The 213,839-nt window shown below is 43.2% G+C and overlaps 2 protein-coding genes, 1 long non-coding RNA gene, 1 other non-coding gene and 2 pseudogenes across 7 annotated transcripts; 2 read left to right on the top strand and 4 right to left on the bottom strand.

The window, feature by feature from the left end:
* Positions 1-38,788: 38,788 nt before the first annotated feature.
* LOC148777640 (uncharacterized) lies at positions 38,789-145,198 on the bottom strand. 3 transcript variants are annotated; one of them, XR_016037622.1, is made up of 3 exons: positions 144,945-145,198; positions 135,340-135,448; positions 38,789-39,613 (listed from the first exon to the last, which is right to left on the bottom strand). It is a non-coding gene; the product is annotated as an uncharacterized LOC148777640 (long non-coding RNA). The 3 variants fall into 3 exon arrangements; XR_016037624.1 differs by lacking the exon at positions 38,789-39,613 and adding an exon at positions 48,771-49,185; XR_016037623.1 differs by lacking the exon at positions 38,789-39,613 and adding an exon at positions 64,644-66,155.
* Positions 78,845-88,411, bottom strand: LOC148777641 (cofilin-1 pseudogene; annotated as a pseudogene).
* On the bottom strand, positions 128,141-132,178 carry LOC129536081 (serine palmitoyltransferase 3 pseudogene; annotated as a pseudogene).
* TRNAD-GUC (transfer RNA aspartic acid (anticodon GUC)) lies at positions 144,890-144,961 on the bottom strand. Its single transcript has one exon. It is a non-coding gene; the product is annotated as a tRNA-Asp (tRNA).
* A 177-nt stretch (positions 145,199-145,375) lies between the features above and the next one.
* LTA4H (leukotriene A4 hydrolase) lies at positions 145,376-177,575 on the top strand. Its single transcript, XM_055395413.2, has 19 exons — positions 145,376-145,607; positions 150,327-150,457; positions 152,255-152,375; positions 154,603-154,671; positions 157,646-157,750; positions 158,757-158,809; positions 162,489-162,561; positions 162,835-162,975; positions 163,819-163,842; positions 164,335-164,405; positions 164,850-164,961; positions 165,522-165,666; positions 166,786-166,889; positions 168,875-168,945; positions 171,592-171,646; positions 173,258-173,353; positions 175,782-175,864; positions 176,515-176,619; positions 177,284-177,575. Exons 1-19 carry the CDS (start codon positions 145,449-145,451, stop codon positions 177,399-177,401), a joined length of 1,836 nt encoding a protein of 611 aa, XP_055251388.2. The 5' UTR covers positions 145,376-145,448; the 3' UTR covers positions 177,402-177,575.
* A 5,608-nt stretch (positions 177,576-183,183) lies between these two features.
* HAL (histidine ammonia-lyase) lies at positions 183,184-208,594 on the top strand. 2 transcript variants are annotated; one of them, XM_055395753.2, is made up of 20 exons: positions 183,186-184,142; positions 184,938-184,998; positions 185,106-185,133; positions 185,752-185,826; positions 185,917-185,989; positions 186,082-186,148; positions 186,481-186,518; positions 187,336-187,461; positions 190,418-190,557; positions 194,257-194,304; positions 194,895-195,042; positions 195,791-195,886; positions 195,995-196,053; positions 196,941-197,021; positions 198,300-198,365; positions 198,676-198,841; positions 202,012-202,146; positions 204,193-204,301; positions 204,401-204,470; positions 206,938-208,594. In XM_055395753.2, exons 1-20 carry the CDS (start codon positions 183,896-183,898, stop codon positions 207,076-207,078), a joined length of 1,974 nt encoding a protein of 657 aa, XP_055251728.1. In that variant the 5' UTR covers positions 183,186-183,895; the 3' UTR covers positions 207,079-208,594. The 2 variants fall into 2 exon arrangements, with proteins under 2 accessions (XP_055251729.1, XP_055251728.1); XM_055395754.2 differs by lacking the exon at positions 187,336-187,461 and having other exon boundaries at positions 183,184-184,142.
* Positions 208,595-213,839: the final 5,245 nt, after the last annotated feature.

Here is a 213,839-nt window from a genome sequence, read left to right as displayed (position 1 = left end):
TGGACCAGGATTCAAAATTTTTCATGAACTGCATTTGAATGAATATTTAAAATAATTGTATAGACTTGTAGGCAGACCCATTGAGAGTCTGCCTTCTCCTTTTTGCATTGTTAGAGGTCCGTCAATGGGGACCTTTGAGAAGCACTGATTTAAACCATCGTTTTTGCCCTCAGACTGGCCATCCATGGGCCAGAGGTTGGCAAACTGCAGTCTACAAGACCCACTGCCTGTGTCTTTATGACTTTTAAGGTAAGAATTAACTTTTACTTGAAAAAAAAAGTTTAATTTTGGTAAAAGCCATAACATAAAATTTATCATCTTAATTGTTTTTAAGTATTTAGTGTAGTAGGGTGTAGAGTCTATTCACATTGTGGTACTACTGATCTGTAGAACCATTTCATCTTGCAAAACTGAAACTTTCTACCCATTAAACACAATGCTCCATTCTCTCTTACTCCAGCCCCTGGCAACCACCATTCTACTTTCAATTTCTATGAATGCAACTACTTTAGGTACTGCTTATAAGTGGGATTGGGTTTCCCTGGTGACTCAGATGGTAAAGAATCTGCCTGCAATGAGGGAGACCTGAGTTCGATCCCTGGGTCGGGAAGATCCCCTGGAGAAGGGAATGGCTACCCACTCCAGTATTCTTGCCTGGAGAATACCATGGACAGAGGAGCCTGGTGGGCCACAGTCCATGGGGTCACAAAGAGTTGGACACAACTGAGTCACTAACACTTTCACTTCTTTTCATAAGTGGGATTATATAGTATTTATCATTTTTGTGACTGGCTTATTTCACTTAGCATAGTGTCCTCAAGCTTCACCCATAGTATATCATGTGATAAGAGTTCCTTCCTCTTCAAAGCTGAGTAATATTCCGTTGTGTACACATACTAGATTTTTTCAAACCATTCATCTGCTTATGCACATTTGGGTTGCTTCTACCTCCTGGCTCTAGTGAATGATAAGAATTCTTATGTGTTTACATGATTGAAAACAAATCAAAGGAAGAATAGTATTTTATAACATGTAAAAATTATATGAAATTCAAATTTTAGTGTCCGTAAATAAATCTTTGTTGGAACGGAGCCACCCTTACTCACTCACAGGTTACCAAATGCTGCTTTTGTGCTACAGTGGCTTAGCTGAATAGTGGTGAAAGAGACTGGTACGGCCTATAAGGCTGAAAATATTTACTTTCTGACTCTTTACAGGAAAAAGTTTATCAACCCCTGGCATAGGCCATCAAGTTTTGCCCTGTTTTTGTTTTGGTTTGAGCTGAATTTTCTTTCTGATTCTGGAGAAGACCTCTCTCTCTCATATGGGGTTAAAATCTTAGTATCTTTAACAAACTTCACATCCAGAAACTTCCTCAAAGGAAGCCAAGTTTTTGTACTTCATTTAATTCCTCTTATTTGGTCTTCTGCTGAGGCAGGGAATAGCTGGTTTGGACTCTCTTAGCCCTGAGATAGCCTTTCAAACTTTTCTCTGGTCTCTGAACAAACCTGAGTTCCCCGTCCTGTTTACACACTGGAACCACACATACCAGGGCCTCACCCCTGAGATTCTGTGGTTGAATCCAAGAATCTCTATATCTTCAGAGCTCCACCCAGATGACCTCTCTGCTCATGAAAGCCTTGTAAATGTCTTACTCACCCTTTTGACTAAGCTCAAACTCCACCTCCTTCAAGAAGTCTTTCAAGATTCACCAGATGAAGTCCATGGCCCATTTCTCCTGCATCCCCATCATACAGGGTTTGAACTTTACCACTTAGCATTATCCCTAATGCCTACCAAAAAAGGATATATATATATATCTGTGTGTGTATATATATATATATATATATATAATAATCTGCTGTACTCTCCAGGGTGAATACAACTGAGAAACTATTCTGAGCAGCTACTGGTCAAAATCACTTCCTACATAATAGAAATCTGATTTGTCCAAAAAGGTACAAATGGTCTTGGTTCTTTTTTCTTTTAGTGATGCCTTGCCTAGGGTTCCTGTATAAACAACTACTTTGGATTTTAAATGCGTAGAACAAGAAAATAGGGCACTTTCTCTGTTTTAAATTTATTGGTGTATAGTAGCTTCACAACATTGTGTTAGTTTCCGCTACATAGCAAAGTGAACCAGCCATACACATACACATATCCCCTCCCTTCCGGATTTCCCTCTCCTCTAGGTCACCACAGCATCAGGTAGAATTCCCTGTGCTATACCACAGGCTCTCAGTGGACTGAGGGTTTAGCCAGTCACCTCATGTAAGACATCTCAATTGGAATCTGAGAAATAACTGGAGAAGACTGGGTTTAGGGGGAGCAGAGGTGCAGTATTGAGTCCCCCCAAGAGCAGGTAGATGTTCAACGCTGTCATTAGTGGAACATCCATGGTCCTAGGGCCTCGTGTCTCCCACAGGCTGCTGAGGCTACAGATGGAACCCACGATGGAGGAAAAGAGAAATGCCACCTACAGGCTGCTGTCAGAAACCAGGCACCAGGGTTTGGATGTAAAGGAAGCTGGGGCGATGGCACGTTTTTGAACTAGCTCTAAATTAACTCGGATTTCTGTAGGCTCCGGTGAGAGCTCTGAGGACAAAAGCAGATGCTGAGGTAAAACGTATGGAAGAAGTATCTCCCTCCCCACAAAGTATCAATGGATACTCTTAAGAGGGTGTGAGACTTGGTAATATTACAGTCACCCCCCCACCCCCAGCTTCGTCTCCACAGCAATACACGTTTCTTGAAAAATGTGATAGATACAGAGCAAAAACAACTAGAAAAGGTGTATAATGCCTCACACTTTAAAAAGCGCAATTAAATAGATGAACTCAGTCTCTAATAGTATGAATCCTGTTTTACATTGGATACAACTGAAGAGTGGAGATATTGATTTGTGGGTTAAGGGTCATACAGTAAGTGATGATGCTGCTGCTAAGTCGCTTCAGTCGTGTCCAACTCTGTGTGACCCCATATACGGCAGCCCACCAGACTCCCCCGTCCCTGGGATTTCCAGGCAAGAACACTGGAGTGGGTTGCCATTTCCTTCTCCAATGTGTGAAAGTGAAGAGTGAAAGTGAAGTCATTCAGTCGTGTCCGACTCTTCGCGACCCCGTGGACTGCAGCCTACCAGGCTCCTCCGCCCATGGGATTTTCCAGGCAAGAGTACTGGAGTGGGTTGCCATTGCCTTCTCCGACAGTAAGTGATGGGGTTGGGACTAAAGTCCAGGTTTTTGGACCAAACCCCAAATCCTTTCTGGTATTCTTTACTGAGTTCTAATAGAGGACTACACAAGGTAAAAAACCTAAGATCATGGCATCCACTCCAATCACTTCATGGCAAATAGATGGGGAAAAAGTGGAAACAGTGGCAGACTTTATTTTCTTGAGCTCCAAAATCACTGCAGACTGTGACTGCAGCCATGAAATTAAAAGACGATTGCTCCCTGGACGAAAATCTGACAAACCTAGATAGCTCATTTAAAATCAGAGACATCACTTTGTCAACAAAGGTCTGTATAGTCAGAGCTTTGGTTTTTCCAGTAGCCATAGATGGATGTGAGAGTTGAATCATAAGGAAGCCTGAGCGCTGAACTGATACTTTTGAACCATGGTGCTAGACAGGACTCTTGAGAATCCCATGGACAGCAAGGAGATCAAACCAGTCAATCCTAAAGGAAATCAACCCTGAATATTCATTGAAAGGACTGATGCTGAAGGTGAAGCTCCGATACTTTGGCCACCTGATGGAAACAGCTGACTTATTGAAAAAGACCCTGATGCTGTGAAAGATTGAAGGCAGTAAAAGAAGGGGATGACAGAGGATGAGATGGTTGGATGGCATCACCGAATCAATAGACATGAATTTGAGCAAACTCCCAGAGATAGTGAAGGACAGGGAAGCCTGGGGTGCTGCAGTCCGTGAGGCTGCAGCGTGGGACACAACTGAGCGACTGAACACCACTACAAGGTAAACAGGAGAAACCCAGAATGGAGAGGCTGGGGAACTGCTGGGAGTGAAGTTTCTACCACTAACGCGTCATATCGCCTTTCTTAGACTCAGCGTCTTCCCCCGTTCAAAACATCAGCTGAGGACACTGGACCAGACAGTGTCTGAGACCTCACCTCCCGCTGTAGTTGTTCACAGCAGTTCTGCCTAAGAAGCCCCTGGTCACAGAGTCTGCACAGCAGAAGGCTGGGGCATTTTAATCTGCCCCCTGGAGCAGCAGGTTGAAAACTTGAACTCCAACCCACAGGAGGAAATGCAGGTTACATCTAAGTCCTATACACACATATAAAGGATTGAAACAGGTTTCACAATAGATTTTTTTTAATGTTTATTATGTGTGATGTATTTTGATATATTCTATCCCTTTTTATTTGCTTAGAAAATGTCGTTTGCAGCCCATCAGTTTGACTTCAAGATCCCTGAATGGTTTGAGAGGCGCAGCTTAGAAAGCTGAAAAGTGAGGGTTAGTGGTGAGGCAGACCATGTGAAAATGGGATCACAGAAGCCAGATTAAGTCCACTGGGAGAAGTGGCTTAATATAAAAAGGAGAGTATTTTTCTGTTTGTGTATGAGTCAGTGTCCTTCCAAACATCCCCCGACACTTTTACATTGTCTGCCATTCCACCAAGCACGTTCCCAGCTCTGTCTTAAATCTCTCTTCCCCGAATGCAGTATTTAAGAGATACTTCTGGATGTCCTAGCTTTGTTTATCACTTTTTTGATTTATCAACCCATCAGTCAACATGTCTCTTAAGGAACATTCACTGTGTATGTAGCCAGCTGCTATACAGCTGGCCTTCAGTATCTGGGGGTACTGCAATTGCTGTTTCAACCAAACATAGATTGAAAATATTTTGGTGAAAATTCTAGAAAGTTCAAAAAAGCAAAGCTTGAATTTGCTGTTTACCCAGCAACTAGGTACATAGTATTTACATTTTATTTACAACTACTTACATGGCATTTATATTGTATTAGATACTAGAAGTAATCTAGAGATGATTTAAAGTATATGGTAGATACAATGGAATATTACTCAGCTATAAAAAAGAATGAAATTATGCCATTTGCAGTGACATGGGCAGATACAGAGATTATCATACTAAGTGAAGTCAGAAAAGACAATACCATGTGATATTACTTATATGTAGAATCTAAAACAGTAGTACAAATGAGCTTATTTACAAAACAGCAACAGACTCACAAACTTAGAAAACAAACTTACAGTTACCAAAGGGGAAACAGGCAGAGGGATAAATTAGAAATGTAGTATTAACACATACAACTATATATACAAAGCAGATAAATGACAAAATCCCATAGTATAGCACAGGGCACTAGATTCGACATCTTAAATAGTCTAGAATGGGAAGGAATCTAAAAAAGAATATATATATATAAAATCATTTTACTACACACCTGAAACTAATACAACTGTTACAGTGTTAGTAGATCAACTACACTGTGATTAATAAGTAAACCAATCAATCAAAAAGCAAATTTCAAAAGCCAATTTAAAAACACATATGGGAGGATGGGCATAGGTTATATGTAAATACGATACAAATCCCAATGGACAATTGTGCTTACCATGGTGAGACAAGTGATACTTTAGCGGGGTAGTGGTGGGGGTGCACAGAGCAAGACCCAGATGTCACCATGGGAAGGCTGGTTTGGCTGATGGTCCATGGATAGCACCACCTTGGTGACAGTCTGAGCCTGAGCTGACAGATACAGAGAGTAGGAATATACCTCTGAGCATGGCCTCACCAGTCAAGGCCTCATGTTTAGCTCTAACATTGTTGCCCAAGGATCTCATTTATGTAAGTGCAGACAGCCTGATAAAGTTGAAAGTAGAAGGCATTCATCACAAATCCTTATATGTACATCCCATCCTCCAACCACTGCTTAAAATGCACTAAGAACTAATATTTTTGTAGGTCCTTAATTATATTTTCACCAGTACAATAATATTGTATTGTGTTGTATATGTTAACAATTAAAATGTAAAAATGAGACAATATATCATAAGTTTTATACCCTTCTTTTGCATTTGTTCAGTTTTTAATATACCTAGAACTTCAACAAATGGCAATGGTCTATGCCATTCCCAACTTGAGAGGCACCACCCCCACGGAAAACTATATTCTCAGTGATACAGTTTTATTGAAACACTGACAAGAGAATTTGCTTGTAATGAAGAGCATTCCTTTTTCAAATGCTAAAATGCTTGCCTCTACTGTTCAGAGGACCTCTTACGGAACCAACCAAGCCAAATCAACATTTTTAAAAAATATGAGTATAATAGCTTTACAATGTTGGTTTCTGCTGTACAATAACATGAATGAGCTATATATATATATATTATATACACACACACACATATATCTCCTCCTTCCCCCACCCATCCTACCCCTATTTATCATCACAGAGTGCCGGCCTGGGCTCCCTGTGTTACACAGCAGTTTTTCACTAGCTATCTGTTTTACACATGGTAGTGTATATATGTCAATGCTACTCTCCCAATTCATCTCACCCTCACCTTCCCCCACTGTGTCTACAAGGCTGTTTTCTATGTCTGCATCTCTATTCATGCCCTGCAAATAGGTTCATTAGTACCATTTTTGTAGATTCCATATATAGGCGTTAATATATTTGTTTTTCTGACTTATTTTATTCTGCATGACTCTAAGTTTATCCATATCACTACAAATGACCCAATTTTGTTCCCACATCATTTGAGGATTTGTTCCTTTGTTGTTGTTCAATTGCTAAGTCAACCCCATGGACTGCAGCATGGCAGGCTTTCTTGTCCTTCACTATCTCCCAGAGTTTGCTCAAACCCATATCCATTGAGTCCGTGATGCCATCCAATCATCTCATCCTCTGTCGCCTCCTTCTCCTCTTGCCCTCAGTCTTTCCCAGCATCAGGGTCTTTTCCGGTGAATCAGTTCTTCATACCAAGTGGCCAAAGTATTGGAGCTACAACTTCAGCATCAGTCCTTCCAATGAATATTGTGTTGATTTCCTTTAGGATTGACAGGTTTGATCTCCTTGCTGTCCAAGTGACTCTCAAGAGTCTTCTCCAGCATCACAATTCAAAATTATCAATTCTTTGGCGCTCAGCTGTCATTATGGTCTAACTCTCACATCTGATTGACTACTGGAAAAACCATAGCTTTGATTATATGTACCTTTGTCGGCAAAGTGATGTCTGTGCTTTTTAATATGCTGTCTAGGTTTGTCATAGTTTTTCTTCCAAGGAGCAAGCATCTTTTAATTTCATGGCTGCAGTCACAGTCAGTGTTGATTTTGGAGCCCAAGAAAATAGTCTGTCACTATTTCCGCTTTTCCCCCATCTATCTGCCATGAAGAGATGGAACTGGATGCCATAATCTTAGTTTTTTGAATGTCGAGTTTTAAGCCAGCTTTTTCATTCTTCTCTTTCACTTTCATCAAGAGACTCTTTAGTTCCTCTTCACTTTCTGCCATTACAGTGGTGTCATCTGCATATCTGAGGTTGTTGATATTTCTCTTGGCAATCTTGATTCCAGCTTGCAAGTCATCCAGCCTGGCATTTCATATGATGTACTCTGCATAGAAATTAAATAACTAGGGTGACGATATACAGCCTTGACGTACTCTTTTCCCAATTTTGAACCAGTCCTTTGTTCCATGTCCGCTTCTAACTGTTGCTTCTTGACCTGCATACAGGCTTCTCAGAAGTCAGGTAAGGTGGTTTGTATTCCCATCTCTTGAAGAATTTTTCACAGTTTGTTGTGATCCACACAGTCAAAGACTTTAGCATAGTCAATGAAGCAGAAGAACATTTTTTTTTAATTCCCTTGCTTTTTCTATGATTCAGCAGATGTTGGCAATTTGATCTCTGGTTCCTCTGCCTTCTCTAAATCCAGCTTCTACATCTGGAAGTTCTCAGTTCACGTCCTACTGAAGCCTACCTTGAAGAATTTTGAGCATTAGCTTGCTAGCACATGAAACGAGTGCAATTGTGCAGTAGTTTGAACATTCTTTGGCATTGCCTTTCTTTGGGATTGGAATGAAAACTGACCTTTTCCAATCCTGTGGCCACTGCTGAGTTTTCCAAATTTGCTGGTATATTGAGTGCAGCACTTTCACAGCATCATCTTTTAGAATTTGAAATATCTCAGCTGGAATTCCATCACCTCCACTAGCTTTGTTTGTAGTAATGCTTCCTAAGCCCTACTTGACTTCACACTCCAGGATGTCTGGCTCTTGGTGACCACACCATCATGATTATCCGGGTCATTAAGACCTTTTTTGTACAGTTCTTCTGTGTATTCTTGCCACCTCTTCTTAATCTCGCCTGCTTCTATTAGGTCCTTTCTGTTTCTATCCTTTTTGTGCCCATTTTTGCATGAAATGTTCCCTTGGTGTCTCTAGTTTTCTTGAAGAGATCTCTAGTCTTTCCCATTCTATTTTTGCTCTATTTCTTTGCATTGATCACTGAGGAAGGCTTTCTTATCTCTCCTTGCTATTTAGAACTCTGCATTCAGTTGGGTATATCTTTCCCTCTCTCCTTTGCCTTTTGCTTCTCTTTTTTTTTCTCAGCTGTTTGTAAGGCCTCCTCAGATAACCACTTTGCCTTTTTGCATTTCTTTTTCTTGGGGGATGGTTTTGGTCACCCCTTCCTGTACAATGTTATGAACTTCTGTCCATAGTTCTTCAGGCACTCTTTCTACCAGATCTAATCCCTTGAGTCTATTTGTCACCTCCACTGTATACTCATAAGGGATTTGATTTAGGTCATACCTGAAAGGTCTAGTGGTTTTCCCTACTTTCTTCAACTTAAGCCTGAATTTTGCAATAAGGATCTCATTTTCTTAGCCACTGTCAGCTCCAGGTCTTGTTTTTGCTGAGTGTATGGAGCTTCTCCATCTTCGGCTGCAAATAATATAATCAATATGATTTCGGTATTGACCAACTGATGTCCATGTGTAGAGTCATCTCTTGTGTTATTGGAAGAGGGTGTTTGCTATGACCAGTGCATTCTCTTGGCAAAACTCTGTTAGCCTTTGCCCTTCTTCATTTTGTACTCCAAGGCCAAAGTTGCCTGTTACTCCAGGTATCTCTTGACTTCCTACTTTTGCATTCCAATCCCCTGTGATGAAAAGGCATCTTTTTGGAGTATTAATTCTAGAAGGTCTTGTAGGTCTTCATAGAACCATTCAGTTTCAGCTTCTTCAGTATTAGTGGTTGGGGCATAGACTTGGATTACTGTGATATTGAATGGTTTGCCTTGGAAATGAACCGGAAATGTTGTTTTTGAGATTGCACCCAAATATTGCACTGACAAAACGTGGTCCACTGGAGAAGGGAATGGTAAACCACTTCGGTATTCTTCCCTCAAGGACCCCATGAACAGTATTTGTTGCTTGGTGGTCAACAGTGAAAAAACATGAGGTGAATTTCTCATCAAGGAAGGTCATCTCTGGAAACCACAAAGCTCCCATTCTTCACATGCATTGTCCCTATACTACATTCTGCTGGACGATCAAGCCAAGATGGCCTTTCTCTTTGTGCTCCATTCCCAGTTACACCCTGCTCTGTCTGAACACTCTTAAGACATTAAACTCCAGCAAAGTAGCTATTCCAGGGGACCTGAAGATGTCTGTGTGGATTTAACCTTTTTTGTTTAATTTTCTGAGAGAAAACTTACTTCCAAGCCCCAGGGTGAGCCTCTCTGTAGACTCCACACACTCCCAATGTGCATGGTACAAAATAGACACTGCCTGACCTTGAGGATTTACCAAACTAAAATTTAGGTTGAACCAAGAAATCTGTCCTACACAGATAAATTGGAGCTAGCATTGTTTGGTGGAAAGAACCATGATTCAGCAGCTTAGACTCTCATTCCAGCCCTGTAATATGATTTTGTGAAAGACACATCCTCCTGGAAATGGTAGGCCTGAGGTGGGAGGTGGTTCAGAAAACCTCTCATTACTGAAACCCATTCACTCATTCATCCATCATATGTGAATTAGTACCTTCTGTGTGTCAGGGATTGAGTCACAACTATTATAACTGGCAAGATAAGTAATATATGAATTGCCTCCAAGGAACTTTCAACCTGTAACTTACAGCTCTAAAATCTTGCACTTCAAAATACAATGATAATCAGAAAATTTAATTAGCCCAAGGTGGTCAACCATCTTAGTAAAGCCACATGCTACATAGGAAGGTCTCCCACAGTGCAGTCAGATGATCTTTGGTCCAAGTTCAGTTCCATGACCTTGAATATGTTCCCTTATCTTTTCTAGTCTCCATTTCTTGGTCCACAAGATGGGCATAATAAGATCTGATTTGAAGTGTGGGAGGATTAGAGATAAAATATACAAAGTACCCCACACATGAATAAACTATCCTCCCAACTTCACTCTTAATCTTTAACATACATTCTTCATCCAAGCAGACAGATCCATCTCTTAAAAATGTAAATCATGTCATATCACTTAGTACCCTCCCATATACTTAGATTCCTGACTCTGTATTGTGGCCTGTGGGCCCAACATGATCTTGCCTCTGCCTCCTTCTTTCTGTCTCCTTCCTATCCCCTCATTCTTCCCTTTAAGAGACCACATGCCTCCTCTCTGTTTTCTCAAATAAGGAAACTGTTCCCACTTTGGGGCCTTTGCTCTCTGCATTTTCTAAAGAGTTATTGATTTCTCACCAATCAACTATCAGCTCAAATGCCACATTGTCAAAGAGGCCTTTCCTGGCCATACATCTCCCAGTTTGGTTCCCTCTATCAGATTTTCTTGTTTACTTTTATACCAACCCCCTAATTCTTTTTATCTTCTTGTATATTGTCTGCTCTACCTCCCTCAAGAATGTAAATTCCCCAGAGGTAGATTCCTTATGTCTCTAATTCACTACATCCCCAAAACTGAGGCTGTGCCTGGCATATAACAGGTACTTGAAAAATATGTTTTGAGTTTATGTTATTATAATTACCATCGTCACTTGGTGGCTGGGATTTATCTTCCACAGGTAAGGTATGAATCTTGAGCCAAAAAAGGGAACCAACTTCATGCCTAAAATACAAAACTGAGAAGAATGTGTGGGAAACTCAGGAATGAGAAGGAAGGAGAATCTGAACTCTGAGAGGCCTTTTAATGCAATAGAAAGATTTCTGGATTTGGAGCAAGAGGTCTGAATTCTAGGCCTAATTTTGCCACAAGCTACCTCTATTTTTTCTTGAAGAGATCTCTTGTTTTTCCTATTCTGTTGTTTTCCTCTATTTCTTTGCATTGATCACTGAGGAAGGCTTTCTTATCTCTCCTTGCTATTCTTTGGAACTCTGCATTCAGATGCTTATATCTTTCCTTTTCTCCTTTGCTTTTCGCTTCTCTTCTTTTCACAGCTATTTGTAAGGCCTCCTCAGACAGCCATTTTGCTTTTTTGCATTTCTTTTCCATGGGGATGATCTTGGTCCCTGTCTCCTGTACAATGTCACGAACCTCCGTCCAGAGTTCATCAGGCACTCTATCTATCAGATCTAGTCCCTTAAATCTATTTCTCACTTTCACTGTATAATCATAAGGGATTTGATTTAGGTCATATCTGAATGGTCTGTTGGTTTTCCCTACTTTCTTCAATTTCAGTCTGAATTTGGCAATAAGGAGTTCATGATCTGAGCCACAGTCAGCTCCTGGTCTTGTTTTTGCTGACTTTATAGAGCTTCTCCATCTTTGGCTGCAAAGAATATAATCAATCTGATTTCGGTGTTGACCATCTGGTGATGTCCATGTGTAGAGTCTTCTCTTGTGTTGTTGGAAGAGGGTGTTTGCTATGACCAGTGTGTTCTCTTGACAAAACTCTATTAGCCTTTGCCCTGCTTCATTCCATGCTCCAAGGCCAGATTTGCCTGTTACTCCAGGTGTTTCTTGACTTCCTACTTTTGCATTCCAGTCCCCTATAATGAAAAGGACATCTTTTTGGGGTGTTAGTTCTAAAAGGTCTTGTAGGTCTTCATAGAACCGTTCAACTTCGGCTTCTTCAGTGTTACTGGTTGGGGCATAGGCTTGGATTACTGTAATATTGAATGGTTTGCCTTGGAAACGAACAGAAATCATTCTGTCGTTTTTAAGATTGCATCCAAGTACTGCATTTCGGACTCTTGTTGACCATGATGGCTACTCCATTTCTTCTAAGGGATTCCTGCCCACAGTAGTAGATATAATGGTCATCCAAGTTAAATTCACCCATTCCAGTCCATTTTAATTCACTGATTCCTAGAATGTCTATGTTCACTCTTGCCATCTCCTGTTTGACCACTTCCAATTTGCCTTGATTCATGGACCTAACATTCCAGGTTCCTATGCGATATTGCTCTTTACAGCACTGGACCTTGCTTCTATCACCGGTCACATCCACAACTGGGTATTGGTTTTGCTTTTGCTCCATCCCTTTATTCCTTCTAGAGTTCTTTCACCACTGATCTCCAGTAGCATACTGGGCACCTACCGACCTGGGGAATTCCTCATTCAGTATCCTATCATTTTGCCCTTTGATACTGTTCATGGGGCTCTCAAGGCAAGTATACTGAAGTGGTTTGCCATTCCCTTCTCCAGTGGACCACATTCGGCTGTGGTCCATGTGATCAGATCGACTAGTTTCCTGTGATTATGATTTCAGTGTGTCTGCCCTCTGATGCTCCTTCATAATACCTACCGTCTTATTTGGGTTTCTCTTACCTTGGGCGTGGGATATCTCTTCACAGCTGCTCCAAAAAAGCGCAGCCGCTGCACCTTACCTTGGATGAGGGGTACCTCCTCAAGGCCGCCCCTCCTGACCTTGAACGTGGAGTAGCTTCTCTCGGCCCTCCTGTGCCCGCGCAGCCACCGCCTATTGGACGTGGGGTAGCTCCTCTCGGCCGCCGGCCCTGGCCTCAGGCATGGGGTAGCTCCTCACGGCTGCGCCTCTTTGCGTGGTCGGTTGTGCCAGGGCGGCGTCTCTCGGAGATTCCAAGGGAACATTTCATGCAAAGATGGGCTCGATAAAGGACAGAAATGGTATGGACCTAACAGAAGCAGAAGATATTAAGAAGAGGTGGCAAGAATAAACAGAAGAACTGTACAAAAAAGATCTTCACGACCAAGATAGTCATGATAACATGATCACTGTCCTAGAGCCAGACATCTTGGAATGTGTAGTCAAGTGGGCCTTAGAAAGCATCACTACGAACAAAGCTAGTGGAGGTGATGGAATTCCAATTGAGCTATTTCAAATCCTGAAAGATGATGCTGTGAAAGTGCTGCACTCAATATGCCAGCAAATTTGGAAAACTCAGCAGTGGCCATAGGACTGGAAAAGGTCAGTCTTCATTCCAATCCCAAAGAAAGGCAATGCCAAAGAATGCTCAAACTACCGCACAATTGCACTCATCTCACACGCAAGTAAAGTCATGCTCAAAATTCTCCAAGCCAGGCTTCAGCAATATGTGAACCGTGAACTCCCAGATGTTCAAGCAGGTTTTAGAAAAGGCAGAGGCACCAGAGATCAAATTGCCAACATCCTCTGGATCATGGAGAAAGCAAGAGAGTTCCAGAAAAACATCTATTTCTGCTTCATTGACTATGCCAAAGCCTTTGATTGTGTGGATCACAATAAACTGTGGAACATTCTGAAAGAGATGGGAATACCAGACCACCTGACCTGCCTCTTGAGAAACCTGTACGCAGGTCAGGAAGCAACAGTCCGAACTGGACATGGAACAACAGACTGGTTCCAAATAGGAAAAGGAGTACGTCAAGGCTGTATATTGTCACCTTGCTTATTTAACTTATATGCAGAGTACATCATGAGAAACGCTGGGCTGGAAGAAGCACAGCTGGAATCAAGATTGTTGGGAGAAATATCAATAACCTCAGATATGCAGATGACACTACCCTTATGGCAGAAAGTTAAGAGGAACTAAAAAGCCACTTGATGAAAGTGAAAGAGGAGAGTGAAAAGGTTGGCTTGAAGCTCAACATTCAGAAAACGAAGATCATGGCATCTGGTCCCATCACTTCATGGGAAATAGATGGAAAAACAGTGGAAACAGTGTCAGACTTTATTTTTTTGGGCTCCAAAATCACTGCAGATGCTGATTGCAGCCATGAAATTAAAAGACGCTTACTCCTTGGAAGGAAAGTTATGACCAACCTTGATAGTATATTAAAAAGCAGAGACATTACTTTGCCAAGCAAGGTCCATCTAGTCAAGGCTATGATTTTTCCCCTGGTCATGTATGGATGTGAGACTTGGACTGTGAAAAAAGCTGATTGCCGAAGAATTGATGCTTTTGAACTGTGGTGTTGGAGAAGACTCTTGAGAGTCCCTTGGACTGCAAGGAGATCCAACCAGTCCATTCTAAAGGAGATCAATCCTGGGTGTTCACTGGAAGGACTGATGCTAAAGCTGAAACTGCAATACTTTGGCCACCTCATGTGACGAGTTGACTCACTGGAAAAGAGTCTGATGCTGGGAAAGGTTGGGGGCGGGAGAAGGGGACGACAGAGAATGAGATGGCTGGATGGCATCACCGACTCTGTGGACATGAGTTTGAGTGAACTCCGGGAGTTGGTGATGGACAGGGAGGCCTGGCGTGCTGTGATTAATGGGATCGCGGAGAGTCGGACACAACTGAGTGACTGAACTGAACTGAACTGACCTCTATTTTTTAAGTCTCAGACCTTCATTACTTCATAAGTATAAGAAAGAAAAGTTTGAACTGACTGGGCCTTAAAAGTTGCCCAGCTCTGAAATTCCATGCCTTTAGGACATAGCCACTTCAGGAAGCCCAGAGTATGTGCATGAATGCTAAATGAAAGCATCTCTGAAGGGAGTGTTGGGTGAGCCCGCTCCATCAGAACCACGCAGATCCTGTGACCCATCCACTCCACGGCCAGATCGTCCCTCACCACACTGCTTCCCAGACTGGGCCTGGCACAGGGCAGCTGTTTACAAGGTATTGGCTGAATGAAGGAATGTTCTCTGGAACCACACAGAGGGGAAGTGACAACTCAGTGACTCAGAAGAAAGGACCACTGAGTCACCAAGCCACTTCCTGTCTTGCTCAGTGTCTTCCATGGTGGGAAGATGGCAAAGTGCTTAAGCTCTAGTGGTTCCATATGCAATGATGTTGCAAAGCGAAGACCTTCATGGTCAGGGATTGGGGGAGGAGGGGAGGAAATGAAACAGTCCCTTAACCTTTGAGTTTTTTGCAGCCAATCCTAACGTGAAACTGAAAGATCATACAGCATGATTTCTTTTTCATAGCAATAAAATTGGTCCCTAGAATGTCAGCTCTAAAAGGGGCTGTATCAGCTATCTGGTTCTGTGTAACAAACCACCAGTTAGTTGGTTAAAGCAACAACCATTATATTTGCTCACAGTTCTGTGGTCAGCAATTTCGGTGGGGCTCAGCGCGGTGGTTCCTCTGCTAGTCTTGTCTGGGATAGCTCATGTGACTTTTCTTCTGGCAGTGGAATGGTCCAAGGTGGCCACTTTAACACTGTCTAGTAGTTGGTGCTGGATGCTGGCCAACCCTCTCCACGTGAGCTTTACTCAAGGAGGCTGGCCTAGGTTTGCTCACACGGCCACAGTATCATTCCAAGAGAGTGACAGTGGAAGCTGCAAGACCTCTTAATGCTTAGACTCAAACAGAATGTCACTTGTAGTACCTTCTATTAAAGCAAGTCACAGGGCGAGCCCAGATTCAAGGGGAGAGGAAATAGACTCTACCTCTTGATAGGAGAAAAAGTGAAGTTATGCTGCAAAGGAGGCGAACACATAGAGATGGGAGAAATTGTGGCCATCTTTGCAAAACATCTACCGTAGAGATTTCGAGGTTCATGTAGGCCTCTCATTATACAAATGAGAAGACTCTCACACACACAGGCTAAGTGACTTGGTCAAGTTCTGAGAGTTAGTGGCACATCCAGAATGGGAACCCAGGTCTCCTTTGTATCAGGTCACACTTCAAAGACCTCTTCCACCTACAGCCTCTCTCTTCTTGATCCAAACCTAGTGATAGAGCCAGTCTTTGGAGCCATCCCACTTCTCAGGCTTCATCCTCTGGATTAATTGACTGGTACAATCACAGATTTAGGAACCAAAACCTGGCTACATGCATGTGTGAGTGCATGCTCAGTCATTTCAGTCATATCTGACTCTTTGAGACTCTATAGACTGTAACCTGCCAGGCTCCTCTGTCCATGGGATTCTCCAGGAAAGAAAAGTGGAGTGGGTTGCTTTACCCTTCTCCAGGGGATCTTCCCAACTCAGGGATCAAACCTGCATCTCCTGTGTTGCCTGCATTGCAGACAGATTTTTTTACCACTGAGCCACTGGGTAAGCCTTTGTTCTACAAGTCTCCTTAGTAGGAAAGGAGACTTCATTCTATCTTCTGGCCTCTTGGGAGCTTGCCAGGCTCCCAGGCCATAGCCAGATTTGACAGCAAAATCTAATTTCACTGGGTTCTGTTACAGTCATTTGATAAGACAGTGCTCTGTCGTGGTAGTTTTTAAGGCAATATGTCTCTCGTATGTCTTGGAAGGGTGGTAAACCAATCTGATAGACGCAATACAGCTATCAAGAATTAATTCGCCAGAATTGTTTCTGATAGTGAAGACTAGAAGAAATAATAACCATCTATTGTTTCTGAGCTCTAACTACATCCAGGCACTGGCCTCAGCATTTACACATATTAACTCATTTAATTCTCATAACTACCACATGACATAGATATTAGTGCTAACCCCATCCTAAAACTGGTCTCTCAAATGTCACCCTCATGTCCAGTTGCCAAATCGAAAGTCTTATTTGCAACTTTTAGCCTTTTAAACTCTGAGTAACTTGAAAATACTCATTCATTCATTCAGTTAGGTGAGAAGACCCAGTCCAGGTGTAAGCAATGTTGCAATAAGCAAGACAAACATTTCTTGCCCTCACAAACCTTCATTTCTAGTGGGAATGGACAGGCATTCACTAAGTAGCAGCCTGCAATATGGGTGTTATGAAGAAGGACCTGGGGAAGGACTCTGAAAAGTGAGTCTCTTCCCTCCTGGTTTCTGGGATTTGCATCACTCCAGATTCTAGTTCCTATTCCTCTGATTGTTCCTTTGCTGATTGCCAGGGTGTGGAGTTTGCCTCCTCCCCTTCTGGCTTCACATGCTTTCCCTGGGAGCTTTCCTAAAAGCTTGTGGCTCCAACAGCTACTGAGGATTCCCAGACTAGCTCTCCAGTCACATCAGTGTTCCAGGTTCCTACAAGATCAGCACATTCAGAATCGTGCCTCTGCCATTCATAACTCCTAACTGGTAATTTTAGTTCTGACTTCATCCACCCCAGCCTTTTCAGCCAGCTAAAATCCCATTCACCTTTAGGGCACAGCTCACAGCCACCCCACTCCAGACAGTCCACCCCACCCTCTCCAGGTGGATCCAGTCACTTCTTCCTATTTCCCCCTGGCTACTCCTATATGACTGAGTGACTGAACAACAACTCCATACCTATCACCTTACACAATAGAATAATTAGCTTTGTCTGTGTCTGTCTCCTCTGCTAGACTGCATGTTCCCTGAAGGCAGAGTTCGGGACCTGTTCATCTACATGCTCCATGTTTTGCAGAGCAGTTGTTCAGTCACTAAGTCATGTCTGACTCCTTGCGACTCCATGGACTGCAGCACACCAGTCTTCCCTGTCCTTCACCATCTCATGGAGTTTGCTCAAATTCATGTCCATTGAGTTTGTGATACCATTCAACCATCTCATCTTCTGTCACCCCCTTCTCCTCCTGCCCTCAATCTTTCCCAGCATCAAGTAAAAGCCCACATACTGTTTCTTGAACTGCTGAACTCAATTGGATCTAGGAAACTTTCAGTTTCCCAGTTGAAGGCAGTGCTTTTTAATGGGACCACAACACTTCCTTTAGTAATTCTGTTAGGGTTAGTTGAGTGTGCCTGTCTCAATCGTGGGATTGCCAGCAATCTCTTTGCACGTTTATTTGCCTTTTGTCCACCACTACCCTCCAGGACCAACCGTATAATGAGAATGTTTGTGGTCCAGAATCATTCCGTTGCCTTGGTCCACCCTTGCTCAAAGTTCATTTGTTAATTCACCTATCTGTTCCTGTGTTTGTGCACTTCTTTAACAAGCACTCATTGAGGGTCTTATTTGAGCCAAGCATTACTCAAGGCAAACCCTACCCTCAAGAAATTTAAATTTTAGTGGAGGGCATGAACAATAAACAAGCAAATAAGTAAACAAGGAAATATCAGATTGATAAATGCTATGAAAGGACTAAATAGGGAGATAAGATAAAATGTGAACAGAAAGGAGGGGTGGCATTTTGGGTAGAAGGCACAAAGAGGCCCAGAAGAGATGTGGGGTGGGAGGGGAGTAGGGAGGGCAAAAGTCCTAATACAGGCAGAGAAAACAGCATATTGTGAAGCTGAAAGGAGTTCAAGGTGCCTTTTGTGGAATGAACATGTGGAGCATGATGCAGGTAAACAGGGGCCAGAGCATCCAGAGTCCTGTGGGCTCAGAAGGACTGTTGATTTTATTGAAAGAAAAAAAAAAGAAGAACTATTAAGGGATTTTGTACAGAGGAGAGACACAATCTGATTTGTTTTATAAAAATTGTTCTCTAAAAAAAAAAAAAAGAAAAATGTAGGCAGCACAGAGTAAGAGCAGAAAGATCAATTACAAGATGGCCACAATGGTCCAAGCAAGTTTACTGGTAGTGAGAGCAAGTGTGGGCCCCACTGAGGGAGAGAAGATGACCCCGACACACTCCAGGCTAGAGTCTGTCTGCTCTTACTACTTCTGGGAACCATCCACCCAGCCAGAAGGCTTCTCGGTGATGCTGCTGCACGCTTAGGGCCCAGAAGAAATCCCTACAAGGTGGGTGAGAGGTACCCAGAGTTGGCCAGAAGCTCGTGTCCTTTAGTCTGTGTCTCCTTGGCCCCCTTTTTTCTGGCTCAATCCCACAAGGAGGGCCCCTGTGCCAGCCCTTCAAAGGTCTGGAGGCACAGGAATGCCTGAGAGCTGAGACGGCTGTGGGCTTTGGCAGGTGTGGGTGGCAGTAGTTGGTGGTCTGGCCTCCTACCAGCCGCCCAAGCTGCAGATCCATTTTCCTAGGCTGCATTTCCCTAGACTTATTCTTAGACTATCTCTAAATGCATCCCTGCTGCCCTAACTGCTAAAACACAGTTCGTTAATGTTGTTTTTCCCCACAAAATCGAGGAGCATTTAAATCAATTAAGTTCAGTCAAAGTGCACCTGCCAACTGTTAAGAGCTGCTAAAAGGTGCCCAGTACCACTGGCCTCAACCTCACCCGTCACCACTTCAACCCATCCTCCCAGCTCCTCCGGGAACTACTCTTATTCCTCCTGGGGGCCTAGTACTCTCCCCTGCTTACCTAACTCCTCCTTTAAATCTCAGCTCTAATATCACTTCCTTCTTGAGGCTGTCCCTGAGGGCTGCCTGCCAGTCTCTGTTCCCTGATTAAATGCATTCAAAGCACTAGGGACTTTTCATAGGACTCACAGTAATTATAATTACATACTTACCCAGCAGGGTGGAAATATACACATGACAGTTCAGGTTTTCTTTTCTTTTCTTAAAGGTAGCTTAAATGATTAATTTTTATAACTGGTCTCCCATTTCTGCTGATGGTGGGGAAGGGAAAAAAACCTTCAACCTGCCAAAGGAAGGGAACAGCCCCTTCTGGTTTAAAATCATCTGTTTCTAACAATCGGTTAATTCAAGTTTGACATTTCCTATCAGGGGTTCTCCCTTTCCTCTCAAACGCTTTCCCTGCTGGTCCTCCTTCCCAAGATGGGATCTGGATACAGGGAAGGATGGATCTGGGGCCTCAGGGCCCAGGTGGGCTGCTCTGGGCTGAGGAGGACCCCTCTCCTCCTGGGCATCACCTCTGATGTTGGCCTTGCACACATTCTGCTTTGGGAGACGCCGGGGATCTCCTGCCCACCACACACCCAGCTCAGCTCTTGCTGGTCCTGGATATCTCCAGGACACCTTTTATACCTTGCACATCCCCAGTACCTCCATGTCTGCCATTTGGGAGCTCAGCTCCACCCTCCAGCCCTTGGATTCAAGTCCATGTCTTGGTTTGCTCTGAAAACTCCCAGTCTGACATCCTCAGCTGTCTTGGGAGTGTGTCTGGAGGAACTTCTATTTCCCTTACATGCCACAACAGGCCAAGGGGAAGAGGGGAACAGTTTCGGGCCCCACTCGGCAGAAACCCACCCACCACCATTTTGACTCTGCTGTGATGAGGAACCTGAAGAGAGAGTTTTCTCTAAGTTCTGAGCAGAAAGCAGAGCCCAGTCTTCTCTGATCTGAATCCCCTCTACCACCCGTTCTGTCCTTATCCCTGCCTGGATGTTTTTTCAGGAGTTGATGCTTTCAAATTGTGGTGTTGGAGAAGACTTTTGAGAGTCCTTAGACAGTGAGGAGATCAAACCAAGCAATCCTAAAAGAAATCAGCCCTGAGTATTTATTGGAAGGACTGATTGAATACTTTGGCTCGAATACTTTGGCCACCTGATGGGAAGAGTGGACTCATTGGAAAAGACCCTGATGCTGGGAAAGATTGAAGACGAGAAAGGGGTGACAGAGGATGAAATGGTTGGATGGCATCACAGACTCATTGAACATGAGTTTGAGCAAACTCCGGGATACAGTGAAGGACAGGGAAGCCTGGTGTGCTGCAGTCCATGGGGTCACAAAGAGTTGGAGCATCTGAAGGACAGCAAGGTACCCAAGTCTTTTTCCCCCTCCACCTTCCTCCTCCTAGTGTAAAAGAGCTTCTCCCCGGTCTTCCACTCTTATTGGATCCTAGGCCCCAGGATATGGCCTCTTTGGAGTCACAGAATGTGTCTATGAATCTCATGGTCCAGGTGTGCCTGTCTGTGTATAAAGGCAAGCTTTGGAAATTAACCATCACCTCCTGCCCCCTCACAGACACACATACCTGCATCCCAACTTAAACTTTTCCTTTCTCCCACAAAGCCTGCCTTTTAGGATTATTGTCTTGTGGATCTAAAAATTGAGTGTCTACAATGAGGTATCATCTCACACCAGTCAGAATGGCCATCATCAAAAAAATTCAAACAATAAATGCTGGAGAGGGTACAGAGAAAAGGGAACCCTCCTTCACTGTTGGTGGGAATGTAAATTGGTATTGCCACTATGAACAGCAGTATGGAGGTTCCCTAAGATGCTAAAAATAGAGCTACTATATGATCCAGCAGTCCCACTCCTGGGTATATATCTGGAGAAAATAAAAACATGGTTTGAAAGGATGCATGCACCCCAGTGTTCACTGAAGCATTGTTTATAATAGCCAAGACTTGAAAACAACCTAAATATCTATCGATGGATGAATGGATAAAGAAGATGTGGTACATATACACAATGGAATATTCAGTCAGTTCATCAGTTCAGTCACTAAGCCATGTCCGACTCTGCGACCCCATGAACTGCAGCACACCAGGCCTCCCTGTCCATCACCAACTCCTGGAGTCCACCCAAACCCATGTCCATTGAGTCAGTGATGCCATCCAACCATCTCATCCTCTGTCATCCCCTTTTCCTCCTGCCCTCAATCTTTCACAGCATCAGGGTCTTTTCCAATGAGTCAACTCTTCGCATGAGGTGGCCAAAGTATTGGAGTTTCAGCTTTAGCATCAGTCCTTCCAATGAACACCCAGGACTGGTCTCCTTTAGGATGGACTGGTTGGATCTCCTTGCAGTCCAAGGGACTCTCAAGAGTCTTCTCCAGCACCACAGTTCAAAAGCATCAATTCTTCAGCACTCAGCTTTCTATATAGTCCAACTCTCACATCCATACATGACTACTGGAAAAACCATAGCCTTGACTAGACAGAATATTACTCATTCATTAAAAAGAATGAAATAATGTCATTTGCACCAACACGGATGGACCTTGAGATTATCACACTAAGTGAAGCAAGTCAGAGAAAAACAAATGTCATTTGCTTATATGTGGAATCTAAAAAAAATTATACAAATAAACTTATTTATAAAACACACAGACTTAGAGAATGAATTTATGGTTATGGGGATTGGGGGGAAAGGTGATGTGGAGGGTCAGACTGGGAGTTTGGGACTGACATGTACACACTACTACATTTAAAATAGATAACCAACAAGGACCTACTGTATAGCACAGTTCAGTTCAGTTCAGTCGCTCAGTTGTGTCCGACTCTTTGCGACCCCATGAATCACAGCACGCCAGGCCTCCCTGTCCATCACCAACTCCCGGAGTTCACGCAAACTCATGTCCATCGAGTCGGTGATGCCATCCAACAATCTCATCCTCTGTAGTCCCCTTCTCCTCCTGCCCCCAATCCCTCCCAGCATGAGAGTCTTTTCCAATGAGTCAACTCTTCGTATGAGGTGGCCAAAGTATTGGAGTTTCAGTATAGCATAGGGAACTGCTTAATATTCTATAATAACCTAAATGGGAAAAGAATTTGAAAAAGAATAGATACATGTATATGTATAACTGAATCACTTAACTCTACACCTGAAACTAACAAAACATTGCTAATTGACTGTGCTCCAATCAAAAATAAAAACTTAAAAAAAAAATAAAAATCAAGTGTGACTCGCAAGCCTGGGCACTGACTTCTTTCTCCTAACTGGCAGCCACCCTTTCTGAATTTATCTATTCATGGGCAGGAGCTACATAGTTTTTAGCTTAATGTTTTGACAAATAACTTCCTATTATAGTAGTTTGTGTGATTCTTTGCTGCAGGTCTATCTCTTTACTCAGCCCTGTTTTCTTTGTGACTAATGCATGTCCATGTGACTAACATATTTTATTGTGTGATTTAACTGAATGGTTTAACTTTAGAATAGTCATAAAATGTCAAAGTTGTCAGGGGCCATACAGATCATTTAATCCAATACCTTTATATCTGGAGAAGAAAATTAAGGCCATTAAAGTCACACAATAATGTCAGGTATGGGTCTTGAATGTCTAATTTTTCTACACCAATCTATTAGTTTTCCAATTCACCCACTGGCTTTGCATGAGATTTCATTTGCCTCTGTCTCCTAAGCCAAATTTGTATAATTTCATAAAGAGCTGCTGCTAAGAGCTAGCTGTCCCAATTAATACGTTTATAAAGACAAACCCTCTTTCCCCTTCTAGTTTTCTTCATCTGGCAGATAGATACATAGATATCTCATTTTCAGAATGGAAATAGTTTACAGTTTTATGATTGGAAAAATCAGACATTCTCATTATAATGCAAAACTGTAAGGAAATCTTTATGCTGTGTTGCTAGCATTAACATAGTGCCAGTAAGTGCTGAAATCTTGTTGAATGAATATTAATGAAGAAAATGAAGACCATGTGTAATTGTGCTACCCAGAAATGATTATTTATTCAGTATATATACTTCAGTGTCTATGCTTTGTGTTTGTACATATATACACTCCATAAAAATAGATATTTATTTTTCTCTTATCAGATTCTTTAAACATATCAAAACATATTTTAAAAAGTAATGACCCATTCAATCACTGGGAGGCTATGCTCTGATTTCAAAGATGTTATTGTTGCTAATACACTTATGGAATTGCTTTCCAAGATTGTTGCTAATTATTTTATCTCCAGTATAAACAAATATTCATCCTTTAATGGATTTTACTTTGGAACAGAAAAATTATTTGGATAACAGTGAAAAAAGTGGGTGTTACTGTTCTGGATCAAAAACAAGTTGTGAATATAAAACAATGAGACTGACTTTTACTGTGTGGCTTACAAATTGCCTTGAAGATTAGCCCCCCTGGGGAATCCCAAAATGTTTTTGGCAGGGACATCACAGGAAAGGGGGCCAATCTTCCAAGGGGATCACTTAGCAGGTTTGCATCTGAATGTAAAAATTCCAGTAAATGAGTTTTAAAAGACAGTCATATTGGTTTACAGTAACATGTTTTATAATACTGGATTTTTATGGAAAACTATTTGTAGCTGCATGGAATTTAGCTTAATAATCAGGTTGTTTTTAAGCAGAAATTTGAGGTCTTACATGGTTTTGGCTTGAGGGGATCAAGGATTTTCTTCCCAGTAGTTGCTTTAAATTTTCCCATCATTGCTTTATTTCTCTCCTCACCTGTTATCCTTCTGGTACTTAGTAACCATTCTCAAGAGGAGTAAGCTCCACCCATACTTCTGCATATCATGATATATGTACGTCCCGTCTTTAGGAAGAGTCTAGTTGAGGGGCCAAGCAGGTCACATAAATGGATGAAGAGGACTGAAGAGGGCTGTCTGGAAGAAAACAACAGTGTCAGCCTGATGACAAATGGCAAATGATGATGAACCTCAGTGTTGAAAGGCCACAGAGAGTGATGAGGACTGGAGAAAGCCACATTCCCATGGAAAAGAGGCAGATTTTTGCCATGGGGGAGTATAAGCTTTGATTTTTAATTCTGACAAGCTAGAAATCTGGGTTTTTATCTTATCTCTCTTGATTTTTAAATGTCGGCTAATAATTCAAGCATACCAGAGAGGCAGAGGAGCATATCGGTCAAGAACTCTCGCTCTGGAGCCAGACAGCTTGGGTTCAAATTCCACCTCTGTCCTTTAGTAATTAACTGTGCCACTTCAGTCAAGTTACTCAGCCTCTCTGTGCCTTGGCTTTCTCATCTGTAAAATGGGGGTGGTCATAATAGTTTTAAGGTAAAGATTAAGTGAGTTAATAAAGCACATAGATACCTGCTATGTAGTTAGGGCTCCAGAAATGTTAGCTTTTGCCCAGGGCAGATTCATGTCAATGTATGGCAAAACCAATACAATAATGTAAAGTAATTAGCTTCAATTAAAAAAAAAAGAGAAGTCATTGTATGAGCTGAATAAATCATATCTGCAGGCTGAATGTGACCCATAGACTTTCAATTTGGGTGTTCTGCTCTAGAATCAGGAAAGAAATCTTTGGTAACTTAAGACAGTTCGTATAAAATTATACTCACCATTTCAGTATACACTAAGTCTTTGGAATAGGCTGTCAGTGTTAATCTGACCCTTAGTAACTCTCCAATTTGCTGGTGAACACAACTGAACAGTAGTCACTCAGCTGACCCAGAGGAGTTGGTGGGGGGCTGACCTTTCCATTTCACCTGGGCAGGCTCTATAGATAAGGCTAAGTTGTTAACATATTGAAACAATTTCATATTGGTCCATAAATAGGTGCTGTCCTAGCCAATTGCATCTATGACTTGGCTACCCTGGCAAACTCAGCCTCTCCCCCAGGGACACTGCTTTTACTCCCTCGCCTGGCATCCATTCTGATTGGTTAGTACCCACACCATATCAGTTGTGAAATATTTTGCTCACCATCTCTGCACTTGGGTGCAGCAAAACCAAATGAGTTGCAGATCTGATCATTAAAAATTTTGTTTTCCTAAAACTTGTTATTTAACCTTTCTGAGCCTTGGTTTCCTTGTCAGTGAAATAAGAATAATATTAGTAATTATTTCTTAAATTGTTGTGATAAATAAGAGAATCCATGTAAAATGCTTAGCAAAGGGCCTGAATCATAGCGTGTATGTGCACACACACACCCCTCCACACCCATAAATGCTACTCTGGGTATTAATTTAAGTACTCTAACAGAAGGCTGTGCCTTGAATCCCTTTTATCCTCGGGAAGAATTGATCTGGCTCAGATGGGCTTGCTAAATTCAAGGTGTTTGAATTTATAACTCGATATGTGCAAAAATCTTAATCCAATTACATATGACTAAAGAAAGCAACGGAGAAGGCAATGGCAAGCCACTCCAGTACTCTTGCCTAGAAAATCCCATGGATGGAGGAGCCTGGTAGGCTGCAGTCCATGGGGTCGCTAAGGGTCGGACACGACTGAGCGACTTCACTTTCACTTTTCACTTTCACACATTGGAGAAGGAAATGGCAACCCACTCCAGTGTTCTTGCCTGGAGAATCCCAGGGACGGGGGAGCCTGGTGGGCTTCCGTCTATGGGGTCACACAGAGTCAGACACGACTGAAGTGACTTAGCAGCAGCAATATTAATAAAATTCTACTTGGTTTATTATTATAGATTATAGAAGCATATAAAATTAGAAGTCATTTGGATGATAAAAAGGATGGGAAAAATCTATTATCTCACCAGACTGGAATATCAGCTTCTAAATAGCCTGTTTAAATATGATTAAGAAGAACTTTTCAAGAGATTCAAGTATAAGTTGACACCTTTCTGATATTTGACTGGACTGTTAACCCCCTGAGGGCAGGATCATGTCCATTTTGGCCACTGCTGTATCCTCATCAGTGAAGTATGCTAAATGAACGAATGAAGACTGGGGAGAAGGCAGAACAAGAGAGCTAGGGGAGGCCTGGCTAGTCTGAGTGTGGCAGGACTGATTTCCCTGCACCCCTGCTGGGCCAGGTGGGGAACAGAGCACTGTCAGTCTTCCTCCTCATTCATCATCCTTAGCAGCATCCTTGCTGCTTCCAGCCCCATATCATTGCCTGTCCCTGATTAGACGGGCCCTCCCTATTCCCACTGCTTCCCTTCTGTGGGATTTAAGACCCTCGTGGGGCCTATCTGGGGTTTTAGGCTCAGGTCAGTTGAGACTCAAAGAGCCTTGGACCTTGTCTCTCTCTGAGTTGCTACTAATTTAGAGCAGCAGGCCCCAGACTGTTGGTTTCTAGAGATGGGAGACTGTGCTCTGTCCATCATCCTATCAGGACTGCTGCTTAGCCTTTCATGCACTGGCACCGCTGTAGTGGTTACTAAAATACTGAAATGCACTAAGCAACTAAATGGTTAATACCTGACGCAGGGGTGGGGGACCTCCAGCAGAATGTCCAAAGTCAATGCCTCGCTCTGAAATGTATTGAAAACCACCCTGGATTGTCCTTGAAATGTAACCCAATGCATGGCCCCTTATTCTACATATGAACAAATACATGAATGAATGAATGGGAGGATGTCAGCAACAGTTGTTCCAGAAATCTGTGTGGCGTGATGGACTTCTCCATCAGCTGTTTGCTGAAAATGCAGGTACTCCTTCCAAGCGGCAGAGCAGTCTGAGTACATCTTAACCAGCATTTTCAACTGTTTTCAGAAGTCAAGGTCACCCTCATACTTGCACCTGGGCTTTTATATAACACGCTTCAATCACCTATCAGGGCAACTGTCAGAAAAACTTTCTGTTGCAAGTAACACATCTGGAACACGAGCCATATTTTGCTTTACATACTGAAGTGAAGAATCGGTCCCTGGCTGAACATAATGAAAGTCATTTGTTCTGGAAAAAGCAATTCAGAAAAACATATCACCTAAAACGTTAGAGTAGTCCACTCAGAACTCTCTCCTCTGACGGGCTATGAAAGATACTTGGGCTTAAGAGCTATTGGGGGCTGGGGGAGATTAGGGGTGCTTTAATTTCCCATAATGGCATCTTCTAGGAAGTCTGCCTGCTCACTGTAACAATTTGCCTCTTCAATGTGTGATTGGCTCTGTCTGAGAAGTAACGAATGCTCCTTTTAAGAGTCTGGCAGCCCCCATTAGAGCCAGTTTGGAAGTGGCTTCCACAATTCCTAGCCAAGCTGAAGGCACTTCTTCAATCAGTGGGAAAAAAAGAGAGATACTCCTTACACTTCAGAAGTTGACCTCATTACTTGTCACCCATCTCTGTAGTTTGAGGTGAAGGGCAGCCATTTTGATTTCACACACAGTGACTAGGAATATGGGAAGAGACTCCCAAAAGTTGCTCTCTCTTTTCTCCTTGGCCCTTTTCTTTCAGATTTAACAACAAAATCACTCCTTCTGTTCAAGCTGTGGTTTTCATAACTGAAGCCTAAAGCCAGAGAGAGAGCCAGCCATGTGGCCTCAGGTTGGGTTCAGAGATTCTTATGGCTCTTCCTCTGAGCCCTGGTAGTGGATAGGGAGGGAAAATTTCAGCCCTCCCTGCCATGGGGACACAACTCTTCTCACATCCTTTAGGAGTGTGTTTCTTCAGGCACGTCTCTGGCCAAAACCCGGAGCCGAACCCAAGCCCTTGCCTTGTCATGGGAAGCAGCAATTTGGCCACTTTCAACTTTTGTTCAAAGCCTCCTAAAAGGGAGCCGCCCTGTCCCACACGGGACTTCAGGGAAGCCATGCCCTCCCCAGAAATGACAAATGGAAAAGACAGAACAGACTCCAGCCAGGCCAGGATATGGTCTCTGGAAAGAGGTTGTTTTTGTCTCCAGTGGCATAGAAAACACATCCTCTTACTTATTAAGTAGGGAAACAGCACAATCATACACGCTGGAGGTTACCAAGGTGAACAGAATTCGAGATTAAAATCTGCCAGCCCAGTGGTGCATGGAAGCATGGAAGGCCCAGAGAGGAAACCTAGTTCACTATTGGTAAATTTTTTGGGATGCTGTTTATGTTTGAACTTTTCTCTGTTTTCCTGTAGAAACTTCCGTACCCTCTTCCTGTGTCCCTACAAAAGGCTGGGACAATGCAGTCCCAGCGCTCCTGTAGGACACGGGCGGGGCCCCACCTTCCTCCTTCCTGGAGGGATATCCTCTCCTATAGAAGAGGTAAGAATGTAAGGTTCATGTGAAAATGTGATTATATGCCTTATCTCAGTCATTTCGTGATTTGCTCTTTGGCGACAATAAGTCAGCCTGGCCACATTCACAATAGAGGTGGCCCCAGTTCCTAGTTTTGGCTCCTGCTGTTTTCTCAGCTGAAGAGGGCAAACGGCTGTTAAAAAACGCAGCTTGTTTTCCAGGATCTTATCGAGAGTTCATGTCTAAGGCCAGAAAGAGAAGGGAGGGCTCCATTTATTTTTTTTTTTTTCTCTCTCCTCATTGTTTTCAACTGAATTGGCAGGAAATGGGAGTCCTCTACCTGTCCCTCTGGGGAGCAAAATTGATTCGATTCCATTTTTCAGATGTATCCGCTACCACCAGAAATTGGGGACATTTCCGCTCACCCCCAAAAGAATGTGTCCTGCATTTACACGAATGACATCTTTCAAAACTTAAAAGGAATCACACTTCCATGGGGAGTTTTGGGCTTGATGGTTGCCACAAATTGCCTCCCAGCATCTCAGATTTGTTTTATTTTCTCATCTCTCCCTTGATAAAGTGACTTTTGCGGCTGTGGACCTTGACTGACGTGTGTGTGTGTGGTGTGTGTACCGTGAATGGCATAGACACTAAAAGAACTGAAATCCTTCATACAGGGTTTCACGTCAGTTAAAATAGTTCATGCATGACACAGGGGTTGATATAGAATTCAGCCAGAAGATTAGTCAGTTTCTTAAGAATCAAGGTATGTTTGTAACTGGCCCAGTATTTTCCATTTAACCCAGTTCAACCAATTCGATCAATCTGGATAAGATTCAAGATTCATCTAGATGCTTCATTTCCTATAAAATCAACCTCAGATAATTATATTTTGAGGGAACTGGTTGTTTTACTGCCTATAAACTTTAAACATAGGAATTATATAAACCACAGTATTGCATAAACAGAAGAATCTTTCCTTTCAATGTCAACTTTTCACCTTGGTGCTGAGACTCAGAACTTGGACAGTTACTAGATAGAATTATGAAACAATCAGGTTTAACTCCTCTCAAGAGAACAGAAAACAGAAAAGGCAATTCGATTCCACATCATCCCTATCCAGAGCCCTACTTCTGACCAAAGAGATTCTGGCCCCAGCCAGTCTTGTCCTGGAACTCCCAGCTCCTCCCACCCACTGCTCACCCTGACAGTTGTTTGTGGCTCCTCTTCTGCTATGTGGGGCTTCCCTGGTGAATCAGTTGGTAAAGAATCCACCTGCAGTGCAGGAGACCCAGGTTCAATCCCTGGGTGGGGAAGATCCCCTGGAGAAGGAAATGGCAACCTACTCCAGTATCCTCGCCTGGAAAAATCCCATGGACAGAGCAGCCTGGTGGGCTACAGTCCATGAAGTCTCAGAGAGTCAGACATGACTGAGCGACTCAACCACCTTCTGCTATGTGAGGGTATTTGCAGGTAGGGAGGAACTTTCCTGACTGTCTTCCTGTGGGTCCCAGCTGACCCACGGGGCAGTGCTCATCCTGGGGTTCTCAACTTTTGTTTCAGACACAGAAGTCCAATTGATCTGCCCAGAGTTATCCAGGGTAGTTTTTCTATCCAAGTGAGGCAAGCAACTTTAGATCAGCCTCCAAGGAATTAGATTTGTGGGAGAAAAATACTTAACATCCTTGTATTGTATTGACCAATAGTTTTCCTCAATCCCCACATGTCCACTCTCTCCTTGATGCTTCCCTCATGTCCCTATTCCCTTTGAAGCAGTTGAGCTCTTCTGTGTTGACTGCCTCAGAGAAAAGATGTTACAATGGGAAAAGAGCCAGGGAAAAGATTGTTCCTGACTTTGGAGTTTCAAAAGCTTATGTAGGCCATTAGGGAAATGGAAAAGACCCACAGAAAGGACAAAACATTGGCAGAAATACTGTGAATGAGAACAAAATTCCTCCCCAGCCTTACCCAGTGAGCTCTAAGAACTGGGGAGAACCTAGTGAGAAAGAAAAATTGGTGGGGTCTGGGACAAGAGCACCAGATCTGAAGGGACTCTGTAGGCATGAGAAGAAACAGACTCCACAGACCACCCATTGTCCACTCACATTACCCTATGTATCACCCATGCCTGGGGCTACACTAGCTACCTTGTCCTTTGGCTTCCAGTAAGAATGTCTTGCTGACTGTTTAGCAGGAATAACAATGGACTATGCCCCCAAACTTGGCTGTGTTGTTGCAGTTGGACTTAGGCCATGTGATCAACCTAACACAATATCTCAGGGTACTTTGAAGGAGGATGGAGCCCTTGGGTACCTGACAAGGTCTCTCTATGGAATGAAAAGTCCCTTGTGTTTACAACTGAAGGCTGAAGGAATACAGCTCAACATTTTCCCTGAGCAAAAACCATGGTTAAGCCTCTCAAGTCCTCTCAACTCCATGACTCTCTAGTTCTTCGAAAGGGAACCACATTGCTCTTTCATGTTGAAGAATTTTGGGCAGTTTCCCAAAGAGCTGGTCCAGTGGTCTATTTGGATGATTCTACTCTGTCTTCCATTCCACGTCTCTGAGCTAATCTTGACCTTGATCTGGGATAACTGCCTGGTTTTCCAGGTTCTCACAGCCCTCACCACAGAAGCCTGACCTCCCAGTTCCCAGGCCAGGGCGTGTGCAGTTTTCATCTCTTCCACTTCACTGGGGTGTCAGTCCCAGTACCAGAAACATTTTCTTCTCATGGACATATCAGTCAAACACCTAGAGGTTCCCTAACTTCTATGACCCTCAACCCCACCACACCTCATCTTCCCTAAGACCAAGTGAGTTACAGACAAAACCGAGTCCTCAGGCCATTCCATAAGTACCAGAAAGTAGTGGTCATACCTGGGATGAGTCAAGGTACTATACAAACAGAACCAGATTGGGCCAGTGGCCGGCCTGGATTCCCTCTTATCAATGTGGAATTCCTTCTTCACTCTCTTTCCTCCCACGTGGCTGGCATGATCAGATCATCCTAGACTAAGCATACACTCCGCTTCACTAGGGGAAGGGTAGTAGGGTGGCTCCAGACCCTAAGGAAAGGATTCTCCTATAATCTAGAGGTAAGGTCCAAAGGGCCACAGAATGAGCCTGTGGCCAAGTACCAATAGTTAAGGTTTTAAACTAGAGAAGAAAAGGTGCAAGCCAACCAGACAGTTCTTCAGTAATAAAGTTTTCTGATCATGCCTATATTGAAAAGATGAACACAAAAAAACAAAGTGGAAGGAACATCTCTGGCTTATGTTACATACTTAGCACATTGTTTATTTTCATCTTTGCACTTTCCCCTGCCCATCCCTGCTTCACAGAGGTGAAAGATTAATTAAAGTAGATAAAGTGTTCTACAGGCCTCAAATGAATGTTCTTATAAAACTGCAAGAATGCGAACCATTACTGACCCTAATTAGCCTGAAGTCAAGTGAGTATTAACTAGATTTAAAGGTAAAGGAATATTGGTATATGTTTCAAAGCTCCCACTACCCAAGGGGAAGACATGCCCCATGAAAGAAGATTTTTCATGGTGGACTTATAAAAGTATTCAGAGTGGGAAAAAAAAAAAGGAAAGAGGTAAACATCAAACATCAAGGGATTATGAGTGACCATGAAAGCAGACTAGTTAACAAAAACAAAGTAGGTCCTCCACCAAGGTGACAGCATAACTGATTTGTATATAAGCTTTTTCAGGTCAAGTCTATTAAAGAATCTGTCAGCTCTGTGAACTTTCATTGTGGTGCCATTTCTCTGCACTGAATGCTGGCTGAAATTAATGGGGCATGGGTTAGGGGTGGACAGCTTTTAATAAAACACAGAAATTTTTGTGGTAAATTATGGTAGCTAGGAGTTTGTGGTTGGGGGAGGGGAATGTTCTAGAACATTTCTTACAGCAATTGCCCTAGCAATCATACACTACCTGATTTCTCATCTTCAGTGAGTGCAGTCATTTAACCTTTTTGTGCCTCGGTTTCCTCATTTGTAGAAAGAGGAAAATGTTGACCTTATAAAGTTGGTGTGAGGGAAAATGAATTAATAGATGAAAAGCACTGGTATGGAAAATAATACTAAAGGAGTTACTATCGTTATTATGATTATCATTGCTGTAATTGTTCTCTGCCCTTGGACAGAGAATCTATTGGAGACTGAATAGGCCTTATAAAGGCCCCAAAGAAGGCCTAAGAATCCAGGGAAGAGAAAATGGAGAAGGAAAGATGCAAAGTGAAAGGACGGTAGCTCTGCTATGAAGATTTGCTTGGATAAGTTTTTACCTATTCCTATGGCTTTTTCATGTCATTCCGCCTCATTTGAAGCCATTATCAAAATACTACTTGGCCTATAGAAGCAAACTGTTTCCAAGCATAGTCAAGGCCTGTTTGTAGACCAGTATTTTGAAATAACATTGGACACAACAGCATTATTTGGTCCTTCTCTCTCAGTTGTCATGAGATTATCTGAAAAGGATATTTTAGACAATGGAAATGAGACAGGCTGGAACCTGGGGCCCTTGCCACAGTGCCGCAAAGCTCACATGTAGACACACTTCTCCTTGAGCTACAAAATACAAAGAAACTGTAGGAGACTAAAAATCACTGTGTGCATGCGCAATTGGGGCAAATTCTGGGCCAAAAGATACAAAAAAGACAAAAAAAAACTCAACAACCATTTCTGAAGAGCTGGGAGCAAAAACTGGGTGTCAGGAGCAAAATCAGGGTACTGCACATACCACCACCTAAAGGGAGGGCAAACTGCCTAAGCTACCCCTCAGCCTAATGCCTGGACACACCTCCACTTGCTCCCAACCTGGAGTAGGGTGCAGAAAGCCTGCTACTTATTTTCATTCCCTCCTGCAGCTGGTGCAGAAGCCCCAGTAAAGCCTTGCCTGAATTTCTTGTCTGGCCTCTAGTCAATTTCTATTGATTGGAGAAGGGCAAGGACTGCGGTTGGTATCAGAAAGGAGATGGGTAGTAATAACATTTGTCAATTATTTCCAACCCTCCTCCTGCTGGGCACATGATAGGATTATACTTCCAGTCACCTTTGGGGCATTGGATGGGGACAACGGGTTAGTTCCTGCCAAAGAGTTGTGAAAAGCAGTGAGGTGTGTCCCTTCCAGGCTGAAGTATTTAATAGCCAATGCAACACCCACCAATCCTCTCCTTCTCTCTGGCTTGAAAGCCTGCAACTTTGGAGGCTGTGACTGTTCATCAGACTCATTCCTTCATGACTGATCAATGATAAGCAGAACCACCTCATTCCCACTCCTCTTCTGACCAATCCCCAATGAACAGGTAGCATGAGAGAGAGACTTATTGTTGACAGCAGCTGTTTAGGGGATTTCAGCTGTTTGTTATTGTAACATAATCTAATCTCTTGTGACGGATACAGGTGTCTTCAGTGTAAAAAGCTACTTGTACACTGAAAGAGTGAATTTTTAATATATGCGTGAAAGTTCATCCTGACTACTGTCCCCGGGCATATCTTTGTAAAATACCTTTTGGATTATAAGATTCATCTTGCAGTCTGGTGTGAAATCTTAGCTCCCTGGCTTTGCTTCTCAGTCCCACATTTGACTTTCTGTCCCACAACGTCAGTAAAGAAACATTCTCAATTAAGACTGAACTCTTTGTCATGGAACCTCAACAAGATTTATTTAGTACTACCTCCCCAAGTGCAAACTGTTTCCCCAACAAGAGCAGCTCTACTGTTCTCTGCCGGTTTAAATCCTATCCTTTGAGTGTAACTGTTACTATCTTCCCAGAGAGCAACTGGAAAATGATTCTGAAACTTTAGCACGTGGTTATTGTGTTCTTTATCACCAAATATAGATCAGCAAATAAAATACAAGAGGGCCATGCAAGGTCCAATACAACAACATGAGAAGGACCAAGCATTGTAATGTACAACTGATGCTCTTGCACATCTGTAGAAACAGTCTTCAATGGCCATGGTGTTATATCCAGGATCTTCTATCACAAGTGTGTAAAATTGCACCTCTAAGATATTCACTGCATAGTGTTCATCATGGTGATAAACTGGGAAAGCCTCAGTGGCCACCAATATGGCACTTACTAAATTAATTGCCATGAATCCACAAACTGATACGCTGAGCAAGTGTTAAAAGGGATGGAGTAATACGTATTGACATAAATAGATAAGCATGATATATGGTTGTGTAAAGAACAACTTGAAGAACACTAAATGTGGTATGATTTCATATATGTTGCTGAATACATTTTATATTCATAGAAGTCCTGAAAGGATGCTTACTAAACCAATAGCAAAGGTGACATCTGTGGGGTAAGACTGCTGGAGTGGAGCAGGGAACTCCTGCGCTTTTTACTGTATTCCTGGACCTCTTACAAGAATCATTTATTACTTTCATGGCAACGGTAATAATAGCTATTGTTGTGTAAGGACTCATTATGTGCCAAGATGCCACTAAACTCATGAGATAATCCTCAAAATGTGATGCCAGGAAGCAAGGTGTTTTGTTATCCTTATTCAAAGGATGAGAAACCTGAGGAACAGAGAAGTGAAGCAACTCACCCAGAGCTAGTAAGTGTCAAAATCAGGATTTGAACCTAGAGAGTTTAGCTCCATATTGTGTGATCTTAATCACTAAATTATAGTACAAATAAATGGCAACCCACTCCAGTATTCTTGCCTGGAGAATCCCATGGACGGAGGAGCCTGGTGGGCTACAGTCCATGGGGTCGCAGAGTCGGACACGACTGAGCGACTTGACTTCAAATAATTTTTAAAAACCTGTTCTCCTTTTAGGATATAGTTCAACTCTCATTTCTGTGATGCGACCTCTGATCACCTCAGGCCATTCATTCATCCAATAACCCTTCACTAAATACTTACAATGGTCAAAGGGTCTGTTTGGGACATTGCAGAATATTTAAGTCAAATAAACCATAATTCCTGCTACTGAAGAGCTTACAGTCTAGCAGGGGAAGAGAAAGTGACTTCAGAAACTAGAATGGCAAGTGCTAAGAGACAGAAACAAGATTCTCCAAGAGCTCAGAGAAAAAGAGGAGGCACTTCCAGCCTGGAAGCAGAGACAAGCCTTGAAGGCAAGAAGGATATCGAGAAAAGGAAATTGTTCCCTTTGGCTGGAGTGAAGGGAGTAACAATCAAATCTGCAGAGATGGGGAGAGGAAGGTCTTGACATCATGCTCAGCGGTGTGACTTTGGTTTAAAGAGAAATAAGACCCCATGAGAAAATCTGTAGTAGTTCAGTGACAGAATCAGAGAGCAAGTGAATGACAATAGCAAATATTTATCAAGTGTCAGACAGATGCTAAATATTCACAGATAGTAACTCACTGTGAAGTGAAGTGAAAGTCGTTTAGTTATGTCCAGCTCTTTGCAACCCCATGGACTATACAGTCCATGAAAATCTCCAGGCCAGAATACTGGAGTGGGTAGCATTTCCCTTCTCCAGGGGATCTTCCCAACCCAGGGATAGAACCCAGGTCTCCTGCATTGCAGGCAGATATTTTACCAGCTGAGCCACAAGAGAAGCCCAAGAATACTGGTATAGCCTATCCCTTCTACAGCGGATCTTCCCAACTTGGAATTGAATCGGAGTCTCCTGCATTGCAGGCAGATTCTTTACCAACTGAGCTATCAGGGAAGCCCCAGTAATTCATTAAGTCCTCAGAATAACCCTAAGAGGAAATTACTGATAATTTCCCATTTTTATAGAGAGCTGAAATAACTGACTAGTTGAGCTGCACAACTGGGATTTGAACCCAAGTGGTCTGGGTCCAAAGTTTGCACCTTTAACCACTTTATTCTACTATGTTTTGTTGGAGAAATCTCTCTTGTGCCAATGCTTGGGGGTAGCTTGGGGAGGAGAGAGCCTTAAGGGGCAGGAAAGATGGTTAGGACACCATCACAATACTCCAGGCCACCACCCCAAACTCACACAAAGTGCATATTTGATCATTTATTCTATTGTCAGAATTTCTTACATGTATTAGTGTTCTCAAGTGAACAAGAAGTCACCAAAAGCATGTTTCTATAACCTATGTAACATTTAAACATGTGCACACATATATCACATAAAAGGGTTTGAATGAATAATTTCTAGAATTCTGTCATTCTCCGATTCTGCAGGAAGTAGATCGTGATGATAATTAGAGTAACACACTCCAATGCATGGCACTTTACTGTTTTACACTTTCCTCCAGAGCACCATTCTACTTAATTCTGACCTTTAGAATGGACTCTTGAGGCCAATAGAGCAAGCACTTCTTTTTACAGAGGAAAAAATTGATCACGTGAGGTTAGGTGAACTGCCTAAAGCTGAGGAGCTCCCAAGCAATATAATCTGAATTCAATTTTTGTGGTTCTCCATGACAGAGCTCTCCTAAAAACACAACCTAACCTTCATAGTCAACTTTGCTTCTGAGAAACTCAGTGTTTCAGAAACTGCATTCATCTTTTCTAAAGGGGTAGAGAGGTAGAACTGAACCTGCTTTTAAAGCAAACCAACCTCATCACAATTTATGGGTGCCCCAGAGCTGGAGTGATTAAGTGCTGGACTGGAGACCCCAGTGGGGTGCTGCCACCACCCACCACATTGCTAAGGTTGAACCTTCCATTTTAAGGTCACATTAATTTTGCTGCCCTGGCATTCATCCATAAATGCTTTGATGTGGATAGACTTGGGTATGAAGTCACTCTCTCTGACTCGCTTCTTCAAAGAAACAAATTATAAATGAATCCACCTCAGGTGTGTCAAAACACTGAAAATCATGGGCCATTCCCTGCTAACTTTTGTAAGACACCCTCCTGAACATGATTACATGGAGTACTGTTTGTGGAAGTGTCCAGCACAGCACTAAGCACTTACTAGTGTCTGGATAACCAGTCATTTCTGACACTGCTTGGGCCAGGCTCTGTTCTAGGTACAGGGAATAGGGCAGCAAGCAAAGCAGGTGAGGCTTCTGTCCTCCAGGAGCCCAGCTGGGAAAGGCAGAAGATGAATGAGGAAATAAACAAGAAGGTGTGGCAGGTCCCGGAAAGAGCTTTGAAGGAAATGAAACAGGTGACGTGGTGGAAAGTGACGGTGAAACAATTTCAGATACTGTAGTCATGGGAGATCTTGTGACAGGAAGTCTTTCTTTAAGGGTCAGTCATCCAACTGGCTGCAGGAATGTCCTTTGGGCAGAGCTTACATGGGCTGAGCCTGGAAGGGATGAAAGAAGGTGATGTGACTGGAGTGTGAACAAGGGGGAGAAGCTAAGACAGCATTCTAGAAAGGAGGTAGCAGCCAGACCATGGAAAGTCTTGGTAGGCCAGAGAGAGGAGTGTGGTTGTGTTCAAACGGGACTGGAAGTGAATGGGGTGGTTAAGTATGGCTTGAACTGACCTATGTTGGGAAAAGCTAACTCTAGCGTTGGGTGGAGCATAGAGTGAGGAGGGAAATGTGCTGGATTACCAGCAAGCCCTGGCCGCTGCAATAAAATGCCATAGATTCGGTGGCTTAAACAGCAGGCATTTGTTTCTCACAGTTCTGGACACTGGGAAGATCACGGTGACAGGAGACCTACTTCTTGGCTTATAAATGGCCATCTTTTCTTTGTGTCCTCACATGACAGCAAGCTCTGGTCTCTCTTCCTCTTCTTATAAGGACACTAATCCTGTCATGAGGACTCCACTCTCATGACCTCATCTAAATCTAATTACCCTCCCAAAGCATTAGGGGTTAGAGCTTCAACATATGGCTTTTGGGGAGACACAAACTTGCAGTTCATAACAGGGCAGGTGGAAACAGTGAGAGGAGGTGGCAGCAGAGATCCAGATGAGAGATGGCTGGGCCTGGACCAGGGTGGATGTAACTTGGTAGAGAGATGCAGGCAGATTCAAGTTGCCTTTGGAGTTGAAGCCCACAGGACAGGCCCTGAATGAATGCTTCCACACATATATATTTTTCCTGTTTCTCCCTTGCTATCTCCTTCATTTTTTGGCCAAAGATTATTTCCATAGTAATTCACATCTTTTTCTTTAAAGGCACAGATGATAATTACAAACAAAGCCAATTCAAATGAATTCAACAAAACTTTATTCTGAAGAGAATACACAACTTCTCACATGAGATGTTCTTTCTGTTCATTTCAGCTCATTTCAACAATGGGTTGTGATTGGCAGTTATGAGCCAGGCAGTATGATTGGTTGGGGCAGTTCTGGTGAAAAAGACAGAGGGACTTCCCTGGTGATCCAGTGGTTAAGAATTCATCTTCCAATGCAGGGGATGCAGATTCAACCCCTGGTCAAGGAACTAAGATCCCGGGTCAGGGAACTAAGCCCACACACTGCAACTGCTGAGCCCACACACTCTGGAGCCTGCGCCTGCGTGCTGCAGTGAAGAGCCTGTATGCAGCAACTGAGACCTGACGCAGCCAAATAAATAAATGATAAAGAAAACAACCTAGACAGCATATTAAAAACAGAGACATTACTTTGCCAACAAAGGTCCATCTAGTCAAGGCTATGGTTTTTCCCGTGGTCATGTATGGATGTGAGAGTTGGACTGTGAAGAAAGCTGATCGCCGAAGAATTGATGCTTTTGAACTGTGGTGCTGGAGAAGACTCTTGAGAGTCCCTTGGACTGCAAGGAGATCCAACCAGTCCATTCTAAAGGAGATCAATCCTGGGTGTTCATTGGAAGGACTGATGCTAAAGCTGAAACTGCAATACTTTGGCCACCTCATGCGACGAGTTGACTCACCGGAAAAGACTCTGATGCTGGGAGGGATTGGGGGTGGGAGGAGATGGGGACGACAGAGAATGAGATGGCTGGATGGCATCACTGACTTGATGGACATGAGTCTGAGTGAACTCCAGGAGTTGGTGACGGACAGGGAGGCCTGGCGTGCTGTGATTCATGGGGTTGCGGAGAGTCGGACACGACTGAGCGACTGAACTGAACTGAACTGAACTGAAAGAAAACAGAAAGGAGAAAGACACAGAGTTAAACTTCAATGATCTCACAGTCCAAGAAATGAGAAAGATGGGCAAGGAAACAAGATAATATAAAGAGACAAGTGAAACACGGGTAAATGTAAGATTCAGGGCACAAAAACAACGCAGAGGGAGAAAGGAACACTCAGATAGAGAGCAAGAGGAGAGAACATCCCAGGGCAGGTGCCTGCTGGCCTAAGAATCAAGGAAGGACAGTTCCCTGGCGGACAAGGAGGGTTGCAGGGCAGGTGGAACAGCATAGGCTAATACTTCCAGGAGCAAAATAGCAAAGTTTGTCTGAGGAAGCATAGGCTGCTTAGAATTGCTGGAGCCAGTGTAACAACAGAGGGAGATGAGGCTGTCAACATAAGCCAGACCCAGATCGTAAAAGGCCTCATTTACTGTAATTAACAAGCTTGTACTACATTCTGTAAGTGATTGGGAGTCAGAGGAGTGCTTCCCAGGGGGTGACACCATCGGATTTCACTCAACTCTATGCATTCATCAAGTGTGTCCCTTTAAGACACACCCAGATGCATGAACATTATTTGAGAGTGTTTGTGAAGGTGTGTGAATGAGAGACTTTTAAAAATGTGTGGCTCCAAGGAAATTATATAATTTGGAAAAGGCAGGGAAGGAAGAGAGGAAAAATTACAGCAGCTCAAGGAGAGCTCCTCGGCTCCCTTCCAGCCCCCGGGAAAAGTCCGACGCAGGAAAAGCAGCCCGTCTGTTTTGTCTGCAGGCGTCTGAGGCAAGCTCTGCTCCTCCACAGAACAGAACGATTCATGCAGAAGGTTGGGAAGAGAGGTGCCCATTTTCCAGGGGCTGTGATGCCAATTCCAGTTGCAGTAAGAAGGTGACGGGAGCCTGGAGGACTGGCTATGCCAAGGTACACATTTGCAGTGGGCACACCATTAAGGCATCTAGTAAAAACTCCTAATTGTGCTCAGAGGATTTTCATGGAGCTTGGCAGCTTGGAATGGCTTGGAATGTGCGCCTCCCAGGCCTGGCTGAGCAGAGCCTTGTAGCATCTTGGAGGGTCTCGAGAGGAGGCGTGAAAAGACAGCCCCAATGCAGGAAAACAAAACTCATTTGAATTCCACTTTGATTTTCTTTTTTTCAGATGCCACATAAAACCTGGGGAAGGGGATGTCTAAACTGAAGTCAGGAGAGGATGGCATCGCTCTGTGACACTCCTGCTGTGCAGAATGAACTGGGAAGGTCAAGGTTTCAACGTGGAAACATCCCCCGAGGCTTCCAAATGTTGTTGTTGGCTTTCTGGCTTGTTTATCGAATCTGTAGGGGGGCAGCCCTCCTCTTTGCAGTGGGCAAAGAGGCAAAATGGGGCTCAGGGCATGGCTGGGAAATGAAATTGAAATTGTTCTATTTTTGGTCTGAAAATGCTCAAACATTCTCTATTGTCAGCTGCTACAAAAATCTTATAAATCTGTACGGCCCAACAGGGTAGCAGCCAGCTGCATTGTATTTGAAGTTAGACTTGCACAAGCCACACTTCAAATGTTCAGAAGCCATGGCTGCTTCATTGGACAGTGCAGATGAAGGCCATTTCCATTGCAGTAGAAAGTTCTATTGGACAGTGCTCTTTTAGACACTAGCTTCTTGGTGCCCTTTGCTCAGACCATAGACTCTGAGTGCTGCTTCATATAGTGTTGTGGTAAGAATAGCAATTCGGAGAAGGCAATGGCACCCCACTCCATTACTCTTGCCTGGAAAATCCCATGGACGGAGGAGCCTGGTAGGCTGCAGTCCATGGGGTCGCTCAGTCAGTCAGACACGACTAAGCGACCTCACTTTCACTTTTCGCTTTCATGCCTTGGAGAAGGAAATGGCAACCCACTCCAGTGTTCTTGCCTGGAGGATCCCAGGGACGGGGGAGCCTGGTGGGCTGCCATCTATGGGGTCACACAGAGTCGGACACGACTGAAGTGACTTATCAAGAATAGCAATTACATTAATAATAATGATGATGATGGGCTGGTTTTGCCAGGCACTGGACTAAAGTGTTCCATATGTGGCAGGTTAATTTAGTGAGAAGTTAATTTTTTCATCATTGCCTTCTTTCTCTCTCCCCATCCAAAAATCCAAGAAAGAAGTGACCGAGGAGAAGTTGGTATTGAAGAACCAAGAATCAAAGTCAGCTGAATATAACATATCTCCTTCTCTTTGGCAAAAAAGAGCTCAACTCATGGAAGAGATAGTGTTGGATCTCATGGCTAGGGAGAGCAGTGAGGGGAAGAAGAAGCGGGAGAGAAGAAGAATGGGAGCAAGTCCCCCAGACTAAAAAGAGGGCAAAGGTCAGAAAGCCCTTTGGCAATGGAAACCAAACCCCGCTCCTTGGAACTGTGCTGCTGCTAAGGCTCCCAGAGAGGAATGGTCATCTGCCCTGGGAAGGCTGGACTCAGGCCCTAGGCTCCCAGCCCTTGCAAAGTTTCTACACCCCAAACATGACACAGGAGTCCTAGAATCACTGAATTTTAAAGGATCACCAGCTGGGCCACCACTAGTCCATGTGGTGAAGTGAAAGTCACTCAGTTGTGTCTGACTCTTTGCGACCCCATGAACTATACAGTCCATGGAATTCTCCAGGCCAGAATACTGGAAAGGTGTGCTGTTTCCTTCTCCAGGGGATTTTCCCGGCCCAGGGATTGAACCCAGCTCTCCCGCATTGCAGGCAGATTCTTCACCAGCTGAGCCACAGGGAAGCCCAAGAATACTGATGTGGGTAGCCTGTCCCTTCTCCGGCGGATCTTCCCAACCCAGGAATCGAACAGGGGTCTCCTGCATTGCAGGTGGATTCTTTACCAACTGAGCTATCAGGGAAGATTTATGTGCCTCTGTGCTAATTAGAAAAAGGCAATCTTCTTCATATAAAATAAAGTTAGTGTTTTACTGATATGGGCTGAATTGTGACCATCCCCTCCCCACACCAAAGTTGTATGTTGAAGCCATAACCCCTAGTACTTCAGAAAGTGACTGTATTTGGAGATGGGTTTCTAAAGAGATGATTAAGTTCAAATGAGGCCTCAGTGTGGGACCTAATCCAATCTGACCAATGTCCTTAGAGGAAGAGGAAATTTGGACACACCGAGAGACCTCAGAAGCCAACATGCACAAAAAGACCACAGGAGGCCACATGTGCAGAGAGATCACTGCAGGAAGCAACAACGGGATGGCCATTTGCAAGCCAGAGGGAGAGAGACCACAGAGGCAACCAGTCCTGCCAACACTTTGATCTTGGACTTCCAGCCTCCAGAATTGTGAGAAAATAAATTCCTGTTGTTTAAGCCACCCAGCCTGGGTAACTTTGTTATGACCCCAGGAGATGAATACAGTTCTCATGCTGTCTGACCAACTCTACGTGGTTAGTCTTTGTGGAGCCTATGCTGGGCAGGGGTCCTGACAGCGAGCTCACTCCTGTTCACACACACGCTATACATGTGGACAGGTGAAGAAAGCCCGTCGGGTGTAGAGGGAGGGGTGCATAGGAACAGGGTCTCTGAGGGCTGAGGTCGGGAGGAAGCAGCAGCTGCTGGCATGAGGTGGGGCAGGGCATGGTCCCACTGCCAGTGAGTGTGAGTGTTTGTGATCTACAAGATGTGTGCAGAGCTGAGCGGACCTTGCTGTTCCAAGATTCAGGTACAGGCCTGGACTCTACACACCCACCCTCACAGTCTCACAAACCTGAGTATAGTTCTCTGTTGTGAACAGAACCCCTTTAGAGGAGACGCTGACCTGCATGACCTTAGGAGAGAAATGCCATGGCACTTCCTGCCAACCCAGTGAATGGGAGATTGGAGGCAAATTTAATTCTTTTCAACGAAAATACATTATGTGACCCTTCTTGCCCATATAAGTTTGTGAAATAAGATTCCTGTTTCATGTATGAGGCTCAAGCAGGAGCTATCTAAAAGAAGCCTGGCAGGCAAGGAGCCTAGGGAATAAGTAACCCAACCCTACTCTTCCATCCTCTGCCCTTTGCTGTGAGAGTTGGTGTAGCTGAGCCCAACCAGAAGCACAGAGCAGGATAAGAAGGATTAAGAGTGAAACTAGGCCAAACAGGGAAATCCAGCGTAAATTTTAAGTATGTATCAGTTTATCTAGGCCACCAGAGATCAGGTGAGTCACTCAGTTGTGTCCAACTCTGCGACCCCATGGACTGCAGCGCTCCAGGCTTCCCTGTCCATCACCAACTCCCAGAGCTCACTCAAACTCATGTCCATCAAGTTGGTGATCCAACCATCTCATCCTCGCCAGAGGTAGGCCCCATTATTATTCACATTTTATAAATACAGAAGCTTAGGCTTGGGGAGGAGTTTAAATGATTTGTCCCATGAGATTCTAGAATGTAAGCTCCACAAAGGCAGTGACCTTGTTTGTCTTGTATCCCATTATATCCCCAGGGCCTAAAAATGTGCCTGGAACATAGTCAGTGCTCACTGTGTGTTTGTTGAATGGCTAAAAGAGTGAACTCCTCTAAGATTCCACAAGTACCACATGGTAGTGCGGGATTTAAACCTAGACTCTCTGAGGGTAAAGCTCACAGATCTAAGGATCCCATCAATGTTCCCAAACCAAGGTCTGTAGGTCCCTATAGGTCTAAGAGTTTGCCCTGATGATTCTAAAGTTCTGTGATTTAGGGACTTCTCCAGTGGTCCATGCTCCCATCTCAGGGAGCATGGGTTGGATTCCTGGTCGGGGAACTAGACTGCACATGCCATAACTAAGAGTTCACATGCTGCTACTAAGACCTGGTGCAGCCAAATAAACATTTCAAAAGATTTTAAGGACAAATAAAAAATTAAAATAAAAAAACTGTGATTTTTGTGTACTAATATCAAATATAGTCTTAATAATTTAATATGAACATATTCTGGATCACCAATCCCGTAAACAGGGACTATTTTCCCAAGTCTGTGTTTGTGTTGTTGTCATATGGGCAGAAAGCAGTAGCACTGTAATTATCTTGGGTTAATGAGAAAGGAGCATGGATGGACCTAATTCCTGAGTGATACCTTGAAAACCAAGTGACATCAAGGAACACTGTACAAACAAGAAAAGTGGGGGCGGGGCCCACACGAAAGGACTGGCACCAAGAAGTCACAGCCATAGTCTCCTCATGTTCAATAATTCATGCTAGTGCAAACACCATCTCTCAGGCTAATATTGTTATTCTGAATTATACTGATTGTGTAAGTTTGGGCTCTTATATTTAGTTTGGTTTTATAGTTGCATAGGAGATTAGATATAATTTTATGCTTCTATAGTTTGGGATAAAACACAATTGAAATCAACCTATAATGTTTTTTTTTTACTTTAAAATATGCCCAGGCATTAGTCAAGTATAGGAAATGCTTGTACTATATATATGCTACAAACTATGGATTGAACAGCTTACAGCAGGAACGCAGCAGAGGCAACACAGACATCAGTACAGATGTGTCTGGAGGGAAAAGGAAACTCTTGGTTTTCCTCTTCCAAAGCTGGAAATAGTTATTACTTAAATGGCAACCCACTCCAGTGTTCTTGCCTGGAGAATCCCAGGGATGGGGGATCCTGGTGGGCTGCTGTCTATGGCGTCGCACAGAGTCAGACACGACTGAAGCGACTTAGCAGCAGCATTGAGCACCTATTAGTCACTGTACTGAGGTTTGACACGTGCTATGGACAGAATCATGTCCCTCCAGAATCCTATGTTAAACCCCTAACCGCAACATGATGCTGTTTGGAGATGGGGGCTTTGGGAGGTAATTAGGTTGAGATGAGGTGCTGAGGGTGGGGTCCTAATAGGACTGAAAAGTGAAAGTGAAAGTCGCTCAGTCATGTCCGACTCTTTGCCGCTCCAATTCTCCAGGCCAGAATCCTGCGGTGGGTTGCCTTTCCCTTCTCCAGGGGATCTTCCCAACCCAGGGATCAAACCCACGTCTTCCACATTGCAGGCAGATTCTTTACCAGCTAAGGCACAAGGGAAGCCCCTGTTATGGGATTAGCAACCTATAAGAAGACACACCAGAGATCTGGCTCCCACTCTCTCTCTCTCTTAGTTGTGTGATAACACACCAAGAAGGTAGCTGTCCACAAGCCAAGAAAAGGAACCTGATCAAGAGCTAAATCTGCCAGAGACTTCCCTGATGGTTCACTGGTTTAAAGTCCAGCTTGCAATGCAGGGGAAGAGGGTTTGATCCCTGGTCGGGGAACTAGGATCTCACATGCCTCAGAGCAACTAAGCCTGTGCACCCCAACTACTGAAGCCCACATGCTCTGAAGCCCACGAGCCACAATTAGAGACAGACTGCATGCTGCAACTGCTGATGCCAGCATGGCACAATGAATATCCCTTGTGCCACAACTAAGACCCAATGCAGCAAAGTAAGTTTAAAAAAAATAGAATTGAATCTGCCAGTATTTTGATCTTGGAATTCCAAAACTCCAAAGATGTGAGGAATAAATGTCTGTTGGTCAAACCACTCTGTATTTTGTTATAACAGCCAGAACTAACATAACATGTGCTGTCTCAAATCCTAACAACTTTGCAATGTAATAACTTTCCCATTTCACAGATGAGAAATCTGAGGCTCAGAGAGTGTGTAATTTGTCCAAGCCTTACAACTATGAGAAGGAAAATAAGGATTAATTTATAAAATTTTGTGAATAAGGATTAATAGATTTTTAAAGATTCTTTACTTTCTAAGTCTTTTTTAATATGTGACAAGCATTATTCCTACCATTTACAGTGAATGTTATACTGTTAATACTGATAGAAACACTTCCTAGTTCCGTGTGATACTTTCTAAATATTTTTCAACTTTATACTGATCTGTAGACCATTTATTGCTAATACGGATGTCAACTAGTTTAAAACTGACTGCTCAGCTCTAATTACTTTAAATTTTGAGCATCTTTGAACTTACCTTCTCTTCCCACTTGAAAGCATTCCATGTGAGCAGGAAACTGCTATATATCTTCTATACTCAAACGGCTAAAGCTTAGATGAAAGAGCTGGGGCTGTTCTCGCTACTCTAACCCTCTGTAGTGAGTCTCCACATCACCAGCAGCACCCAAGCTGATCAACAGCATTACAGGTTACTGAATGATACCATCCTTGGTGGCTCAGATGGTAAAGAATCTGCCTGTAGTGCAGAAGACCTGGATTCGATCCCTAGGTTGGGAAGATCCCCTGGAGAAGAGAATGGCAACCCATTCTGGTATTCTTGCCTGAAGAATTCCACGGACAGAGGAGCCTGACAGACTACTGTCCATGGGGTCGCAAAGAGTTGGATATGACTGAGTAACTAACACTTTCATTTCACTTTCACCATCCCTTATAGGTAATTATCTTCAATGTAAAGATGAGAAATCTGAATCTCAAAAGGTTAAATGCTTTGTTGAGGTGTTGAACCTAAATCACTTCAGTTGTGTCTGACTCTGCAACCCTGTGGACTGTAGCTCACCAAGCTCCTCTGTCCATGGGATTCTCCAGGCAAGAATACTGGAGTGGGTTGCATGCCTTCCTCCAAGGGATCTTCCCGACCCAGGGATCAAACACCTCTTAAGTCTCTTGCATTGGCAGGTGGGTTCTTTACCACTAGTGCCTCCTGACTCTAAATCTACTGCCCATTTTTCTATTCTGTTTGTTCCCCTAGTTTGAGGAATGTGGACCTCTCAGAGGCCACTGCATGCTTGCAAAAGAATACACCACCACATGTTATAATTACCAGGGATGCAAACTCTATGACAGCAGAAGTTTTCCAAGAGGTTAAGAGCTGGAGCTCTGGACCCAGACTGTTAGATTCAAATCCCAGCTCCTCTGTTAGCTAGATGTGTGACTTAACCTCTCTGTGCCCTAGTTTACTCATCTTAAAACTTTTATATTAATATGTAATAATTGATAATAACATTGATAGCATCTACATCATAGTGTTTGGGGAATAAATTAATGAATACACATAACACTTTTCACATAATGCTTAACACAATGAGTACACAGAAAGTACTCAATATATACAAATTATAACTATTATTATTTACTACTGAATTATTCAGCATCTAGATTAGTGCCTGACACCTAGTACACCCTTCAATTACTTGTTGGATGAATTAAGTAAATAAGTATTTTAACAGAAGATTCCAAAGATAATATTGTGAAGAGAGAACTCTTAAAACATTTTTACTTTAAAAAGTAAAAAAAATATCTCCCTGTGACAGGGACATCTCACCTTGAATTTACAACATTTCTACATGCTTTAAAAGATTTAGAAAAATTAATTTTAAATCACTTTGGCTTTTAAATATAACTTCACATCAGTGGTCAGCACAATCGGATGGCATACAATGGGGAGTCACTACACACTTGTTCAGTTCAGTTCAGTTCAGTCGCTCAGTTGTGTCCGACTCTTTGTGACCCCATGAATCACAGCACACCAGGCCTCCCTGTCCATCACCAACTCCCAGAGTTCACTCAAACTCATGTCCATCGAGTCGGTGATGCCATCCAGCCATCTCATTCTCTGTCATCCCCTTCTCCTCCTGCCCCCAATCCCTCCCAGCATCAGAGTCTTTTCCAGTGAGTCAACTCGTCGCATGAGGTGGCCAAAGTATTGGAGTTTCAGCTTTAGCATCAGTCCTTCCAATGAACACCCAGGACTGATCTCCTTTAGAATGGACTGGTTGGATCCCCTTGATGATAAATACAATATTTTGCATCTGTTTTGGGCAAGAACAGAGGAGAGGAGAAGATCACAGTTTCTAGAAAATAATTTTTGCAGACTTGGTGACAAGGACTCAGAGGACTGGCCTTCACATGACTGATACTGCTTAAATGCTTCTTGTTGAGCACCAGTCCTTGTATGAGTAGAGGTAAACTTTATCCTGAGAATGGACTTTCAGAGACTTTTTTATTCCTTTCCTAGATCCAGGACTTCTGCTTTTCTGCAGTAATTTGAAAATCAGGAGAGTGAAAGTCAAGGTGGTTCTACCCAGGCAAGCTGTACCAGACTGGGCGTGCAGGATGTCTGCACGGCACTGTGTGTCCATCTACCCAGAAAGCTCTTAATTTGCAGCTTCTGTGATTCAGAGGAGATGATAACTTTGGGCAGCCAGCCATCATAGGTGTAAAGTGCCCAGCAGCAGGCTGAGCGTATGCAAGCAACTTTTCTAACCTCAAGACTTACGGCTGCTCAGGGAGGTTTTGTTCTGTGGAATGCTATTTCTCTCTTTACAGTCAACCCCACGTCTCTTCTTATTAGACACCTCTGACTTTCATGAATTTATTTAGAAAATCACATTCTCAGAGTCATCAGAAGTTGCTCTTTCTAGGATGAATTTTACTCTCCTTCCCTCCCCCATGGGGAATTTTCCCTGAGACAGGTTTGCAAAAAAAGAAAATACTCTTACAGTCTTTTCAACACATGGACGACTGTACACAAGGCACAATTGTTTGTCTTCAACTTGGAATTCATCTCCATTGAGCCAGGAACAAAATCAAGGCGACAGAGGCTTTAAAATTCCGACAGGAAGTTCTGCCCTTTTGACCTGGGAAACCAAGAGGAAGGTGAGGAGGAAGACGATAAAGAAGAATCCCAGGGGTGTTTGATATCTGTGCCTCATATATACCTTCCATGTTTTGCCAACAAAAATTCTTAAGGAAGAGGAGGTCTTTTTAAAGACTGCTGATGAACACCCTGTGATCCAGAAGACACCCCCCTAGGTCTGATTCAGGCAGGCTTCTCAGCATAAAATCCTTTTTTGCACAGATATAACTAAGGCCAGTATTTGGAAGAGAGACAAGTAGGGGGTGGGGGAAGCAACTTTGAAAAGAGTTGCGTCCTGCGCCTTCCATGGAGGGGCCCTTTCCACACTCACATCCTCGGCTTCCCACTTTCTCCCCCTTCTACCACATCTTAGCATCTTCCCCCTTCCTGCCTGTGTGGCTGCTCCTGCACCTGGCCTATTTCTGGCTCGCTCCTGCAATTCTCGTTGCTTCCTTCCTCCTTCCTCTGCTCTCCCTCAGCCATCACTCCCAAATCATTTCTCTTTTTAAACCCACATTTGTCCCACTTCTTTCATTTCTACCATTTATTCTCAGGATTTTCTACCAAAGCACCTCCTCCCCATGCGTAGTATCAGTGGCTACTTTATAAAACTGTGGTTTAGCCGACCCCGGGGGTTATACTTCAATGTTTCTAACTAAGCTAAAATAAATTCATCATGACCATCCCGAATTCCTCCCACTCCCACTTAGGACTTCTCTGGCCCTCTTGTTCCTCATCTGCCTGGATCTGCCCAGACTAGATCCCTTCCTCTCTTCGTCCCCCCAAGGCCTATTGATATCACTGTAAGGTCTTGCAAATGTTTTTTCTTTCTCTCTGTTCCTACTACCTTAGTTCAAGACTTCACCTGAACTATTTTCACCCTTCCTAATCTTGTGCTAGTACCTTCCTCCCCTTTCTCATCACACCTGATTCTCTAAAACCCAGATCTGATTTCACCATTTCCCTTGCTTAAAAGTGTTCTGTGTCTCCCTGTCCCTAAGGGTAAGTTGCCCCTACACCATTGGGCTCCAACTTACTCTTCAAGCTGCATCTCTCACCACAGGTCCTCCATCACCATGCACTGAATACAAAATTCTTTGTGTTAAGATGTTTTGTTCCATGATCGAAGCAGCGGTGGTTCATACTCAGGGCTCCAGACTGAAAGTACACTGACTCCTGACCCAGGTAAATGCTGAGGCATGGTTGCCCTGAGTGATCAATCTGGGTCCTAGCCTAGGTTTCCTCATGAATACCGTGAGGTCAAGATGGCTTCAAAACTACCCTCAGTATTAAAGATGATGGGTAAGATCCACAGACTCTTACAGCTAGACTTCATGGGCTGTGGTACTTTACTGAGTTATCCAGGTACTAACTCTCAGTGCTGTACACTTGAAGCCATCACCTCTTTCAGCGATAAGATCAGACCCTAGGAGAACTGACTCATACTCCCGGACTCAGACAAGTCAGATTTGTCCCAGAAAGCTTCCTTATGAATATGCAGTAGCAAGAAGAAAGCCATCTGCTCTCCAGAACACCTTTTCCCTACATTAATGGTATATGTGTATTAATACACTACTTAGATTTTTTTTCTTAGTAAGTTAAGTTAGTTATCAAAAGATGATTTGGGTATATGGATTCAGAGAAAGAAGGGTTTGTGATCCATAGGCTGATATTTCCTGTCTATGATAGTGCTAAGTCACTTCAGTCGTGTTCTACTCTTTGCAACCCCTTGAACTGTAGCCAGCCAGGCTCCTCTGTCCATGGGATTCTCCAGGCAAGAATACCAGACTGGGTTGCCATGCCCTCCTCCAGGGGATCTTCTCGACCCAGGGATAGAATTTGCATCTCTTCTGTCTCCTGCATTGGCAGGCAGGTTCTTTACCAGTAGCACCACCTGTGATAGGGGCTCATGAATTCCCTTTGTTCCATGTGTCTGTTAGAAACGTTCGACCGCAAGCAATTGAAACTGACCCTGGTTACACAGAGCAAGAAAGAAGGGTTATTTGGAGGATCCTGGGCAGCTCATGGAGGTTTTCCCTGACCATCCTATCTGAAGTGGCCTCTTCTGTTGATCTCTTTCTCTTTCACAGGACTTGTCTGGTGGGTAACGATCTTATTTATTGTTCTGTCACCAGTCTTCCTTATGAGACTGCTCATTCCATGACAGCAGGGACATTGTCATTCTTGTTTGTACTCCAGACCCGAGGACAGTGCCCAACACACACAGTATGCTCACCAATATTTGTGGGATCAATCAATGAGTAGAGGGCTTCCCTGGTGGTCCAGTGGTTAAGAATCTGCCTTGCAGTGCAGGCCACACAGGTTCAATCCCTGACCTGGGAAGATCCCATTTGACACGGGGCAACTAAGCCCATGTGCCACAAATACTGAGTCCGAACACCTTGAGCCCATGCTCTACAACAAGAGAAGCCATCACAACAACAGAAGCCCACGCATTGCAACCAGAGAAAGCCCACACACAGCAGCGAAGATCGAGTGTAGCAACGCCCTCCAAAAAAAAAAAAAAAAATCAATGAGTAGAAAGGAGAGCTGAAAAATTAAGCCCTGGGAATGGGTGACAGGAGACAGGGATGACCAGAGTAGCAGGAACTTCTGAACCCTCTTTGTAGGCGTTGCCATAGGATGATTTAATTCCAACTATATTTGTCCCTCTGTGTTTCTGCTCCAGGTTCACATGCCTAGGATGGAGGATTCAACCAATTCAAATGAAGATCACAGGCCCATTGGAGGGGCTGTGATGTTGGAGTCTTGGGGTTGTGATCCCCCAAGACACGGATAGCCGGTAGACATCCAATGCAGAGTGGTCACTCTTCTTAGAGACTTGTCAGTTGGATATAGCAATTCTTTTTCCTAGAGATCCCTATAGAGAAGCTTGTTTGCCTGCTGTCATTTTGCTTATCTCCATGGGTTCCAGCCAAGTGGGTCTCATCCACTCAAAATTCTCACCTGCTTAATACAGGTAGACACACTCACTCTGCAGACCAGATCTATATACTCTCTGCCTGGCATAACCCAGCACATCTTTTTGTACATTTGTTTCTTATTTTCTAGCTCATGAATAAAACATACAGCTACTTTACATTTGACAAATGTGTGTGCTTTCACTTAACCCAAATTCTTTATTTTCTGTAAGCCCACATTTGGATTACTTTGTTGTGGTTAATACTGTTGTGTACCCAACAGCCACTCAGGGCTAAAATTCACTCAGCCTGAGGGATGAATCACAACCGAAACCTCTTACTCCCCTGCCTGTGATTGGACTGAAGATGACATGTAACCCAAATCTGAGCTATGAAAAATAATGCAAAGTTTACTGGGAACTTCAGGAATGATTATCCTCCCTGATGAGTTGCATGAAGAAAAAGGTTTGTCATACTTTCTCTTTCTTCCTTCCTTCCTTCTTGATGGGAATGCTATCATAAAGGGATATGATACTTGGAGCAATAGCAGCCATCTTACAAATATGAGGTGATAAATGTAAGGGCATCATGCAGAAGATGGTTGAGTAGGACAATCTAAAGGCCTTGTTCCTTGACTGATTTCATTCTTGAAACACAGAAATCAACCCTGGATTTCTTAAGTAAATAAAAGATATACACATGGCTTTAACTATTGTTGGGCTCTTTTTGCAAATTGCAGTCAAAAGCATTCCTACCTGATAGACCTATGACAAACAACTTCTTCTTGCTCTTAACTTTTACTCCTTGGATTTGCCATGTTAGAGATGCTCCTATTTCTTAGTAAGTAATAGAGGTTCTACTGAGCATTGATGTGAAAGTATGTCTAAGAAAAAGCCTAAAAATTCACTGTATTCTGTTATAAACCCTCTTCACTATATATGTCTACTTCTTATAAGATGAATAATATGAGTATTTACTTAAAAATACGGTGGCTATTCATATAGATAGCTCATATACAAATATATGTTATCTAATCTTTGTTCAATTTCACATTACAAATTAATAGACAGCAATCTGATATGATTTTAGGATTTCTATACAGAAGGGACTTAAAAGTGACAATTAAATGGGAAGTAGAGATGAGGTCTTGAAACTGCATTTGCATTACACCTTTAAGGTTGAGAAGCAGGCAGCTGTCCCTATCATAGACTAGGAGGGGCCAAGGCAGCCCCAGGCACCTCCATACCTTGTCATTACTATACCTTTTATCCATAAAACCAATCACCTAAGGATTTCAACTTCCTCTTAGAAGTCAAGGTAGAAGTTTTGATAGTTTTAAGCATGGGCCTCCAAGACAGAACACTTGAAGGAATAATGTGATTTTATGTCTGCATTATCATCAAAGCTGTCTTAACCACTTTACCTTGTGACACTGGATGGATGATCACTAGCATTTCACATAAAAAAGAGATTCAGGGGACTTCCCTTGGTGGTCCAGTGGTTAAGAGTTCGCCTCACAATGCAGGAGACGTGGGTTCAATCCTTGGCTGGGGAACTGAGATCCTGCATGCCATGGAGAAACCAAGCCCACATGCCACAACTACTGAAGGTCGAGTACTCTGGAGCCTTCATGCCACACTAGAGAGTCTGTGTGCCACACTGCAAGATCCGACATGCTGCAAGTAAGGCCCAATGCAGACAAATAATAAATAAATATTAAAGAGAGAGAGATTCAGGCTCCGGGGGCTTAAGTGACTGCTCAAAACACACAATTACCTAACAGAACCAGTTCTACAACCTTGATCTTCTGATCATCACTCTTTAGGATCTAGAACAGTGTGGCTAAAAAGGAATGCTCTTGGCCCATTAAAAGGAGGCTTTTTAAGAGCATACCTTTCCTACCAGAGAAGAGGAACAGAAAATGAGAGGTTCTGGGGAGAGAAACGGGTCATGCAGTCACTCAGTGAGTCTGGAAGGTGGCTACCCGTTAAACACCCAGCTCCATATTGTCACTAAGCATTTCTCCGGAGTACTAGCTGCCTTCTGCACTGATTCGCGGAAATGATATTGACTAGTTTCAACTAGAACAAGCATGCCAGGAGGAACTTTAGATATTTGAGCAGAAAAGAGGAGTGGGCATGACCCACAAGACTCCCTGTACAAGTGGTTTGGAGGAGTGTTTTCAATTCTCTACAGGAGTGTGGTCTGAGAGCAGGGGACTGTGTCCTCAGTAAAGGGGAGAGTGTCTTCGGGAACAGGCTGGAGGGCCAAGGGAGCAGAGGGTTTAAGTCAAAGACAGCCTGGGTTTTCCAAGCCCAAAGGGAAATCAAGCCCCTGTAGAGACATGGTAAGTTAGAAGAGAGCCCGAATGGAGCCAAGGGAAAAGAAAGCAGGAGGAAAACTCATGTTGACAGACGGTCCAAGTGAAAAGGGTCATACATAAATGGGAAGAGAAGGAGCTTCTGACCTCTCAGCTCAGGACCAGGGCAATGATGTCATCAGCACAAGTGAGACACAGTGGCCTGGCAAACATGCCAAGAATGTAGGCTGGAGGGGCCTGGGTTATTCCAGGTTGCCATGATTTTTAGCCAAAAGTAACAGAGCCAGGCAGGGGAAGCAGGAGGCCTTATGCCTCAAGGATGTCCGTGTATACTCTGAGGTCTGGGACAAAGGAGTCTTATTCACTCCCTTACTATACAGTGAGTAGGGCTAGCAGTAGAGTGTGTAGCCCTTAAAGGCATAAACTATGGAATCAGACAGACTGGAGTTCAAATCCTGGCTCTGCCATTTGCTATCTGGGTGGCTTTGGCAGAGTTACTTAACTTCTCTGTGCTTCACAGGCTTCATCTGTGGGCCAATCAGAGCACTTATTGATAAGGTGGTGAGAGAATTAAAAATGATATGTTCTGAAAGGGGCTTAGTATAGTGCTTGACACATAGTAAGAACTCATTTTTTTTTTTTTTAAACTGTACTGTGTGGCATGCCATTCCCTGACCAGGGATTGAACCCTGGCCCTCCACAATGAAGTGTGGAGTCCTAACCACTGGGTCACCAGGGAAGCCCCAGAAAGAACTCAATCTTAACCCATTATTTTTCATAATAAAATATATATTAAGGAAAACCCTTGTGGCTCAGCTGGTAAAGAATCTGCCTGTGATGCAGGAAACCTGGGTTGGGAAGATACCCTGGAGAAGAGCAAGGCTAACCACACCAGTATTCTGGCCTGAAGAATTCCATGGGCTGGATAGTCCATGGGGTCACAAAGAGTCGGACACAACTGAACACCTTTTACTTTCACTTTCTTTGAGGAAAACAGTGAGGGGATAAAAGCAGGAGAGTGGTAAACACAGACTCTACACGTGTAATAAAAATGCATTCAGTAAATGTCTGGGAAAGAAGTAAAGACTAAGAACAGGCTCTGGACCATCAGTGACCGAGATGAAAGAAGATGGCAATCCAGTCACCAAGAGAACTCTTGTTTTGTTTTAGGTTAACTTTTGTTTTTAAAACACACAAGAAGTTTTGAACCCCCAAAATTATCACCTGGAAAAAAAATACTGCACAACACAGATTTTCAAATAAGTGCTCACATGTGGAGATGATTTCTTCTTTATAAAAACAATTGTAACATTTTTAATATTAATACCACTGTACTGCTTCCAACTGTATGAGCAAGGGCAAGTTATTAGATTTCCTCACCTTCTTTTCCTTCTCAGTAATGAAATGGGGATAATAACAGAACTGCCTTCAGAAGGCTGTAGTGAGGGTCAAACCCATTAATACATGCAAAGTTTTAAAAAAGTGGTAACAGGGACTTCCCTGGTGGTCCAGTGGTCAAGACTCGGCATTTCCACTGCAGGGGGTGTGGGTTTGATCCTTGGGTGGGGAACTAACACCTGTCATGCCAGGCAGTGCGGCTAAAAAATAATAAAATTAAGAGATAAAATCTATGATACTTTAAAAGAAAAAAGCGATGCCAGATCCATTTCTACTATACCACAGAAGCAATCTCTGTGAACTGTACAAACATATCGCTCACCTACCACCCTACTCTCCAATAAAAGCCACATTTAATATTTCATTTACATTCTTCCAACCTTTTTCCATGCACATATCATCTAAATATTCATGTGTTTCTTACAAAATGAATCATTCTGTAATGTTCTCTTAGGCTTTGCTTTTCTACCTAGCCACATATGGCAAAGATCTTTCCATGTCAGCCTCCACCAACCTTGGGGATCATGGCCATCCTCCTTGGCAATTTATCCTGGGTCTCAGCAGAGTCAGTCCTGGTTTCAGCTGGTTTTTCATTTCCTGCTTCTTCTCACCCTCCCAGCTGTTCCCGCTCCCTCTGCTGGCTCACCTGCTGCTGCCTTCCTGGTTCCCCTTCCTCCAGGTGCCCATCGTCCACCCCGTACAATGTAATACAGCTAAGCCACTCCAAATGAAATCAGCCCTGAATGTTCATTGGAAGGACTGATGCTGAGGCTGAAGCTCCAGTACTGTGACCACCTGCTGAGAAAAGCCGACTCACTAGAAAAGACTCTGATGCTGGGAAAGCCTGAGGGCAGGAGGAGAAGGGGATGACAGAGGAGGAGACGACCGGATGGCATCACCGACTCAATGGACATGAGCTTGAGCAAACTCTGGGAGGTTGTGATGGACAGCGAAGCTGGCACGCTGCAGTTCATGGGGTCACAAAGAGTTAGACACGACTGACAAGAACAACCCGAAAGGAGGGCTTGTGCAGGGAAGTTTTACTTCCTTTTATTGCTTCCCTGTCAGTTTTCCAACATGCCACCAATCAAGGTTGTGTGTGTTTAACTGACTTTTCCAAAGGGTTAAAAGAAAAAAGTGTTGAGAGTAAAAAGCTTAAAATTCATTGTCAACTCTGTTTCTTGAGTCTTAGCAGGGGGAAAACTTATACCTTTCATAGGAAACCCCTTTACTGGCATACCCCAACACCAGGGCTGTCCCCAGTTCCCAGGATGGAAAACAAGCTTTCTTTTCACTTGTCTTTGGTGTGGCCACACCATTACTCAAGACACACTGGTGACCCTCAGGTGATATTCAATCATCAGAGATGGTCTGGCTAACAAGTTGCTTAAAATTTTCTTTTGAGTGAGTTGTAATCATTTGAAAACCAAGAGATTTTATGTACAAACCTAGATTTCTGGCTTCTCTTGAATGATGAAAAGCTTTGGCAGCGCTGAGCCCACATTCCTGTGTGGCAACAATTTGGGAGCTGAGCACTCTTGCTCCACATAGATAGAACATGTGTCTGCCAGGTGGCTGTGGGCCGCACTGGTTTCTATCACACGACATTGGGTGGCATCATTGGTTTATTTACCTGCTTGACTCCTGTAGGAATCTAAGTCCTAGTAGAGAAAAAATATTATATGCCCTTAGCTCCTCACTGTCATTGAGAACCTGCCTTAGAATCTTCCCCTTTCCCCAGATGGTTGCTGTCCTCTGGTGATTTCGGTGCCCAGGAGTCCTGCCCACACTCCACCTGAGGCCAAGGCCACCTGGGAAAAAGTCATCTTCTCTGGGGTGGTGCCTGAGAAGGAGGGTCCTTGGGGAGAGGGTACCCTGAAGGGCTCTGAAGACCAGGAGGGAGAGATGGGGTCATTGTTGGGAACAGCCAAAGTCATTACTCGCGTGTGAGGTGGAAAACATGCAAGAAATCAGAGGAGAGAGGCAAGGCAAAGGTGACACTGGTGAAACTGATGACTGAGGGTCAGTGTGGACAGGAAGGGGCAGGCACAGATCAGATCAGGCAGAGCTCACTCCAGAGACAGGGCGCATGAGGTCTCCCTGTTTAATGGGACACTGGCAAGGTCACGGGAGCAGAGTCCAGACAGTCGTGTGGGTCAGCCCTCACCTCCATGTTCTTGGGCAGCTGCTTATGTTACCACATCTGGGGCCTTGTCATCACCCAGAGGTGTTCTCTGCCAGAAATCTTAAACTCTAATCTTGAGGCTTCAGACCTCCAACGTCTAGCTTTTTAGCTGTCTTGTTGAGGACACAAACCAAGTCCATTAACCCTCTTTGCTTCACTTGCTTCCTGCCCAGCCTGGATTCCACCAGTTATCAGTTTGAACATGTGTGTTCTGCTCCTTCACAACATTCTCTTCCAAAGCCCACCCTCCAGACTGCCCAACCTTCATGTAACCAATAACGCCCTCTCCACCCTACGCTGGGTCACTGGGCTCTGCCAAGTCAACCAATGCCTCACCCAACGCCCATCTTCATGAAGCCTCTACTGCACTAAGTCTAAGACCTTAAAATGTCCCTCAACCCCACCTCCAACTTATCTGCACCCATCTCATTTCTGTGCTTCCTACCTCAGAGAGTCCTTGCTCCTATTCTAGGGACTCATCTCATCCAGGACTTTGTTCCTTCAATAATCCTTCCGGTCTTCCATGTCTTTAACTTTTCACTCTCTCCCAAGTCCTGCTCAGCCTCTAAACATATCCACATTTCTCCCATCTTTGGAGAAAAGTGCCCAGGGACTTCAGTGGAAATGACTACAAAATGATAACATTCAGGGTTCTAAGGAAGGAAGGAGAGAAATCAGCGAGATAAAGAAAACAGGCTGCAGGAAGGTGCATTTCTTCAAGCTCAGGGTTTTGGCAAGAAAAGCTAATGGGAACGAAAACTGAGGGACAAAGGGTCTGAGGGAACAGGATGCCCTTTTCACATCATATGCTAAATTCGTCATAATGCCCTTCTTGTGTATATTATGTAGCTCACAGGCAGCGTTTCATCCAATTTTCACTTCAGTCCAGTGAGATAGGCATGGGTGAGACCAAGTGGGTGAGGCCTGGCTTTGGGGACTTCGGAAGGTGCCGGCACCAAGCACTGGGGAGCAGGGGGAAGGGGACGAGACATGAGGCCCAGAGAAAGGAATGAACTCCCTAGAGGCTGCAGGCAACAGGGAAAAGCAAGGAGACTCCGGCGCTGCCTGGCAGAAGAGATCACGTGCATGGAAAGGATGCGGCCGAAACAGATTTCTTAGACCCTGGATTGTCTGTGTGAAGAAAGAAATTCATCTTTTAGGTAGACCACGAGGGGACAATGGAAGGCAGAAAATGAGGCCATTATTAAAGGTTGATGTGATCACAAAGTTAAAAACCATTCTTTCTATTAGATAAAAAGAGAGGACCCAGGGAATGGAACCAGCCCTCTCAGAAAAAAGGTGTCAACAGCCACCAAAGCACAGCTTTTGCAGAAAGAGTTCTTGCTGCCATCTAACCAAACAGATGTCCCTTGAATGTGCTCTGGAGGTGAAGTCAGGAGGTCTAACCCTACTTCCAGGCCTTCCCCAGCCATCCAGAACCCCCCTGCACCTCTGTTTTCTTCATCTTGGTAATCCCACTGCCCAGGCTCCCTCACAGATGGGGCAGGGATCAAATGTGACAGCACATGGGAAAGTGCTTGGGGAATTACAAAGTCTCAGGCAAGTGTAACCCAACACTGCTGACAGTGGGGAAAGGTGACAAAGGAGACCGAAACAGCCCCTGCACGACTGAACAGGCCGAGAGGGTCTGGATGTGTGGATGATGAGAGCAGAAGATACCAAGGGGAAGTGAAACTCTGAGGGCAGGGTGTGTGTAGGGGTTGGGGGAGAAGGAACCGCTTTTTAAAGATGCACAAGGCAACTGCCATCTCAACTAATGAAGTAAACCCAGATTTGTCAAGGGCCACACCAGCAGGGGATTCTCCACTGGGGTTTCCTTCTTGACCACCTCAGTGAAACAGTGTGGGTTTTATTTAAAGAAGACTGCAGCATTCTTTCAGAATGAGATCTGCATCGTGGTCAAAGGGAAAGGATGACCCCAGTAATTACTAATCACCAACCATCGAGAGAAGAGGCTATATTAGATGATGGAAAAACAGAGCCATTATATCCTGTCTGATCTGGGTTCAAATATACCCCTTGGTAGGTGAGTAGTACATCATTCTTAATTCAGTTCAGTTCAGTCAGTCATGTCTGACTCTTTGTAACCCCATAGACTGCCGCAACCCAGACTTTCCTTTCCACCACCAACTCCCGGACCTTGCTCAAGCTCATGTCCATTGAGTTGGTGATGCCATCCAACCGTTTCATCCTTTGTCGTCCCCTTCTCCTCCTGCCTTCAATCTTTCCCAGCATCAGGGCCTTTTCAAATGAGTCAGTTCTTCACATCAGGTGGCCAAAGTATTCGAGCTTCAGCATCAACACTTCCAATGAATATTCAGGACTGATTTCCTTTAGGATGGACTGGTTTGATGTCCTTGCAGTCCAAGGGACTCTCAAGAGTCTTCTCCAACATCACAGTTCAAAAGCACCAATTCTTTGGCGCTCAGCTTTCTTTATGGTCCAACTCTCACATCCATATATGACTCAGTTCAACCACTCAATATTGATAAAATAAAGGGGATCATATTGATCTCAAAGGATGGGATTAGAGAAGATGGGAAAAGCACCTCAGCATATGATGAATGATCAGTCCAACAGGTCCTGGGAGGCTGGGAAGCACAGAATGAGAACCTGCTGTGAGCAAATTTTCTTGAACCAATTCACTTCCTGGAAAGGGAAGTCATACATCTGGAAGAGTGGTTTCTCAACTTGGGGGCTGATTGTGCTCCACTCTGGAGCAGGGATTTGGGGCCATGTCTGAGGACATTTTGACTATTATCCCTGGGCAGAAAATTACTACTAGAATCTAGGGGGCAGAGGTCAAGGATGTTGCTAAACACCCTACAACGCACAGGTCAGCCTCTTAGAATAAAGAATTCTCTGGTTCCAAATATCGAGAGTGCCAAGATTGAGAAACCCTGGCCTGGCCTAAACCTGGGTCTTCACTGTACCTTCCACAGTTTAGTCAATATGTCAAGTGAACCCAATGGTGTCTGTGGAGGTTTGTGCTCTGAAGCATCCAGTGAGGGGAAATATTCCTGTGACTCACATGTGCTCAGTTCAGTTCAGTCGTTCAGTCGTGTCCAACTCTTTGCGACCCCATGAATCACAGCACGCCAGGCCTCCCTGTCCATCACCAACTCCCGGAGTTCACTCAAATTCATGTCCATCGAGTCGGTGATGCCATCCAGCCTTCTCATTCTCTGTCGTCCCCTTCTCCTCCTGCCCCTGATCCTTCCCAGCATCAGAGTCTTTTCCAGTGAGTCGACTCGTAGCATGAGGTGGCCAAAGTATTGGAGTTTCAACTTTAGCATCAGTCCTTCCAATGAACACCCAGGATTGATCTCCTTTAAAATGGACTGGTTGGATCTCCTTGCAGTCCAAGGGACTCTCAAGAGTCTTCTCCAACACCACAGTTCAAAAGCATCAATTCTTTGGCGATCAGCTTTCTTCACAGTCCAACTCTCACATCCATACATGACCACTGGAAAAATCATAGCCTTGACTAGACGGACCTTTGTTGGCAAAGTAATGTCTCTGCTTTTTAATATACTATCTAGATTGGTCATAACTTTCCTTCCAAGGAGTAAGCGTCTTTTAATTTCATGGCTGCAATCAGCATCTGCACATGTGCTAGTTTAGGGCTATTAGCTATCTTCATCTGCGGCTGGAGGAATTCATTTAAATTGTGTTTATTGGTCACAGAGGACACCAGGTTTGGGGACATGTTAAACATTTTGAAGGAGGGAAATCATGTCCTAAGCTACCTTGACCAACAAGAGAAGTTGTTTTCCAAAAGCTTAGTGGGGGAAAAAATTGTTGGGGCTCCCAGGTCATGAAAACGACCTGAAGGTCATCAGATCAGATCAGTCGCTCAGTCGTGTCCGACTCTCCGCAACCCCATGAATCACAGCACGCCAGGCCTCCCTGTCCATCACCAACTCCCGGAGTACACTCAAACTCATGTCCACAGAGTCAGTGATGCCATCCAGCCATCTCACTCTCCGTCGTCCCCTTTTCCTCCCGCCCCCAACCTTTCCCAGCATCAGAGTCTTTTCCAGTGAGTCAACTCGTCGCATGAGGTGGCCAAAGTATTGCAGTTTCAGCTTTAGCATCAGTCCCTCCAATGAACATCCAGGATTGATCTCCTTTAGAATGGACTGGTTGGATCTCATTGCAGTCCAAGGGACTCTCAAGAGTCTTCTCCGACACCACAGTTCAAAAGCATCGATTCTTCAGCGATCAGCCTTCTTCACAGTCCAACTCTCACATCCATACATGACCATGGGAAAAACCATTGCCTTGACTAGACGGACCTTTGTTGGCAAAGTAATGTCTCTGCTTTTTAATATACTATCAAGGTTGGTCATAACTTTCCTTCCAAGGAGCAAGCGTCTTTTAATTTCATGGCTGCAATCAGCATCTGCAGTGATTTTGGAGCCCAAAAAAATAAAGTCTGACACTGTTTCCACTGTTTTTCCATCTATTTCCCATGAAGTGATGGGACCAGATGCCATGATCTTTGTTTTCTGAATGTTGAGCTTCAAGCCAACCTTTTCACTCTCCTCTTTCACTTTCATCTGAAGGTCATAGAGGACTAAAATTTAAACAGAGACTACAGTCGAGACTGTGAGATACCAAGGCTGAGACAGACTCCTTCAGCATTTCTGAACTGAGCAAGGCCATTTTAAACTGCTCAGTACTTCATATTTTTAAAAGAGATACAGCTCTTGTTTCTGTATACAGTTACAGATACAGTCTCACAGAACCAAGAGCTGGAACAATAAGCACTAGAAAATAAAGAAGTTTCTAGAAACAGGAGTTTGGGTGTTTTAACATGGAAAGGAGAAAACAGAGTGTGCGTGGATTTTGAAAAAAAAAAAAAAAAAAAGATTATCACAAGAAAAAAATGGCCAGCTGTTTTCCATCTCCATGGAAGAGCAAATTATAGGAAATGGGCTAAGATTACAGCACAATGGTGGTTATGAATACGAAAGCATTTCCTAATTGGACCCTGGAACAGACTTCAGAGGAAGACAGTTCAATTCCCATTACTCAAGTTTGCTAAAAATAGGTTAAGTATTGACCTGACCGCAGACGGAGGACTGGACATGATGACTTCTTGAGTCCCTTGGTTTTATCATTCTTTTAGCTTGTGTCTTCACAAGGCCCAGGTAATTTGCTGATGAGTGAAAAATTCAGTTGTTTTACTGTATGGCCTATACAAGCAAGTTTCCTAAATAACCCATCTGATGGATTTTCATTGATTGTTATTATTAAATTGACTGGTGGTTTTAGAGTCATTTGACAGAGCCTGTACTTTTATAATATTTGTTATACTCCTTGAACTTGGACATGAACCTATAAATTATATTATGCTTGTGGGTCATCAAGTCAGCCTTGTATTGATCATAATGTTTCGCGGCTCAGTTCTATGAGACATGGGTTTTCGCTGATACTGATACATACTTTGCTGTAATCGGAACCAGTCTTTCAGACCAGAGTAAACAAGGTGAGGAAACGGCTGCAGGCTATCAGGGTGTGCTCTCTGTGTCCACAGTGTATTACTGTGTTCATGGGTTTTTTTGTTTTGTTTTTGTTTTTTTTTGGCTGCACCACATGGCTTGCAGGATCTTAGTTCCCCAACCAGGGACTGAACCTGGGCTGTCCCCAGGGAAATCGCAAGGTCCTAACCACTGGACCACCAGGGAATTGCCTATTGTATTCACACTGAAGCCAGTGTCTGAGACTAAATGTGGCAGGTGGGGATTTGGGGAAAAAAGATGTGATCCTGCTGTTTCTAGCATAGTGCAGAAGAGAATCCATTCCATTTCCAAGTGAATTTACTAACCTGCTGATAGAAAAGTACCCAATCTATTGAGTACCTCATATTATGTACACATCATGTGGGAACATCAAGCTAGTGGGTTTCCTTTGGTTCTCTTATGCATCTACTTTAAGTTTTTATGCTTTCACCCTAAGTGGGAGTAGGACTGTAGACTGATTTTGTTGTCCTTTGAGCTTTTAGCTTCTCTGCTAAAAAATGTTCCTCTGCAAATGTTCACATTAGAGGTGCCAGTCATGAGTAGTTCCTTTGTATTCTTAAAAGGTACAGAAAAGCAGTAAAATCATTTGTGAATACAAAATGGTGTGTATTCAATATGAAATAAGCCTTCTCAAGGCAGGATTCTATACAAGGGTCTATTGACCTGGTTTTACCCTGTGGCAGGATTGCTGGCTGTCCCCTAACAGCCAATCCTTCCTTCTTCCTTTGACGATTCAGTCTCTGAGTTTTAGCCAAACCAGTGACTGTTTCACTAAAGGCTACATTTTTCAGCATTATTTGCACTTAGGTGTGGAAAGGAATAAATTTTCACTGATGAGATGGCAGCAGAAGTGATTTGTGCCATTTCTGGTCCATGACCTGACAGGGAAAGAATAAGCCTCCACTTCTTCCATCTCCCCTTTCAATAGGCTGGGAGGCAGACATGATGGCGGGATCTGGAGCAACCACTTTCAATCATGAGACAGAAGTCCTTTGTTGAGGATAACAGAGAGTCAAGATGGAAGAAACTTGGGTTTCCATTACCATGATGTCACTACATTAGCCTTATATTATTTATGCTTCGACTATTACAGGACAGAAAAATAAACTTCTATTTGTTTAAGCTACTGTTTTGAGTTTTTAAACAGTAGTCGAACTAGTATCCTAACTAAAATCCTAACCTCTTGGATCAGTTCAGTTCAGTTGCTCAGTCATGTCCAACTCTTTGTGACCCCATGGACAGCAGTATGCCAGGTTTCCCTGTCCATCACTAACTCCCAGAGCTTACTCAAACTCATGTCTATTGAGTCGGTGATGCCATCCAACTATCTCACCCTCTGTTGTCCCCTTCTCCTCCTGAATTTAATCTTTCCCAGCATCAGGGTCTTTTCAAATGAGTCAGTTCTTCGCATCAGGTGGCCAAAATACTGGAGTTTCAGATTCAGCATCAGTCCTTCCAATGAATATTCAAGACTGATTTCCCTTAGCATGGAGTGGTTGGATCTCCTTGCAGTCCAAGAGTCTCTCAAGAATCTTCTCCAACGCCACAGTTCAAAAGCATCAGTTCTTCAGCACTTAGCTTTCTTTATGGTCCAATACTCACATCCATACATGACTACTGGGAAAACCATAGCTTTGACTAGACAGACATTTGTTGGCAAAGTAATGTCTCTGCTTTTTAATATGCTATCTAGGTTGGTCATAGCTTTTCTTCCAAGGAGTAAGTGTCTTTTAATTTCATGGCTGCAGTCACCATCTGCAACGATTTTGGAGCCCAAAAACATAAAGTCTCTCACTGTTTTCATTGTTTTCCCATCTATTTGCCATGAAGTGATGGGACCAGATGCCATGATCTTAGTTTTCTGAATGGTGAGCTCTAAGCCAACTTTTTCACTCTCCTCTTTCACTTTCATCAAGAAGCTCTTTAGTTCTTCTCACTTTCTGCCATAAGGGTGGTATCATCTGCATATCTGAGGTTATTGATATTTCTTCTGGAAATCTTGATTCCAGCTTGTGCTTCATTTAGTCAAGCATTTCTCATGATGTACTCTGCATATGCTAAATAAGCAGGGTGACAATATACAGCCTTGACATACTCCTTTTCCTATTTGGAACCAGTCTATTGTTTCATGTCCAGCTCTAACTGGTGCTTCTTGGCTTGCATACAGATTTCTCAAGAGGCAGGTAAGGTGGTCTGGTATTCCCATCTCTTGAAGAATTTTCCACAGGTTGTTGTGATCCACACAGTCAAAGGCTTTGGCATAGTCAATAAAGCAGAAGTAGTTGTTTTTCTGGAACTCTCTCACTTTTTTGATGATCCAACGGATACTGGCAATTTGATCTCTGGTTCCTCTGCCTTTTCTAAATCCAGTTTGAACATCTGAAAGTTCACAGTTCACGTACTGTTGAAGCCTGGCTTGGAGGATTTTGAGCATTACTTTGCTAGCATGTGAGATGAGTGCAATTGTGCGATAGTTTGAGCATTCTTTGGCATTGCGTTTCTTTGGGATTGGAATGAAAACTGACCTTTTCCAGTCCTATGGCCACTGCTGAGTTTTCCAAATTTGCTGACATATTGAGTGCAGTGCTTTCACAGCACCTGTTGGGTACCAGAAGTTTAACTTTGGTAAGTATCTTTTCATTCATTAGAAAATATATATATTGTTGAAGATAGGGAGATAGAGAAACAATACACACACATGTACATGCACACACACACAATAATATTTGAGATACTAGGGACTTAGTGACGATCAATAAAGAATTGATAGTATTCACCCCACACTCTATAATGTAAGCCATTTACAGCTTGCTTCCTGTTTTTCTATATAAAGAAATAATGGACAGAGAAGCAATGATAAGGAGCCTTCTAGGGAGGTGGTAAAGAGCACATGCTCAGGAGCCAGGCAGCTCAGGTGAAGCATCAGGCTTAACATCACTGAGTGTCCAGGTTTTCCCATCTGTACAAAAGACTAGTAATTGTTTCTATCTCTTTAGCACGTGGTGAGGATTATGTGAGCTCAAACTGGAAAAGCACTTAGAATGTTGCCTGGAGCATACTAAACACTGAATAAATATTCACCTCTATTATTAGTTCCTCCTCATTATGGCCAGTGATAATGATAAGGAAACATGTCTAGCAGATGGTTCTACACTGTTCTCGATCTTCTTATATGTTTTGCCCTTGGTCTCATTCAAGACGTCTGATCCACGATGTTTGCTTCTGACTTCAAGGCCCTTAGTAGTTTGTCCTACTCTTTGTTTACGCACATGCTTCAGGTACTGTCTGAACTACTGTATCAACATATTTTTGTACAATGATTTCTAAACGAAGCTTAAAAATCAGCAGTGAATGTTTATATAGCCCCGGAGCCCTCTGTCTGCCTCACTGGATCTCCTTTCCCTTACCCCTCCTCTCTCTTTCTCTTTCTATATAGTGACTTCACTGAGGTATCATTCACATACATGCAATTCACCTAAGTTAAATATGCAGCTCAACAGTTTTTAGTGTATTTATAGTGATACAACCAGCACCAGAATGAATTTAGAACATTTTCATCACTCTATAAAGAAACTGTACCCATTGTAGTCACTCCCCATTTGCCCCGCAGCCCCATGCTCTGCTGTCCTTATTTGTTCAGTCATGTCTGATTCTTTGCAACCCTGTGGACTGTAGCCCACCAAGCTCCTCTGCCCATGGGGATTCTCCAGGCAAGAATACTGGAGTGGGTTGCCATGCCCTCCTCCAAGGGATCTTCCCAACCCAGGGATCAAATCCAGGTCTCCCGCGTTGCAGGCGGATTCTTTACCAGCTGAGCTACCAGGGAAGCCCACCTGCAGCCCTAAGCAACCACTAATCTAGTTTCTATCTTTATAGATTTGCATATTCTGGACTTTTCATATAAATGAAATCCTACAGTATCTGGTCATTATATGTGGCTTCACTCATTAAGCACGATGTTTTCAAGGCTCATTTACGTTGTAGATTATATGAACACTTTGTTCCTTTTTACAGATGAATAGTATTCTACTAATATAATATGATATTTTGGATATAGACATTTTCTTTAACCATTCATCAATTGATAGGCATTTCAGTTTTTTCCACTTTTTGTCCACTGAAGTACAGAAGTTTAAAAATTTTTATGAACTGCAATTTATCTATTTTTTCTTTCACTGCTTATGTTTTTGGCATCATATCTAAAGAGGTTTTGCATAATTTAACGTCATGGAGATAAACTCCTATATTTTCCTTGAAGAGTTTTATAGTTTTGGTTCTTACACTCAGGGCTATGACTTGAGCTAAGTTTTAAATATAGTATAAGTGGGGTCCAGTTTCATTCTTTTACATGTGGCTATCCAGTTCTCTAGCTCCATGTGTCGAAAAGATGACGTTTCTTTCTCCACTAAATTGTCTTAATATCCTTAGCCATATTCTTTCTGCTTCCTCAGACAATCAGATTCTTGCCTCAAAGCCTTTAAGCCATTAGTTTCCTTAGTGTTGAACCCTCTTTCCCCGATTTTCACTGGCTGATTCCTTCCCATGCTGCAGGTCTCATCTTAAAAGGCTAATCCCGAACACAGTGACTAAAGCAGTCCCACCCCCATTCAACATTTCCATCCTTATTTAATTTCATTCTTAGTACTTAACATTGCCTGAACATATCTAATTTTTTTAAAATAGAGTTCTTTAAATCCTTTAAGTGGATAGATTTTCAAATCAAGGTAGTCCAGGAGGAGATAATAGAATAATTTAGAGACAAAGGATTCATGTGTGTTTGGGAGTGGGGTGCAGGTGTGTGATTGGGAGGAAGACCTGTGGATGAGAGTGAGAAATGAGTGGGTAAGTTCCAGGGCAGTCTGGGTGAGCATCAGAATCGAGGAGCTATTCCTACACGTTAGTCTAGGCAATAATTTTTCAGATTGACACCAAAAGCATTGGCAACATAAGCCCAAATACAAGTGGAACTAAATCAAACTACACATTTTCTGTACAGGAAAGGAATCAGTCAGTAAAACAAAAAGGCAGTCTATGGAATGGGAGAAAATATTTGCACACCACATACTCAATAAAGGGTTAATATACAAAATATAAATGGAATATTATTCAGCCTTGGAAAAGAAGGAAAACTGTTATTTTGGACAGCATGAATGACACTGGATGACATTATTCTAAGTGAAATATGTCAGTCACAGAAAGACAAACACTGCATGATCTCACTTAGCCACTGCTGCTGCTGCTAAGTCACTTCAGTCGTGTCCGATTCTGTGCGACCCCATAGACGGCAGCCCACCAGGCTCCCCCGTCCCTGGGACTCTCCAGGCAAGAACACTGGAGTGGGTTGCCATTTCCTTCTCCAATGCATGAAAGCGAAAAGTGAAAGTGAAGTCGCTCAGTCATGTCTGACCCTCAGTGACCCCATGGACTGCAGCCTTCCAGGCTCCTCCATCCATGGGATTTTCCATGCAAGAGTACTGGAGTGGGGATCTCACTTAGCTAAGAAATCATAAAAAATAAAAAATGTTGCACTCACAGAACACAGAATAGAATAATGGTTACCAGGGGCTGGGCAGCAGGGTGGGAATGGGATGGAAAGATGTTGGTCAAAAGGTATAATTTTCAGTTAAAGATGAGTGAATAAGTTCTGGAGACCTAACATACAGCATGGTGATTATAGTTCATAATAATGTATTATATACTTGAAATTTGCTGAGAGAGTAGATCTCAAATGCTCTCACCACACACTCAAAAAAAGAAAGGTAACTATGTGAGGTGACAGATGTTAATTAGCCTAACTGTGGTAACCATTTCACAATGTATATGTATATCAAAATGGCAAGTTGTACATTTTATACAATATGTACAACTTTATACAATGTGTACAACTTCTGGTTGTCAATCAAACCTCAATAAACCTGCAGGGGGTGGGGGAGTCATCCTTTGGTCAATGTCATACTTGATTCAGAAAGCATAATCAATTGGAGTCTAAAATTAGTAGAAATTTGAAGAGAAAGTACCTGTCACAAATTACTTAATTACAAAGAGAAAATTAGTTATTTTTCAGTAGAGAAAGCTGGCAGACACCATCTTAATGATCAAAGTTAATATTACCAGGAATGGAACAAACTGACATGGTGTATCTCATGATACTGAAAAGAAACAGTATCAGTTTTGTGGTATTCCTGCCAAAAATACCTTTCCAGGAGGAAAGTTCAGAGGAACCAAAACTGAGGAACATTTTACAAAGTAACCAGTCAGTATTTCTAAAAAAATGTCAAGGTCATGAAACAGATTCTGAAGAGCTCTTACAGAGGAGATGAGAATGCAAATTGTGGCCCTTGACTGGATCCTGGGCCAGAAATAGAATTGTTTTTGTTACAAAGGAAATTATTAAAACAATTCAGTCAGTTCAGTTCAGTCGCTCAGTTGTGTCTGACTCTTTGCGACCCCATGAATCGCAGCACGCCAGGCCTCCCTGTCCATCACCAACCCCTGGAGTTCACCCAAACTCATGTGCATCCAGTTGGTGATGCCATCCAGCCATCTCATCCTCTCTCGTCCCCTTCTCCTCCTGCCCCCAATCCCTCCCAACATCAGAGTCTTTTCCAGTAAGTCAACTCTTCCCATGAGGTGGCCAAAGTATTGGAGTTTCAGCCTCAGCATCAGTCCTTCCAATGAACGCCCAGGACTGGTCTCCTTTAGGATGGACTGGTTGGATCTCCTTGCAGTCCAAGAGACTCTCAAGAGTCTTCTCCAACACCACAGTTCAAAAGCATCAATTCTTTGACTATCAGCTTTCTTGATGCTTTTGAACTGCGGTGCTGGAGAAGACTCTTGAGAGTCCCTTGGACTGCAAGGAGATCCAACCAGTCCATTCTAAAGGAGGTCGATCCTGGGTGTTCATTGGAAGGACTGATGCTAAAGCTGAAACTCCAATACTTTGGCCACCTCATGCAAAGAGTTGACTCACTTCTGGAAAAGACTCTGATGCTGGGAAGGATTGGGGGCAGGAGGAGAAGGGGACGACAGAGAATGAGATGGCTGGATGGCATCACTGACTCAATGGACATGAGTTTGAGTGAACTCCGGGAGTCGGTGACGGACAGGGAGGCCTGGTGTGCTGTGATTCATGGGGTCACAAAGAGTCGGTCACGACTGAGCGACTGAACTGAACTGAACTGATCAGCTCTCTTCACAGTCCAACTCTCACATCCATACATGAACACTGGAAAAACCATAGCCTTGACTAGATAGATCTTTGTTGGCAAAGTAATATCTCTGCTTTTTAATATGCTATCTAGGTTGGTCATAACTTTCCTTCCAAGGAGTAAGCGTCTTTAATTTTATGGCTGCAATCAGCATCTGCAGTGATTTTGGAGCCCCCAAAAATGAAGTCTGACACTGTTTCCACTGTTTCCCCATCTATTTCCCATGAAGTGATGGGACCAGATGCCATGATCTTAGTTTTCTGAATGTTGAGCTTTAAGCCAACTTTTTCACTCTCCTCTTTCACTTTCATCAAGAGGCTTTTGAGTTCCTCTTCACTTTCTGCCATAAGGGTGGTGTCATTTGCATATCTGAGGTTATTGATATTTCTCCCAGCAATCTTGATTCCAGCTTATGCTTCTTTCAGCCCAACATTTCTCATGATGTACTCTGCATATAAGTTAAATAAGCAAGGTGACAATAAACAGGCTTGACGTACTCCTTTTCCTATTTGGAACCAGTCTGTTGTTCCATGTCCGGTTCTAACTGTTGCTTCCTGACCTGCATATAGGTTTCTCAAGAGGCAGATTCAGTTCAGTTCAGTTCAGTTCAGTTGTGTCTGACTCTTTGTGACCCCATGAATCATTGGAAGGACTGATGCTAAAGAGGCAGATTAGTGAAATTCAATTAAGGACTATAAATTAAAAGCTAATATTGTGTCAATCTTAATTTCCTAACGTGAAAATTGAACTGTAGTCACACTGTGAGAGAATTTCCCCATTCTTGGGAAACACGCATTGAAGTATATAGGAGTGAACGGGCATCATGTCTGAACTTATACTCCAATGGCTCGGAAAAAATAATACACACATACAATGATAGAATGACAAAAACAATTAGGTATTTGTTAATAATCAGGGTTTTTGAATGAAGAGCATATAGGAGTTTAGTGTACTTTTGCAATTTTTATATGTCTAAAATGCTTTCAAAATAAAAATTTCCAAAACTAGAAAAGAAGATGGATACCCCACTGTGGATACCCCAGATAGAAATCTTCCATAGTTCATGGAAGACTTATCATTATTTGGTAAAAATGGGTTGATGATTGGTTGATTGGCAGTTAGAGTGCTCTACTTGTTCTCTTTTGAGTTTTATGGGATTTTTTAAAAAGCAGCTACAATTTTTAATTTATAAAGTTAAATCCTGGTACAAACAAAGATTTTCCAAGGAACAACAAGGAAGCAAAATTTGGTCAGTAGTTGACTGTAGGTTGGAACTGAAGGATCTCCACCAGCAGACCAGCCCTTCCTCTAGTGTAGTTTATACAACTTGTGTAAAACTGAAACACAGCCAGAGGTTGCTGTGAGGGAGAATGAAAAGGCAGCTAAAAGCATAGGACAGCATGAGACCCTGAAATTCAGTACTGCTAATTACAGACTCTAGGTATGGTTAACACCAAAAATTATTATGTGCTAGTTTGCTTTTAAAAATCTTTTAAAGAAAAAAAAATGATATAATTTGCAATATAAAGGAAATCCCATTGTTAGTTCAAGATACATATGTACATATATATATATATACACGCACACATTTTCCTTCATAAGATCATAAAACAAAACTGGCCACTCTTTCTGAATACACACTTACACAAACTTGACATATCTTTCTGGGTTTTTCTTTTGAAAAGTAAAAAAACAGAAAAAGAATCACATACAGCATGGAAGTTTCTGTCAGTTCCTTGACAATAGCAAGATTTTAATTCACTGCCTTAAAGGCTCTCTGAAAACCACTCCTGTGAGGTAAGATGCAGTGAGGCAGAGTTTCATTTGTTACTCTTATTTAAAATATTCAAATAACATCAGAAAATTTTAAAGGTCATTCTATAAATCACCTTTTCTTCCAGTTGCCTTCATTTAGCTCTCTTTTCCCCGTAAATCAATACTCTAATATTAGTTTTTAGTTGAGGCTCCTAAATATCTGAACCTTGTATTTCTGTTTCCTTTTCATGTGAAACTTGTTAATTATATATTATACAAATATTCTTCTCATGAATGGACCTTGAAGTCATGTTGCTAAGTGAATAAGTCAGGCAGAGAAACACAAATACTGTATGATCTCACTTGTATGTGGAATCTAATACAAACAAACAAAAACAAAACTCCATCAAATTCATATGAAAAAAGAAGTCAGACTGTGGTTACCAGAGGCATGGGGTCCAAGAAGGGAAAATTGAATGAAGGCAGCCAAAAGTTGTGAACTTCCAGTTATAAAATAAATAAGTATTAGGGATGGAATGTACAACATGATGGCAATAGTTTACACTGCTGTATAAAACATAGGAAAGTTGTTAAAAGAGCAGATCCCCAAAGGTCTCATCCCAAGGAAAACTTTTTTATTGTATTTAAGTGAGATGATACTAAACTTATTATGGTGGTCATTTTACAATATAAGTAACTCAAACCATCAGGCTATATACCTTCAACTTATTCAGTGAGGTATGTCTGTTATTTCTCAATAAAATGGCTTTTTTTCTATTGCGCAAAAAAGAAAAAAGAAAAAAATCAAGCAGCTGTTCTATTACCCAAGGTTGGTCTTATGCATTCTCTCCACAACGGATCTAAGGGTACAACTACTTTCATTTCCATCTCATATCTATAATGCTACAATTCTACCCTCCATTTCAATAAAATCCTAAAATTGTTGGAGGTTTGCCCTGCCCTGACCCAGTGGGTGGTCTGGACCCCTCAGAAACTCCTGTCCTTGAATCACACTTTACCTTCCTGTGTAGACTCAAGCTTTTCTTCATGAGACCAAAGCTCCAAGAGCCCCCGAGAGCACTAGGAGGCAGCCATTTGCTTTCCCTGAAATGCTGGTGACATTCTTTCTCGTCAGGAAGTTGCCAATTCCTGTTGATTCTGCAGCATCTGGGAGTTGGAGGGAAGTGGGTGAGCGAGGGGGAGAGGATGTCTGGCCCAAGTTATTCTATCTGCTGAGCTCCTCAACACTAAGGCACAAATGAGCATGTTCAAAGCACTTTTCTTGGGGGTCGGCGAGGAACACAGTGATGACAGGCTCTAAGAACATAATCCAACCATGGAAATTTTGTTTTTAAGATTCTCAAGTGAGAATTTGGCTTTTGGTTCTTATCACAGAATAATTCCTTGGAGATTAAAAATCATAGGTCATGAAGTCCATGTAGTGGGCTAAAACCATCAATTTTTTAAAAATGTAACTTCTTAAAAAATGTAATGGATTATATTGGAATAGACAATATCTAAGTATAGTTAACCATGAACTCTGGAGCCAGGCCTGTCGACTATGAACCTCTAACATGTGACCATGTACTAGCTCTGCAACCCTGGGCAAATAACTGAACTTGTCCATTCCTCCGTCTCTTTACCCGAATAATAATACCTACATACTTCATAGAGTCAGTGTAAGTATTACATGCGCTTATATACATAAAGTACATACTCACCCACCTATGGGTCACTTGAGGATTGGCTAATCTAGGCTGGGCTCACCTGGGCAGCTTTGCTTCAAACTGCAGGTCTTACCAAACTTGGCCCTTCCCTGCTAGAACCAGATCTGTCCCACCATGGTCACTGGGATCCAGGTTAAAGGGGCAGCAGTTGCCTGGGAGTAGTTCTCATCATAATGTTAAAAGCACAAAAGAGCAAGCCTCATCCCATAAGCACAGTTCAACCCTCTGCTTGCCTCATGTCCTAACATTACCCTGGATGAAAGGCAACGTACAGTGGAAGGCACAATCCTATTGACTGAAGTCAGTCACATGACAGAGTCCAGGATCAAGGAGGCAAGGAACAATAATCTATTGAACGAAACTGTTGAACAAAAACCCAACAGTCATAGTGGAAAGAGTTTGAGAAGCACTGCTCTAAAATAGGCCAAATCTGACCCACCACCTGTTTTTTTTTTAAATAAAGTTTTATTGGAACAGAGTCATGCCCATTTATTTACATGTGGCAACTTTTGTGACACATTGGCAGAACTAAGCAGTAGTGACAGAGGTCATTAGACTTGCAAAGTCTAAAATGTTTATTCTCTGTCCTTTTACCTTCGAAGTTTGCAGATCCCTCTTCTTAAAAAATGAAAAATTTAGGAATTGATGAGAATTCAGCCTCAAAGCAAATTACATAGTCGAGGCATTCTTTCTATGCACCAGACACTGGCAAGTGCCGCTCAGTGACTGTGCGATTTCATTTGATGCCAGATTCTCGCCGCTGCAAGAAGTGAGCAGCTTCTTGGTTTGCAACAACCACTGTGTGGTAAGAGAGAGCCCTGTCCAGCTCCAGCCCTTGAGTCTATAACAGAGCCTCATTGTTGGAATTCACACACTGACTTTCCTCTTCCTGTGCTGTATGGAGTTCAATACCGTGACTTTGGTTAAAAGACATATTACCTTTGGAATAATGCTTCTCAGGAGCCTCTAAAAATTTAAGCTTAAAGAAGATGAGGTCATCATCCAAATTAAACAAAGGTATTTTAGAACTTCATTGGAGCCCAAACTCTCACACCCTGAAATCTGAGGCAGAAACCCTTCCTAGTGCACTGATCTAAGTGGAGTCGGTAAGGCTTAGTGTGGGTGGGCAGGGGCTGGTCTCAGGGCTAGCCCACTGAATGAGCCTCCCTCTCACACCACAGGCCCCTCAGAAGTCCAGAGGCAACTAGAAGATGCTGAGGCTCCTTGGAGATTAGTTTTGTCTTTGTGAATTTACAAAGTTAGCTAATCCCAGAGGACAACTCTGTTGTACAGAAAAAGACTGTTTTGGGACCACAGTTTTTTTTTTTTTTTCTCAGTAAGCCATATTTGATTTATTGGAGTAACAAATTAGACTTCAACTCCTTCCTTTAAGTGGGGCTTCCCTTGTAGCTCAGTTGGTAAAGAATCTGCCTGCAATTCAGGAGTCTTGGGTTTGATTCCTGGGTTGGGAAGATCCCCTGGAGATTAAATGGCAACCCACTCCAGGAGAATCCCATGGACAGAGGAGCCTGGCAGGCTATAATCCATGGGGTTGCAAGAATCGGACATGACTTAGTGACTAAACCACCACCACCTTCCTTTAAGCTTTTAAACCCCCTTTTACAAAGCTAATTGTGCTATTTATCAGGCAAAGTCTTAACTTACTTTATGGGAGACTTTATTAAGGGGTTGGTTCCACTTAGACTTAGTTAATTAAATAAATTTAAAGGGGTTTAACTGCATCTATCAATTTAATATACATGATTTGCTTTTCAAGGACAGCTAACACTAACAGCCCTGCCTAGGCTCAGAAACCTTTCTGAACAATTTACATTGTTAAGTCATTTAATTATCACAGCAATTCAACCAGAGATCTTAAAGTATTATCACCTCTGTTTCAAATGTAGGGAAACTGAGGTACAGAGAGTAATTTTCAAAAGGTCATGTAGCTAACAATACCTGAATTACTTTGTGAACCATACAGTATGGCTTTAGAATCCAGGTTTTGACTTTTAGCCTGTGTTAATAAGCTAACTCTGAATTAATTGACTAAAAAAAAAGAAAAAGAATCCCGACTACTTCAGTCACTCTGTTACACTAATAAAATTACACTTATAAATGTAGTATAACAGGTTCAAAATTCTTTACATGTTCCATAATTGATTACAAACTGACATAATTGATTACTCTTTACAAAAGTCTTTTCATGTAGCAAATAGTTCTCCAATATACCAAATTTGTTTAAACATCACACACACTTAAAATATCAAATGCAAGATTATTTCCAAACTTCACATTAAAAAACTTCCTGGTATGAATGTGATTGACTCATCATCTCCAAGCATTGAAGACATTCCACTGCTAAGGAAACCATGCTCTCCTGGGCTGTCACAGGAGAGTTGAGAGGGAGAGTGAGCCTTGGGATAGATGCTGATGATGTCTCAATAAGGACTGAAAATTTACCATTGAATTTGGCCAGGTGGAGGTCACAGTGACCTTGACAAGAGTAGGATTTGCTGGTGATTAGATGAGTGAGAGTGTTAAAAAAAAAAAAGAAGTGTTCAGAACAGAGAAGGAGGAGGAGGGGATAAGGAGGCAGTTCTCTTTTGCTGTTATGGTAACTGGAGGCTGGGGCCACAGCTGAAGGGAGGTGCAAGGTCAAGGAAGATATTTTAAAAATATAGAATATATTGTAAGCAAGTTTGATAGTAATAATCCAGTTGAGGGCATGGGGGGAGCATGAATCCAGGAGAAAGGAGCAGCAACGTCTGTCTGGAGGCAGACGGGGCAGAATCTAAAGTTGGACCATAGAAATGGAAGAAAAGGACGAAAGGACAGAGGTTGGTACATGTGATGAAATATGTGGGAGTGGCTTCTGATTACTTGTTTCCTCAGGGAAACAGGAAGTCAGGTCATCAGTGCTGAGTGATGGGGAAGGGGATGTTGGGAATTCGAGCAGAAGGAAGATGTGAAATGGTCCTCCAAGGAAATCAGGAGAGTCAAAGGACTGGGGAGATGCAGTGGGACTGCTCTTTAGTGTGAAGGACCCTGGAGAGGATGAAAGCCCCGGGAGTGGTTGACAGCACATGGCAATGAGTGCGGACAGGGGAGAGGGACCAGAGTGAGCCAGGCACACAGAGCTTACTGTATGGAGATCCTTGACATCAGATCTGTGAGCAAGATCATCGATTCAGGGAACCACCAGGATCAGAGTCCCGAATCCTTCACACGGAGTTAATAACTAGTTTCTTTCTAAGAGGGTCAGGGTCAGTGTCTTACCACTTGGGCTAGAAAAATACTTTTGATGCTTTATTTCTCCTATCAAAACAGATGTCTAGCGCCTGCTCCCTTCTATTACCCATATTACCTTAAAGTCAAAGCTATGAGGGGCTTCAAAGGCTTGTTACTGGCAATATTGCAACACCCAACACAACTGTAGCTACTCTTGCTGGGAGCCCTTCAGAAACAATAAATGCATTTTAATATCTCCATAGAGCTAATTAAGAATAGGCAAATTGCACTGGCTCATAAAAAGCATTATTTTTAAACTTCTGGGTTTGTTTTGATGCCAAGTCCTTCTCAGCACAGTTGCTTCTGGTGGATCTTTTTCTCAGATCATTCCCTATCCTGATCCTGTCCACACAGACCCTCAGTTTATTTCACTCTCCATTCTCAGTCAGAGGTTTTGGTCTAATCCAGGATCTCTCAACCTCAGCACTACTGATATTTGGGCTGGATAATTCTCTGTTATCCAAAGAATTGTGGGTGCTATCCTGTGCATGGTAGAATGTTTAGGAACATCTTCGGCTCCCTCCCACTAAATGTCAGCAGCACGTCGCCCCCCACACACACACCCCCAGGCTGTGAAAATTAAAAATGTCTCCATACATTGTCAAATGTCTCCTGAGGGTCAAAATGGTCCCTGGTTGAAAACCATTTGTCTATTAGGACTGGGGAGAGTGAGATCCCCTGGTAACTCAAATGAGAGTTGCATATGATAACCCTAATAGCGTAAATTAAGTCTCTGGTGCAACAAGACAAGATCAGACAACCTCAGAGGTGAGAAGTGAGATGCTCTCCCTTCTGTGCAGAATGTACAACTAGCTGGTTAATCCTGCTGAATAAAGAAAAAAAAGAACGTGTGACATTTCCAAACTTCTCACCAATTGACATGAAGATTCCCAGGAGATGGTAATTAGTTTCCAACTACACAAAAGATATAATGCATAAAATTTTTGAATTGGGGAAATGCAAGGAGAGAGAGTGAGAGAGAGGGGAGATGGGCAGGGAGAGAGGAAGGGAGGGAGGGAGGAAAAAACACAGAACTCAAAGCAAGAGCTCAAGTTTGTACCAAATTGAACCTTGTACTTTTGAACTGTGTGCGAGTTCAATCAAGTACCAAGTCTAAATCTGTGACAGCAAAATCGTGTCAAATCAGCCAACTCCCCATTGCCTACAGGATAAAATTCAAATAGCCTAGGCTGGCAATCAAGAGCCCGAAGCAATCTGAGGGTTTGTAACCTGATCCCACTGCTGTGACCGCTCCACTGTGTTCCTCTGGTCCACTCACATTTCTATCAAGACACCTTGCTAATTCCTACTGCTGGGCCTTTGCACACGCACGTGCCCCAAGCAGCCTCTCGTGTTTAACCTTCAAGGCCCCCTCCGTCCCCGCCTCATTCATTTGTCCAGTCACCCTCGCATACCTCAGAGCTGGGCTGGGGGCAAGGATGACAGCTAACAGCTCCCCTGCAGTTACCACGGACCGGACGCTGTTCTGAGCATATTTGCCCTGGATGCCAAAGAGGATTTCCTACTTCCTGGGCCACCCAGTGTACCACCCGCTGCCACCCGCCACGAAAAGATGCAGACCTACTGGGGCCAGTGTGCATGTGCCATGGTGACAGTGTTCTTTGGTTCCCATTGTCTTTCAGAGCAGAGGTGCAAAGACTGGACAGCCAGCCAGGACAGAGACAAGTATAAAGAGGGGCCCAGTGCAGCAGAGGGGGACAGTGAGGGCAGGGGTAGGGCGAGGGGAGCCAGGTTCAAGTCACAGGGTGTGGGAGGAGGGCTTGTCAGCCCACAGTGACCTTCAGGGCTGGAGAGAGGAGGGAAGAGGAAGCACATTTTTGCTGCTCCTCTCTCAAGACTTCCTGAAGGTGGGGCTCCCTGTTCTCTGCTGCACGTCAGGCTTTCCTCTGGGCACACGGCTCTCACATACCCACACGTGGGCGAGGTTCAAAGCTTCTAGCACCCGGGTGCTGCTAGTGATTCTGTCCCTAAAGTCTTCTGTTCGCTGGAAATGAGGCCTTGATTCCTGGGTTGAGACACTGGCTTCATAATAACTTCATTCTCCAGACTTGGAACCAAGTTCTCAGAAGAGCTGGCCCCAAACCTCCACCTGTGTGAGTGGGTCTAGTGCTTCTGGCTTCAGCAGCAGGGCTCACTGGAAACCTAACATGGCTTGCATTCATACAGAATGTCCCCCTCACTTCCTTTGCTCTCTCATTTCCTGTTTCCTCTTCTCCCTGTCTCCCTTCATCTGCTCACTGACAAGGAAAAAACAGCACTACTTTCAGGAGGGTCCTCAGGCCCAGCCGGTGGAATGAGCCCCAGGTCTGAGCATTTTGGGGTGTCCACAGCTGGGTCACAGCTGTTTCCCCAAACTGAGCACGATAACCCTGGCCTGTTAGGGCAATTCTAATCCTCTTATAAAGGAGCCTCGTCTGTTTGAGGGTGTTGTGACTTTAGCCAATCAGGTCCGATTCTCCCACTCCAAAAAGAAAAAAAATACAAGAGTGAGAAATATTTGCCCTAAGGTTGTGGAGATGTAAGTCACTGCAAGTAGCATCGCTGGTGAAATCCATATTTTTCGATGGACCCAGCTTCTGATATCTAATCATCTTCCTTGTCCTCCCTCCCAACCCCTCTCTTTCCCAGATCCAATCAGAGTAACACTGGAAAGCAGGATAGAGTAGTTGAGAATGGAGATTTTGGATTCAGACAGTCCTACTCTTTACTCTCAGTGCCATCATCTGGCTACTCAGTTTCCCCGTCTGGAAAATGGGGACAATGATGGCTATGTTGGAGGTTTGCTAGGAGGATCAGATGAGACAATGTAGATGTAAAAAGAAGAATGTTTTATTCATCAGAATTCCTCTTAGGAAGGTAGAGCTGTGTTTGTTGAGAAAATACTTTGCTAGAAGTAAAAACCGAGATCCTTGGGGCCGGAGGTGGGCGGGCCGCTCCCAGCAAGACAAAGAGAGGATTTTGCTTGCAGCTCCAGGGAGGAAGTGGGGGGCCAGGAGAGGCCGGAAACCCTGTGCTCCAAAAGGGACCCTCCCCACGATGCACGCCTCCCTCCACCAAAATCTTAAGTCAGGTTCACCAATTCATGCGATACCTGAAGTAAGTAAAGAGGAAAATAGAGAAGGGGCTGAGTCTTATCTCTGGAGAGCTGTAGGACAAAATCATGACAGCATTTCAGGATGAGCAAGGTAGAGGCAGAGAACACCTCAGGACACAAGACTCAGGGGCCATCTTGGGAAGGGACCATCAAAGGCCATGAATCTCAGAGGCCATGAATCTCAGAACCAGGTTTCTCGGGGTAGGGCGTGCCCACTGACAACCTGGTTAAGCAGGCAAGAAACTGGAGTTCGGTGTTATTATTCCCTGGGTCTTTCCTTGCTGACCTGCAGTCTCAGTTTTGACATCACTTCCTTCAGGAAGCCCACTCTGATTTCCTGAATATGGGTTAGAATCTTCAAATCTGATCCCCTCCCATGTGTTCTCCTCATCCGTGTTTTCACCCTGAGTTATAACTTATTTGGATCTCTGGTCTCCTACTATACCATACGTTCCATCTGGTCAAAGTGGAATCTTTTATACCCTGTGTTCCCAGACCTGGCATGGCACCTTACACATGGTAGGTTTTCAGTGTGTGTGCAGTACATAGTGGTATCGAAGAAAAAGCAGACCCTGGGAATAGGACGGTGAGTTTACCATTAGCCATTTCATCGATCTTTTACTAAGTAGCTGAATGATTTGGAGAAAGCAATGGCAACCCACTCCAGTATTCTTGCCTAGAGAATCCCAGGGACAAAGGAGTCTGGTGGGCTGCCGTCTATGGGGTCGCACAGAGTCGGACATGACTGAAGTGACTTAGAAGCAGCAGCAGCAGCATGGTGTCCTGTAAAAACTAGGTTCATATCCTAATTCTAATATTTAAAAGCTGTGCAACTCTGGGCATGTTACTTAACCTCTCTGAGCCTCACCCGTCTCCTCTGTAAATAGGATGGAAGGTTAGTGTCAGCATGAAGATAGAATGAGAAGATACATAGAAAGTGGTGCCTGACCAGGCTGGGCACTTAGCAGATGTTGATTCCTTGATTCAGTCTCTGACGTTTGGCCTGTCTCTTCCATCCACACCTCCCCACCAAGTCAAAGGCCTCAGCACTTAACAAACTCCTCCTTTGGGCTGCTATTTCACAGTGTTTCTCTTGGACTTATTAAGCACATCCTCTGTATCAGTGTTCCAAAGAAGGAGTTAGCAACCACATCTAGACCCACACCTGTTTTTGTCCTCTCCCTGAGCTAAGAAAGGTTTTTACATTTTTTTAAAAATGGTTGCAGGGGGTGGGGGATTTAAGAGGGATATTTCATGACACACAAAAAATTATTTGAAATTCAAATTTCAGAGGCCATAAATAAGGTTTGACTGGCACCCAGCCACACTCTTTTTCCTATTGTCTGGCTGTTTTTGCACAACAGTGGTGGAGTTGAGTAGTTGTGACAGAGACCGTATGGCCACAAACCTGAAAACATTTACCATCTGGCCTTTTGCAGAAAAAGTTTGCAAACCCAGGGCCCAAGCAGTTCCCACAGCAGATGATTATTAAGCCCTCATGAGCACAGCATGAAGTTGGTGCTATAACTGCCCTCGCTGTGTGTTGAGGAGCATGAGACGGGGAGAGGTCAAGTGACATGTCCAAGGTTATGCGGCAAGTAAATAGAACTGGAATCAAATTCCTACTGCCTCTGACATGGTGTGGTGACTGGAGCAACAGGAGAGAGCCTGTGCCCCTCCCTGGGGAGGCTGGCCTTGAAGGTTCGTGGTCAGGAGAGTAACGGGCTACCGGGAGACTTTAGGTGATCACTCTGGGCTTCCCAGGTGGCTCAGTGGTAAAGAGTCCAACTACCAATATAGGAGACACAGAAGACATGTGTTCAATCCCTGGGTCAGGAAGATTCCCCTGGAGAAGGCAACGGCAACCCACTCTAGTATTCTTGCCTGGAAAACTCCCATGGACAGAGGAAACTGGCGGGCTACAGTCCATGGGGTCGCAAAGAGTTAGACACGACTGAGCATGCATGCACAGTTCACAACTGGCCAATGAACTGAAGGAGGGGGTAGCGTGGGAGAAGCAGCACAGGGTAGGGGTTAGGAACCTGAACTCAGGTGACTTCCCTGGTGGTCCAGTGGCTAAGACTCCATGCTCCCAATGCAAGGGGTCCGAGTTCGATCCCTGGTCAGGGAACTAGATCCAATGTGCCACAGCTAAAAATCCCAAGTGTAGCAAATAAGACCTGGCACAGCCAAATAAAAAAATTTAAAAAAAGAGAGAGTGAGAATATGAATTGTGGAGCTCAGCTTCCTGGGTTTCCTTGCAGCCAGCCACGGATCTGTGTGACCTTGGGCAAGTTACTCAAATTCTCTCTGCCTAGTTAATAGGCTCTAGACTCTCCCTTATGGAGTTGTGAAGATTGGATGGGAAATTGTCTTGTTAAGCTGCCTTTGAGGCACAGAGCAGCCCTGGATGTTGGCTGTGGTCATGCCTATAATTCATTCCTACAAGGAGCTGCTGCTCCTACTCTGTTCCAGGTGCCATTCCAGGCAGTCAGGATACAAAGAGGAAGAAAGACAAAATAACCAGACCTGCCTCCTGCCTGTAAGGAGCAGCCGGTCCACTAAGGTGATGGGAGAGTAAATTGATACCAGGGTGTAAGGTCATGGGGGTGACAGTGGGAGACAGGAAGCACCGCATTCCGGCTCTCCCTAGGGGCTCAGGTTCTCACTCCTTCCTAAACACACCGGGCATTCTGCTGGCTTTGCCCTGCCTCTTCTCCCCAGGCTCTTAGGCTCGCCTGCACAGGGAATGCTCTGAGCTCAGGCAGCCATCCAGGGCCCTGGCACGGAGCTGCGTCTGGAAAACGGTGAAGCACAAATCAGCCCAGGGTACTAGGCCCCTGGGAGAACCTGGGCAGAAAAATAACCTGGCTGCTTCCACCCGCCAAATCACAAAACAACAAAGTCACAGGAAGAGCGATTAATGCCGAAAAGCCTACCGGGTTCCAACCTGGAAACTCTCTCACTGATGTGCCCTGGAGGTACAGTAAGAATCCAGGCCAATTAGGAATGTTATCTTACTATGAGCCAGCATCTCTTGCTTGCCCTGGTATTTTTTTTTTTTTAACAACCATTTGTTTTTGACCTGTCCCTTATAAGTGTGTATTTTTGTGTATACAAATGTAGCTGTGCAGAGAGAAAAGACTGGAAAGAAACACCAGTGACTTTCAATTGGGATGGAGGATGGTATTTGGAACATGGAAGGGAAAAGGGGAGACTGTTTATTTTAGTAACACCTAATTTTTTCCACCAAATCCTCATGCTTGCCCTTCTTCCTTGGGGAGACAAATTTAAGCATATGTGTTTTTCAAAAACTCCCCAAATAATTCTGATATATGCTTCCCTTCCACCTCACCACCTGCCTGATTTATAGTCATTAATATGCATCAGATGTTAACAATAGTTATATCTGAGTGTTAGAATTATACTTAAACTTTTTTTTCCACTTTTTCGCTTTGCTTTCTACCTCGGCCAGTTAGACTAACATAGTAGTTAAGTGTGTTGGTTTTGAAACCAAACTACCTGAGTTTAAACCTAATAGAGGCAGGTAAAGTGTGGCTCTGGAGAAGGCAATGGCACCCCACTCCAGTACTCTTGCCTGGAAAATCCTATGGATGGAGGGGCCTGGTGGACTGCAGTCCATGGGGTGGCTACGGGTCGGACACGACTGAGCAACTTCCTTTCACTTTTCACTTTCACACATTGGAGAAGGAAATGGCAACCCACTCCAGTGTTCTTGCCTGGAGAATCCCAGGGATGGGGGAGCCTGGTGGGCTGCTGTCTATGGGGTCGCACAGAGTTGGACACAACTGAAGCGACTTAGCAGCAGCATCAGCAGCAACTGAATTTCTGTGAGAAGTAAATGATTTAATAAAGTTCTTAAGACAATACCTGGCACATGTGATATTCAGTATAAATTACCCATTATTATTAAAACAAAAGAAGAGCAATGTAGTTTTTAATTGTAGAAAATTTCTAAAATAAAAAATATAATACTCTGCGAGTATAACCCTGCCAGAAAGAGACACATGATATTTAGGGTCAGTGTATATAGAGGTCTGTACTCTGGGAATTTGATTGAGGAGCAGCTAACAGGGATCCATTTATCCAGTTTACTGTTATCAATATTTTTAGGGGCTAAGATATGAGGTTTAGTACTTTGTTTTTATCTGACTGTGACTTTGACACAGGAATTCCCTGGTGGCTCAGCAGGTAAAGAATCTGCCTACATTGCAGGAGTCCCAGATTCGATCCCTGGGTCAGGCAGATCCCCTGGAAAAGGGAATGACAACCCATTCCAGTATTCTTGCCTGGGAAATCCCATGGGCATGAGTCTGGCAGGCTACAGTCCATGGGGTCAGAAAGAATCAGACAAGACTGAGTGATTAATGCTTTCACTTTCACTTGACACAAAGTATACCTCTAATTAAACTTCATACATTTCCCAGGTTCTCGGTCAATGGGGCATCCATCAAACACGTTTATAGTGACTGAGCAGAAAAGTCAGCTCCTAGAGAAATCAAGTAGGTGTGTTGTTTGCCAACTGTGCCCTAGGATGCTACATCTATATATATACATATACATATATATACACATATACACACATACATGGAGAGAGAAGCCACAATATTTGCATATTCTGAATATTACTGAAACTGGATGGCAAGCCTAAGACCTGTTCTCCCCATTTGTGAGATAGGAAAACAGTAGATTCTACCTGGTTCTGTTTTGAGTATCATTTTGGAGGGGGAATAAAGAGAGGTATGAAAGAGTTCTGCAAACTTAAATTTTAAAGTGAGGAATGGTAGTTATGATGAGGAGGAATATTAATGCAGCATAAAAAAAAAAAAAAGCCACAGGGGCTGCTGGCCACGGCAACAGGAAGGAGGTGGCTGGGCTTCCCCTTCCTTCTTGTTGGTTCCAGCCCAGAGACTCCACCCTGGCTGGAGAGAGAAGACTGAGCTTTGTCAAAAGGCACCCCAACCAGTCTCTTTTTTTTGTCAGACATTCAACGGTAGTCTTTGCTTCTAAGCATTTCTGTTTCTTCTCTCCCAGCTCATTTTTGCTTTGGTGTTTCTGTAGCATTATTTAGTAGCAAGTTACAGGCAGCCTAACAGCTAATATTCACTGATGCCAGGCACTGTTCAAAGATTGTAGTAACTCATGTCTCCTCCAAGTAAGTCTAGGAGATAGAGATAGTTGTGTTTTTGTTTGGTTTTATTATCTCCATTTTGCAGAGGAGGAAGCTGAAGCAGGGAGAGGTAAGGTCATTTGCACAGTCCTTGGTGGTGGATCTAAGATGCAAATCCCAACAGTCTGGCAGCAGGCTGTTGATGCTCATGGTCACTAGACTAGAATTCCTTTCAAACTGATGACAATCAAGACAAATGGGAGAACAGGCTCTGGGAAGCCCACCCTATAGCAATCCTGGAAGATCTCAAGTGCCTAGCAGAGGATTTACTGGGACTGGAATGTAAGGCCCTTACCTACCAGCTGAACTCGGCCCTGGGACCCCTTGGGTTTCAGCAGCCCCAGGGAAGCGAGGAAAGAAGAAGCCCAGGTGGTCCTGTTAATCATGGACCCAAACTGTCCTGAAAGGAGCACAGACTGGTAAAAGGTTTTCAGAAACAAAAAATGAAGCAGGATGTTGGTATTCACAGAGACTGTGCATTCAGAATAAGTTTCCACCCCTGCTTCCGGCAATTGGTGGATATGACCGTAAACACATCAGTATCCAGAAGCAAGTTGCCAACGACCCTCCATTTCAGGAAGGATGCCCAGCCCTCACTGCTCGGGGAACAGCTGAGATCAACTGATGCTAGCTGATGTTCTTGGCTCTGACAGTTCCTGGGATCCATTCCTCCAGGATTTTGGATGGCGTACTCTCCAAAGGTGGTCTTTCCTCTCTCACAGCATGATGTAACTCTGAACCTAAGCCTCAAATGGTTTGCAGATTTTCTGGGGTGACTGTTTCCTGTGTTCTGAGATACCAGGTGGTGAGAGCATTCTTCCTGAGAACTGTGGACAGCATTTACATGGAAAGTCGCTCCAAGCAGGCAGGAGGTACCTGGTGGCAAATAACAGAAAACACAGCCCATACTGATGTACACGAGAGAGGGGAGCTTGTTGGCTCCTGTAACTGAACATCTCTGGACAAATTTCAGGTGAGGATGGATATAGTGTCTCAACCACGTCAAACACACAAAGAAATAACCTTTCTTTTTATCTCTTTTCTCTGCTTTCCATGATGTCAAGTTCATTCTAAGGCTGGTTTCTATCAAAGGAACCAGAGGACTACTAGAAGCCTCAGGAAGCCAAGCTTGCTTCCTTGTTCATTTCTAGCAGGAACAGCTGTCCCAAATCACTCAGTGAAAGTCCTGGGTCTCTGATTGGATCATCAAAGGTCACATACCCAACCCCGAACCAATTACTGTGGCCATGGTCAATAAGCAAATCACATTTGAGGAAAAAAAAAAATTATGTGTGTGCTCACTCATGTACATATGTGTGTTTTAATGGAAAGTTCCTTACTGGTCCTGCTTCCATGAATGGCTGCAACTGTGGGACAAGGCGTGAGGTCATCTCTTCGACTTTCCCTTTATACACAGAACTAAAGAGATGAGCACAGCCTTGCTATTATGGTTAGAAGGTGGTAGTATGGGAAGGAGGAGAAATAAGTGGGGAGCAGGAGAGTGTCTCTGAAAAAATACAGACCCTCCCTGAACTGCAGTGCTAAGGAGGCACTTGGTCTGCTTTACCTCAGGAGGAATCAGAAGATTAAAAGTGGTTTAGGAAGACCACGGAGAAAGCAATGGCAACCCACTCCAGTACTCTTGCCTGGAAAATCCCATGGACGGAGGAGCCTGGTGGGCTGCAGTCCATGGGCTCGCTACAAGTCGGACACGACTGAGTGACTTCCCTTTCACTTTTCACTCTCACGCATTGGAGAAGGAAATGGCAACCTACTCCTGTGTTCTTGCCTGGAGAATCCCAGGGACAGGGGAGCCTGGTGGGCTGCTGTCTCTGGGGTCGCACAGAGTCGGACACGACTGAAGCGACTCAGCAGCAGCAGCAGGAAGACAGGCTACCAGGAATGGAGGGAGAATGAGGAAGGTCCACGGGGAGGGGGCTGTCTGGTGACTAAATAAAGAGATTGTTTTCCCCCAAATGGAATCCCCCAGATCCCTCAGGTCAGGAAGGGGCCAGCCTGCAACCCCAGTGGGTAGGTCTGGGGCTGCCCTTTACTCCAGGCAGGGAGTTGGAGGGGGCCCACCAAGGCTGCCCTCCAGGGAGAAACAGAACTGTCCTTCCCTACTCACTTTCTCTGCTAGGGTAGAGTAGTCCTTGACTTCCTCATATCAGTTTGCTCATAATTCATGCTTGATCCCCTTCAGTTTCTTCTTGATGGGGTCCTTGGAGCTGGCATAGATCATTCTGCTCTTAATGAATGCAGACTCAGGGGTCCAGAAGATAAGTACCAGGTCCTCTTTTCACTCTCCTCGGTCTTCTAGTTGGCATCATAGAGGATGCGGTGGCCGTCCTCCTCCGGTGGTGCCCTGACTAAGTGGGCAAGTGGTCATCATCAGCCTGGTCTACATTACCTACCAGGATCTCCCGGCCCTCCTCCCAGAGGATCTTCTTGTCCTTACTCAGAAATAAGAGCACCGCTTTCTGTGGTTCTTCACCTCAATGGCTTGTTCACCTACATGTCAACAAATCCCTGATGCTGCCCTCAGAGACAGCCACACAGGAGGCCATGTTTCCAGAAGAGAGAGGGATATGGCAAGGTGAGCCAGAGAAGACGGGAGCCCTGCACTGCTGAAGGGAGCTGACTCAAGACCATGATCACTTTCAATCAACCTCCGCCTACATCTGGGAAGTAAGCACCACACCCACACCAGTACACTGTTCCTTTAATTTCTGACATGACTTCTGCAGTCATTTAAAATACCAAATATGGCTCAAAAGAGGAATAAAGAACATAGTAGGCCGCATCCTTCTATTTGTTCAGATCAGAACCTTGCAATCATTCTTGACTGCTTCATTTCCCTCACTCAGTCCTACTTCCAATCATCAAGCCCTATTAGCTCTACTACAAAATGGATCTAGAATCTGACCCCTTCTCACTTTATCCTTGATGTCACCCTGGGCTAAGCTATCATCATCTTCCATGAAAATATTGCAATATCCTCCTGCTTGGTCTCCTCCTCCTTACCCCCGACCACTTCATCCACAGAGAAGCCAGGGTAATCTTTTTTAAATAGTAAGTCATGTCACGTCATTCCTCAACTCAAAACGCTCCAGTGGTTCCTGTATCACTCCAGAGAAAAGTCAAAAGGCCTAACAATTGCCTGGGTGACCCTCCATGGTCCAGCTTGTTACCTCTTCAATCTCATGTCCTGCTGCTCTCCCCTCACTCACTCTGCTTCAGCCAGACTGGCTTCTTGCTACCTCCTCAAAGTACCAGCTTATGTCCCTGCCTTTAAGTCTCTCGTATGTGCTGTTCCCAGAGCCTGCAACACCCCTCTTCCCAATATCTTCCTTGTTCATCCCCTTGGTTCACAAGTGATATTATCAGAAAGATGCTGCATGAGCACCTTGTGTGAAAACACACCTAGTCTCTCTTTAAGCCACTGACCTTGCTTTATTTTTCACAGCACTTACCATTCCCTAAAATAGTTAAGCATTTGTTTATGTCATTTTTCCCCCCTCTAGAATAAAAGTTCTGTGATAGCAATGCTATTCACCATGATAGCCCCAATATCCAGAATGGTGAAGGCATTCAATGAATAGTCATTGAAAATGAATGAAAGATTTTTAAACAAATAAGGCTCAAAAGAGGAAATGGCTAAGAAATGAAAAAAATGTTCAACCTTTTCAATAAGCAAAGAAATTGGCAAATTCCTTGTTGGCCAAGATGATATTTTTGCCTACTAGATTGGCAAGAAAAAATCAAATAATAAATTCATTGCTGTTGATAAAACAGTGGAACTGGTATTTTCACATATTATTACTCTCAATGATTTATTTAATAGATATCTATTGGGTACCTACACCATTGTGCAATTTTCCAATGCACACTCTAACCCATAATAAGGTTCAAAGTCTATGTAATCATCAGGATAAACTAGGTTAGCTGTGATAACAAATTAACTCTACAATCCCAGTAGATTATCATAACAAAGGTTTACATCTTACTCACTGAACTTACTGATCTCAGATTGGTTATGAGGTAGTATTTATTAATGTCACTTCCCTTCACATATCATCGGCCAGAACTAGTCACTCCTACCCAATGGCAAGTAGGCTAAGAAATGAGGTTTCCTACTTGTGCAAAAGAAGCAGAGAAACAGATATGGGTAAATATTTTGACTATCTATCATAACCTTTGATCAAGAAATCTTATCACCCCACTGGAATAATCTAAAACAGTTAAAGAGCTCATTAAGAAAAAAAAGTTCATTGATGTTTTATTTATTATTTTGACAGACTGAGAGAGTCTTAATGTTGAATAATGAAGAAGTAGATAACAGAACTGCAGTTCATCCATATAGTAGATATTGCAGTCATAAAATGATAATGAAGTATATATAATATAATTATAAAATAGTAAGTAAATATTAGGAAATAAATGAAATGCATATGTGATTATACCACATTAAAAATATACCTAATAAAAATATCCTAAAAAATATACTAGAATGTATTCATTTAACAAATATTCTTTCTGCAAATACTTCCTAGATGTTATGTCCTACAGATTCAGAGGTTAAACATACTGTTTGGCCTAGAGATGTGACAGTCTTTTAAGAATATATAGGCTGGACTAGAAGAAATCCCTGTTTAAGATCTGAATAGTTACTCTAATAATTTTATGATTGCAAATAAGGGTGAACTTTTATTCCATTTTGACTTGATATTTTATACATACACACACAAACACAAATGAAATATCACTCAACTGTAAAAATACTCTTGCCATTTGCAATAACATGAATGGACCTAGAGGGTACTACTCTAGGTGAAATAAGGCAGCTGGAGAAAGATAGATACCATATGGACTCATTCAGAAGTGGAATCTAAAACACAAAACAAAGAAAACAAAAACAGACTTGTAGATGAAGAGAAAAAGATTAGTGGTTGCCAGCCAGAGAGATGGGGTGAGGATTAAATAGGAGAAGTGGATTAAGAGGTACAAACTTCCAGTTATAAAGTAAATAAGCCTTGGGAATTGGAATAAACTATAAGGAATATGGTCAATAATATTGTAAGAATTTTGTATGGAGTTACAGACTTCATATGGTTACTAGACTTAACACAGAAAGTATTTCATAATGTATGTAAATATCCAATCACTTATGAGCACACCTTAAACTGACATAATATCATATGTCAAGTATTTTTCAATGTAAATAAATAAGGCACAAATTCAGAGAAAGTACTCTGTAAGAAAATATGTATTTCAACATTCAGCTGCAACTACACTGTAAGTCGAAAACACCTCCATGAATTTTGAAAAGCATTAACTATGAGATGGTACTACCCCACTGAAGACCAGTGGCCTTCACCATCTGGTCTGCCTTCCTCTCTCTGACCTCAACACCGTTACGTACTTCACTCACTCTGCTCAGCCTTACTTGTTCTCCCTACTGTTTCTGGGCCACATAAGGCATACTCCCACCTGGGCTCTTTGCCCTTGCACTCTTTCTTCAGGGAGCCACATGGCTCACTCCCTTTCTTTCAGGTCTTTGCGCGAGGGTCTCTCTTCCTGTGGAGACCACCACTCTTTTTAAAATACCAACCTTTCTCTCCAGAGAGCACTCCTGCTGCCCACCTGCCTCCCCCAACTTAGTCTCCATACCACCTATGATCTGACACACTAGATATTTTATTTCTATGATATTGTCTGTGTCTGCTCCATGATGTCAGAGGCTTTTTACTGTCTCCCCATTATTTAAACGGGTATCTGAAACAGCGGGTGTTCGACAAATCCTTGTTGAATGCATGAAAATGAATGAAGGGTCGTGAGCGAGTGAAGGGACTGCTGCAGACACTTAGCCATCACAGCGCTCTTCCTGAACGAATCACCTGCCTCCACTCCTCTGTATCTCACTCCTCCCCCAAACTTCTCTCCCACACGCTTTCCACTGGATATGCTCTCCATCCGCCAGTTTCACGCTTGATCTGGCTTCCTCCAACCTTCACATCACATCTGGATTAGGGATTTGCCTCACTCCTGGGTATGATCGTATTGCGACAGCTTCCTGGCAATGCCCGTATTGTCCTCCTTTTCACCCTTCGTCCTGGCTCCTTCCCCTCCACCTTCCCAAACACTCTGTAGCTTTGTCTACAAATGTACTTCCCCGAAAATACCCATCCTTCCAGGGTAGGCAAATGCCTCCTTCTTCCTCAAGAACTCCTGATCCACCATTCAGAAGTTAGTTTCATGCTTCAGAAACTTTGTCATTATTTGTAACCCTTCTGCTCTCCTTATAGCCTTTGCTGTGCAAAATCTTGGGTTTTGCCAAGATTTGCCTTCCTGCCAGAGTTTAAATTAGGGTCAGGGAGTAAGTCTTACTTGCTCTTGCTTCTCCCATGGAACATGGAAGATGGTCGATGAATATTAAAATGAGATGACTTATGTCAAGCCCTTTTATAGTTCCTGGCACCTGATGAATATTCAGTCAGGGCTGGCCGCTAATACGAGTTAGTACACAAGGGAGGCAGAGTTTGGTTATGCCCAAAAGAGAAATACAATATTTGATGTCTGCTAGGTGGGTTTTCAGAGGCTGTGATATGTCAGGGTCCTTATTTCTCACTGCTTGTGCCTCTTCCCACCTGTAGCAGGTGCCCCAGTTTCCCTGGCCCACCTGAGTTCCCCTGCAGCTGTGGACAGCTCCTGGGCCGACCAGCCAACCCCTTCTCATCTCAAGTGCCTAGAGAGGTCTTTGTTCATGCCTGTCACAGGAGCTCACTAGACGGTTTGTAAACACAAGCCATAGATGAGGGAGAGGATGCTTAGTGCTCTGGGGCCAACTGTCAGCCACACAAATGGGACTTACTGGAGAAATGCCCCAGCCTCCTCGATTTCAGGGGTACAGTGCTGAGACATGTTCCACCTTTTTTCTCAGAAGGTCCCCACCAGAACTGAGTGCCTTTTTCCCTGACAATAACCTGATTTGGGGATTTCTTTCTGCCCTGACTTACCTCTCCTACTTCCTTGATTGTGCCTTCTGGATCACTCCTCCAAACTACATACATTCAAGTCCTGCTTTGCGGGAAACCACCATCATTCAGCATTTCTAAAGGGATGGCTGCCCGACCCCTTAGTTTGACATGCTCCCATCCAGACACACCTTCCCTATGGTCTATCAGCTCCAGCTTCCTGGCATCAGACACATCAATGGTGGGGGGAGGAATCCTTGAGCCATCTTCAGAGACAAAAAATGGAGGCGGAAGGTACATGTCGAGTTTACCTTAGTCTCTATCTTTATAGAAACTGCCCCTAAGAAATGGTTGCAGTAAATTACCATGAAACAAAGCACACACACACACACACACACACAAAGCCTTACTCTGTACTCTCACCCTAGGTGTGATCAAGCACGTGGACCTCTGTAAGGACACATCTGTACTTTATGGAGATCATCATGCTGTGAAGACACAAAGGATGACCTGGTTGGTGGCTCAGTTCTGGTGCTGTGTGTGTTCGTTCTGTGTTCTTCAAAGCCTGGTCCTTCCCGCTGAGCATGCGACTGTAGATGATATCCCTCAGCTCCCTTTGTATTAGAGGTAGACATGACTGAGTTCTGTCCAGCGGAAAGTGGACAGAATTGAACTCCCAGGACTGGACATTAAAACCCTCCCATGGATGATCCTCTGTGTCTCTACTGATCTACTGCCTAGAAGCTGAGGATTCCTTGCCCCCAGGGCATGGCAGGACTCCACGTGGCAGTAGCCTGAGGCCATGAAGCATCATGTAGAGGATGCCTAACTGACTTGACTGTGAGAAGAAATAACTTTTATTGGATTAAGCTACTGAAATGCCAAGGCTTGTTATAGCATCTAGAGCTGTGCCAAGCAATGCACCATTGGTACCTAGAAGTGGAGTACTGCCACAATAAAAACCTAAAATAATATCGTATTGACTTAGCAGTTGAGTGGTAATTGGTGAGGAAAGTGACATAATAGGCTGGAAAGAAGGAGAAGTGTTTTATAAAATGCTGCCTTCAGTGGCAGACAGCAGGTCTGCTAAGCCTTTAGTTTCAGGGGAGGTGGTTGGGAAGAGCAGAGTAAGAGGGTGTGTTGACCCTTCCCAGGGCCGGGACTAGGATGAGGGGAGTGAGGCATCCAGGGCCCAAGATTAAGGCGGCAGCTACCTGCACAACTCTGCTCTTAACAATGAATTACAGGAAAGAGACACGTTCAGGAATGACTAGCTAATTTTTGAAAGAAGAGAAAGAGGCTTGAGAATCCAGAAACACAGGATCCCAAGGGATATAAAAGCCTACTACGTTTGGATCCCATATAGTAAGATTATCTGAGAGGCAAAGGCACTTTGTGACTCACACCTACTAACAAAGATCTGAGTAAGAGTGTGATTTTCCCATTTGCTTATTATCTCAGATACTCTCAAGATAGCCACTCAAGAGAAAGGCATTAATGAGGAAGCAAAGAAACAGGTGAAACTTGAAAAATTCTATATGGGAAAAAACTTTTGTATGAACTTCTGATCATGGAATTATTGAGAATCAAAGATTGGAGGTTTCTAAGTTTTTAGAGAATTATATTGTCAATGGAAAAATGAGCCTAGATTTAAAGGTCTTTGACAGTGAGGGCCTTGCAGCAATCCTTGAGTCTCCAAACTTGTTCAAGCAGGAAGTGGGCTTCAAAAGCCATGCAGTCCTCAAAGAGGATGGGCCTCCCCAGTATTCCATAGGTTCCTACTGGTTGGCCATGGAGGATAACAGTTGAGGAAGAGCCTTCCAGAGAGCAGAGGTGCAGCACAGAGAGCAAAGGACAGGGAAGGGCATGATGAGAAGGGTGCAGCCAGGGAACTGACTCTCACACCAGGACGGGGCCGCCACATAACACGCTCACATCAGGACTCCGCCATCACCAGGGATGTGTGCTGTGTCTCTCCCACTCTTTCCTTTCCAAAGGGGCATGTGTATCCCTTTATCTCATTCTTGCCCAACACTTTATATGGGCTATGGATGGGGCAGAGACAGCAGCTTGTCCTTTCAAGTCAGAGGTTGATGGACAATGAGGCAAACACTCCATCTTGATGGGAAAAGTCCCCATTCCACCCAGAAATCCTGAAGTTTAGCTGAATGTAATGACTGTAACGGAGTAGGCAATGGCATCCCACTCCAGTACTCTTGCCTGGAAAATCCCATGGGCGGGGGAGCCTGGTAGGCTGCAGTCCATGGCGTCGCTAAGAGGCGGACACGACTGAGCGACTTCACTTTCATGTTTCACTTCCATGCATTGGAGAAGGAAATGGCAACCCACTCCAGTGTTCTTGTCTGGAGAATCCCAGGGACGGGGGAGCCTGGTGGGCTGCCGTCTATGGGGTTGCACAGAGTTGGACACGACTGAAGTGACTTAGCAGCAGCAGCAGCAGCAATGACTCTAAAGGACATTGGGTCATCTCCTCTGGGGAGGGGACGAGTGTGTCATCTGTGTGGGAAGAGGGGTTAGGTGAGTAAGGTTATTTGGTAACCAAAGGACAGGCTGTGGCAGATACATAGTTCACCAAGACCATTTCCTCTTTAACCTGGAAATCCAGCTAGACCGTATTTCTTAAACATTAGCATTTAGATGAGGCCATATGTCTGAGCTTTGGCAAATGTCATAGCAGAATATGTGCACTACTTTCAGGCCTCATCAATTAAAAACAAAAAAATTCTCCTTTTTTGTTCTCCAGTTGCTAGCTGAAAGAGAAGGATTTGGGGGCTCTTAGGGTATTGGACGGAGAAGGCAATGGCAAGCCACTCCAGTACTCTTGCCTAGAAAATCCCATGGACAGAGGAGCCTGGTGGGCTACAGTCCATGGGGTCGCTACTAGTTGGACAAGACTGAGCAACTTCACTTTCACTTTTCACTTTCACACATTGGAGAAGGAAATGGCAACCCACTCCAGTGTTCTTGCCTGGAGAATCCCAGGGATGGCGGAGCCTGGTGGGCTACTGTCTATGGGGTCGCACAGAGTCAGACACGACTGAGCGACTTCACTTTCACTTTTCACTTTCATGCATTGGAGAAGGAAATGGCAACCCACTCCAGTATTCTCGCCTGGAGAATCCCAGGGACAGAGGAGACTGTTGGGCTGCCGTCTATGGGGTCACACAGAGTTAGACACGACTAATGCAACTTAGCAGCAGCAGCAGCAGAGTATTGGAAATCTATTAGAGTAAAGAAGTTTGGGTCCCTGAACCTCCTCATCAAATATCTGTAGATGAGTTTATGGGATGAGAAATAACCATCTCTTGCTGCTGCTAAGTCACTTCAGTCATGTCCGACTGAAGTCGTGGCTTGCCATTGCCTTCTCCGAACCATCTCTTAGATTAAGCCAATAAAATATTAGGGTTTCTTTGTTACAGCAACTCTCACTGCCCTCATACAACCTATCTTATTGCTTTGTTATCAGGATCGAGTGAGTTAATATGAAAAGTGGCGCCTGGCACCAAATATATGAAAAAGGGTGTTCTATAAGTCTTGGCTCCTCTCATCAGCTTGAGAACAGGCAAAAATTTGTCATGAACTATGGCTTGGCAGAAAGCAGCAGCACCAATGGAAAGTAACAAAATTCAGCATCAGAAAGTCTTGAAGTCTACAGTAGCAGATCCATATCCAGAGACGTACTTGGGTACTTATAATACCTAGTCTAATCTGTCTGCTGAGCCAACCCTAATTTCCACGTCTTTAGTGCCACATAAGTTTAAAGCCAAAAAACTATTTACCTTACAATCCCTCAAACAAACCCAGGACAATGTGTGTTATGCAAATATCCAGGTAACTTAAAACACTTAGCTTCATAAAACTGAAAGAAAGGTAAATACTTCCAATACTGCCTGCCACTGCAGCGGAAAGTGGAAACCTATTTCTACCCATAGCTGCTGAACTTGCTGAGTTTGGTCCCCTACCAACCTAAGGTTTAAAAAAGAAGGAAAGAGAAGATAAAGCATGCCATAACCTCTTTGACCACATTCTAAAAGCAAAGTCAATTATTGACACATTTTGCTTACATTCTGAAACAAGTTTTTTTTTTTTTTTTTAAAGAAAAACTTGCTATTTCATATCAGAATTGTAGCTTTGTGATATTTTGAGAAGTTTCATTTCATTCAGTGTGACATATACTAGTTAAGGGCCTGGCACATGCATGGCTGTTTTTATGCATTTCTGCAAAAGGTCATAATTATAGAATATATTGTTTCTAATAGGCAATATGCTTACTAGGACTATAAGGAATGTTGTACCATGTAAATAAGCAGAAAGGGAACCGTTACAGAAAGAAGATGCTACTGACATAAGAAACAAGAACAATGTTAAAGTCCTATGGTCTTATCAGTCAATGACAGCTGTTTGTGGATCTAAAATTCTTTAATCAGACCCCAAGAAACTGACTTAAAGATTCCAATTCAATGAAAGGACAAGATTATTGTCAGCACCCAAGGCCATCTTTAGTTCTTTGGACAACCTCTCCCAATTCACCCAGCCATCAGCTCTGATCTGGTTTATTCACTGCCCTCTACAGTTAGAATTTCAAGGTCAGAGATGAGCACCACTTCAGAAGGTCATAACCCCTTAACTTTCCACCAAGCTTCCCTTCCCAATTCAAAGTCCCAGGTAATGGTCAAAGTCATTCATTGTATTCTCTTTAGGTTTCAGGAACATAAATGACCTAGACCTTTGCCATATAATTGAATGACAAAAGATTAGCATTATTATATAAAGAATTTCTACTAGTCAATAAGAAAATGAAAATATTCCTAAAATATGTAAAAGATACAATAGCAAATTCACAAAACAACAGTCAATAAACATTTGAAAAAATTGATTTTTACTGGTAATCACGTTAATATAAGTTAAAATAACAGATACAATATTTCTTCTCTCAAAAAAAGAAAAAGTTTAGAAGAGGAAAATATATAGTACTACGAGGGAGTTCAGAATTAGGCACTTTTATAGATTGTTATAAGAAGTATCAGTTCAGTTCAGTCGCTCAGTCATGTCCGACTCTTTGTGACCCCATGGATTTCAGCACACCAGGCCTCCCTGTCCATCACCAACTCCCAGAGCCTATTCAAACTCATGTCCATCGAGTCGGTGATGCCATCCAACCATCTCTTTCTCTGTCGTCCCCTTCTCCTCCCACCTTCAATCTTTCCCAGCATCAGAGTCTTTTCAAATGAGTCAGTTCTTCGCATCAGGTGGCCAAAGTATTGAAGTTTCAGCTTCAGCATCAGTCCTTCCAATGAATATTCAGGATTGATTTCCTTTAAGATGGACTGGTTGGCTCTCCTTGCAGTCCAAGGGACTCTCAAGAGTCTTCTGTAACACCACAGTTCAAAAGCGTCAATTCTTTGGTGCTCAACTTTCTTTATAGTCCAACTCTCACATCATACATGACTAATGGAAGAACTATAGCTTTGACTAGATGGACCTTTGTTGGTAAAGTAATGTTGGAATGAAAACTGACCTTTTGCAGTCTTGTGGCCATTGCTGAGTTTTCCAGATTTGCTGGCATATTGAGTGCAGCACTTCCACAGTATCATCTTTTAGGATTTGAAATAGCTCAACTGGAATTCCATCATCTCCACTAGCTTTGTTTGTAGTGATGCTTCCTAAGGCCCACTTGACTTCGCAGTCCAGGATGTCTGGCTCTAGGTGAATGATCACACCATCGTGATTATCTTTGTCTTGAAGATCTTTTTGTACAGTTCTTCTGTGTATTTTTGCCACCTCTTCTTAATATCTTCTGCTTCTGTTAGGTCCATACCATTTCTGTCCTTTATTGACCCCATCTTTGCATGAAATGTTGCCTTGGTATCTCTAATTTTCTTGAAGAGATCTCTAGTCTTTCCCATTCTATTGTTTTCCTCTATTTCTTTGCATTGATCACTGAGGATGGCTTTCTTATCTCTCCTTACTGTTCTTTGGAACTCTGCATTCAAATGGGTATATCTTTCCTTTTCTCCTTTGCCTTTTTCTTCTCTTCTTTTCTCAGCTATTTGTAAGGCCTCCTCAGACAATCGTTTTGCCTTTTTGCATTTCTTTTTCTTGGGGTTGGTTTTGATTGCTGCCTCCTGTACAATGTCACAAACCTCTGTCCACAGTTCTTCAGGCACTCTAGAACTGAAGTGCCTGATTAGATTTATCAGATCTAATCCCTTGAATCTGTTTGTCACTTCCACTGTTAATCATAAGGGATTTGATTTAGGTTATACCTGAATGGTCTAATGGTTTTCCCTACTTTCTTCAATTTTAGATTAGCACAAAATTTTTAGAGGTCAATGTGTCTTTATAAAGCAAATGAATTGAAACAGCATATATCTTTGACATAACATTGTTTAACCTAGTAATTGTTTTCTAGGAAACAATCATGGCTATGAGAAATTTTAGTTAGAAAGAGGGTTACTGCAGAGTTGTTTATCTTTGTTAAAAGTTGGAAATAAAGGCACATCTCATAAATATTGCAGGGTCAGTTCCAGACCACCACAAAAAGCAAATATTGCAATAAAGTAAGTCACATGAATTTTTTGGTTTCCCGGTGCATATAAAAGCTATGCTTGCACTATACTGTAGTCTGTTACATGTGCAACAGCACTGTGTTGTAAAAAACAATGTACATACTTTAATTAGAAAACATCTTATTGCTAAAAATTTCTAGCCATCATCTGAGCCTTTAGCGAGATATCTTTTTGTAATAGTAACAAAGATCACTCATCACAGATCACCATAACAAATACAGCAAGGAAAAATTTTCAAATATTGTGAGAATTACCAAAACATAACGTAGAGATAGGACATGAACAAAAGCTGTTGGAAAAATGGCATTGATCAACCTTGATGCAGGGTTGCCAAAAAACTTTAATTTGGAAAAAAAAAAGCAAATCTGTGAAGCTCAATAAAGCAAAGCAAAATAGAACAAGGCATTCCTACAAATTAAATGTCCAACAAGATCAGATAGATAAATGAAGCTACATCATTTTATAGACTACCGTGTAACCACTCAGAATAATGTCATAGAATATGCAGTGACCAGAAAGATGTACATGGTCTATTCTTAAGAGGGGGAGAAAGCAGAGTACAAAGAGATATACACAAGCATCTGGTTTGTGTGTGCGGTTATGTATGTTTCTAGCTATATCTATTAATATAATCATTTTCACACCCATATTTAGAAGGATCCTTCCCAAAAAGCTAACTGGCTATCTCTGGGTGTTAAGATGGGTTCTCTGACATGATCTTATTTAATTCTCACTACAACCCTATGAGTTAGGTTCTGTTTTCTCCTCTTTTGCTGCTAAAGAAACCAAAGCTTAGAGGGGTTTAGAAACTTCCCCAATATCACGCAACACATGAGAGGCAGGGCTGAGCTCAGATTGTTTGACCATAAAACCTGCATTATGGTTCTATTAAGGAAAACGCAGTAAGTATCTGTGATGTTAAATTTATTCAATATAAATAATAAGTACTATACCATTTAAGACCAGCTCCTTCCTGCCTTTTTGAACGTAAAATAACCACTCTTTAATGAAAAGACAGAGATTGCAACTATTTCATTTTATAATTAAAAGTTGATAACCTAGAATGTCCCTGATGGCTCAGGAGGTGTGGATTCGATCCCTGGGTCAGAAGGATCCCCTGGAGAAGGAAATAGCAACCCACTCCAGTATTCTTGTCTGAAAAATCCCATGGACAGAGGAGCGTGGCAGGCTATAGTCCATGGGTCACAAAGAGCTGGACATGATTGAGCACAAGCACACACGACCTGGGACTTTCTCGGTAGTTAAGAATCTGCTTGCCAATGCAGGGGATGTTGTTCTGGGAAATTTCCACATGCCACAGGGCAACTAAAAGCCCATGGGCTGTAGAGTCCATGTTCTGCAACAAGAGAAGCCACGACAATGAGAAATCTGCACACCGCAACTAGAGAGCAGCTCCCGCTCGCTCTCAGCAACGAGGGAAAGCCAGTGTGCAGCAATGAAGAACCAGCACAGCCAAAATTAAATTAATTAAATTTAAAAAGTTGATGTGTGCTGTGCTAAGTTGCTTCAGTGGTGTCTGACTCTGTGACACTATGGACTGTAGCCCACCAGGCTCCTCTGTCCATGGCGTTCTTCAGGCAAGAATACTGGAGGGGGTTGCTATGCCCCCTTCTAGGGGATCTTCCTGACCCAGCGATCGAACCCCCATCTCTTAAGTTTCCTGCATTGGCAGGTAGGCTCTTTACCTCTAACACAACCTGGGAAGCCCCCAAAAGTTGATAACCTGATGTCAATTTTTCTCATTTTATTTTTAATTGCACTGGTACTGAAATTCAAGTTAGGGAGCCATGGGTGAATGGGGGGACAGCATCCATGAACCTCATGAAAATAAATGTAAAATGATGTGCATATGACTACATGCTTTTTTGCAGGGAGAGTCTCCATAGCTTCCTGACTGATTCTCAAATGCACCCAGGTGAAAGAGATTAAGAGCCTCAGCCTCTCTGAATTTTTTTGACCTTTCATAATGCAACACACACTTCCATCAGGGAATGGCATCCCATCCCCTCTCCCTTTCCTGAGACCATCCTTTATGAGTTATCTTCTCCCTCTCTCTCCTTTATACCTTCCATCTCCCTCTCTCTTCTGGTGCCTTCTCATTATCCTACAACTATTTTCCAGTCTCCCTAATTCTTAAAGGAAATATCCCCTGAGGTCCTACCTTTCCCCTAAACTATCATCATCTTTTCATAGAGCCCAAAGACACTGAGGATCGACCCTAATTCAGCCCCTGGAAACATAAAGATGAGAGAGACAGACAAGGCCTCTGTCCTCCCTTAAAGAACTTCACCTTTAGAAAAAGGTGCGAAAGAGTCACCTTATCAGCTAAGAACATTTTGAACAATAATTGGAAACCCCACTAGGTGTGGCTTAAACTCCCCTCACATAACAGGAAATCCAAAGATAAGCAGTGATTGGCATTAGTTGTCATCCAGGGCCCAAACTTTTTCTATTTCTCTGCTCTGGCACCTTTAGCATGATGACTTTGCCACCATGCCTGTCATTCATAGTCACAAGACGGCCACAGCAACTCCAGGATTCCACTTTCAAGGCAGAAAGAAGGAAACAATAGAACAACTGTGTCTATCTCTCCTGTGAGGAAAGCAAACGCCTTCCCTCCAAACATACCAGACTTCCTTCTGTTTCATTGTGAGGAGGGAGACAGGAAAATAGGCCTCTGACATTCCTACATCTGCCTGGAAGCAGCAAGTTAAAGAGGCAGCTGAGAGTGGCTGTGAATTAGCCCAGAAACGGAGTCATCCAAAACACATAATTGAACAAATAAATACAACAACTTAAAAAATAACAAGGCCTTGACTCTTCATTCCTTCAGTGTGGACTATGTGTGTTGACTTCCTTCCATTCCTATCAAAACGAAGGGAAATGAGTAATTTTATAGAGAACTTGACAAGCACTACATCAGCCAGGTGACCAAGGTCAACATCAACATTCATAAATCAAACCAGATCTACCCTGGTGGCGCAGTAGTTAAGATCTACCTGCCAATGCAGGAGACACGGGTTCAATTCCTGGTCTGGGATCCACTGGAGCAAGTAAGCCCATGCACCACAACTACTGAAGCCTGTGCCCCTACAGCCCATTCTCCGCAACAAGAGAAGCCACGGCAATAAGAAATTTATGCACTGCAACTGCTCGTTGCAACTAAAAACCAGAGCAAAGCAACGAAGATCCAGTGCAGCCATAAATAAAATTTTAAAATATTTTTTAAAATGTTTGGGCATAAATCAAACCAGGTTGTAAGTCATAATGTGACAAAAATGGCACTTAACTCTGTGGTTTTTCTCCTCCAAAATCCAGAACCCCAGAATAATCATGAGAAAGACATCAGAGCGATCTCAATGGAGGAATATTCTACATAATACCTGACATGTACTCCTCAAAGCTGTCAAGGTCATCAAAAACATTGCAGCCAAGAAGAGAAAACTAAATGTACTGTGGTGTCCTGGATGGAATCCTGGAACAGAAAAAGGACATTAGGTTAAGATGTATTGATACTGGTCCATTTATCATGACAAATGTTCTACACTAGTGTAAGCTGTTAGTAATACAGGAACTGGGGGCAGGAGTAGAGTGCATGGGAACTCTTCATACTATCTTTGGAATTTTTCTATAAATCTAAAGCTCTCCTAAAAAATTAAGTCTTATTTTAAAGTAATGAAGGCTATGAAGCAAATAAAATAGGGTAATGAGAGAGAGAAATGGGGGAAGGGAAAGTTTAGAAGGATGGTCAGAGAAAATCTCTGAGGAGGTGACATTTATTTCCAGACCCAAATGCTTCAAATAGGCCATGTGAAGAGCTGGGGGAAGAGCATTTCAGGCAAAAGGAATGGCAAATTGAAAGCCTGAAGAAGCTTAAAGAAGAGAGAAGACCTAAAGTAAGTGAAAGGGCAGGTGATGAGGTTGGGTGGCCAGACAAGACTGAATGAAGTCTTTAACCTCCTCAGGTCAAGTTTTGGATTCAACAGCATACAAATGTTAAATAATAATAACTGTATTGGTCTCCTATTGCAGCTATAACAAATTACCACATAAGTCAAATTAATGGTTTAAAACAACCCAGACATATTCTCTTGCAGTTCTATAGGTCAGAAATCAGACACGAACTTCACTGGGCTAAAGTCAGGGTAGACACAGGGCTATGTTCCCTCTGGAGGCTCCAGGGACAAACGTGTTACCAGTCCTTCTAGAGGTCACCTGCATCCCCTGGCTTGCAGCCCCTTTCTTCATGTTCAATGCCAGCAATCCCAGCACGCAAACCTCTGTTTCCATCATCACATCTGACCCTGCCTCTCCTCTTTGACTTATATGAACCCTTGTGATAACATTGAGCCAAACCAGATAACCCAGGAAAATCTCCCCATTGCAAGATCTTTAATGGCTCAGATAGTAAAAAAATCACCCGCAGTGCAGGAGACCTGGTTTGTTCCCTGGATCAGGAAGATCCATTGGAGAAGGGCATGGCTATCCACTCCAATATTCTTGCCTGGAGAATTCCATGAACAGAGGAATCTGGTGGGCTACAGTCTGTGGAGTTGCAAAGAGTCAGACACAACTGAGCAACTAACACTTTCACTTTTTTCCCACTTATCACGCCTACAAAGTTCCTTTTGCCAGGTAGTGCTCACATGTTCCAAGAACTCGGACAGAACATATTTGAGGGGCCATTGCTTAACCCATAATAGTAATAATGACAACAATAACTAACACAACTCAACCCATAATATTGCTTTTACAGAGATTTTAGCTTAGCAAGGAGCTCTATGGGAAATATATCATCACACAATTAAATATGAAAATACCATTTGTGGCAAGCGCTCTAACGGTAACAAGAAGAATAACAGATTCTAATGGGAGAAGCTAAGCTAAGGTTGAAAGCGGTGGTTAGGAAACATTTCTGAGGAAGGGATAGATACATTGAGGGCTGAAAATCCTCCAGGCTGGAGCATTCCTAGACAGGGGAATGACAGATAGGGAGCCCCAAGCTGAGGAGAAACCTGATAAGAGACACATACAAGAGGCTTCCCAGATGGCGATAGTGGTAAAGAACTAGCCTGCCAATGTAGACATAGGAGACATGGGTTTGATCCCTGGGTCAGAAAGATCCCCTGGAGGAGGGCGTGACAACCCACTCCAGTGTCCTTGCCTGGAGAATCCCATGGACAGAGGAGCCTGGTGGGCTCCAGTTCTTAGAGTCGCAAAGAGTCAGATACAACTGAAGTGATTTAGCATGCTGCTGCTAAGTCACTTCAGTCGTGTCCGACTCTGTGTGACCCCATAGACGGAAGACCACCAGGCTCCCCCGTCCCTGGGATTCTCCAGGCAAGAACACTGGAGTGGGTTGCCATTTCCTTCTCCAATGTGTGAAAGTGAAAAGTGAAAGTGAAGTCGCTCAGTTGTGTCCGACCCTTAGCGACCCCACAGACTGCAGCCTACCAGGCTCCTCCATCCATGGGATTTTCTAGGCAAGAGTACTGGAGTGGCTTGCCATTGCCTTCTCCGCATGCATGCACATAAAACACTCTCCACAAAGGCTGGCTGGAGAAAACCTGAGAATAGTCTCTCTGCATCACTTCGGTAATCTGAATTATGTTGAGTAGGAAATTCAGTGACTCCTCAGCATCTGAAAGGAGGAAGGTCTGTCTTATCATCAGGTTCTCCTACTGTGTGAGCGATCGTTTTGTGTCCTCTTTTCCAGGACCACATTGAGTGAGTCAGATTTCATCGATTCTCTTCTCCCTTCGGGATCTAGCTGAGGCTGCTGGGTGTTGTGTCTGACTGAGCAGATGTGATAGAGTCCATCTATCTATTTCCAGTTTGAAACATTTGAGAAAAACATGTCATATTGATGAGATTTCTGGACTAGTGGAAATCGAGGGAGTGTAGGATTTCAGTCAGTGCCGCTGGAATCACTGCAAGTTTTCAGCACGACACTGTTTTGTGAGCAAACCTCTGAGAGTTTGCTTTTATACTTTCCACACCCCTCCTCCACAGGTCTCCAAAACTCAGCGATCCTAAAGGGAGTTAAGACTTCCTGCAGCAGTAGACAAAGCACTGAGTGTTAGCCGCTCCACCAGGTTCGGATTACCTCCGATGGCGACGGGGCCACAGCCTGTGGCCTGTATTCTCAGGGCTGCATGGAGAGAAGGGGACGGCCGGTGACCCTGGAAAGGCTGTGCTGGGCCTGGGTGTGGTGGGAAGTCACCCTCCCTCTTCGGGGACAAAGCGTCCCACCCTAAGCCGGATGGTGGCATATCTCAGCCCAGCCTCCCAATTTTACCCACCAGCCCCCCGTTTCCCATATCATCCGAGGTCACAGAGACCCAAGCCAACAGACGTGACTGCACAGCCCCGCAGGAAGTGAGAACTGTGAGAATAAGGCTGGGCCGCCCCCCTGCACAGCCCGGAGAAGCTGTCTGTGCACCCAGCCGGCCAGGGCTGCTTCCGGGCCGGTGTCCAGGTCTGCTCAGGAGACCCAGGTGCGGGTGCTGGAGTTGCCCCCCTCACCACCACCCTGCATCACACTTTCCAGGAAGGGGTGGGTGGGGACGGGTGGTAGGTGGGAACGTTGTCGGCAATGAATGTTGGTGTTTTTTGAGCCGGGGCCAAAGCATTGTGTGTTTCAGGGGGTCTGGCCAACTGCCTCCACGAGGGAGACTTCCATGACAAGACTGCCGCCCCAGCCTAGAGCAGATTTGTTTGAACTTTGCAGGGGTGGATGCGCTCAGGGGTGAGTTCCATCACAGGAGCCAAACCTTTTTTTTTCTCCTTCAATCTTCAAGCAAATGAAGCACCAGGGCTGAATGGTGGGCTTGATGATGTGGGAGGGTGCTGTCTATCACCAATTTTGTCAACTATTTGCAGGGGTTCACTTTTCACTTTCACACATTGGAGAAGGAAATGGCAACCCACTCCAGTGTTCTTGCCTGGAGAATCCCAGGGACAGGGGAGCCTGGTGGGCTTCCGTCTATGGGGTCACACAGAGTCGGACACGACTGAAGTGACTTAGCAGCAGCAGCAGCAGAAGTCAACAGCGATTTCTTCTCTTTCTGTTTTACCATCCCAGGGTCCAAATCTGAGCTGAGGCAAGTGGACTTTCAGAATGGCTGTCCAGCTTTCAGCAGGGGACTGTCACTAAGCTGTGCTGAGTTCCTATCTACAAAAACTTCACACTGCGGCTAGACTTTTCCCGTCACCTAGCCCTCATGCCTAAGCTTAACACAAGAGAACAGAAGCAGGAGGAGAATGACAAAATCCAGCGGGCCCACCTTGAAGCAATGTCCCAGGAAGTTTTCCACCAGAAATGGGTGAGGCCAGGACAAAGCACTTCTTAATGGAGCTAGGTTGCTGCTTCAAAGTGGGTTGAGCTCCACCCTCTTCATGTTCCATCTGATCACAAACAACTTGTTTCCATTTGGAAGGTTTGATGCTGCTGGTACAAATTATAAGGGCTACTGTGCCCACCCGCAGGGTATTAACAAACAAAATTAGCCACTTGGCATTTGGTACAAATTTGAGGCTCATGGTACTTGAAGCTGCACAATCATTTGGGGAGCCTGAATATTCAGAGGGGAGAAGACTAAAGTAGGGGAGTGCATGTCCTAGAGGAGACCATACATTCTCCTACAAACTCGCAGCCTGGGTCATCTGTAATCCTAGAAGTCGGATTTAGCAGATTTAGCACATAAAAATTCAGAACATCCCATTAAATTTGAAATTCAAATAAATAATGAACACTTCTTTTTTTAGTATAATTATAGCCCAAATACCGCACTGGAGATACTTAGGCTTAAAAAGTATTTTTTCTTGATCTGAAATTCAAATTTGATGGGCACCTTGTATTAATATTTTCTCTGGCAACTTGAACCCAGGTACAGGATGCCTCCAGAAGCTTCTACTGAAGGCAGAAGTGGACGGCAATCCTTCTGTGAAGTCTGTCTTCCTTATTTAATAGTTTAGCCTTTGAACTCTTCTAGGGGTTGGTTCTCAGACTCAAGAAATGTTTGTTTAAGGGATGACTGATTTAGTATAGGAAACTCGAATGACCAATTATCACCAACTCAGTCAAAGGGACTCTTCAAAAAAAAGAAATGTTGTTGTCCTATAATAATGAAATTACAGATGTTGAGAACAGACTTGCGGACACTGGGAGGAAGGGAAGGATGGGATGAATTGAGAGAGTGGCATCAACATACACAATACAACGTGTAAGACAGCTAGCTAGTGGGAAGCTGCTGTAGAGCTCAGGGAACTCAGCTTGGTGCTCTGTAATGACCGGAGGGGTGTGGGGGGGGGGGTAGAGAGGTTCAGGAGGGAGGGGATATACAAATGCATATAGTTGACTCACGGATGAGAGAGTTGTACATAAAGAAGGCTGAGCATTGAAGAATTGATGCTTTTGAACTGTGGTGCTGGAGAAGACTCTTGAGAGTCCCTTGGACAGGAAGGAGATCCAACCAGTCAATCCTAAAGGAAATCAATCCTGAATATTCTTTGGAAGGACTGATGTTGAAGGTGAAGTTCCAATACTCTGGCCACCTGATGTGAAGAGCCGACTCATTAGAAAACACCCTGATGCTGGGAAAGATTGAAGGCAGGAGGAGAAGGGGAGGACAGAGGATGAGATGGTTGGATGGCATCACTGGCTCAATGGACGTGAGTTTGAGCAAGCTCCAGGAGATGGTGAAGGACAGGGAAGCCTGGCGTGCTGCAATCCATAGGGTCAGACACAACTGAGCCACTGAACAAAAGTTGAATCATGTTGTTGTACAGCAGAAACTAACACAACATTGTAAAGCAATTATCCTCCAATTAAAAAAGAAAATAGGAAAAAAATTTAAACCTTCAAGTAACCTTATCTTGAGGGCAAACTGATGCCTTAGTGATGCCCAGCCCAGCCCTTTCTACACCACAGGGAATGCATATGGAGGGCAGCCGACAGTGTTTTCTGTTTTCCTTGCCCTATCAGCCTCTGCCTTGGAGCCTGAGAAGGGCAAGCCTCCCTTGCTCTCTCCGAAGTAGCTCCCCATTCCTTCATTTAGAGTATTTCCCCTAAACCCATTTGCCTGAGAATCTGGGCCAATATTTGGTGGTAAAAGCAATTTAATTTTTTATTGCGGGCTAGCATAAAACTAGCCCTTTTAAAGTGGCATTTAGTTTATTCATGATACTCAGCAACTGCCACCTCGATTCAGTTCCAAAGCTATTTCTTCACCCCAAAGACAGCCTCAAACCGGTGAAACCACCCCAGCAACTTACTTTTGATCTCTTCAAAATGGTGTGCTTCCCTCGAGAGGCCAGGGTGAAGGGAAGGAGGAAAAAGGCAGGAGGAACTCTTGGTGGAGTCCACGCACGGGACCTGTTTACAAGTATGAGCTTCACAGCACCTTTCATTGGCTTATGAAATGAAAGGCTTCACAATTAAAAGGCTCCTGAGGGACACGTATTAGGCCAAATGTGGCTCCAGGTGAAGGAAGAGGATGTCTGCCAGGCCAGGGTTCACCAGGGAGGGGTCAGGAGCTGCCAGGCTGTGAATCAATGGGGAAGGGAGTCACTGGGCATGGAAGGATGTCTTGTGAAAGGTGCAAACCCGCTTCTTGGGGACAAGAGGCAGCAAAGGGTTCCCAGGAAGGGGCCCAATTGGTATCGAGCTTCTGGGTTCAGTGGGAGCAAGTGAATCACTCAGGGGAGGTGCTGGGTCTCTCCTCGGCCAGTGAGTGCTTTGAGGTTTCCTGATTTATTGAGGGAGTTAGTTCCTTCTCAGAGGAACCCTTGACTCTCTCCTCTCGAGAGGGACTGACCCTCCTTATTGTTTAGAAAATCTGGTGCAACTGCATTTTTTTGGAGACAACTGCTCTTTCCTGCAGTGACTTGCAGCAGTTTTATTACCCAGCTGGGTTTTGCTTCCTTTATTCTTTCACTGCCAACAGGGGTCCCTCTCTCACCACAAAACCAGAAGCTTCCCCGCTTTGAGCAGAGGTGGGAGGGTTGGCCCCTTTGTTCAAGATGTTAGGTCAGGTAGTGAGCTCATGCCCATTTTTGTAGAGGATGTAAGAAAAAGAACAGCTAAGATGAGGATCATCCCGAGACTGTTGGAGCTGCCAGGGTGGCACAGAGTGTAACAGTCACTCATTCAACAAACACGCAGTGAGTGTGTTTGCCTGAGGCGCTGGACTAGAACACAAGGCGCTGAACTTTGGGTATGGTATCCTGTGTACCAGGCACGGTTCAGGTTGCTTCACTTTTACTAACTCACTGAAGTACCACAGTCCTGCAATTATTTCTGTTAAAATGGGCTTGCCTACAACATGGTTCCTCCTGGGGCCAGGCCTAATCCACCACCCCAAATGAAGCTGAGTCCCCCTAAAACTGAGTTCTCAACTTCCCTAGTGGTTCAGCGATTAAGATGCCACACTTCCACTGCAGAGGACGTGGGTTTCATCCCTGGTCAGGAAATCAAGATCCTGCTGCCATATGGAGCAGCCAAAAAACAAAACAAAACCAAGTTCTCTTGCTGAGTTTATGGTTAATTTCTCTATCCCAAACTTTATCCCCTTTCTTGTCCCGCCCCTGTTCCCCTCAAGATTGAGACTTATCAAAGAAAATGGGGAGTTCTGAAACCCGACAGGACCCTGTAGGCACTTCCTGGGTACAAAATCTCCTCCGTGTTCCCCATTTCTTGTTGATAGAAAAGAAAGGGCTTTCGTCTCCTAGGCCTTCCCCAAAAGCAGGCTCAAGCAGCTAATGATTAGGACAATAGTCACAGGACTTCTAGTTCCTCCTGACGGGATACAGAAAGGCAATCTGATGTATGTCTTTGAGTTGTTCTGCAGACACTAAAACCTTCACCCAGGGGGAGGAGGGTGACTACATGCTGACCACAAGCACGTGGACCCCAGATTGGTAGGAACCAGAAGGATGATAACCTAGATTCCCAAAAACAACACTCTATGACCTCACCACTCCCCAGTCAGAAGAAGGCCCATGAGCCGATCACTCATCCTGACACTGTCTTTAACAACTCTCGCCTGTATACACTAACATATGTAAAATGGATAGCCAGTGGGAATTTGCTGTATGACTCTGGATCTCAAACCAGGGCCCTGTGACAACCTAGAGGTGTGGGATGGGGTGGGAGGTGGGAGAAAGGCTCAAGGCGGAGGGGACATATGTATACCTATGGCTGATCCATGTTGATAGATGGCAGAAACCAACACAATACTGTAATTATCCTTCAATTAAATAAATTAAAAAAAAAAACAAACACCCTTGCCTGAAAATCATCAAGAAGTTTGGGTCTTTGAAGCATGAGCTTGGAACCCTTCAAATACTCGTTGTCAGAGTTTAGTTTTCTGTGTCTCCCAGTACATGAATCCCTGCTTGGTAATATAACCATCAATGAGAATTCAAGCCCCTTTCTTCACTCTCCTGCATAAACAGTAATCACAGAAAGGAAAGAAGTTGTGGTCACGACAGCAGAGAAGCGGAGGAAAACAAATGTGCTCACCCCTCTGTGAACAGAGCTTGCCCCACAGAAACCTTCATTCTCCAAAAGCCTCTCTGTTACTCCCAGGGTCCACAGAGTTGGAGCAGCTGTCCACTCCCTCCAGCCTATGCTCTGGACGTTTTGCTGAGACATCAGAGAAGACACAGCATTTAAATGGATATCCTGAACAAGCACAACTACTTTGGACATCAGGCAGATGAAAAGGTGAAAAACCCTAGTGCAAACCACAAGGTTGTGTTTCCATGAATAGAACTGGCCCAGCCTGGAAGGTAACCCTTCACCCTGTATTTGAGGGGGATGAAGGATCCCACAATGTAATTATACTCCTTTCTAATAAGATAATTTGTAAACAGTTTGATTTGATGCTCATGAGATTTCTTTCATACTAACAAACCCATAAATTAGAAAAGTCTTCATTGCATCCTGTGGTGAGAATCAGGAAACATAGGCATTGTGCTTTACTTTTCCACATCGTACTTAAACAGAATTGTGTTCTCTTTACTTAAAATCCATCTGAAATTCTGTCTCACTTTTAAATGCATTCTTGAATACCCCCTCCTCTCACCTTGTTTTGGAGTGTGTGTATATGTGTGTCTGTAATAGAAGTCTTTCAAGGAAGGGTTAAAGAGTCATGCTAATTAGTTTCTGCCCTCCTGCCCCCACCCTGGCGGGGGGGGGGGCTCTTAGAATCATAGAGTTTAGAAGGAGTGAGATAATGAGGGAGTCGCTGTTGTAATATTGCTTCCCTGAAAAGCTTCAGGAAGGGTGAGGGGACTAATTGGGCTGGTCTGGCAAAGAATTCAAGAGGAGTCTAAAAGGAAGAGTGGGAAGCTGGAAGGAAGTGAATGGAACGTCACCTCCACACTTGCCCTTCAGGGGTTGGTGCACAGATGGTAGAAAGCAGAACCCCTAGGGAGAGAGCAGAGGCCTTTCTCTAAATTGTCTGCCCAGAGGGGAACAAAGGGATTTGCCATCACCTTCAGGGAAGAGTCGAATCTCTCCTTTTAAGATCATCTAAGGAGTATGTAGATGACACTACCCTTATGGCAGAAAGTGAAGAGGAACTCAAAAGCCTCTTGATGAAAGTGAAAGAGGAGAGTGAAAAGGTTGGCTTGAAGCTCAACATTCAGAAAACAAAGATCATGGCATCTGGTCCCATCACTTCATGGGAAATAGATGGAAAAACAGTGGAAACAGTGTCAGACTTTGTTTTTTTGGGCTCCAAAATCACTGCAGATGCTGATTGCAGCCATGAAATTAAAAGACGCTTGCTCCTTGGAAGGAAAGTTATGACCAACCTTGATAGTATATTAAAAAGCAGAGACATTACTTTGCCGACCAAGGTCCGTCTAGTCAAGGCAATGGTTTTTCCCGTGGTCATGTATGGATGTGAGAGTTGGACTGTGAAGAAAGCTGATCGCCGAAGAATCGATGCTTTTGAACTGTGGTGTTGGAGAAGACTCTTGAGAGTCCCTTATACTGCAAGGAGATCCAACCAGTCCATTCTAAAGGAGATCAATCCTGGATGTTCATTGGAGGGACTGATGCTAAAGCTGAAACTCCAATACTTTGGCCACCTCATGAGACGAGTTGACTCACTGGAAAAGACTCTGATGCTGGGAAAGGTTGGGGGCGGGAGGAGAAGGGGACGACGGAGAATGAGATGGCTGGATGGCATCACCGACTCTGTGGACATGAGTTTGAGTGTACTCCGGGAGTTGGTGATGGACAGGGAGGCCTGGCGTGCTGTGATTCATGGGGTCGCGGAGAGTCGGACACGACTGAGCGACTGAACTGAACTGAACTGAAGGAGTATGTTAGTTGCTCAGTCATGTCCAACCCCATGGATGGACTGTAGCCCACTAGGTTCCTCTGTCCATGGAATTCTCCAGGCAAGAATAAATGGAGTGGGATGTTATTCCTTTCTTCAGGGGATGTTCCCGACCTAGGGATCAAACCTGGGTCTCCTGCATTGCAGGCAGAATCTTCATCATCTGAGCCACCAGGGAAGCTTGCCTACCTTGAAAACCTGTTAGTATGAGCTTATTGGCTTCAGGGAGTGTCCAGGCAGTGCAACCAACGGGCTGTGGGTATGGCTTTAGTGGCAGCAAAGTAGGAGGAAATAATTGGTATTAGACACTGGGTAGGCACCCCCTGCGGAGAAGGCAATGGCAAGCCACTCCAGTACTCTTGCCTAGAAAATCCCAAGGACAGAGGAGCCTGGTGGGCTGCAGTCCATGGGGTCGCTACAGGTCGGACATGACTGAGCGAGTTCACTGTCACTGTTCACTTTCACACATTGGAGAAGGAAATGGCAACCCACTCCAGTGTTCTTGCCTGGAGAATCCCAGGGACGGGGAAGCCTGGTGGGCTGCCGTCTATGGGGTTGCACAGAGTCGGACACGGCTGAAGTGACTTAGCAGCAGCAGCAGTAGGCACCCCCTGATCTGGGATGATCCAAATGCTGGTTATGCCACTTTCTAGGTATGTAACCCTGGGCGAGATACTTGCAACCCTGAGTTACATTTTTCTTATCTATTAAGTGAAACTATTACTACTGAAACTCCAATACTTGGCTATCTCATGCGACGAGTTGACTCACTGGAAAAGAATCTGATGCTGGGCGGGATTGGGGGTGGGAGGAGACGGGGACGACAGAGAATGAGATGGCTGGATGGCATCACTGACTCGATGGACATGAGTTTGAGTGAACTCTGGGAGTTGGTGATGGACAGGGAGGCCTGGTGTGCTGTGATTCATGGGGTCGCAAAGAGTCGGACACGACTGAGCGACTGAACTGAACTGAACTGAACCTATCTACTTCTTGGGGTTATTTTGAGGAATGAGGTATACTCCTTAGCTAAGCACCAAACACATAATTGTCTCTGAATAAGTATTAGGTGTGTAACAACAAAAGAACACTGGACTGGGAGTCAGAAGTTTTTCACTCAACAGACATTCGTTGAGCATATACTATGTGCCAAGCTCAGTTCTAGATATTGGGCATTCTGGAGAGCTAGATAATTAACACATACACTCTGTCCTTAAAGGGGCAAGTTCAATATTTAGTGTAGTGGTGCTGGGGTGGGGGTGGTAAATGGGAAGATGAATGTAACCTAGGTACAGGTTCTGGTTTAGGCCTACAGTTTTCTTTTCAGCTTTTGGATCAATGCCTGGCACCATGCTTGAATGCATGCTTAGTCGCTCAGTCGTGTCCAACCCTTGGCGACCCTTTGGACTGTAGCCCACCAGACTCCTCTGTCCATGGGATTTTTCTGCCAAGAATACTAGAGTGGCTTGCTATTTCCTTCTCCAGTGTATCTTCCTGACCCAGGGATTGAACCCTTGTCTCCTGCAGCTCTTGCTTTGCAAGCAGATTCTTTACCCTCTGAGCCATTCAGGAAGCCCATACCTTATTGGGTGTGACTTATGGGGAAGCCCATATAGGGAAAGCCTGGCATCATACTAGATGCACAATAAAATATTTGTTGAATGAATGTCTCTATACAGTGAGAATAAAAATTCTGATTCACAAAAATGTTTTGAACTACAAATTCAAATTAAATGTCAGTGAAGTCAGGGACATTGACAATCATTAGTCATTAACAAAACAGTTGATTTATATGCAAATTAACACTCTCACAGTTTCTTCAAGTACTTGGAAGCCATTTAACTTCTTAAATAGATTGAAATCTTATTTACATTATTTTCCTAGTAAACTCTTCCCCCGGTGAACTGGAAAAGTAAACTCTGAACAAATTCATATCTAAATCATGGCAAATATAGGTAGGATCCAAATGAACTGGATTCCACTATGCAATTGTTCTGCAATTTCTTTCAAGTTATGTGAAATTTATTAAATTCATCTACAAAAATAGTCAGATTTGTTAGAACTTGTTTTGGCTGAAGAAGTGGAAACAGAGTAATAACAAGTGACAATCTAACAAATTCTAAAAATTATTGGTGACAAAATTGAGTCTGTTCTTCCAATTTGCTTGTAATTATTTTATTCTGACTTTTACAATATGTATTTTTTTAGAGACTCAAGCTGTTTCCACTTAACTTACCTTTAAATCTTCCAGTGTAGCTGTATTTAATATAAGTCAGGGGGCAATTGAAAGTTTGAGAGAAAACAGAGGCCCAAATTAATGTCATACTATAGAGGAGAGCTGCAGGGACTGTTATCACATGCCTCGTTTCTCTAAAACATTTAATTTAAATCTGGGAAAATAGAAAAGAAAAAAAGCAAAGTGTTTGTTGAATGCCGGAGGCCAGAAGTGGAAAAAGCAAAGGTAAGCTACACAGAGAACTGAAGTTGGCAGGAAATTACAAGATGAGATTTGGCTTGAAAATATAAGTTTATTTACCGAGAAGGAAACTATGAAAAGATCAAAGTACCCATTCCCCTTGCACATTCTCCCAGTTGATTCTGGGTATGATTTGTGAGATTAGGGTAAACACTACTATATTAAAACTAGAGGAACTTTACATTTTCCCCTTGTTGCTTTGCCTGAAATATGGGTCACTGCCCCCAGATGCACAGTGGTACTCAGTTTATAGCTTCTGCCAATTAGATGAGCTTTTGCATGGGTGGATAACTGCATTTCCTTTGTACCCTAAGCTTCACTGATATGTTTTTTCCATTAAGAAGATCTGTTGAAGTAAGGAGCATAAATCATAATCACTAAGAGCATTTTTACATATTCAAAACAAAGTAAAAGCTAGTACAAGAGTTAAGTTACACAAATAAGCAGGTCTAATGGAGTTCCTTCCTCATTGAGTCAACTGTTAACATCATCTGGTTTGGCCTCAGAGGATGAGTGAGGAATTCATTATAAATCTCTGGGACAAAAGTCTTTTATGAAGAATTCTTCACTGACAGAGTTTATTATACATAATGGAAAATTTTGGGAGATCCGCCACCCAGAGCCCCATCTTTGTGGTCACAGCTTCTGTTGGGCATTTTCTTTGTGACCGTAGCTCTCACTGGTCCCCAGTGACACCTTGTCCTTCAGGCCTCATGATGGGAGGCCTCCTCAGCTCCCCTCTACTGTTAATCGCTTAAAGCCTCCTCACCCTTTGTTGTGCTCTTAAACCTGTCCACACCGCATAAGACATAACCTATTAAACTCTTGATACTTAAGCCCTATATGCATGCCTCTTGTTTCCAGCAGGGACTGTGAGAGCCACATTCCTTGTACTATTTCCTATTGATATTCTAACAAATTCCCACTTATGTGTTCAGTTCAGTTGTTCAGTCGTGTCTGACTCTTTATGACCCCATGAACTGCAGTACACCAGGCCTCCCTGTCCATCAACAACTCCTGAAGTCCACCCAAACCCATGTCCATTGAGTCAGTGATGCCATCCAACCATCTCATCCTCTGTTGTCCCCTTCTCCTCCTGCCCTCAATCTTTCCAAGCATCAGGGTCTTTTCCAATGTCAACTCGTCGCATGAGGTGGCCAAAGTATTGGAGTTTCAGCTTTAGCATCAGTCCTTCCCAGGACTGGTCTCCTTTAGGATGGACTGGTTGGATCTCTTTGCAGTCCAAGGGACTCTCAAGAGTCTTCTCCAATACCACAGTTCAAAAGCATCAGTTCTTCGGTGCTCAGCTTTCTTTATAGTCCAACTCTCACATCAATACATGACTACTCGAAAAACCATAGCCTTGACTAGATGGACCTTTGTTGACAAAGTAATGTCTTTGCTTGTTCCTAGATTCAATTTCAATGTGTGTATACTGGAGGGAAGGTGGTTTCCCCACACCAACAAGCAAGTCTCCAGACACCCGCTGAATGTCCTACCATTCAACTCAATTCTGACACTACCTAAGCATAAATAGAATCAGGTCCCACAGGTTAAGGGCTCAGTCCCACAAGTCTGACCACCCACCTTCAGATGCCAGTGTCAAGCCGGGTTATCACCTGGGGTTCTGACCAATTGGCTATAAATCAGTGGTTCCCATGACCCCGTCCTTAGATTTGATTATTTTGCTAGGGAAGTTCACAGAACTCAGAGAAACAGTTTTCTTACTACATCACAGGTTTTTTGGTTTGTTTGTTTTTTGGCCACACCATACGGCATATAGGGTCTTAGTTCCCCAACCAGGGATCAAACCCATAACTCCTTGGGTGGAAGCACAGATTCCTAACCACTGGACAGCCAGGGAAGTCCCTACATCACAGGGTTATTATAAAAAGATATAACCCAGAAACAGCCAGCAGGAAGATATGCATAGTTCCAGGCATGAGGAAAGGGGGCAGAGCTTCCATGCCCTCTACAGGCCCCACCCTCCCCAGTCTCCCAAATGCTCACTAAGCCAGAGACTTTCTAAATCTGGTCCTTTTGGATTTTATAGTCATGATTGATTAGGCCATTGGTGACTGATTCACCCTCCAGCTCCTCCCTGCTCCCTGTAGGTAGGGATGGGACTGAAAGTTCCCACCCTATGATCACAAGGTTGGTTCCTTTCCAAAAGTCACTCATTCACATAACAAAAGACACCTTTATTGCCACACTTCGGAAATTCATAGGGTTCGAGGAGCTGTGAGCCAGGAACTGTGGAGGAAGACCAAATGTATAAGAGAAATACATTTTGGTGATATGAGTGACCAAATAAACATTTCCCCTGTAAATTGCAATTATCACAACTGCAAAGTGGAGGTCAGAAGTCCAAAATGAGTTTGACTGAGTTAAAATCAAGGTGTCAGCAGGGCTTCATTCTTCTGGAGGATCTAAAAGAAAAATCCATTTCCTTGCCTTTTCCAGCTTCCAGAGGCTGCCCACAATCCTTGTCTTATGCCCACTCCTCCCTTTTCAAAGCCAGCAGTGTAGCATCTTCATATTTCTCTTCCTCTCTCTCTTGACTTCTGCTTCTGCTGTCATATTGCCTTCTCTGACTCTCTCTTGCCTCCCTCTTTCCCTTATAACATTAGGTAGCTAGTCAGACATGAGTGGGTCCCTGCCCTGTCCTGGATGGAGTCATCTTCCCCCCACACCCACCCAGACACTGGTGATCAGAACATACCCAGAGACCCTCCCTCGTGTAGCCAAGGACCACCCACTAGGTGTCCAGCCATATCAAGACCAAGCAAGATAAAACCACCAGCATAGGTTGGCACAAAGGCACCAACACCTAAAAAGTAACTCAAAGTAACCTGGGGTTGGTTCATTGTGCCATAATTATAATAAATTAGCATTGTGGTTTTGTACCCACCTCCCCATGGGTTTTGCTTGGGTGTTTATGGTGACTGTCTGTGCACCAGGAGAAAAGCTATATAACCTAAAACTGTCAATCAGTCTGTCAGTCAAATGATTCAGGACATAGGGAGTGGCCTCCACTCTACAAAACCCAACCCTACCCCATTTGCGAGGCTGTTTCTGGTTTCCAGACAGCTCACTCTCATCCTTTCTCAGGAGTGTACTTTAGCTCTACTTAATGAAACTCTTGCTACTTAAAGCTGCTCTATGCCTCTCAACTGAATTCTTTCTCTTTGAGAAGACAAGAACCAAGGACTTGCCATTCTGCTGTTGACAGTAAGGCTTCCAGAGATTAGGTTGAGCCTGTCCAAATAATCCAGGATAATCACCTCATCTCAAGATCCTTAATCTTCATGTTAGCATATTCACGGTTCCAGGGATTAAGACATGGACATCTCAGGAGCAGGAAGAATATCATTCTATGTACCACATCTTCCTTTAAGGCAAAGGGTCCCTCTGTTTTTCTTTCCTATACTCTATTCCCCTATACTCTATTTTAGTGATACCTATCTCCCTCACAGCATTCCATTGATTTTTATCTGTCCCGTGTCTTACTTTATCTCAACTCTGGGAGACTAGAAAGTCTGAGGAATTAACTTGTACCAAATGGCCCAAGGGGTTTCCCTGATGGCTCAGACAGTAAAGAATCTGCCTGCAATGCAGGAAACTTGGGTTCAATCCATGGGTCAGGAAGATTACCTAGAGAAGGAAGGGAATGCCTACCCACTCCAGTATTCTTGCCTAGAGAATCCCACGGACAGAAGAGCCTGGTGGGCTACAGTCCACAGGATCACAAAGAGTCATATAGGACTGATAATAGCTTTCTGTGCTGCTTGCACCTCGTGTTTACATTTTAACCAGATTGCTAATGCCTCAAAGAAGAGAATGATAATAATAGAGCTTTCAGATACTCGTTGAGGAGGCTATACAAATGATGTTTTAGAGTCCACTTGACTGTCCCTCAAAGCTCAGCACAGGATGTTCTCTTCCTGGAGATTATAAACTTCTGCCGGAATAAGACATTGTTATCCAATTACTGGCTGGGAGTCTGGGCTCTGGATTCAAATCTTGCCTGAGTTTAAATTCTTTTGTTACCATTTATTATCTGTGTGGTCTTGGGCATGTTATTTAACCTCTTCATATTAGTTACAACACAGGCTATGCTGCTGTAATGAAGACATCCCAAAATACATTGGTTCAAGCAAGATAGGAGGTCAGTTCTTATTCAGCTAATAATCTGAAGGCAGATTTAGGTCAGGCATGTGCCTTTGTCCCATAAACTCATCCAGGGACCTAGGTTCCTTCTATGTCCTTCACAGTCTTGTTCTTATAGTCACAGCTGGCACAACCCTTGTCTAAGCCTGGGGACAGAGAAAGGAGGACACGCAGCAAGAAGCTTCCTTTCAAGAATGGGAGCCTTGGACCTGCAGATGTCATTTCTCTTCACATCTAAGTTGCCAGAAGTGAGTCATATGACCACATCAAACTGCACGGGAGGCTAAGAAATGAGACTATTCTTGGGGAGCCCTGGGCCCAGCCAAAATTCATGGCTTCTATTATTTCAAGAAAGAGAAGTTGAAAATCAGAAGTCTCTGCCACGTTCTCTGTAGCTTAGTTTTCTCATCTACAAAATAAGAGCATGGTAATGTCAAATCTAATACATAGAGAGGGGCTAGAACTGGGTGCAGCACATGGTGTGTGCTTAGTAAATGCTGGTTTACATCATAATACTGCATGCCTCCCTCTCCCAGCCCGTGTTTGGGTCCTAATGTCTGCTCCAACGTAAGAGAAGGCCCTGAATGATTCAAGAATGTTAGAAGCTCATTCCATTGGGTAACAGTCTCTTGGATGTGGAAGGACTGGCTGCTTCCAGGGCAGGGTGCATCATCTGGCACTCACAGAGAGCCCAGCTCCCCCAAGGTACTGAACAAATGTGTGCTGTGATGAATTTCATCATCTCTTTATGAACACAGAGCAGGTTCGGCCTGAAGAGGAGAGCAAGGAAAGAAATGGAAGAGAATGACACTGAGAAGGAAAGGAAGACAATGGAGGAAAATGAGGGAAGCCAACCCTTCATGTGAATTAGAAAAAGACTCCCCTTTGTCTAGGTTACACCATTTGTCTCAGTGCAGTTCAGTCACTCAGTTGTGTCCGACTCTTTGCGACCCCATGGACAGCAGCACACCAGGCCTCCCTGTCCATCACCAACTCCTGGAGTTTACCCAAACCTATGTCCATAGAATCGGTGATGCCATCCAACCATCTCATCCTCTGTCGTCCCCTTCTCCTCCTGCCCTCAATCTTTCCCAGCATCAGGGTCTTTTCAAATGAGTCAGCTCTTCGCATCAGGAAGTACTTGAGTTTCAGCTTCAACACCAGTCCTTCCAATGAATACCCAGGACTGATCTCCTTTAGGATGGACTGGTTGGATCTCCTTGCAGTCCAAGGGGCTCTCAAGAATCTTCTCCAACACCACAGTTCAAAACCATCAATTCTTTGGCCGTCATCTTTCTTTATAGTCCAACTCTCACATCCATACATGACTACTGGAAAAACCATAGCCTTGACTAGACAGACCTTTGTCAATAAAGTAATGTCTCTGCTTTTTAATATGCTATCTAGGTTGATCATAACTTTCCTCCCATTTGTCTCAGCATAGTCATAATATATGAATGTATGTTAAATATGATATGAATGGTGGCCCCCCCCAGAGGTTTTCAGTTTACAACCTGTACAACCAATCCTAGAAAAGCCATGCAAAGCTTGAAGGAGGGCGGGGGTGAGGATAGGAAATAAGAAAGGAAAATCACATTGGTAACAAATACAAGGATAGAGGAAATGGCAATGCACTCCAGTATTCTCACCTGGAGAATCCCATGGACAGACAAGCCTGGTGGGCTACAGTCCATGGGGTTGCAAAGAGTTGGACACGAGTGAGCACATATGCACAAGAATAGAGATTAGAAATAAATGTGATGTTATGGCAGAAAGTGAAGAAGAACTAAAGAGCCTCTTGATGAAAGTAAAAGAGGAGAGGGAAAAAGTTGGCTTAAAACTCAACATTCAGAAAACTAAGATTATGGCACCTGGTCCCATCAGTTCATGGCAGATAGATGGGGAAACAGTGGAAACAGTGGCTGACTTTATTTTGGGGGGCTCCAAAATCACCACAGATGGTGACTGTAGCCATGAAATTAAAAGATGCTTACTCCTCGGAAGGAAAGTTATGACCAACCTAGAGAGCATATTAAAAAGCAGAGACATTACTTTGCCAACAAAGGTCTGTCTAGTCAAGGCTATGGTTTTTCCAGTAGTCATGTATGGATGTGAGAGTTGGCCTGTAAAGAAAGCTGAGGGGCGAAGAATTGATTCTTTTGAACTGTGATGTTGGAGAAGACTCTTGAGAGTCCCTTGGACTGCAAGGAGATCCAACCAGTCCATCCTAGAGGAGATCAGACCTGGGTGTTCATTGGAAGGACTGATGCTGAAGCTGAAACTCCAATACTTTGGCCACCTGATGCGAAGAGCTGACTCATTTGAAAAGACCCTGATGCTGGGAAAGATTGAAGGCTGGAGAAGGGGACGGCAGAGGATGAGATGGTTGGATGGCATCACCGACTTGAGGGACCTGAGTTTGAGTGAACTCTGGGAGTTAGTGATGGACAGGGAGGCCTGGTGTGCTGCAGTCCATGGGGTCGCAAAGAGTCAGACATGACTGAGCGACTAAACTGATGGACTGAATTGTGTCCCTGTCCCCCCCCCCCAAAATTTGTATGTTGACTGTATTTGAAGATATGGCCCTTATGGATTATGGTTAAATTATGATTATGGTTAAGTCAGGTCAAAAGGGTGGAACCCAAATCTAATATAACAACTAGTGACTTTATAAAAAGAGGAAGAGATCCCAAAGATCTTTCTCTGTGTGCATGCAGAGAGAAGAAGCAATCTGCAAACCAAGAGTGAGGCCCCACTGGATACCAACCCTGTGGACACCCTGACCTTGAACTTCCAGCCTCTAGAACTATGAGAAAATAGATGTCTGTCCCTAAGCCACCCAGTCTTTTGTTACGGTGGCCTGAGCAGAGTAATACAGAGGAAAACGAGAAAAGGGTCATCATAGTAGAGAGAGGGCAGAGATCAGAGAAAAAGGAGGGGCAGGAGCGAGAAGAGGCTCATTTCTTCACAGTGTGCATCTGGGACTTGAGGAGGGAGGTTCAGTGAATCTCCTACAGCACAGTCCCTGCAGGTTGGTTCAGTCTCTATTAGTAAGGCACTACTGCCACCTGGTGGCCACATACATAATCCAGTCATTTACTCATTCAGCTAATTTCTATCCAGCCCCTGTTCTGTGACAAGAGAATATGAGTAAATACTGATTAACACCTACTACGTGCTAAGCTCTGTCTCATTGCTTTACAAAGAAAAATTATTTAAGCTTCACCACCACCCTTTGGGTACTATTATCTCTTTCCCAGAGGAGGAAACTGAGAAATTCAGTAACTTGCCCAAGAGCCTTTAGCTAATAAGTGAGACCGTCATCTTGAACCTGGGAGTCTGGCTCCAGAACCCTTTATAGACATGTTCTTGGCCCTTACAGTTTTTTCTTATTAAGAGATAAACAATCTAGAAAAGGCAGAGGAACCAGAAATCAAATTGCCAGCATTCGTTGGGTCATAGAGAAAGCAAGGGAATTTCAGAAAAACATCTACTTCTGCTTCATTGACTACATGAAATCCTTTGACTGTGTGAATCACAACAAACTGGAAAATTCTTAAAGAGATGGGACTACCAGACCACCTTACCTGCCTCCTGAGAAATCTGTATGTGGGTCAAGAAGTAACAGAACCGGACATGGAAAAATGAACTGGTTCAAAATTGGGAAAGGAGTACATCAAGGCTGTATATTGTCACCCTGCTTATTTAACTTATATGCAGAGTACATCATGTGAAACTCTGGGCTGGATGAAGCACAAGCTGCAATCAAGATTGCCAGGAGAAATATCAATAACCTCAGATATGCAGATGACACCACCCTTATGGCAGAAAGTGAAGAGGAATTAAAGAGCCACTTGAAGGTGAAAAGGAGAATGAAAACCTGGCTTAAAACTCAACATTAGTAAAACTAAGATCATGGCATCCAGTCTTATTACTTCATAGCAAATAGAAGGGGAAAAAGTGGAAATAGTGATAGATTCTATTTTCTTGGCTCCAAAATCACTGTGTATGGTGACTACAGCCACGAAATTAAGACGCTTGCTCCTTGGAAGGAAAGCTATGATGAATCTAGACAGTATATTAAAAAGCTGAGCAATCACTTTGCCAACAAAGGTCCATATAGTCAAAGCAATGATTTTTCCAGTAGTCATGTACGGATGTGAGAGTTGGACCATAAAGAAGTCTGAGTGTTGAAGAATTGATGCTTTTGAACTGCGATGTTGGAGAAGACTCTTGAGAGTCCCTTGGACTGCAAGGAGATCCAACCAGTCCATTCTAAAGGAGATCAATCCTGGGTGTTCATTGGAAGGACTGATGCTGAAGCTGAAGCTCCAATACTTTGGCCACCTGATGCGAAGGGTCGACTCATTAGAAAAGACCTTGATGCTGGGAAAGAGTGAAGGTAAAAGGAAACAGGATGGCAGAGGATGAGATGGTTGGATGGCATCACCAACTCAAGGGACATGAATTTGAGCAAACTCTGGGAGATAGTGAAGGACAGGGAAACCTGGCATGCTGCATTCTATGGGGTCACAAAAAGTCAGACACAACTTAGTTACTGAACAACACAACAACAGCAACAACATAAAACTCTTATAATAAAAAAATGTCAGCATATTGTTTTATTCTTTATAGATTCTATTGTTGTTTCACTGTCAAAAATCTTCCTCATCACATTCAACTGACTCATTGTGTATCCACTGGGTTAGGGCACTGGTGCAGACGGGAAGAGTTTTGAAAAATAGAAAGTCCACATTCCACAGGAGCTATTTTAGCAAGAGAGAGAGGGATGGGTCAGGAGATAAGTAGAAGGCACAGCAGGAGAGGGGAGGGAGAGAGAGAAAGAAACTGGAGAGCTGAGTTATCTAACAGGGCAGCCACTAGTCACTGCTTAAATTTTCGCTAATTAAATTAGATTGAATTAAAAATTCAGTTTCTCAGTTACACTCAGCACATCTCAGCACATCATCAGCACACGTGGCTGATGTTCCCACACATGGCTGCCATCACGGACTGCATAAATACAGAACACTGCCATCATCACAGAAAATTTCACTGGACAGTTACGCTGCAGATCCCTTATCCTGGAGAGTGGGGTCTTCCCCAAGGATGACCTGAGCGTGGGTCACACAGTGACCTCACAGCTGGGAGCCTATAGATCGGTGACAAAGTCAGAGAACAGAAGAGCAATAATCTCAGAGCAAAATAGACTGTGCCTCTCCTCCTCCTGACCCTACCAGGCTTGGGCTGAAAATGAAGATGTCAAATCTCAATAGAACTCCTTTTGAAGGTGATGGGATGGAAGAAAGAGGAGGGTCTTGCTCTTCCCTTCCACTGGGTCCTGGAGCTGGTTGGTGGGTCTGTTGTTCATCCCTTCCACAAGTCTTCTTGGCTGGTGGATCTAGAAGGTAAGTGAAACCTTGCCTCCCAACCTCCACTTCGCTCGGGGGCCTTTGCTTGCAGTCAGTACTCCATTAAGTTGTCCAGAAGCTGCCTGTCATTGCAAACTGAGCTGTTTAGGCCTCTAAGTTCTGGCTGTGCCCTTATGAAGACCTGACAAGTTCCTAAGCTTGTTTAGGAACAGCTTTTTTTGTGTGTGACCATCATGCTTATTCGCCCATATGTGAGCCTCTGATTCTCCAATGTGAATTTCCCCACTTGTGATAAACCGGTGGAGATGGATGATTCAGACACGCTGGTAAAATCCAACTGTAATTTAGTCTAGAGAGAACCTTACTAAAACAACACAGACACAAACACACAGAGTTCAGTAGCACCTAAGCCAACTATGGCTCTGCCTCACCCTGAATCACTGCCTCACTAATTCCTTGTTTGGCATCTGTCCCTTCTCTTTCAATCCCACTCCAACCTGAGTCCCTTGATCATATCTTGCACCAAGTTCATTATCTTCCCTAAAGATGGCCCTGCTCTAGAACTATATTCAATATTTCATAACAGCCTATAATGGAAAAGAATCTGAAGAAGAATACATACATATGAAAAACAACTACACTTCAAGTAAAAAGAAAAGATGTCCCTGCTCTAGGCTCAGTCCCCTTCAAAACACTTGTCAACTAAATTCGTGCAACAAATACTGAGCATCTACTGCCCTCAAAGAAACATGGTCAAGAAGGGAGACATACTCGTATAATGAAATAGATATAGACGTGTAGATATATAGTGGAATATATCTGTTGGTTAGTGTTCCTTTGGTTGCAAATGATAGAAAACTCCAACTGGCATAATATGAAAAGGGATCCATTGGCACATGAAGTCCATGAGTATACCTTGGATTTCAGTGGGGTGTGATCCAGAAGGTCAAACAATGTCACCAGAAGACCCCTCTCTTTCATTCCTTTCTTACTTTATTTTGGTGTCATTCTCAAACATAACATGATGACAAGAAGGCTGTCGGCAGCTTTAGGCTCATGATGGGAATGTCTAACACAGCAAAAATTTGGTTTAAAAAAAATAAAATAAAGATTTATCTTTCACGTGATCACTTATACAGGTGACATTATATATCACATTATATAATCCCACTCCTTCTCATAAATGAATTGGCCTCTATCCAGTCATACTGTTGTCAAATGTGTTATCCCCTGGTTACGCATTTTATTTTTTTAATTGAAATCACACTTTTATTAACTTAGCAGTAGATTTTTTTCTTATAAAAATGAAAAATTCTCACGAGTACCCTCTTAACCAATCTCACTCTATAAGACATATATCCTTCTATTATTAACCCTCTGGGACCCAAACCCCTCTAATGTGCCCAGGAAACATTCCATTTGGATTACAGTTGTTCTCATAAGTTCATATTCAGCACAGACAGTCTGACAGAGCTAGGTTCTTGATCTCATGTTGGAGAATGTAATCAGTGGCTCAGCACTCTGGCATCTTGATGAAGATTCATTTTGGACAATTAACTGAGATCAATTTCATTTAAACATACATTTTCAAGAGAAAAGACCTATGTGCCTTCCTTTCCTTGGCACATGTATACAATATATATCTTCTTTGCACAAGGAACGCTGCACCGGTTCACTGAGTTGGAATTTAGTCTCTTTTGGAATTTAGTTATCAAAATCAGCCATTGGATGGAGCAACTGCATTTTCAGGACCCACTCCTGTCCTCTTCTGCTTATAGGACTCCTTACAAAAATTTAGGGGGAACTTTATCATGGGATCCTCTTTTAAGCTGATGTACCTATTAGGCTAATAGTTTCCCACATAGAAAGCTTTTCACACTGATCACCTTTATCCTTTAAAAAGCTGTGAGCACCCAGGCCCCCAGAACACGGTGAGCTGTGGGTGGGGTTTCTGTTCCAGTACACAGCGTGACAGCCACGTCCATCTGTGTCACGTGAAGTCAAACCTCTCTTGAAGTGATTTGTTTAGAGTGTCATTTGATGGAGTGCAATGTTCTGTAACTCATTTGAACTATTACAGAAGCTTTGGTAAATGGTCACCAATGCTTTTTAAGAGTTTCCCAATCTGGGCACCATCTGGGGGCTTGTTAAAGATAAGGTTTTCAACTGGCTTTTTTCCATACCGATTAGATTCAATTAGCAAAGGGCTACTTTTGCAGAGAAGTTTGTGTTCACAGTTAGAGAGGGAGAGACAGACAGACAGCAGATGTATAGACACAGAGACAGAGCAACTCAAGCAAAGCCCACCCAGCCCCAAAGTGGAGCTTGTGCCAGAGGACAGCACTGTTTAACAGGTCTGAATGGAGGGGTCAGAACTGAAAAGCTGAATAGCATTCACTTTTAAATGTCACTTTTGAACTGATCCGCTCTTCAAATGTAGTCTTAGGAGTCAACTCTAAAGGAATTTGAATTTCCCCAAGTCCTCCACATTCAGTAGGAAAATGACAGCTCATTCCTCAATGTCTTAAAAGCAATGCGAAACATTCAGTCCACAAGGCACCAAGGACGCTCACACCATTACACCTTTATCATTTTAGTCTAGGCCTACAGTTGGCTTGGTTGCTTTCTTCCCTCTTCCTGATGAAACAAAAGTCTTGAATTTTCCAAACCTCAAAAGCTCAGCTATAAAACTGTAGGAAACCAGGAACAGGAAAAGGAAAATTTCCTGTAAAGATGTCTTTGGTCTTGCTGGCCAGGTCTGCGCTCTCCCTTCAAACACTCAATATGGCTACTGACACTTGTCCTTGGAAAAAGTCCAAATGTGGCAAATGGTAGAGGCAAAATTTCTTTACCATCCTGCCTGGAACTTCCCATGATATGGATGAGTTCTAGCTGGTTCTTTCATGGGTAACAAGGAGTCCAGCTACTGCCCACCACTCTTGCCCCCATCTGCAGATAAAATTAGCAAACACACAGTGAGATCTACTGAAGTAAAAAATCAAAACCCTCTCATTTGGCTGGAATTCCTAAAAGGGTCTGCACCGAAGAGGCTGCACAGTAGCAGCTAAAACGCAGGCTCTTTGCCATTACAAATATTCTAAAAAATGTGTGTGTGGTGTGTGTGTGTTTGCGGCAGAATGCTTGGGGGAGCAGAACGTTAATGTCTCTGCAGAGACATTAAAAACACAACGACGATTGTGTCTCCCTTGGTTCAATGAAATTGTTTTGGAAACCAAAACTGTCCTTAGAAAGGAGGAGAAATCCATTTATATTCCTTTTGAGGCAAGGAAGGAGGTCTTCCTGGTCAAGTCTTTAGGGTCCATTCAGGTCCAGGAAACTCAACCCTCAAGTGCAAAGCTCATCTCATCATAGAGTTCCGGGCGTGCTGACTTCCTGTTCCGGGAATATTTCATATCCCGGAGGTCACCCATCTCATCCACGGCTTCCAAAACCGTGTCTAGCATCTCCCGGGTGTGTGTGGCTGAAACACAAAATCGAGCCCGCGCTTCTCCAAGGGGCGTAGCTGGAAATCCAACGACCACCACGCCGATTTTTCTCTTACAAAAGCCGCTACTTTCGCAGGCATGTAAAGGAGCAGGGGAACCACGGGAGACTCTTCATTGCCATAGACGAGGAATCCCATTTTGCTTAGTCTCTGTCTGAAGTATCTTGTATTTCTTGCCAGTTGCTGTACTCTCTGCAGCCCTTCTGTGGTTCCATCTAGTCCCATGATGAGCTTCATTAGTCTGATGATTTGCTCTGCTACTGGGGGGCTCGTGGACGTGGCATAAGCAGCAGCGCTATGGGAGTGAGTCCGTAAATAATCCACAAGGTCCTTCCTTCCAGCTATGTAACCTCCTGCGGCTACAAAGCTTTTGGTGAATGTGCCCATAAAGACATCAATCTCTCTGGGGTCTATTCCAAAGAACTCCACCACACCCCGGCTGGTTGGGCCCACGGACCCAATTCTGTGAGCTTCATCTCTGTAGAGGTAAGCCTTGTATTTCTTCTTCAGAGCCACGATATCGGGCAGACGCACGATGGAACCTTCCATGCTGTAGATGCCCTCCAGTAGGATGAGAATCTTTTTCCAAGCTCTCCGAGTTCGAGGCTGGCCATAGATGACAGCATCTCTCAGGAGCTTCTCTAGGCTTTGCATGTTGTTGAGTTTGAAGATCCTTATGGTTGCGCCAGAGAGTCGGGCCCCCAGCACTAGGGATGCATGGTTTAACTCGTCGCTTAAAATGAGGCATCCCTTTCCAACGAGTGCAGGGATATTCATTGAGTTTGTCGCAAATCCCATCCCAAATACCATAGCATCTTCCACATTCAGGAACTTAGCCACAAGATCCTCCAGCTCTTTATGCTTATCCAAGGTTCCCATTTCCTGTCTGGTGCTGCTCACGCCCAGGCCGTATGTCTCTAAAACCTCCTTGACTGTCCTCATGGATTCATCGTACTTGGCTGCCAGGCCAAGGAAGTTATAGGAGCCCATATTGATGACACCTTTGATGATTCTTCCAGTAAACCGAAATGTCAGTTGTAGTCATCTGTCACCCTTCCCATCACATCGAACACGGCTCCTGGGGCACTGCAGATGGGCCGGTTCCAGTTGTCTCTGATTCTCATATAAAGCTTCCGTGTATAAAAATTCTCAAAGTTTTGATACAATGGCACAAAGTCCTTTTGTTCTTCTCTCTCCACAGCTGCATTGCATTTGTCTATTCCCGAGTTCCTCAGAAAGTCCCTGAGACAGCCAAACAGCGTTCCAATTTCATATCCCAGGTAAGTGAAAACCGTAACATGAAGAGGTGCTTCCTCAAAGGATTCTACAAATGGTTTGTAAACATTTGAATTTCCATCTTGCTTGAGTGTGTAGGAGTCTCCAGTGGAGGCGTGGGTCGGCGGTGGCCTGTGCAGGGCTGGGGCACCAAGTGCAGCAGTGTCTGGGACCTTTCGACGGAGGCCGCCATTATCTCCCGGTTACGCATTTTACAGGAAATGTAGCTTCTCATTCCAGCTTCTGTTCCCTAAGATCTAATCTTGCAGACTTGTTTTAGCAAAATGTTGCTCAGCGGAGCCCACCCAGCCTCATGAGACCACAGTCTGACCCAAACAACCATAAAGAAAAGAAGCTCAACAGAATGTACACACAACCCACTCTGCCTGGGTATGGTTTGTAAACTTCAGGCTCTGAAATTGGGTCAATGGTCTTGTTATTTGTAGACTCTGTGTTACGTCCTCTTAACTAATTAATAAATGTGTACACATTAGGGACTTTGGCCAGATGTTCTCATTATATTCCTTTCTTTGGAAACCCTGAAGAAACAAAGACCTTCCAAATGGTCTAAGCAAAAGGAAATATACCTTATTTGCAAGGCTTGGTGCAGTGGGGGAAGGAAAGGAAGTTCAGAAAAAGGCTTGTGGTGTAGCCAGGGTACAGGGCAGTGCTCAGAAAGGATGTGCTCTGGGGTCACACTGGCTTGGTTTGAGCCCCAGCTCGGCCTGTTCCAAACTGAGTGACTTGAGCAAATTATTTCTCAGAGCCTCGTTTACTCCTCTGTAAAACAGGGGCAATAATAATGCTGATCTCATGGTAGTAGCCAGTCCCCAACAACCCCCACCTCCTGCTTTTGAGACTTTGTGCGGCTCCCTCCATCGTATCAGGGTTTTCCATGTGACCAATAGAACGTTGCAAAGTGGTGGTATGTAACTTCAAGGTTCAAAGACGCTAGGGTAAAGCTAGGAAGATAGCTATCCAGTAGCTGCTAATTTCTCTTCCTCAAAGAAAGGCAATGCCCAAGAATGCTCAAACTACCGCACAATTGCACTCATCTCACATGCTAGTAAAGTCATGCTCAAAATTCTCCAAGCCAGGCTTCAGCAATACGTGAACTGTGAACTTCCAGATGTTCAAGCTGGTTTTAGAAGAGGCAGAGGAATCAGAGATCAAATTGCCAACATCCACTGGATCATCGAAAAAGCAAGAGATTTCCAGAAAAACATCTATTTCTGCTTCATTGACTATCCAAAGCCTTTGACTGTGTGGATCACAATAAACTGTGGAACATTCTGAAAGAGATGGGAATACCAGAACACCTGACCTGCCTCTTGAGAAACCTGTATGCAGGTCAGGAAGCAACAGTTAGAAAAGGACATGGAACAACAGACTGGTTCCAAATAGGAAAAGGAATATGTCAAGGCTGTATATTGTCACCTGCTTATTTAACTTATATGCAGCATATACCATGAGAAATGCTGGACTGGATGAAGCACAAGCTGGAATCAAGATTGCCAGGAGAAATATCAATAACCTCAGATATGCAAATGATACCACCCTTATGGCAGAAAGTGAAGAGGAACTCAAAAGCCTCTTGATGAAAGTGAAAGAGGAGAGTGAAAAAGTTGGCTTAAAGCTCAACATTCAGAAAACTAAGATCATGGCATCTGGTCCCATCACTTCATGGGAAATAGATGGGGAAACAGTGGAAACAGTGTCAAACTTTATTTTTTAGGCTCCAAAATCACTGCAGCCATGAAATTAAAAGACACTTACTCCTTGGAAGGAAAGTTATGACCAACCTAGACAGCTTATTAAAAAGCAGAGACATTACTTTGCCAACAAAAGTCTGTCTAGTCAAGGCTATGGTTTTTCCAGTGGTCATGTATGGATGTGAGAGATGGACTGTGAAGAAAGTTGGGCGCTGAAGAATTGATGCTTTTGAACTGTGGTGTTGGAGAAGACTCTTGAGAGTCCCTTGGACTGCAAGGAGATCCAACCAGTCCATCCTAGAGGAGATCAGACCTGGGTGTTCATTGGAAGGACTGATGCTAAAGCTGAAACTCCAATACTTTGGCCACCTCATGCGAAGAGTTGACTCATTGGAAAAGACCCTGATACTGGGAGGGATTGGGGGCAGGAGGAGAAGGGGACGAGAGAGGATGAGATGGCTGAATGGCATCACCAACTTGATCCATATGAGTTTGGGTGAACTCCGGGAGTTGGTGATGGACAGGGAGGCCTGGCGTGCTGCGATTCATGGATTTGCAAAGAGTTGGACACAACTGAGTGACTGAACTGAACTGAAGGGACAGGAAACCTCAGTGAGTCCCTGCCTCAGTCATCAGACCAGAGTGGATCATCCCAAGGCACACAGGCATCTTGTGTAAAATGCATTGGACTCATTCTTTGGAAATAAATCTAGGGGTTCAAGAAGTGTGAGTTATTTTTCTGAAATTGCCTTTGGTATCTGATTTTGCTCTTAACCACCAACCTCACTGGGAGTCCTTTCCCTTTCAATCTCCCTTCCAGACTTGACACATTCAGCCAGGAAGGGGTTTCCAGAGTGGGCTGGACAGATGCACACAACAATCATGTGGGTTTCAGGCAGAAAATAGTAAATCTCGAATATTATTTATATATTTGCTCTGTTTCACAGGCATGACTCCTGAGATATGATCATAAGCAATTATATTCTGTTCTTCTACTCTTCCTGTCACTCCTTTCAGTGGGTAGTATCGCCCCTGTTAAAACTTCCTGTAGGCTCATGACTTTTCTAGACACTCAAGTCACTCAGAGTTCTGGAATCAGATTTCACAAATTGCAACCTCAATGCAGAAGGTAGAATGTAGCATAAATGAGCAACAGGAAAATGACAGAACTAAAGATTCTCCTACTCCAGGATAAAGGGGCACGTTGACTTGATGAACAAAACAATGATGATTAGTCAGATCCCCACCATGCCAAATCAACATTATTAAGATGGCTATTTTATTTATATTCATGGTCATTAACAATGAACCTTGCCCTCGATGTATTTTGTGACTTTGTCGTTGTTTTAGTCATTGAGTCATGTCTGACTCTTTCGAAACCCCACAGACAGTAGCCCACCAGGCTCCTGTGTCCACGAGGATTCTCCAAGCAAGAATACTGGAATGGGTAGCCTTTTCCTTCTCCAAGGGATCTTCCCAACCCAGGGATCAAACACACTCTCCTGCAGTGGCAAGCCGATTCTTTACTACTAAGCCACCTGGGAAGTCCCATTTTGTGCCTTAGATAGTCATTAATTATATTAACACATGTACAGAAGTTATAAATATTTACTGAAGGTGTGTCCCCAATTTTTATTGTTATTAGTAATTTAAAAATTTAGAGATCCCTGCTTTATGGTTCAATGCAAGCCTCACTGCTTCCAGGAAGATGCCCACTGATCTTTCTACTGAATTCTACAGCACTTGCAGACTGGTCCATCTGAGTGCCCTTTAGTCAGTCAGTCTCCCACACTGATCTTGGCGGTTTCACTTTATCATCTCCATTTTCCCAATAGGTATATTAACTTCCCAGGCACAAGCAGGTGTCTATGAGGCTTGATACCCACAAAAGGTGTCTCTTGATGCTGCCATGTTGTGGTTATGCCTGCTGTGAGTGCCCAAGTTTAGGAGTTCTGTGGTTATCTGTCTCCAAGCGAAGACCAAGATGCTGGGGGGAGGTGTGTGTGCATGCTCAGACGGAGCGACAGACTGAGTTGGTCGTGTTTAACTCTCTGCAGCCCCGTGGCCTGTAGCCCACCAGGCTCCTCTGTCCATGGGATTCTCCAGGCCACAATCCTGGAGTGCGTTGCCATTTCCTATTCCAGGGGATCTTCCCAACCCAGGGGTCTAAACTGAGTCTCTTAAGTTTCCTGCATTGGCAGGCAGGCAGATTCTTTACCACAAGAGCCTCTTGGGAAGCCCTAGGGGGAGAGAGTAAGGAGAAGGAAAATGGAAAAACATGCAAAAGAATCTGGATGATCTGCTCTGTTTGATTCTTTAAAGATCAGAAAAGGACAGCTTTAAGACTTCCATACATCAAATCTATCACAAAATATCACTTAATTTCTAAATTTATATTATTCTAGTTTAACATTCTGCTCAGAAATAAAGAGGAAGCTGAGAGATTGAAAAATTCTGGGAACCCAAACCGTCTTAGACGAAGCAATCACCTCTGCTTCTGTGACTGGGGCTTTTGTTTCTGCCATTCTCCTTTGTCCCTCCTCACGCCTCCATCCCCACCACCATACCCTCGCTTCTGTCCACACCGCACTGTTCTGTGCTTCTGTCCACACCGCACTGTTCTGTACGGAGCTGGTGCTTGAAGACAGTTAAGGTAGGCTTGGGAGAAGCTTGCCACCTTAATTACTTTGGGAACAGAGGGAGAGAGGTTGAAAGAAACAAATGCAAACTAACTGAAGGACAAGAAATATATACAGTTGATTCCCCTTATTTGTAGCAATTACGTTTCATAAAGTTACCTCAAGTACTGAATTAGTGAATCCTGGTCCCTGGCTCCCAGGAGAAATACAGTAGGGTCCCGAGAGCCTCAGACCATAACATTTTCATCAGTCAGTCAATAGGTAAGCTGGCTTTGTGTGTTTTTGTCTAAAGGCACCTGTACTCCTACAAATACCATACAGCTTCACTAACACTGAACTGACAGCTGACAGCACGGGAACTGTGCTGAGCGAAGGCCGGAGGGAAGCCAACCTGCGTACATGGCCCGTGGGGCACATCACAGCTTTCTCATGCATAGGGACACTAGACATCATTTCAGCACGGGCTTGGAGGACGTTCTAAACAGAGAAATCACCAACAAAATGCATGAAGATGTGAAAAACGTGTCATTGAATAGACCACGAAACCGACACGTGTTCACAGTATAGCAATGGAAGCAAGAAGGCTAAACTCAACGTCAGCTGCACAACTTGACATTTCCACAGCTCTGGGCACACACAGATGACCACAGGTGTTGATTTGTGGGTAAAAAGTAAATTCTAGTGAGTAGACAAATTCAGAAACACGAAATCTGCCACTAATGAGGGTTGACTATGTGTGTGTGTGTGTGTGTGTGCATGTGTGTGTGTGTGCATGCATGCATGTGTGTGTAAAACTTGCATTGAGAAAATGTAAGGACCCAAAGAGAAAGGAAAATACTTTGGGAAAATATTCATGGAGGAAGCGGGTGGTGAAGAGAGGTGAGAAAAGGGGATATTCTAGGAACCTGATGGGGACAGCTAAGCATGGTGAGGTGTGTCAAGGAGCCAAGAGGAAGTGGCTTGGAAGGGTGGTGGGAACCAGGTGGAAGAAGAAGTCCGTGCCTCAGCTTGAGAAATAACCGAGGCACCTCCGCTGGAGAAGGTGAAAAGCAAGTCAACTACGGGAGCTTACTTGAGTTGCTCAACTCCAAATACTAAGTAAGAGAGGCTTTTCAAAAGAGATGACAAAATAAGAGTTACTTCCTCAAACACAGATCTGTAGATGAGAAAAATGTTTAGGAGGAAAGCCTCTGGGGGGATAGGGGAAGGTCTTTGCTGAACACATATTTCACCAGCAGGTAGTAATAATCTGCTCTGTTGGCAAGGCAAGAGAAAATGGGCTCAAAGTCAACCAATAAGAGGCAGAAATACTTTTGAAAGTATGCTTTTGAAAATGCTTTTGAAAACATGACCCTGTAGACACTTGTCAAATCCCACTCATTCTTTAGAACAAAAGGTGGAAGTACCTGTTCTGATGAAATACCACTGGCTACTTTGTCGGAAAAGTATAACTAGACCTGGAATCTCTGAGTCAGGAAAATTTCCAGTAGAGATGAACTTTGCGATCAGTCACACCTAGAAAAGAAACAGAAGAGACTGAGGGGACAGTGAAGTATGATCTGATCCAGTACTTGTGATATCAACCACGGTTCTTGGCCTTCTCCAATCAATAGAAATTGGCTAGAGGCCAGACAAGAAATTAAGGCAAGGCTTTCGGGCTGGAGGGTGGCTTAGCTTGTTTGCCCACCCCTTAGGTAGTACTGTATGCAGGGGGGACATTCGCAAGTACCCATATTTTGTACCCTGATCTTCAGAAATGTCTTTGTATCTTTTGCTCCAGAATTTGCCTCAACTGTACGCACGGAGTTAATTTTAGTCCCCTACAGTTCTTTGTATTTTGTAGCTCAAGGAGAGGTATGTACGGGTGCAAGCTTTGCAACATTGCAGCAAAGGGTCCCAGGTTCCAGCCTGTCTCACTTGCAAAGAAATCTTTTTCTTATAACTAGAAAACACCTTCCCCCCATGCCTGATCCATGACTCGAGATCCTGGGTTGCCCCAGTGACTGATTTTTGGCTTGGTGCAAGGGTCCCACAGGAAATTTCTGGAAAAATGCTGTCCAAACTTAAATGCAGCACATCAAAACTTAGCTATAATGTGTTCACCAGGGACATGTTCTGGAATTGTTCCAAGCAGTATAAGTCCCAGAACTGAAAACCACTCTAATGTGCATCCATAGTAGAATGGATAAGTAAATCATGGTCTGTCCACACGTGTCATACCACACAGCAATGCGAATGCATATCAGCATGGAGGGTCCACAGATACGAGCTGCAGAAGTCAGGCTCAAGAGGACCTCTCCTGCACATTTCCATTTGGCTCAGTGGTGAATAGGAGATGCAGGTTTTATCCCTGGGTTGGGAAGAGTCCCTGGAGAGGGAAATGGCAACCCACTCCAATATTCTTGCCTGGGAAATCCCATGGACAGAGGAGCCTGGCAGACTCCAGGGTCACAAAAGAGTCAGACATGACTTATCAACTAAACAACAAAAGGAAATATAAAGAGCTCAACAGTAGAAGGAATGAGTTATTGCAATTCAGGCAGCAGTTACCCCTGGGGAGTGAGATTTAGAGAGACTGGAAGGGAATTTGACAAGGCATCTAGTGGCGGGGGAGGGGTGATGGTGGTCAGGCTCTGTGTCTAATCTAGCTGCTGTTTGCACTGGGTGTGTTCAGTTCAAGTTCAGAAGGTGATGTACTTATTTTCTTAACTGAAGTCTAATTGCTTTACAACACTGTTAGTTTCTGCTGTACAACAACAAGAACTAACTATATGTATGCACATATCCCCTCTCTCTTGAGCCTCCCTCCCACCCACCCCATGCCACTTCTCTGGGTCATCACAGAGCACTGAGTTGAGCTCCTTGTGTTATATAGCAGCTCCCTACTAGCTGCTTATTTTACACCTGAACATATAGTGTATGTATGTCAATGCTGCTCAGAGAATAATGTACTTACGAGAGGTGTGCTTTTAAGAATGGAGAGTTTGCTTTAAGAAAAGTGTTTTTGAAGTGTTTACCATTAGCATGAGGGTGGTAAGGGCATTCCCTGTTGCAAGCAAACACTCTGCCTGGTGATATCACAGGACAAGGAAGGACTCAGAGGGCAGCGAGCCCTCTCTGCTCCAGAGTCAACACAGATCAACACACTGAGTTTAAGGATGCCTGGAGCCTCATACGAAATCTCATTCATTCATTCATTCACACAGGTATTTATTCAAACTACAAACATGCTCAGAGAGAGAAAATATACCATCTGGGACTTCAGTAAACAGACAGTTATACACAAGGTGGGAGGTGTGTGCTGGGGGTGACAATAGGGTATGAAGGGAGTATTGACTGGAGGGTCAGGGCTGTCAACTCCAAGAGGAGGGGTCTTGCCAAGTTTGATTAACTCTGGAAATGAACTTCCTTGACTTCCAAAGTATCCTTTGAGCCTGTAATATGCACATGAATCACCTGGGGAATCTTGTGAGATGTAGATTCTAATCCTGTAGGTGGGAGAGGAGGGTGTTGGGTGTGTTGTGGGGAGGTGCAGTGGTGGCTGAGGTCTGTTGGTGCCAGAACCACTCTGTTAGGAGAGTGACCAGCAGTGATTCTCCACCTCCAGTCCAGGCACAGCTTGACAAGCTATCTTTTTCAGGCTGGTCCCTCTGAGGGCACAAGCAGAGAAACAAAAGACGGATCTAGGTGGGAGACCAGCTCCCTGGTGAGGTTCTCCAGACCCTGCCTGCCAGTTAGCCATGTGAGGGCCCTCCTCTGCCCTCCAAGACTCTTTCTCCTTTCCCTCCAGTCTGCGTCTGGGCAGGAGTCTAGGGGAATCTCTTTCCCTTAAGGAACCAGTCAATCCTAAAGGAAACCAACTCTGAATATTCATTGGAAGGACTGAAGCTGAAGCACCAATTGGCCACTTGATGCAAAGAGCTGACTCAGCGGAAAAGACTTGCAGCTGGGAAAGATTGAGGGCAGGAGGAGAAGCAGGCGACAGGATGAGATGGTTGGATGGTATCACCCACTCAATGGGAGACAGTGAAAGACAGGGAAGCCTCTCATGCTGCAGTCTCTGGGGTCGCAAAGAGTCTGGACACAACTGAGCGACTGAACAGCAATGGAACAGGTGTATGTGATGCCCTTTACACCCTCCCAGTGAGTGAGAAAATCGAGGAAATGATTTCAGCCGCCTTCAGCTCCCAAAAGAAGGGCCCTGCATGGAGCAATGGAGGTGGGTGGGTTGTAAGGGGTGAGGGTGGCAGTGGGGGTGGGGGTGGAGTAGAGGCCTCCAGCTCCAGGGAGAGCAGAGGTCTCCAGCAAGGTGTATTCAGCACTGCTGAAGCAGAGCAGGTGGAGGTGAGACTGGAGGGCTCCAGTCCTAGGGAGCTTCATATAAACAAAAGTCACAGAAGGCTATTTCTGGTTCAATTTGCATATTTGAGTTCTGGTGATACTACATACATTAAAATATCTACAAATAATCTTTTTGAATAAATAGGTAGTATGTTTACATATATCAAAATTCAAAGGCTTAACTGGTTACTTGGGCTTCCCTGGTGGCTTGGATGGTAAAGAATCCAGCTGCAATGCAGGAGACCTAGGTTCAATCCCTGGGTTGGGAAGATTCCCTGGTGAAGAGAATGGCTACTCACTCCAGTATTCTGGCCTGGAGAATTCCATGGACAGCGAGCCTGGCAGGCTAGTCCATGAGGTTGCAAAGAGTCAGACGTGACTGAGCAACTTTCACTTTAACAGGTTACTTGTTTGAAATACCTACCTCTCACCTCTGTTTTTTAGACACCTCACTTACCTTCCTTGTAGCAAACCACGCCATGAGTTTTTTGAAATCCTTCCAGAATATGAGCAAATTTTATATATATTCTCCTTCCCCTTTTATATAAAAAGAGGCAGTCATCCATAATCTTATTCTGTCAGACTCCCTGACCACACCCAACCCCTTATCTTTTCAGCTACGAACTTTGATTTCAACTGCCCGTGGCCCTGCAGGAACTCCAGTCCCCTGTCTCTACCTCTTCATGGTCTCTCGCACCTCTTGTGTCTGTTCCTTGGTCAGTCTTCACTAAACCACACCCAGGCCACATCTACCAAAAAGCAGAGACTATCTAGGGCAGACATTGATGGGAACTTGAAGGCTTTTAAGCAGGGTAGTGAGATGATTAGAAAAAATGCTGCGGGAGAAAACATAAGATAGAGGGGAGAAAGCCTATCTTGATCACTTTTTTCAAACTTATGTAACAGCTCAAAATAAGTGGTAACCAATGGATGGACAAGGGTAAGTGTCTGGGGCGAAACTGAAACACTCATCCAGCTGAAAGAAGGTGTCATGGTAAAGACTGAATTCCTAGGAGATGACAGAAAACCCAAAGTAACTGTCTTGAAGCAGAATTTTATTTCTCTCTCAAGGAAAAGAATCTAGTCCACAGGGGCCTTCCATGATCACCAGAGAACTAGCTACTTACAGCCCATACTTCCAACTCCTTCTATGCTGCAGCTCCACCACCTCCAAGAATGGTTCCAACCTCATGATACAATATGACAGAGTGCCAGACATCAAGTCTGCATTCCACATAAGGGTTTTTTAAAAGTCTCTGTTAAGGACACTTTCTGAAATTCATAATTGACAATTCTGCCAGAACTTAGTTACATGGCCATGACTTCAAAGAAGGCTGGAAAATGCAGTCTTCTGAGAGGCCATGCGTCTAGCTAAACATTGAGGGCTTTACTACTTAAAGATGAAAAGAAATATATATATTTGGGAATAGTTAATGTTCTCTATGTGTCAGATGTATAATCTTGAGAGGAAAGAAGCAAGGCAAAATGTTAAGGAGTGTGTGCAGCACTGAATTAACTTTGAGAATTCTCTACTCCCAGAATTGTTCTTTCCAATACTTTGGCCACCTGATGCAAAGAGCCGACTCACTGGAAAAGACCCTGATGCTGGGAAAGATTGAGGGCAGGAGGAGAGGATGGCAGAGGATAAGATGGATAGCATCATTGACTCAATGGACATGAGTTTGAGCAAACTCAGGGAGATAGTGGAGAAGGCAATGGCAAGCCACTCCAGTACTCTTGCCTAGAAAATCCCATGGATGGAGGAGCCTGGTAGGCTGTAGTCCGTGGGGTCGCTAAGGGTCGGACATGACTGAGCGACTTCACTTTCACTTTTCACTTTCACACATTGGAGAAGGAAACGGCAACCCACTCCAGTGTTCTTGCCTGGAGAATCCCGGGGATGGGGGAGCCCGGTGGGCTTCCGTCTATGGGGTCACACAGAGTCGGACACGACTGAAGTGACTTAGCAGCAGCAGCAGCAGTCTAGGCCACACCTTACTGATCCCTGTACCTGGCCACTGCGCCGTTTTAACTGTTGGTAGAGATGTTCAAGCTTGTAGGTAACATGTTTCGGGACCGTAAGAAAGCTCTCTTTCTGTGTCTCCACTGTATACCCAGCATTCGCAGATAAAAGGATCTCAATAAACTTCTGGGAAAAGTAAATTATTCTCCTGGTAGAATCTTGCCCCCATTCCTATTTCTGCTCAAGAAGATGAGAATCACCATAAAGCCATGGACAAATAATACTCAAGATAGATGTGGCTCCAGGAGCCATGGGAAACCCCTCCTGAAACCACAGACTCATTACAGAACTACCAACACTTAAATAGAAATCAAGATGTGTTACCAATAGTTTACTTCAAACAGCTTGTCTCTCCCACCTAGTTTAACAAGTTTTCTGATGGTCCTATTTACTATAAAGCCCCCTTTATTTCCTCCTACAGCAACACTGTATTCCCTATTTATATTTAAAATATGATTTTAGGAAGTTTGGAGAAATATCTATAAAAGGAAAAAGAAAAAGTCCTGTTTGCCATAAAGCTCCTTTTTTCTCCCCCTTTCTAAGTGATGTTTATATTAGCAACACATTCCTTTTAGAAATTTTAGACATATAGAAAAATATAAAAGGAAAAAAGTAAAAGTAACTCATCAAGGGGATGAAATATTGTACATTGAACATGGAAAAGATTACTGCAGTATGTCACTAAAAATACATATTCTGAGAAAACATCTTGAATGTGAGAATGATTAGTAGTTGATGGAAGTTTTTTGGAGGCAACCTCTTGAACATTTAGAACTTTAGAGATAGATGGTCAACAACGTTTCATCGTGTCTTATTACTTTAAGTTCCCCCTGTCAAACAGCAGCAGCAGCAGCAGCAGGGAGATAGTGAAGGACAGGGAAGCCTGGTGTGTTATAGTTCATGTGGTCCCAGTTTAGTGACTAAACAACAACCAGGTAAAGTCATAGAGCAGTAGAGCTGAAATACCTACTGTTCATAATGCTCTGTAAATATATGTGCATTTCTTTTCATAGAACTTTATGTAAATCATCTTTTTCATCCTTAGTAAAATCTCCTTTTGATGGGAGTTTTGGATTAGCATAGGCAAACTATTATATGCAAGATGGATAAATAACAAAGTCCTACCAGTTTAGCTCAGGGAACTATATCCAACATCCTGTTACTAATCATAACGGAAAAGAATATGGAAAAATATATATATACACATATATATACATATATATGTGTGTGTATACATATAACTGAGTCACTTTGCTGTACAGAAGAAATTAACACAATATTGTTAATCAACTGTCAGTTCAGTTCAGTTCAGTCGCTCAGTCGTGTCCAACTCTTTGCGGCATGCCAGGCCTCCCTGTCCATCACCAACTCTCGGGAGTTTACCCAAACTCATGTCCATTGAGTTGGTGATGCTATCCAACCATCTCATTCTCTGTCGTCCCCTTCTCCTCCTGCCCTCAATGTTTCCCAGCATCAGGGTCTTTTCAAATGAGTCAGCTCTTCGCATCAGGTGGCCAAAGTATTGGAGTTTCAGCTTCAATATCAGTCCTTCCAATGAACAACCAGGAATGATCTCCTTTAGGATGGACTGGTTGGATCTCCTTGCAGTCTAAGGGACTCTCAAAAGTCTTCTCCAATACCACAGTTCAAAATCATCAATTCTTCGGTGCTCAACTTTCTTTATAGTACAACTCTCACATCCATACATGACTACTGGAAAAACCATAGCCTTGACTAGATGGACTTTTGTTGGCAAAGTAATGTCTCTGCTTTTTAATATGCTATCTAGGTTGGTCATAACTTACCTTCCAAGGAGTAAGCATCTTTAAGTTTCGTGGCTGTGATCACCATCTGCACTGATTTTGGAGCCCCCCAAAATAAAGTCAGCCACTGTTTCCACTGTTTCCCCATCTATTTGCCATGAAGTGATGGGACAAGGTGACTTCACTAAAATTTAAAAATATAAAATTAGGGCTTCCCTGGTGGTTCAGGGGTTAAGAATCTGCCTTGCAATGCAAGCAATACTGATACAATCCCTGATCTGGGAAGACCCCACGTGCTGCAGAGCAACTAAGCCCAGGTGCCACAACTGTTAAGCCTGTATTCTAGAGCCTGAGAGCCACAACTACTGAAGTCTCCTTACTTAGAGCCTGTGCTCTGCAACAAGAGAAGCCACCACAATGAGAAGCCTGGACACTGCAACGAACAGCAGCCCCTGCTCACTGCAACTGGAGAAAGCTTGCATGCAGCAACAAACACCTCCCACAGTCAAAAAATAAAATAAATCTTAAAAAAATTATATATATATATATATAAAATGTGAATCTCCTGTTGCATATACACCCTCATAGTATCCTCATTTTAGAAAAGCAATGGGAAACTTCATTTAAAAACCTCAATCCACTGTTAGATATGAATGACAGTCCTATTTGTGAATTACTGTTATTGTACACTTTATATTTGGGTGTCTGTGGTATCATAGAAAACAATTCCTACTGTATATTTGTGTTTTGATTAATCTATTAATCTGTTTGAGGGATTCATATGTGGTTGTCTGTGGATATCTATTCTTGAACATAGAGGCATAAACTCTGTGGGTTCCTGGTGATTAATAATGGAAGATGATGAAATTGACATTCTCTTAGTGTAAAACAAACTATCCTTTCTCCACTAGGAAGATAATTTGATTGTATATTCTTTTGCTAAATCAGTTCTAATGCATCATATTTGTTACCCTAGATTTGGTGACACCGGGAACACTTTTTAGGCCTCAAAATGCATTTGCAAATGCCAATCATGTCATGGATTCTTAGGCTCTATGGGGTTAGGATTTATGCATGTGTAAGGTATTGGATTTCATAGTTTGGGAGGTTTCATTTTGTTCTCCTTTGGCTTGCAGGGGCCAACACAAGGATACTCTACTGAATAGCCTCTCTATCTGTGGCTGGGGCCAAATTTAATTGCTAGATCACTTTGATACAGAACGGAGAGATGTAGTGCTCTCCAACTGCTCAATTCAGCTTCTCTAGAAATCCTTTCACCTTTAAACTTGTCAAAGTTTCCCTCTCTATAAAGACAAAACAACGTTTTCTCAGCACCATACTCCCTATACTCCTCCCTGTTCCTCATTTTCCTTCCCTTCTCACATTGGCCACAGGTCTTGAGAGAGCAGCCTCTGTTATATTTCCCCTCTGCTCTTTTTATTGCTCAGTTGCTGCTCTCTGTCATCCACCTTCAACTAAACCACAAAAGTCAACAAAACCAACATCTTCCCACCTCCATCCCATTGCCAAATTCAAGGAAGACTTTCTACTTCTTATTGTAATGGCCCTCTAGGCTGTATTTGACATTGCTGGTTGCCTCTTTAGTTTATTTCATGAGTTCCTTTTACTCTAGCACCACCATCCCCCACCTTTTAAAAAATGCAACTTTATTGAAGTATAATTGACAAATAAAATGTTAAGATATTGAAAGTATGCACGTGGTAATTTGGTATACATGTACACTGTGAAAGGATTCCTCCCATCTTCTAGCTTTTTTTCTTAAATTCTGGCATGCTCCAAGCTTCCCAGCAGTTTTCACTGCTCTTTGTGCACATGATCCCTGGGCTGAGTTTACTCACTGTCATAGTTTCACTCACCGCATGATGATACTCTCATATCTACCTGAACCTTCCCCACAGTGTTTCAAGGATGCCTCCACTCTGACTCCCATACATTCTCAAACTCCATTTGTCCCAAGTTAAACCCAGGTCTTCCACATTGCAGGCGGATTCTTTACCATCTGAGTCACCAGGGAAGCCTGGCAGTTTCCAAATCTCCTGACTCTGGTTTTGATACCTCATGCCCATTTTCTGGGGCTTCCCTGGTGGCTCTGACTGTAAGGACTCTACCTGAAATGCAGGAGGTCCAGGTTCAATCCCTGGGTAGTGAAGATCCCCTGGCGAAGGGCATGGCAACCCACTACAGTATTCTTACCTGGAGAATCCCATGGACAGAGAAGTCTGAGGGGCTACAGTCCATGGGGTCATAAAGAGTCAGATAGGAGACTAACACACACACAGTCATTCTCTGAATGCTACTAGTGTTCCTTTAATAACATAAGTCTGACCATGTCATTCCCTTGCTTAAAATTCTTCTATGAGTACCCCATTCAAGCATTCAAGATTAAAGGTCCAGCTGTTTAAAGTCCTTTGAGATACATTCTTCTCCAGTTTTCACAGTTTCAACTCTGAGGTTCCATTTTTTAGGCAAGTCATCCTTCAACCCCTCCTCACGTCCAGTATGCCCCAGTTCTGCATCCCCCTTGCGCCCACTGCACACTCTTATAGAATTCTCTCATTACAGTATACTGAGGTAATCGTTCTAAGTTTCTAAGATGAGAATGTGGTTTATTTTCGTTTTGATCTCTAGGGCCTGGAAATGTACATACTGGGTTGCCGACATGGAAAGATACAAAACGGTTTTGAAATATAAACCTTGATGTTGACTCTCTTTCACAGTAGCTTTTGAAATGCTTGCATGAACCCTGCTTTCACAGTAGCTTTTGAAATGCTTGCATGAACCCTGCAAAGAAAGAAAAAAGTTACACGCCTCCCCGTCGGGGAATCGAACCCCGGTCTCCCGCGTGACAGGCGGGGATACTCACCACTATACTAACGAGGAGTTGCTCGACAAAGCTTCTTCTGACGGTTCTCTTATCTCTTTTTACCCCGCCCCTCTCACTACCCATAATCATCAACAGGTCTGACATTTCTTCTACTGTTATTGCAACTTCCATCGAAGTTGAATGGAACTAAAATAAAACGTTCACTTATTTCCATCTGCTTACCCTTCCTCTAACTTCCATTCCTCTCCTTTTCCCTCCTCCTGCCACTTTGGGAGCAATATCGACCCACTTCTACATCCCTCGACACACACACACTCCCAGAGAGCAAAGCGCATGCCTTGTCGCACTGCACCATGGGACTTGTGGTTCCATCAGTGTCACACCGTACTCTTTATTGCCTTCAAAGAACTTCCTTTCCCAGCGGACACCGCAAATTCTTCCTCCTCCCTTTACCTCACTCCCCCTTTCTCTCGCTCTCAGCAGAGTAGTCTGGTTACTGAGAGCTGGGGTGCAGATCGTGTGCATCGGGACTCCTTCATAGCCATGCCCGAGGTAGTGGATACGTGCTCCTTGGCCTCCCCGGCGTCCGTCTGCCAGACCAAACACTTGCATCTGCGTTGCAGCATCGACTTTACTCGCCGGGTCCTGACCGGGACCGCCGCGCTCACCGTCCAGTCCCAGGAGGACAATCTGCGCAGCCTGGTACGGGGGGACATGCTCCCGGGTGCCCGCCTCTCCCTGGCCACCCGTCTCCAGTCTCTCACCCCGCTTCGGCCCCTTCCCGGTGCCTGCCCCCCGCCTGCTTCACGCGTTCGTCGGCGCTCCTCCGCAGCCCACAGCCCCTGTTCTGCACCTCCACTTCAGCCTCCACTCATTTCTCAGTGCCCCGTCTTCAGCCCCCCACGCATCCCATATCGCTCCCTCCCAACCCAACTGGAGTCTCTGCATTCCATCTTTACCCACTATGCACACTGCCTTCTCCTCCACTCCTTTCCCCAAAGCCTCCTTCGCAGTTCCTGGACACATCCCGCTCCTCACCCAGCGCTCAAGTTTCATTTTAGCAGGAATTCTTTCCCCGCTAATCCTAGCTCCCAGCGTTAAACCCGCCCCCTGTGGTCTCCCCATTTCCTCGGCCTGCAGCCCAGAACTCCCTCCTCAGGCCCCAGAATTCTTCCAGTCCCCAGCCCACTTTCCTCAGTCCACACTCTCAGCTAAGTCTCAGGCCCTCTGTCCTGCAGATTCTCAGTCCCACTGCTCCCTCCCAGGCCCCTTTATTTCAGCTTGCAGGTCTATAGGAAATGACCGGTCACCATCTCCCTGCCAGTTCTAAAACCCGCTAGAATTCCAAGCCCTACTGTAATTCTTTCAGTCTCTGCTTTATAACTCCAGGTGCAGCTGTCTCTGGATTCATGGTTCTTCCTACCTTTGCTTCTTATCACCCTTCTCTGAGAATAATTTAAGGAGGGGTGGGACATTCAAGCTTTCTAAGGATGTCTCAATACAATTGATTAATAGTTGGTTCCCAGTAGCAAGTAATATTGCACTTTCTTAGAAAATAAGGACTTCTCCAAGCTCTCTAGCCACCAGAATGACGAAAAACTTGTTTAGCTTTGTGGAGTGTTATTAATTTATCTGTACAACATAGCCTATTTTCAGTGTTCTTACTCAAGCTGTCTGATAGTATTTGAATTTCAAAGGTAAGGATTTTTACAAATAAGAGGAACAAGAAAACTAGCCACATATATTGCATAGTGTGGTGATAGCTACTACAGCCCAGCAATAAGCAACAGAGAAGGTACGTTGTAAGGTTGATAGGGGGAAATCAGTGGGATCCATTGATTGGGCTTATTAGCAAGTTTAGATAAGAGTTGGTGGCTTTTATGACGTTTGCCTGCTTGAGTAATAGACGTGTATTTTGAGTTCATTGATATGAACCAATAAAGCACCTAACTTTCTTATTTTGTTATTTAACATTTTCTTAGACTAATTCTGATTTGAAAAATCAGTGGACTCCTCTGTGTATTGATTTGTAGTCCCCAGAAGTACTATAAGGAAATAAATGAATCAAAGTACTATATGCAAGATCACAACTATTTCCTTATAGGCTGCACTTTGTCTGCTTGAAATGCCAGGCTATCATTTATTATTGCAGATAGCTTTGCCCAGGCAGGATCGGCTGAACTGAAGTCCTCTTTCAATGCAATCTCTCCTTTTAGTAAAAGAAAGTGAATTTTGATAGTTTGTCACTGCTTAAAATGACCTTGCACTCCTGTTTATGAAAATTAAACCTTTACCTCTGTTCCATGATTAAGCTAGAGTTAGGACCCTTAAATTTTATGTCTGTTTAAAGTTCCAGTCTAAAAACCTGCCTGATTTTTTGCATTCTGCAAATCTCAAGAGAAGATTTTTAAATTGCTGATTCCAGCTAGCTAACTATCCAGTTTCCTTTGTTTTTCCTTCTTAGTTATATTTTTGATCAATTGCTTAATAACATTTATCAGTGAAATTTGAAGGGGAATTTCTTAAGTAATTTGGGAGTGCTAGCTGAGATTAGGATTTGAGATACACAGCTTAAACATTGCATTTCCTATTTTTTCTTGGTTCAGGACTTGTTTTGTGCGTTAATTGGCACCTACTGTTTCTCTGGCACTGTTTTAAACCCTGGGAATGGAAACCTAAGTAACATTCTTTTTCTTTTGAAGAGCCCTCAGTCTAATGGATAAAACAAATCCTTGTAATGTGGCACAGTAAGTGCTGCTGGAGAAAGCTGGGCCAGCTGCTGTAACAAACACAAAGCATACGGAAAAGGTTCCACAGAAAAAGAGTTAAAACAGTCTTCTGATTCAGAACAGATTTGAAAAGTTTAGGCAATACAGAAAATAGAATATGTTCCACTGGGAAATGACCCAAATGATTCACCCTTATGGTTATAGTGAAGTGAAAGTCACTCAGTTGTATTCGACTCTTTGTGACCCTGTGGACTGTATAGTCCATGGAATTCTCCAGGCCAGAATACTGGAGTGGGTAGCGTTTCCCTTCTCCAGGGGATCCTCCCAACCCAGAGCTTGAACCCAGGTCTCTCATATTGCAGGCGGATTCTTTACCAGGTGAGCCACCAGGGAAACCCTTATGGTTATAAAAGTAGTATAAACATAAGTAGTTTATATACATAAGATACTCCATCAGGTTTTTACAACAAATCAGATATTCAGAAACAAGTACTGGAATATGAGCAAAGGAGTACCTTTACTATTCTTAAGCTATAAAATCCAGTATTTCTGAATATGCAAGAGTGGGAAGATAATTTAATTTAGAGTAAGGGCAATCATTGAGGGACTCCCCAAAAAGAGAGAGTACTCCAAAAGAAATAAGAATTGCCCATTGGAAGGAAAACTGATGATACTCATAACAAATTTGGCTGCTCTTAAAAAACAAAGAAAAAGAAAGGGAAAAGATAATAAAACCAGGATGGAAATTTCTTCCCAGCCAAAAACTCTTGACTCTAGATAAGAATAAAATTGTTGAAATTTCCTCAACTTATGACCCAGTTAACTGATCCAAAAGAGAGGTGACTGGAAAGTGACTGTTTCTTGGCAGTCTAACTCCCCATGCTATTCTAGGCCAGATTTCAAGGGAAAGATGTCAGAGGTAGGAAGGTTAGATAGTGAGCAGTTCTGAAAGTCCAGGGCCTGACCTTGGGTGGTGGTAGAAGGAAAAAAAAATGTATGAGCGCAGTGTGAAAGAAAAATTTGTTAATTGGCTATGCGGGATGGGGAATTGGGACCAACTGTGGATTATTTGAATGTTTCAAACCTTAGGTAAGTTGAGGAGTTCCATCAACGGAATAGAGACAGCAGGAGAGAGGGCAAACTTAGGGTACAGAAGGGTGGCTTTGTTTTTAAAATCTTCAGGAGCCTATTGAATATGAGGTGCTATTTCCCATGGAAATGTTAACCAGACAGTTAGAGATACCTGCTGAAGTCCTGGGGAGGGGAGGCAGCTATGAAAGTGATGGGTAGCACCTGCACAGAGGTTCCAGGTGAAGATGTGAGAATGAGCAAGAACTAGGGATTGAAGAATATGGTAAGTAAACTGAAAGCCCAAGGCTAGTGCATGGGGACGTATCTAGATTTTGTAGTTAGAGAGGAGGGGAGGAGAAAAGCATTAGACAAAGAGGAGAATCACTGATGTGTGAAGTCAAAGAGGCCAAGGAAAGGGCTTCAGACAGATGGTACAGTCCAGTGGGGCCATTAGCAGCGGAGGTCCAGGTTACTGAACAGAAAAGACCTATTGATCAGGAGAACTGCTCTTTCTGTGGCACAAAAGCTAGAAGTCAGACTAAAGAGGAGAAAGGGAGGATAGATTGGTGAGGAAGTGGAAATAGTAGCCATAGATAACCCTTGGAGTTTAAGGAAGGAAGGAGAAAAGTAGGATAGTTATCAGAGGGGGCAGAAGGATTGAGTGAAGTTTTAAAATTAATATGGGAAGCTGGAAGCTTTAAGTTGTTTGGAAACAGGCTTGTGGCGTAGGAAGGTTGAAGATTCTAGAACAAGAGATTAGTTGAGAGATAATTAAAGGGTATGGTTTCTAGGGCTTAGTAGAGGAATATTGGGATGGAAAATCCTCAGACACTTGTTGCCACTCCCTTCCTGCCCAAAGCAGATAATCTGCCTGGCAAGTAGATATGCACTCCCAATCTTCCAGTAGCAGGGGTCCCCAACTTCCGGGGTCTAATGCCTAATAATCTGAGATGGAGCTGATGTAATAATAATAACACAATAAATATTATGTGCATGAATCATCCTGAAACCATCCCCCCAACCCCCCTGGTCTGTGGAAAAATTGTCTTCCGTGAAACCAGTCCCTGGTGCCAAGAAGGTTGGGAACTGCTGCCCTGTACGGCCATTTGGTCAGAGTTGCTGTAACCAGGTCGGACTTTCTCTCGATACGCAAAGCAGTGATGTACAATCTGCTTATTTGCCTAATAAGCACCAAGATTTGTTTTAATTTTGGGGTCTATGAAAGTAGTACAGAGCAGTAGGACTATATGAATTCTAGGAAGAAATACAAGGTAATATATATTGAGGAGTCATGATGAAAGAACAAGTTATAGATGAGCTTTTTCATAGTAGAGAAGTTAAGTTTTAGGAGACAGAAGCAAAGGCATTTTCATTTAGATCTGACTTTTACTTAAAGCCAGGGCTTCCCTGGTAGCTCAGACGGTAGAGGGGGAAGTTTAGAGAACGTGGATCGGGACTGTGCTGTCAACTCCTTCAATTCCTATCTTTCACTCTGTATCTTACTCTGTCTTAAAGCAACTAGTTCTAATCTGAAATTTTAGTAAGACTGTAACTAACATTTAGTTTTTTCCAGTGCATAAAAAAATTTTCTCATCATCTAAAAATACTGATTTATTTCTAGATTCTGGATACAAAGGACCTCACAATAGAAAAAGTGGTCATCAATGGACAAGAAGTCAAATATACTCTTGGAGAAAGACAAAGTTACAAAGGATCACCAATGGAAATCTCTCTTCCTATTGCTCTGTGCAAGTATGGATATTCTCATCTTTCTCTTTTATGGCTAAATAAGGGGAATATATATTTTTATTTTAGTTTTTTCTTTCATTTCCTGTTTTCAGTTTGTGTGTATGTAGTAATTGGTGCACTCCTCCTACCAATCTGCTGTTCAGATCGAAGCTTATAGTGAAAATTATATATTCCTAAGATACTAAAGAAATTCACTGTATAAAATACTCCAAAATAGGATTTGATAATTGTTACTTCTTCACTCATCATGTTAGTAATACCTAGAGTGATGGTGGGAATGCCTTAAGGAAGCATTTCAGGATCACCTGGGATGCTCTTACAAGCTGTGTGTTTTTCACCTCCTCGCCAGAGGCTGGCCAGTTTTATTAATGGAATAACAATGACAAACACATAACCGTTTCTATGTACTAATCTTGGGATAGGTGCTGTAGATGTATTCTTTCTTCTAATCCCCACAGTAACCCTTTGTGGCGTGATCTACATTTTACAAAGGGTTACTATAAGGGTTTGGGCTTCCCAGATGGCCTTAGTGGTAAAGAACCTGCCTGCTAATGCAGGAGATGTAGGAGTTGCAGGTTTGATCCCTGGGATGAAAAGAGCCCCTGGAGGAGGGCATGGCAACCCCCTCCAGTATTCATGCTTGGAGAATCCCATGGACAGAAGAGCCTGGTGGGCTACATACAGTCCGTGGGTCACAAAGGGACATGACTGAAGTAACTTAGCACACATGCACTCTAAGGATTAAAGAATACATCTACAGTGCTTATCCCAAGATTAGTGTGTAGAAATGGTTAGGTGAAATGGTTATGTGTTTGTCATTGTTATTCGATTAATACAAGTGACAAACGAGGAAAGGGAACCTCAGAGAGAGAAGGTAACTTGTTCAAGAATGTTAGCCAGAGCTGTCATATTGGGAGTATATCCCACTCCTTGGTATATTGGGGAGGGAATAAATGGTGGAAAACCATTGGCCTAGAACAAAGTCAATCTAATCCCACCTTGTAGCAGCCAGTGTTTTAATATCTTCTCTTCCCATTTAAGAAAAAGAAAGGAAACGCACATAATTTGTGAGGTATATCATTAACCATATTCCACAGATGAAGCCACTATGGCATAGGAAGTTCAAATAATTTGCTCAAGTTCACAGCACAGCCAAGTTCACAGTCAGTGGTAGAGTCAGGACTCAAGCACAGCCACTGGTCTCCAGGGCTCTTGCTGTTTCTTCATTAACAATGCTGCTCAGTCTATCTGGGTTAGGACCAGTTTTTGTTAGTTCCAGTCCACCACGGGCTAATACTTTTGTAAAATGCAATAAAAACTAATTACTAGGAAGAAGAGATTAAATATAAACACATATGCTTTTATCATAGATTTAACAGACTGAACATTTACCCTCAAGTTCTTAACTCTTCCAGTAACAGTTTGCAAACTAGCACTGCCCTGTGTTATGCTCTGCCACCCCTGCAGTGGTCGTCAGCATTCCAAAGTTATTTCTTCTACCTTCCCACCACTGTAAAAGATTACGTCGTATCACAGAAAAAAAGCTGGGGTAGTCACCTAATATTAGTTCCTCTTACATCTTCATAAGCAGTTACCATGTAGAAAAAAAGACTCACAGGCTGACATTCAGGTAAGAATGTGCAAGGCAAGCATCGCTAGAACTTACTCTCAAGCAGTAATGAGACCTCATAAAATTCTGTTTATGTTATTTGGTGTATATCATGCTGTTTATGTATTATGAATTAAAATTTTAGTTAGATTGAATTTTATACTACTAATGTATTTGTTCCTTTCATACAGAAATCAAGAAATTGTTATAGAGATTTCTTTTGAGACATCTCCAAAATCTTCTGCTCTTCAGTGGCTCACTCCTGAACAAACTTCTGGGAAGCAGCACCCCTATCTCTTTAGTCAGTGCCAGGTAAAAAGGACTTGGGATGGTTTATTATTCCCAGCTCATGCAACTGAACGAAGCAAAGTGGACAGTGGTCTTAGGATCCTGGGGTCTTACCTAAGATAGTATTTTATCTTATAAAGACTACACACATTTTATTTATATCTCTCACCATAAATACATTCATATATTACTTTTAAAAAGAAACTTCTTTTCTTTTGAAACATGTATACCTAGACTGGACTATCTAGATCATATTTATTAATATATTCACATCCTCAGCACTTACCATAGAACTTGGCATAGAGTGGGCACTCAATAAACGGTCTTAAAATGAAAGGAAAACACTGTTAAACAAAATATGTACTGGTTATGAAACTGCTTAACAATAAAGGGAAGGATCAGATTTCCCATTCCTCTCCAGACGCCACTGTCCAGAGATAACAGCTGAGTTGGTCTGTAGCCTTTCCAGATTTTTCTTACACATTTACGAATGTATACATTATGTATATATATTAATGTACCATTAAGATGATATGATTTAGACTGCATCTGTTTTCTGTTTAAAAGCTAAAAATAAAGAACATATTTAGAGATAGTCTGTCACATGTCAAACTCCTGAAAGAAACAAAACTAATTCCTTTAGCAATCAAATAGTTTACAATTAAAAGAATTTACTTCATTAAACATTGACTATATTTCCAAGCATTGTGTAAGGTACTCTGCATATTTAATCCTTCAAATATTCCTCTGTGTAAGATACTATGGTAGGCTCACATTTGAAAACAAGTCTATCAGAAAGGAAGCAGTGCTGGCAATGTTTACTTTTTATTGCCAATTGAAGTTTTATTTTTTGTCTAAGAAACCCTCAGTTCACTAATCTGGAAGAGATACCGTGTTCTAGACAAGAATGTACCAATCATACACTCGATCTCTTATCTGATTTTCATCAGTAATTGTTATGGAATGTCCATAAACTAAAGTTAGCAAGAAATGCAAGATATGTGAGTCACAAGAATGTGAATTTTGAACACTTTATTTCATTTCTTGTTGGCAGCAGTTTTCAAAATGGAGGAAAGCAATTTCAGTTAAATTACTACAGTTGATAGGAAGCACAGAGACGTGATTTTGTTTGATGAGTTTTCTTATAGCTGTTCTCTATGCATATTTTCATGGGTTTGGTCTTATCCAGTGAAATACACATACACCTCACTCCTGGCATCGTGGAGTCACATAACCAGGGACCTTTACGGAACCCTAAATGCATGGTCTTAGAACCTTGTTTGGGGAGAGCAGACTACTTAATCCAACGAGAGGTGAGGTCACTTGGACTCCTGTATCTTTGGAGAATCTATTAGATCTGAAGTGAAAAGAGCTGGTGTCTGGAGGATAGAAAGAAGTCTGCAGAGGTGTGAAGTGTGTCTGGGATTTATAACACCCTCAGAGAGAGAGAGGTGCGTGTCAGTGTTCCTTCCAGCTCAGTGAGGTTGGGTTCCCTTTGCTCACCAGCTATAGATGCAGACTTATCTGACAGCAGGCCAGGGTATGAAATCGTAGGTATTCTGGTCATTCTTGATGGAATTGATCACTATGACAGACGGATGTGGAAGCAAAGAAACGCTCTATCAGGTGAATGGATATGTCTAGATGGTGTTAAAAGAGACTTTTCTTTCTCCCTCGTCTTCCTAGTGTTTCCTTTCAAAGTTTGCCACAAGATCAAAATGTCAAGACCTTAAGCACGTTGTCCAAGCTGTGTTTCTGAGAAAATTGGCGTCCCATTAGACTAATAATTAACCAAAAGAAAGTGGGTTTTGTGTTGAAATAAGAATAAGAATTTGAACAGGTTTCTTTATTCTAGGTCTTTTCAGAGCCTTCAGAAAGCTAATGTTCCTGGTGACTCTCCCAGACAGGCATGTAACATGCCATGGTTCTCAAATTTACTTCACTAAAGAGCCGTTTTTCGACAGGGTTCCTAACAACTTCTCACTGGGCGCTACTGTTGCTCAGGAATCATTGTTTAACGTTGCTTCACGCTCCAACTGAAATGTGAGGGTGGGGCATACATTAAAAGGGAAATGAGATTTTTTTATCCGTAGATCTACTTTTGATACTTGAAAAGAACTGAAGAAATGTGAGACATTTTTACTTTTAAAAAAAACGTATCTAAGAACAATGCTGCAATTGTAATGACTTCTTAATGACTTGATTTATGAGTCAGGGAAACAGCTGTTTCTTTTTTCCCTCTCTCTCCCAGGCTATCCACTGTAGAGCTATTCTTCCTTGCCAGGACACTCCTTCCGTGAAATTAACCTACAGCGCAGAGGTAACTATTACTGAAATTATTAGCTGAATTAATTGTTCTGTATGAGTATTTTGATAGGGACTACATTAAATCTGTAGATTGCTTTGGGTAGTATGGATGTTTTGGCAATATTAATTCTTCCAATCCATGAACACAGATTATCTTTCCAAAATGAACCAAATAAGTCAATAATGATAAGCAGAGATAATAATGTTTTTTTAGCTAGCAATAGTTTACTTATTAAATTCTGCCTGAAATATGCTAGAAAAATGGATCTCATTTTGAACCTCTGTTCCAAAGGCAGTTTCAAACATAAATGTAAAAAAGGGAAATGAGTATCATTCTGATTTTAAAAAGAATTCAGAGGATTTCCTGGTGGATCAGCGGTGAAGAATCCACCTGCCAGTACAGGGTTTGATCCCTACTCCGGGAAGATCCCACATGCCGCAGAGCGCCTAGGCCCGTATGCCACAACTATTGAGCCTGTGCTCTAGAGCCAGGAGCCGCAACTAAACCAGTGCTCTGCAGCAAGAGAAGCCACGGCAGTGAGAAGCCCGCACACTGCAACGGACAGTAACCCCCACTTGCTGCAACTGGAGGAAAAAACCTATTGAGAACCAAGACCAGTGCAACCAAAAATAAATAAAACAACAGAAACAAAGAAAGAATTCTAGACCTAAAAACAAGAATTTGGGAGCAACTCTTTTTAACTTTGAAAAAATTTGTAGGATTAAATGCTTTATAAATGCACTCTGTGCGAATCGTTTCAGTCATGTCCTACTCTTTGCAACCCCATCGACCATAGCCCACCAGGCTCCTCTGTCTGTGGGATCTCCCAGGGAAGAATACTGGAATAGGTTGCCATTTCCTCCTCCAGGGGGTTTTCCTGACCCAGGGATCAAACCCACATCCCTTCTGTCTCCTGCTTTGCTGGTTGAGTTCTTTACCACTAGCACCACCTGGGAACTAGCCATGTAAATGTCTGTCTAGGTATCCTAATGGACATATATTACAGACTTATTTGTATGCATTTCCAACTTATTCTTGTTGTAGGTACCGCTAACCCTTTTATGACAAGGTGGACTATAATTAATAAATACTATCCCAGAGGCTAGACTTACTTGGACCAGGCAAATGGAACTGAGGACCATCTAGTATTTATGGAAACTGCTTGATTCCCACATTGTCCCTCCACCAAACCACCCTGAATGTAACGCTGCAGAAACTACCATTGGAGGCCAAGATCCCCAGGATCTGGGCTCTTCTCCACTGAATAACTGCATGACCTTGGGCAAGTCTTGTGATCTCACCACCTCAGCTTTCTCATCTGTATGACATATCACTGCCTAAATGAAGGGAGGAAGTGACCACAGTCGTCTCTAGGCTTTTAGCTCCAGGATCTGTGGCTATAGCAGCGCTGGGTCTGGAGCTCCTGATTCTGTGCTTGCCGCAGTAACAGCTTTGAGGGCTGGGCCAGGGTTCGATCCCTGGGTCGGGAAGAGCCCCTGAAGAAGGGAATGGCAACCCACTCCAGCATTCTTGCCTGGAGAATCCTATGGACAGAGAAGGCTGGTGGGCTACAGTTCACGGGGTCACAAAGAGTCGAGACACAACTGAGCGACTAACATTACTATGTTCAGACAGAACAAGAAAGTCCAGAATTGTTGGAATGAATACTTGCTAAGTCACTAATACTCAGGGGATGGTCCTTTATTCCGGCATTCATTAGAAGTAACAGTTTCAGAATCATGGAGCTAGGGGACACACGTCAATGACCATAGGTTTGCTCCATAAGGATGTTCTCCATACAAGGTTCCAGAGAAAATTATTTCACCTTTCTCAGCAATAAGTTTAAGTTCCTCACACTCAAGACCCTTAAAAAGTAGAATTTGGGACTTCCCTGGTGACACAGTGGCTAAGAGTCCACCTGCCAGTGCAGGGGACACAGGTTCGATCGCTGGTCAGGGAAGATTCCACATGCCACGCAGCAGCTACGCCTGTGCCACAGCTACTGAGCCTGCTCTCTAGAGCCCACGAGCTTCAAGTACTGAGCCTACATGCTGCAGCTACGAAAGCCTGCCTGCCTGGAGCCTGTGCTGCACAGCAAGAGAAGCCACTGCAATGAGAATCCTGCACACCGCAGCTAGAGAGTAGCCCCCACATGACATAACTAGAGAAAGCCTAGCACAGGCAAAACTGCATAAATTAAGATATTTTAAAAGTCGAATTTTGTAACTCTTAAGTTTATGTTTTAAATATTAAGATTTTCAGAGCTTCCCTTGTGGCTCAGCTGGTAAAGAATCCGCCTACAATTCAGGAGGCCTGGGTTTGATTCCTGGGTTGGGAAGGTCCCCTGGAGAAGGGAAAGGCTACCCACTCCAGTATTCTGGCCTGGAGAATTTCATGGACTGTATAATCCATAGGGTCACAAAGAGTCGGACATGACTGAGTGACTTTCACTTCACTTCACTTTATTCTCTGTTCTTAAGTGAGTATAGCATCCTTTTGAATCTCTCCTGAGGGTATAGAGGGGATCAGGCCTGGTGACTGCCATTGCCAGGTGTGGTAAAAAAATTGTTAACATAATAAAAGTAAATGATTAAAATAAATAATGTACGTTCTTTATAAGTAACATAAATTTAGGTTATTTATTCCTCACAACAATTCTATGAAGTATGACCCTCATTTGATTTAGGAAATGGAGGCTCAGGAGGGTTGTTTACCCCAGTCCACACAGTTAGTAAATGGCGGAGCTGGGATTTTAATCTAGTTTCTATCAAACGCTTTCAATATGAATAGGTAAATGAATAGGTCAATATTTCACATTCATTTTTAAAGAAGCCAGTTTTATTTATTGCTAATTCTGTTTATAAAACTGATATATATGACTGTATTGGGTTCAGAGTCTACTGGATCAAGAGTCAAGAAGGCAGAAGAGGTTATTTTACATAGAACATTTTATTTATAACTGGTAATGACTTTTCTTCTTGATTAGGTGTCTGTCCCCAAAGAACTGGTGGCACTTATGAGTGCCATTCGTGATGGAGAAGCACCTGACCCAGAAGACCCGAGCAGGAAAATTTACAGATTCAGCCAAAAAGTAAGCTCTTAGGGTCTAGATTTTGTGTTTTAGTTGGTGGTGAACTCCAAGTAGCTTCTTCCCATTTGGAAAGCAAAATGGCTTTTGAAATATTTCAGAATTTAGAATGCAGCTTCTGCTTTTTTTCATTTCTTTTTCTTTTGCTCTTTTGAAATATTTAGTTCTGCTTGCAACGTTGTATTTGAAGAAGGAAGCTGCTGGGTAGGTATGGTAGGGGGTTTGCCTGATGCCATTTTTGCTCATCTCAGCCAGTAGCAGGTTTCTTGTTTCTAAGTTACTTTGACCTGCCCTGCTACGGAACTGTGGGTATGTGTTGGCGTAGTGTTCACAGATAGAAGAGCTATCTTAGACCAAAAAACAGTTACAGTCCTTTAAGTTACAATTCCTAGGTAGCTGGTAGTTTGATTTCTATCTTTGACTTTTTAATGAATTGTGTTGTGTGTGTCTCTCTGTGTGTGTACATTAATGATTTTAAAATCATCCTCCTTAGCAGAACTTGTAATTGAATCACAGTGGACAATTTTGTCCCCACCCCAGCTTCTGGGATTCTAAAACCTTTAGCATCCTTTCATTGCTGGATTATTTTGTATGTCTCTCAAATATGCCAGGAGTGATTTCATAAAAGTAATTTAAAACGAAATTTTTTAATTCAAGAAAAAGGACAAAACAAAGAGGAAAGCACAGTTGCCTTCTTATATGTTAATTTTTGTGAAATGCTTAAGATGTACCTTGTAATACTGTGCAGTCATATTTTTCACATTTCAAAAGTTTTCCTTCCTAACAGGATAAAAGGGAAATAGATGTTTTGAATGTTTTTATATTGCAATTTTGAACTGCTAGACCCCTCAAAAATGGGAACCATTTGAGAAGTACCAAAAGAAAGTAATCTACACTAATGTTTGGAGATTTGAAAGGAAACTTTCTTTTGAATATGAATTGTCTTATTCTGTTAACATTCTTAATCACTAATTCAAGCATGTGCTGTGTGTCTTTTTTGCCCCTTCAGGTTCCAATCCCCTGCTACCTGATTGCTTTGGTTGTTGGAGCTTTAGAAAGCAGGTGAGCTTTTGAACAAATTTTGAAGTATACACAAAGTTCAAACCTTAGGTGTCTTGACCCTCTGTCAGGATTTATTGTTAGATCACTTTTGTGTTTCTCAAGATAACAGGCTGAAAGCTCTAGAAATATTCAAATCTAATCATGAAATGTGAATCACAAATTAATTTTAAATTAAAAGATCTTTACCAGTCACCCCTTGGCCTTTCCAAGTATTAGAGAATGAGCATACTCTTACTGTTAATCTGGAGTCTAAAGCAAGTTTAAACAAGTCAGTCCTCATAACCGCTGTTTTTTCATCCTTCAAATTACGACATCCCCCTTCCTACCTCATTGGGTGATTATGTGCAATAAATGAGATAAACTATTTTAAGGCACTTGGAAGTCTATGAATATTACAGAAATATAAGATATTTTGTTAAAGTTTTACCAGCAGCTAGAGTTCCCTTTTCTTAATTTCTTGTTTGTTCTTATTTATAAACAACTGAAAACTAAGAATGGCTGTATAGTAATCACATTCTTTAAATTGCCAGAAATGTGGGTGTGGTGGACATGTCTGGCAAACACAGCTTCTGGTCCAGCTCTCGAAGTTAACTGTGAACATCCTTGGGTAGCTCACTTCTCAGGATGAGCATCTGTGAGCATCAGGATGAATACTCACCAAGACATACCCATGTCTCACTTCAGAGGATGCTGAATGTTTTAGGGTTTTATCTTCGTCACCTAAAACCTAGAAATAATCATATGTACTTCAAAGGATTTTTGGGAGGATTGATAGACCCAACATATGTAAAGCTCCTGATGTATAGGAGGCACTCGCTAAATAATAATCATCATCATTGTCTAACAGAAAGGCGCTGTCGTGTCCGACTCTTTGCGACCCCATGGACTATATGATCCATAGAGTTCTCCAGGCCAGAATACTGGAGTGGGTAGCCTTTCCCTTCTCCAGGGGGTCTTCCCAACCCAGGGATCGAACCCAGGTCTCCTGCATTACAGGCGGATTCTTTACCAGCCGAGCTACATAGCAGTTGTCAGTTAGCAGGTCTCATTAGGTACCAGCTCCAATTCATCAGGCTTCCCTTGTGGCTCAGCTGGTAAAGAATCTGCCTGTAATGTGGGAGAGCTGGGTTCATTCCCTGGGCTGGGAAGATCCCCTGGAGAAGGGAAAGGCTACCCCCTCCAGGGTTCTGGCCTGGAGAATTCCAGGGACTGCATAGTCCATGGGATCACAAAGAGTCAGACACAACTGAGCGACTTTCATTTTCACTTTCCAGTACATCATCCTCTTGAATCCTCACAACTCTGTGAAATGAATACAATTACTCTTTCTCATTTTACCAATTAAAAAAATACTCAGTGAGTTTAAGTAACTGGCTCAGAGTAACAGAGCTAGAAAATATCAGAGCTGGGACCCATCTTAGGCCATCTGATGTTGGAGCCCCTGTAGCTTAGAACTCTGCTGTCTGGAGGAGCAGCCACTAACCACATGAGGCTTGATGTGCTGAAAGTGTAAACCACACACTGGATTTCTAAAGACTTAATATGAAAAAAAAGAATGCAAAATATTTTACTAATAATCTTTTATGCTGATTACATGTCAAAATGATAATATTTTTGATATATTGGGTTAAACAAAATATAGTATTAAAATGGATTTCACCCTCTTCATTTTGCCTTTTTTTTAAAAAAAAATGTGGCTACTAGACAATTTAAACTTACACACGTGGCTCACATTTGCAACTCTCATTAATTTGTATTGCATAACACTGGTTACCATTTCTATTCACAGTGGTCCACAGACCAATAGCTTTGGCATCTCCTGGGAGTGAGAAATGCAAGGACTTCGCTGGTGGTCCAGTGGCTAAGACTCCATTTTCCCAATGCAGGGGGCCTGGGTTCAATCCCTGGTTGAGGAACTAGATCCCACATGTTGCACCTATGGCCTGGCACACCCAAATAAATATTTTTAAAAAGAAGAAAGAAATACAAGTCCTTGGGTCCTATCCCAGACCTACTACATCAAACTTTGTATTTGCACAAGCTCTCCAAATAACTGTATGCACATTGATGTTTGAGAGGCCCTGCCCTAGAATCCACTGCCTTTCTGGGGAAGAATATCAAGGCAAAGTCTTATTGTTTGGGGTTTGCATTGCATACAATGTTTAAGATGAAATTTAGATGAAAAAAATTTTTTTTGAGTTCTAGTCCTGTATGTGATATATAGTTATATTTGTTTCTTCTTTTTATTTAAATTGTGGTTTTAAAAGAGAAACACAGAATTACAATCAGTTCAGTTCAGTCGCTCGGTCGTGTCCGACTCTCTGCGACCCCATGAATCACAGCACGCCAGGCCTCCCTGTCCATCACCAACTCCCGGAGTTCACTCAAACTCATGTCATCGAGTCGGTGATGCCATCCAGCCATCTCATTCTCTGTCGTCCCCGTCTCCTCCCGCCCCCAATCCCTCCCAGCATCAGAGTCTTTTCCAGTGAGTCAACTCGTCGCATGAGGTGGCCAAAGTATTGGAGTTTCAGCTTTAGCATCAGTCCTTCCAATGAACACCCAGGATTGATCTCCTTTAGAATGGACTGGTTGGATCTCCTTGCAGTCCAAGGGACTCTCAAGAGTCTTCTCCAGCACCACAGTTCAAAAGCATCAATTCTTCAGTGATCAACTTTTTTCACAGTCCAACTCTCACAGCCATACATGACCACTGGAAAAACCATAGCCTTGACTAGACGGACCTTTGTTGGCACAGTAATGTCTCTGCTTTTTAATACACTATCCAGGTTGGTCATAACCTTCCTTCCAAGGAGTAAGCATCTTTTAATTTCATGGCTGCAACTAGCTTTAATATATAGTTCAGTAATCACTTGTGTCATTATGAAACAAATCTCCAAAACTTTTTCATCTTGAAAAATTGAACCTCTGTACCCTTTAAACACATGGAGAAGGAAATGGCAATCCACCTAGCACTCTTGCCTGGAAACTCCCATGGACAGAGGAGCCTGGTAGGCTGCAGTCCATGGGGTCGCTAAGGGTTGGATATGACTAAACAACAGCTCCATTACCACCTCCTTCCAGTCCTTGGTAACCACTGTTCTGTTTTCTGTTTCACTGAGTTTGACTAGTTTAGACACCTCATCAATGGAATCATAGAGTATGTGTCCATCAGTAACTGCCTTATTGCACTGAGCATAATATCCGTAAGGTTCTTCCATGTTACAGCATTTGACAGGATTTCCTTCTCTTTGTTTGTTTATTCTTCTATAAAAGCAATCAACCTTTAAGTGTATAACAGAGTTTACATCCACTCCTATTCTAGAATAATCTCTTATTGAGCCGTGTCTGGGTTTCTACAGTTGTAAGATTGAGGGAAGAAACTAGATCCCTAAGGGTCTTACTTGAGCCAGTGAGCTAACCTTTGGGGGCACGTAACATCTAGGTTTTCACGTGGCTCAAGCTGCACCCTTTTATAGACAAGCAGATTTACTGCCGCGTGTACAACAGGAGGTTTGTACCTCAGAAAAACCACTTAGCCTCACCTCCTCCCCTTATATAAGCACGTGGTAAATCATACTCCTGTCAGGATTTGTGTGCAGACACTTTAAATCTTTCTTAGAACCAGGTGAGTAATTTGCCCTGAATTTCATTTTTATTGAGCCTTTTCATTTTGCAGGCAGATTGGCCCAAGGACGTTGGTATGGTCTGAGAAAGAGCAGGTGGAAAAGTCTGCTTATGAATTTTCTGAGGTTGGTCATAAAGTTACCCTTTTTTAATAATAGTGATAGATAGTAGATTTAAGATTTATGAGTATGAAATGAATGGTTTTAAGTAATGTGTTAAAAGAGTCGAATAGTGTATCTTATTTTATGAGAGTTTGCAGTTGATACATTTTTTGGGTATCATTTTCATTTAAAATAGCATCATTATCTCATAGCCTTCATAGAAAGCAATGTGTACTTTTAAGAAATTTATTATGGCAATGATTAAGATGTACAAATATATATGCATTCATTTTCCAGACTGAATCTATGCTTAAAATTGCAGAAGATCTGGGAGGCCCATATATTTGGGGGCAGTATGACCTATTGGTCCTGCCGCCATCCTTTCCCTATGGCGGCATGGAAAACCCTTGCCTCACGTTTGTAACTCCTACTCTGCTGGTGAGTGTAAATTTTTCTTCATCTAAAGTTGAATTTGCCTCAAACATAAACCTAGTTAAGAAAAAACTTCAGTTCCTAATAATATTTTCTTTTTTTAAAGTCTTTTCTCTTATTTATGTAATCTTTGCTTCTGATTTTATTGTTTATTATAGTTACTATCATCATATCAATGTCTAACTTGGCCATTTGAGAGAAAATAATATAGGTTCAAGGTGCTTTGGGATGCTGGGACTGGAGGGTTGTATAATAACAGTCTATTATTGATGGATTGTGTATCTAGAAAAAGAAACAATACCATTTACACTTGGCGTGTAGATTCTGGTTAAAAGCAAAACAAAGATCCATTTACCATGACTAGGGAAGAATTAGCCCGTAGTATATAGCTTTATTTTATATGCCTTTGTAAGCTACTTTAAATCCTTCCTAGAACCAAGTGAGTAATGGATTGGCAACTAAATAAATAAAACACACCATAGAAGACACAGAACACTAAAAAATTTTCTGAAATATACTGTGGGTATTAAGGAGAGAATGAAAGAAAATAAGGGTCCATTTAAAAAAATGGAAGAGGAGAAATGTTTCTGGGAAATTAGAGACAAGTATACTGGCCTCCTGGTATTGGGAAAATTCCCAAGATTAAAGAGATAAAGAACAATGCTATTTTTTAGTCCTGCATTTAAAAAAAATTTCTTCAATACATGTTGCTTTTGAACTATTTGGAGTGCAATAGCAGAAATATAGTGAACCATAAATGCCAGAATTTGTCTTGACATAGGCTGTCATTTAGATATAGTCTGTAATTTGATTTCTGAAATACTAAGGAAATTTTCTTTATTTTTTTAGGCTGGTGACAAGTCACTCTCCAATGTAAGTTGAAATGTATCATCTTGTTGCAAGACATTACTACATTTTTTTTTTCTGAAACCATCCAACTTTATTTTTTTAATTAATTTTTTAAATGAAGGATAATTTATTTACAGAATTTTGTTGTTTTCTGTCAAACCTCAACATGTATCAGCCATATACTACACTGTTAATTGCCTTAGATTTAAGAACATTTTATGGTTTGATCTCTTCATAGATTTATGAAATATTTTTTAATGGAGTGATGTATCTAGTATTTTTTAAATAATGTTTAATTTCTATTTTTTAAACTCTACAATACTTTATGTTTGGCTAAATTGTGTTTTTTTTTATTTTGCTGAACTGAATAATTCCCTGAATATCTCAGCTAATGTTAAAAAATCTGAAAATTTGGGGAAAAATGAAATAAATTGAACAACATGGAACTGAAAAAGTAGAATGCTTACATAATGAATTATTTTTGGTTAAGATAATCACTTCCACTATTTCCTTTAGGTTATAGCACATGAAATATCTCATAGTTGGACAGGAAATCTAGTGACCAACAAAACTTGGGATCACTTTTGGTAAGATTTATTATTGTTCTTTCTTTATTGGTTCTTATTTTTTATTTCTTTCCCTGCCTTCCACCTCTCTGGATTGTGTGTATATCTTTGTTATCATCTCTTTACAGGGTTTTTTTTTTAAATTCTGTAATATTTGTCACAGTGTCAGATAGAATAGAGGTTTTCAGCTGATGCTATTTAGTTTGTGGTGTGGTCACATTTTAACACAGGGACACATAAAACCAGAGCCACGGCTTTACTGCCCCCACTGCCATCTTCTGGGCTGGGCTTCCCATTGCTCTGAAATGAATGCAAGGAAGCCACACAGAGCAGTCTGCTTAGAGTGGAGCATTCACACTTTACAATTGCTGTGCTCTGTAGAAACACCAAAACGAAAAGATCTTGTTGATCACATGCCTTTTTTCCTCAGCCATGTCAGTGTTTTTATTCTTCAATTTTTTTCAGGTTAAATGAAGGACATACTGTATACTTGGAACGCCACATTTGTGGACGACTGTTTGGTGAAAAGTTTAGACATTTTCATGCTCTGGGCGGATGGGGAGAACTGCAGAATTCGGTAAATGAGTCATACTTCTAAAAGCATCCATCCCAGGTTGTGTAAGTGAAACTCAAAGATTCAGTTTGTAAGGCAGCTTTACTTTACACTGTACTAAATGGCAATAAGAAAGTCATTTTTACCAGTGTGGGGAAGCAAGCAGATGCTGGTGTTTTGTTCTCTTGTTACATGTTAATCCTTATCCTGTGTGTGGGTGTGTTCATGACTAGTTCGAGCTTACTGGGGCTTTGCAATGAATATATTCGATGACTCTGAATTTTATTTGGTGTATTTATGTCATTTTTAAATGCTCTTTCCTGAGAGCTGAATTTGCTAACCAGGCACTGAAACATTGTTCTAGTCTAGGCAAGAAATATTACAGAATCTTACACTAGTAGCCATGCCATTAATTGATTTCCAGAAATGTGGGCTAACATATCCTGTAATTACTAGTCTCTAAATTCCCCTAAAATTTAGATTCCCCTAAAGTTACGACACTGAGTAAAGTAACACTTCCTTACTGGCTTGTCTGCAAGGTGATAACCAGACTTCATATTTGAACTTTTCTCTGCGTCCCACAGATAAAGACTTTTGGGGAGACCCACCCTTTCACCAAACTCGTGGTTGACCTGACAAACGTAGACCCTGATGTGGCATATTCTTCGGTTCCCTATGAGAAGGGCTTTGCTTTACTCTTTTACCTTGAACAGCTTCTTGGAGGACCAGGCAAGTAGTTGGCATTTTCTGATTTTTTTTTTCAAGCATAATAAAGTTTTTAAGTATTGTTTTTGCTCTATCTTATCCTTCCAGTTCATTCTTTATGTAGCTGCTGAAGAAATCTATATCATTTTCTGACATTACCTCTCTACTTGAAACCTTGACTAGCCCCTGCATTCTGAATTGTACTGCTTCACTTCAAAGGGAAAAAACCCTCTTTAATATTTTAAAAATTAGGAAAATAGCTTGTGCTCATTGAAAACACTTAATGTGGTATAGAAGGTTATAGCGGTGACAAGTAAGAGTCCCTCAGTTTAGTGTATATGGCTCCGGATCTTTTTCTCAGTGTAAATGAACAGACAAATAAGTGCATATACTTATTTTAAATAACAGAAAATGGATCATACTATATATTTGTTGTATATTTTTTACATTTGTTTTTTAATTCAACAGTGGTTCACATATATCCTTCCATATCAGAATTTACAAATCTATCTTATGCTTTTTAATACCAATTGTATGGAGTTTATGTAACCTTCCCCATTGATGAGCATTTAAAAGTACTCTCTTTTGGAAAAGAATATGAAAAAGAATATGTGTATACACACACACATGTATAATTGAATCACTTTGCTGTATACCTGAAACTAATACAACATTGTAAGTCAATGATATCTCAATTAAAAAAGTAAAAACTTATGGTTAGCTAAATAAATAACTGTACTCTCTTTTGGACTTTGACTTAATAGACTTTGAAAGCCCTTCGTCATCTGGATCCATCCTGCCTGTCCAATCTGATTTTCCTCCTCTCTAGTCATACTCGGATCATTGCTTTTAGAATTTATGTTGCATATTCCTTTTCTGTGTCTTATGTCATCGTCTTTTCTCTAATTAGAATTTCTCTTCTCCTTTCCACCAAATTACGTGTGTTCTTCAAGGTACAAGTTAAATTCTACCTCTACTTTTGAACATTTTGGCATTATTCTATCCTTGTAGCCCTCTCTGCTTTTCCTTTTATCTGAATGTTCTCTGTGGTTTGGTACAATGTGCCAAAAAAATATATCAACTAATTACTTATCTATTAATTGATTTTTTCTTTTTTTTTTTCTTCTTTTTAAAAAACCTTAGAGGTTTTCCTAGGATTCTTAAAGGCTTATGTTGAGAAATTTTCCTACAAGAGCATAACTACTGATAACTGGAAGGATTTCCTGTATTCCCACTTTAAAGATAAGGTTGGATTTTAAGAGTTTTCTTATTTTGCATGCCTAATCTGTCTTTTCCATGGGGATGGTCTTGGTCCCTGTCTCCTGTGCAATGTCACGAACCTCCGTCCAGAGTTCATCAGGCACTACTAACAAAGCTAGTGGAGGTGATGGAATTCCAGTTGAGCTATTTCAAGTCTTGAAAGATGATGCTGTGAAAGTGCTGCACTCAATATGCCAGCAGATTTGGAAAACTCAGGAGTGGCCACAGGACTGGAAGAGGTCAGTTTTCATTCCAATCCCAAAGAAAGGCAATGCCAAAGAATGCTCAAACTACCGCACAATTGCACTCATCTCACACGCTAGTAAAGTCATGCTCAAAATTCTCCAAGCCAGGCTTCAGCAGTATGTAAACTGTGAACTCCCAGATGTTCAAGCAGGTTTTAGAAAAGGCAGAGGCACCAGAGATCAAATTGCCAACATCCGCTGGATCATGGAGAAAGCAAGAGAGTTTCAGAAAAACATCTATTTCTGCTTCATTGACTATGCCAAAGCCTTTGACTGTGTCGATCACAATAAACTGTGGAACATTCTGAAAGAGATGGGAATCCCAGACCACCTGACCTGCCTCTTGAGAAACCTGTATGCAGGTCAGGAAGCAACAGGTAGAACTGTACATGGAATAACAGACTGGTTCCAAATAGGAAAAGGTGTACGTCAAGGTTGTATATTGTCACCTTGCTTATTTAACTTATATGCAGAGTACATCATGAGGAACACTGGGCTGGAAGAAGCACAGGCTGTAATCAAGATTTCCAGGAGAAATATCAATAACCTCAGATATGCAGATGACACTACCCTTATGGCAGAAAGTGAAGAGGAACTCAAAAGCCTCTTGATGAACGTGAAAGAGGAGAGTGAAAAGGTTGGCTTGAAGCTCAACATTCAGAAAACAAAGATCATGGCATCTGGTCCCATCACTTCATGGGAAATAGATGGAAAAACAGTGGAAACAGTGTCAGACTTTATTTTTTTGGGCTCCAAACTCACTGCAGATGCTGATTGCAGCCATGAAATTAAAAGACGCTTGCTCCTTGGAAGGAAAGTTATGACCAACCTAGATAGTATATTAAAAAGTAGAGACATTACTTTGCCAACCAAGGTCCGTCTAGTCAAGGCAATGGTTTTTCCCGTGGTCATGTATGGATGTGAGAGTTGGACTGTGAAGAAAGCTGATCGCCGAAGAATCGATGCTTTTGAACTGTGGTGTTGGAGAAGACTCTTGAGAGTCCCTTATACTGCAAGGAGATCCAACCAGTCCATTCTAAAGGAGATCAATCCTGGGTGTTCATTGGAGGGACTGATGCTAAAGCTGAAACTGCAATACTTTGGCCACCTCATGCGACGAGTTGACTCACTGGAAAAGACTCTGATGCTGGGAAAGGTTGGGGGCGGGAGGAGAAGGGGACAACGGAGAATGAGATGGCTGGATGGCATCACCGACTCTCTGGACATGAGTTTGAGTGTACTCTGGGAGTTGGTGATGGACAGGAAGGCCTGGCGTGCTGTGATTCATGGGGTCGCGGAGAGTCGGACACGACTGAGTGACTGAACTGAACTGAACTGAATCTGTCTTTATTTAATAGCTATTTGTTAGGTTGATTTGAGTTACCTGATAGTGGTACTGGCCCAGAATTTAAGACTCAGTCATTCATTGAATGTTTTCCTATTTAAAATGTGGTCTCAACAGGATGAACTAATGTGTAGAATTTTTCTGTATCAGAGCAACCTGCAATAATATGTTCAGAGATTTGTGTGTGTGCTTGATTTTCCTATTTATTTAAAAGAATACTGCCAATTAATATACATTTATTTCAGAGAGACTTAAAAATTATCTTGCACATCAGTGTAGACAGAATTATACATTTGAGGACCTAAAAATCTGTTTTAGATTTTTTTTTTTTCCAATAGAAATGATTGTTCTGTAGCAAACTGCGTGTACCTTCTCTTCTCAGGTTGATATTCTCAATCAAGTGGATTGGAACACCTGGCTGTACTCTCCTGGACTGCCCCCTGTAAAACCCAAGTAAGTGCTTACATTCTAATGCTTTCCTTCTCCTTCTCTGAAATCCTATGCTCCTCAAAGTATCTGAGAGTGTTTTATGCCTTCCTTAAGCTATTACTAGCTTGTAATAAGAGTTGAGTTCTTAGGTGTTAGAACCTAAACCCTTGGGTCAAAAAAGTAATTTCCGTGATATTATAAATATAAATTAGTTCAAGTCATTGCAGGTAATTATTGAGAGGGCTTCTCTGGTGTCTCAGTGGTAAAGAATCTGCCTGCCAATGCAGGAGATGCGGGTTTGATCCCTGGGTCGGGAAGATTTCCCTGGAGAAGGAAATGGCAACCCACTCCAGTATTCTTGCCTGGGAAATCCCACGGACAGAGGAGCCTGTGAGGCTCCAGTCTATGGAGTTGCAAAGAGTTGGACATGACACAGCAACTAAACAATAGCAACAACACCAATTATTTAGTGCCTCCTTTCTGCACAAAGATGGTGAGAGATAGAGAAAAGAATAAGATATTACCCTTTTCTTGAAAACCTTTGCAGTAAGAAAAAGAACACAAAAGCCTTATGTTCATTATTACAACAGTGTCATAAATTATCATCCCCACTTCCAGAGGAGGTATATTAGGCTTAGCTAAAGTGTCTTGCCAAAGCTTGCACAGCAGGTAATGAGCGTTGAGATTTAAACCTTGGTTGCCATCAATCCATTATACTGCCTTTTAAACAAAGCACCCTCCTTAAAGCAGGGGCCTGAACCCTGGTCTTCCAAGAGTCCTGTTCAGAAATGCTGACTATTCTGTGTTGCAGCCAGGAACTTGCTGTTCCCTCTATCTGAGTACTCTTTACCGAGTTAATTCCAGTCTCAACTCAAGAACCACTTTCTCATGGGAGCACTCCTTGAGCTCTCTAACTAGGTCAAGTCTCCCGTTTTGGGTTTCTCAGGGCTGTGGATCACTTCTTCACAGTTGTTGCCACGATTGTAATCTTAAATTTATTTGTGTAATTATTAAGTCTTTCTCCTTCACTCCACTGAAGCACCAGGAGAACAGGGCTCATACGTGGTTTACTCATTACTTTTCTTAGGACCTTGCCCTAAGAAAGAGTTGCTTCGCCTGCCTGAGCTAATCCTTATTTAATTTTTTTCATTACATTGAGAAGGAAGTTTCGGGCACCAAGAAACAGACCAGCTGAAAATTGGTGTTTTTTTTTTTTTTTTAACTGTCCTGCTGTTTCTTATGAAAGCAGTGCTAAGTCATGTTCTAATTGAGGGTAATTTACATTCTGAGCAGTCAAGGACCTCTGGTCCCACTTTGGGCTCGAGGGTAGTCAAAAGGGCCTGCCCACTGCCCACAGCCTGACTACTTCATGAAAATAAACTGGCAGCTGATTCAAAAAAGATCACTGCTGGGAACTCTCTAGTGGCACAGTGGTTAGGACTCCACACTCTCACTGCTAAGGGCCCAGGTTCAATCCCTGGTCAGGGAATTAAAATCCCACAAGCCACAGGGCCACAAAACAAAATGCAAACAAAAAGAAGGTCACTGCTTTGACCCTTTTATTATCTTGCCCCATGGCACAAACTCTAAAGCAAGTTCAGTGGTCCCTTCTAATCAAAACTTACCTTATTTAGGCCCTGCAGGACAGGTACCCCTCTGTGTTTTAATAGAAACATTTCACATCAAGCAAGCATGACTTACAGACAAAGAGAGATGTTTTACAAGAATTTCACACACATTACATGGTCTCTTCCATTATTGCAAAATGCATAATTTGCCAAGCTGAGAACACATAAACCTTAACATAAGTTGCTTTGCTTAATGGTCAGGGTTTGTTAATTCTGCTTTCTTCTGAAAAGAGAGGAACAAAATTTTAAGATTTCGGAGTCTCCCAAGGGTGTCACCATTATTTCCCCATCATCTAGAACAGTGCCTGTCACATAGCAGTTACTGGCAGATCTGGTGGATGATTAGATGGTTGGAACCATGGGAGGTAAAATCCATGACAGCAAGGACCTTGTGGTGTTTGCCATGTTGTTCTGTGTACCTGCAGCTGCTCCTGCCATCAGAAAATATTGAATAAGCTCAGCCCAGCCCCTTCAGCACACACTACTGAAGCGTGTGACAGTCTCTGCTAAGATGTTTTGGCATTCTCTCCAATGCATAATCCAATGTTGGGGCTTCCCTGGTGGTCCAGTGGTTAAGAATCTGCCTTGCAATGCAAGGGACAGTGGTTTGATCCCACACGCCTCAGGGCAAGTAAGCCAGTGCGCCAAGCTCTAGAGCTTGTGCTCAGCAACAAGAGAAGCCACTACACTGAGAAGCCCATGTACCACAATGAGAAGACCACACACAACAATGAAAAGTAGCCCCTGCTTGCTACAGGAGAGAACGCCCTCGCGTAGCAACAAAGACCCAGCAAGACAATAATAATAAAAAATAATAATAATCCAGTGTTTCATTAATTTGGTATCTATTTGGATTTCCATGTTCTTAGAGGATATCAGTCTTATTTAAATCAGGTAGAAGATTTCCTATTGCCATCACTCTGGGGTTATTTTCAAAAGAACTTTGAGATTTAAATATGTTCTATAACTTCAGAATGGCATTGATACAAAAGCATGTGACTTTGTATAAAATATAAGCTCTCATATTTTTTCATTGTTGCAGTTATGATATGACCCTGACAAATGCTTGCATTTCCTTGAGTCAAAGGTGGATCACTGTGAGTAGTAATGTATGGTTTTTGCCTCCTTTTCGAATTGTACAACTACGTCTCTACTCAGTGAAGTCGGGGATTGGTGCTTTACTTATGAACTCATGTGCTCGGAAAGGCTATTCATTCAGTCTGGTTTGTCCAAAATAACATATACCAGCCCCCAGTGTGTAAAGTTAAATTTGAGGGGAAAACAAATGGATAGTGATGGCATTAGTTCTGATTTTTCTTGAGCTTAAAAGGGAAAGGGGAATATAGGCCTCTAAGGGGAGAGGAAATGATTTTTAGGAACGATGAATAAAGGGGCCCTTAGAAGAAGAGATAGGGAGGCGTGGTTTCCCCCAAAGTTTGGGAATGGAGTGTGAGAGAGGAGTAGAAAGCTCCAGGTGTTAGGAGAATCAAGGGAGAGCCAGCAAAAGGAAGAGAAACCAAATCAGGAGTAAGGCAAGTCAGGAAAACAGAACAAGAAACCATGACAAAGATACTCTGGTTTTAAATAAAATGTGAACATAAGAAAATATAAAATTCAACAGCTTCCTGTCAGAGCAGTAGGCTGACTGTGCACGTTTACCTCCCCTGTCAGTACTTTGCTCTCCCCATCTCATTCTCTCTGCCCACCTGGCCCTGCCATGTAACCATGACCGTGAATTTTGGTTTCATCTTTTCCCTGCTTTTTATGTTTTTACCACTAATGAGCATATCCTCGATAGTTTAAATTTGCATGTTTTTAAGCAAAGAATGAGATCTGTAACTTCTAATATTGAGGTAAGTTTCTAAAAAGGGAAGAAGTTCTGATATTAAGGGCATTTTGAATGGGAGGAAGCTGTAAAATAATGTTTCTATACAAAGATGTATATGCATACATTAAATTTTCTGGAGAGATATACAAGGAACTATTAATATAGGTTTCTGAGGAGTGGGACTTAGAGACAGGGAACAAAAGTAGAGGAATTTTTCATTTGGTCCTATTTGATTTTTTTTCAAACCTTTGCATATATTTCTATTAAAAGAAACCCTAGTTTAAAATAATTTGAAACTATTTTAAAAGATTCTAAAAATACCCATTTTGATAAGCTTTATTAATATTCCTTAATCATTTCCTCAAAGATAAATCACAGTGAATCCTAAATTGAAAAGTACAGAACCACTTTTTTTTTCCTTAGACAATTTCCAAGATTTAAGCAGGGGAAAATAGGATATGTGGAGATCAAGGGAAAGATCTGTTTGTGGCCTTACGTGTTCCTTAGTGTGGTATTTTAAAGAATATGCAATTTGATTTTTTACCAACATTTTTGAATTGGCCTATAAATTACCTGCCATGTATTTTGCAGTGTTTCTTTACTTTGGAAATCTGTATAATGCAAATTGCAGAGGATGTCAAAAATTTCCTCCACTCTTAACAGTCTAATTTTTCTTAAGTAATATAGATCTAGGTATCATATCAGCTCTTTAACTTACACTGATGCCATCTCAGAATGACTTAAAATAGGTAACGCTTAATTTAATCTTTTTATAATCTTATGTATCCTTGTATTTCTTTCTTAACTTTCATGTCAGATAAACCAACACATTTTGTTGAGTTGTACATGAATGTAAATAATCAGGCAACATTTATTTCAGGCCAAAGATGATGATTTAAATTCATTCAGCTCAGCAGACCTAAAAGACTTCTCTTCCCATCAAGTGAATGAATTTTTAGCACAGATGCTCCAGAGTGTAAGTACTAACTCAAAATATTAGAAATTAAAATGGGCATAAAGGCACAGCATTGGAAAAATATTAATGTGGAAACTAACATAAAAAAATGATTTGTTAAAATTCATTTTTGTTTACTTAAAAACATTTGTTGATTGAATGCCTGCTATGTTTAATACAGTGTTGAATATAAAAGTATGTAAGAAAGGAATATCCCGTGTCCTCAAAAAGTTTATAAGCTACTAGGAAAGGTCACACATGCAAAATTTAGCAGTAAAAGGAGGAATTTTAGGTGTCATTTGTGAAAAAAGGGAAGAAGGATTCCCTTCCAACTGGAAGGATTTGCGGGGACTGAGGATTGATCTGAGCAGAACAGAGTCAGCAGGGAGGTAGAAATTCAAGTCGAAGGAGCAGAAGATGACAGAGAGTGGCGGGTGTTGCAGGAGGAGGAAGCTGTGGGTTTTGGAAAGAAGTTAATGGAGAGAATACGAGAAACGCTGCTGGGACCTGACGTGACAAGTCTTGAATGCCAAGCTAGGGATGTTAGATGTGATTCTAGACAGGAGCAAAGGATTTCACATTTTTAATGACGAGTCATCTGATGCAATGGTGATTATGATGACTATTCCTCTGATGCTGGGGAGGCTCGATGGAAGGAGAAATGCTGGCAGTGAAGTTAGGTGGGAGACTCAAAGGAGCCCAGGACGGGAGGGAGGGAGCTGGTGGGAAGGGAAAGAACAGGACAAGAAGGAGGAGCTCACAGGATAGAGCAAGGGGACTGGGGACTCACTGGATTAGGGGTTAACAGGAAGAAGTCCAGGCAGATTTGAAGGTTTCAAAGCCAGGGGATTAAATGAATATGCATAGCTGAGAGGAGATGCTGTATGTTGAGTGGAGACAGTGAGATCTTTCTTATAAGATAGGGAGCTCTTAGGTCTAAGGACCTTGAGAGGGATGGAGACTTTTGAACAGAACTTCCTGTGGAATCGATACAAGATGAGGAATAGCATTTTACAGCAACAGGGGCTTTAGAGCATTTTTTAGTGCATGAAGCCATCATCACACACTTCTGTAGCCCCTCCTGCCCCGTCTCCTGGAACTGCGAGAAGAGAAATGATGGGATGACTGGGGAGCAGGCACATCAAACAGTGGGAGAGGAAGGGCACTGAGCACAAGACCTTAACCAGCTGGCCAGCCTGGCTTGACTTGGAGCTTAGGTGAATTGAGACAGTTCAGGAAGGGTCTCACAGTCATTGAGAGCAGAGATGGTTAATGAGTGGGAGTGAGGTTCTATAAGATAAAGTCATGGCTGGAGCAGAGTTACCAACCATCTCATGGTTCCTCAGCCTGCATCATGCAGGCACCAGACTCTCCGCTTGACCAAACTGAACTCTTCTTTCTCTCCTTCACCCAAGCTTGTTCTCCCTTCAGGGCAGGTTAACTTGGGCACAGGGGCTTCCCAGATGGCACAGTGGTCAAGAATCTGCCTGCCAATGCAGGAGATGGAAGAGATGTGGATTCGATCCCTGGGTTGGGGAGATCCCCTGGAGTAGGAAAGGGAAGCCCGTTCCAGTATTCTTGCCTGGAAAATTCCACAGAGGAGCCCAGTGGGCTATAGTCTGTGAGGTTGCAGAGTCAGACACGACTGAGCACACTCTCACACACACAACTTGGGCACAAGAGTTGTTGAACCCCCTGAAACTGTACATATAAGTTTGTGTTTATATTTGTACTTTCCCCTTAAGGAAAGGGTCCATATTAGTCATCAGATTCTGAAAAGGGTCTGTAAGATAAAAATTTAAAAACTGCTATTTTATAGGGATATAGATGATTTAAAAGGGATTTCAGAAGAAACATACAAAGATAACACTGGGGGAACTCAGTGAGGAAGAAAATTAACTGTGATTGAATCTGGAGAATAAATTTAAGATATGTAAAGTATAGGGAAGAACTTGAAAGATTCTGGAAAGGGTCTGAAAGTTAGTATTTATATACATCCCAAAATCAAGAGAGTACTTCTCATTTAATCCATGTATCTTGCAAATTAAATTAACCCTTGGCTCATAGTGCTTCCCTGGTGGCTCAGACGGTAAAGGATCTGCCTGCAACGCAGGAGACCTGGGTGAGAAAGATCCCCGGGAGAAGGGAATGGCTACCCACTCCAGTATTCTTGCCTGGAGAATTCTATGGAGCCTGGTGGGCTACAGTCCATGGGGTCAAAGAGTCGGACACGACTGAGTGACTAACACTTTGCCTCCCAGCAGGACACCCATATTCAGAATAAGTTTGCACAAAATTTATCTTAGTGTGCATTGGTTTATTTTTATCTAACTTATTGCTATATTATACACTATTGAGGATTTTAATCTGGCTAAGAATTTCTCTCCCACTCCTTTCTTCCAAGGAATCCTGTTGAAATGATATATTATACTTCTTTATTTTGCTCTAGGCACCTCTTCCATTGGGGCACATAAAGCGAATGCAAGAGGTGTACAACTTCAATGCCATTAACAATTCTGAAATACGATTCAGGTACATCATTTTAACTTGTCTCTGTGGAAGAAAGTGGAAAACTCGTTGAACAGGTAGAGAAAGGAGAAGCAGCATATGAGACGTACATGAGTCTCGAGAAATCCTTGTTAAATTTAACGCATCTATATACAGAATTATAATGGTCTTTAAGGAATAGCTGCAGTGTCTGTAATATGATCATATTAATTTTTGTTAGAATTTTCTGTAAGCTTTTCTTGCGTTTAAAAAAATTAGAATTAAGGATCCAGTGGTAAATCAGCACTCTTCCACAACTAACCAAATGGGTTCTGAAATGGGAACAGTCAGAAATCTTTGATTCTGTCCATCTTTCTTAATTTAAATTTGGTAGTATAAGCCTGAATCAAAGTTTAATTCCTTCAGAAATTGCATATGTTAGGCCCATGAGCACCTACATAATCCAAATTCTAAAACATGGTATTTTTCAAGAACACACTCTTCTTCCTTCTCTTCTCCAATTATTGAATGATATATATAAGGATTTGTGATTCTCAGAATAAGGACATAATATAAAGAGGTGTACAGTGCAGCCATAATGGGATTAATTGTCATTACAAAAGTTTTCAGATATGCTTGTCATATCCTGTTTCCACCTCATTTCCCACCCCATACCCCTAAAATCCTCCTTTCAGATGGTTACGACTCTGCATTCAATCGAAATGGGAGGAAGCAGTTCCTTTGGCTCTAAAAATGGCAACTGAACAAGGAAGGATGAAGTTTACACGGCCCTTATTCAAGTAAGAACCAAGTCTCACTGTGCTTTGATTTTCCATTAAGAATGGGAAAGAAAAACATTAAACAGATATTTTTGTTGTTGCTATAATACTTTGTAAAGTGCAATCTAAAAATAATATTTTTAAATTTGTTAAATATTATAGATATAATTTTGGAATAGGAGTTAACACTTCTAAATATTTTAAATTTGAGATGATTTCATTATCTTTTTAAGAAGATTATCTGTTATGGGCCAGCCAAATAGGTTTAGATGCTGCTGAAAAGGAAATAAATTGAAAGCAATCTTCTATACACAGGAAGATCTTTAAAATCAAGTAGAAGATCATTGGTGAGTAGGGAATGACAAGAAAAAAGTGTCTGAAGTTAAATGCAAGAAGGATCAAGCAGGTAAAGCCAAACCTGTTTAATTCAAATGTTACAATTAGGTAGAGGAATAGTTTGCTTGACATATAATAAAGGAATGCTTGGTAAAATTGATAAAAGTTGTTATCTTGGCCACAAGAAACAATTTAAAAATACCTCAGTGAAATTATTTTGACTATGAATTTGACAGGAATTCTGAAAAAAATATAACTTGACATACCTATTATTAATCTGTTTGCTTTGCAAGCATAATAAAATTTGCCAAAACAAGTCAACAAGTCATTATCTTTTTTTTTAACGCAGGGACCTTGCTGCCTTTGACAAATCCCATGATCAAGCCATCCGTACCTACCAAGAGCACAAGGCATCCATGCACCCCGTGACTGCCATGCTTGTGGGGAAAGATTTAAAAGTGGATTAAGGACCTTCCCATTGCTGATGTCAGATATTTCTCTTTTTAAAATCAAATTCATAAAAAAATACAACACTTCATCTCACATTGTAACTAAAAATGTCTTTTTAGTTTTGGCTTTTTATTGTTTTGTCAGTGATTTTTTTTTTTTTTCGTAAATAAAGCTGAGCTACCTCCCCCTGCTCCACCCCTGGTGGTGTGTTCTTTGTACAGTGTATTTTAGCAAAGCTTAACCTTTTGATTTATAAATGTCAGGTTTTTCAATTATTTCATATTCATTTTCTCACTATATGGTCACGAGATAGACATGTCAGCATATTATTATTTACCTCTTATTTTAAGCTCTCTAATTTGAGTCTTCTGCAACCCACTCCAGTCTTCTTGCCTGGAGAATCCCAGGGACGGGGGAGCCTGGTGGGCTGCCGTCTATGGGGTTGCACAGAGTCGGACACAACTGAAGTGAGTTAGCGGCAGCGGCAGCAGCAGCTGGTGGACATAGGATCAACTCCCTTACCAAAAATGTATAAACTAGTAGGAGCATTCTGCTCTCCATACCTGGATCCCCTGCTGGCCTGTTCTCCTGTCAGTTAGGGTCAGATGGTCAACCTGAATACCCTGCTTCTTCCCTCAGGTATACCTGACAGTCTATTCAACCTGCCTCATCTCCTTAGTGATCAGCAAACATCCTCCACCAACAAACAGCATACAACACAGAGAAAGAAATAATTAACAACAATACAACAACTTGATCCAAGTGAGAGAGTAACAAAGTACCCCATGAATGTAATGAAATGCCCTAGGGTGCCTCAGCACAGAGTTTGGGAACCACTGTTATATTAGTTAGGATGCTTTGATTGTAAGTGATAGCAACCCTGATGACTAGACTTCAGAAAGGGAAAAGGATTGTTTTAAGAATACAGGGTAAGGGGAGGTTATCAGCATCTGAGGACAGACAGAAAGGCACTGACACCAGGACAGGAGAGACATCAATACTCTTATCTTCCATTTCTATTTGCAAATAGTCGGACACGACTGAGTGGCTGAACTGAACTGGCCCACAATGTATAGTCTGGCTACCTCTAGCTTTACTGTTGCTGATAGTTCTTACCACGTGGAGAGACTGTCCTAATTCCAAATTCCCATAGGTGAGACTCTGACCCGGCTTTGATCCATCCATGGCCAAGTAAACTCTAGCAAAGAGGAATGGTGTCTTGAAGGATAAATGTGGGTTGAGGTATATCAGCGTTAAATACCCTCTAACAGTGTTAATGTAGTAAAAAGAGGGGAAAGTCTTAAATTGAAGCAAACACCTTGGCCCTTCTTGTAATCCTGAGACTTCCCTGCTCACACTTCCCCAAACAGTCCTCTCCCTTTGGCATGTTTCTACGCTGCAGTGTGATTCTGTTTTTCAAGGTCCTGCTCTCACTCATCTCCATGCTGGGACTATCAGAGGACAGAGTTCAGCTCAATTCATGGTATATAATCACATTCTATGTGATTATGTGCATGCTCAGTCACTCAGTCGTGACTGACTCTTTGCAACACCATGGACTATAGCCTGCCAGGCTCCTCGGTCCATGGGATTCTCTAGGCAGGAATACTGGAGTTTGCCATTTCCTCCTCCAAGGGGTCTTCCCAACCCCAGGGATAGAACATGCATCTCCTGCTTTGGCAGGCAGATTCTTTACCATTGGTCCACCTACGGGAAGCCGTAAGTGACTGGACTTGAGCAAATCCATGGACCCAGATGATGCTTTAGGAGTCTTCCCTTGATCTATAAGCATACCCCATACTCTTAAGTGAATGTCGTTTTTCAGTTACACTGATTAGTGATACTGAACATGAATTGGGGCCAGGGACGCAGGAGGGTAGTCTTGAAGGATGTGATGGAGGAGGTAGAGGGCGCTAAAGACAAATGTTCATAGGGATTTACCTGGAGCCAGCTCAGTGGCTGCTGCTAAGTCACTTCAGTGATGTACGACTCTGTGCGACCCCATAGACAGCAGCCCACCAGGCTCTCCCGTCCCTGGGATTCTCCAGGCAAGAACACTGGAGTGGGTTGCCATTTCCTTCTCCAGCTCAGTGGCAGCTACGCTTATTCAACTAATACACTTACTCAGCTCAACATTTAACTCAGCTAATAAGTGTATGGCAACCCACTCCAGTATTCTTGCCTGGAGAATCCCAGGGACAGAGGAGCCTGGTGGGCTGCCGTCTCTGGGGTCGCACAGAGTCAGACATGACTGAAGCCACTTAGCAGCAAGAGCAGCAGCAATAAGTGTATGTTGAATGTCTTTGTACCAGGCTGGGTTCACACATAATTTCTGAGTGAACAAAAATAAGTAATTTCTGGGTGTGGAGAAAAGAGAATCATCCAACATGGGAATGTACATTGGTGCAGCCACTGTGGAGAATAGTATGGAGGCTCCTCAGAAAACTAAAAACAGAACTTCTATATGATCCTGCAATCCCACTCCTGGGTATATATCTAGACAAAACTATTGAAAAAGATACATGTACCCCTGTGTTCATAGCAGCACTATTCACAATAGCCAAGACATAGAAACAATCTGAATGTCCATTGACAGATGAATGGCTAAAGATCTGCCTGCAATGCACGAGACATGGGTTTGATCCCTGGGTTGGGAAGATCCCCTGGAGAAGGGAACAGTTACCCATTCCAGTATTCTTGCCTGGAGAATCCCATGGACAGAGGAGCCCGGCAGGCTACAGTCTATGGGGTCGCAAAAGGTCAGACACAACTGAGCAAATTTCACCTTCTTTCTTTCTATATATAGTAGAATACTGCTGCTGCTGCTGCTAAGTCACTCCAGTCCTGTCCAACTCTGTGCAACCCCACAGACGGCAGCCCACCAGGCTCCCCCATCCCTAGGATTCTCCAGGCAAGAACACTGGAGTGGGTTGCCATTTCCTTCTCCAATGCATGAAAGTGAAAGGTGAAAGTGAAGTTGCTCAGTCCTGTCCAACTCTTAGCGACCCCATGGACTGCAGCCCACCAGGCTCCTCCATCCATGGGATTTTCCAGGCAAGAGTACTGGAGTGGGGTGCCATTGCTTTCTCCGAGTAGAATACTACTTAGCCATAAAAAAGAATGAAATAATGCCATTTGCAACAGCATGGATGCAACTAGAGATTATCATACTAAGTGAAGTAAGTCCTAAAGAGAAAGATGAATACTATATGATGTCACTTACATGTGGAATCTAAAATATGATACAAATGAACCTATCCATGAAACAAACAGAATCACAGACAGAGAACAGACTGGTGGTTGCTACTGGGGAAGTGGTTGGGGGAGAGGGAATGGGAGGTTGTGTTGGCAGCTGTTACATATAGTATGGATAAACAACAAGGTCCTACTGTATAGCGCAGGGAACTATAGTCAATATCCTGTGATAAACCATAATGGAAAAGACTTTTAAAAAGAATGTATATATGTATATACAACTGAATCATGGTTGCTGTACAGTAATAATTAACACTGTAAATCAACTATGCTTCAATTAAAAAAAAAAAACTTCTATATAATGCTAAAGAAGAAGGAAAGTAGCCCAGAGAAGGGCCATTTACCCCCACTGAAGAGTTTAGGAGAAGGAAATGGCAACCCACTCCAGTGTTCTTATCTGGAGAATCCCAGGGACAGAGGAGCCTGGTGGGCTGCCATCTATGGGGTCGCACAGAGTCAGACACGACTGAAGCGACTTAGCGCAGCAGCTTAGCAGAAGGGTTTAGAGGATGCTTCCTGGTGAAGAGAAGGCCTAAAATGAGATTGAAGAAATAAGAAATATCTAGACAAGCAAAGCAAGATCACTCATGATGCAATGAAGATCTCGTGTGCCTCAGATATGACACGATGTAGCCAAGTAAATATTTTTTAATATATTGTTTTAAAAATTCTCAATGATAGTCATCACAGACAATTTCATAGCATTTCCATTGTATTAGGTGCTGCTAAGAGCTTTACATGTATGAACTCATTTAATCCTCTCAAAAGCCCTTTGAAATATGTACTATTATCATCTCCATTTTGGAGATGAAGAAACTGAGGCCCAGAGAAGTCAAGTAACTTGCCAAGAGGTCACACAGTCAGGAAACGGCAGGGCCAGGATTTGAGCACAGGTAGGGATCATCAGAGAAGGCAATGGCAAGCCACTCCAGTACTCTTGCCTGGAAAATCCCATGGATGGAGGAGCCTGGTAGTCTGCAGTCCGTGGGGTCGCTAAGGGTCGGACATGACTGAGCGACTTCACTTTCACTTTTCACTTTCACACATTGGAGAAGGAAATGGCAACCCACTCCAGTGTTCTTGCCTGGAGAATCCCAGGGACGGGGGAGCCTGGTGGCCTCCGTCTATGGGGTCACACAGAGTCGGACATGACTGAAGTGACTTAGCAGCAGCAGCAGCAGGGATCATAGAGAAAGCAAGAGAGTTCCAGAAAAACATTTATTTCTGCTTCATTGACTATCCAAAGCCTTTGACTGTGTGTATCACAATAAACTGTGGAAAATTCTGAAAGAAATGGGAATACCAGATCCCCTGACCTGCCTCTTGAGAAACCTGTATGCAGGTCAGGAAGCAACAGTCAGAACTGTACATGGAACAACAGACTGGTTCCAAATAGGAAAAGGAGTATGTCAAGGTTGTATATTGTCACCCTGCTTATTTAACTTCTATGCAGAATACATCATGAGGAACACTGGGCTGGAAGAAGCACAAGCTGGAATCAAGATTTCCAGGAGAAATGTCAATAACCTCAGATATGCATATAACACCACCTTTATGGCAGAAAGTGAAGATGAACTCAAAAGCCTCTTGATGAAAGTGAAAGAGGAGAGTGAAAAAGTTGGCTTAAAGCTCAACATTCAGAAAACAAAGATCATGGCATCTGGTCCTATCACTTCATGGGAAATAGATGGGGAAACAGTGGAAACAGTGTCAGACTTTATTTTTGGGGGGCTCCAAAATCACTGCGGATGCTGATTGCAGCCATGAAATTAAAAGACGCTTACTTCTTGGAAGGAAAGTTATGACCAACCAAGACAGCATATTAAAAAGCAGAGACATTACTTTGCCAACAAAGGTCCGTCTAGTCAAGGCTATGGTTTTTCTCGTGGTCATGTACAGATGTGAGAGTTGGACTGTGAAGAAAACTGATCGTCGAAGAATTGATGCTTTTGAACTGTGGTGTTGGAGAAGACTCTTGAGAGTTCCTTGGACTGCAAGGAGATCCAACCAGTCCATTCTAAAGGAGATCAATCCTGGGTGTTCATTGGAAGGACTGATGCTAAAGCTGCAAATCCAATACTTTGGCCACCTCATGCGACGAGTTGACTCACTGGAAAAGACTCTGGTGCTGGGAGGGATTGGGGGCGGGAGGAGAAGGGGACAACAGAGAATGAGATGGCTGGATGGCGTCACCGACTCGATGGACATGAGTTTGAGTGAACTCCGGGAGTTGGTGATGGACAGGGAGGCCTGGTATGCTGTGATTCATGGGGTCGCAAAGAGTCGGACATGACTGAGCGACTGAACTCAACTGAGGGATTCCCAGGTGGCGCTGGTGGTAAAGAACCTGTCTGACAATACAGGAAATGAGAGACCCAGGTTCGATCCCTGGGTGGGAAGATCCCCTGGAGTAGGAAATGGCAACGCACCCCAGTATTCTTGCTTGAAGAATCCCATGGACAGAGGAGCCTGGTGGGCTCCATGGGGTCACAAAGAGTCGGACACAACCACAGCGACTTAGCACATGCAAGGCACAGATACTGCAAACACTGCAGTGAGGAAATCAGTCCCTTTGCTTTTGGATGAGGAAACACAGGCTGGTCAATACTGCTCCAGGTTGATAAGTGGTGGAGCTGCGCCCCACCTATGGCTGTCTGAGCTGTTCACCTCCAGGCGACGGTGGCTTGTCACCCAGATGGTGACCTTTAGTTGTGAAAATGATCTCTAGAGGGACAGCTTCAGAAAACCTTAGTCGTGGTAAGGGCAGAGTTGCTCAACAGGTATGTGGGGGAATAAACAAATGGATGAGGATTGCCACACTTCCTGGTGTGGAGAGCATTTTACAGTTGAGTAATTCCAGATAAAGACAGGAACGTGGTGTTTATAAGCTGCTGGTAATGAAGGGACACAGACAGAAACCAGGGGAGGAAGGAATCAGGGCCCCTAGGGAGAGAGGTCAGCAGCAGGGCCCACAGGTGCCAGGACCCCTAGGCTGGAGACCCCAGGCCTGTCCGGTAGCAGACGTGGAGGGCAGGTAGCCAGCAGCAGCAACCCTCACTCTTGCTCCTTGCTCAGCGGCAAAATCTCAAATGGACACAGTGGGGCCCTCAATAAATATTTGTGCCCTACGTGAGTGAGGCAGGGCAAGGAAGGGGGCGTGTTTGAAAGTCCATCCTGGGTCTGTCGACCACACCTCGGCAGTCACTCCCGATAAAGCTCTCGCCGCCCGCGCGAGGGTGTCCCGGGCGGAGGCGCCATGCCCAGGTACACGGCGCACGTGCGCGGAGAGTGGCTGGCCGTGCCCTGCCGGGACGCGCGGCTCACGGTGGGCTGGCTGGGCCGCGAGGCCGTGCGGCGCTACATCAAGAACAAGCCCGACAACGGTGGCTTCGCCTCGGTGGACGACGCCCGCTTCCTCGTGCGCCGCTGCAAAGGCCTGGGCCTGCTGGACAATGAGGACCCGCTGGAGGTGGCCCTGGAGGACAATGAGTTCGTGGAAGTGGGTGAGTGGCCAGCAGGGAGTGGCCGCAAAGCATGTAGCCGGGCATCCCTGGGAGAGAGCCCCTGTCCTTCCTGTATGTGCGGTGGTGTGTTCAGTCACTCGGTAGTGTCCGACTCTTTGTGACCCCACAGACTGTAGCCCGCCAGTTTCCTCTGTCCATAGGATTCTCCACTGGAGTGGGTTGCCATTCCCTCCTCCAGGGGATCTACTCTGGGGAAAATGCATGCTGCCTGAGCATCTTAAATTCTCAAACACCCCTGCGAGGAAGGCAGTATTCTTACCCACCTTTTACAATGAGGTAGAGAAAGGAGGAGAGTTACTTACTAATAGCAAAGACTAGATCTGAACTCAAGACTGCAGGGCTAAAGCCCTTTGCTTACCGGATCATTTTCAAAGTCCCTTTGCTCTTCAAAAGAACCTACCAGACAGGAGGTCAGTAGCATCGTTTTAAAACCAAGTTAAATCAATTTTAACAAAACTGTCAAACACAAAAACAAATAGGTTTAAATATTAAATCTATTAAATGCATTGCAAATACTAAATATTAAAAGTGCTATATATTAAAGCAATAGATTTAAAACAAAATAAAGCTGCTAATAGCAATGGAAATGGAGACTGAATCTTGAACTTATTTAAACCTTTTCATGCATGTCTACATCACTGACATTTTGCTCTCTGAAAGTTTCTGAAGTTGTTTTAAAGCAGTCATTTCTGTAGAACTTAAAGGCAATTGAAGAGCTCTTTTCTTGCCAAATGTGACTCTGGGTTGTGAGTATCTCTTGCACTCTTGTTTCAGTTATAGAAGGAGATGCTATGTCTCCCGACTTCATTCCCTCGCAGCCAGAAGGAGTTTACTTGTATCCTTTCCTGCAGGCTCATTGGTCTGCTCTGGGGGCTCCTCCCACCAGTGATGGGGCTGGGGGCTTTTCCATATTCCCCAGTATTTTCCTTTACCTGACTTCAGATACAGCAAATACCGGGAACCTGAGAAGGTAAGTTTCAAACCACTTCCTTTCTGTTAAAAAAATTAAGTCCCCCCCACCTCCTCATTTAAGTGGGGGAGGGATAGCAAAATTCATGAGCAAAACATAACCCATGAGGACAGGGCATTATCCAGCTCTGTGTAATAGGGAAAGACATTTTGCTTTTCCATTTATTATTTTTAACCTATTTATTTTTCGCTGTGCTGGGTCTTCATTGCTGCACAGGGCCTTCTCTAGTTGCAGTGAGCAGGGGCTTCTCATTGTGGTGGCTTCTCTTGTTGCAGAGCATGGTTCTCGGCATGTGGGCTCTAGTAGTTGTGGCAGGTGGACTTAGTTGTCCTATGGCATGTGGAATCTTCCTGGACCAGGGATCGAACTCTTGTCCCCTGCATTAGCAGGTGGATTCCTAACCTCTGGACCACCAGGGAAGTCCTGCTTTTCCATTTCTAATTTTTCTTCCTTAACCTCCTCTTCAACAAGCTGTCTTTTCAACTACCATATTCATGTTTCATAGTAGTGATAAAATCTCTGAAGTGTCAAAGATTGATACTGCTCGACGCTTCCTTGCTCTTTTGTTTGAGCAACTAAGCTGTTCATGCTCACGGAGATTCCCTTCTTTTTGTGCAGTACATCGCCTTAGATGGGGACAGTCTGACCACAGAGGACTTGGTCAGCTTGGGCAAGGGACGCTACAAAATCAAGGTATGCTGAATAGAGGGGGGTGATGTCCTAACCTTTCTTGCTGCCCATGTTAGTCTTCAACATATTCAGCTCTGCCCAATGTCTTCCTAGCTCACCCCCACTGCTGAAAAGAGGGTGCAAAAATCCAGGGAAGTCATAGACAGAATCGTGGAAGAAAAAACTGGTATCTTTTTCTCTTTGTGTTACATATTTCTTTTTATAGACTTAAAAAATGCAGCCTGCGTCCAATTGTATGATGTCTGTTTTTTATTCTAGTTGTTTACGGCATTACTACGGGTTTTGGGAAATTTGCCAGAACTGTAATTCCTGTCAGTAAACTTGAGTAAGTTTGATTCACTCCCCACCAAAGACACACACATTCACATAAATTTGATTCACTCCCCACCAAACACACACAAATTCTCATTTTAGACTCTCCTTTCAACAATGGAATTAATTAATACTTGCTCCAATTTACAGACAAGGAGGGTGAGGCTCAGGTTAACTCACACACGAGTTGACGTAGAGAATACAGACTTGTTGGTTTCTTCCATTGCTCTATCATGTCTTATTCTGTCCCTCCAAAGGTTTAACTATTTTCCCTTCATTTTCCCAGCTGAGGGGACATTTTCATGGTGAGGTATCTGAGAGGAGTTTCTTCACTTTCTCTTCTAGGGAGCTCCAGTTCAACCTAGTACGTTCACATTCTTCAGGTAACTCATTCCAAACCTCCAGTGACGCCTAGGTTTTGTTTGATTTGATGAATGAAGTGCAGTCAGCCCTCAGAATCTCTAGGTTCTTACATTCACAGGTTGAATGATTCGGTTGTTGGTTGAATTCACAGATAAGGAATCCGCAGGTGCTAAGGGCAGACTGTACTATGTTGCTTTACATAAGGGGGCAGGGGGTGGGAGGAGCCCTGGGAAGGGGCGGGGCCGGAACCCTGCAGGGATACCTAGGGGTGACCATGCAGCACAGTATCAGACATCCTGTATCAGCCACCAGCAGCTAGCACATTCCAAAGAGTAGGTGCCATTTCTGCTGCCAAGGAGGGAAGAAGAGCATCAGACATGATATCCTTTTGACTGACTCTCAGAAAAAGCAATGGGCTAGATGGAAGGATGGAACTGGGATGAGGAGCATGAATACGGTCATGCCGAAAGAGTGGTGCAATCAGGGGTCGGAATTACAGCTGGAACTCAGGGATAAGTGGATCTGGATGTGGTGAGAAGGGACACTGTCAAGAATTGCCTCCTATCAGACTGCCAGAGAGCTTGGTGAGAAGACTGGACACCATTCCAAGGGAGTTGGGGAGGGCGCAGGCTCACTGAAGCTTCCAAGGAAGAGAACTGGGGAGGCAAAACTGGAGTCTCACATTTGTCTGGAAGATGAGACCTGAAGAAGCATGACAATCAGAAGGGAAGGCAATGCAACCACCTGAACCAAGATGTGGAGAGCAATTTGGATGGAGGTGGCTGGGAGGAGGATGATTTTGTTTATCTTAGAGAAAACATCAGTTCTGTTTTGTAGGCGTTGGGAAACCATTAATCCCTGAGAGATGCCGGATGCTCTTGGCTTTAAGGATCAATGTCTTAGCCAAAGGATACAGTGGCATTTCCCTGGAGACTCTCAAACAAGTTATCGAAGTATTTAATGGTAATGCAGTGGATCCCCAAATGACCCTCCATGCAGGCTGGGTGGGTACCACAGGCAGACTTGATTGACAGGGTGGTGAGATATTGGTGAGATAAGAAGACATAAACTAACGATGATGAGAGGGAAATGGGCTTGGCAAGAAGGAAGATAGCTATATGGGGGCAGTAGTGGGGGGGGCAGGGGCAGAGACTTTTACTCCTGTGAACTTTCATCCTTCCCTATCACCCTTCATTTAGCATTCAGCACCTTTAAAATCTGGCTTTAAGTTTCGAGCTGGAGAGAACCTTTGATTCAGTGGTGCTCAAATGCGGTTAGAGAAGTTACTCAGATCATCTGGGAAATACGACGATTCCTGGCTGTCCATCCCAAAGACCAATTCAGTATTCTGGTTGGTGCCTGGGAATATGAACTCTTCATGCTCCCCAAGTGGTGGGATCACCAGACTTAAAAATAACTGAAATTCAGCCTCTTCCAAAGGTAGAACAGAAATAGATGAAAGACTTGCTTGTGATCACGTAGCTGTCTAGTGATGAGTTAAAAAGCAATTTGACTCTTTGGGGCTTGCTTCTTGGGAAAATTCCAGTGTGGAGACAAGATGTGACATGCTCAGGAGGCCAAGCCTGTCCCTTCCCACAGACAAGGATAAGCATTCTAGGTCAGTGGAGGCTCAGGGACCTGTGGGGTGAAGGAGTGGGTGCAGAAGCAGGGCTGGGCAGTCACGTAGCACAAAGGACATGAGAGATTTCCCATGCTATAGGCACAAGTGACCTATAAATGCCAACCAGTGAACAGTAATTTGAATGAACAATCTATAGTATACGAGGCTGTGCTGAAGAGACCAGCAGTGATTTCAACACCTATTTCTACTCCCGACTCTAAGCCTAAAATCCCAGATAGTCCAGCTTCAGCCGTGAACCCACCTATGCTTTATGGGTGAGCCCAAGGCACATCTCGGAGAAGGTAATGGCAACCCACTCCAGTACTTTTGCCTGGAAAATCCCATGGATGGAGAAGCCCAGTGGGCTGCAGTCCATGGGGTTGCTACGAGTCAGGCAGGACTGAGTGACTTCACTCTCATTTTTCATTTTCCTGCATTGGAGAAGGAAATGGCAATCCACTCCAGTGTTCTTGCCTGGAGAATCCCAGGGACGGAGGAGCCTGGTGGGCTTCCGTCTATGGGGTCGCACAGAGTCGGACACGACTGAAGCGACTTAGCAGCAGCAGCAAGGCACAGCTGGGTCCCAGAATTCTGAGAATTCCCCAGGGTGAACTATGGCCTAGAAGCTGACCTACGGATGGCACGGCTTCATCTTACTGACATCACTCAGCAGTTGTAAAAACCATTGCTATCAGTAGTCTGAATTTACCTTGGAAATATAGGCTTTTTGTTTGTTTTAGTAAATTAATGGGAATTTCCCTTTTAATGGGGCTTCCCTCACAGCTCAGTCAGTAAAGAATCTGCCTGTAATGCAGGAGACCCGGATTCGATTCCTGTGTTGGGAAGATCCCTTAGAGAAGGAAATGGCAATCCATCCCAGTATTCTTGCCTGGAAAATCCCATGGACAGAGGAGCCTGGCAGACTAGAGTCCATGGGGTCGCAAGAGACGGACATGACTTAGTGACTAAACCACCACCGATGGGAATTTCATCTAAAACAGTACATGTCCATTTAGAAGTGGTGGTAAGCTGGTTGACTAGGTGACCAGGAATCAGGCAGAAAAGCAGAGATTAAGTTGCCCATGACTTTACCTCCTGCAAAGGACCCCTGTTAACACCCTAGTACACTTTATCCTTCTAGAACAATTTGTAAAACAATTTTAAAATTTTATTTATTTTTGGTGGCATTGGGCCTTTGTTGCTTTCAGTGGGCTTTTTCTAGTTGCAGGGAGTGGGGGCTACTCTCTAGCTGCCGTGCCCCGGCTTCTGCCTGTGGTGGCTTCTCTTGTTGGAGAGCACAGGCTCTAGGCACACTGGCTTCAGCAGTTGCAGCATGTGGGCTCAGTAGTTGTGGCTCATGGGCTTAGTTGCTCTGTCGCATGTGGAATCTTCCTGGACCAGAGACCAATCTTATGTCCCCTGCATTGGCAGGCAAATTCTTAACCACTGACCACCAGGGAAATTCTGTATTACTTTTTTTTAATGTAATGAACATTTCAGTTCAGTTCAGTCGCTCAGTCACGTCTGACTCTTTGCGACCCCATGGACTGCAGCATACCAGGCTTTCCTGTCCATCACCAACTCACAAAGCTCGCTCAAACTCATGTCCATAAACATTTACTTGATTTCAAATAGTCTCCAATAGGTTTTAATGGCTACACACACCATTTGGTCCTATGGAATTCTCTTAGCTTCCTCTTTAGCACATTTTTTACTTTTTGCTCCTAGAAATAAGGTGGCAATGACCAACAGCTAGTTCCTGATCACATCTTTAAGGTACATTGCTAAAAATTCCAGAAATTTCTAGGTCAGATTAGAACATGTACGGTAACAGTAAACACAGGGGCAGAGGACCCAGGGGCAGAGAAGGAAGAAGGGAAGAGATGGTCACTGTGGACACAGGTTCCAGGTCACCTTTCTTCTAGGCAGTCGATCTTAGTTCTTTATGTACAGCGTTCTCCCGACCCCTTCACACAGCGTATCTGAGCATGTCCTGGCCAAAACCTGTCATACTTCCCATTGTCCTTAGAATAGAGTCTAAACTTAAAGTGGCTTATGGAGAAGCTTTGCTCCCAGGAGGGTCTGCCTTCCTATCTTCTTTCTTTCCCCCGCCTCTTTCTTTCTACAGCAGCTCAGCCAGGTTCCTTAAGCATTACCTGTGCTTAGAGAATTGTCTTTCCCTGGGTGTCTGTGCTGTTTGTGATACTAGATCCTTTGGGACAGGTTAGTCTCAGTGTCAAAGCGAGGCTGGCTAGAATGAAGTACTCTTGAAGTAACCAGTGTCTCCTTTTCTCCCAGCCTCCTGCCTGCCATATGTTCCAGAGAAAGGAACTGTTGGTGCCAGTGGAGACCTTGCCCCACTCTCTCATCTTGCTCTTGGGCTGATTGGAGAAGGGAAGATGTGGTCTCCAAAGAGCGGCTGGGCTGATGCTAAATACGTAAGACTAATAATAGCTTCCATGGCAGTCATTTCCTCAGGATGGACACCAGGTAGACTTCCGTGTTTTCCAGCACTTCATCCTTTCAGCAGCCTGATGACAAAGCATTCCCGCTCTAAGGCTGTGATAACTGAAGCCTAGAAGTATAGACTGAGTCAGGAGCCCAGCCTTAGTGCAGTGTGTGCGCGCGCTTAGTCACTCCGTCATGTCTGACTCTTTGTGACTCCATGGCCTGTAACCCGCCAGGCTCCTCTGTCCATGGGGGTTCTCCAGACAAGAATACTTGAGTGGGTGCCGTGCCCTCCTCTAGGTGATCTCCCAACCCAGCGACTGAACCCAGGTCTCCCACACTGCAGGCAGATTCTTTACCACCTGAGCCACCAGGGAAGCCCCTTAGTGCATGACAGGAGTCCAACTAAGTGATGCTCTTAGCTTCCCTACACAACCGTCAGCCTCCTGGACTTGGTGATTACCTTGGTAAAAAGGTGAAGCTGCTAGTGTTCACTGCAGGAACTTCTTCTGCACCTAATACACTCCCAGTGCCTAACCAGAAGGTCACACACTGTTGGAGGTTTAGCTAGTTGCTGGTCTAATGGGTACAGAGCTGTGGATCATGGCCCTGATATAAGGCCCCTGGAAAGGAGGCTCCACATCCCCCCACACCCAAGTTCTCATCCTGGTGGTTGGTCAGAAGGGCCTGCATTTGACAAAGCTATAATATTTTCTTTATTCATCTACACATTCATTGAGGCTTTCCTGCTGGCTCAAACGGTAAAGAATCTGCCAGCAATGCGGGAGATGTGGGTTTGGTCCCTGGGTTGTCAAAGCAGCCCAAATAATTGTTTGAAGTGTCATCTCTGACCTTTTGCTGGGAGGTCCCCTAACATTGAGTCAAGGGACAGAGGACCAAGGAGAAAGAAGTCAAGAGAACAGGTGGTCCTTCTAAGGGTTTGAGTTCCAGATCACCTTCCTTCTTCACGGACTAATCTTGATTATTTCTCTACATTCAGTGTCCGCGCCCACTCCCAACCACCTTCACACAGCAATTCTGACCATGTCCTGGCCAAAACTTGTCATTTTTCTCATTGTCCTTAGGATAATGTTTATTTTTTTCTAAGGAACACAATTTATTAAGACACACACACATACAAAAATAAAATAGTTAATACATGTTTATGACTAAACGTCAATACATTGCACAAGGAAAGACTTAAATGCACATTGGGCTGTGTCATATTCACTGTCAAATGACCAAGGGGAAAAAATAACTTAAAACTGTACACACAAATACAACAGATATCAGAATGTACACTCTAAAGTTGTTGGAGTTTTACAAGTATAATTTAATGCTGTCCAGGGAGGAATTTATAGCTTCCAGAAAAGGTAATGAAAAACATGGGCAGTTCATCAAATACTTCTCTCTTCACATCTTCGTAAATGAAGCAAACACAGAGAGATGACTGAATAGACAGATATAAGAAGTTAACTACAGGCTACCTGGGATACTCTAACAATCAATCAATTTAAATGGCTGGCTCAAACCTTGCACAAATAGACTCCAGCAGCGCAATCTAACCAGAATAGAGCTTAGCCTTGTGTGAAAAGTAATGTGTCACATGGAAATGTCAGAGTTTCATAGACTTCTTTCTCCAGGAGGATGCTGGCATTTTCAAATGAAGGAAGACGGTCCCAGCACCTTCCCTACTTGTGACAGTCTTCATGTTGACTACTGACCTAGAACAGGGGTTTGCAAATTTTTTCTCCATCCCAAGTTTTTTTTAACCGAAAATAAATGTTTTTAAAATTCCATTTATTCCTCTGCTGCTGCTAAGTCGCTTCAGTCGTGTCTGACTCTGTGCGACCCCATAGACGGCAGCCCACCAGGCTCCCCTGTCCCTGGGATTCTCCAGGCAAGAATACTGGAGTGGGTTGCCATTTCCTTCTCCTGTCCTTAGGATAATGTTTGAAATGAAAGTGGCTTACAAGAGTCTTGACATATTATTGCCATCTTGCCCCCCTCAGCCACCCGAATCCTTCCCCACCAACACTGTACATCAAAGAAGCTAGAGATGCCCTGCAGCTGGAGCGTGCTGTGTCCTAGGTGGAGGGGCCAGTCATGTCCACCCTTCTCTTCTGAGAAACTTCCTTCTCTGCTCTTCTGCTTCTTTTCCCTATACCCCACCACTGCCAAGTCCCTTTTGTCCCTCCTTTGTGCTCCCCCAGCATCTTACGTGACTATTTTCCACTGGACCTTACCCACTTCATCCCTCCTGGAGCACTTAACCTATGTGCTATGACTGTATTTGCCTATGACTGTATTTAACCTATGACTGTATTTGCCCTTGAACTTGTCTGTCTCCATTTTTCCTACCCTCAGACCCATATCCAGGACAGAATTAGGCTTGTGACTGGTATTTCAATAACCTGTGAAAATGATAGTCAATTGTGCTACCCCTGTCTTCCTTCTTCCCTAGAGGAATCTTAACCTAGTGACTGCTTTCACTTCTTTTATTTCGGGAAGATTATTCTGCCCATTTCCTCTGAGGATTTTGTGTCTATCTCTTAGGCCATACACCCCCCACTTCACTGGTGCTGACACATATGCCGTACAAGTGAGAAGCCCTGCTCTAATGGTGTGAGGTTCTGCTGGTGTTCAGACAAATAGGATGAGGGTGGAGGACTTTAGATCAAGCTCTGGAGGCCGCGGAGTGTGGGCAGAGTTAGGAGCCCAGCCTTGGAGCATCTGCACCTGGGTGTGCACATGTGCTCAGGAAGTAGCAGTTAAAAAAGAAAAAGTGAATCACTAAAGTGCAAACTGAATGCAAAGGGCCTAGAACCCAATATTCAGGATTGATTTTGTAGACACTAGCCTCTGATAATTTTAGGTACAAAAGTTATTCGAAAGCTAAGTCTGCTTGCAGACTAAAGAACAGAACTAGAGAATGGATCAGCGAAGATGAACAGAGCCAATTTACATAGGTCTAATCAGGGAAACAGTGGAAACAGTGTCAGACTTTATTTTCTTGGGCTCCAAAATCACTGCAGATGCTGATTGCAGCCAGGAAATGAAAAGACGCTTACTCCTTGGAAGGAAAGCTATGACCAACCTAGATGACATATTAAAAACCAAGGTCCATCTAGTCAAGGCTATGGTTTTTCCCGTCGTCATGTATGAATGTGAGAGTTGGACTGTGAAGAAAGCTGATCGCCGAAGAATTGATGCTTTTGAACTGTGGTGCTGGAGAAGACTCTTGAGAGTCGCTTGGACTGTAAGGAGATCCAACCAGTCCATTCTAAAGGAGATCAGTCCTGGGTGTTCTTTGGAAGGACTGATGCTAAAGCTGAAACTGCAATACTTTGGCTACCTCATGCGACGAGTTGACTCACTGGAAAAGAGTCTGATGCTGGAAGGGATTGGGGGTGGGAGGAGATGGGGACGACAGAGAATGAGATGGCTGGATGGCATCACCGACTCTGTGGACATGAGTTTGAGTGAACTCCGGGAGTTGGTGATGGACAGGGAGGCCTGGCGTGCTGTGATTCATGGGGTCGCAAAGAGTCGGACGCGACTGAACTGAACTGAACTGAATCTTTTAGAAGACAGAACTTTGAGCTTACTTTTATTAGATTCTACATGAAATTAGAAATATGCTGGTATTTAATTTGATACCCATTTTCACTTTTTAAATCATTCTACAGGTCCTCGCAGCTCATGGATTGAAGCCAATTGTTTTGAAACCAAAAGAGGTAAGAGACTCAAGGAAAATTTGTTCCTTTTAACAAATTGTTATGCTCTATTTTCAGTCTTAATATCAGCCTCACTGGTTTCTTAAACATAGCCTCCATGTTTGCTTAAGTTGGTTACTGAAGAAAGGGCTCTCCCTTATTTACTGAAAAGCCTCTCCAGTACAGAGATGCTCAGGGATTCTTTTATAGGAGAACTTAAACTTCTAATCAGGATCTCTAAGGATCCCTGAATGATGCTGTAAACCAACATCACTTAGTATGCTCTAAGTTAAGAGCATCAGATCAGAAATTTTTCAAGGTGTCTTATCTGTAATGATGAGAACTTGAAGAAATATAGCATAATGAAGAGCTAAAGGTTTTGTATGCTGTCTACATTGGAACTCCACTGCTGCTACATCACAGGTATTCCATTTGCCAAATTTTATATGATGGCACTCATCCTTGAGTACTTAAAGAAGCATCACCGCCCTGCACTTTAGAAACCATGAATCAGCATCATTCAGCTGAAGGCAAATTTTCCTCATAGGAAAGCAAAAGAAGTGCTTGTTACAACAAAAAGCATTAGGAAATGTCTCTTCCATCACCCGAAGGGTCTGGCGCTCATCAACGGGACACAGATGATCACCTCCCTCGGCTGTGAGGCTGTGGAGAGAGCCAGTGCCATCGCTCGGCAAGCTGACATAGTGGCGGCCTTGACCCTCGAGGTGCTCAAGGGCACCACCAAAGCCTTCGATACTGGTCAGCATGGTTCTGCTGTTTGTTTGCTATTCATTCAGCCAGAGCTGGGCGGGGGGTGGGATGGGATGGTCAAGGTCTTAGGACATGGGCGTGGTGGGGGTAGATGGTGGGGAAGAAGAAAACCCAAGTGCCTGTGCATTCGCAGGACTGCTGCAGCTTCATCTCGGTTATGCCACACTTGATCATTGAAATGACCACGTTTCACAGACAAATGTTGACCCAGAGAGTTAAGTGACCTGCCCCAAACCACCAGCTCTGATTCGCATCAAACTACTTGTTGTCTTAAGGATCTGTTGGCAGGATTTGAGCTAAATGGAATTACAGCTAATGCCCATTAGAAAATCGAGAGAGAAAAATTTTACAAGTGATAGCTTTTCTAGACTTTGAAGGATTCTCCACTCTTCTATGTAGTAGGACCAAAAAAAAACAACCTGTCTACAAATGACTTAAATTAGGCCACTGAGCTCCCTTCTGTTATGAGCCTAAATCTTTTCAGGGTAGGCCCAGTGTCTTGAGTTGAGTTCCCTATGGGCTCAACTCATAGTTTGTATTCAGATATTTAAAGTAGAAAGAATCAAGTCAATACGGAAAATCTCGCTTTTGGAGTTAAGTTTATAATTCTGAGCGATGGTTACGGACCCCTGGGGCTTTTCAGGGCCAGGTCAGCACAGTGGACAGTCCTGTGCCAGTGATGGTAGTTCACTCAATATAAGAATTGCTCAGACTTTTTCTCCTTCATCAATTTTAGACATTCACGCTGTTCGCCCTCATCGTGGGCAAGTTGAAGTTGCTTTTCGGTTTCGGTCCCTCTTGGACTCGGATCACCACCCATCTGAAATAGCAGGTCTGGGCATGCCTATTTGAACTTATTTGCTTTTGAAAATAAGCAAATAAATTTTTTTGGAAAGAATTGTTAACATGCCCCTTGCCATCCCCTCTACCTTTTCCGTAGAAAGTCACAGGTTCTGCGATCGTGTTCAAGACGCATACACCTTGCGCTGCTGTCCACAGGTAGACAAAAAACCCAACAAGTTTCTATTCTTTCCCCCAATCTGAGATAGGGATAGAAAGAGAGGAAGGTGTCAGGAAGTAGTGTAATGGTTAATGGTAATCCAGATTTCTTTACGGCCTCTACTAAAATTGATGTATATCATATATACCCCCATTTGTCCAATTATTAGAAAGTTTCTGTTCTATATGGTAAGTTGCTTGTTGCCCTTTGAATTGCTTTGCTCAACCCCCCTGTAGAGAAGTCCAACAGACAGCTTGTTGTTTAGGTTTAGTGCCCTAAGTTTAAAAAATTCTAAAAAATTCTTATTAATAATATCATCCTAACCAGTCAATGGAGTTTTACTGGTTCTCCCTATTTGAACTGCCAGGGATATATTGGAAAATCCAACCACAGTTCAAGGGCATATCCATGATTAGATCTGTCTGCACTTAACAGGCAGACATAAACCATTATAAATGAACCTGTGAGTCTTAACTTTAAACTATAGTGAGGGAACCTGTATTGCAGATGTTATAACTCATTTGCAAATAGAAATTAGTAGGATAAGGAGCTAACCTCATCTCAAGAGTGAGACAGTATTTCAGGTTGTACCAAGTTCCCAGCCATAGTGTACTGAAAAATCCTCCATAGAATCAATTAAATGAAAATGATTTAATGAAATTAAATTTTTTATATTCATTTTATGCTCTTTTCCTTCTCAGCAAGTTCTGTTCTAGCTCAGCTAGACTGAAAAATGTCTGTGGGGGAATGATTGACATATTAGCTCTAGAGTAAGAATAAATTCCAGTTTAAACGTTCTTTCTGTTCTAATAAGAATATCAAACTATTTGACAGGCACCAGACTCAGTATCTTCCATGTATTAACTCATTTGATATTGTCTTTTAGGTCCATGGTGTGGTGAATGACACAATAGCATTTGTGAAGAACATCATAACCACGGAAATTAACAGTGCAACAGATAACCCTGTATCTTTTAACTGCTTACTAAGCTATAATTACAGAATTTCAGCTGGTAATTTTAAGGTCTGATGAAGATCTTAAACTTGTATAACCTGTTTCTCCATTTCATAGACTAAATGCCTGGGCTCTGAGGTTAAATGCCTCTATCAGCTGTAGATCTGAGCCAATAAGTGGCAGAGACAGGTCTGTGAACCTTGCCTCAGGTTTGGAGTCTAACATGCTGTGCTTCCAAAACTGATGGATGAAAGATTAAGGGGGATATTTCCAGCCTCAGCTGAAGGGTTTCCCTAAAACCCATTGCTGAAGTTGTTGGTAGAAGGATGAAGACCTACATCACAAGTGTGACTGTGGAGACCCTGAGTAGCATGGCATTTATAGAAGCCTTCCTGGGGTTCAGTGGCACTCTGGTGTACTACACAGATGCCTTTAACATTTACCTAAGTATTGATCAGAGTTATGACTTTCCCCATCCTGAGGTTATTTCTGACGTGGTGAGTGAGTGCTAAGTCACTTCAGTTGTGTCTGACTCTTTGCGACCCAATGGATTATAGCTCACCAGGCTGTCCATGGGATTCTCCAGGCAAGAATACTGGAGAGGGTTGCCATGCCTTCCTCCAGGGGATCTTCCTGACCCAGGAAGAACCCACATCTCTTACGTCTCCTTCATTGGAAGGCTGCTTCTTTACCACTAGAGTGCCACTTTACTCAAATCAGTGTTCCCATATTTGTACAGAGAATTGTAAGAATGCCTCCATCTCTTAAGGATGGATCGTGCCTTTCCTTCACAGTATGGGTTTCTCAGCGCCACCTTGTTTTTGCTACAAAATGTTCTGTGTTGACTTAGTTCCTTATAATTTGATGTGATCAGTCAGGAGTCATACTGGCAAAGTCATCACAGAGACAGCACTGCCTTTAAAGACCATCCAACCCCTTAGGAATCTATTTCTTCTCCCTCACGTCTGCCTCAGTTCTTAACATTGGAGAAAGTACTGATGAGCAGCCCTGAGAGCCATGCACAGCCTGGGCTAGCAGACAGCAGTTGTGTAAGGTTTCTCACTAGACCTGTTCAGTGTGGCTTCTCTGACATGCTTACTTCAGGCTGTGTTCTGTTTTGTTTACCTTTGTATCCCTGTATGTCAACACCTACTTGTGCAAAGAGTCTCCTCTCCACCCTACCTTTGTACAAGGGCTGCCACCTCAATGTTAAAAATGAGCGATTAGGGAGAGACTTATGCTCCAAGTTTTCAGCAAGTGTTATGCAGAAGCCTTAACCGATTTTGAAAGATGGTCTTTGCTAGCAGGGGAGAGACTATTTCTGGAGGAAACTTCCACGGTGAATATCCAGCCAAAGTAAGCTTTTTAGAATTGCTCCTGACCCTGAAAGCATATCCCAATATGAGTGAAAGCATTAGTCACTCAGTCATGTCCAACTCTTTGCGACCCCAAGGACTGTACCGTGCCAGGCTCCTCTGTCCATGGAATTCTCCAGCCAAGAATGCTGGGGTGGGCTGCCATTTCCTTCATCTGGGGATCTTCCCGACCCAGGAATCAAACCTACATCTCTTATGTCTCTTGAATTGGCAGTGGGTTCTTTACTACTAGCAGCACCTGGGAAGCCCATATCCCAATATAGGCCAACCTAATTGAGACACTCTTTCAGGCCCTGGACTATTTGGCCATTGGTGTCCATGAACTTGCTGCAATTAGTGAAAGAAGAATTGAAAGGCTCTGCAACCCCTCCCTCAGCGAACTACCTGCCTTCCTGGTGGCTGAAGGTGGTCTGAATTCTGGATTCATGATAGCCCACTGCACCGCTGCAGCCCTGGGTAAGGACCCTTACCTTTTCACCAGAATTCAAGTCCATCCATCTATGGGTCTTTCCATTTTACCTGAAAGTATTACATTCTGTCTTTGAATGAGATCTAACTTTCCCACCACCTCTATGTGCATCCTACCTCTCTCAATACAAATGCATGTTTTGAGAAAAAATATAAAATAAAACCTAAGCAACATTATACTGAAATGTAATAATACACTAATGAGGTTGTAAATAGGGAGGTTTTCATGATTTCTCTGTAGGAAACAATGTGACATCACATGTGAACTTCCTTTTTGTGGCTTTCCCCCTAATCTCAATTTGAAGAATCTCAGAAGGAAAGAGACAAAGATGTTTATAGCTACTGGTAAAACTTCCACTAAAAACATAAGGATGTGATTAAACACATAAAAATGCTTACAAGAAGCAAGATGCCCTCTATGAAAATTGAGCTGGAAGATAGCTGATTTCTGACTCAAGACTGTAAGAGACAGAGAAATAACATCAGAACAGGGCCTGGCACAAAGGAAGTGTGAAGGACCTTACTTATATTTACTCCCTTAATTGTCAAACAATAACAAGAGGCAGGGACTATTATTTCCTCTTTCACAGATGGATATTTGAAGATCCAAGAAGTTAAAGAACATACCCAATATTGCACAGCTACTAACAAAGAAAGCAGAGTTCAAACCCATGAATTTTGGCTCCCTAATCTATGCTCAGACTTCAATTAATGAGGATTTCATTTTGATCAACACTTAATCCTACAATATCGTTGCCAAATTTAACAAACAGAAATGCAGGATGCAGTTAATATAAATTTAATGCAGTTAAATTTGAATTATTCAGCACATTATTTGTTACTAAAAATTATTTTTTTTACCTGAAATTCAAATTTAACCAGGCATCTGCAGTTTTTTCTGGCAAGCCTACCCAACAGGCAGGATAGCATGGCAGTTCAATAAGAGCATAGCCTCTGGGTCTGAATCCTGTCTCCATCCATTTATCAGCAGTTTGATATGGAGCAAGTCTCTTAATCCTATTGACCCTTAGTTTACTCCTGTGTAAAATGGGGGTGAAAAACCTACCTAATAGAGCTGTTCTGAGGAGTAAATGAATTAATGCTTAGAAAGCTTTGCAACTGTGGCTGGCATACCATAAGCACTAAATATTAGTTGTTACTATTATTCCTCACCACTTCTTCAGTTAAGTCTCACACTTAGACTCAACACAGCTAACAAAGAGCCACTGAATTCATCTTCTGTCCAGTATCTTCTATCTGCTCACTTACTTCCTTACTAAAAAATCCCTTTAAAAGGCAGTGACTTCTCACATTAACACACGGGCATGCTAAGTCGTTTTGGTCATGTCCAACTCTTTGAGACCCTATGGACTGCAGCCCGCCAGGCTTTTCTGTCCATGGGATTCTCCAGGCAAAAACACTGGGGTGGGTTGCTATGCTATCCTCCAGGGAATCTTCCTGATCCAGGGATTGAACCTGCATCTCTTATGTATCCTGCATTGGCAGGCAGGTTCTTTACCACTAGCGCCACCTGGGAAGCACCCACATTAACATGGTGGGGTGGTCATTGATTTTTAGAGAATGTCGTGAAGTTGGGGAGTCTCCTTTGAATGTGTTTAGCTGCCTTACTGTTTGAAGTTGTTCAACTTGCTCTCATTATAATTAAACTGGTGGTTTTCTTTCTTTTTTCTGGCCACTTGTAAGTTACCTGTCTAAACAAGCTCCACCAAACCAGGTGATTCATATTGTAGGTTTAGGGGCCCAGGACTTGCAGTGCTGAAACCTGAAAGTTCCGGAAAGCTTCCCTGGTGGCTCAGAGGTTAAAGTGTCTGCCCCCAATGCGGGAGACCCGGGTTCGATCCCTGGGTCGGGAAGATCCCCTGAAGAAGGAAACGGTAACCCACTCCAGTATTCTTGCCTGGAGAATCCCATGGACGGAGAAGCCTGGTAGGCTACAGTCCACGGGGTCGCAAAGAGTCGGACACGACTGAGCGACTGAACGGAATCACCATAGTTTATACTGGATTATCTCTGGATACCCTATAGCATAGAAAAGAACTCACAGCTGCTCTCATAGGTAAAAAAAAAAAGAAAGTGGGGAAAAAACTCTTGACTTGGACATTTCCTGGCTGAAACTCTGATGCTGGGAAAGGTTGGGGGCGGGAGGAGAAGGGGACGACCGAGAATGAGATGGCTGGATGGCATCACCGACTCTGTGGACGTGGGTTTGAGTGTACTCCGGGAGTTGGTGATGGACAGGGAGGCCTGGCGTGCTGCGATTCATGGGGTCGCGTAGAGTCGGACACGACTGAGCGACTGAACTGAACTGAACTGAAGCTGCGGAGAAGGAACTCCGTAATCTAGGTCTTTGCTACTTAAGTTATAGTCCCCTGGCCAAAAATACAGCCATCACCTGGGAATTTGCTAGAACAGCAGAATTTCAGGCCCCACCTGAAACGCAAAATTTGCACTTTAACAAGGCCGAGTGATTCATGCACAATAAAGTTTGAAAATCAGCAACCTAGGCCAAACTCTAGACTTCTGCCCACATCTCCAAGACATCCCCAGCTGTCATCGAGCCCTTGCTTAAACTGAGTACACCCACTTATGTCGTCATTGGACAGTTTCAATTTTAAATCTTCTGGCTCAAGGTCTGTGGGTCCAGCCTCAACCTGCAAAAGCCATGCCTGAATCTTGATCCCACCTCGTCTGGTGACAACCAGATTCTCCTCCAAGTCCTGGAAATGACAATCACTTCTTTTTTCCCTTAGTCTCCCTAGCATGCCAAATGCTTGCAGTGTTTTCAACTTTGCTTTGTAATATGAGGGTTCCCTTCCCAGTCCTAGCTCAGAACTCCCTACAATTTTAAGAGTCCTTCTTACTTTGGGGGGGAAAAAAACACATGACTTCCTTTTCCCAAAGTAACTTTGGAACATCTCAGTTCAGTTCAGTTCAGTTCAATCGCTCAGTCGTGTCCGACTCTTTGCGACCCCATGAATCACAGCACGCCAGGCCTCCATCTAGTGCTTTGATAATGACCAAGAACTCCTGGAGAGGGTATCCCACACTGAGGAGCACTTTGGGGAGCCATGTGTCATTTTGGCACATTTTTCTATTAGGAACAATATGTTCCTAACCTAGTTTCTGGCCTCTTGCAGTTTCTGAGAACAAGGCTCTGTGCCACCCCTCGTCCGTGGATTCTCTCTCCACCAGCGCTGCTACAGAGGATCACGTCTCCATGGGAGGATGGGCAGCAAGGAAGGCCCTCAGGGTCATTGAGCATGTGGAGCAAGGTAACCCCGGCCAGTTGGAATGCAGGCCTCACTGATGACCTCTATGCCAATGGTCCACAGAATGGAATCCCCATCAGAACATCAGTATCACCTGGGAACCCAGGGCCTGGCCCAGACCTGCTGACTCAGAGACTCTGAGAACAGAACAGTCTGGACTTAACAAGCCCTTTAGGTGATTTTGATGCTGGCTGAAGATTAAGAATCCACACCTTCTGGCTAAGCCAGTTCATCAGTTGGCTTTTTTAAAAAAATGAAATAATTTTAAAACATTCAGAAATGGAGAGATTAGTACCATAAACCATCACATACACCTCACTCTGATTCAACAGTTAATACATTATACTTCATTTCTTAAAAAACTTTCTCAATCATTTTCAAGCAGATCCCTGTCATCGTGTTTTCTTCCTGTACATTTTCTCTCTCAAATACAAATGCTTTCTTACCCACTGCCATTATCACTTCCAGCAAAAATCAACAATAAATCTTGGTATCATTGAGTATGTATTCAAATTTTCCCAATTATTTCAATGTCAATTGAAATATGGCAGTGTTTGTTCAAACAAAGATTCAAGACCCACTCTTTAAATTTAGTGGTCAAGGTTTTAAGCTTCTTTTCATTTACAACAGTTCCTCCGCTCCCCCCTTTTTAAAAAAAATTCATGTTATTGACTAGTTTGAAAACCAGATTGGTTTGCTGAGAGACTGACATTCTTGATTGACCTGTGAGCATGCTTGTGGCGGTAAGTTTGTTCTGTCCCGTTTCTTGTGGGTTGCAGTTGGTCCTAAAGACTTGACAAGATTTAGATCCAGCATTTTTTGGCAAAGATAGTTCACTGGTGGGGCAATGTTGGGTCAAAGTCTTCCAGCCTTCTTAATCACTGCTTGTTTGTTTCTTAAAAAGAAACTGCCTTCCTTTAGGCATTGTTCTCCAAATTCCTCAATCTCTGCAACTCTACTGGAAGCAATTGGCTGACAAAATAGCATTATTTTAAGATAAATGTAAGAGCTGGAGAAGACTCTTGAGAGTCCCTTGGACTGCAAGGAGATCCAACCAGTCCATTCTAAAGGAGATCAATCCTGGGTGTTCATTGGAAGGACTGATGCTAAAGCTGAAACTCCAATACTTGGCCACCTCATGCGACGAGTTCACTCTCTGGAAAAGAGTCTGATGTTGGGAAAGGTTGGGGGCGGGAGGAGAAGGGGACGACAGAGAATGAGATGGCTGGATGGCATCACCGACTCTGTGGACATGAGTTTGACTGAACTCCGGGAGTTGGTGATGGACAGGGAGGCCTGGCATGCTGTGATTCATGGGGTCGCAGAGAGTCGGACACGACTGAGCGACTGAACTGAACTGAAGAGTATCCTTTTTTTCTGGGGGGGGGGGGGCAACGGCTCTATTGAGGTATAATTCATATACTGTATAATTCACCCATCTAAATTGTACATTTCAGTGGGTTTTAGTAGAGTTGTGAATATACTCAGAGTTGTGAGTCAACACCACAGTCAAAGTTATAACATTTTCATCATTCCAGAAAGAAACCTTGCACCCTTTATCCATCACTCTCTCATCCTCCCTATGTGGTCTTGTTGGGAGCCTTTGAAATTGAAGGTTTAAAATAGACATTAGAGAAACAGTTCCATGGCAACCAAAGATTTATCTTCTCATTCACTGACTCCTTCAGTCTTTTGATGAAGGTGTATGTGCCAGGTATTTCAGGCCATAGGGAACAGCAAGACTGAAGACAAATGGAAATTTGTACAAGGGTGGAAATAGGAAACAAAGGTTATCCATCTTGATCAGCTGAAGGGAGAACGAGAAAGCTGATTTACCTGGGTAGTCCTCCCCTTCTCAGCATTAAAGAGGCAGCCAAGGGGTTAGAAAAGTAGATTTAAAATGGTATACAAATACCAAGGCAGCTTCAGTCTACTGATAGACTGAGAGCCAACTATCCATTCGTTGGCTGGCAGCTTGTGTGGGGTTTATACCCCTCAAGCCTGGAGTTACAATCTAACCAGCCATCCCCTCGTCCTTCCTTGTTTCAGTGTTGGCCATTGAGCTTCTTGCAGCCTGCCAGGGCATAGAGTTCCTCCGCCCCTTGAAAACCACCACTCCACTGGAGAAGGTCTATGACCTGGTGCGCTCTGTTGTGAGGTAAAATCAAACAGATCCCTGGAAAGTGACACTGTTTCAGAACTGTGGACCCTGGCAGCAGTTAACGTTGGCTGACGGTGTGACGTGCTTTCTCTGCAGACCCTGGATAAAAGATCGCTTCATGGCCCCAGACATTGAGGCAGCACACAGGCTGCTTGTAGAGCAGAAGGTAAGCTGGCTGCCTGGCTTGTTTTTTAGTTTGGGGACTTTAAGAGGGAGCAGGGGTTCCCCGGTAGCTCAGTTGGTAAAGAATCCGCCTGCAATACAGGAGACCCATGTTCAATCCCTGGGTTGGGAAGATTCTCCTGGAGAAGGAAATGGCAACCCACTCCAGTATTCTCGCCTGGAAATCCTGTGGACAGAGGAGCCTGGTGGGCTACAGTCCATGGGGTTACAAGAGTCAGAGATGACTTCGTTACTAAATTCACCCCACCACAAGGGGAAGCAGGGTGGGGGTGGGGAGTAGAGAAACATTCTCTTATTCTTCTGTTTCCTGGCTATTTCTTGGAAGTGAACCAAAAGGTACTCATGCAACTTTTAAGGCCACCAAGAAGCTATTTGACAAACTCGCAAGTGCCCCATGTTGCATCCAAACATTGACTGTCTAAGGATTAAGAGCTTAAATGAATTTTAAATAGAATTTTGGGACAAGTATTCACGGGGAGAAAATAAGATGAAAGTTCATAGATTCCTTCTCACCAAGAAGGTTCTCTTTTATTCAAAAGTACACTCCTTTTCTGTAATGCTGCCCCCACCTGGTCCAGCAACTGCATAGACCTGAAGGGAAAACAAAATTTATTCAAAGGACTCTGGGTCTACCTCCTGCACTGGGGTGTCCTCCCCGTCATGCTGGGTGAGATACGGGTTCTCTTTACCGCTTCTTCCCTCTGGTTCCATTGACTACAGACTAGTCTAATTGGGACAGATGCCTAGAATGCAGACTCATTTTTAAAATATATTTTTAAAAGTTCTTTAAATCTTCTGCAGTAATTTGTAGCTATCATGTCCCTTAGAGTTGCTTGACTTCCTTTGGAACTATTGCTCTGCTCTTGAGAACAGTGTTTTCCTTTGACCTTCACTCCTGTCATTTGTAAGTGTTCCCCATACCCTTTGAGGGGGAATCCCCTTGCTTGCTGCCAGCTTTGGTGCTAGAAGAGAGGTAGGCGAGAGCTCAGCCTTTTTTCAATTGAAATATGCTTGACATACATCATTATATTAGTGTACAACATGATTTGATCTCTATATATGTTGCAAAATGGTTACTACAGTTAGTTAACCTCCATTACCACACAGTTATTTTTTTGTGATAGGAACTTAAGATCTATTCTTTTAGTAAATTTCAAATATACAATACAGTATTATTAACTATAGTCACCAAGCTGTACATTGCATCTCCAGGATTTATTTATTTTTATAAGCAGAAGGTTGTACCTTCTCACTACTGTCAGATCATTTCCTTACCCACTCCTCCACCCTCTGCTTCTGGCAACCACCAACCTCTTCTCTGTATCTACGAGCTATTTTATTTTTTTAGATTCCACATACAAGTGAGATCATACGATATTTGTCTGACATTTCACTTATGATGACCTCAAGGTCCATCTGTGTTGTTGCAAATGGCAACAGCTCCTTCTTTCTTATGGCTGAATAATATTCCACTGTGTGTGTGTATCACAACTTCTTTATCCATTCATTTGATGGTGAACACTTAGGTTGCTTCCTTGCCTTGGCTATTGTAAATAACACTGGAGTGAACATGGCAGAGCAGATATCTTTTCAAGGAGGTTAGCTTTTGAAACTGGAGAAGGAAATGGCATCCCATGCCTGTATTCTTAGGAAAATTCCATGGACAGAGGAGCCTGGCGGGCTACAGTCCAAGGGGTCGCTTTTGAAAGAATACATTTTCTAAGGTAATACAAACGAATAGGAAATGCTCCTTTCCTATCAGGGGCAACCAAATAAAAAGCAGCTGTAATATAAATTAAAAACTGGATCTTCATTTGAGAAGGTGTTATGCTTGAAAGGGAATAGGTTGGCGGGTGGAGGTAAACCCTGAACAAGGCTATGAAGCTGTGCTTCTCAAACTGTAAAGAGCACGTGGATTTCCCAGGGATCTTGTTAAGATGCAGATTCAGATTCAGCAGGTTTGCAGTAGGGCTGACATTCTGACTCCTCCCAGGTGATGCTGATGTTCCAGGGGCCATGCTCTGAGGAAAAAGGGCCCAAAGAACAGGGTGCATGTGTTGCGGAACTAGGGCAAAGAGGAGATCCGCTGCCTCTTATTATTAAAGGTTTGCCTCAGAAAACACAGTTCCACCCTTGAGTAACTTTGCTTAATTCCATCCACACTGAATCCTCTAGCTTTTGTTTGTTCATTGGTTTGTTTTGATTTAGAAGAGCAAACAGCTGAAAACCTTAATGTCACTTTAGAAACACTTTGAACTTTTACATTTTAAAAGCTGTTAAAGCAACCAAAAACTAATTGACAGGTCAAGTGTCAAATGGCTTATGATAAAAGCAAGCAAACAGTTGCTATGTATCTAGTCAGGTAGAGATAATGCTTTGACTTCAGATGAAGTTGTTTAATGCATGTGAAAACAATGTTGTCAATACTTTGCTCTGTCCTTGCGTCTCAGGTTTGGGAAGTAGCTGCACCATACATTGAAAAATACAGAATGGAGCATATTCCGGAATCAAGACCTATTTCTCCAACAGCATTTTCATTGGAACTTCTGCACAAGAAATCTACCAAGATCCCAGAGTTTGAGGATCTTTAATGCTTTTTGTCATGAATTAGCAGATGAGATAGCACTTATTACAGCAAACAGTGCTATGCTGATGGAGAGACCTGAGAACTTTCTCAGGCAGATCAATCTATTATATAGTTTGGGTCTTATAATACCTGCTCTGGTTAGGCTGGTGATAATATTACATTTACTAAATCTAGTACTGTATTCTTGTTGACCTGGGTTAGAGATGTAAACGGTGTTTCCAGGTTATAGGACTTTAATTATTTCTTAACAATATCTACAGGTCATTCATTACTAAGGGTGAGAAGAGTAACCACAATTGTGTGGATTTTTGACTCTTGACATTAGATGAACTCAAATCTTGAAAGAGATTGATGGCATTCTTTTCCAAAAACATTAGACTTCTGTGACTTTCTTTTGTTTTGGATTTTGGTTGTTCTTTCTTTTTGTTTTTGCTTTGACAGGTTCTAGTTAACTTTGGTGGATTATACTAAGCCATGATATGATGAATGTTCCTTAATATGTCTTCATAAACAATACTTTTTAAGTCATAATTTGTTCTCAAGCTGCTTTTTGTTTTATTAGTTGAATTGTAGTAAAGAATAGTCAATTGGTCAACAAGAGATTCTGCATCAAGGAGTTAAGGAATGAATAGAAAGATTGCTATTAGAGTGGTTCTCGATGAACTGTTTCATATTTATCAAAAGTCACTATACATATCAAAGAAAGGATTCAGATGCTTAAACTGTAGTAGGAGTTTAGTGTTATTGCTGCCTTATTACATGTTAGTACTTTGTTTATGATCTTGTAATAACCTAGCTTAAGAAGCCTCCTCATTTCACAGGTAAGGAATCTAATGTTTAGAAGTTAATCAACCCCTCTCTGTAATGGTAATCATTAAAACAAGGCCCTGTTGACAGAGATCAGATGGGCCTCAGGATGTTACCCAGTCTGTTCCCTCCCCACTGAAGAAGATAAAGGATCTCTTGGGAAGGCTTAAGTGTAATTGTCCAAATGAAAGATGGATCTAACGACTTCTTGACTCCCTGAGGCTATGATTCTGCACCCTTCTGTGCAAACAGGAGCAAAGCACTTTCCAAGTGCAGTGAAACAAACTGCAGTTGGTCAAGGAAAAGGCAGACATGCTTGCCCACTTTCCTACCTGATGACAGCCTAAAATGGGTCCAACATGTATTTAACAGCAGAGTTTTTTCTAATTGCAACCTGTCCACAGGAAAGGTGGAGACAGAGGTACAAACCAAAATGTGCTGAGGAACCTGTAGACCGAAAGGTGGTTCTTGATGCTGTTCTTTGCTGAAATGTGGACACAGGAATGAAGTTTATTCATTTTTATCCACAAGTTGCAGTGGAGCAAGTACACCAGGTGGTTTGATGGCTGTTTGTCACTTTGCTGTGGGGTGTGCTGGTTGCCAAGGCTGGTCCCCTGGGGCCCTTTGTTACTGAGTTTTCTATACAGCTCTGTAACTGCGCCCTCAAGGGAATTTCAAGGTAAATGTGGAATAAACTAGGTTTTACTGTCTTATGTCATTGCTGTATTCTTAGATTTTTATAACAATGTTTATCACCTCACCAGGGAAAGGTTATTCTAATTGCAGTTAGTTACATTTGTGTAAGATTTTTGTCATTGAATGTTCACACAGTACAAAGTGTCTTTAGACAATGTGATTGATTTGGTAGACATTCTCTCTCTTTCCCACTGAGGAGCCCAGAAGAGCTGGAGGCATCATGATTTTCATCCAGGTGAGCTCACCTGGGCTTCTTTACCTGCTCTCTTAGGGCAGCCAGAGAGAAAAACCAAAAGTGCAAGGACTTTTCAAGCTCCTTTTGTTCCACATTTGCTAATGTCCAGTTGGCCAAAGCAAGTCACGTGTCAAGCCCACATCAGTTTGGGGGAGTAACACATAAGGGCATGTGATTTGGGGGCTATTACTATAACAACTGACCACATACATGAAACTCCACACATAACCTGAAAAATTCCAAAGAAGCTACTTTTCATTAAAACTGTGTCTCATTTCTGACCTGGTCACTGAGTTATTATCTTTTTATTAAAGCTTCTAATTATCTCATGAATAACATGATCATTTTACACTTGGGAGTTTACTTTGGTTGAAGGTACTCATTTATTAAATGTAAAAATTTAATGTTAACATTAACATTATACCAAAAAAATAAAAAGAGGAGTTGGAGGAAATTCATTTCAGCTTAGTGCACAGGCCTGTTTCGTCTCAAGGGTCCCGTTCCCTTTACTGGGTGATTAGTTCAAGAGAAAATAGGGGGGTACAGCTTGGGCCAATGAGACAGAAGAATTTACTGGAGGTGAGACAGGCCTGGGTCCTGGGACCCTTTGTTGCAGTGCTGCAATGCTTATACCTGGACACACCTTTTCTTGAGCAACAAAATACAAAGAAACTATATGGGACTAAAATGAACTGTGTGTACAGTCAGTTGGGACAAATTCTGGACAAAAGCTGCAAAAAGATTTTAAAAAACCCAACTGCAACTTTTAAAGAGCCTGGAGCAAAAGAAGGAGGTTGTGAGCAAAAGCAGGGTACTGGGCATGCCCGCTGCACACACCACCACCTAAGCCACCCCTCTGGCCAACCTCTGGACATACCCCTACCCTCACTCCATATAAGGAACAAGTCCCCCCCACCCCTCAGGGAGCCAGCGAACAAGGGAACCTGCTGATTGTTCTCGCCCTCACCCCAACCCCTGCTGCAACAGGAGTCCCAGTTAAACCTTGCTTGAATTTCTTGTCTGGCCTCTGATCAATTTCCATTGGTTAAGGAGGCCAAGAACCCTGGTCAGTAACAGAGGCTTCCAGAAAACTCTTTCTCTCCTGAGAGCAGGCTTTCTCCCATCCTGCTTGACCTGAATGAGGAGGCACAGCCACTCTGACTGTTGCTAGACTGCCACACTGGGGGGGACCTAGCCTTGGGGTGTCCCCAACACTAGGACAGAGCAGGAGTGGGGGAAGGACTCTGGGTCTTCAGGGGTCCTGAACTGCTGGATAAACCAGTCCTGAAGCCCCTCCTTCCTGTGAACTTCCAAGGGGGAGCTAATAAGCTTCCTTGTTTTTCAAGCCATGGTCAGGTAGGGGTGTTCATATTTCACTGTGCCATTTCGAGAGCTTTCATCAGACTTCTAGCACCTGATACCTCCTATTCTCTCCACCAAAGGACTTGGTTAAGGTGTCTTTCCAGAGTCCACTCACACAGCACATATCTGAGTGCCAACTGTGTTGACTAAAACCGGATTCTTCTTTCTACAACAAACACTTGTCCTGGTCCTAACCTGTTCAAAAACTTGCAGGGGCCTCCCATGACTTTAAGAATGAAGTTCCAACTAGTGAGCCTGACATTCCAAGTCTCGTGAAACCTGGGTCAACCTTATAGTCCCAATACCCCCACCCCAAGCCCTCCATTCTAGGAGGACTCAGACCCACCCCCCTCCTGAACACCCCCATGATGCCCCCTCTTGGAGCCTTTCCTTTACATCAAAATCCTTCCAAGCTCCCAAATTGAGGATGGCAACGCCCCTTTCCACCCAATCCTGACACTGTTTCTTGTTGGGTTTTACCTTTACTTCCCCATAAGCATCATTTTTGACATTACATTCAGTCAGTTCAGTCACTCAGTCGTGTCCGACTCTTTGCGACCCCATGAACCACAGCACGCCAGGCCTCCCTGTCCATCACCAACTCCCAGAGTCCACCCAAACCCATGTCCATTGAGTCGGTGATGCCATCCAACCATCTCATCCTCTGTCGTCCCCTTCTCCTCCTGCCCTCAATCTTTCCCAGCATCAGGGTCTTTTCCAATGAGTCAGCTCTTCGCATGAGGTGGCCAAAGTATTGGAGTTTCAGCTTCAACATCAGTCCTTCCAATGAACACCCAGGACTGATCTCCTTTAAGATGGACTGGTTGGATCTCCTTGCAGTCCAAGGGACTCTCAAGAGTCTTCTCCAACACCACAGTTCAAAAGCATCAATTCTTCTGCACTCAGCTTTCTTTATAGTCCAACTCTCACATCCATACATGACCACTGAAAAACCATAGCCTTGACTAGATGGACCTTTGTTGGCAAAGTAATGTCTCTGCTTTTTAATATGCTGTCTAGGTTGGTCATAACTTTCCTTCCAAGGAGCAAGTGTCTTTTAATTTCATGGTTGTAATCACCATCTGCAGTGATTACATTACAGAATGACATTACATTCTGTATGTAAGGTACATCACATTACAGAAATGACATTACATTAAGGAATTCATATGCTCTTTCCAATATGTGGAACAAATACTTTCTTTAACACTTCATTCCTGGGTTGGCCTGCTGAGTGTATTTTAATAAGTACTTTTCACTATGACCATCTGTATGCTTGTGCAGCCATTCATTACTTCATTCATTGATCACTCCTATGAACCAGTCACTATACTAGATCCTGGGGACACGACCAGGCCCTTCCCTCTCCTAACAGTCTAAAGAGAAAGACAGTTCAGCTGCAATCCTCTAGAGGCGCTCACAGAAGAGCGGGAGCACGGTGGGAATGGGAAGGGACTAGCTCCGATTTCCCACATTAAGAAGAGAGGAAAAGCACTCTAGGCACAGAAAAGGGTGCTGCGAGTTCTGGAGCAGCAAAAGCAAAGCAAATGGAGGTTTTGAGGCACATGTGGCTAGGGTCTAGACCACAGCCCTTCTCAGGCTCAAGGGGGCAGACAAATCACCTGTGGGTTTGTTAAGACCAGATTCCAATTAGTAGATGTGGAGTGGGGCTGAGGTTCTGTGTTTCTAGCCAGTTTCCGCGAGTTGCAAGGGGCTTGTAGGACACTGGTCTAGGAGGAATAAGGCAGTTTCAGGTGGGCATCCTCTTCTGGTTTCTTTCAAAAAAGACAAGAATGCTACTTATTTAGAATTAATGTTTCCTAGAAGGAAAATGGGCTTCCCTAGTGGCTCAGATGGTAAAGAATCCGCCTGCAATATGGGAGACCTGGGCTCGATCCCTGGGTTGGGAAATTCCCCTGGAGAAGGGCATGGCAACCCACTCTAGTATTCTTGCCTGGAGAATCCCCATGGACAGAGGAGTCTGGTGGGCTACAGTCCATGGGGTCACAATGAGTTGGACATGATTGAGCAACTAAGCACACACAGAAGGAAAATAAGTGCTTCACCTGCTTATTCCGTAAGTGTAAGGATAACTTCTGCATAGCCTGGATTCTAGGACAGACCTAATCTTTAGTTTTGGCCTTTCTAGCTATCTCCTGCACCCCAGACTTCCACTGTTAACTAGGAGACCAGTCACAGGGGAAGTATCACCCACAGCAACCATGTGCTTCCCACATTCCCTTTCAGCTTCTTCACCAAGCATGTGAGGAGCCGAGCTCCAGAGACTCTGCTACTAGCCAATGATAGCGACATGCACTGTTACCTTTAACTTTCTAACAAGGGATCTCTTGATTTGATCTATACTGAATACAGTGAAGACTCTTGATTCAGGCTCTATCGACTTAAAATGGGTGATAACAGCCTTCAGCAATACGTGAACAGTAAACTTCCAGATGTTCAAGATGGTTTTAGAAAAGGCAGAGGAGCCAGAGATCAAATTGCCAACATCCGCTGGATTATCAAAAAAGCAAGAGAGTTCCAGAAAAACATCTATTTCTGCTTTATTGACTATGCCAAAGCCTTTGACTGTGGGGATCACAATAAACTGTGGAAAATTCTGAAAGAGATGGGAATACCAGACCACCTGACCTGCCTCCTAAGAAATCTTTATGCAGGTCAGGAAGCAACAGTTAGAGCTGGACATGGCACAACAGACTGGTTCCAAATAGGAAAAGGAGTATGTCAAGGCTGTATATTGTCACCCTGCTTATTTAACTTATATGCAGAGTACATCATGAGAAACGCTGGGCTGGAAGGAAGCACAATCTGGAATCAAGATTGCAGGGAGAAATATCAATAACCTCAGATATGCAGATGACACCACCCTTATGGCAGAAAGTGAAGAAGAACTAAAGAGCCTCTTGATGAAAGTGAAAGAGGAGAGTGAAAAAGTTGGCTTGAAGCTCAACATTCAGAAAACTAAGATAATGGCATCTGGTAACATCACTTCATGGCAAACAGATGGGGAAACAGTGGAAACAGTGGCTGACTTTGTTTTTCTTGGCTCCAAAATCACTGCAGATGGTGATTACAGCCATGAAATTAAAAGACGCTTATTCCTTGGAAGGAAAGTTATGACCAACCTAGACAGCATATTAAAAAGCAGAGACATTACTTTGCCAACAAAGGTCCGTCTAGTCAAGGCTATGGTTTTTTCCAGTGGTCATGTATGGATGTGAGAGTTGGACTATAAAGAAAGCTGAGTGCAGAAGAATTGATGCTTTTGAACTGTGGTGTTGGAGAAGACTCTTGAGAGTCCCTTGGACTGCAAGGAGATCCAACCAGTCCATCCTACAGGAGATCAGTCCTGGGTGTTCATTGGAAGGACTGATGTTGAAGCTGAAACTCCAATACTTTGGCCACCTCATGCGAAGAGCTGACTCATTGGAAAAGACCCTGATGCTGGGAAAGATTGAGGGCAGGAGGAGAAGGGGACGACAGAGGATGAGATGGTTGGATGGCATCACCGACTCAATGGACATGGGTTTGGGTGGACTCTGGGAGTTGGTGATGGACAGGGAGGCCTGGCGTGCTGCGGTTCATGGGGTCACAAAGAGTCGGACACGACTGAGCGACTGAACTGACTGAACTTACTTGTCTAGTCA

The sequence above is a fragment of the Moschus berezovskii genome, chromosome 6 (assembly GCF_049115385.1).
Source record: "Moschus berezovskii isolate FMDL1 chromosome 6, NW_MosBer_1.0, whole genome shotgun sequence".
Classification (NCBI taxonomy): domain Eukaryota; kingdom Metazoa; phylum Chordata; class Mammalia; order Artiodactyla; family Moschidae; genus Moschus; species Moschus berezovskii.
Note: the sequence above shows the minus strand (reverse complement) of the source record. Positions and strands in the feature narration are given on the sequence as shown.

Coding starts and splice junctions, on each gene's coding strand:
- LTA4H (XM_055395413.2), top strand. CDS start 145,449: ATGCCCGAGGTAGTGGATACGTGCTCCTTGGCCTCCCCGGCGTCCGTC. Junction 164,406..164,849: donor AAAACTTGGGATCACTTTTG/GTAAGATTTATT, acceptor AATTTTTTTCAG/GTTAAATGAAGGACATACTG. Junction 175,865..176,514: donor AATTCTGAAATACGATTCAG/GTACATCATTTT, acceptor TCCTCCTTTCAG/ATGGTTACGACTCTGCATTC.
- HAL (XM_055395753.2), top strand. CDS start 183,896: ATGCCCAGGTACACGGCGCACGTGCGCGGAGAGTGGCTGGCCGTGCCC. Junction 190,558..194,256: donor GCTGGGCTGATGCTAAATAC/GTAAGACTAATA, acceptor ATCATTCTACAG/GTCCTCGCAGCTCATGGATT. Junction 204,471..206,937: donor GGCTGCTTGTAGAGCAGAAG/GTAAGCTGGCTG, acceptor CTTGCGTCTCAG/GTTTGGGAAGTAGCTGCACC.